A 288,358-nucleotide genomic window follows, 5' to 3' on the forward strand; every position below is an offset into this window, starting at 1 on the left:
AAACAGTAGCAATGTGCAAACAATAAGATGGCAAGGTTGGGAGGCCAGATCAAGAGCGTGAGAACTCATGCTAATGGTACAGTAGGGGAAACAAAACTCAACCAGCACAGAACACCTCAGATCTCGAGGATTGCCGTGGCTCATTGGTGGTTTCTACCATCTGGGTGCCAGGTTCCTGATGTCTGAAGCAACTGCAGTAGAACCACTTGGAAAATATCTGCCCTCACATTTCAGAATAACTTTCCACCGCATAAAAATCTAAGAAGCTACCATTGACTTTATCCTTTCACTGCTCACTGTAATAAAGATCAAGACACTCATGCTTTTGGAGATATCTGGCAAAACCAATTTAAATTTTAAAAGTATGTATTTCACCAGAGTTCCGTTTAGGAGAACCAGCTCTCAATACACTCTGGCTTTGACTCTTTGATGTCAGTCTTACCAGCCTAATTGGATTGTGAATTCCCTGAAAGCAGGCCTCATTCTAGAACCAGAATTTCAGAGATGGAGGGAATCCAGCCTCTACAGATAAAGAGTTCAAGAAGAGGGATCCCTGGGTGGCACAGTGGTTTGGCGCCTGCCTTTGGCCCAGGGCGTGATCCTGGAGACCCGGGATCGAGTCCCACATCAGGCTCCCGGTGCATGGAGCCTGCTTCTCCCTCCGCCTGTGTCTCTGTCTCTCTCTCTCTGTGTGTGACTATCATAAATAATAAATAAAAATTAAAAAAAAAGAGTTCAAGAAGAAATCAAAGCCTAGATGTCAAGTCCCTGATGTGCATTTCCTCCAGCATAGCACGTTGCCTTGCCTTTCTCCCATGGCATCTGGTGTGTGTGCCCTCAATTCAGTACGGGTGATATTGCACACAATAAGGCAAAAATTGGCTCTCGGGTTGTAGAAGAACTTGCATATTGTGATGATTTGGGGTCTTCTAAAGCTCAACCCTATCTGACAAAATCTTATTCCTTAGGGAGAAATTTAATTTTTCTCCAGGGGGCTGGTGGCCTGATAACTTTAAAAGATTGACAAAAGAAACATTGACCTAGCCCAATGTGGAACACAGAGTAGGAGTTTTCCCATCTCACTGCCCACTGTGAGAGCTTTCCACCTGAACCTCTAGCACCTGATACCTCCTACTCTCTCCCCTCAAGGACTAGTTCAAGGTATCTTGCCAGAGTATGCTCATACAACAAATGTTTGAATACCTACTGTGTACACTAAAACCAGATTAATTTTTTTCTACAATAGTCTTCTCCTGGTCCTAACTGGTTTCAAAAATTTCAGTGGCTTTTCCTGACCCTAAGAATGAGGTTCCTACTAGTGATGTTCCAAAGCCCTGTGAATTCTGAGCTGGCCCTAGATCCCCAAGGAGCTAGGAGAGCTCATCGCCTGTCTTCTAAACACATCATAATGTTCCATCTTGGAGCTTTTCTCTCTCATCAAAATCCTTCCAGACCCCAAAGCTAAGAATGGTAGCCGCCTCTCCACTCAACCATGGAACTGTCTTTGGTTTTACTTTTACAATTTACTCCCCCATAAGCATCATTCTTTGGCATTATATTAAGGAATTCATATGCTCTTTCCAATCCACAAAACAAGTATTTTCCTTAACATGAATTCCTGGGTTGGCATACTTAGTATGTTTTAATTAAGTAATTTTCACTGTGACTATCAGTGAATTTTTATCAGCATAAAAAGTCATTTGTTGATCACCTGCTATGAACCAGTCACCATACTAGATCCAGGGCATGAGGTGGTGGTTGCCCTCTACCTCCTTACATTCTAAAGGGAAAGAGTTAAATCACAGTGCTATTAAGGCCAGCATGGACAATGGGTGTGCGGTAGGGGTGGGGAGAGACTAGCTCTGATTTCCCAAATAGAGAAGAGCAGGAAAACCATCTAGGCAAAAGGAACAGTGCTGCAAGACCCGGAACAGCAAAAACAAACTGTGTTTTGAGGCACAGTGTGAAAGCCAGTATGGCTAGGGCCTACGCTGCAGCACTTCTCAGACTTTAACAGGTGTACAATAACCCAGCGGCTGGTTAAGACACAGATTCTGATTCAGCAGGTCTGGGGTGGGGCCATGGTTCTCATTTCCAGCAAGCTCCCAATTTACAAGGGGTTACAGGACACTGGCCTGGGAGGACTAAGGCAGTTCTGGATGGGTATCCTCTTCTGCTTTCACTTAGAAAAGACATTAATGCTATTTGTTTAAAATGAATGTCTCCTAGAGAGAGTAGGGTGCACTTTACCTTCTTATTCCATAGGTATCAAGATAGATTTCTATGTTTAAACATACCTAGTATTTAATTTTAGCCTTTATATCTATTGTCTGCATCCCAAATTCCTACTGTTGAGTAGGTGTTTGGTTACAGGGGAGGCATCACCCATGGTGACCATGCCGCTCCCACATTCCCTCAAGACTCCCCCAAGTATATGAGGGACAATGCTCCAATGATCCCAAGCTACTAGGTAATGACAGCATTGTGTATTGTTACCCATAACCTCCCAACAAGGAATATTTTGATTTTATTTAAATGGAATACAGTAAAGCCTCATTGATTCAGCCTTTATTAGTATGTAATGGGTGATAATTTGATTAATCTTTACTTCTCAAATTATTCATAAATAGGATAAAGTTTAATAATGCAGTTGTGATTATAAGGATGTCTAAACATTTAAAAAGATTTCAAGTAAACTCATATGGTTTTAGAAACACCTATTCATATTGTTCATTTCCTAAAAAACTATAATAGGTAATACTACCGATCTACTTACAGGGCTAGAAACAACAATAATAGTGACAACAAATATTTATTAAGAACTATAAAAATTTTGTTTTTATTTGTAATGTGAATAATCAAAAAATTAAAAATGATTTTTGAAAATTACATTATTGGATTTGGTCCAAATGCATCCATTCTAGGAAGGCCCCTGTACCCACATGTAAAATGAGTCTTGAACTGTGCTGTGAAGCTCTATTGTTAGAGCAGAGATTAGGAATAGAAGGACACCCTCTCTCAGGGGACACTCATGCATTCAAAGAGCTTTTAGAGAGACAATGTGTGGGGGAAAGGACAATCTAGCTGCTTATCATAGAAGGCTACAATTGCTTAGTTTGGGGCAAATCACTTGGATTTCTCACCACCCTAATTTTCACAAAATGTAGTTTAAAGACTGAAATTTGAAAAGCAGAAACAAAATGGCAATTTCAAGCCATGTCTACCTAACTGCCAATCTGCTTTTCCCCAATGAAGGCATTTGACGATACTCTATCATATTAATCTCCAAAATATTTGTAACAAATCTCTGTGAAGTGATTTAATGTTCTAAGATCATGATCCATTTGATTTACCTGTTAATATGTCCAGGTGCACATGTTAAATTAAAAGAAATTAATGACTTGATTTTTTTTCAAGTGGATTAACAAAGTACTGAAATATATTTAAGTGACATCACACTGGTAAATCACTAGGGTGTTTTAGCTTTTACTGCAACTGTGTTGACTTATACTGTCACAGAGTCTTCTATTTTCTTTCAGATCTTTCATTTTTTATAGATGACTTTTCCTTTAACTACAACATATTCAATTAATTCATGATGGCCTCCAAACTGGTAAATCAAATGCTCCCATCTAGAAAGAAATCAAACACACTTTAATGCATACAGGTCAAAATCATCACTTTGTCAATAAATGCTAATTTAGAAATACATTCTCTAGAAATGTCTTTATACCTTGTCATCGATATTTGGGCTTTTAAAAAAATAGTAGATTACCATGATAACTAGTCTATGACTTAAATATTGTTCAATGGTATTATTTAAGTATTTGACCTTAAAATATTTGATCCGATTAAGTGATATACGAAAGGTGACATCAGCATTATTTTCAATAGAGAGAGTGAAGAGTAGAATTACAGAGTTGCTTTTCTTCAGTTGAACTTGAGGACCAAGGAGTGCAATAGGCTTGCTAGAGTCAAGGATTTACAACTTCAAGATTTAGGAAAATAAGACTCAAATTGTTACATTGGAAGCGCAGTTGATAACAGACCGTGGGTAAGCAATATGAACCCAGGGCCAAGAAAACTGAAGTGAGGCTTTGGGGATCTGGTAGGGGAAGCCAGAGAGGTGATGAATCAGAAGCAGGGTGACCAGCTGGAGTTGGGACACCCATGGCTCAGCACAAGCTGTAGGTCAGAACTCCAGCAGAAAAACAAGAATGCAAGCCGGGGGCACAAGTCCAAAATCCAGGTAAACAGAAGAAAAACCTGGAGAGCTATGACAGGTGTAAGGCAGATAATGAGACCAGACAAGGGGGTCTATCTACCCTGTTTGGTCTATGACCTGTAGGGAGACTTTCTGGTTGGACAGGGATGATAATGAAGGAGATTGGGGAGCTTCTGAGCCTACACAGAGCCTGATGCTAATAATGAGCAGGAAAGGCATTTAAACCCAATCCACATGTTACGAGGGGCATAAAGTAAAATAGCTCGGTTGAGAGGTCATTCACCTGGCCGCATTGATGACAATGAGATCTCCCTGTTTGCCCACTTCCAGGGATCCGTGTGTGTGAGATTTTCCCAGAGCATAAGCTGCATTGATGGTGGCAGCCGCCAAGGCTTCAGGCATGGACATTCTCATGTTCACACAGGCCAGGTGCATGACCACTGGCTGAGGCAGAAAAGAAGAGTGTTAGAGGAAAGTCACAAGATGGCAACCGCTCCCTAGGACATTTCTCAACACGGCGCAACCAATAATGGAAATTTACTGTGTGGGATGAACTAGCTAAACTGGTATAACATTTTAATTTACATATAAAGATTCTTACGCTTTGGAAAAGATTCCTTTGTTACAGAGATCACACCCTAGCCCCCCTGACGCCCGTGTATTGAGTATTTATTTACAACTTTTCAAGACCACTCACTATGTAAGATGAAAGCCCCCCTACATACTTATTTACTAAAACTTCTTTGAGCTTGTGCTCTCCTCCAAGATGGTAGTAAATTATTATCAAACCACAATGCCCAAGGCTGAATCAAAAAATTATGCAGATAGAACTTTCTCTCCTCTCTCTATGCCTAGAGGCATCCATGTGGCACAGACATACCCAATTTACCCTGCTGTCTACACTTTTCTTTGTTTCACAGGAAAATATTTTCTTAGATCTTTGGTACATTTTAACAGTGAACTATTTTTTTTTTAATTTTTTAAATTTATTTATGATAGTCACAGAGAGAGAGAGAGAGGCGCAGAGACACAGGCAGAGGGAGAAGCAGGCTCCATGTACCGGGAGCCCGATGTGGGATTCGATCCCGGGTCTCCAGGATCGCGCCCTGGGCCAAAGGTAGGCGCCAAACCGCTGCGCCACCCAGGGATCCCAACAGTGAACTATTTTTAAATCATTTATACACATGGTAGAAGACTGATTCTTTGCTCGGAAAGGCACATTAAAAATAGTTACCATTGAAAAGCAATATGCGTTAGGGTTGAAATCGCTGCCCAGAGCAACTATGACTCCTTCATCTAACATCTTCCTAGCACGAGGTTGCTTCAGTCTAAGAGGAGGGGGCAAAAAAAAGGAAGATGTCAGTCTCTGGAAGTAGAACTTCTGCAGACGAGATGTTCAGAATAGAAACAGACCTAAGCTATCCAACCCCCGTGTGTTCTGGAGGAAGAAACAAACTCAAGGTTAAGTGTTCAGTGGTGAGGCCAGGTGGAACCCCGGGATTCTTGAATTTTATCATTCTGCTTTTGAAATGACTTGGCTGTGACTAATTTCTTTAATTTTGGCAATCTTTACATACATTCAGAGATTCTTGCTAAGGAAGAAAAATATGACATAAAATTTTCTTCAAGTGTAACAGACTTTTTTTGACTCCTAAATATAAACAATGGGGTGGAAAATAATGCTATTTTTATTAACTTCCATTTTGCAATTTTATTTTTTTATTTTTTATTTTTTTCCATTTTGCAATTTTAAAAAATTCATGTCTCTCCCTCTCCTTGGGTGGAGAGGGGTCTCAAACATTTTTTTGTCAGCCCTTTAAAATCTTGAAGGCCCAAGAATCTAATATACAAAATGTCTGTGCTTCTTCCTGGGTTGCAAGTCTCTTTGATCTCCTTGGCAAAATATTATTCTTTAGGACATGACTCAAAAGTTATGTCAGAGAAAAACTGAACCAAACACTGGCTAAAGTGGTGAAGACAGACTGTATAGTTTATTGCAAAAGGGGAAAGAGTCCAGTGTAGACTAGACTCTGTTTTGATTTGTACAGTGGTAACTGGATGTTGTGTTGTTGTTGTTTTAAGATTTTATTTATTCATGAGAGATACAGAGAGAGAGAGAGAGAGAGAGATAGGTAGAGACATAGGCCGAGGGAGAAGCAGGCTCCATGCAGGGAGCCTGACGTGGGACTTGATCCTGGGACTCCAGGATCATGCCCTGGGCTGAAGGCAGATGCTCAACCACTGAGCCACCCAGGCATCCTTAATTGGGTGTTTCAAAGAAAGAATAAAAAAGTTGGGAGGAAGAAGGGGCAGGTCTTTAAGAAGACAATCCTGGGTGGTAGAAGATTTATATCTCAAAGGAACAGAAAAAGGATTTACACTTGCAAACTTTGTAAAGTGACTGCTCTAAGAGAAAGTCCAGGGGCCTATCTGCCTATCACCTGGTTTTGCTGGAACAAACAGTAAATTCTCCTGCTACTAGCAGGTTGGGCTTTCTCAGGCAGGTGTTCCCTTTAAGGGGGCATCCTAGGCATATAGCCTTGAGCTGTCAGAAACTATGTTAGTGTTTGTTCAAGGCTCACAGTGTTGTGGGGAGGGGAATAGATAAAATCAGTTGTCTGAGAGCCTACAGGTTTCTAGGTCATTCATATGAAACATTCTATGAAAACATTCTATGAAACATTCATAGTCTATGATTGACAATTTGCAGGACTACCTAAGATAATGTTCCTCAACACTGGATAACATGGGATAATGTATGAGAGGAGGTGGGTGAAGCAGAGAGGAGAGTGAGGAAAGGTAGAGCTTAAAATTTCACCACAGTTCATTCTCTTTTTTATTTTTTTAAAGATTTTATTTATTTATTTGAGAGAAAGAGCATGAGAGGGGAGGAGAGGGAGAAGCAGATTCCCCGCTGAGCAAGGAACCCATATTGGGCTCATCCCAGGACCCTGAGATCATGCCCTGAGCTAAAGGCAGCTGCTTAACCCACTGAGCCACCCAGCAACCCTCACAGTTCATGCTGATGGCCTCCCCTCCCCTTCCAGAAATAAAGAGGGGAAAAAATGAGACTGTAGAAGTATCAAGGGAGTTCCAGAAAAACTGAGGTGAATGTTCCTGAATAAACTTAAAACAGTTTACAAAAGGTGCATAAAATAATGATTAAAGGAAGTGGCATAAGGCAACTGTTACTCTGGAAATGAGAGTGGAGAAATTTAGGGCACGGCAGGGAGTCCTGCAGGTTGCTCCCGTTGGAGATATCAGAAAAATACTGGACCAGAGAAGCCAGAGAGAAAAAGTGTGGCTTTCTCCAGACTGTATGGTCAGCCCATCTTGCGGTTACCACAGATGGCAGCCGCCTCTGGCATAGGGACAGAGCTCAGACTTCTCTTGCTGAGTTGCCCTTCACAGTGCAATTCTCAGATTTTCGCTCCATCTTTAAGAGATTCAAGGTGAGGTAAAGGATGAACCTGTTTTTTTTTTTTTTTTTTGTAAAATTTATCCCTTGGCTGATGGAAAATTAACCAGATTAAGTACTGATTGATGACTGCTGAGACTTGTTGGAAATGCCAAGATACCAAGAATGGTTATTGATTGATATTTCCTGGATGCAATCTACATTATGTCTACTCTTTAAATTAAGAGAACAGTAATAATACACATATATGTATAACATCATAATATATTTGAGAAAAATACTGCAGTATTCCTCTCTTCTCTCCTATAAAAGTTACTCGAAGGGAGCCAAGGTGGCTTGGTCTGTTAGGCATCCATTCTTGATTTTGGTCAGGTCATGATCTCATGGTCAAGAGATCGAGCCCTCTGTCAAGTGTGAAGAATCTTTAGATTCTTTCTCTCCTCTCCCTCTGTCCCTCCCCCCAGCTCATATGCACATGGGAGCGCCCTCACTCACTCTCAAACAAACAAGTTAATAGAAATTACTCAAAGCCTGCCTGGCTTTTCAATCCCTAAGGCAGTGTCTCAACCTTGGCATAATTCATAATTGTAGGTGTGTAATTCTTAGACAAGATAATTCTTTGCGGTGGGAGGTGGTTCTGCGGGCTGTGGGATATTATTTCTGGCCACCTATGAGGTGCTAGGTAGCGCCCCCTGGTGATGACATCCAAAACCACCTCCAGACGCTGATTTCTCCAACAGCAGCCATAGAGATGCACTACAGACTAGGCGTATTCAATCCTTAGAGGACAAACAGCAAAATTCTTGGGGAGATTTCACAAAATACACTTAGATATCTCCCCTTTCCTCCCACCCCTGGGGATCTGTGAGGACTGTGGTACCCACTTGCATCCTCTTACACAACAGCTCCTTCAGATTCTGAACACTGCCAGACCTCTCTAACATCTGATGCGTGTTTTTTAAAGCAGAAAGCATACTTCATTATTTTATAGTTATAAACATAACGCACATTGAATTTTTATTTAGAACATTCTCAACATGGCGGGGGGTTGGGGGGAAGGAAGAGAAAGCTCCACTCTTCCCAAATAACCCTGCCACATAAAGGCCATTTGGTCTAAGCTCTTTCATCAGGATACCTCACTCCAGAGTTGGTATCTTCCATGATCTGCATTTGTAAGGAATTTGGAATGGCAATGAAATAAGATGTAGGCATCTGGACCTGTGTCCTCATGCCTGCACCTGCCCGAATAGCTCACCTCAGCATGTAGGCCGTGGTGGGCAGAAGGATGGCCGAGCACCTGGCCGTTGCCATGGCAGCGATGCCTTCATCACTCGCTTCTTCCAGGTGACTGACCGCCAGGGCTCCCAGCTCAGCCCCGAGCTAAGCAAAACGGGCAGAGAGAGAAAGCTTTCACCAGCAGCAACAACAATCAATAAAATGCCAGAACATTTTTTCCCTGCAAAATATAAACAGCGCTCTGCTACTAAAATGTCTTGGCAACTGCTTCTCACAAGCACAAGCCCCCAAACGGGTAAAAGGTTCATGACGGACATTCATTTGAAAAATAGCTAGTGTGCTACTTCCAAAACTATTCTCGAATCCAAGGGCTTACGGATGTTCTTCAAGCAGAGTGATATTGGTAATAAAATCTGACTCTTACAGCATCATTCAAAACACAATAAGGAAAGGTATGCTGCGGTGCCATTGCACTCAGCAGAAACAGATCAGTTAAGAAAACAAACTTTAAAAATGTGAAATTATACATCTAACTTGAGAATATCTGCTGGAGCTTGATTTCTCTCCAGATAAAAAGTTAGAATGGTTAGAAGAAAACTAGGTGGAGGTAATGCTATAATGATAATGAGAACATGGCATTCGAGTGGGTTTCTTCTCAGCTTGACACGTGTACACACACATACGCAAACACACATGCACACAGTGCCCCAGCCTGTAAGGTGATATGTTAAGCACTCCAAGGAAAGGAAAGGAAACTCATTTTTGACATTACGCTGTGGCCCAGGGAGGCAGCAATGCCCACACCAGGGCAGGAGAGGGCTGGCCCTCTGTCAGCAGCTAGCTCAGGTCTCAGAGCATTCTAGGTCTGGGGCTCTGGGGAGGCAGATGCACCAAAGACAAGCTCTGCTCCCCAGGCAGAGCTTCCTTCTAACCTTGGAGTTACCTTCACTTGCCCAAACTCAATTTGGTTTGATCCCAGGTATTGACCTCTGTTTAATTCACCAGTTCACTCTCTACAACCCAAAGTAGCTTGCTGACCACCTAGTTCACATTCATTCAACAAACATTCACCAAATATTTACTCACTAACGGCCAGCTGTATGCTGGGCATAATGCTAACCTCCAGGAACAGGGCTGTGAAGCCATGGGTACATCCTCAGCCTGTTTGTTTACAGTGCAGTAGGGATCTGACCACAGGGGGACAAGCACAAGGAGGGACGACAGCTCCTTCTTGGAGAGGTTTGGGAAGGATCCCAGAGGAGCAGTAGCTGAGATGGAAAATGGGGGGATGGGGAGTTAGAGTTAGCCAGTCAAGGGGTATTCGGATTAGAGAAAGCATGTCCAGAGGCGTGGGGTATCAGGCGTACTAAAACTATTTGTGCTGGCTCATGGTAAAGAGGGCAATGGAAGTAAAAGGGGGAGGAGAGAAAGAAAGAGAGAAGGAGAGAGAGAGAGAGAGAGAGAGAGAGAAGGAAAGCAAGAGCTGGATCCCAGTAAGGCTACAGGTATGGAGTATGGGATTTGTCCTGCGAGCCCCAGTGAGCCTTTCACTGGTCTGCAGCAATGGAGAGGGAGATCAGAGGCACTGAGGGAAGGGGTTATGGGAACGGGTTAGAGTGCGGGCATGCTTGGGCCCGTGGAGAAGCTGTTGGGGAGTCCGGCTGCGAGCAGCTGATGGTGGTGTGACCTAGGCGGTGGGCTGAAGAGAAGCGGATCTAGACCCACTCAGGAGGCAAACCTGGAGGCCTTGCTGGTTGACTGAAATGTGTGTGTGTGTGGGGTGGGGGGAACGGGGGACAAGTGATGTCCAAGTTGCCTGCTTGGGCAATACCTAGATAACAGGGTCATTCACCGGGAAGGAAACACAGGACAGGATTTGGAAGTGATATTAAGAGCACATTGGATGTGTTGTGGTTGGGACACAGGTGGAGTATTCACATCTGTTTTTAGGCCTCAAGGGCAGTTGTTTGTTTCATTCCAGGGCTTAGAGAGACATCTAGACACGACTGCGGGGTTCTGTCTGCCTTATTCACTGCTGAATTCTCAGTGCCTGGCACAGGGCACACACTCAAGTATTTGTAGAAAGCATGAATAAATGAATCTGAGCAAGATATAAGATCAGAAGATCAACCTGTGACTATTAATGGTGTGCTCTACCAACGTTCACCTGGACACTGCCACGGAAAAACCCTAGAAGCTACATGTGAAATTAGTAGACTTGGCCAGTGTGGCGTTGGGTGCCAACCCAAAGAGATTATGAATTTGATAAACAAGATCTCAAAAACACTTCCTTTTCTACGAATGCCACCAGCGGGTGATTAAAAAAGTAAACGACCAGCGAAAAAGTACATTTCTAACAGAGATCAGGGATTCTGAGGCCCAACCAGACCAATCCACACCTTGTTCAGACAAATTTCCCCATCTTCTGCCTTTGCAGAAGGCTACTGCCACCTCTGAATAAAGTCTTCTGTAGTATGAGTGTTGACAACGGAAAAACAAAAGGTCAACCACACCTCTGCAGCCTTCATTGGGTGGAGTTCATCCCCGTGGAAGTTAATCTGTAATCCCATCTCTTTTCCACTTTGAAGAATCCTTCTGGTGGAATTGAGATCGAAGACGCCCTTCTCACAGAACACATCTATGTTGTCCACGTGGATTTCCCCACTTGCACCCAGCTCCTTCAGCTTTGGGAGGTGGCTATTGATGATTTCATCAGTAGCTTCCACAGCAGTCTTTCCTCTGGGGGAAGAAAATGAGATTACATGGGCAAAATATAATAATAGTAATAGCAATAATAATTTTTTTTTCATTGAAGAAAGGCTTTTCTGGCACTGGAAGAATCTGACCAACTGTGGGCAAATGACCTCAAGCCTCACAAAGGCAGAGAAATAATCAAAGGTACAATTCAAGAGTCTTAACATTTGGGATGTAGAAGAGGTATTGACGAGATTTCTATAAGCAATGACTCTGTACACAGGGACTCAAAGCCCAGCCATGTTGCCTTAGAGAATGCCAGCAAGGCCACCTGGCTGAAAAGGTTCTTGCCAAGGACACTCAGACAGCATCCCGGATGCTTCCCTAATAACCCAACTACAGGTTCCTCACCTGAGTCCTAGTGATCACTCGGCCTTTTCCTTCTTCCACACTGTTTCTAGAAGCATCCGCCTAAGTAAGGCTTCTTGTCCCACCATTTAGAACCATGGGGAAAGAGGATTGTGGGAGACCCTGAAATTCTCTCTAAAATTCTGGGGTAGTTTTAGAGTAGAAAGAGCTGGGCTTTTTGAAGTCAGTTGGACACAGAGCCCTACTACTTGCTGGCTATGTAACTTTAGACACATCATGTAACCATCATTTGGCATACTCTGAGCCTCAGACTATATCGTTGGGGGCCAAGACGTAGATCTCAGAGACTCATTGGCAGATGGAGAAAATTTCTGTAAAACCTTAGTCCTGTATTTGGCACACAGAGGTCTCTTGCTCAGCAAAAACCATTTTGGTGGGAAGATAGAGGTGAACTTTGAGGAGACAGGCACTCACATATGTTGCTCCTAATTCTCAAGACAATCAAATAGAATTGTGTGTTATTTAGCTGTTTTACAGATGTTCAAAAAAGTTAAGTGAAGCCCTCAAAATCACCCACTGGGAAAGTAGCAAAGCTGGATTCAAACCCAGGCCTGGTATGGCTCTAAAGCCTAGGACAGCTCTACCACGTTACACTGCCTGTCATCCACCTTATGTTCTGTTTATTTTTATTATTTTTTAAAGATGTTATTTATTTATTCATTAGAGACACAGAGAGAGGCAGAGACATAGGCAGAGGGAGAAGCAGGCTCCCTGCAGGGTTAGCAGCTGAAGGCAGACGCTCAACCACTGACCCACCCAGGTGTCCCTTATGTTCTGTTTAGAAAAAAAAAAAAAAAAATGTTTTCTATAGACAGATGTCCCAAAAGTCTTAGTGCAGTTTTAAGCATTAATAATAATAAATGCTAAAAATGTACAAGAATATCACTGAAAATATTATTTATTTATTTTCTACCTAATTTTGTGAATTTACAATAATAAACTTAATGTTCATTTTTTATTCTCTGACTGAAAATAAGCAAAAAAATTAACATTAAACTTACTTTTCAAAGTGCATGAAACTAAATGTGAAAATATGTTATTAAACTTCCAAATAATTTCTGTAAGCCGGTAGCTCCTACATATCTTAGTTATCAAAACCCAAAACTGCACTAAGTCTTTGTTCTGTTTATTTTCAAGTCCTGGATTTCTTTTGGACCTTTTAATTCTGAAACTGTGGGCCTTTGGGTCTAGAAATTCCAGGACAGATAAGATGCAGAAAGGAACAGATTTCTCTATAAGAAAGCTATATAGGAGAAACTTCTTACATAAAAGGGAAAGCTAAAACACATTTACAAGAAAACATGTTTGCTGTTAAACAAGTAAAGAGATGAACAAAAATAGAAACCATTCTGAGGGCAGCCCAGGTGGCTCAGGGGTTTAGCACCGCCTTCAGTCCAGGGTCCCAGGCCCACCTCAGGCTCTCTGCATGGAGCCTGCTTCTCCCTCTGCCTCTCTGTGTCTCTCATGAATAAATAAATAAAAGATCTTTTAAAAAAAAAATTCTGAGTCGTCTTGACCTCAAGATTTGATCTACCTCCTACACGGTGTTACTTTTAATCTCTAGAGAGTGATTATGCTGCCTTGGGCAACTAGTTAAAGTAATATGTCATTTTAAAGGATCTATGAGGCGGCATTGCTTTTTATTAACCAAACGAGTTTTGAGCATCTCTTCTTTTCTTCCTCGCCCGTCCTTAAGGGACTAGCAAACTGATGGGTGCGAGGGGCCTTCCTAAAACCGCCCTCGGAGATAACTGTTAGAATCCATCAGAACACCTTTCTAAGGGCTTCTGCTGGACTCCGCAAGCACCAAAAGCGCCTCCAGCCCTGGCGAACGCATCCCCACTTAGGCGCCACCTGCCCCCCACCCCTCTATTTTCGACGCCCCACGTCAAGCCCGGGCGCACGGAGGTTACTTTGGCACCGAGTGAGCCCCGCAGTACGTGGCCGAGATGCCGATGGGCAGCTGCCGGCGGGCGCGCTCGATCACGCGCAGCATCTTGAGCTCCGTCTGCAGGTCGAGGCCGTATCCGCTCTTACACTCCGCCAGCGTGGTCCCCGCCCGCACCATGCTCTGCAGCCGCCCCCGGAGGGAGCCGAACAGCTCCTCCTCCGAGGCTTGGCGCGTGTGCTCCACCGTGAAGTTGATCCCTCCTCCAGCCTGGTGGATATCCATGTACGTGGCACCTGCCAGCTGAACACAGGGCTCGCCCTTAGGGTGGCCGCACGCGGGAGGTGGCCAGGGCGGCAGTGCCTCCCCCCACCCTCTCCCGGGGGGCGATATCCAAAATGATTAACAATTGGCATGTCAGGGACACCAGCAGATCAGAAAGGATGCTGGGGTACTGAGCCAGGGAGGCCCCTACTGTGCCGGCTGGTGGGGAGCACGGGGTGAGGGGTGAATATCCCAGGAAGGACTGCGATGGCAGAAATGGGAGATGGGGGGGGGCACTTAGGGTCTCCCACAGAGAGATCTACCAACCAGCCCAGAAGTATTTCAGTATTTTAACAACCCGGTTGACCCCAGTGTATACCAGCAAAGTCTCTGTCCACCCCTGGCACCTATGAGAAAACAAAGCTTAAGCAATTCAGGAACCCTGCTACAGTTATTCCAAATATCCACTAAGGGGACCCTGGAGGGGGGTTTCCACCTCTCAGTATCTGACCACTAGGGTTTGGGGCCTGACCTCTGTCACTCAAGCAAAGAAGCTCTTCCTGGGTTCCAGTTACTCTGGGCAGCAAGGGGGGTGGCACAAACGAAGTATGCCAGCCTGGTGTCTCCCTACCAGAGTTTCTTTTCTTTTCTTTTTTAAGATTTGTTTACTTATTCATGAGCAATGAATAGAGAGAGGAGCAGAGACACAGGCAGAGGGAGAAGCAGGCTCCCCGCAGAGAGCCCGATGTGGGACTTGGTCCTGGATCCCAGGATCATGCCCTGAGCAGAAGGCAGATGCTCAATCGCTGAGCCACCCAGGCGTCCCTCTGTGTGTTTTTTTTTTTTTTTTGTAAGATTTTATTTGAGAGAGAGCAGGTGCAAGCAGGGGGAGGGGCAGAGGGAGAAGGACAGGCAGACTCCCTGCTGAGTGCTGAGGCCTACCTGGGGCTCCATCCCAGGACCCTGAGATCAGGACCTGAACTGAAGTCAGATGCTTAACAGACTAGGCCACCCAGGCTCCAGAAGGCAGCCCAGTTCTGTTTTAAAGGGATGATTCTAAAATATACATGCATAGGTACATACATAAGGATTCTACAGGTAAAAAATTTTGATAACTATTATACCTAAAATGATTGCTGGCCCTGTGCATAGCATAAATATTTGGACAGTTATAAGTTAGTTTTGTTGCAATTTATTTTGCATAGTCCAGGCCAGTAAAAATATCCATGAAAAAGAAATGTAGACATAAGTTGCAAAGCCTGATGGCCAATAACTCTTTAGAAAAAGCCTTGTCTGTACTTGTGCCTTATTTTGACTTGCCATCGTTAATTGCAGTTACCTTCATTGCAAACTCGTGAACTCTTTCACCAGCCCATACTGGATGTGTGTGTGCATCCACCAAACCTGTAATCAATGAATCAAATCATCTTTAGAGCTGAGAAAGAGAAAGCCCTTAAACAGCAGGCCAATGATGCCATAGCACTCTTGGGAAAGCAAGATGATGGTAAACCATCTTGGAGGAGGGTGGAGGAGAAGAATTTGTCTGCGGGTTTCCTCCAACAGAAAGGAAACAAGAATACTGTCTGCATGGCTGGTCTAGAAGGCTTTGGTGCAGGAGGGCGACTGGCATGATGAGAATGCCCATTAAAGAAATACCTACAGCCCCTTTTGCCCACTAAGTCCGTGCTCACCAAGCAAGCTTTTGAAACAGGGTGTCACCTCTATTATGTGAGCAAAACAAAGGACTATATCACCAAGGAATAATCTGGGTACGAAAACAGAATACTATCCTTCCGCACTTTGAGAAGGAAAAATATGAAATCAGAAATATGAATTCTCCTTCAAAAAAGAAATGCAGTTTAATTGAAGAGACACTATAAGCAATCATGTGAAACGTTTGTTTATCCAGGTACAGCTCAAGTAAAGTGTGTCTTTCCAGAATATTTAAAATACCTTGTGGATTAAATATCTCATTAGGGGTTCTGACTGGATTAAAATCAAGAATCTCTATTCAGAGTGCATCAGGTTTTTTTTTTCTTGATCTATTTTTTGAAATAGATTAGTAAAATTCTTCCAACAGCTTTGAACCTAAACACAACTGGTTTCTCTTCAGCATCTCAGTAGGAAGAAGTGACCTGAATGAGTAGGTTTCATTCCCAGCTCGCCCTTTACCTGTCCAGCAATCTTGGGTGGGGTACTGCATCCCTAAACTGGAGTTTTCTAATCTGTAATATAGAGATAATGATACTTACCTTACAGGGCAGTTATAAGGATGCAAGATGAACCCATATTTGTAAAGCAGCTAGGCATTCAAGAGTAGAAATTCAATGCACAGTACCTATTCTTATATTTTAATATTATTTCGAGACCCTATTTAAAAGAAGCTGCTCCTCTTTCTCTTTACATTACTAAAACTGGTTTCAGGGCTTTACTGGAAAAAAGGTTAATACCCGGCAAGATGCATTTCCCAGAACAGTCGATTCTTTCTTCGAACGTTTCTTCAGAAAACAGTTTTTGGATAGCATCAGCAGGACCAATGGCTTTTATAAACCCATCCCTGAAGAAAAATCAAGAAATAATTACTAAAGTGTGGAGAAATACTGTGGAAAAACTAAAGATTTCAAATATTGGGTATCAGTCAACATTTACTGTATCTCCTTCTTGCATCTGCGTCTTTGGGGGAAAAAATGCCTCCAGCCACATGCCAGCAAAAAAAGTCAAATCACAGATACTGAGACTGCCAGCTGTTCCCCAAGGTCAGTGTTCCCTCCTCCCCGCAGCGCTAGATTCCTAAATTTTAGCTGAACACACGAACACCCAGAATGAAACCTACCTTTCTGGGTTTCCCGTCAACCAGGTGCCCACTCATGACTAAACTCTAACCAATAGGATCGTTTTCTCTTCCTATTCCCTACTGTCTGGAAGGCGGACGCCAAAAGGAGAGATGGGGGGCTGTCTTCTTGGATGATGGAGTGGGGAAGGCTCGTGCACGACCGAGCAAGAGAGAAGGGCCTCGGGACTCCACAGGGCAGGGCTGTCAGTCAGCCCTGGATTTCTACCTCTGTGCAGTTCCGGTAACTGGTTGTTGGGTGGTTGGGTTGTGTTTTGTTTCAGATTTTGTATATTTACTCCCGAGAGACACAGAGAGAGAGGCAAAGACACACGCAGAGGGAGAAGCAGGCTCCCTGCGGGAAGCCCCATGCGGGACTCGATCCCAGGACCCCAGGATCAGGATCTGAGGCAAAGGCAGAGGCTCAACCACTGAGCCATCCGGGGAAGCCCTCTGTTAACTGGTTTTTAACAAACTTTTAACAGTAACCCTGGGAATGTTTTTATCCCGTTGTTAATTAAACACACACGGTCCCTACAAGCTGGGCTGTTGCACAACCCTAAGCAGCCTCAGAGGAGCGCCAGAGCAGCTTGCGCAAGGGCGCCGCGGGGGAGCTGGGGCGCCGCAATTCCAATGGGCATCCAAGCCCCACTCCCACTGCGGGCTCGTCCTCCCGAACTTCGCTGTTCTCTTACTCACCTCTAGCGGCAAGCACGGAGGGTTAAATGAAAAACAAAACAAAACCAAACAAAGCAAACCGATCATGTCCTCTTTCTGGTGTCTGAATCGTTGATTTCCTACCACCCCCAAACCATCACCAGCTGAACGTTTTCCGCACACCCAAGGGGTTGGGCGGGAGGGCGTTTCGTGAACATGTAAAGCCCCAGAACTCCACCGCAGACGCGCTGCTTCCAAAGATCTGGGGATGGGGGGACACGGAGGGGGAAGGGGGTTCAGCCTGAGCGTTTTTCCACGGAATGACAGCCGGTCGCCGTCACACAAGGTGCCCGAAGGACAGGCCCGCGGTGGCTCCCCGGCGGCGGGAAAGCTTTTCCCCGGTTCCCTCCTCGGCGCACAAGTTCGGGGAAGGGGCCACTTACGTGCCCACCACCAGGCTGGCGCCCTCCAGCACCGCCAGGCTGTGCAGCGCGTCCCCCGCCAGGAAGCGCTCGCCGCGGGCGCACACCGTCACCACCTGCCGCGCGTTCTCCAGCAGGAGGCGGTGGCCGCCCGCCATGGCGCCGCGGGTCCCCGGGAGGCCGCCGGCCGGAGGGAGGGCGGAGGGGGCCGCAGGGCCAGCGCGCGGGACTGGGGCTCGGCGGCGGAGGGCGCGGGGAGGCAGGCGGGGCGGCACCCCCCAATCCGTTCGGCACCGCCCCCTCCAGTCCGCTCCCCGCCCCCTCCAGTCCGCTCGCCGCCCCCCCATCCGCTCGGCCCCGCCCCCTCCAATCCGCTCGCCGCCCCCTCCAATCCGCTCGGCCCCGCCCCCTCCAATCCGCTCGGCCCCGCCCCCTCCAATCCGCTCGGCCCCGCCCCCTCCAATCCGCTCGGCCCCGCCCCCTCCAATCCGCTCGGCCCCGCCCCCTCCAATCCGCTCGTCGCCCCCTCCAATCCGCTCGGCCCCGCCCCCTCCAATCCGCTCGGCCCCGCCCCCTCCAATCCGCTCACCGCCCCCCCATCCGCTCGGCCCCGCCCCCTCCAATCCGCTCGGCCCCGCCCCCTCCAATCCGCTCGGCCCCGCCCCCTCCAATCTGCTCGGCCCCGCCCCCTCCAATCCGCTCACCGCCCCCCCATCCGCTCGGCCCCGCCCCCTCCAATCCGCTCACCGCCCCCCCATCCGCTCGGCCCCGCCCCCTCCAATCCGCTCGGCCCCGCCCCCCCATCCGCTCGGCCCGGCCCCCTCCAGTCCGCTCGCCGCACCCCCAACCCGCTCGGCCCCGCCCCCTCTAACCCGCTCGCCGCCCCCCGCAATCCGCTCGCCGCCCCCATCCACTCCCCGCCCCCTCTCCCAATCGGACGCGCGCGGCGGCAGCGCCAGGGCCCACCCCCCGAGCGAGGGGTAGCGCTGACCCTTGTCAGGGACAGTCCTGGTTCCGCCCCGTCCAGCCCTGGGCGCGTGTGCCGGGGACCACTGTCCCTACTCTGCAGATCGGGCCCCGAAGCTGGCTTACCGGGGACACAAGGGCGGGCTGCGCGGACGGGAGACCCCGAGGGGCAGCGCGGGGGAAGCCCTGCCGGGGGGGGGCTCCTGGGTCCGCGCGGCCGCGGCGGGGGGGCGGGGGCCGCGCACAATTTTCGGTTGGCCGGCTCCGCTCCGGGATCCCCTCCCAGAAGGTCCCCGAGATGAAGGGAGATCCGGGCGGAGGAGGCTAGAGCCGGGACGAGAGAACCCCCTGGCGCCTCTGCCCCCGTCCCCTAACGCCTTCCCGAAGGGTAGGTCGGACCGGCTCCCGGACCCAAACTCTCGGAGGTAAAAGTGGTTTCAGCTCAGCGTCCCTCCCCCACCTCCCCGGCCGTCCGTGGCGGGGCCTACTCTCGATTTGCCACCAGGGTTGGAGACAGAGTCACGTTTGTTTAAGGAAGATGGTCTGTGATTCTCACTCACGCCTCTTCTCACCTGTCACCTGCTGTGACAACACTGACAGGCACCGGGCTTGGTTTTGAGCCTTATTTTGCTTATACGATTGCATTAGAAGCTCTGTGTTAGGCTGTGGGACACACAAAGACAAGGAAAGGCACTTTCCCTGCCCAGCAAAGACCGCAATCAAAAGGAAGGCACTTTATAAACACGAAAAATAGACCATAAAAGCAGGCTGGGGCCTGTAAAACCATAAAATGTAAAAGTCAATTTTAGGATTATTTTAAAAGAACAAAGAAGAGAAAGCAAAAAAAAAAAATCTGTTAGATGAACATAATAAGAATATAGCTTTGTATTTTGGTCTTACAAGAGAAAAAATTGGTAGGAAAGAAAGAGTAAAGAAAAAAAAGGAAAGAAAAGAATTCAATAGAGAATATGAGTAAAAGGGACCCTACAGGAGAAGAAAAATCCATGTATTACCCAGGCTCGGACACAAAATCACAAAGAGGTGTGTGTGTGTGTGTGTGTGTGTGTGTATGTGTGTGTATGTGTGTGTGTCTATACATAGTTTTAAAGAGAAAGGTATATAGAGAAAAATAATACAGGAGAAATATAGTGAAAACAAACACATAAAGTCACTAATTCCAGAGAAACATCAAAATTTTCTAACATTTCTGCTAAGGACTTGAATCTGTGACGTTTTGCAATTATAGGTATATTTGTAGATTTATGAAGTTGTAGGTGTGAAGGAGCAGGTGAAATAATGGTAACATAGAAGGCTTTGGGGTTCCATAAACTGGTCTTAATCCCGCTGTTACTTATAAGTTATTTGATCCTGGGAAATGTCCTTAATTTCCCCAACCTCAGTTTTCTCATCCATCTTCTCAGGGGGGTAATTGTTTCTTTCTATTTTATGGACTTGTTTGAACTTTATAGAAAATGGAATGGAAAACACTTTACCCAGTGTCTAGCTCTAAATAATAGGTGTAATTCTTATTATATTACTACTACCACAGCAGCAACTGCTGCTGCTAGTTTATTTTAATACTTTTATTTCTCTTCCTGGTCAGTTAAGTTCAAGGTAAGATTTCAGCCACGAGGTCCCCTCCAGAGTTCTCAGAATGTACCACGAACTGAAAGCTTACAAGTTTTGGGGAAGTCAAAAAAAGAAATGCTTATTCTTTTCTTGGGGACATTGATTTGTGGGTGAACTGTGTCCATTACAGTCCAGGTACACAGCATTGGCTGAAAAGTCCCTGTAAACAAGAGGTTTGCAGAAGCAAGAAGAACAAGAGTGAGCTGCTCTCCCCCTCGGTCATTGTTAAGCAGTAATTACAGATCATTTCCTTAGTAATAACCAGCATCCCTGTAGCACTTCTCAGTTCACTCGGTACTTTTTACATCATCTTACTCGCATTGGCTGACTTCCCCTGTTCTCCTTCCTTTTGACACTCAGGCTGTTTTTTGTTTTTTGTTTTTTTCAGTTTGCAAAAGGGGCAGACAAATGTCAACAGGAAAGTCCACACAAAATACGCCAGCAGGGCCTTAAAGGTCAAGCTGAAGGTAATTTCCTATCAGTGTGCTCTGCTTCTGACCTAATCAAAAGAGGCAGGTCATTGAGCAGGCCAAGGACCTAGTGGCTCCTGGCTCGCAGGTAAACAAAAAATTGCTAGCTCTGGTCTCTACACACCATCCAAGGACACAGTTTACAGCCCTTTCTCCTAGTATTTGTCCAAGTGGGTGGGAAGGAGGTGGGCAAAAATGGCTTTAGGTCTGAATCTGTCTAAATCTTTGTTTGTGTATGGGAGATAAACAAAGATAAAGCGTTTTATCTCCTACTAAGAAACTCTGGAAATCCATTCTCCCTGAGTTGTAGAGAGAGTTGTTAAGAAAATCAAACACAGGGAAGCCCCTGTGGCTTAGTGGTTTAGCGCCGCCTTCAGCCCAGGGCGTGATCCTGGAGACCTGGTATCGAGTCCCATGTTGGGCTCCTTGTGTGGAGCCTGCTTCTCCCTCTGCCTGTGTCTCTGCCTCTCTCTGTCTAATAAATAAATAAAATCTTTTAAAAAAATCAAACAGATTGCTTCAAATAATACCTGGTAGATACTGTTATTGTTCATTTCATTTGGAGTTGGTCTTGGACTTTAGGGTTGGTCATTAGAAAACCCCATTCTTCTTTTTCCACTTCTACTTCCATGAAGCTTGGAATGTTAAGAATGTGCACGAAGGTGAGTCAGGTTCCCCAAATTTGCAGCAGTATTGCTGATTGAGAGGACTCAAATGAAGGGTTTCAGGAATTTGAGTTCAGGATTTCTTACAAAAGTTGATGGTCAGTTATCCCTCCTTTTCAAAGGCTAGTGGTTATTCACGAGACAGGACTAGAAAGAGATCTGGACATCTACCTTGAAGAAATTAATAGGCAATTATTTCCCTATCAGCCTACCATGAGTAGCCATACTGCATACATTACCTGTGTTTGAAAATTGCAACAAGCCTGTAAGAAAGATATTAGTATCCATACCTGATAGAAGAAGGACCTAAGGTGCACTGAGTTTCAGCAGATAGATCTAAAAGAAAAAGCTGGTTAGAACCAGAGGCAGGATTCAACCTGCTGTCAAGACCAGGGACTTTCCATAGTGTCATCCATCCATGCTACCCCTGTGATGATCCACATGAAAAAACCTGACTCAGTGGCCACACATAATTGCATAATGCCAGAGGAATGCTAGCATTAATTAAATCAGTATGGTGTTTGCCTTGGAAGAACAGTGTATTTTACACCCATGTCCCCTAACATGTCTCAAATGTAACATGTTCCCGACTTAATTGGAAACCTTTGAACTTAATTGCCCCTTCCCCATAGCTGCTCTGTCTCCATTGATGGCAACTCCACCCTTTGTTTCCTGAGCTCTTTATCTCATACCCCACATCCAAACCATCACCCCATCCTGCAGGCTCTACTTTCCAAATGGATCTAGAATCTAACCACCTTTCCCCACTTCTATTCTTCCCATTATGTCTTGCCTTTCAATGACTGTAGCCACCCAACAGATGTCTTTATTTCACCTAACCCCCTTGTACAGTCGCTTCTTAGCTCAGCGGCCACATTGGTTCATTCCAGATTCCCATTTCACTGCGAGAGTGACCCACAGGGCCCTCACTCTCTCTCTGATCTCACCTATCCTTCTCTACTTTGTTTCCTCTGCTTAAGTTCTACTACTCTCCTGGCTGTTCCTCAAACACACCGGGTATCTTTCCTCTTCGGAATGCTTTCTCCATGGGCTTACGCTGCTGTGGCTCATGGTGCGCCTCATGCTGCCCAAGCTGGGGGCCACGTAGGTCCTAACTTAACCATCACATGAGGTAGGTGCTATTCTTATCAGCCCTTTTGAAAGATGGGGAAATTGAAGTGTGGGGATTTAAGGAGCATGATGAGAGTCCATGCTCTTAACCACTAGCCTGTGCCACCTCTAAAAATGATGGCTTGAAGTCACCATGTTAAAGCCCTTGTTTTTTTGAGCTCTTCATCTTTTTCATCTGTCAGAAGCTAGATTTAAACATATATTTTATTTTTTTAACATGTATCTTAGATGTGAATTTGCAGGTGTTTGCTATGCAATCCAGTGACATTTTCCTTCTGTTTCAACGCAGAGACTCTGTGTAGTCATGTTATTTTTATTTTGCACAACAAAGACATTCACTGGCTTTGACTTTCTTTTCCTGGTTGGCACATCTTATTGGTTTAGTTCAAAGAACTTTATAATCCCTTCTAGGAATAGTTGGCTCTCTTCTTCTCTCGTTGGTTCTTTACCAATCTTTCATTAATCAATAGGGAGATTAATATGTACAGAAGTACAGAAGCATAACAACTTCTAGAGACTACTGGTTCCATTCACACGTTCTCTGAATTATTGGAGAGATGGAATCAGAGCAGATACCTGCTATTAGCAGTTGGCTTAGGGGAACGAGAACTTCCAGTTTCCCTATGAGTGAAAAAGTGCCAGAACCCATGGGTAAAGATTTTTATTGCAGATAGACTTAGGATAAAGTGAATGAAAGAGGAGTGAATTGAGTTAGGAGAATTGGAAGATTAAAAGTGTGCCAACGGGATCCCTGGGTGGCGCAGCGGTTTGGCGCCTGCCTTTGGCCCAGGGCGCGATCCTGGAGACCCGGGATCGAATCCCACGTCGGGCTCCCGGTGCATGGAGCCTGCTTCTCCCTCTGCCTATGTCTCTGCCTCTCTCTCTTTCTCTCTCTGTGGCTATCATAAATAAATAAATTTAAAAAATAAAAAATAAAAAAAAAATAAAAGTGTGCCAAGAAAGAAGTGAGTAGAATCGTAGGGATTTGGATGAGTGTGGAGTGTGTAAATATATATGAAAATCTTCTACCAACCTTTACTATTGGCCATCCAAGTTCCAAATACATCAACCCAACAAATTGTCCTCAATTTTCCACCGGCCCGTTTTTTCCACTGTCAGAATGAACCCAATGCATGTGAAACAAATCTTTAGTAATGTGAAAAAGTATCAATGACATAGTTTTTGTTAACCTTTTCTCTTTTATTAGCTTTAACATCATGTCTTTTTGCTTTTCCATTTTTGTTTTTATAATCACTTGGAAGTAAAACCACATTCTCCTTGGTAAATATTAGCACAAAATTGCTCCCTCTTATTAAGTTTGCTCTGTGTGCTAGGCACCCTGCTTGGGTGTTTACACACATTACATCATTGTCTCCTCATGAAAGCTTTAAGATACAAAATTATCTTCCTACTTTATGGAAGAGGAGCCTGAGTCCCAGAGCTACTAAGTAATTAAAATGTAGGCCCCCTGGGGGGAAAAATGTGTGGATTTTTTTGTTTTTTGTTTTTTGTTTTTCTGTTTGTTGTTGTCATCAATTTTAAACTGCCCTGTTTCTGGCACCAGAACAGTGCCTCACACATGGTACATACTCAATAAATATATTTAGAATGTTAAATGATCTTGCTCACACAACTGTAAATGCCAAACTGACAGGCTTCTCCATTCCAAAGTCTGTATCTTGAATCACTCAAATGCCTCTGAGAGTCTTGTCAATATGGCTCTTTGAGAGAACTGATGGACACCTTTATTTTATTTTTTTAAAATTTTTTTATTATTTATTTATGATAGTCACACAGAGAGAGAGAGAGAGAGAGGCAGAGACACAGGCAGAGGGAGAAACAGGCCCCATGCACCGGGAGCCCGACGTGGGATTCGATCCCGGGTCCCCAGGATCGCGCCCTGGCCCAAAGGCAGGCGCCAAACCGCTGCACCACCCAGGGATCCCCTGATGGACACCTTTAAATTAGCAGCCTGAGATGGGATGTGTCTCACATTGTTCCCTTTTTATATAAACTCCCGAAGGCCCTTTTTCCTGCCCAAATGAAAATATCATTGCCACTTTTTCATCGTAAAAATCACCAAGCTCATTGAGAAATAATAATACAAAAAAGTATAAAAATTTAAGACAAGGGTTAGGCTGAAGCAAGGGAAACATTTACCTGTGGTGTGACACCTAAGGGGGAGGGCAAAAACAAACAACATTTTAATTCACTATTTTAAAAAATAAAAATCAATGCAAAGAATTCCACGATGAGGGCAGCCCCAGTGGCACAGCAGTCTAGCGCCACCTGCAGCCCGGGGCATGATCCTGGAGACCTGGGATCGAGTCCCACGTGGGGCTCCCTGCGTGGAGCCCGCTTCTCCCTCTGCCTGTGTCTCTGCCTCTCTCTCTCTCTGTCTGTGTCTCTATGAATAAATAAATAAAATTTAAAAGAAATTCCACGATGAGCAAAATACCAAAAATGTACATAAAGACGAGATCTGTGGGCCAGGACGAAGGTGTGGCGAGGGAGGCACCTGCTCTCAGGGTCATGTGAGTGCACAGTCAGAACCTGTCAGTATTTAAAGTCTTGATATTTTGTCCGCCATGGATTTATTCCTGCATTGACTTGGAATTTTTTTTTATACATTTCATTAGCATGTTATTTATTTCAATAACTGAATTTTGGGGGTCACTTCCTTAAATTTTGCACCTAGCCCTAATCCCAAACCTGATAGAAATGAATAGAGAGGTTGCTCCAAATCGAAGACAAGCACTATTAATGTTCGGTGAACAGCTTCTCAAACATCTGATTTGGCAGGTGTTTTTTTTTATCCACACTGCTCCCATTCTTTCCACTTTTAATATATAGTTAACAACGGTAAGCAGTGACTGTGTTGTGCCCAAGATTGCAAATCCGAGAAACCACCAAGGAGCCGACACTGATGCAAACACAGGAGGGTTTATTTACAAACTCGAGCTTGGGTCCAAGTGTACCCGACACAGCGGAGCAGGGACTTGGACCCCGAGGCTAAAAGGCTTAGCAGCTTTATAGGGGCCAGTGGGATTGTAACATACGCAGAAAGTTGCACAGTCATGTCGGTCCACACGCAGGTGGCCATTGAATTACATCTTACCCTATAGTATCCATTTGAGCTGGCCTATTGTTTTGGTCAGAATTGGCCCGCAGTTTTGGCGGGCACAAGGTGGGGTTACATTGTTATGAGCCGATTTCCGATTAGGGTGTGCCCAGCGGCCTGACTAGGGTGGGGCAGCGCCTTAAGCAATAAGCAGGTCATGTGGGGGTGATACAGGAGGTGGCGGGTGCAGCCCAAAATAGAGTTAGTCCTGCTCTGCTTGTCCAGGGGTAGGGGATTTTTGTTAAATTTCCTGGGTCCCACAACTGCAGCATTGTTTTGATGGGACACGGGGCAATCCGTGTTATGGGCATACCAAGGTTATTTAATTAATAAACTCCCTGTTTATTAAATGTCAACAAACATTAGTGTACATACTTTTTGCCCCCTTATCTGATTATTTCTTGGGATGAGTTCCTAGATTTGGAATTGCTGGGTCAAAGGGTTTGTGCTTTTAAAAGCAATGAAGAAAAATAAATAAATAAATAAATAAATAAATAAATAATAAAATAAAGCAATGAGGGCCACTTGGAATCATGGGCTGTTGAGTTTAGCCCCCTTTATGCAAGCTTTACAGAATTTATTTTTTTTAAGTTTTTATTTTAATTCCATTTAGTTAACATGCAGTATATTAGTTTCAGGTGTACAATTTAGTGACCCAACACTTCCATACATCACCCGAAGCTCAGGTTTACAAAATTTTTAATGTATTCCCTTTTCTTTGGACAGGACCAGGAGACAAAATGTCATCACAATTTTTGCCGATATCCCTGGCTTCTGAAGGTAAAGAAGAAATCTGTCCATGAGTTCTTGTTTTGTGCCTGGTACGGTCAATCTCTACAATAGATTGGGAACGTGGGAAAAGGAGAATGACACACGACGTGAAGGCCTCAGACATGGCCTTTCTGTGTAAAGAGGTTATAAATGACCTGCTGAGAAGGTTCCCTTCCACTTTTTAATTCTGCAAAGAAAAATCTTCACATTGGAGGGGCATTAAATTGTCATATTTGGCCAGATTGCTAGGGAATTTCATGACATAAAACAAGTAACTCAATTATTTGTCATAATAAAGGTCATGAATAACTACATTTTATCAAAATCTGTCCTTTCCTTTCCTTTTCCAGCCTTTCCCTCCTCCTCCTGCTTCTTTACAAGTATATAAGGAATTCGTATTTATCGGTATAGAAGAATAACTTCTTTGTCACTTACAAATTTGGCAAAGATTTGAACACTGGATAACACCAAGAGTGTGTTACAGGTAACAGGCACTCTATAGGCACTTTTCATGGGCTCAGGGAAAGTCACGCAATGGATTCTCCCTCAGAAACTCCTGAAGGAACCAAGCCAATACCTTCATCTCAGACTTCTGGCCTCCAGGACTGTGAGAGAATAAATGCCTGCTGTATTAAGCCCCTCCATTTGTGGTGATTTGTTATAGCAGCCCTAGTTCTATGTGACGAAGAAGTAATTCAAGTGGGGAGAAGGGTTAGCTAAGGGCCAATGCTTAAGTGGGTTTATAATTCAGGAATCTTGCTAGAGTGGGGTGAAGGTGGTCCCTCCAAAATGGTAGTTGTCCATGTCCTAATCTCTGCAATGGGACCTTATTTGGCAAAAGGACCTTTTAAATGTAATTGAAGGAGGGATCTCAAGATGAGATCATCCTGGACTTAAGGTGGGTCCTGAATCCAAGGACAAGTGTCCTTGTGAGAAAAAGAAGGGCCTGTAAACATAGAGGCAGAGATTGGAGTTACACAGCCAGTGAGTGCCTGAGCCACCAGAAGTTGCAAGAGATAAGGAAGGATTCTTCTGTAGAACCTTTGGAGAGAGCATAGTCCTACTGACACCTTGATTTTGGACTCCTGAACTCCAGGACTGTGAGAGAATAAAGTTCTGTTGTCTTAAGCCGCCAAGTTTGTGGTAATTTATTTTGGCAGCCATAGGAAACTGATATACTTGGTGTTTAGAGTTCTAGTTTTTTCTATTTCTCTATAACTAAAAGGCACTTGGCTTTGGAGTTGGGAAAAAATGTCAATCCAGGATGCTTGAACTTGTTCGGAAAGGGTTTAAACTTGGGCATTCAAGATTTTAAGCCACCTAAGGTGGGGTGGACAGTAAGTTTGTGAGGTTTATCTTGGGAGGAGAGAGGGTTGGTTGAGGGAGAGATGTCCAGCCTACCAATGACTCACCTGTTACAGGACATCAGTGGTCCCATCCTGGGATGTCAGGTCTAGCTCTGTCCTGAGAGTGGTGGCATAGGGTACAAGTACAGTTTCTGGCAATGCCATTCAACCCCAAGTCCCTTTAGGTCCTTGACTTTTCTTGCCTCCTCCTGGGCCTCAGTCTGTTGGCTCTGCCCTTCCATACTCCTGCTGTCTCCAAGCCCAGCTGCCTGGACCCACCCTCACCTGTCTTTGCTCATGTATTATAAGGCCTAAGATTTCATATATTGCCTTGACATCTTTGAGCTTCACAGAGCCCCAAGACCTAATTGTAAGTCTCTCTGTTCTTGCCAGATTTGACCTCCACCCAGTGAGAAAGGTTCCCCACCCATCTAGTTTCCCCATCAGTTGGACCAGTTATACTCCAGTGGTCTTCAACCTAATGGGTTTCACAAGTCAATTACATCCTTTTGAGGGAAGCTGGAGGCACCTCACCCTTTTATTACTACAAAGCCTGCCTCCTGCCATCTGTCTGTTTCACTCTGCTCCTGAGTATGGTCATGATGTGGCCCTGCCTGGCAGGTAGTGTCCTCCCGCCCTGGGCTGTGAGTGTAAGTGACTAATAACCCACTATCTATCTCATCAGTCCAGTGTGGAGTGTCATATGTTTAGTCATTTCATACTATTTGGGGCAAGGGATCCTTCCTTCACCCACAAGGTGAATAGGAAGTGATGGGAACACTACACACTCTGTGTTGAGCCCAAAGCTTCCACTCTGCAATTTTCTTTCTTCCTGGCCCATTACCTGCAGAAAAACATGCTTGGGTTTCTATCCCAGACATTCCCACTTTCCCACCTGAATCCTTGGCCAAATAGCCAATTCTCAGGCAGCCTCTAAGCTCCAGACCAGTAACCCCCAGCCCAGCTGTATCTTTTACTTGCTTAGAGAAGAGAGAGGTGCTTCCAAGATACTCCGGTATTTTAGGAGGTGAAAGTGGGTGCAGGGCCCAGGGTAGGAGGGGGGATGTGTTTTCAGTTATCCTTTCCCTTTCTCTGATTTAAGATGTCAATTCCAAGCTCCAGAATTCCTGCTTTTGGCTATGGGTATCTGAAACCAAAATTTCCACCCTCAAGCATTAAAAAGCCAGAAAGATAAAAAAAAATAAAAAAAAATAAAATAAAAAAAAAATAAATAAATAAATAAATTAAAAAAAAAAAAAAAAAAAAAAAAAAAGGGATCCCTGGGTGGCGCAGCGGTTTGGCGCCTGCCTTTGGCCCAGGGCGCGATCCTGGAGACCCGGGATCGAATCCCACATCGGGCTCCCGGTGCATGGAGCCTGCTTCTCCCTCCGCCTGTGTCTCTGCCTCTCTCTCTCTCTCTCTGTGACTATCATAAATAAAAAAAAAAAAAATAAAAAAATAAAAAAATAAAAAAAAAAAATAATAAATAAAAAGCCAGAAAGAAAGAAAAAGAGACTTTTGATCATTTCAAATTTTATGAATAAAAACAAAACATCTGTTCAGAAATTCAGTTGACTTCTCTCTTCCTCCCTTCCAATCCCTTTCCCTCACTTCCCTCCCCTTTACAGCCAGGCTTCTTTTTTTTATTAAGGGTACAAGCCCATGGATTGTATGCACAGATACATGCCACCATCACCACAGTCCATTTTAGAACATTTTTATTGTCTCAGAAAGAAACCCATCCATCCTTCATCTCCCTTCCAGCCCCAAGCAACCACTAATCTACTTTTTGGCTCCATGGATGTGCCTATTCTAGACATCTCATGGGATATAATGGTATCTTATAATGTAGAGACTTAATGTGGCTTCTTTCATTTAATATAATATTTCCAAGTTTCATCAGTCATGTATCCTTCTTGTGGCTGATTACTATTCTATTGTGTGGATATACCACATCTTGTTTATCTATTCATCAGTTGATGAATATTTGGGTTGTTTTTATCTTTTTATTTTTTAAATATTTTATTTATTTGAGAGAGAGGGACAGAGAGACGGAGAGACAGAGAGAGAGCATGAGCCGGGTAAGGGACAGAAGGAGAAGCAGACTCCCTGCTGAGCAAGGAGCCCAATGTGGGGCTTAATCCTGGGACCCCAGGATCATGGCCTGAGCTGAAGGCAGGTGCTTTTCTAACTGAGCCACCCAGGCATCCCTGTTTCTATTTTTTGACTGCTATGTATAATATTGCTATAAATATTCATGTACAAGTTTTCATGGGGACATATGTCTTCATTTCTAGGAGTGGAATGGCTGGGTCACATGGCAACTATGTTCAACTTTTTGAGGAACTGCCAGCTTGTTTTTCAAAGTGGCTGCACTATTTTCCATTCCTGCAAGCAGAATGTTTGAGTTTCCAATTCCTACACACCCTTCCCAATTCTTGTCATTATCTTTACATTTTTATGGTTTTGTTTTTGAATACTCTCTAGTCTGGACCGAGGATGCCCCGAAGGGTAGTAGCTGTGTCTCTTGCTGCCAAAATGGTGGTGTAAGGGTAATAGTACATATTTTCACAGTGATGAGAAGAACCAATATTTTAATGTCTCAAAATTTGATCCCACTATCCTGTAACAGGCCCCCTTATCTATTCACACCACAAATATAGACTCATTCCCCCTGAAGTACTAAGCACTGTGCTCCATGCCATGGGAAACAGATGAGCTGTGTCTTCTGCCCTCGAGATCCAAGCCCTGCATCCCTGCCTCAGTTGCGGAGCAAAGGCTGTGTCCTCCTCCTGAGAGGCTCACCTATCCTCCTGCTCCACCTTGGCTGGTGAGAGCCTTGCCCTTCTGGCCAAAAGAGCAGGGATGACAGATATTTTTCTTTTCTTTCTTTTTAACAGATGAAGGAAAAGATGACTCAGTCAAAAAGGACAGGCCATACAAGATCTTTTTCAAAGATCTCTTTCTTTTCAAAGAAAATGAAATGGCAGCAAAGAAAAAGGTAAAGTTTTATTAAAAACCCAATCCAAATTAATGTTAGAAATTTATCCTCTTACCCACCACTTTTATGAACTTTGCTGGCATAAGAAAAGGGGTCAGGTACCGCATGCTATGTTGGGGTGTAAACATGCACGACAGGAACAACATCAAGCCCATGGCAAGGACCTAATGATCACTGCCTACTTGTGGAAGACACACACACTGTGGCCAGCGTATATGACAAGTGTGGTACACCCCACTTCATTGATTTCAATGCTCATATTTTTCACATTTTCTCATTCCTGAAGGGGGATCCAGCTTATATAGGTAGGATGCCATGTATAATTGGCAGTGCATAAAATAATAGTGCTTCTATAAATGACATCTTAGACTTGGTAAAATACAGTAATAGAGCATACAAAAGACATGTAGAGAAAGGAGTGACCATCTTTGTTAGAGAGAAGGGTGATGGTGATGGGGGTGGGGATGGAGGTGGGAGAGTGAGTATGTGTGTATCTGTTTGTATCACATGCACAAAGACTTCACTGAGGAGATAGCGAGAGCTGAATTGTTAAGAATAAGTTAAAATTCACCAGATTCAGATAAGAGGATGTACGTGTGCATTAAGGAGAGGGGCGGAGAAGGAAGAAGGAACAAAAGTGGAAGAGGGGGTCGTTTTAGAATTATTTGGTATGAAGCTAAACCAGAGATGAGGCGAACTTTTCAGCTGTGCCTTGCAATTAACCTCACTCCTTATATTATCGTACCTTTTATTACACAATTTGGATTTCAAAAGGCTTGCTTTCCTTATTCCTAGATGAAGAAAATGTCTAGAAATGCTGAGTAACAGATTCATCTGTAAGGTGAAGGTTTTATGCTTGTGTTCTATAGTTTTATTGAAAGCGTCCAAAATTAAATTGATTCACGAATATAAAAGGTTGATTTATTTATGTCTAATGGGGAGGTCCATTTACTCTCAAGTTTTCAACTCAATTCCACAGAACCAGTCATTTCAAATCAGTGGAATTTCCAAGTTACCTGCAGTTTGGGCAAGACAGGATGAAAAAATAAGAATGAAACTGAAAATAAAGCCAGAACACTATCTAGTCTCATATTTGTGACATCCATGTTTAGTAAAGGTTGAATGTCTTTATATTTGTGCTCAGCTTCAGAAGAGAACGAATTACAAATTATACCCAGTCCTTCAGAGATAAGAACTCAAAGTTGCTTGTTTAATGTATCAATAAAAAGAAATATACCAATAATGAGAAAAGACTTACTGCAAATGATATTTTTATATATGATCACTATATTTTTAAAGACAATATTATTTTGGTATAATAGATATTATTTTAAACTTTCACACTTGGGCAGGAAAAATTTATAAACCGCAGCATGAAAGTCTACCAAAAGTCTACTTTTTCATCTCGAATGAAGAGTCGTTCACACCTGGGCCAAGTAGCATTCTACTCTGACGCAGCTGGTGGCTCATTTGAAAAATTTGGGTTAGATCCCACTCTTATTCTAAGATTAACAGAAGGTAAGTCTAGATTACTGTTAAAGAATATTTTTTGAATATTTACTATTAATGTCAGGTTGGGGGACTTTTCTGGAGGTAAAAAAAAAAAAAAGTATGCTGTCTCATACTATGGTTGAGTGTAAGGGAAGGGAAGGGAAGGAAGGGAAGCCCTTCTTTGTAAATGGAAGCCAAGAGTCAGGACAAAATCCATTTTTTTAAATTTTTTATTCATTTATGATAGTCACAGAGAGAGAGAGGCAGAGACACAGGCAGAGGGAGAAGCAGGCTCCTTGCACCAGGAGCCTGATGTGGGACTCGATCCCAGATCTCCAGGATCACGCCCTGGGTCAAAGGCAGGCGCTAAACCGCTGCACCACCCAGGGAGCCCCGACAAAATCTATTTTAAATAAGAAAACAGGGATGCCTGGGTGGCTCAATGGTTGAGTGTCTGCCTTAAACTCAGATGGAGTCCCACATCAGGCTCCCCAGAGGGAGCCTGCTTCTCCGTCTGCCTGTGTCTCTGCCTCCCTCTGTGTGTCTCTCATGAATAAATAAATAAAATCTTTAAATAAAAAAGTAAATAAGAAAACCTATTTTTCCAAGAAATAGATTGTTACTTATTTTTATGTCTCTAAGGAAAAAGAGTCTGAGGAGAATTTCTCTATTTTCCACAAAAAAAGTCCAAATTGCTTGTCTGTGTAATTGGCAAAAACTGACAACCTGATTTCCATTGCTGACAGAGCCCAGATTGCCTTGGATAATACCAAACAATTTTACCATTTCCTTTTTTAAGAGTCTACTTTATGTCATTTACTCTTAAGAGACCAGTCACCCCTCTGTCAATCAGCATGGTGTCATATAGAGTCACCTGCAAAGCCATCTTTGCTAGTTATCTCAGAAGCGGTAGTGTGGCAAGGATTTTTGGAGGTAGCCACTTTATGTAGAACTCTAAAACGTATCACATATCATTTTAAGTGCTCTTGATGACTTAGGGTTGACCACTCTACAGAGGTGAACTACAAGACACAAGACTGAACCTAGCTGTACCCATCAGTGGTCACTGATACTACCATGTCGCCTGACATTTGCACTTTTTCATACGATAGTGCAGAATATGCACCTTTACAATCTAAAAAAAGTTAACATGGCTTCCCTCTTTTATACTGATTATTGACTCTGGAGTTCTTTCCTAAGTGTTTTGTTGTTGTTTTCTGAAGATTTTTTTTTTTTTCATCACAATTTGGCAAAGTTACCAAATTTTTAAGTTACCAGGGCAAATCCTGGACACTCAATGTATCTTCCCCGCTTCCTCTTTCCTTTCTGCCTTCCTTTTTAATTTAAAAATTTAGACAAGACTCATTTTGGGGGAAGATTTTATGACACCATCATCTTAGCATTAATCACTTCAACCTCACTGGCTTCAAACTGAATTCTGATTAAAGACAAGTCTACATGATGTAAAAGGAGCAAGTGACTCCTACTTTGTGAGCCCAGTTATTTTTGTGTATGTAGTAGTAGCCAACTGTATGTAGTAGTAGCCAACTGCTAGATTACCTTGAAGAAATTACACAGGCAACTGTCATAGATCGGTTGGGCTGCATAAAAAACGTGCCATTTCCTCCTCTACGTGGCTGACAGCCTGACTGTCGTTTACTCTTGGAGGGCAACACCTCTGGAGCACATCCTCTGTGAGCCGTCAGGGGCTCTGGTGTTGAGGAACACTAATGCTTTGATGACAGCTTTATCATACATTGTCTCTTTGTCAAAAAAAAAACCTTCTGGATAGCTAGAAGAGCTAAAATGGGAAACCCATGTAACCAGTGTATTTAGACTTGAAGAATAAAATCACATCAACTCAGCCAGGTAGTATCATGGTAAAGTAGCCCAAAATGTAAGCATAACTATAATATTTAATAAATGGACAGCATAGGATTTTGTTTTTAATATTGAAATTTATTCCAGTTCATGCGACCATCATGAATGACCAAATGAGAGCTACAGTAAGCACTTTCGTGCTTTTTGTTCCATTAAAAATGCTTTAAAAAGTAAACTGAATCTGAATCTAATCAATCACACATAGGAGATTGAGCACATATTATTTTTTTTATATATATATTTTATTTATTTATTCATGAGAGACACACAGAGAGAGAGAGAGGCAGAGACACAGGCAGAGGGAGAAGCAGGCGCCACACAGGGAGCCCGATGTGGGACTCAATCCCCAGACTCTGGGATCATGCCCTAGGCCGAAGGCAGGCACTAAACTGCTTGAGCCATCCAGGTGTCCAGAGCACATGCTAAATAATACCCTGAGGATGCAATCTGCCATTAATCAGGAAATTCTACAGGAAAATTGATCTGGTTTCTTCTTTGCTTTCTCTTTCTTTCTTCCTTTTTCTTTTTTCTTTTTTTTTTTTTTGAGAGGGAGAGTAGAGAGGGAGAGGCACAGGATGAGGGAGAGAATTTTTAAATTTTATTTAAATTCAATTAATTAACATATAATGTGTTATTGGTTTTAGAGGTAGAGGTCAGTGGCTTATCAGTCTTATATAACACCCAGTGTTCGTCACGTGTCCTTCTTAATGTCCATCACCCAGATACCCCATCCCCCACCCTCTCCTCTCCAGCGACCCTCAGTTTGTTTCCTAGGATTAAGAGTCTCTTATGGTTTGTCTCCCTCTCTGATTTCATCATGTTTTATTTTTTTGGAGAGAAAGAATCTTAGGCAGGCTCGGAGCCCAGCACGGAGCCCGATGCAGGGCTTAATCTCACAGCCCTGAGATCATGACCTGGGCTTAAAATAAGAGTCAGACACTTAACCAGCTGGGCCACCCAGGTGTCCCGATCTGGTTTCTTAGACCAATAAGTGGCATGGAAGAAAGGTAATGTGTGTGGAGAGGTGGGCATGGCAGTTGTAGATAAAAAATCAACTTTAATAAAAAAATCAACTTTAGAAGTTATACCAACCAAAATGATCTTTGTTTAGATTTTAATATTTTTAACTCTAAAAGTTATTTTTGAGACAACTGGGGAAATTTGAACCCAGACTAGGTATAAGAAGATATTTATTTGGGTGATAGTTGTACTATGGATTTGTTTTTAAACTGTTTTATCTAATGGCATATATTTGGATTAAGTGATAACAATGGCTTAGATTTGCTTTCGAATATTCCACTGAGGGGAAAAGTGAGGGTGGCAATAGATGAGACAAGATTGGTAAGACGTTGATTGTGTTGAAGTAGGTGATAGGTACATGGCAGTTCATTTTATGACTCTAATCTTATGAATGTTGAGGATTTCCATAATAAGTTTTTTATGTATTAAAAAGAAAACTGTTATAACTAGGTGCTTGTTACTTTCACATATATTATTTCAATGTATTATTCTAATTCTCAACAAAATGTTGTTAGATGTTTCTGTCTCTTCTCCTCCTCTGATGAAAATGGCTCAATGAGGTTGAATCACTAATTAAAGGTCACTAGGTGGATGCAGAATCCAAACCAATGCCTGTCTGACTTCAAGGCTTATTGTTTGTCACCCATAATTACAGAACTATTTTTTAATGATTCTAATAATCATTATTGCTATTATTATTGACTTGGAAAAATTAAGTGATTACTCATCCCAATTGTATTTTTAATAATAGGTAGCAATTATTATTTTTTTTAATAGCTAGCAATTATTAAGGAGTTATTATGTGTTGGGGCGCCTGGGTGATTCAATTAAGCTTCTACTCTTGATTTCAGTTCAGGTCATGATCTCAGGGTCGTGCTCCGCACTGTGGGTGGGGCCTGCTTAAGGATCTCTCTCCTCCTCTGCCCCTCCCCACTCACGTGCTCTCTCTCATTCTGTCTTAAAAAAATAAAATTTATTATGTGTTTTATAGCATGTTGCTTCACTTTCTTCTCACAATACCACTATGAGGTTGAAATAATAGTCATGACCCACTTAGCTTAGTTTATGCTGTTGTCATAAACCATTCCTAAATTTCAGTATCTTGCAAAACATAAGTTTGTCACTCAACCTTCAACTTTGGTGCTTTTCATTGGGTCCTGCGCTGAAGGAACAGCCCCTGTCTGATATGGTGCTGGAGTTACAGAAGGAGAAAGAGGGAACCAGTGGTGGTTCTTAAAACTTCTGCTTGGAAGCCAATGGTCACTTCCACTGGCATTCCATGAGCCAAATCACGGTGAAGTCTTATACCAGTGGGGGCAGGGGGGAGAATCTTCTTACAGAGAGGGGCAGAAATTAGTTTGGAACAATGATACAATCTACCACAATTAGTATCCTCATTTTTACAGATGAGGAAACTGAGGCTTGGAGAAGGTGAATAATTTACTCACGTCCTCACAGCTAGGAAGAGGCGGCCAAGGAGACTGTGGGCTCCCTAGTGCAGCGTGAGCTCACTGGTTATTTGGGAAACACTATTTTATTTCTACTTCTATTTACTTTTCATCAAGGGACTTCATTCTATACCACATTCCTTTGGTTTTTCATGAAGCGAACATGATTGAAATGCAGCCTGTGTATAATTTTTCCATGATGAAGAAACCTTGAAAGAGAACTTGGGTCTTTTTTATTGTGAGATGGTAAAGCTAGTAGTCCTCTTTTTCTTTCCTGCTGTAAATTTGGTTTGTGATCCCCCAATAAATCTTGTCAAAGGACTTCAGTTTTATATCCAGATTGGCCAAAACACTAGAATTAATATTTTTTAAGGTTTTATTCATTCATTAATATTTTTTAAGGTTTTATTCATTCATTAGAGACATGGGTTGGGGGAGGTGCACAGAGACACAGGCAGAGGGAGAAGCAGGCTCCATGCAGGTTGCCTGATGCGGGACTTGATCCCGGAATTCCAGGATCACACCCTGGGCTGAAGGCAGGGGCTAAACCGCTGAGCCACCCAGGGATCCCCAAAACACAAAGAGTTAAAACAGTTCAGTCCACCTAGCACAGCCCTAGGAGTCATATGCCCCTCTGCCACGCATTAGCTCTGTTGTCTTGGGCAAGTATCTTGACATCTCTGAGCTCACATACAGCATGGGTATAGAAACATGTACCTCCTTGGGGTTAGTGTTAGGATTAAATAAAATTATTCATTTAAAGTGTCTAATATAGTTCTTAGAATATGATGGAAACAAAATAAATGGTAGTTACTACTATGAAATTAGTTTTTTAGCGATTAGGAAAAAAGTTTATTTGAAGGTAGTTTTTTTTTTTTAAGTCAGATACAACCTGTATCCAGTAATTTAATTACATAGCTTTTATTTTATATAAGCTCCTGAGGGTTAGAACTAAACCTCAGTCTCTTTCAATTTTCTTTGAAGGTGCAGACACAAAAAGGACACTTCATGAATTTATTAATGACCAGAGAGACAGGTTTCTGCTGGAGGTAGTAAAAATAATTTCTTTCTCCCATTAGTCAAACAGAAGACTTGCTGCAGAACATTGCCAAATTTCACCCTTGACATTTTACTTTTCCATTACATGCTCCAGATCTATTGCTCCTATCATTTACTGAACAACTTCAGCTGGGCTTTTGTCATTATTCCACCAAAACTACTTTTGTCAAGGTTCTTGGTGACTTTCCCATTGCCAAGTTCAAACTGTCAACCCCATGGTCTTCCTTTTCCTTCCCTTTCAGCAGCAGTTAGATCATTTGGTCACTTCCTCTTTCTTGATATGGCTTCTTCGGCTGGTTTCCAAGGATCCACTGTCCCTTGATTCTTTCTCATCACTGGCTGCTCACTCCTTCACAGTTTTCTTTTCTTGTTCCTCTTCTCCCTGGTCTCCAAATGTTGAAGCACTCCTTGCTCTGTGCTCTCTCTACCCTCCTCCAGGCCCCTGGCTTTATAGTCCACTTCCCTATTAACAATTTCCAAATTTATGTCTCTACCCTGATCCTTTTCCCTGAATTCCAGACTCACAAAGGCAACCGTAATTCTTACCATAGCCACTTAGATGCCCAGTGGGCACCTCTGCTTTCACATTTCCAAAATTTTGCCCCTTCCATACTCTTCCCTACTCCCGCAGATTTGCATCTTGTGGTGTGCCCCCATCGCAGTGGGTAGCAATTTTCATTTTTTTCCAGTTGCTTGGGCAAAACCTGTTGGAGCTATCCTCAACTCTACAACTTACAACCCACATCTCAATATACTTTCAAATATATTTTCTCAGGGATCCCTGGGTGGCTCAGTGGTTTAGCACCTGCCTTTGGCCCAGGGCGGGATCCTGGAGTCCAGGGATCAAGTCCCGCATTGGGCTCCTGGCATGGAGCCTGCTTCTCCCTCCTCCTGTGTCTCTGCCTCTCTCTCTCTCTCTCCATGTCTATCATAAATAATTAAATAAATCTTAAAAATATATCTATATTTTTTCTCCCAATATATCCATACGCACACTACTTTTCATGACCTCCCCTGCCACCACTCTAATCCATGTCACCAATATCACTTGCATGAATTATTGATATAACTTCTGAATACCAGTATGCTGCTTCTACTTCTGCTCCCTACAGTCAGCATATTCTCCACACATGCCCCTCCTCTGCTGAAGACCGCTAGTGACTTTATCTGGTGCTCCCCAGTTGTTATTTCTTTAAAATTATCTCATTTATGTATTTTAAGTTCTTTTGTATTTTAATGCATGTGACATAATTTCTTTTTTCAGGCATGGCATTAAAAACCCAAGTGAATGATTATATTCTGTACTAAAAAAATAAAATAAAATAAGAGCTAGATGTCAAAGCTGTATTTGGGGATCTAAACAGGGTTCTTGGAGGCTGGTTCAATACCCCTACCCGTGTGCAGTTTGGAGGAATGTGGCATAGACATTAGCAAGGTTAAAACCTTATTCTTCCGTCCTACTTCCCAATGGAGGAGGCTTGGTAACTGCAGACTGCCCAGTTTCCCAATGCCTGAAATATTGGAGGGATATTGTGGATAATACAGGTAGACTTGCTCTTTGTTTTTTTTTGTTTTGTTTTGTTTTATTTTTATTTTTATTTATTTATGATAGTCACAGAGAGAGAGAGAGAGGCAGAGACACAGGCAGAGGGAGAAGCAGGCTCCATGCACCAGAAGCCCGACGTGGGACTCGATCCTGAATCCCCAGGATCACGCCCTGGGCCAAAGGCAGGCGCTAAACCTCCGTGCCACCCAGGGATTCCTAGACTTGCTCTTTGGAGAATATGTACTGTTTTTAATTTAATTTTATTTTTTTTAGGATAGAACCTGAAGGGATACGGAGCTACTTTTGATTTGTGGGACACAGCCATGGTGGAACAATAATTGAGCCTCTTCATAAAAGGGAAAGAGGAATTAATTGGTCTCCCTTCTAAAGTCCCCAAAATAAAATTCCTCTATGAAATAAAGGCTGTAGTCTCAAGACTTGGCATGCTATTGTTTCTAAACCAAGTGATCACTTACTATGCAAGTTATTTCCCCCTTTATCATGAGAATGTTGAAATGTACTAGCAATGGGCTAGAAACGTGGAAATATGTTGCACTTCTGTTTTTAATATTCGCAGTATGCCCTGTCAACCAAAAGAAATACGATTAAAAAGTTTGAAAACCACATGGCAGTGAAGGAACGGCAACTCATAAAAGCAGAAAAAAAGCTCCAAGAAGATGCAATGGCCTTTGAAGAGTTCCTTCGAGAAAATGACCAGAGATCTGTAGATGCTCTGAAAATGTTCGTTTGGTTCATTCTGGCCAAATTGCCTCCCCCCCAACCCTCACCCCCACCCCCACCCCCAGTTTCTCAGAATACAATGCAACACAAAACAAACTAACAAATCCCCTTGTTACCCCTTGTTACTTTTCAGTGCAGCACAGGAAACTATCAACAAGCTCCAAATGACCACAGAGCTAAAGAAAGCCAGTATGGAAGTGCAGGCAGTGAAAAGGTGAGCCCAGGGCACCCTCTTTTCCTGCTCAAATGTCCAGACCCTGTTGAGACTTACTTGTGCCTCACAAGACCTACGTGGGACTATTCCTTATCAGTTGATCATAAGTATGACCTCCTTTTTAAACAAGTAACCTGTCAATCAAGGGCCGGCTGTCTCTGCCTGGGTATCAGAGCACAGTGACCTCTGGCTGAAAAGTCCCTGTAACTTTCTCATTGTAGAAGCCTAGAAATGGGTTGAGAAGAAGCAAGCCTGTGTTAAGAGTAAACTGTAAATTATTTTCTAAGTGCCTTCTCTCCTTCATTCTAAGGGATATTTCTTTCCACATTTTAACTTCTCTGAAATTGGGATTCATGTTTACAAGCGTCTCAACTATAATGGGCAGTATTTTTTTTATATTCATACTCACACTTAGTTGAACCTAAAATCGATATTAAAAGCCAGGATCCATAATGACAAAAATTACAGGAAGGAGAATTGGGATAAAATTACTATACTACCTACCTCTTTCTTTTTTTTTTTTTTTTTTAATTTTCAAGCCCAGATGTTTTCTTCTGTAGTCAAGTGTATCTCATTTGATCTAATTTTAAATATCTAAAGAAGCTTCCTTCTATCATCATTCTTGGACAGGAATTTCATGACGTAGGAGACACTAGTCTTGGTATCAAGTCATACTAAAACTTGTTTGTTTGTTTGTTTTTTCTTTTTGAGGCTTTGATACTTAGTGTTTCCCTAAAACCAAGTCTTCAAGATTTGGGAGAAGAGGAAAACAGCTTGTCTAAAATACAGCAAATGAACTGGATGGCAGTTTCTTTGAAACCAATTGTTATTGACAGAATGTGTTTTCAAACACATTCTGGGTATGGAAGCCTATTTTGGTAGCCTGAAGTTGAAGGCATTCCAAGGTGGAGACTTCCCTTCCTTCACTCCATCGTGTAATTAGAAGATTCTGCTCTATTTGTAGAACCAGAGTAGCAGCTGTTATGCTTGCAGAGAGGACTGTATTTATGCACGATGGCCACCCAGCAAACAGCCTTGCTGAAAAGAACTTGCTCAATTAGTGTATATGTGTCTCGTCATCCTAGAAAGGTGCAAAAGGTCATGAAAAACAAGCTGGGAACAGCACAAAGGACGCAGGCACCTGCTATTTATTTCCTTTTTTTCTCTCTATGCGCTTGGTGTGGCCCAGGAAGGTCCTCCACTGCAGGTAGGGCTGGAAATCTGTTTACAAAGGGAAAGGGAGCTTGTTCTGAAGCTTTTGCTTGAAAGCTGTGTAATTCTAGCCATTTTAACCCTGTTCTTGCAGCACATTTGGGAGGCTTCTTTCTTTAAAAAAAAAAAAAAAAGATTTTATTTATTTATTCATAAGAGACCCAGAGAGAGAATCAGAGACACAGGCAGAGGGAGAAGCAGGCTCCTCACAGGGAGCCTGATGGGGGACTTGATCCCAGGACCCTGGGATCACACCTGAGGTAAAGATAGATGCTTTGGGTGAAGAGGAAAACAGCTTGTCTAAAACTGCCATCCAGTTCATTTGCTGTATTTTAGACAAACTGTTTTCCTCTTCTCCCAAATCTTTGGGTAGCTGCCCAGGTGCCCTGGGAGGCTTTCAGTCTAAAAATAAAGGGGTAGTAGAATGAACTAATTTTTAAATACAAAGCTATTTTCTTAATAGTTTTCTATTTACATTCATATCAAACATTAAATACAAGGCCCAACCGCCTTCTGTGTGATTGATGTGTTGAGCCAGTCTCTTACGGACTCTTTGAATCTCACTCACATCAGGGCTTAAGGAAGGCCCTGACTGAAGGAAATGCTGAAGCTGGGGATACCGGTATAGGAGTAATATTACTCAGGACATTGAGGAGGGTATGATTCAGGAAGCTTCAATGTGGGTGGGGCTCCCTTTCACAAGGGCCTTCACTGTTTTTTTAAACATTCCTTCAAGGTCCACTTTGTAACATGGTTATGGGAAAGCAACAGGAGGCTGGTGAGAGGCTTTCAGCCCAAGTCCCTGGATATTGTTGGCGAAAGCTTGGGTATCTGAGTCAGCTAGACCCGGGTGTGAGTGCAGACTCTGCACTGGACAGCTGGACAGATGACTTTGCAAGTCATTCATCTCTTCTTCCAAAAGACAGGAATAATACCTATTTTATGGTCCTGTACAGAGAATGAAATGATGCCTATAGTGCATCCTCCATATTGCCCACTCCACAGTAGGTGCTCCTTGGTGTTAGTTTTCTTTATTCTTTTTACGTAAGTACCAACTTCTGCTACCTTCTCATTTCTCCCTATGTCTAAAATTTAATATATTTCTCTAAAATAAATGAGTAAAACTATCATCAGTCCATTCCATGTGTATATATCCTTGACATGTTTTATTCAAAAAGCACTCCTATGGGTTTTTTCTTCTCCTCTTATCTTATTGACACCCATATTTTTATGACCATACTTATAATTTTTGTTATATAAATTATTACTCAAATACATAATCAAGGCAACAAATTCTGTGAAATCTTTTTTTTTTTTAAAAAGGACATGCTAAAGAAAAGGATATGCTTTCACACAGATATTTCTAATGATATCTTCATTTCTTTTGAGTAGTGAGATAGCAAAAGCAGAATTCCTCCTTAGAGAGTACATGAAATATGGATTTTTTCTGCTGAAATTGTCTCCAAAACACTGGCAAATCCAGCAAGCACTGAAAAGGGTGCAAATGACAACGAGCAGAGACAGTATGAATGTTAGTCTTCCAGTACTAACAAGTGAGTCACATATTCTTAATTTCAATTAAATGTCCCTAAGTCTCAAATATTGTTTCAATATTTATTTGTTCCTTATTAAACTGTCAGAATTTCTATTTTAAGCAAAACCTGAACAAGGATTCCACTATCTCTAATATTATTATTATTTTTAGAGATTTTATTTATTTATTGAGAGAGAGAGAGAGAGAGAAAGGGAGCATGCACAAGCAGGGGGAGGGGCAGAGGAAGAGAATCACAAGTAGGCTCTTTACTGATTGTGGAGTGCAACTTGGGGCTCTGTCTCAGGACCTTGAGATCATGACCTGAGCTGAAATCAAGTCAGTCGCTTAACTGACTAAGCCACCCAGGTGCACCAGTATTACTAATCTTTTAAAGTCTTAAAAAATCTATTATCACAGAGTCTCAGAAATCAACACAGAACAGTACTGGTATTATGAAGTCAGCTCAAGGGGCCCAAATAGATCTATTTTATATATAAAAATTGAATAAGTGATCCAAATGAGGTCACAAATCAAAAAAGAAAACTACCCCTTCCAGCAACATGGGGGTAACAAGGACAGACTCACCCTCTTGCCCCCCAAAAAATCTGAAAAATATATGAAGCATAGGCTTCAGGCATCAAGCATCAAGGAGAGAAACAGAGTGATCCGTGAGAGAGGAAAGGCAAATGCTGGCCTCAGCGCACTGCCTGGGAAGCATTTCCAGGATGCGGCATAGGAAAGAGGAACCCAGCAGTGCTCATGTATTGAAGATCAAGCAAAGGGTGCAGGGAGGCTGGAGTTCCCAGAGCATAGTACTGGAGAGGAGAGAGCTATACAGAGAGTTCTCTGCAGAGTCTTCAGCTGAGAGCAATCCTGAGACTCTGGGGTAAGACCACTGACCCCATAGAAGCCAGAAACCTACAAATCAGGGAAAACTCTGTTCCAGGGAGCTGACCAGCACCCCAGTGATGGCTGTCCTGCTCAGTACCTCTCACTGTGCTGTGATTAAATCAGATCAATACAGAGTATTGAGCACGGTGATGGCACTTGATTAAACTCAATATAGTGTTTGACAAAAGAGAAAACATATAAAAAGGAACATCAGGAAGTAATTGCATTTAACAGCTTAAAATTCAGTGCTCCTAGACTTGTCCTCTAATTAGAGGATGCTCAGAAAGCAATGAGCTTTTCAGGCCAGAGGAGTGAATGGCTGACACTGGGATTATAGAAGTTATGAGAGACTGATGCAGGAAATAAAAGACCTGCAGGTCCTGCCCTGGAGGTCAGTTCCCATCCATTCTGCCTGTTCCAGAGACCAGCCCTTGCCGTCTGCATCATACATTTGTCTGTTACAATGTCCCCATCCTATATTTCTGTCCCTTTAAATTTTCACAGTAACTCTACCTTCACCCATGAGACAAACCTCTCATTCTCAGAAATGTTTTCTCCCCTTTCTCTCTCCCTTTTGTTTTTCATTTCTAGAATTAAATACAAGGAAAACAGACAGCAATATTGAGGAATCCAGGAAGATATCATTTTCAGATGACTATTATATGGAAAGAGGTAGCCAAGGTAACATCAGAGATTTGGGACTTCACTCATAGAAGTAAAACCAGAGTTCCATCTCAAATTGGAAATCCAGGATGTATAAGCCAACCTGGCAAACAAAAAGTGGTGTTCATATTACCCGTAATCCTTACAAGCTAGGAGTTCCATTTCTTTCTCTTTGATATTATTCTAAAACTTGGAGAAGTGATGACTGGACAGGATAGGCAAAGAAGTCAAGGGCAGAGAACCTGTGGCAAGTTATCCCCTCCACAGGATGTAACAATTGAAGTGGCCATCATTTCTATTTTTTGCCTTGATTTTAAAAAATCTGTGATTAAAAAAAAAAATCTGTGATTAGAAAGGGAGACAAACGAGAGATTCCTAACTCTGGGAAACAGACAAAAGGTTGCAGAAGCGGAGGTTGGGGGGATGGGATAACTGGGGGATGGGCAATGAGGAGGGCACTTGATGGGATGAGCACTGGGTGTTATACTACGCGTTGACAAATTGAATTTAAATTTAAAAATGTAAAAAGAAAATCTGTGATTATGTAACAAATATATATGGTTAAGTAAAAAAGAACTATGATTTATATTTCACAATTTATGCCCCTGATTTGGGACTATCAAGAATTGCATCATGTTTTTGACAATATGTACTCTGCACCCACCCCCACCCCCTACCCAAACCAGTGCCTTTGATTTTATTCTTAGACTTGGAACCCAATTTCAGTAGAATGAAAGAGCTTGCTCCACTTTCTAGGATTATTGTTCTGATAATAATAAAAAGAATGGGTATACCCATGCAGGAAAAAATATCTTGCACAAATAACAAGGACTCATTTCTAATTGCATGTTATTTCTTTTCACCTCCCCCCGCACCAATGACGTGGACATTGCCTGGACATTTTGAATAGGAAAACCACGCAAGAAGACCACTCTCACCCTAGAGAACACGAAATCATCCTTATCAACGTACGGTACATACTTGATTAACTCTCTGGGAAACTGTGAATGTTTTTCAGAAAAATATCCCTTTTAGCCTTTCGTCAACATATACATATCACACATCCGTACTCCTCCTCAGATTCTGGAGGCAGTGGTTGCCATTTTTGGGTGCTCCTGAGGTGACTGAGCTCCCACATTTTTTAGATAAGTGCCTGCCACTGCTATTTGCAGAAACTGCCTGTCCCCTGCCTCTTGGGTTTGGCTCTTTTAGAGCCATTGCCAGTTGTTTATTAAGCTACTCTGCTGATCCTTGTGTTTGCAGTTTTACCATGTTCTTCAAAATTGTTGAAATAGGATGGCAAAGCTTTTTTGTTTGTTTTGTCCCTTGCTTGATTGTTAACTCATTTATACTCATTATTCATAAACTGCTAGTTCTCAACCCTGGCTGCTCCAAGGGAGCTTTAAGAAAATACATTGATGTCCAGGATAGATACACTGGCCCCCAAGGAGAGGATCTGGGCTAGTACCACAGTATCCATGACAATCCCATATGACAAAAGTCAACACAGACACTGTACTCTAAATTTCAGGAACCCAAGGTCACTCCATTTCTGTGGCATTTAAGAGTCAATGTATTTATTTTGCTTTTAATGAATTTTTGAAATTTTGAGATAGTTGTAGATTCACATATAGTTGCAAAAAAATAACACAGAGCGATCCATGTGCCCGTTACCCAGTTTCCCCCAATGGTAACATCTTGCAGTATATTACAACCAGGATATTGCCATTGGTATAGTCAAGACACAATCAAGTACAGAACATCACCATGAGGATTCTTCATGTTGCTTCTTTGTAATACATCCACTTCCCTCTCTCCTCCCCTTGACTCCTGGAAACCACTAATCTATTCTCTATCACTTCAATTTTGTCACTTCAAGAATGTTACATAAATGGAATCACACACTATGCAACCTTTTGGGATGGGATGTTTCATGGAACATAATTCTCTGAAGGTTCACCCAAGCTGTTGGGTCTAACAATAGCTGGCTCCTTATTATTGCTGAGTAGTATTACACTTAACCCTTGAACAACATGGGTGTGAACTGTGCACTGTCCCTTATATGTGGGATTTTTTTTTATATAGTACAGTACTGTAAATGTATTTTCTCTTATGATTTTCTTGACATTTTATCTAGTCTACTTTATTGTATGAATATAGTATAGAATATATAAAACATACAAAATATGTGTAAGGAGTCAGGTGAATAGTAGGCTTTTGGTGGTTAAGTTTTGGGGGAGTCAAAAGTTATATGCAGATTTTTGACTGTGTAGGGGGTTGGGGCCCTCAATCCCCATACCGTTATCAAGTCAACTATATATGATATGGACACACTGCAGATTAACTATTCACTCACTGAATGATATCCAGATTGTTTCCAATTTGGGGCTATAAAGAATAAAATTGCTATATATTTGTGCAACTTTTTGTGTGCACATCCTTTCCATTTCTCTGGAATAAATGCCTAGAGTACAATTGCTGAATTGGGTGGTAGGTACATGCTTAGTTTTTAAAGAAACTGCCAATTTGTTTCCCAGAGTGGCTACACCATTTTGCATTCCCACCAACAATGAACAAGGGATCCGGTTTCTCTATGTTCTCATCAGCAGTTACTGTTTTCATTTTTTTTTTAATTTTAGACATTCTGATATATATATATATATATATATATATATATATATCATGCTTTTTTATTTTATTTTTTATTTATTTTATTTTTATTTATTTATTTTTAAAGATTTATTTATTTATTTATGATAGACATAGAGAGAAAGAGAGGCAGAGATTCAGGAGGAGGAAGAAGCAGGCTCCATGCTGGGAGCCCGACACGGGACTCGATCCCAGGACTCCAGGATCGCGCCCTGGGCCAAAGGCAGGCACCAAACCGCTGAGCCACTCAGGGATCCCCCTTATTGTGCTTTTTTAAAAAAAAAGTTTACTCCTGGATACGTTTTTATTTTTTTATTTGAGGATAGTGAACATATAATGTTACATTAGTTTCAGGTGTATGACATCGTGATACAATGCTATGCTCATCATGGGTGTAGCTCCCATCTGTCACCATACAATAGTATTATGATATCATTGACTATGTTCTTTCTGCTGTGCCTTTTATTCTTGTGACTCATTCATTCCATAACTGGAAGCATGTATCTTCCACTCCCCTTCACGTTGTGCCCATCCCCCATCCTCTATCTAGCAATCATTACTTTGCTCTCTGTATTTATAGGTCTGATTCTTTTTGTTTTTTTATTCATTTGCTTTTTTAGATTCCACATGCGCATGAAATCACATGGGATCTGTCTTTCACAGTCTGACTTATTTCACTTACCATAATACCCTCCAGATCCATCCAAGCTGTTGCAAATGGCATCTCATCCTTTTTTGTGGCTGCATAATATTCCTGTCTTTTGTGTTTTATTTGCATTTCCCTAGTAACTAATGGTGTTGAACATCTTTTCATATACTTGTTTACATCTTTATGTCTCCTTTGGTGAAATGCCTGCTTTCTAAATGGATTGTTTTTGTTTCTTACTGTTGAAATTTGAGAATTCTTTATATGTTTCTATATTAGCCCTTTGCAGATATGTGGCTTGCAAATATTTCCTCTCAGTCTGTAGATCATCCTTTCATGTTCTTACGAGGGTCTTTTGTAGAACAAAAGTTTTTTATATTGATGAAGTCTAATTTATCAATTTTTTAATATGGATCATACTTTTCATATCAGGCTTAGAACTTTTTGCTTAGTGCTAGATCTCAAAGATTATTTTTCCTGTTTTCTCCTAAAAGCTTTTATAGTTTTGCATTTAAGTCTGTGATTCATTTTAGGTTAATTATTTTTTAATAAGCTGTGAGGTTTAGATTGAGGTTCTTTCTTTCTTTCTTTTTTTTGGGGGGGGCCTCTGAATATCAATTGCTTCAGCACCATTTGTTGAAATGGCTTCTCCACTGAATTGTTTGTTGTTTTTGTATCTGTGTCAGAAATCAGTTAGGCATTTTTGTTCAGGTCTATTTCTAGATTCTCTACTCTGTTCCATTGATCTGTGTGGCTATCTACCACCCATACAACATGGTCTTTATCATTATAGCTGTTAATCTTGAAATCAGACTGATTCTTCCTACTTCATTCCTCTTTTTCGAAATTTTGTTAATTATTCTAGTTCTTTTGGCTTTCCATACAAATTTTAGAGTTATCCTGTCTATATCTACAAAAAAAAAAAATCTTGCTGTAACTTTTATTGAAATTATGTTAAACTTTGTTAAGGATTGGATTGTATCTCCCTAAAATAGATATTAAAGTTCTAATCATGGTACATATCTATGAATGTTACCTTATTTAGAAATAGGATCTTTGTAGGTATAATCAAATTTAAGTCATGAAAGTGAGCTCTTAATCCACTATGACTAGTGTCCTTAAGAGAAGAGACAGAGGTGCAGGGAGTATGCCATGTGACAAGAGGCAGAGATTGGAGAGAGGCACCTACAAGCCAAGCAACACTGATTATTGCTGGCAACACAAGAAGCTAACAGAAAGGCATGAAAGAGATTCTTTCCTGGAGACTTAGAAGGGATCATGGCCCTGCTGACAGCTTAATTTTGGACTTTTAGCCTCCAGAACTGTGAGAAAATATTCTTATTGTTTTAAGCCACAAAGTTGTTTGTGGTACTTTGATACAGCAGCCCTAGGAAACTAATTCCAACCTGTACACGAATTTGGGGAGAATTGTCATCTTTACTATATTAACTCTTCCAATCCATGTCTCTCCATTCATTTGGATCTTCTTTGATTTTGTTCATCAGCTGTGCGTAGTTTTCAGCATGCATGTCCCTGTACAGGTTTTGTTAGATTTACACCTAAAAGTTTCTTTCCTATTTTTTTTTCTTTTTGAGCAATTGTAAATGGCATTGCATTTTTAATTTTAATGTCCTTGGGTTCATTGCTAGTATATAGAAATACAACTGATTGTTGTACTTTTATCTTATGTACTGTGATCTTGCTGAGCTCACTTACTAATTTCAGGAATTTGGGGTTTGATTCTTTGGGATTTTTAGGTCCCTCTGGATTTTCCATGTAGACCATCATGTCATCTGCAAATAGAGACAATTTTATTTCTTCCTTTATGATATGTACCCCTCTTATTTCCTATCCTTGCCTTGCGGCAGTGGGTAGAACATTCTATGTTAAATAAGAGTAGTAGGAACATACATCATTGCCTTGTTCACAGTCTTAAGAGGATTTAGGTTTTCACCATTAAGTAAAATGTTAGCTGTAGGATATTTATAGATATAGATACCCTATCAAGTTGAGGAAATCCTCTCTATTCCAATTCTCTTTTTATAATAAATGAGCACTGAATTTTGCCAAATGCCTTTTCTGAATCTACCAATACACATAGTAACATGCAAATACCATCTCCACTCCTCAGAAAGTTCACCACTCTCATAGTCTCTTTCATTCATTCAACAAATATTTATTGAGTGCCCTGTGGATTCAACAGTAAATAAAAGACAGTCTCTGCCCTTAAGGAGCTTACCATCTAGTGAGAAAACAGACAAGGGATTAGTCAGTTACAATATAATAAAATGCCATTGGAAGGATAGGCAGAGTGCCACAGGCATGCAAAGAAGAGACCCTTAACCCAGATGACAGGTGAGGGAGTAGGAGACCAAGAGCAGGATCAGTGAACACTCCAGAACAGGTGGAGGTCCAAGCTGAGTCCAAGCTGAGTCTGGTGAGAAGACGAGTAGTAAAGGAGGACAAGCTCTGGGAGAGTAGGGGCCTTCTGTCATAAAGGTGGCAGAGCTTGGCTCTGTTCAAAATGGCTGGGCCACAGGGTGTAAGTGAGAGACTCAAGGGGTGAATAGTTATTGTATCATGAGCAGGAAAGCAGTGGTGCTGTCCTAAGGAGACTGTGATTTGTCCCAAGGGTCCTGGGGAGCCAATAGGGTTTTAATCAAGAGTATAACAGAGACTCAATCAGATTTTCATTTTAGAAAATTGGATGGAGTAATTTAAAGAATGAAATGGAGGGAGACAAATCTAGAGGTAAGAGGGGCCAGTTAGGAGGAGCCTGTTGTCACAGTTCAGGGGAGAGATAATGAACTGCCCCAACCACAGAGTGACAATGGGAAGGAAGAAGGAGAGGCATCTCAGGGAAGTGGCATTGACAGGCTTTGAAAGGCTCGCATAAAGATTGGGGGAAATGTGAGGAAAAGAGAGTGGTCAAAAATAACTCCTACATATCATCAAAGATAACTCCCAAATTTGTGTGGCAACTGGGTGTAGAGTGTTGGCACTCAATAATATTGGGACACAGCAAAGGGGAGCAGGCTTGAAGAGGAAGATAAGGAGTGTCATTTTGGATTGTTTTAGTTTTAGCCCCTTGTAGGATAGCCAAGTAGACACTGATGTCCAGTTGGAGGTTGGACAATGAAGTCTAGAACTCAAGAGAAAGAGATAGATGTGTGGGAGCCATTAGTATATTAGCAGTGATAGAATCCATGAAAGAGGATGAAATAACCCCAAAGGAGTGGGTACAATGGAGGGGAAGAAGGCTGGGGAACCACAGACATTTATGTTGAAAAGAAAACCAAAAAGGTAACAAGAATTTCAGAGAGGTGGGAGAAAATTGATTAGAAATTGATACCACTGGATCAAGAGAAGAAATGCTTTCTCAGGGAATGCTTCCTAAATATTCATTTACTTCTATGGCTCTTTCTCCATGTTCCCACACCTTATTTCCATAGACTTAAAGGGCAGCTCCATACAGGTATTTTGTCCCCTCAAACTCAACATGAATAAAGCAAATATTAATTTTTTTCTTATCTCATCCTTCAACTGTTTTCCATCTTGTTAGGATTACTTCCATTATTCCAGGCTCACAGATTACAAATGTTGGAGTTATCTTTGTTTCTTCTCTTTGGGTTCCAGTAGCTCTTTCTACTCTTGGTTCCTATGATTTCATTCTTTCATCTATCTCTAGATTCTCCTCCCTTCCCCAATCCATTTACTCACTTTTCCCTTCATCATGACCCTCTACTTGAATGTGTTAATTACTTATCACACCAAAAGCCACCTAACTCTCCCTAGTCCCCGCTTCTTTAATTTTCCAATCATTTTCAATATCTTTTTAAAGGGGTTTTTCCAGTCACTATGCAAACCACATAATTATTCTTTAAGAATGTACCTCATTCCCCATCACTCCAACCAACTTTTCCTCAGCCTAAACAGAGGATATTTTAAGAAGTAAAATCTGCTCTTCAGAAGACAAATATTGTATTACTCTGGAACAGGCTTTGTTTTGAGCACTAGAGTAACATGTTTAGTTTATTTGACTGCATTAACAGGGACAAAACAGACGCAGCAATGTAGGCTGTCATGTGTTTCTTTAAAAAGATTTTTTATAAATGCACTTCAAATAATTGGTACCATATGCTTGACCCTTCCTTGTGGTCTCACTTGTTTGCAAATGTCACCCTTGTCCAGATGGAATCTGATTTTTTTTTTTTTTTTTTTTTTGCATATGTGTGGAATCCATTGACTCCTGCAAACGGCAGTTCCCTAAAAGGCTAAAAAGGCTATTGAAAAGAACTGTTCTAGGGATCCCTGGGTGGCGCAGCGGTTTGGCGCCTGCCTTTGGCCCGGGGCGCGATCCTGGAGACCCGGGATCGAGTCCCACGTCGGGCTCCCGGTGCATGGAGCCTGCTTTTCCCTCTGCCTGTGTCTCTGCCTCTCTCTCTCTCTCTCTATGACTATCATAAATAAATTTAAAAAAAAAAAAAAAAAAAAAAAAAGAAAAGAACTGTTCTAGTTAGGTTCCAAAGGCAGTTTAGAAATGAAGGAAATCTGTTGACTGAAAATGGTTCAGAAATCAGACATTTTCTTTCTTTTACAGCCACACTGACAGTATCAGTTCAGAAGACAGTTTGGAATTATTTTTAGACGATGATATGGACTATGATCTGGTAACCAGATTATCTTTTTTGATTTAAATACTGTTTGGTGAAAAGTAAAAGTGCTCATTTTTTTCTTTTAAAATTAAAATTTCCTATTCTAAATAATCCACAACTTTCCAGAAGAAATTATGATTTTGCTGCTGTTTCCCAGTTGCATCTATAGTTCATCTTTGTCATCATTTTATGAAAAAATGTTTATAAGGAGGTTTAGGAGATAAATGTTATCTACAATCATCTCGTAAAAATAGTCACTTTCTGATTGCTTCTCATTTTACTGGAGCTCAAGATATACTGTGTAGCTGTACTGTAAGATAAACCAGTCTTCAACAAAACAGCCCTTTATTTTACAAGACTGACTTTGAGCTAACCCCATCCTGAATACAACCACAGAAACTCACAAGGAACAAAAAACATTTAAAAACACCATCCATTATTACATATAACACATCTTATACAAGTGATCTTTTTAAAATTGTGGTAAAAAACATAACAGAACTTATCATCTTCACCACTTTCAAATTTAAGTGTACAGTATAATGTTAACTAAATGCACATTGTTGTAAACAGATCTCTAGAACTTTATCATCTTGCAAAATGGAAACCTGTACCCACTGAACTCCCCTGTTCTCCTTCCCCTGCAGCCAGCCCTGGCAACCACAGTTCCTTTCTAAGAGTTTGATTATTTTAGATACCTCATAAAACTGGAATTATACATTTTTTTTTCTCTCTGTAACTTGGCTTATTTCACAGAGCCTAGTGTCCTCCAGGTTCACTCATGTGGTAGTGTGTGCAGGGATTTCCTTCTTTTTTAAGGCTGAATAATATCCCGTTCTATGAATACCACATTTTCTTTATCCATTCATCCCTCAGTGGACCTTTAGGTTGCTTCCACCTCTTGGCTAGAGTAAATATGATAAGCATGGTGTGCAAATACTCAAGTCATCTTTTTAAAAATTAAATTTACTTAAAGTAATACATATATTTATTTTTTGGAAAATATAAAATAAAATGGGGGGACGAAATGACCTTCGCTTAGCCTCCTTTTTTTCTTCTCTTCCCTCTACTGCCTTTCCCCAGACCCCGCTTTCCCTTTTTCCTGCCTTGGGCTTCTCTTCTGCTCCATCTCTTCTTTCTGTTTTCCTCACCTTCCTTTTTCTTTCCTATAATACCTTTCATCTCCCCTGACACCCTAAATGTCCTCTTGCTGAAGGCCAGTTCTCACACAGAAATAGGCTCCTCTGCCCTGCCCATGCCTCCATCATAATCAGAACGGTATTCATTTTCCCCACTGTATTTCTCTAGATAAGTCATAGGTGCGTAAATAGCATATTTTTAAATGAATTATATTCATTATTGATTGATTAGGAGCCAGACCTTTATTTCAAAGAACCAGAAGAGTTACTTCAAGTCCTCACAGAGCTGGAAGAGCAGAATCTAACTTTGGTACAATATTCCCAAGATGTAGATGAAAATCTTGAAGATGTAAATAAAAGAGAAAAACTTATACAGGATAAAATGTAAGTTATTAAAGATAACAAAACAATAGATTTATTCTATTAAGCAGTCTCTAACCAGTGACAGAATCCAACTGATTCCTATAGTGACCCTTCCTCATGGTCTCGCTGGATTTAGGGTGGGATTTTTATTAATAATCATTTATATTGTACAGTTTAAAATGTAGAAGTTTTATTTACACAGAGTAGACTGGCTTTAGTTTTAGTCTCTACTTCCTTTCACTTGTCAAAACATTTTCCTAGCTAGCAATAATAAAAGGCAGTTTGAAAGATTATAAAGAATTAAAATGTACTGCCTTGATTTTTTTCAACTGAAGTAGAGTTGACACACATTACATTAGTTACAGGTATATAACATAGTGATTCCACAACTTACTAAGTTTTGTTTGGTGTACTTTTCACTCTACCATCTAGCTAATTAAATCAGGTTCTGGATGATAAGGCTAATAAATTCATTTTTCTTGGCAGTGACTCTCAGCAAAGCTTATGTGACTTAAATATTATATCATTTCATAATGTACATATGTAGATATATCAGGGCTCTCATAAAAGGAATTTCTGTCACAGGAAGGAGGCTGAATTTGATGAAAATTCCTTCTGTAAAATTTTATAAAATTGGAAGTAATATTGGAAGCTACTGGAAAATAGCTTCAAACTGCAGAGAATAAATCTGTTTATCTCCCATTATAAAAATGTGTAAAGCTTTTTTTGGCAGAGTTTTCTGGGCCAGAAGATTGCAATCTTTTCAAACAGTAGGTCAAACTATACTGGACTTTGGAACAAATTAACTTACTGAAAAGTGAAGACCCTACAAATCATGATATCACAGCTACCTGTTACTACTAATGTATCCTTTTCATCCTTGTCTTCTGTCGCCCAGTCCTTAGAGCGTATGGTGCTCCCACCCTGACAGTATGAGTCTTAGGAACGAGGTGGGTATGGCTGGGCAGGAAAAGGGTATCTATGTTAGGACAGAATCTATTTCCAGATCACACCACAACTTGGCTTCCTGACACATCAATTCTGCTGCTATTTAGGAGTTTCAAGGGAATCACAGGAAGAAAATGCTTCCTGGAGGAAGTTAAAAGCAGCATCTGTACATTTACTCTTCTCATTTTACCTGAAAAGTTGCATGTACTTTGACAATTTCTTAAAATATACTCGTATTTGGCTTGCTAGACATAGAATGTTGACACATGATATGGAAAGTGTTAAAACTACTGACTGATGGCTTATTTCTAAACCACAAATTGCAGACAAGGGTCTCTTTCTTCTTTTGCAATAGAAATAGCAATATAGAGTTTCTTCTGGAGCACAAGGAAATGCTTAAGGCTAGCTGTGTGAGAGAAGAGGAAAAAGCAGCAGAATTGGAATTAAGGTCCAAGCTATTTAGTTTTGGAGAATTTAAATCAGATGCTCAGGTAATCCTTCTTTGCCTATGGTAATTTTATTTTGGCTTCTGTTAATAATAATGTGCATTCCCTGTCCACTAAGCATTGGAATGGGGAGTTAAGACACACCACAAATCCTGGGTTGATGACAGAGGCAGAAAACCAGGTTGGAATTATCCTGTCAGTATGTAAGTCAATTTACATACAGAAAGCATTCAAATTGACAATGAGGTTCTTTTTAAAATGTTGCTCTAATTATTACAAAGTATGATGCTGAGATTTTCTCCCCTTATAAATACATTTCTTTTAGTCAGAGTGTATATACATGATATAGTTCATTGCCTATGATCATTTTAGTAGTAATTTGAAGGCAAATAATTAACGGGAAGCACTGAATCAAAACTGAATGGAATATCTGCCTAGAACTGAGCCTCTAGTAGATTCTGGCCTCTCTTGCACAGATAGATCCATTATGGGAGCCCCTGTGACAAATATTAATGTACTATGCATTTACCTGAACATCTCTCCCAGCAAGGTACAAACCCCTCCAGGGCAGGGATTGTATGACCCTTTCTAGTTAGGTATGTTAAGTGTCCCTATAAAGTAGGTGCTCAGTAAATGTTTGTTGAATGAATGATTCGTTCTAGACCCACAACAAACTCCAGCCAGCATGGATTTCCTTATAAAAAATCTCAAATGAAATAAAAATTCAAATTTCATATGTGAGGCTAATATTTATGGTTATGAAATGGATTTTCAGAGGTAGATTTGGGGGAACTCAATCAGAAGATTGTCCTCTCTAAACATAGGATGAGCAGAGTTACAAAAGCAAGCTATTCATGGCTCGTTTACACACATTTCCTAGGGTGGTTTTGTACCTGGAGTTAGGAGGGAATGGGATCATTCCCTTGCACAGCTAGAGCAAGACGTGGCATGACAGCGACCTTTCAGTTCTTCAATGTTGGCTTTTTTTTAGCTGTATGTGTGGTAAAACATACTTGACAAAATTTACCATTTTAAGTGTACAATTCAGTGTGATTAAGTATATTTGCAGTATTGGGTAACCATCACCACCATCTATTCATAGAATTTTTCATCAAATAGAAACTCTGTACTCATTAAACAAGAATTCTCTCTTCCTTCATTTTCCTGGCCTCTGGTAACTTATTCTGCTTCTTGTCTATAAATTTGCCTGTTTTTAGGCACCTCACATTAACGGAATCATACAATAGTTGTCCTTTTGCATTTAGCATAATGTTTTCAAGTTTCATCCATGTTACAGCATGTGTCAGAACTGAATTTCTTTTATGGCTGAAGAATATTCTATTGTGTTTGTATTCCACATTCTGTTTATCCATTCATCCGTGGATGAACATTTGGGTTGCTTCCACTCTTCAATTGTTTTCAATAATTCTGAAGCTGATCGGCATAAAAAATGTCAGATAAGTATCAGCGGTATTTCACCCTCCCCAACCAAACCCCTTCATCCAAGTTTCAGACAGCTCTACAAACAGTTAACATTTTTAATACTCTTAAATTTTGAGGCAACCGGATCCCTAAGCAGAATAGGTAGTAGAATTGATCTGAAAATTACTTTTTAAAAGATAAATTTTGGTCACAGGTATAATTTTGGTATTCAAGAATTACACGCTCTGGGAAAATAGGCCTAATAATTCATAGTGTCTCCTAGAGATGGGAAATGCTCGCATGGGAAAGAGGGAACAGAGCAGGGAAATGATAGGGGAAAAGTATTCTTAGAATCACTCCTAGGGGGTCCCTGGGTGGCTCAGCGGTTCAGCACCGCCTTCAGCCCGGGGCGTGATCCTGGAGACCTGGGATCGAATCCCACATCGGGCTCCCTGCATGGAGCCTGCTTCTCCCTCTGCCTGTGTCTCTGCCTCTCTCTCTCTCTCTCATGAATAAATAAATAAAATCTTAAAAAATAAATAAATAAAAGAATCACTCCTATACTTTCAGGTCCCCAAATGGACAAAACATAATCCTTCATTAGTAAACAGCTTATAATCTAACTTTGATACTCATAAATAATCATAGTTACTCTGGATTTATAACTATAAAATCAAAGTTTTATTCTTGCTAAACTTCTACACTACTTACTACTCCCTAAATGCATTTTTGATTCAGTATTTTACTTTTTAAAATAAAATTTTAAATTCAAGTATAATATTGGAAAATGCACAAATTCTATAAATATCTCTTAAGAACTTTCCTCAAAGTGAACACACCCATGTTTAGGGAACAGACCATTATAACTCCCTGCAGAAGCCTCCCTCACGCTCCCTTTCCAGTCTCTACCATCTGTCAAAGGCGACTGCAATCCTGACTTATCAACTAGCTTTCATGTTTTGAACTTTATGTAAGTGGAATCATGTAATATGTCTAGCTTATCTGGCTTCTTTTTCTCAAAATTATGTTTGTTAGATTCATTCACATTGTTTTGTGTAGCTGTTATCTGTTCATTTTCATTGAACATGAAATGGAATGTAAGCTACTGCACAATCTGCAGGATGTATTCGTCTCTTTTATTCTTTCAAACAGGGAGCTGATCTAGTTCAATTGGGAGTTATTTGCAGTCAGCACACAGCAGAATGTGACATGGATTAGAATTAGAGAATCCTTAAGAAAGAAAAACTTTAAATGGCATCTAGACATCTCCCACTCTCTTATCCAATTTTGATAGAATTATTACTCCTACACATCACCCTGGTCAGGTCACGTCCTATTCACTTTTGGAAGGCATCCTTTATTTATAAATAAAGCCTTTATTTATCCCAGTTTTGGTCTTCCACAACTCTGGCCCACTCTACCTCTGGGGAGCAGCAGGAACTCCTCCCAACTCTTGCAGCCTCCCAGGCAGCTCCTCCTCTGAGGGACTCTGGGCTGGGTCTGCCATCTGGTGGCAGGTCCGGGGATTGGACACCTCACTTCTAGGTCATCAGAAGGCCTGTACCTTGAGCCCCTGTTCCTTTTTCCTTTGTGTTTTTGCTCTGCTGGGCCAGGCCCTCATCTTTCTCATATATGAGTATGTATTCCTTAACCTCATTCCCTAAGCCTATTTCTTATGCTGTCCTTACCTTGTTATCTTAAGAAAACATCTCTCCTTGTCTTTTCCTTTTCTGTTTCACAGGGAGAACTTAAAAAAAGAAAAAAAAAAAAAAAAAAAAAAAGAAAAAGAAAAAGGCATTCTAGAAAAAAGAAGACATCCTGAAAGGCCACTATCCATCCACCTCTAACAGTCTTATGGTTCAAGAGCTCTCCGTTGGAAATTTTCATCAACTCTAACCATTCTCATATTAAAGTAGCTTTTTTCTCAGAACCACTGTTCATATTTTTAAAATTAGGACTCCCACTGCAACAAAATTGTTTTCACATACCCAATATACACTTCTTGATGAGTGGGCTGCTTTTATTTTCCCTTTTATAGATCCCTGTATTCCTAAAGTTCTAAAACGAATGAACTAATATAAGTAGGAAACAATGTTATTTAGAAAGGGAGAACAAAAAAGAGCTTTACAGCAAATAGGCCTTTCTGCGTTTTTCTTTTACTTTTTCCTTTAATATTAGTTTGCGCTTTTCCAAGTTTTCTAAAAGGTGCAATTTTTTTAAGTTTTGGGTTTCAATTCCAGTGAGCATACAGTTGTATCAGGTGGAGGTGTGAAAAACAGCATGTTTTTAATATAAACAGGAAAATACAGTGTCAGGGAAGAAAGGGTGCTTAGAGGTAAACAGGACCATCAGAAAAGTGGTTAAACCAGGAGGTGAGAGACACAAGCTATCTGAAGCAAACTATTGGTAAGAGACCTGGACTTGTAATTAAGTGCTGGTGGCTCTGTAAGGAATCTGTGATTGCAGGAAGGTTTTCCCATGGCTCCTGAAGCCATATCTGTCTTGAGTTTAACTTGTCCTTGGCTTCATGATGATTTTCATCTTCTTGAGCAGAAGCAGGAATGGGGGCAGGCTGCTACCTGGAGAACGATTTACTTTGCCCATCAGTTTATTGAGATCCTCTTAACTGTGAATGCTGGGTACACGGTGGAGAAAGAGCCTGAGAGTTACATGGTCCCGAAACACGTTACCTACAAGCTCAAACATATCTACCAACAGTTAAGACGGCGCAGTGGCCAGGTACAGGGATCATCAGCAAGGTTTGGCCCAAGCCTCTACTTAGACCAGAATATGGCAACAGCTTCCAGTTGCAAGAGTTAAAATTAAACTCCTCAAAAGGCTTTGTAGGCCAGCCTGGCAATCTGTTTGCTTCTAACTTTTTTTTCCTCTCAGAATGCACTCAGCCGTTTATTCAGCAAACATTTATTAAGTGCATAGTTATGGGCAAGGTGCTGCTTTAGATAGAAGTATAAACATAACTCCTGCCCTCCAGGTGCTAAAGTCTAGAAGGGGAGATAATGCATGTATGTATGCAAATAGCTTTCATATAGGGTGACTGTAGTTTCAACAGTGAAGAGTAATAAGTGAAAAAAAAAAAAAAAAAGAAACAGAGCTCACATGCCATGTTCCAAAGAGATGCACTGAAGTGGCAAAAAAAAAAAAAAGATTTAAAATATATGTATACATTGCTTTTGCCTGAATGTTCAGGGAATCAGATACACAAAACACTCAAGCATAAGGATATTGTCATATTAAAATTGCCTTTTTATACCTAGACTGAAATATTTTTTAAAGAAAAAAAAAAGAAAATAATCCAAGGTGTTACTATAGTAATAATCTAAAACTCTATCACTGCTGCATTTTCTCACCATTCTATTTTTTTTTCATTATTTATTTACTTGAGAGAGAGAGAGAAAGAGAGGACGAGCTGGGGGTGGGGCAGAGGGAGGAGGAGGACAAGTAGACTCCCTGCTGAGCACGGAGCCCATCCTGTGGTGCTTGGGCTGGGGCTTGATCCCAGACTCAGATCAGGACCTGAGCCAAAGTCAGGTGCTTAACTGACTGAGCCACCCAGGCACCCCTAAACTTTTTTCTTTAAAAAGAAATATGTAGTAGCACATAAGAGCCTTTTCATTACAATACAGTAAAATAGAATTTTACATTTATTGAAAGAACAAAGAAATAGTCATGAGATGTTTTGTTTTCTGTTCCCCTTTTCTTTTCAATCTCAGGAAAGACTGATAGACTCTCTTAGTAAAAAGATTAATCAAGTATACAAAGTCTGCACTGGAGATGCTGATGTTGGCAGCCTCAACCCAGTTCAAAAGCTGGTAAAAGTAGAGTCTCGCCTGGTGGAATTGAGCGATCTCATTGAATCCATTCCCAAAGAAAATGTGGAGGCAATTGAGAGGATAAAACAGAAAGAACGACGGCAAAAGTATAGTCAATGTCTTATGATGGAGGTGTAGTGAATGACTTAATGAGATAATATTTTCACTGAGCAAGGCATTACATGGCAAGGATCTCAAGAAAGATGCTGTATATCCAAACCCAGCCCTGCCCTTCTAGAGCTATTATTTAATGTGGGAGACATATTAATCAAATATTCTTATGAGACAATGTGTCATTACCAAGTAATGAGCACTGTGAAGGAAAGAGTTCACCAGAGCAACTGATCTAGTTTGAGATGGGTAAAGGAGTTGTTTAAGTCTGAAAAAAATGGATTTTCAGGATGAATATTCACAACTTATTATTTTTGAAGAGCTATCTTGTGGAAGGGGAACTGCAGTTATAGTAGAGGTCCCAAGGCATAGAATTAGGAGCCTTTCACTCCAAGGAGACTATACATGAAGGAATTGTTTGAAAGAGCCATGCAATGAGGGTTTTTCTCAGTGCATAACTGGCAACACTTACACACACAGCGTCTACACCTTAACTCACTCATTCCTCAAGACAACTTCATGAGGATTATCATCCTTGGAACAGCACTCCCTCCCTACCTCGACACCCATCTCCACATCCTTACCTACTTGCCTTTCAAGGAGAATGTACTGATTTACAAACTTCCATAGTGAATTAAATAAAGATAACTACCTTTGGGGCAATGATTATAAATATATGATCCCTAGAATAATGTGGCACATAGACAATGCTTATAGGTGCAATACTGTTCATGTCCTAACAACAACAAAAAAAGTTAAGAGGCAGACTAACACTATGGCTGACCTGCTTGGCTTCAATGCAGGTTCTGCCCATTTACAACTTCTGTGACCTTAGGTACAGCACATAATTTCTCCTATGTCTCAGTTATCTGTAAAATGGGCAGTAATAATGGTACTTATCTCATAGGGTTTGTGCATGGCATATAGGGAGTATTCAAATATTAGGTACTAATGTTAGATATTTTGTTATAACTTACCAGCGTACGGGGAGTATTGTTTTCCCCCATTTAAAAACAAAGTACAGAATACATTAAGGTGATCATTTAATATAAAGGAAAAATTTTTTTAATTATAAAAAAATTACTCCCATAAGAGTACTTCCTATGGTGTAGACGTACATTAACAACTCATTTGGCATAAAAAATATTCAGTAAATGTTACTTATAACTGTGTAAGTCCATAAAATAGCTATGACTTCGTGAGGGACTATTCTGCACCAGGCATTGGCCAGACAGTTGACATAGGTCATCTCATTTAATTTTATCCTCACAACAACCCTAAAGAGAAAAAGACAAATAGCAGTTCTTGGTCTTAATTTCAGGAGACCATTCAAAAAGATTAACTGGAAAAGTACACTTTTGTGGCAATTCACTGAACTATATACACTGCGGTTTATGCACTTTTCTGTACCTTATACTTTAGTAAAAGGCTAAAGCAGGGGCTGGGTGTTAATTCGAGAGGCCTTGTACACATTAACTGCAAAGTGCTAAAATGTAAGTGGAGTGACAAGAAGGCTTTGCTGAGATGCTTGTTTTAGACCAAGATATGGGTAGATTTTACTCCTTGCAAAATGGTGACTAGCAATTTTCTCCAATTTTAACACAAATGGGACCTGTTGTTGAGATTTCACCTGAATGCTAAAAAACACAATATGGGTGAAGGTGAAGTATTATTTTAACTTTGAGAGCTTATAATATTTATTACTAAAAAATAATGTAGGTCTTTGTTTACTTTCTGTCATTTATAGTTAAAAGAATGTTTTCCTTTTTTGACAGGTTACGTGAAGAGAAAATGAAAGAAAAACAAAAACACCAAGAGGAAAGGCTAAAAGCTGCTCTAGAAAGAGCAGTAGCACAACCAAAGAAAAAGGTTTGTGTTTTGTTATCAACAGGTCCAACTATGTCAGGATGTGAGCACTTCTGTGGCATAAAAGCAAAATACCGAAATCATGTAATATATCCATCTTTGATTGATCGCTGATTCCTTGTTACTTGGGAGATAATTCAAATTTCTAGGTCTACAGTTCTCCATTAGACCCACTTTTTAGTAAAAGAAACTTTTCCCCTCTCCTTTTTCTTTAGCTCCAGGTTCATGAAACTGATCATTTTTGCTTTAATTTTTTTGAATAGGTAATAACAAGCATATATCTCAAAGTTCAAAAGATACAACAGTATTTAGTGAAAAGTAAGTTATCCTCAGTTCCCCTCCCTTGATACAACCTCTTAAAAGTTTCATCTGGATCCTTCTGGAAGTATTCTATGTATTTATATATACATTCTCCTTCTTACAACTAGTAGCCATGAGCCTTGCTACTTTCAATAAGGCAATGGAGACAGCAAACCCAGAGAACTGTGTATGATTGGAAAAGTCTTCTAATCCTCACATTGTAAAAAATAAGATTAATAGTTGGCATTAAACTGATTTACTCAGAGTCGCTTAGATTTAGCAGCAGGTTCAAGGACCAGAAGTCAAGGTTCTTTATATTGCAAGATTACCTGTCCAATAAGAAGTCTGGGATTGGGCAGTCACTAAGTATATGTGGTTCTTGACTTCCCACTGGGTATGGAGGTCATTGTGTTTCTATATACTACTCTCCTTCCTCTGAAAGAAAGGTTAGGGTCTGAAATAGATTTGGGGAAGCCAATTTCACGGTTATCTGCAAAGCTACTATGGACATTGATTCTTACCATATTAATAGCTAACCTACAGTGAATACTTATTGTGTGCTTCACAACCAGCCTTTTGAGGTAAGTACTTGAAAAAGTTTCTGAAATGTGTTAACTATTAATATGTATGTCAAAAAGTGTTATCTTAATTTGACTTAAATAAATAAGCACTTCAACTTATAAAGAGTCTGACTTCTCTAGGGCAGCTCTTCTTATAAAGACCTGCCCTCTTTCTTCCAAAGGAGAATTACCCTTCCATGTATACAAACTACTATTCACTAAGCTCACCAAACTGAAATGATTATTTTTAATATATCCATCACCTTTCCTTCTAGACCGTGAGTTTTTACGAACTTTGTGTCCCCAAGGTCTGGCACATAGTGGATATTCAATAAATGCTTATTGAATTAGCAGACTAAAAATGAGAGTGAAAACTAAAATGGGAAGATGGATGAAAAAAAATAATGCCAATTTGATCGTTGACAATGTACGAAGGCCTCTGACAGAAGTTCTTATCTAGTCAGGGCACTTCATTACTGGCAATTTTCTCAGGCAGTATTAATGACAAAGATTACCAAAAGATTGTTGACAGAGAAAAATAAATCTGACATTAAATCTGACATTAAGAAAGGAATTCAGGGATTCCAGTCCCTAAGACCATTTTTGTTGATAAAATGATGGAGAAGACTGCTATTCTTAGTTCCTGTTGGCCAGGAATGTCAAATTCTGTAATGCAGGGTAGTCTCACATGATAGGACCCCTTTTGAAACACAGTGGAGATGTTCCATCAATCTCATTTTCAACAGAAAAATAACTCATCCGTTTCATTTACTAAACAAATTCAGATATAGAAGCAAAACCAAAGTAAATGAAGAAAGAAGGAAAAGACTAAAAGAGAGAAATAATGAGTAGTATAATATACTTGAGTATATGCCCCACAGAATGAAAAGATATGAATTAAGGGATTTCCCTAAGCCTTTCCTGGTGGGAACACATCTAAGAGCCAACAGGATTACTAGTGTTTAAGAAGAGGTACAAGGTTTTTCAAGTTTTTATCTAACAGAATTTCTAAATGCCAGTCAACTGGTGTTCAGCAGAGGAAAGTGATCTCTTCTAACCAATGGAGGAAAAACTTGCTATGGAACTGAAAAATGAAATGTTGGCCTTAAACATGGTTCTTTTCCAGGCCAACTATATCTGAAACACAGGCTTTTTGATGATTACCTAAATCTCCCAACTTTCCCATAAAACCTAACTGCTCTGTCTCCTGCACACTGTGGTGCTCTATTTGTTAATTTTTGCCTAGCATGTCGCACACCCATTAGGTTATCAATCCCTTTGTAACGGTAATTATTTACTATTTTAAGCCAGGTTATTCCTTGGAAAAATCAAGTTATTATTTTACTTATAATTCCATTGAAAATAGTATGCTAAGAATATTAAGTATTTTTCTTTTGTTTCAGCTGGGAAGACAACTTGTCTATCGCTCAAAACCTCCATCTGGTAACAAACATGAACTACTTTTAGTCAAGGATACAAGAACAAAATCACTAGAGGAAGATTATTTTTTCACTTGAATAGGAGCAGTAAGACATTCATTACCAGAACGTTCTAGGCATATTCTGTAGATTCTGGTTTTCAATATTGGCAATATTCTGCCCCGTATGCTGGCCTAACCAATTTGAGGAAGACAGGCACTTATTCTAGTGTTATAGGATTGGGAATGAGTTTTCTTTTGTTGAAGCTTTTTAGTATCATATACTAAGTACAATTCCATATAGCTAAACATTTATATCTTTGGGTTGCCCCAGTTGGGGATACACATCCAAAGTTTACTTTATTGGTGTAACTATGTGGTGAATGGCCATTGAGTTGCAATAATGGCATTCTCTGACAACATGGGACTTTAAATGATCTAATTTGTTTTTAATCAGTCCACAGTTCATAGTATACTTTTATCACTGTGGAGTATACATTTTAACGATGTATAACTCTAAAACATCTAAATGGTTTTGAGGAGCTTAAAACTTAAGTGAAACCACTAGCATATTCTCAGAATATAACTGTGAGACTGTTTTTTTTGTTTTTTTTTTGTGAGACTGGTTTTTAATTAACATTAAGGAGTTCTGTTCAGAACACTTAATTCTCTTAAGTAAACAAACCATATGCCTTCAGCCTAAACATCAGTTCATAATTTCTGTTGTGCTCTATATCCACAATCATTTTAATTTTCAGGTGATATTTCAATTTTCGATATAACATGTACATTATTAGCTTACATTGACATAGAATTAACATGTAATTTGTTGACTACTGAGTAAAACAGTATATAATTAGTTCTAAGAATATATTTAACTTTATACCTGTCAAGCTGTCTCAAAAATAACTTTAAAAGAAAGAGCTGTTCTTAAAAGGTCTCAGTTAATATATAATCACAAAAAAGGGCTGAAATTCACCTTCATAAATGTTTATGAAGCATATAATTTTCCCCTATAGAAAAAGAATACTGAGCTTACAAAAGAAAACCAACTTGAATGAAGCTGAGTGACTCTTAAAGTATTACTCCTTTGAATAATCTTTCTAGTGTTTCAACATTTGAACTCTGCATTTAAAATATCTGAATATGAATAGTTCATGAGTCTAGTTGAAAAAAAAAAGTTTATTGTCTAGAAATATATATAAAAAACATTCCCCACAAAAGATGCTATTCTCTCATTTCTCCATCTTCTTCCTCTTCTTCAACACCCCTGATATAAAGGACATTATTACACCTGTAAATAAAAAAACAATCCATTTTGTTGTTCCATCCAGAAACCACATTAAAATCTAAATTACTATCGCTAGATATTTTTGATGACAAAAATACTGAATGCTAAATTTAAAATATATCACTTCATTCTTTTTTAAAAAATGTTTTACTATTGATTTGTTAAAAAGCAAATGTCACTTATTTACTACCTGAATGTTTTATAAATTAGTATCTTTATGATCTTCCATAAGGCATGAGTCAAATTTGAAGGTGTGATGCTAGTTCAAGAAAATGAACGTAGAAAAAAATCCCTAACAGCAGCCAGATCCAACTAAAATTCAAAACCAAGCTCTTGCAACTAAAACCACCAAAAAAGGTTAGAGCTAAGAGCTAGAATTTAGTATTAACACTAGAAAAATCTTAAAGATGAATAACTCCAAAAAAATTCCATCTTCTTTGACAAGTTTAAGGATTTCAAAACTCTTTAAGTCTAATTATAGAATATTATGTTAAATTAACAGTAATTTTTAAATTCTGAAATTGAGGCACTAGTTGATTTAAGCAGGTATTTCCAGTGCTCTCTTTACATATACTGCTGTTTTGTTACCTTATTAAAACTTCACCCAAATGTCCAGACAATGCTCCATCTATGTATTCTTCTGTGTTTGCAAGCTTTAAAAAAAAAAAGAAAATATATTAGCGTATTAACACAGGGAGAAAATAATGTAACACTATCTAAAATATTAGGTAATATTGGTGAGAGAACTTATTAACTGAGACCTTTCTATACCAACAACTCACATTTATCTATAATTAATAGATTAGCCGCCTTCTACTACTGTAGTACTTTTTGGGTTTCACATAAACATTCTGTAAAGTTAACATTGATGGATGTAGAATATATAATAAAGCTTGTTTCAACAATTTTTAAAAATTTCTCAGTTATGTAACACTTCTATTAGATATTAAAACGATATGTAGAGGAAGACAATTTCCAATTTATGAATAAGTTATGATTTTAAAAGTTTTCCAGGGATCCCTGGGTGGCGCAGCAGTTTGGCGCCTGCCTTTGGCCCAGGGTGCGATCCTGGAGACCCGGGATCGAGTCCCACGTCGGGCTCCCGGTGCATGGAGCCTGCTTCTCTCTCTCTGCCTGTGTCTCTGCCTCTCTCTCTCTCTGTGTGACTATCATAAATAAATTAAAAAAAAAAATTAAAAAAAAAATAAAAGTTTTCCAAAAATCCAGTTACATAAGTTACAAAATTCAGGGTACAAAATCTATGGCTAAAATATCAAATACTTTTATATTAGTCAACACCCAAACCAAAGGATGGAATAAGAATTTTTTAAAATTATGTGCAAATAAACAGGAAAATAAGTTCCTAAGAGAAAGTTAAACAATTCAGAGTGACCTTTATAGTTACTTCAGGAAATTCTAATTTTTACATTAAAATGTTTAGATTTCCTTCTGCCTACAAGTAATAAACTTTGTTATTTTAAAAAACACAATCATGGGCAGCCCGGGTGGCTCAGCGGTTTAGTGCCGCCTTCAGCCCAGGGCATGATCCTGGAGACCCAGGATCGAGTCCCATATCAGGCTCCCTGCATGGAGCCTGCTTCTCCCTCTGCCTGTGTCTCTGCCTCTCTCTCTCCCTCTCTGTGTCACTCATGAATAAATAAATAAAATCTTAAAAAACAAAACAAAACACAATCATTTAAAAGGGCCTCTAGGACTACCATTCCAACCTTATTATTCTTCTTCCCCTAAGTCATTCTGTTTTTGCCTTCTTGCCATGCCTTGAACACACCAAGCAAGTTCCTGCCACAAGGCTTGTGTACTTGCTGCTCCCTCAAACTGAGATATGCTCTTTCCAGATACTCTCTTCAGTTGCTCACTCAATCCTGTTCTTTGCTTAAATTTACTTCCTCAGAGAACCTTTCCCTAGCTATCCTAACACTGCACATTCTTGTCAATACCCCATTTCTGCTTTTTTTCTCCATAGTATCTATCATTACCAGGTATCACATTATATTACCATCTCCCACTACCACAACACAAACTCCTTGGAAGTAGGGACTTAGTTTTGCTCATTGGTTTATTCACAGAGCCATGGACACAATGGGCTTTTAAAAAATATTCACTCAATAAACAAACTCAAGAACATCATTAATGTGGTTTACTCAGAGACACTTCACAACTCCAGCAGGCTCACCATGAACTATGATACTTCTAAAACCAAATATGTGGTGGATATTCTTTATTTCTTTCTTTGATTGAAATGTAATTCCCATAGCATAAAATTAAGTCAGTTTTTATTTTAAAGACTTTTATTTATTTATTTATTTATTTATTTATTTATTTATTTATTTATTTATGAGAGAGAGAGAGAGAGAGAGAGAGAGAGAGGGGCAGGCAGAGGCAGAGACACAGGCAGAGGGAGAAGCAGGCTCCACGCAGGGAGCCTGATGTGGGACTTGATCCTGGGTCTCCAGGATCACACCCTGGGCTGAAGGCAGGCGCCAAACCACTGAGCCACCCAGGCTGCCCTAAGCCAGTGTTTTGTTTTGTTTTTGTTTTTTTTTTTATATATGATAGTCACAGAGAGAGAGAGAGAGGCAGAGACACAGGCAGAGGGAGAAGCAGGCTCCATGCACCGGTAGCCCGACATGGGATTCGATCCCGGGTCTCCAGGATCGCGCCCTGGGCCAAAGGCAGACGCCAAACCGCTGCGCCACCCAGGGATCCCTAAGCCAGTGGTTTTTAATGCATTCATAAAGTTGTGTAATCACCACCACTATCTTAAGTCTGAAACATTTTCAGCAGAATGATATACTCTTCTCATTTTTCTATGGCCTTGGTAAATGATTCCTGCTTGAGGAATTTTCCAGGCCAAAACCATGCTCTATAAGAACTTTGGGGATCTAAGCATCATTTGTTCAAGTGGTAACCTCTTCAGGAAAATCTCAGCTTTTTGCCTACATGTACCCCTGTGAGCATTCTTCCTAGTACTACCAGTATACTCGGGAGTCACAGTTGGAATGACCACCCATCTAAGTAACTTTTAAAAATCCATCTGCCATTAGTCACATAAATACCTATGCTTCAGGAATATATAACTTCAAACTCTTTTGTCAAAAACCTGGCAGGAAACTACTACAATTAAGCAACGAAGAAAACATCCCAGTCTTTGGGCAAAGGACATGAACAGGCATTTCTCCAAAAAAGATATATAGCCAATAAGCACATAAAAATTGCAGATATCACTAATTTTAGGATGGCTATTATCAAAGAAACAGAAAAAAACAAGTGTTGGTGGGGAGACGTGAAGAAAGTGGAACTTTAATGCTTTGCTGATGGAATGTGAAATGGTACATCTGCTATAGATAACAGTATAACAGTTCCTTAAAAAAATGAAAGAAAACAATTCCTGTATGATCCAGCAATTCCACTTCTGGATATATATCAAAAGAAGCAAAAGCAGAACCTCTAACATATATTTGTACATCCATGTTCATTGCATTATTCACAACAGCTGGAGGGTGGAAAACAATTCAGATGTCCACCAACAGAACAATGGATTAAAATGTGGTATACATATACAGTGGAATATTATTTCAGTCACTACAAGGAATGAAATCCTGGTACATGCTACAATATGGATGAACCTTGAAAACATGCTAAATGAAAGGAGCCAGACACAAAAGGACAAATACTGTAGGATTCCATGTGAACTAGAACAGAGAAAGAATAATGTTTACCAGAGGACAGGGGAAATAAGTATGAGTATTTTTTAATGAGTATAGTTTCAGCTGGGGATGATATAAGAATTCTGGAAATGGGATAATGGTGATGGATGCATAATAATAATAATATGAATGTACTTAACGCTACTGAGTTCTACACTTGAAAATGGTTAAAGTGGTAAATTTTATGTTAGATAGTTTTTACCACAATTACAAAAATAAAACAAAGGGTGCCTGGGTGGCTCAGTCGGTTAAGCCACGTTAAGCATCTGACTCCTGATTTCAGCTCAGGTCATTATCTCAGGGTCATGAGATGGAGCCCTGTGGTGGGCTCCAAGCTCAGTGCAGAGTCCGCTAGAGATTCTCTCTCTCCCTCTATCCACCACTCCTACACTCTTGCTCTTTAAAATAAATAAATAAATCTTTAAAAAACAAAACATCCTGTTCTAAACATTTACAGAAGCCAGCTTAACAGGCATTCAGTCAGTTCAAGAAATGCTCAAGAAACGCTTTTATTGAATTTTTGTGTCTTTTGCATTCATTCAAAGATGTAAGCAATTTGCTTGAAAAATTTCAGAGCTAAATGTTGGAAGAGTTTTGCTTTTTCTGCAAAAAAAAAGAAACTCATTTGTATTTCCCTTATGCCACTGTGACTCAAATATCGACGTTCTTTTTATTTTAAGCACTAGAAGTCAATTGTATGGCTGGATTTTGGTTTTATAAGTCTCGTACACAGTTTATCACTCTCCCTGACCTTGACTTTATTTCCGAATTTTGTTTTATGTTTGTCAATTTGTTTAACTACATTCTTATAAATCACAGTCAACCTTTGAGGAGTTAAGGTAAAATAAAATAAATACAATTTAATGATCCTTCTCTTTGTAACTTACCTGCATGTTCATATAGCCATCTACAGATACGAGGTAGCCTTTGTACTCCATTCCCCACTTCAGTTTCACCATTACTGGCTTTCCTGTTAATCCATTCAGAAAAGGTTTCGGATTGAGAGGCAAACTCTGTGCAAAGAACAAAAACAGGACTCAATTATTTTGCATTAGCTCAGTTTCCATTACCTACTCTCCTCTACCAAATCACCAATATTTTATGGTATCCAAATAACGCAAACTTCTGACTCGCTCACTTTACGACTTTTATTTGTTGAAAAGCATAGGAGAAAATAAATACCCAGTTAGTCAATTTCATTAAGTATTCACTTAAACAAGAACACCTACTATACATTACTCATTGTTTGTTCCAGGCTACAAAGAAACATAGGTAATAAAAGTAGTGTGTGTGTGGGGGGTGAGCAGACTGTAGTCCTTGTCCTCAAGAAGCTCACAGTGGGAAGGAGGCAAAACAAGTAAGATTTACACTGGGATGTATGAAAAGGAGATATGCTATGTATATGGGTATCAAATCAATCCAGAGTCCAAAGGAAAGTTTGCCTGAAGTAAGTAATGGCTCCATTTTAAAGGGTGAGAGATATCTCTAGAGAGAAAATATCTCTACCTGTTCCAGGTAGAAGAGGAGGTTACCTACGTAAAAAGAGGGAACAGTGAAGCCACAAGGCCATCTCAGGGACACACAATTCAGTGATGTCAGAGCCCTGAACATGAAGCTACAAAGGGAAGGAGGGAGCAGATGGCATTTGACAATCTTTCACTGGAATTCCAGGAGTAAGATCTGGTGCATCTTATTTGACTTAGCAAAGCCGCCTATACTCATGGGCAATTACTCAATGTTGGTTTATTCAGCAAACCAGTAGTATTCCCCCGGTGAATTCAGACTTTTCCTTCCCTCAACTGCTCTCCCATTCTCCCATTGGCCCAAAGAAAGAAAAGAGCCAAGAAACTTGATTACTAAACCTCTCTCAGATAACCATATTCAGAGTGATCTCCAAGAACGTGGGGGCGACTGCAATAACCTAATGGGTCTTCAGTTTTCACTCTTGTCTTTCTCCAACTTATGCACATGGCAAGTATTTTTAGCTTAAAATGCTTCGATGGCTTTCACCTGCACTTGAAGTAAAATCCAGACCTCCTAACACTGACCTTAGAGGTTTTCCCGACCCTATCTCATAACCAGTTCCTGCAAGCCCTGCGGCTTTGTGTCAATTCCTCCCAACTGCTCAAGGTTTCTTTCCAGCCTTGGGGCCTATGTTCCTGTCCCCTGTGTTTCTACACTCCTCCTCTTGCTCTCTGAGGGGCTGGCTTTCATATTCCGCATCATTTAGGTTTCGGCTTAAATCCTCCGACCAGGGACGCCACCCTGACTGATGGTACTCTTCTCGTGAACCATCGCGCATCCTCGCAGCATCCTGTTTGCCCCTCTTCTTAGCGCTTCACGTTACGTGCGATTACGTGTTTATGTTATCATCCGATAAAGTCTCTCCTACCCAACTGAGTAAATCTAGAGCAGGGTCCGCGTCAGTACTTTTCACCTTATGTTCTGACGCCCACAACAGTTCTCCGGTAGGTAGCGTGAGCAGAAAAAAAAAAGAAAGAAAGAATTTGCTCAACGAACAAACGAATGCTCCAAAGCTCGGGCTCTGTATTCCGGAGGGCTGCGGGGCTGGGAATCCCAACACGATAGAATGAGAGAAAGCCGATTCTCGGAGTAGGATGCGACTTAAAACCGCTCCATCTTTACCCCGACCCTGTGGTCCCAGGCAGCAAGGATACCTCAGGCTCACATTCGAACGAAGAGGGGAAGGAAGCGCATCGGAGGAAGAGCGCGCGCCTCGGGTCCCCAGAGGAGGGAGAAAAGGGGGCAGGCAACTCGGTGCGCGGCTCCTCACGCGGATGAATGGGGGAACGCGCGAACCAACTAGCAGGCCGGGCGAGTCGCGTCCCCCGCTCTCCCTTGCTCTCTAGCGGCTCCGGTCCTGCTCCGCCTCCTTACCATTGCGACCACAAGCCAACGCTGCAGGCCGCTCGCCGCCGACCCAGCTGTAGTCCGTCCCTCGTGACGGGAGTAACTCCGGCCCGGCGCGAACCGCGAAGCTTCCAGAGAAATGGCCGCCAAACAGCAGCGTGACCTTTCACCTCTAACTACAGGCCTCTCGGCTTCTGTGATTGGGTGCAGAGAGACGCGTCCTGATTGGAGGAGCTGGCTGGGCAGGGTCTCCTGGCAACCAGCGGAAGCGCGCGCGGGCGAGCGTTCCGCGCGGCGCACAGCCCTGTGGGAAACGTCAGGCGCGCCACCCGCGGCAGAGGGTCCCGGGAGGCTGCGGGGACGGCTCCGGTTTCCCGCCTGTTCGGCTGCCTCGCGGGTCGGCTGAGGGATGCTGCGTACCCTGTAGAGCGGACTTGAGGTCTCGCCAGCTTGGCTGATGGGGGTTCCTTGTCCCTTTACACCTGGGAGGACGGATCTTTGGATCTTGAGTTTCTTGCTCACGTTCCCACAGATGCTGTGATGTGGGGGCTCCTATACCACAGGCCCCTTCTCTAGTCTGTAGTGCTTATTTCAACCCACTTTTAAGGAAGTGGGAGAAGCAAGACTAGACTAAGGCGAAACTCACCCCAGAAAGTCCAGTACAGAATATAGTTCAGATGAGGTCTCGCCGAGTCTAGAACGTGCTGTGGTTGCCTCCCCGTGGGTGTTCCTTTGCCTCGCCACCAGGGTTCGGTGCAGCCTTCGATCCCTCTGAAGTAACGGGGTTGCTGGAATCTCCGTTGTTTCCGCGCCCCCCACTCCCCGCCCCCCCATTCCCCCCCTCCCCGCTCCTGCCCCCGCCGCCCCCTGGGGGCGCAGACTGTTAGCTCCCAGATCTGAAATGCTAAATGCAGGTTTTGGAGAATAAGCACTTTGAGAGGTGCTGTGTTTTGTTTTTGTTTCCGTTTAGTTTTTGCGGCCCTAAGAAAATAGATTTGGAATTGAGGTTTGAATGCTGCATATGGAGGCCTTAGGAAGTAGTGGGTAAGACTTTGGAGGCAGCCTGAGTTCAGAACCTCTGAATCCCTTGGGGAAGGTGCTGGGTAGTTTCTTAACCCCCTGAGGCCTTTGTATCCTCCTTAAGGCCTTTGTTTCCTCAGACAGTACTGTCTTTAAGGTTTGCAAAGATTCGTGTGAAAGAGGTTGGGACTTAAGGGCTCAGTGATGTTTATTGTTATTTTAATGTCCATGAAAATGCTGGAGAATACTGACAAAATAGAGTAATTTTAAATGTCGGAATTTACCCCAAAGTTCAGTGGGTTTTCCCTTAGTTTGGCCATCATTTAATGACTATTTAGCTTCTGTACAGACTTTGAGTTCCTACTATGTGCCAGGCTTCTTCACAATGGCTAAAATGGAAATCTTACCATACAGCCCGTGATTTGGTTGTTATACTCCCATTTTAGAGATGAGGAAAATGGCTCAGCAGGTAACTTAACCAGACTACACAGCTGGCTTTCATCCCCGAAAACTCTGCTTTTTCTACTTCATAAAGCTACCTTTCAGAAAGCTCAATATGTGCTTTACAAGTCTGATTAAAACAACAACAAAAACTTTTCTCCGTGAAGTGAAAAAAAATTACTATAGTATTTGTAAAGATAGCTGTTTAAAGTTGTTGGTTTTTTTTTTTTAAGCAGGCTTCACACCCAATGCAGTACTTGAATTCACAACCCTGAGATCATGACCTGTGCAAAGATCAAGAGTTGGATGCTTAACTGCCTCAGCCACCCAGCTGCAACCTAATGTTGGTTTTTATCCTTACGTTAAACATTACTCTTTCCTTTTTGAAAATAAAGTGGGTATGAGGTCATTGGTATTTTTTGAATTTTAAAAACCATATGTACATTTTGTGAGAATTTGGAAATACAGGAAGTTCTGAAACAAAAATTACTGTATCACCAAAGAAAACTACGTTCTTGGTGTGCAATTTATTGTAACACATGCACTTTTTTTTTACACAAGATATCTACATATAGTTCTTAACTTTTCTTCACTTTGTATTGAGCAAATGCTGGTATAATTAAAGCTTCTTCTAAAATATAGTATAACATCTATTATGCATAATTGGTATTGTATATCTATATTATAAATCTATTGTTCCTATTTCCTCCATTATAAACAATGTGTTTTGAACATATCTTTAAACATGAATCTTTGAGTATATCTCTGATTCTTTACAGTAAATCCTTAGAAGTAAAATTTCTGGGCTAAAAGGCATAATATTTTTAAAAGCATGTATTGCATATGGCTCAACAGAATATCCATCAGAATAATTGGCTCTAATGTGGGGGAAACAGAGGGTTTATATTTTTTGAAGATGAGATAGAATACATTTGGAGTACATTCTGAGCAAACAGTCCCTAGTTATTAATGAGGGTGAATGGTTTGGTAAGGCCTGGGTTCTACTGCTCAGCATATAACCCAGAAATGCCAGTGGTAAACAAACATCTAAAAGGTAATTTGTTGGGCACCTGCTTGGCTCAGGTGCTGTCTCTGCCTCTCTCTGTGTGTCTCTCATGAATAGATAAGTAAAATCTTAAAAACAAAACAAAACCACAATATACTGGAGGATTCCTCAGTACTAAGAACACTGGTTACCTATAGGTGTGGTCAGAACTGAGCTGAAAGCAGACCAAAGATAAGCTTTTCACCATATGCATTTTTTATTTTTTATTTTATTTTATTTTTAAAAATTTTTTAAAATTTTTATTTATTTATGATAGTCACGGAGAGAGAGAGAGGCAGAGACACAGGCAGAGGGAGAAGCAGGCTCCATGCACCGGGAGCCCGACGTGGGATTCGATCCTGGGTCTCCAGGATCGCGCCCTGGGCCAAAGGCAGGCGCCAAACCGCTGCGCCACCCAGGGATCCCACCATATGCATTTTTCAAACTTCCTTTTATGATGAAATTCACAGAACATGAAATTAACTATTAAAATATACAGTTCAGTGGAATTCAGTATATTCATAATGTTGTTGAATCCACCGTTTCTATCTAGTTCCAAAGCAATTTTCATTATCTCAAAAGAAAACCCTGTATCCATTAAGCAGTCAGCTCCAATTTTCCCCTCCCCCCAGCTTCTGGCAACCACCAATCTGCTTTTCTGTCTCTACACATTTCCCTAGTTTGGATGTTTCATAAAAATGGAATAATGCGGTATGCGACCTTTTTTCTCTGGCTTCTTTCACTTCACATAATATTATCAAGGTTCATGCATATTGTAGCATGTAGCAGTACTTGATTTCCTTTTCATGGCTGAGAAATGTGTGTGTATATGTGTGCATGTGTGTGTATTCGTGTGTGCGTGTGTACATACCTCATTTTATTTATCCATGCATCTGCTGATGGACATTTGAGTTATTTCCACTTTTTGGCTATTGTGGATAATGCTCCTATGAACATCCATGTACAAGTATTTATTTGAGTACCTCTTTTCAAGTTCTTTTGGATATATGCCTACAAGTAGAATTATTGGGTCATATGGTAATTCTATGCTTAACTTTTTGAAGAATTACTCAGCTGTTTTCCATTGCCTGCACCATTTCACATTCTCACCAGCAATGTACATACAAAAGTCCAAATTCCTCCACATTCTCACCAACACTTGTTATTTTCCATTTAAAAACATTACTACAGTCATTCTGGTAAGCCTAATAATAATTTTTAAAAACCTTCCCGTTGTAACTTTTTTTTAAAGATTTTTATTTCTTTATTCATGAGACACACAGAGAGAGAGACAGAGACACAGGCAGAGGGAGAAGCGGCTCCACAGAGAAAGAGACAGAGACACAGGCAGAGGGAGAAGCAGGCTCCATGCAGGGAGCCCGATGCAGGACTCGACGGACCCCGGGGTCTCCAGGATCAGGCCTGGGGCTGAAGGCGGGGCTAAACCGCTGAGCCACCTGGGCTGCCCTCCCATTGTAACTTTGATTTGCATTTCCCTAATGACTAATAATGTTGGTCATTTTCATGTCATTACTGGCCACTTGTATATCTTTGGAGAAATGTCTGTTCGAGTCCTGGATACTTTTATAGATGTTCTGTTTTTGGAATCCTTGAATGTATTGCCTAATCAAAAATTAAAATTTCTGAAATAATAGGAAGAGTCATTTAACAATTCTGGGTCTCATTTGCTTCATTTATACAATGAAGGGATTAGACTAGATCAGGATTTTCAATCTTTGGTACTATTGACATTTTGGGCCAGACAATTCTTGTTGTGAGGCCTGTCCCTGTATTGTAGGATATGTGTTGTAGCAGCATCTCTGGCCTCTACCAACTAGATGCCAGTTGCAACTCCGACCCCCCCAATGTTGTGACAACCAAAAATGTCTCCAGGCATTGCCCAATTTTCTCCAGCGAGGCCTAGTTGAAATTGAAGATCAATAGATTAGATCAATAGTTTATAAACACCTGCCCCCAGACTTGGATCACTTTGGTTTTGTTTTTACTTTTTTTATATATATATAAGACTTGGATCACTTTGTAGGTAGCATTGAGGCTTGGCAAACTATTTTCATTATTAAAAAATAAAACAGCTAATAAATCAAAATACAGTTGAACAATTGTATATTTATCTAATGTAAACTGTATAAAACAAATCTTTGCTTTAATTAGAATGAAATTAACTCAAAATATAAATACTGGTTGATTATAATGGATTAGGAGCTCTGATTGGCATTTATATATGTATCTGATTTATAAAAATAGGAAAGGAAATTGTCAATAAATGATATTTTTTAGTTTTGTAAATCATCATTTCAGCATTGGGTGGGGGGTAGATAATAAAAGAAGCCTTTGGGAGGTTAAAAAAAAAGCTGGGAATCCCTCAAATAGATCACCACCATTAAATATTGACCTTAAACATACTGCAGTTCTGTGCCACACTTCCATAGGGTGACAATGGTGAGTTTTGAGTAAACTTTCTAATTGTCATAGAGGCATTTGCAAGTTAATCTGTACATGGGAACTTCACTGTTTGCACAACACAGATAAAACAAACAAAAGCTCATGGAATTTCTCCCACAGTCGCCTGTTCCATACAATCTCCCCCCACACACACTTTCCTCATCTGTCAAATGTTTACATAGAATCAAATTTTTAAAAAATAATCCTTGCTACCTCTTCACCTGTTACCCACCTTTTACCAGAGGTGTCTCTAAATTCCCCTCCTCCAAAACAAAATGAATATCTGGGCATACGATTCTGTTGCTCGCCAACCTTGGATGGTTCCCAATTACCAGCAGCCCAAAACAAACCCCTTGCCAAAGTTTCTCTCCAACTTCGTCTCTCTCCATTCTGTCCCATATACCACAATGCCTGCCTTTGAATCACAGGCCATGCTTTTTTACAGCTCCATGTATTTACACATGATTTTCTCTCCACTTAGAAGTCCCTTCTCCTGTAATCTCAGCACTACCGATTTTTTTTTTACTGTCATAAAATATACATAAGATATAAAATTTACAATGTTAATGATTTTGAAGTGTACAGTTAATCAGCATTAAGTACACTCACATTGTTGTACAACCATCACCATTATCCATCCCCAGGGCTTCTAAATTATTGATATTTTGGATCAGATCATTCTTCATTGGGGTGGTTTTGGGAGCGAGGCATGTCCTGACCTGTACGTGGTAGGATGTTTAGCAGCACCTTTTTCCTGTACCCATTAGATTCCTCTTCTCCCAGTTGTGACAATCAAAAATGTCTTTCAACATTTTCAAATATCCTCTGGGAGGCAAAGTTGCCCCTGGTTGAGAATCACTGATTTGAAAGAAAAGAATTTTCATTGTAAGTTGTGTCATTTTAACTGTGAAGAAATAACTTTGGAAAAATGCATTATGGGCATTCATTAATATCAGACACAGAACTATTTATGACTTGACTGTGTGTCAGGTCAGTCGTGCTTATGTAGTAAACAAATAGAGCATTTAATTGCCACAACAGTGATAACATAATCACTCTGATTGGCATGGATTCAGAATAGCTAAGACTAAACAGAAAAAGTCTGGATTGGAAATGACAGCTTTACATGCATGACTGAATGTGTTTGTGTGAAAAAATGTTGAAGTATGGGGTTAAAAAGTCTATTTTAGTTTTTTATCATAATTACTGCAAATTTTATAGAGTGATGTCAACTGGCTTGCAGGAAAAACCCATTCTGTGTTATTCTCAGACTGAAAGAGTATATCTGTCAAAAAAAAATTCACTTTGATCTTGTCGACCAATATACAATGTAGTCACAGTGAACAAGACAAGATAGACAAATATTTGAGAAATAAATTAATTGTATGCCAGAAAGTACGTAAAAATTTCCAAAGCAAAATATTCTGGATCCAATGCTATCTATCCAACACCAAAAATGAGGGATTTTGATTACCACTTTAACTTTTCAGACATTAAAGAATGTTTTCCTGTGATATCAAAATAATGTGGGCTATTATTTAAAGAACTATAGACATGAGGTATTTAATGTTATCCACAATGTTCCAAATTGCTGATATTTATCCTTGGGTGTGAGCACCAGTCAAGTTAGAAAAAGTCAGATTTATTCCATACCGAATTAGTTCTATTATGTACTGGCAATTATCAGGATACATTACTTATAGGTGCCACAATTCTAAAAGAAAAATGTTAAAGCACCACACTTGGTATTTGGTTAAGTCCCAGGCCTTAGTTTTACATCAAATCAAGGAACTGAAACAAGTCATTTTAAGGACATTTTCAGTCTTATTATATTGTCATTCTCTGATAGCTTAAATCAATAACTGGAAAAGATGAAGTTTAAAATAAATAATATCCCTTGAGTTGTGATTATGGGATATTAACCTGTTATCCTGTCAAGGGACAGAATCCCTGTTCAGTTTAAGTAACAATAAGTTTTCAGAAGGTTAAATCTTTCATTTTAATATGTATGTCGAGGACATCTGGCTGTAAAGTAATTATTTTGAAAGTAAAAAATTATGGCTGTTAACATTTATATTTATATTCTCACAGTATAGCAGAACTATTAGAAATGTGATAAGAAGGGGAACTAAATGTTCTTCTTCCTTTCAGAGCATATAATGTTGAGAGAAAAGTCTAGACTGTCCTTGAATCTATATAATAATAATACTTAAGCCAGAAGCAGCAGCATTATGACTGCCATTTATTGAGCACTTATGTGCCAATACTTTATACATATTATCTCATTTAATCCTTACAGCACGTCTGTGAATTAGATATTATTTGCCAAAGTTGCTAAGTAGCCTGGTTCAAAACCTCACAAGGAATCAGCCTTACAGCCCAGATCTGTCTTTCTCTAAACTTTGTTCCTTTGCTCTTTCTACCTCAAACTGTAAGAACTTTTGGGGAAGACAAGCAATTTTAATTCTTAATTACCCACAGAATCAGTAATAGCTTCACTATGAAGTCCCTATACTGCAGAATGAGTGTGAATTATTTTGACATATGTGACTGTCAACTTAATTACCTGTACACGTGACCTGCTGCAGAGTATCAGATTCATCCGTCTAGTCTCTGAATTAGGTTTTGGTAAGTGGTCAAAATTAAGGTTACTTTATATCACAGTGTCTGCTATGCTCTATTTCATTCTCCATCTGGAGGTAGAGGGCCCACAGAAAGCTCCTGGGAGTTTAAACTAGAGGAAGGCGTTCTTAACCTCTTACAAACCTACCCTCTCTTTTGAATGGTAGTCCTTTATAGGCTTGCCTAAAGAATACACATTTTCCCACGGCCCCCTGCTGATTCTGAATGAACAGATTCTCGACCCCCTGCTGACTGCTGAATATATTGTTTATCCTCATCTTTACTCTTTACTGACAGCCTTCATAACAAACTTGCTTAGAAGACAAACGGCAGGGCCAAATCTCTGACAACTCATTAAGGAAGAATACAGTAGATTTTTGCCAGATATCACTACCATCTCACTGTGAACTAACAGCAGCTTTCGTCAAGATGGAATATGGAAAAGATGCTGCTTGAGAACTATGGCTCTCTGTCAAAAACACATGTCTCTTTGCACTCTTTTTTAAATAAATATTTTATGAAGAAGTCAATGTACAGACTATCAATAGCATGTCACCTCTGCACATACTGTTCCCTCTGCATGGAGTGCCTTCTTTCCCTCCTCTCTCCGCCTGCTTTTCCAGAGCCAGCCCAACTGGAACTTTCTGTAGGAGCTCTTCCCAGTCTCCCACAGCCTCACTCCTTCTGAGCTATGACAACACTTTTTTCCTACCTCTATTATAATAATTAGCATGTTTCTGTGTTGTCCGTATGATTATTTGTCTGGACTCAATTAGAAACTTCTTGAGCACAGGGACCAGAGCAGCCTTATTCATTTTTGCATCACCTGCACCCAGAACAGTCCCTAGCACAGAATAGGGCCTGGGTTCCTGATTGTTAAATGACTCTCACCACCATCGTATGGGGGTTCCTTGTTGGGATCCAGACCTTCTCAGGGTATGGTGGTTGCGATAATGGAAACTATTGACAAGTCCCAGCTCTGCTGATTACTTGACAGGTAGTCCTTCGAGTTTTCTCATTCTGTAAAATTGGGATCATAATGCTACTTACCTTGTGGAAATAAGTTTCTGGGAATGCTTTCCAGGTTTGTTTGTTTTTTTATAGTTATAGATCTATTCAGGTCTTCTGCTAATTATTCTTGAGTCAATTACTGTTATTTATATTTTCTTAAGAATCATTCACATCTTGTTTTATTTTCATAAAGTACTAGGTAAGTATTCTCCTATTGTTTGATTTTATCTATACATCCAGTTATATCGTGTTCCTAACTTGTATATTTATTTGCTCTCCTGGTCTTTCTCTTTTCCTCTTTCTAGAAAGAAATATGTCAGAATGTTAATAGTGGCTCTCTCTGTATGATAAGGTTATGGGTTATTTTCATATTTTTCTGATTTTTTCCAAATGTTCAGAAATCAGTGCATATATTACTTACATAAAAAACTTTTAAAATACTTTATTTATTTATTAATGAGAGACACACAGAGTCAGAGACATAGGCAGAGGGAGAAGCAGGCTCCCTGCGGAAGCCCGATGCAGGGCTCCATCTCCAGACCCGGGATCACGACCTGAGCTGAAGACAGATGCTGAGCCACCCAGGCATCCCACAGAAAAAAAGACTTAAAGAAAAAAAACTCTTTCAGCTCTTTTATTTCCAAATAAGGAAACTGAGGTCAGGAACATTACACAGATAGATATTAGATTGGAACCAGGAAACCTGTAGTGGCCCAGTCACTTTTTGCTGAGACAAGAGCCATGAAAACACCGTGCTTTCTCTAGTTCTCATCTGATAGAAACTGAGCCACTAACCCATCTCACTTCTGCTCTTGTTTTCATCTTACATAAAGGTGACAACTGTTAGAGTTGGGTAAAAGATCACTAAGAATTTATCTTTGGGGTCTATTTTTATTTTTATTTTATTTTTTTTTTTAATTTTTATTTATTTTTATGATAGGAACACAGTGAGAGAGAGAGAGAGGCAGAGACACAGGCAGAGGGAGAAGCAGGCTCCATGCACCGGGAGCCTGACGTGGGATTCGATCCCGGATCTCCAGGATCGCGCCCTGGGCCAAAGGCAGGCGCCAAACCGCTGCGCCACCCAGGGATCCCTATCTTTGGGGTCTAACTCTATGTTATAAACTGAATTTTTTTTGGCAATTCAGCATTATAGTTGATGATAAAGATAATTACAATAGTGATAAAGAACAACTTAGTTAATATGTGAGGATAATACATATGGCAATGAGGGATGCCTGGGTGGTTCAGTAGTTGGTCACCTGCCTTTGGCTCAGGTCGTGATCCTGGGATCCAGAATCGAGTCCGTCGTCACGCTCCCTGCGAGGAGCCTGCTTCTCCCTCTGCCTATGTCTCTGCCTCTCTCTCTCAGTCTGTGTCTCTCATGAATAAATAAATAAACAAATCTTTAAAAAAAAAAACAAGATACCTAGATTTGAAGGATGTTTCTTTTAAAAAAATATGGCAATGAGTGAATATTTGAATGTGTAATTGGAGGGTGAATGATATATTTTTGATATTTTAAAATTTCCTGTGACTCTATAATAAGATTTTTAAAGGAAAACTATTTTTAAGGAATATTTTTATTTTTATTGGAGGAAAACTAGCTTTTTAAAAGTAATGTCTATGCTCAGTATGGGACTCAAACTTGCAACCCCAAGATCAAAGATTGTATGCTCTACCAACTGAGCCAACCAGGTGACCCAAAGGAAGACTATTTTTAAAAAAATGTCTGGGAAGGGGTATCATCTTATAGTAGATGACATTTATCAATGTGCCAAACATTGTACTATCCCTTAAATGAATTATTGCATTTAATCCTCATGATAACTCTATGGTGCCATTAGCATCTTCATCTTGCTGAGGTTTAGAGAGTAGGTAACTTACTTAAGGTCACATAGCCTGAAAATGGTTTGGCTAGAATGATCCAAGTCTGTCTAATTCCAGACCTGGATCTCTTTACTACTTTGATCATCAAGCTTAGTAAATATTTGGTTAAATGAATAAGTGAACTTTCATTTGCAGAAATTTGTATTTATTTTAATCACTTTATCGCTTTTCTTAAAAAAAGAAAGATTTCTGATTTTATGAACACCTTACTTTTTTTTTTAAAGATTTTATTTATTTATTCATAGAGACAGAGAGAGAGAGAGGCAGAGACACAGGCAGAGGGAGAAGCAGGCATCATACAGAGAGCCTGACGTGGGACTCAATCCAGGGTCTCCAGGATCACGCCCTGGGCTGCAGGCAGCGCTAACCGCTGCACCACCGGGGCTGCCCTGAACACCTTACTATAAGAACAACTACAAGTGTCTATGAGATTTATTTTACTGTATTTCAAAGATGCACCACTGTTTTATGTACTGATTATGTGCCAATTATAATTATAGATATCATTTATGTATCAATTTATGTTGAATTATAATTGTGGACCTTATTGATTGCTGGTGATATTACAACTTTAGAAACATTAAAATTTGTGCTTTAGAATAGGTAATACATGTAATGTGTACATATGTGTGTTTTCTTTATTGCAACATGAGGTTTTTTCTTTAAGTTCTGAGACAATGCCACGTAACAGACTTTGAAGCCAATCTGCCTGGTTTCAAATCCCAGTCGGCTTCTTATTTGCTTGTAGCTCTGGGAGAAATTTCTTAATTTTTCTGATTTAAATACTTTACCTATAAAATGGAGATAGTAATATTTTCTTTTGGATCACTCAGAGTATACTTCATTAAGGATTTTTAGTTTGATTCCTAAAGAAAAGATGGATCTGATTCTTTGCTTAAAGTATCTATCAACTGTCATGGTGTTAACCTTAAAAAAATAAAACTGCCAGTTATTTTACCAGCAAAAGAAGTGTTTTTTCAGGAATAGCAGAGAATTGCAATCCAGGACAAGGAAGCTACAGCAAAACCATAGGCAATTCCAGAGAACAAAGGAGAGGTATGCCCTTTTATGGAAGGGTGAGGGTGGGTGGGAGGGGCTGTTCTAAACAAAAAACCCATTGGAGTAAACTGGGAGTTGGGATTTGGGAGGGGCTGTTCTAAACAAAAAACCCATTGGAGTAAACCGGGAGTTCAAAGTATAGTGGCTTCTCACTGGCTGAATTGTGATGTCTCTCATTAGTTGGGCTATTGTGATGGGGGTTGTGCAAAGGCTTTCTTTCCCCTGCTGGGATAGTAAAGTAGTATCCACAGGCAAGGTCCCTCTCTACCTGTTGGGTTTGCAATTGATCCTGAGTGGTAGGGCATGACAGTGTCCCCTGCCAAAACTCCAACTCTATGTTAGTGAGATTTCCCTTTATTAAATTTCACAAAAGGAAATGAGCCCTTATTTCTGCCTGCATTTTATTTTCAAAGATTATCTTTTTCCTTATAAAGATTTTTTTCTTGCAAGATTTTTTGTTTTTAAGATTTATTTATTTGAGGGGGACAGGGCAGAGGGAGAGAAACTCTAAGCAGACTCCATGCTGAGTGCAGAGGCCAAGGTGGGGCTCAATCCCACAATCCTGAGATCACCACCACCTGAGCTGAAACCAAGAGTTGGCCACTTAACCAACTGCATCACCCAGATACCCATCAAATTTTAATTTAAATTCCAGTTCATTAACATACAGTGTAATATTAGTTTCAGGCATAGAATTTAGTGATTCATCACTTATATAAAATGCCCAGTGCTCATCACAAGTACCCTCCTTAATATCCATCACCTATTTAACCCATCTCCTTCAAAACCTCTTTTCTAGTAACCCTCAGTTTGTTCTCTATAGTTAAGAGTCTATTTCCTGGTGTGCCTTTCTTTTTACTGCCCCCCTCTCCATGTTCATTGGTTTTGTTTATTAAATTCCATATCTGATGTAGGGTTAGTATCCAAAATATACAAAGAACTTTTAAAACTGAACACATGCAAAAACAAACAAATAATCCAGTTAAAAAATGGGCAGAAGACATGAATAGACATTTTCTCAAAAAAGACATACAGATAGCTGTTATAACAGATACATGAAAAGATGCTCAACATCACTCATCATAGGAAAGGAAATACAAATCAAAATTACAATGAGATACCACTCACACCAGTCAGTCAGAATGGTTGAAATTAACAATACAGGAAACAACAGGTGTTGGTGAGGATGTGGAGAAAGAGGAACCCTCTTACACTGTTGGTGGGAATGCAAATAGGTGCAACCACTCTGGAAAACAGTATGGAGTTCCCTCTGGAGGTCAAAAATAGAACTACCCTATGACCCAGCAATTTTTGAAGGGGTACATGCATCCGATGTTGATAACAGCACTATTAACAATAGCCAGATTATGGAAAGAACCCAAATGTCCATCAACTGATGAATGAATAAAGAATATAAGTTGTGTGTGTGTGTGTATATGTAATACATATATAATATATATAGTGGAATATTACTCAGCCATAAATAAGAATGAAATCTTGCCGTTTGCAATGGGACGTGGATAGAGCTAGAGAGTATCATATGAAGTGAAATAAGTCAGAGAAAGACAAGTACCATATGATTTCACTCATATATGGAATTTAAGTTTTTATTTTTAAGTAATCTCTACACCCAACATGGGGCTTGAACTTACAACCATGAGATCAAGGGAACCCTGGGTGGCGCAGCGGTTTGGCGCCTGCCTTTGGCTCAGGGTGCGATCCTGGAGACCCGGGATCGAGTCCCATGTCGGGCTCCCGGTGCATGGAGCCTGCTTCTCCCTCTACCTATGTCTCTGCCTCTCTCTCTCTCTCTCTGTGACTATTATAAATAAATAAAAATTTAAAAAAAACCAACCATGAGATCAAGAGTCATATGCTCTATCAACTAAGCCAGCCAGGAGTCCCATAGATTATCTTTTAATTTAAAGACTTTTAATTGTATTCAGGAGTTCTCCAGTCCAATGATGTCCTAAAACAGCTATCCAATCAGGTTATTGACACTGAGTTCACAGTAAGAACATAATGTTGAATAGACACATGTCCATGCATTTACTTCTCAGTTAATGTTGCATAAAGAAAACCTTCAATCCATAACCATAGCCTATACTCATTCAAACCAGCTAAACATCTGTTTCTTCCAATTTTTTTTTGCAACTGGAAAGGTACATATTCATTAATATTTTCTTGACTTCTCATTCTCTCCTCCTCTGCCTTTCCATTTAGTCTTTGCAAAAAAACCCCTAACAAATAAACAAAAAAACACAACTTCCTAGCTCTAGGCAAGTGAACAGAATTTATTTTTGCCAAATAAGTTCTCTGGGTCCAATGGATACATTTGGAATGTACGAGGCTATTTGTTAACTAAGGTAAGCTATAATGAATTTTTGAACTCCCCCAAAAAATGATGTCTTGTTCTAAGACTAGAAAATTTTTTCTGAAGTTCTTAGAAACTATAAAATGTGGGGGTGGGGTTTTGTTGTATGCAATCCAGATGGCTAAGAAAGAATAAATATGCTGACAAAGATTACCTGGGCAGAGGATGTAAGAAAGACTGTTTTCTTTTTGTACTCTTCTACATCTAAATTTCTTGTACTCTTCTAGACCTAATTTTTTGTACTCTTCTACATCTAAATTTCTTGTAGTCTTCTAGATCTAAATTTACCTTCCTCTTTGAAAATGTCAGAAGCCTAAAACATTATTTTATCATCTTAATACAGTGTTTCTCAATCCTGACTAGTCATTAAATCATCAGAGTACAGTTTTTTTTTTAAATGCCAAAGTGTTTTAAAAACAAACACAGAGGTTCCAGTTTAATTGCTTTGTGGTGGAAAAAAATTTTTAAAAATTGTTTTGTGGTGGGACCTAGGCATTATTATTATTTAAAAGTCCCCCAGGTGATTCTAATTTGCAGCCAGGCATGAACATGAATGAATTAATATGCTATCTTATCTAAATATCTCCCAAATCTCTTAGTAAGTTCCTTGGGAAAGGAACTGATTCTAATACCTAATTTTATTGCTTATGAAACATTCAATTAATGTATGTTGTTTGAACATAAGAAGAAATATAAAGAAAAGATTGGACCTGTGATCTGAACTTTACAGTCCAATGATGTAATGGTGATCAGAGATTCAATTGGTTTATTTTTTAGTATTATATCTCAGTGCAGTACATTTATTTTATTATCAGCCTTAAGTTAAAGTTTAATGCCTATTTCTACAACAGGAACTAGAAATTTACATACATTACCAGAAATATAATAGACCATGTTCCAAAACCTTTGTCAGTCTGTTCAATGAACAGGTGATTGGCCATATGCCAAGGGAATCTGCTGCCCTCTGGAGGGTATTATGCCATTGCAGATGAAAATACCATCTCCCTACATATATTACAGAGCTAGTGAGAAGTCATGAAACAAAATAAAAAGGATTCATGGTAAAATCATTTGGAAAATGCTGCACTATCTCTGTGTAAGGAAATAACAATGCAAATTAACAAAGTAAAAATTAAGAAGTTCTATAATAAATTTGTTTCCCAAACTAATTGGACCATTTGCTCCCCTACATAACTCCTATTAATATCTGGGAAACTAACATTATACAAATAATATTATTTTATATATGATTCTGTATTAACCCACAAATAACATTTGGGGTTTAGAGTAATTAAAGGAGAAAAACTTATTATAAGATTTCTTCAATAAGCTATAAAAAGAAGATTGATAAAGTAGATGCATTAGAATAAAAAGATCCCATATCCATGCAGTGACATTTTGACTAGAGGGATACATTCTGATGTGACAATGTGAGGTGCTATGTGGTATTATTCATGTTATCTTTTTAGTTTTTATCCTAATGCAACATTTGAGATGTTTGTATTGTTGCATAACAAGTGGAATTATGACTTGTGCTTTATAACATATAGAGTTGACTTCATGTACTGTCAAATGTGGCAAGAATCATATTAGACCAAAAATATACAGACAGTGCGACCAGGCATGATAGGGTTTTACCCGAAGTTCAATTAGTTTAGGTGTAGATCCTCATGTAATTACAGTTATGTTTTCCTCAGAAAGATTGCCAGTTTATAGACATAGGATATTTTTAGTCAAAAGACTTGGGTTTTGGGCAGCCCCAGTGGCTCAGAGGTTTAGTGCCGCCCTTCAGCCCGGGGTGTGATCCTGGAGACCTGGAATTGAGTCCCATGTCAGGCTCCCTGCACGGAGCCTGCTTCTCCCTCTGCCTATGTCTCTGCCTCTCTCTCTCTCTCTCTTCCTGTCATGAATAAATAAATAAATAATCTTAAAAAAAAAAAGACTTGGGTTTTTTCTTTTATGTCACTAATTTTGTGATCCTTGCCAATTAAATACAATTCTCCTTATGTGTAAAAGGAAGACATAGAGAGCTGTTGTAACTGTTCAATGAGATGATGTGAAACACATCACACATAGCCTCTGATATATAGTAGGACCTCAACAAATAGAAGTTCAATGTAAAGATGATTTGTGAGCACAGAGATAACACTTTGACAAAAGAGTCAAGGAGTCAACATAGAAGGAAGATAAAACTGGAAGAAAGAGCTAAAGTGACCAGTCCCATCCCACTTTGCCACCAACCATCCCTGTTCTAACACTCACAATCTTGCATGAGGGAAACTGCTCAGTCCTGGGCAAAGTGGGGTGGTTGATCACCCTAACTCAAAATAGAATAGAATAACCCAGAATAGAAATGCAAACAACTAGGAAAAAAACTAATGGTTAGAATACAGACACAGAGTCTGGGAACATTAGGAAGAATGATCCTGAGATTGACCAGTATTTCTCAAACAGATGGCAAACCAGGCTTGGAGTGTAAACAGAGATAAGGCCACAGGTGAGGTCAGTAGAAACACTTGACTCAATTGAAGGAAACTCAAAATGCTATACAAGTAATACTATACAAGAGAAAAATGTTATACAACTGATTTGTTGAGTGACTGTGGTGGTCAGACAAAAGTGAACAATGCAGGGGCACCTGGATGGCTCAGTCGGTTAAGTGTTGGACTCTTGATTTCAGCTCAAGTCATGATCTCATAGTCGTGAGACCAAGCCCCACATCAGGCTCCATGTCCAGCATGGAATGGAGCCTGCTTGGGATTTTCTTTCTCTCTGCAACTCCCTATCCTTGCTTGCACATGTTCTCTCTCTCCCCCAGTCTCTCAATCTCAAAAAAAAAAAAAATGAGGAAAGAATAGTCTCTTTAGGGACTAATGCTGGGATAATTACTACCTACAGGGAAGGGAACAACTCTCTACTTCATACAATACACAAGAATTAACAACATAGAAGCCTAAATATGGAAATCACAACTTCAAACATTTTAAAAGAAAATAAAGGAGAAAAGCTTAATGAAGGATTTTTTTAAAAGATTTTATTTATTTATTCATGAGATACAGAGAGAGAGAGAGAGAGAGAGAGAGGCAGAGACAGCGCAGAGGAAGAAGCAGGCTCCATGCAGAGAGCCGGATGTGGGACTCGATTCCGGGACTCCAGGATCTCGCCCTGAGCCGAAGGCGGCGATAAACCGCCCAGCCACCCAGGGATCCCCCTTAATGAAGGATTTTTTAAAAATAAGCTATCAAAAGGAAAAGATTGATAAAGTTGGTTACATTAAAGTGAAAAGATCTCGTGAACATAGTGAAAAGACAAGCCATAAACTGGGGAACAGTATTTGCAATACATCAGACCTACAAAGTACTTATATTAAGAGTAATGTTAGGGATCCCTGGGTGGCTCAGCGGTTTGGCGCCTGTCTCCGCCCCAGGGCGTGATCCTGGAGTTCCGGGATCGAGTCCCACATCAGGCTCCCTGCGTGGAGCCTGCTTCTGTCTCTGCCTCTCTCTCACTATGTCTCTCATGAATAAATAAATAAAATCTTAAAAAAAGAATATGTTAAAGACCCTAACAATTCAATAAAGAAAATGTCAGCAATCCAACAGACACACGAGAGGAATAAACAATTTATAGAAGAAACTTCTGTTGGGAAAAGCATGTTTTTTTAGGGAGCTCAGTTTTACTATGAATTAGGGAAACACAAATTGAATAACAATGAAATAACATTTTGCACCAAGCAGAGTGTCAGAAATTAATAAGCCTGAGATTACTCAGTTTTGATGAGAAGGAATAGAAATCCTCTCACACTACTGGTGAGGGTGTAAATTGGTGCAACTCTAGGAGAGCAAATTCTCAATATCTACAGATGTTTTAAAATAAATACCTGAGCACTACATTCTTGGCATACAGACTAGAGAAACTCTCAAGTGTGCACACAAGAGATCACATATAACAGTATTTATTGTAGCATGGTTTATAAGAGCAAGAGATTGGAAAAACTCAAATGTACATCAGCTATAAAATAAATTGTGGTATAATCCAACTGATTTATTAAAATAAATGAGTAGAGCTAATGACCAATATGAATAAATCTGAAAGGCATACTACAGAACTAGAAAAAGCAAGTTTCATCAGGGTTTATACAGTATGTTATTGTTTATATCAAGTGTAAAAAATGCAATATACAAATACATGATGGAAGTATAGAAACAATCACAGAGAAATAAACCAGAGAATGGTTACCTCCGAAGAGAAAAGGATGGACATAAAATCAGGAAGGAGTTCATAGGGCATCAAATCTGTCTACTATGTTTTACTTTTGAACCATCTAAGAAAAATATAGCAAAATGTTAAGATTTGCGAAAATTGAGTGATTAGAAACATGAATATTATTTTGTTCTCTATGCTTTTCTCTACACTTTGAGTATTCTATTTTTTAAGAAAGAAAAAAATGTTATTAATATTTAAATAAAAACATTTAAATCAGATGACTTCAATATTACTCTAAAATATTAAAAAAGAGACAAAACTATGCTGTTAAGAATTGATCAAGCCAAGTTTAACATTATTTCCAAAGAATAAGGTAAAACTACCCAGTGTCCTGACACATAGTTCACTGCCACTTAACTAACACTAGATGTCACTTTACTTCATGCATTTAGTTTAATATGAGTGCTTTCTAGTTGAAATTAGATGAACTTGAATATGATTTATAATTGTTTTCCTCCAGTTGATATAGAGAGTGAGGAAAACTAAGAGTGCCCTCTGCTATATAACTGTGCAGGAAGGCAAGGGACATGTCTGTTTAGATTCATAGTTTTATCCTCAACATGTATTGCATGAAATAGGGTTGTAGAAATACTGGTAGCTCAACAGACAAAGGATACAAGAAACTTTAACAGAAGAAATATTTAATATCACCAAAATGTATGAAGTCACATTTGGAACAGTTTTTCTTTCAAATGTCAGGTAGGTGTGAAAGATTTGACAGGGAAATGTTGTGATTCTCATCTCAAAGCCCAATTTGTGATCAGTGGGGAGGGGACATCATTTCAGATCTTTTAATTCAAAGTTATATTCCAGTTTATTGGAGTAATGCATTTTACACAAACAAGGACTCCTTAAATCAATAATTTTTACCCTTTAAGGGGTATAAAGACCTTTAATAATCATGAAAAACATGGACTTTCTGAAAATTTCCATATAAACACATAAGAATTGTTTCATGCCATTTCTGCAGATTTGCAAAGGTGCTTAAAGCTCATGCATGGACCCCAGATTGGAATCCTCGAGACAAGCAAAAGCACTTGCCCAGGTACTTCCCCCAAGTTTTATAACTCTGCTTCCACTCTGGCAATAACTGAGAATGGAAATATATATATATATATATATATATATATATAATATATACTATATATATATACTTAAGAAAAGAACAAAATATATTCATTTGCTAAAATATTTATTTGGATGCTTGATATTCCCTGCAAACTAAATTCCCAGAATTGCTCCACAAATTAAAAATACTTCCTTGTGCCTGTTTGTTCAACTGTTTTCACTATATCCTAACTGGAAAGAACCTTTTTCAAATTGTATTATTGATTTTCTTGAATCATAAATATTTCTAAAGTAATCTTTTGTTCAAACTAGATGATGGTAATTGATTTTATGAATACAAGTTAATGAAATTCCACTACCAGTGTAAAGATACTCAAAATCAAATAAGCTCGAAACCTCTTTAGCTTCTTTGTTCCAGGTGCTTTCCTTACTCAAAAGGCCTCCTCTGTTAGTCACATTATCAATCTACCATTATCAGGTGTTCAATGACAAACAGGATTCTTTTTTATCATGACAACACTTTTGTTTGAATTACTTAAGCCATAGTTACAATAGATGAAATGGGCCACTTTTAAATTTTTTTGGGGGGGGGCACTTTTTTAAAATTGTGGTTTTACCCTATAGGGATTATGTTAATGCCATGAAAATGGTATCAAATGGTATCAAGAGTTTCTTTTTTCCTACTCTGCAATTCTACCAAATGTGTTAGGCCTTGGTAAAGTAAAACAAGAGTGTTTTGGAGCCCTGGTTTGGTGGGCCAAACAGCCAGTTACAGCACCCGTTGTGAAATTACATGTGGAAAATGGAAGCTGCAAAAGAACAGAATCTATCTTGGGTTCTAACCACTTTACCACCAAACGCTTCCACAACCCTTTCTAACAGATATAGAAGAACACGTGGCTTGTATCCGAGATAAGAAGGACTCCATGCAGCAGTTTAATTTAGGCATTTAAACAAAAATTCAGAGTTCTGCTTCCTTAAAACAAAGAGCCTGAGTACTGATCCTTCTTTGTTTATAACTGACAATGTCCCTAGGATGTTTTCTTAAAGAAAGTGATCAGTATATACATTTTAACTCTATGGATAATAACTTACATTTTCACAACTAAATATTTAACCATTTATCCAGTAAAATCTGTAAATTTTATGTTATTGATTTAACTCTTCTCCTGCTGGCCTTAGAACTTGGAAACATCTGACTTCTCTTTATGAAAACTCTTGTCATAAGTGCTTAACTGAATGATTAACCTTTTCCATGGAGGAAATCATCCTCTATGAATCACAGGAAGCTTAATCAATAGACTCATATTTCCAGTTCTATAGAACTGGAAGATCCAAGTTCCAATCCAATAATAACATGTGATCATTTGGTCAATTTCTGGTTCTATGACAAAATATTTTGTGTTTATATGCTAATACTAGATGCTGAATTTAAGTGTTTATCATCATTCTTGATAATTTAAAAATTACTAGCATTTTTTGATGTTTAGAATTTCTCAGCTTGGAGAGAAATTCACTGAGGACTACTGGGAGAGAGTGTTAGACTCCAATGTTCCTGAAAGCTGGGTCCGCTTTCTTATGCTGCTCCTTGGAAAAACAGACTTTTTGTCTGGCTCAAGTTATATCTTCCTTTTATTAAGTTATATATCTCAAGGTCTTACAGTATTTTCTCTTTCTCAGATAACACAATACAAGTAACTGGGGGAAGATGGGAATCCAATATAGTATAATTTTGGCAAAACTGAAAATATGCTACGCTCCTGATTAAATCCCATCTGCATCCCTCATGCAAGAGTTTAAGTGTCATGAGAGCAGGAACCTGGTCTGTTTTATTACTTATGGAATCCTCAGTCCTGAACCAATGCCTGGCACCTAGAGGTAACTGTCAGAATTGATTGAATGAATGAATGAGTGAATCCAGTATTTAGGATTATGTGAATCTGGCTTTGGCATAAGAAGCCTAAGCTCCCAAAGGAGCATCAAGGTTCTTAATTATAAACATTCTTTAAATTTACAGAGAAAGTTCTACCTCTGAAGTGATCCCATGGTCTTTATATATTTTATAGTATCCTAGGCCACTAGGTTGTTTAAAGACTTTCACAAATGAATACATCAACCACATCTATGTTTGCACACAGAATCACAAAATTTGTCAAATCAGATATTTTGAAGAATTTTTTAAAAATCATAGACATCGCTGGTTTTAGTTTTAAACAAGTATGAGGTAACTATACTTTGTGACTATTTTAACTCACTTATACCCAAATCCTTAGAGTTCCGAAGTGTTCTTTGCTTGAAATCTGGATTTTTTTTTTTTATTTTTTTTTTTAAAAACCCAGTGGCGCTGATTGATGAGGGGGTTGCTTTGAGGTTTCATTTTTTTTAAAATTTTTTTTTTTAATTTTTATTTATTTATGATAGTCACACACACAGAGAGAGAGAGAGGCAGAGACACAGGCGGAGGGAGAAGCAGGCTCCATGCACCGGGAGCCTGATGTGGGATTCGATCCCGGGTCTCCAGGATCGCGCCCTGGGCCAAAGGCAGGCGCCAAACCACTGCGCCACCCAGGGATCCCCCACTTTGTGACTATTTTAACTCACTTATACCCAAATCCTTAGAGTTCCGAAGTGTTCTTTGCTTGAAATCTGGATTTTTATGAGGCAAGCCTACATCATAGATAATGCTGAAAAATTTTTGACCTCAAGCCTAATCATTTAAGCTAGCCAACCGTGGAAGGGCCATCTACCCTGGAAAAGGGTGAACATGTGGTCAGAGCGTGAATTCTGTGGCCAGACCATCTGTGAGACAATCCTGGACCAGCCAGCCACTCACCGGCTCTACGGCCAGAGGCAAATTATGTATCCTCTCCTTGCCGTTTTTTCCCCATCTGTAAAGTGGGGATGCTTATCATACCTTGTTCACAAGGTTGTTATGTGAGGCCTCCTGAATTCATGTTTGTGAAGTCTTTGGAACAGTAACAGGAACATAAAATGTTCTGCTAAACAAACAAACAAGCCATATGTAATAGTAGATGTTAAATGCCTTTATGCAGAGATGCTATAAAAGAGATTTTTGCATGTTAAGAAAGATGACCTCTAAACTCCTTTCCAGTGCTAAATTCTGTTATTCTACTCACTCCTGTGTATCCTACCCCTCTAAGACATACCTACCCAGTGTATCCCAAACATTCTCTATTCTGTTTAAACCTTCATGCACGCCTTTTGAGAATGGCCTCCCCACCTCTCTTTAGTTGACCCAAATCCTATCATTCTCTCCATCCCACTTCTCTTCTTCTGGGCATCTCAGTCTCTAGTGTGTTTTATTGCTCTATATTATTCTTTCATTGTGTAACGTGCAATTACTGTCTTCCCAATCAGATTATAATAAGTCTCTTGAGAATAACCTTACGCCATTACATTTCCCAGCACAAAAGTAAATTTTTTTTGAATGCATAAATGGTAAGGGGAAAAGTAAATTGGGAATTGACCTTTTAGTGATAATTAAATGGAAGTTAAGTGGATTATATATACAATGTTTATTAATGAGCAGTTCTTATTTCTAAAAAAGTTTTGATTCATAATCCCCCCCACTTTTTTGGGGGGTCTGATCTACTGTTGGTGAAACATTTGTAGATTAGCTGGTTCCCCTTCATTCCTTCCCTTCTGAAATGTGTGGTAAAGTAAAAATGCCTAGAGCAATAATTTGTGGATAAAAAACAGCTGCACATGAAAAATAATTGATGTGGTTTTAAAATCACTCTGAGGTGGAAATTAAAATGCCTTTTCAACCAATGCTCTGAAAAGAGTGCTAAAGCTAATTCCTTATAAATCATGAAATGGAAGCAGAGAAGACACAAACTTTGGGGTAGCCATTGATTTTAAATAAATAAAATTTCAAAATTCTGTATATAATATTAAAAAATATCTAGTTCACTGAGAGGCCATTGCTATAGTTAAAGAAAATCTTATCTACACCCTTAGTAATGTGAGTATAATGTTTTCCCATAATTACAATAAGAAAGCTAATCACTTTTATTTATAAGTTAATTTTTTAAATGTCGTTGTACTTTTAGTTCTTTTTTCTACTCTACCTCTCGCATTTTCCAAGGGGTGACCCAAATGTCAAATCTTTATGCATTCTTTTTCCCTGGAGGAGAATATTTCTGTTGTGCTGCCTTAATGTCACTTACATCTGGTTTGGTGTGCAGGTATGTGAATGATGCCAGACATTGGGCCAAGACTGGAAGATTCACAGAAGAGCAACAATATAAGTAATTTAAACATGACACAGATGATATTTGATTGATTTTTAAAATCTAGATATACACAGACCTGTTCTTCCTGAAAATACTTTCATTCTATTCATTTGTTCCTTCAACTGAAATTCTTACTTTTTTTTTAAGGTTTTATTTATTTATTCATGATAGACATAGAGAGAGAGAGAGAGAGACAGAGACACAGGCAGAGGGAGAAGCAGGCTCCACGCAGGGAGCCCGACGTGGGACTTGATCCTGGGACTCCTGGACACACCCTGGGCCAAGGGCAGGCACCAAACCGCTGAGCCACCCAGGGATCCCCGAAATTCTTACTTCTAAAAGCTATGCTTATTAATAAAATTTTAATTTCCTGGTTTTCTTTTCTTTTCCTTTTTCTTTTTTTTAAGATTTTATTTATTTATTTATGAGAGACACAGAAAAAGAGAGAGAGAGGCAGAGGGAAAAGCAGGCTTTGTGCAGGCAGCCTGATGTGGGACTCAATCCTGGGACTCCAGGATCACACTCCAAGCCAAAGGCAGGCGCTAAAACACTGAGCCACCCAGGGATCCCCTCTTTTCTTTTTTTAAAGATTTTATTTATTCATTCATGAGAGACACACACACACACAGAGGCAGAGACACAGGCAGAGGGAGAAGCAGGCCCCCTGCGGGGAGCCTAGTGGGGTGGGCTCAATCCCAGGACCCCAGCACCACCACCAGAGCCAAAGGCAGATGCTCAGCCACTGAGCCACCCAAGGCGCCCCTCTGGTTTTCTTTATATAGAGAATGTCTGAGTAATATTTAAAAACGAATACTTTTCCTTTAGAAGGAAATTAAGCAGGAAATAGAAAAGGTTTTAGTCATTATTCTTTAAATTACTGTATCTCTTAGCTAATTCACACAGGAAGCCTGAAAATTAAGCAGCATTAAAATGTGATGAGTCACTAGTGTATTTTCCTGCTTGATTTGAACCTGTTGTTCATTTCAATATTTCATAAACAGTAGCTAAGCTTAAAGATGAAAAATATGCACATGTATTTTATCTTTGAGGCCAAAGACTTGTGATGTTTAGCAGTGTCTGTATAAAAATATAAAATATTCTAAGTATTTATTGTATTTACTACATTCTAACAGTTTGCTTTGTTAGCAAGGAAATTTGTTAGGAAATTATACAAATATTATAGTTTAAACATATACATGGATTTTGGGGAAAGGAACAGGCTGAGATAATAAAAGACAACAACTTTCAACTAACTACCTGAGGATTAAAATAGGATTAAATCAATGATTGCAAAATACTAAAATTAGGCAAATAGGTATATTCAATATGTGGTTAAAACTCAACCACATATTAAATATGTCTTGGTACTTAGAGTGGGGAAACTTGAATGTGTTTCTCTATGAACATTTTACTGATAAGCTTTTAAAAATCAATTGACAAGATATAATTTTTCATAGAGAAATTATAAAAGAATTAATAACTCACATGAGTGCATAGTATGTGCAAGGCACTATTCCTAGAACTCTATAGGTAATGATTCATTTAATCTCATAGCAAATCTACGAAATAGATACTATTACTATCCCAGTTTACAAATGAGGAAACTGGGGCATACAGAAGATAGATAATTCACTCAAAGTCAGTCTGTTAGTGAGAGGAAGATCTGGGGCTGTTTCACCATTCTGACTTTGCAGCATGATCAATAGTCTGTTAATTCACTTGTGTTGAAGCAGTATGAATGTCTGGTTAAAATAGTAAGTTATGGTATGTTGTAGTCCATTACAACATGGAAATCCAAATAAGTTACATAGAGTTTTTAAACACATGAGCATATGCTAGAAATTACACTCTTGTGCTACAAAACTGAAGATCAAAGTGATAATGAAATTTTCTTTAGGCTCATTAGGGAAAAAATATCCACTGTACTCTATAGGAAAAAGTTAACTTTTTAAAAAAATTATTTATTTGAGAGAGAGAGAGAGAGAGGGAAAGCAGTGGGAGGGAAAAAGGAGGCAAAGAATCCAGGAGCAAACTCCCTGCTGAGCACAGAGCCTGATGGCAGACCCTGAGGGCTCCATTCTAGGACCCTGAGATCATGATCTGAGCCGAAATCAAGAGTTGGACATCTAATGGACTGAACCATTAGATGGTTCAGGGACCCCAATAATGGTTAACTTTTATTAAATGCTTATTATGTGCCAAGCACTTTTCTAAGTTCTTTAATTAACTTATTTAATTCTATCAAAATCTATAAGATACATATTACTATTATCCCCACATTATGAATGAGGTTAAGTAGGAGGTAACATGCTTACCCTGTCCTCACCTATATTCCTTATTCATGGAGATTTCTGGATCTTTGGTGTTTTCCTGTTATAGATTGGTGAGTAATTTAGAAGCTTTTAAATGGCCTTTTCTAGGAATCTTTGATTGAAGGATAATTGCTGCTTAATGACAGAATAGGACAAAAAAACCAATAACAACCTTTAAGGCATTTTGCTTTCTACCTGCTATGTAACTACTGCACAATCTAGTTTTGTAGAATGGTAATGGCCAGGAGCTCTGGCCAACTTTTCAAAACCCTGGCTCTGTCACTTCTTAGGTGATTTTAGGCAGGTTACTTAACCTCCAAAGACAGTGCTCTTGAATTGATTACAGGGAAACATTTACTCCTCGTAGGGGAGGGGTGGGGGGGGGGTGGCGGATGGGAAGAGAAAACTGAGTGTGAAACGGAAGAAAGAGGCAAGAGGTTATGAAATTACCTAAAAATGTTTCTTCCTACCGTCACTCAACATTTTCCATTACCTATTTGATGTTTTCTATTTGTTTAATGATGAAATCTGTTCAATTTCTCTCAGCTTCTTAGTCATATGAGAACTTTCTAGACTGAATGTGTTTTTATGAGAACTGACCTACCAGGCCCACCCATGCTGCTATATTGAGATCACTTTTTGCAGCACTTGTTCTCAGTCTGTTTGTCATCTATTCTGATGTGTCACCAATCCTGGGCTGAGAACCACACCCACAGAAACAACTCAGAAACAGATTTACTCTAACCACACGTGACATTGGTGAATTGGAATATTTTTAACTAGGTCACATATCTATGTAACTGATCATTCTTCCTCCATTTTCATCAGATATTTATTGAGAACTTATTTATGTCCAGCACCAGTGATATAAAGATGAATTAATCACAATTGCTGCCCCTGGTCACCTCCTAGTACCAACAAGCCTAATATGCCTTATACATTGCCAGGGCAGACTTTTTTTATTTTAAACAAATTGTGGGATCTCTGGGTGGCTCAGCGGTTTAGCGCCTGCCTTCGGTCCAGGGCATGATCCTGGAGTCCTGGGATCAAGTCCCACGTCGGGCTTCTGCATGGAGCCTGCTTCTCCCTCTGCCTGTGTCTCTGCCTCGCTCTCTCTCTCTGCGTCTCTCATGAATAAATAAATAAAATCTTTAAAAAAATAAAATAAAATAAACTTAAGTTGCTTTCCAACTCTTGACTATTCATAACTTTTTTTCTTATAATCTGTAGTCTAGGTTTTTGCCTTCTGTTTAGCTCCTGTGCTAGCATCATTATTTGCAAATACACCAGAGCACCAAATTTGTCTTTTCTATCAAGGTCATGACTGATTTACACTTATTTTGGCTTCATCTGACAGGTAATTTTTCTGATGGTGAAAGCTAGTACATGTGCTTGGTTAAGTACCTAGCACATGTTATTTCCTTTGTGGCATTACCCTTCTGAGAGATCTAGATCTGTGCTATCCAATACTGAATGAACGAGTGAATGAAAACAAAAAAACAAAACAAAACAAAACCAGCTCTAGATGGCCAGCTACAAAGATGAACTGGTTATAGTCTGCCCATTTTAGTCTATAACTAAAGATGTGCCTTTCTAAAGAGAACTTTCTGGTTTTGATCAGATAAAATTAATTTTGACCTTACTTGGGCATGAGGTGAGAGTTCAAAGGGTTACAACTGAAAATCTGGTGTCACTGTATGTTTGGCATACATTTCTTAGAAACTAGCAGCTATGCTATGCAATTCTTTCTCTCTCTTTATAAAATAACTTTTAATGTCAGAATCTAAGCCCCAGTGTAGCTTAAATCTGGAACTAAGCCAAACAACTAAAATTCATATTATCACCATCTTACCATTATCATGATCTTGTCACAAATACTATCACTACTAATGAGACTTATACTTGTGTTAGTTTTAGGTTGATTCTTTCCTCCAAGGAATTCCTCCCACTCTTCCCATTTTTTTCTCAATCTAATGGTATTTATACAAACAGAGTGACAATTTACTTAATTATGTAATATTGAAAGTAAAGAACACTGAATCAGTACTGATTTAGGGTAGAAGAAGGAGATTGCTATACTAAAGTTATATTATAGTAACTGGTCTCCCAAACAATCTTTTTCTGCTTACAACCAGTATTTTTGAAACATATTTGGGTTACTTTTGGAGTCAGATATCTGTAGATTATTACTACTTGCTTGAGAGACACCCTACAGTCCTAATTAGATGAAAAGTAAAACATATAGGCATGGCTATCACATCAGCCTTGCAGGTTGTGCACTGCATAATTCCAGGGCATGCCATTCACAGAGACAATGGTATGAGTGGTGTCTCTGATGTTGTACAACCAAGCAATCTGCATGTTTGGAAGTACTAGAAACATTATAGGAAGAAATAAAGAACATTTCACTAAGCAAACCCATAGTCATCTCACTGCCTTTGAAAGAAATTTTTTTTTTTAATTAAGTTTTTCCTGAGAGCAAGGAGTGTTAAAAAGTAATTTGAATGAAAAGAGAAAGACAATTTCTCAGTAGGGAATTGATTTCATAATGAATATTCAGTTTCAGGGATCCCTGGGTGGCGCAGTGGTTTAGCGCCTGCCTTTGGCCCAGGGCGCGATCCTGGAGACCCGGGATCGAATCCCACGTCGGCCTCCCGGTGCATGGAGCCTGCTTCTCCCTCTGCTTGTGTCTCTGCCTCTCTCTCTCTCTCTCTCTCTGTGACTATCATAAATAAATAAAAATTAAAAAAAAATTTATGAATATTCAGTTTCATACAAATGCACCATTGGAAATAAAATTTATTTATTTATTTATTTATTTGGAAATAAAATTTAATTTAGAACATGGACTTAGAAAGTGTATTAAGAGTAATTCAACTAGTAGAAAAGATAAAGATATGGGAAATGATTAAAGATAAGATATGAGTCTGGCAATAAGGAAGATTAGACAGCTTTAATTCCTTCGGTACAAAACACTTAGTGTTGGCTAAAAAAAGAAGAAAAACATTTTTTAAACACACTGCTTACCTCATAAGATAATAAGGAAGTTCACCAGCCTTCTAATATTGTGACTATTCAAAATGTACTAAATGTTCTAGTCAGTGTAATTAGCAAAGAAAAACAAATAAAAATTATAAGGATTGGAAAAGAAGAAACAAACTGAATGTATATGCATATGATATAGTTGTTCACACAAAAGAATCCAAAAGCCTGCAAATTATTAGAAACAAAATCTAATAAGGTTGCTAGATATAAGATCAATATACAAAGACAATCAATTACATTCCAATATACCAACAACAGAGACTTTTAAAATATCATTTTAAAAAGATAACATTCATAGAAACAACCAAAAACAGTGTCTAGGAGTGAGTCCAACAAAAGATTGGCAAGATTTTTATGAAGAAAATTATAAGACACTATTGAAATATCTAACACAGGACATAGATACATGGAGAATTATACCATGTTCATAAAAATTCAATTTCCTAAAGATGTAAACATTCAAAAAATTAATTATAAACATAAGATAATTCCAATTCAACCCAACCCAACAAAAGTGAGTAATAGAACAGAATTGAGTTGCTGGTATTTGAGGTGAATCTGAAATTCTTTGGGGAGTTTGGTATAATTAAACTGATGGAAAAAAAAATCTGATAGAACAAAAAGATCTATGTAAACTCTGTTATGGAAAGGATAAAATGCTCAGATATATACTTCAAACAGAAAGCTATCTGATTTACCAAGAACTGGAATATTTATGTCAATATTAAGAAATTAAGAATGTGATTTCTTGGCAAAGGAATCTCAGTTGCAAGATGGCATTTTTCATTTATGACTCAAAAGATAAGTCTAGAATACATACATGCCCCCATCCCTAAGATATAGAATCTAGGTTTCCAGATCTAGAGAGGAGAATGCTTTTAGCAAATGCACCCTGCCACACATGAGAGCATCCAAAGCATCCAGAGGTATCTAAATGACTATACCTCACCCAAAGGCCATTTGTTAAACTATAACAGACATGCCACCTGTTCCTTCAAAGGCCAATAAGTGATCTTTGAACAGGGTTCGAGTTAAAAAGTAAACTTATGCTTCACGTTTTTGCATTGTTGTAACTAAAATACTTACAACAACTGACTTAAGTATGCAGTCAATGTTTGCTTCTAAGATTGGCTCAGTGTTTACATTTTAAAGGAAGAACACATTTATTATGAAAAAGATTTTCCAAATAGTCTGATTGCTTTTGAAGCAGCTCTTAAAACTCTAATACTATGTAATCAGCTGAACTTTCTGTACTGCAGTACTTTTCCAACTCTATAACCATAGGTTTGATAAATTTTACAATGAAAATAGGCTCAGTATCAAACACAAGATGACAGATGCTCTTTTTCAGTGTTACATTATCACTTTTTTCATTAAGAATTATGAATTCTCAAGAAGACTGATAAATATAAAGACCCCTTGGTGGGGTGCCTGTGTGGCTCATTGTTGAGTGTTCAACCTTTGGTTTCTGCTTAGGTTATGGTCTTGGCGTTGTGGGATCAAGTCCCACATGGTACTCTGTGCTCAGTATGGAGTCTGCTTGTCTCTCTCCCTCTTTCTCTCCCTCCCCTCCCATCTCCTTCTGCTCCTCCCTTCCCCATGCATGAGCACACGTGGGCTCTCTCTCTCTCTCTCTCTCAAATCAACAAATAAAATCTTACCAAAAAAAAAAAAAAAGATAAAATCCTTGGCAATAAGTTTTTTTTTTTTTTCCAGTAGTCACGAAAGCATCATTCAGAATATATGGAAAAAATCTCAGACTAGTGACGTGACTGGTGTTTCCTTTCAACATTTTCTTCTGTGTTTCTGGCTCACCCTCTCACCCAGCTTTTCCTCTCATACATCCTTTTCATTGTTAGAAAGAGGTAATAGACAAAAACTAAAAACTTCATGGAAAGCATATGTGGAAATCTGTTTCCTACAATATAAGCTTTAAGTATAAATTGGCTTTTTATTGACTTTTCTCTTCTGTTGTCTTTTCACCAGTGGCTAAAATGGAGTATAATTTGTGAAGAGTGAAAACAAGTAAGGATATAGATGATTTTAACAGATCAGTTTAATTGAGTGGACATTTATAAAATACTCCATCTAACCACAGCAGAATACACATTTTTCTCAAACTCACCAAAATAGACCACATTTGGGTCATAAAATTTATCTTAATGAATTTAAAAGAATAGGAATCACACAAAATGGATTCTTGTACCACAGTGGAATCAAGCTAGAAATAAATAACAGAAGGATGGCTAGGAAATTCCCAAATGTCGGAAACTTTTTAAAAAAGATTTTATTTATTTATTTATTTGAGAGAGAGAGAGAAAGCATGAGCAGGAGGAGGGCAGAGAGGAAGGGAGAAGCAGGCTCTGGTCTGAGCGGGGAGCCCAGTATGGGGCTCAATCCCAGGACCCTGGGATCATGAATGGAGTCGAAGGCAGATGCTTAACTGACTGAACCGCCCAGGTGCCTCCACAAATATCTATAAATTAAACAACATACCTCTTAAATAACCCATGAGCCAAAGAGAAAAATGCCAAAGGAAATTTAAAATATTCTGAATTAAGGAAAAATAAAGTACAGTTTTTCAAAATTTGTGGGACAGAGCAAAATCAATCTGCTTAGGGGGAAATTTATAGCATTAAAGGCATATGTTTTTAGAAAAGAAGAAAGATCTAAAATAAAAACCTAAGCTTCCACCTTAGGAAACTAGTGAAAAGGGTGAAATAAAACTGATTAGCAAGCACAGAAAACATTTTCAATTTTATATACAATCCAATCAAAGAAATGCAAAGTTTAAAATATCACTTTTCACATAATGAATGAAGAAATTTATATTTCTAAAATATGATATTCAGGTTTGGTATGGGTAAGGTGAAACAGGCACCAAATATTAGTAAAGCCCTTTAAAAAAAAGATTTTATTTATTTATAAGAGAGAGAAAGAGAGCATGAGGAAGAGCAGAAGGAGAGGGAAGGACAAGTAGACTCCCAGATGAGTGGGGAGCCCAAAGCAGGGGTTGATCTCAGAAGCCTGCATTGATCTGAGCCAAAACCAAGAGTTGGACCCTTACAGGACTGAGCCACCCAGGCCCTCTAGAGCAACCATTTTGAAAAAGAAACTTGGCAATGTGGTTTAAACATATCTTTTCTTTGCCCTACTCTTTCCATTTTAATGATTATAAAGAAATAATCTCAGAGCAAGAAAATATTTAATTCACAAAGATATTTATAAAAGTATTATTTAAAATAGCAAAAAATTGAAAATAGCCCAAACGTCCAAATAAATGTAACATTAAGTAGAACATTAAGGTATATACACTCACTGGGACAGTATGTGGTCATGAAAGTTGATATTTTGGGAGAATTTCTAATAACTTAATAATGACAATAAGTGATAAAGAATATGGGACAAGAAAATGTATGGATAGAAATAAGATTAGAAAGAAATGTGCCAAAATGAAAACTAGTTTCTTGGGATGATGGGTTTGCCCTTCTTGCTGCTTTTCTATATGTCCTAAAGACCCCTGATGGACATGGTGGTTTTGCTCATGAGTTTTGGAGATCCATGGCTTGGGTTATGGTCTCATCTCTGCCCCAAGTCCCAATTCTCATTTGTAAAGTGAGGATGATGATTAAAGTTCTTTTCCTAGGTGACTGTGAGGATTGAAGAGAATGTATGTAGAGTGCTTAGCACAGGGTCTGCCATACATGAAGTCTCCAGTAAAAAAGTGGGACAGGGAGTCCTATTGGAATTTCAAATTCATCCACATTTGCATAGGGATGTTTTTACTTCTATATACAACTCTATTTACTTATTCCTTTGGATGATATGTATATTCAAGACATTTATTTAGTGATTGCAGGATATTTTGAGGCCATTGAGGGGCAATTGAATATCCTTTTGTGTACAAAAATAAAAAAAGAAAGAAAATAGACACTAGGAAATCTTAAGTGCATTTGATTCTCTTTGTGTATTTAAAAGTGCCATACCCACACAAGTGAGATTGAGAAAAGAATGTGAAGCTACTGGCTTTAGCTACTTATTACCTCAAGTCTGCAGGTTTTGTTTTGTTTTATTTTTTCAGAGTAAGAGATAGTAATCTGTATTTCCTCTTTTCCTCTGCTGGCTGGATGGGAGACCAGAGAATATGATAGTTCTGCAGAACAAATTTCCTATTATAGGGTCATTAGTAGACTGAGAAATCCTCTGATGCTTCAGGATTCTTTTTAACATAAATTCCAATGATTTCAATTTTTTAAAAGATTAATTAATTAATTAATTAATTAATTTATTTATGAGAGACACACAGAGAGAGGCAGAGATATAGGCAGAGAGAGAAGCAGGCTCCCCAGAGGGAGCCTGATGTGGGACTCAATCCCAGGACCCTGGGACCTCACTCTGAGCGGAAGGCAGATGTTCAACCGCTGAACCACCCAGGTATAACTTCAAGGTTTCTTAAACTGCATTAACAGAGTTCTTTTTTTTTTTTTTAAGATTTATTTTTTTAAAGATTTATTTATTTATTATTTACTTGAGAGAAGGAACATGTGCATGAGCAGGGGGAGGGGTACAGGGAGAGGGAGACAATCCTCAAGCAGACTCCCCACCCCCAACCTTCCCTGAGCCAGGAGGCAGAAGTGGGGCTTGATCCCAGGACCCCAAGATCATGGCCTGAGCCAACACCAAGAGTTGCTGTTCAACTGACTGAGCCACCCAAGTGCCCTTTCTGTATGTTTTCATTACTAAAAACAGAATTCTGTTTATAATAGGAAAATCATGTATTCTAACAATAATTAATAATTTTTAAAGAAGATTCCTTCTTCTCTGCTTGCAATAAAACTTGCATTCACTCAAACACTGGGCATAGAGAAAGCTCAACCCCTGTTCAGTCACTAATCATAACTAGCTGTATAACTTTGAACACCCTGGGGCCTATGGTAAATAGGCTTTAGGTTTTAAATGTATAATCTCAACAGTCCTCCATTTTTCATGTTGAATAAGGAGATTGGCCTAAATAGCCTACACTAATGTTTTATCATGATAGTTACAAGTTAGCTAAAGTTATAATACTGATGGTAAATGTTCTTAAAATAGCTTCTCTTGGGGAGTTCTTCTCTGCTTATTGTTTCAACGGTATCTTTATGTAAATAACTCTTAAACCTGTATCTGGAGACTTGACTTGTTCTAAACTCCAAAGCCAGATTAACTGTCTGCTGGATGCGACTGGCCTGCCATTCTCTCTAAATCAATGTTTTCAAAATGCAACTGGCCATCTCCTATTGTCCCACCTTCCACATTAGCTACATTCCCTGATTCTCCTATTTCTGAAAAAGAAACTATCATTTTTTTCAACTAACCAGATTCAGAGCTACCAAGTCATTCTTAACTTCTGTCAATGACACCATCAAATGGTTCCAAAGTCCTATCAGTTCTTCACATTTTGTTTTTTCTTCCATCTCTCTCTTTTTCTGTTTTCCCTATCGCCACCTTGATTTCAACCTAGCTCCTGCCATTGAGTAGCCCTTCACTCCTCTTCTAGGTCTTCTCTTTTCTAATCTATTATCTGCCATTTCTAGATAATGACAACTATAACATAATTTCCCAACACAAATCAGCCTAATTCCCCAGAGCCTTTAACTGTTTGGCCTTCATCTACCTTTTCCTCCTCATCTCTTGCTGATCCCCAGGAATCCCTTCTCTTAATGGGTGTTACTTATTGTCCTGGAGGCACTTTGTATATTGTGAATATACAGGTGTGGCCTGAGCATTTATGTGACCATCACCAACAGGGCTTGCCCACACCTGCCACCACATCCATCCAAACCTATCCAATTGTCAGGACCCAGTTTAGTGCACATCCTCCATGTAGCTCATCTCAGCTCCTGAGCCCATGGTGTTCTACCTGCTGCTAACTGCCTACTTTATATGCCACTCTTCGTGTCCTGCTTTATCAAATTTGCCTTAAGTTGTTCTACTTTTGAAATGAAGATGTAATCATAACAATTATGGTATTGCTAAAAGCTTAGAAGCCAGAGAATCAATAATCTCTAACATTTTGATATATTCCATTCCTTTTTCATATATATATTTCCTATAGTTATAATTAAAGTATAAATACAGTTGTGCTTCCTGGTTTTTTTTTTTCACTCAATATATAAGGGGGAAAAACTATAGTTGAGGATAATATAGTAATGCAGGGGAGGGTGGGGGGACAACTAACCCAGTTGGAAGAGGAGAGAGTAAAAACGGCGGTGTCACAGCAGTTTAACTGAATTTCTGAGGACTTGCCAGAGTGAGCTAAGAGAAGGAGAGAAAAGGATTGGGCAAAAGCAGAGAGTGTGTAGAAGTAAGAGGCATGGAGCACTGTTGTCCATCTCAGAGACTGTGGGTAGTTCACTGGGGGCAGTGCTAAAGAGCCTGTGGCAGGGAGCTGATGCATCACAGGTTTGGGGCCAAGCAAGCAGCATGAATTCCATCTGTCAGTGATGGGGAGCCATGTTTGGACTTGCTTGGGCCAAATACAACAGTAAAATTGCTAACTTTTGATGGCATATATAGCTAATTGTCTACTCAATATTCAACCTCCTTTTCTTTCTAATAGGAGCCTGATTTCATTAAGGGTGGCAATAAGCCCAATTAAAATACTCAGCACCATCACCATCCTCTCCCCACCCCACTCCACGCCCCCAGACTTCCTTATGGTCTGCAGAAGCTATATACCCAGTTCTGGACAATTAGATATAAGCAGGTATGCAAGGTTGCTTGGAAAGCCTTTTAACTTAGCTGACATATATCTCTTTTCCTTCTCTTCCCATCTTTCTTGTCTAGATTGAGGACACAAGTCCTAGAGGTAGAACAGCCATCTTTTGACTATGAAGAAGAAAACTGCACAAGTCTTGATGACTTTCTTGAGCAGCTTCACTTGTACTGGGCTGTATACCTCTTATATACATTTTATCATGAGAAGAAAATCAATCTTAGTTTGGTTAAGCTACTGAGTTGGGTTCATGTAACTGAATGTAATCCTATATAATATAATATCATATCCATTTCTTGGAGTTTTTAAAAGGATTTTATTTATTTGAGATAGTAAGAGAGTGAGACAGTGACAGAGAGAGAGAGAGAGAGAGAGAGAGATAATGAGAGCACACAAGTGGTTAGGGAAGAGCAGAGGAAGAGGGAGAAGCAGACTTCCTGTTGAGCAGGGAGCTTTATGGAGGGAGATCCCAGGACCCCAGGATTCCGACCTGAGCCAAAGGTACATGCTTAATCGACTGAGCCACCCTGGTGTCCCCATTTCATGGAGATTTGAAATGAATTTAGCATCTTAAAAGATTCTGGGAAGTCCTACTTAACTATAACTTACTGTTAAGATTATTTGACTACAAAATCCTTTTTCTTCAGAACACTTAGTACAGGATCCCTGGATGACGCAGCGGTTTGGCGCCTGCCTTTGGCCTAGGGCACGATCCTGGAGACCCGGGATCGAATCCCACATCAGGCTCCCGGTGCATAGAGCCTGCTTCTCTCTCTGCCTGTGTCTCTGCCTCTCTCTCTCTCTCTCTCTCTCTGTGACTATCATAAATAAATAAAAAATTAAAAAAAAAAGAACACTTAGTACATCTCACTGTACACGAGTAGTTCTGCGGAAGTCTGAAAATACTACTCTTTTTGTGTTGATCTAGCAGATGGATAGTCGTGACATTCTACAGGATACAGAAGATAGGAGGAATAATATGTTAGGGGAGAAAGATGATGAATTTAGTTTTGAATGTGTTGAATTTGAGGTGTCTAAGTAGAGCTGTCTGTTGATGATTGGATATACAGCCCTGAATCTCGTGATATTTGGAAATAAGCAGGTAGATGGTGGTTAATAAACTGTGATTGTCAAAGTAGAAAACATTATAGGAGTGCTTTAGCCTATGAAGAAATTGGCAGTCTAGTTTTGATCCCTTCCTTTAAATGTCTAGCTATGGCACCTCTCTTAAAAAAGGAAATGAAGAAGATGCCACGTAAAATCAGACACCCTGGACTTCAAATCCTAGCTTGTCTGCTTACTTCGTTCTGTGACCTGGCTCAGGCACCTAACTTCTCTGACCTTCGGTTTCCCCATCAAAGAGTTGACAACCCCACCGTAGAGAGTCGTGAGAATTGTAAAGTATTCAACATTGTGCCTGTAAGTTGTAGCTGCTCCATCAATGCGAATTTCCCTCTCCCTTTAGCTAGAGGAGATCTGTGGCCTCATACTTTCATTTCTTGTGTGATGCTTTCATAGACATAGGGCAACATTTAAAATTAAGCCAGGGCAACCATTTAACTTCTGCCTATTAATTATCTTTATATAACCTGAAGATGAGGGATGCCTGGGTGGCTCTGTCTGCCTTTGGCTCAGGTCGTGATCCTGGGGTCCTGGGATTGGGTTCTGCATCGGGCTCCCCATGGAGAGCCTGCTTCTCCCTCTGCCTGTGTCTCTGCGTCTGTGTGTCTCTCATGAATAAATAAATAAAATCTTTAAAAAAAGAAAATTCCAGGGTAGGTCAAAAGAGATTGTATGTACATGATGGATTTGTATTTTACTATCGTATGTATATAATAAAACCAAAAATGCTTCCTGTGTCTTGCTTTTGTCTACCATTTCATAAATATTAATTCATTTAATATTGATAATAATCTTATTAATTAGGTGCTATTATAATTCCCATATAGCCGATGAGGAAATGGTTGCACAGACAGGTTATTTATTTATCATTGCCCATAGTCACACAGGTTGTAGGTCATGGAGCCAGGATCAAGCCTGGGGAGTCAAGCCATCCATGCTCTTACCCACTATACTATTACATAAAAGACACGAATAAATTAAAGGAATCATTCATATTGTTGTTCTTTCATCCTCATGTGGCGCCTTTCGCCGTTGTTGCTTTGTCTATTTCCTTATATTTAAAAGAGTAGTAACTTGTCTCTGAGCATCTTTTCGTCATTGTCAGAAATAGCAATATGTATGGAAAACGTCTGTTAAGAGCTATTTAGAGGAGAAAGTGTTCAAATTTTGTGTCAATACAGTGCTGTCTAGAGTAGCTATCTCTGTAAAAACAACAAACTATTCTTGTTTGTTTGAACTTTCTAGGCTCCATATAATTAATTTAAACATGAGAGAGCATGTGTGCCTTTTTTTTTTTTTTTTTTTTTTAAAGAAAAGTACCGCTTACCTTCTTGGAAGAGCACATGTAGTTTCAAAGGCCCTCACTCCCTTCCTAGGAATGAGCAGCTGTAGCCAGGAAACACATGAAATAAGAAACAGTGCCAGTGGCAGGAGGCTTAGATTAAAGCTTAAGGAAATTCCCAAGATGATGCTTTTAAAGGGCAGAAACCAGGTAGGAAACAAAATATAGGATTATTTCAATGGAGATAATTCTTCATTTAATTTTCTCTCAGTAGTCTTCTAGTTCCAAGAGAGATAAGATTGTATTCATAGAAAATTGATGGATAAACATTGACTTCTTTAGAAAAAAAAGTCTGAAAACCCATATTTGATCTCCAATGTATATTTATTGGATGGTCTAAATTTGGCACTTATATCTTTCACACCACTTTCTCTCTCTGTAAACGCACACAGCTATTTGTATTCCCTCCCACACATTGATGCTTCAAGGATAAATGAGACCATGTTTATAGTCCCACGGAGGAAAGATACTAGGTATACTAAAAAATCACTACTGCAAAGTTTTTCCTTTCCTTGGAAATGTATAGTAACACCACATGTATACAGTGTTGTTGAAGAGTCAAATTTTTCATAGAAGTGATTTTTTTTTTCAGAAAATAGAAATTTATCCCATTCAGGACTAACAGTTTCTTTTTAAACTTTTAACCATTTTTTCCAATTTTCCAATTTGAATTTGTTGACCTTTTTTCCTTTAAATTAATATTTACTGAATCCTCACTATCTACAATATACTTTAATAGAACTTTCTCCTTTCTTTCTTTCTCTTTCTTTCTTTCTTTCTTTCTTTCTTTCTTTCTTTCTTTCTTTCTTTCTTTCTTTCTTTCTGATTTTATTTATTTATTCATGAGAGACATACAGAGAGAGATAGGTACAGACACAGGCAGAGGGAGAAAGCAGGCTCCATGCAGGGAGGGAGGGGAACATGGGACTCAATCTCGGGGCCTCCAGGATCAGGCCCTGGGCTGAAGGGGGCGCTAAACTGCTGAGCCACCTGGGCTGCCCAAACTCTTTCTTTCTAATTAAACAAAATGTATTTTGTCTTTTATCAATGACCTTTCATCAATATATGAAAAGGAGATTTTAATTTGCTTCAACGATAATATCAGCCAGTACCAGGAAGCTGTTATGCATTTTGAGGCTACAGAAATATAAGCCCTAGACCTATGTTGAGGAAACTACTAGCTCTGTTTTACTCTACACCATAGATAAACCTGGACTTGAGTCCTAGATGCACAGTATAAGACACTGAAAAACTGTAGTACATCTGATAGGGGATGACAAAGATTGTGAAAGTTTTGGAAATGATGCCATATGGATAATTAAACAAACACCTGGAGAAGAGAATAGTTAAGTGGAGCAATAAAATGTGACTTCAAATCCTTGAATATCTATCAGAAAAGAAATTGGACCTATTCTGCATAGTCACAGAAAACTAAACTATAAAAGTAGGTAGAATTTTAAGAAGAGAGATGTCACAGCTCAATAAAACACTACCAAAAATGAAAAGGGCTGCTTCTGGGGCACCTGGGTGGCTCAGCAGCTGAGCATCTGCCTGTGGCTTGAGTCACGATCCTGGGGTCCTGGAACCGAGTCCCACATCAGGCTCCTCACAGGGAGTTTGCTTCTCCCTCTGCCTGTGTCTCTGTCTCTGTCTGTCTCTCATGAATAAATAAATAAAATAAAATAAAAAGAAAGAAAGAAAGAAAGAAAGAAAGAAAGAAAGAAAGAAAGAAAGAAAGAAAAAGAAAGAAAGAAAGAAAGAAAGAAAGAAAGAAAGAAAGAAAGAAAGAAAGAAAGAAAGAAAGAAAGAAAGAAAAGGGCTGCTTCTAGGCTTTTGTTTATTGAGATTTCTAGAGCAGAAACGGGATGACTATTGGACAGAGATTTTGTGGAGAGGTTTCCTATGGGGTGAGAAGTTGGGCTCAAGGATCCCTAAGGTCCCCTCTGATGCTTAATATCATTCATTACATTAGGAACCTCACTCATTGTGATAAGTTATAACAGAGCGACACCTTACCAGCCTTTTGGGGCTTTGCCTCTACTAAAAGGCCTCACTCAGATTGCTGAGGGTTTTGTTTTTTGTTTTTTTTGTCCATATGGCTACCTTTTATAGTTCTGTCATTCTCCTTATTACCAGTTGGCCTCAGTTCATTTCTTGTTTTAATGTCATCCCACTTCATTCTAATTTGTTACTTCTACTCTGTTGTGGTCTAGGGAAATAGCATAACCAAACTTGTTAACATTGCATGAATAATTTAAATGAATGTCTAAAGAGCTCTCCCACGAATAAGGTCTTTGGTGCATGGACTTTTTACCATCTATTTTAGTTCCTAAAGGCCCTTTTAGCTTTCTTCCAAGTTCTTGGGGGTATTTTAGGTTTAACTTGTCAAGTATGTGGCTCCTGGAAACTTGTCACAGAAATTCCATAAATTTGCTGAGCCTCCTACTAATTCATAAAATTAAAATAGAAAATTCTGAATCCATTACTGAAAATTTCCAAAATAATCATAGGCAATGATAATCTCATCATTGAGCAAGATTTTCCTTATGTAGGTAAACTTCCCCCGGACAGCTTCTTCAAAATGGAAATAGAATTTGTAACTAGACTATATGACTAGGTGAAATATATTCACCTAGTGAATATAAATAACCAATAAATTGATTGGCCTGCTAATTACTTTTCTCTCCCAAGCTGCTTCATATGGAAAGTATTGGTGTAAAGGTACAGATTCCTCTAGAAAATGGGGAACCATTCTGATTTTATCAGTTTTCTTCTCATTCATATACTTATATATAGCAATAGTTTTAATATAACTCAATAAAAAATATTTAATGAAAACTTATTATATATCTAGCAGGTATATAAGAATATATACATTCATAAACCTGTTATGTATATAACATTATATATATCTCAGTTAAGAATAATGAAGAATATAAGAAAAACATAATAGTGTTTTATATAAAGTATGAAAGAAAGAAAGAAAAGGGCTTTGCCATTAAGGAACTTAACATCTTGTTAAAGGAAACAAGAACCAGTTATAGAGCAATCAAGGAAGTATCTTATCCAGGCAGGACTGGAAAAGATAGTAAATGTTTCCAAAATCTGTAATGAGAAATGGAGTAGTTCTGCCTCAATATAGTAAACTCAGAGATTAATAATAAATGCGCTCTTCCTTTCTTTTTCAAATTGCTTTGGCCATTAGATTAATACTGGTGCCATGAGCCTTTGTCTATTATAATTTCCTATCATTTATTTGGTAAAAAAGAATAATTTGGAGAAGTGTTTCAGTGACTCCAATGGGAGCATATCCATAAGATATGAAGAAAGCCCCAACACTGTCAATATTTGAAAACTCAGTGGGTTTATTTTCTAAAGTGTTATACTAAGCAAAATAAGTCAATCAGAGAAAGACAATTATCATATGGTCTCACTCATATGTGGAATTGAAGAGACAAAACAAAGGATCATAGGAGAAGAGAGGAAAAAATAAAACAAGATAAAATCAGAGAGGGAGACAAACCATAAGAGACTCTTAATCATGGGAAACAAACTGAGGGTTGCTGGAGAGGAGGGGGTTGGGAGGATGAGGTAACTGGGTGATGGACATTAAGGGGGGCAGGTGATGTGATGAGCACTGGGTATTATATAAGACTGATGAATCACCCACCCCGCTTCTGAAACTAATAATACATCATATGTTAGTTAATTGAATTTAAATAAAAAATAAAAAGCATGAAAAAAAATTAAAATGTTCCACAAATTGCTGTACCATACCTTTGCCACTCCCCAGTATTTGCCAGAGGAATAATATTAATGTCTCCAAGACAGATGAAGCTGACCTCATCCCAGTTCTTCTTGGGAGATACAAACGTCTTACATATCCCCAGGTGAGTCATGAAATATACGTACTTGAGACCCCAAACTCTGAATTGTCGTCATCAGTAACACACAACCCAATGGTATCTGTAATGTAGTTAATTTTCTGAGAAATATTCAAAGGTACAAAATGAGCAGGGCAATAAAAACAGGGCTTTCTACCAAACTTTTGCCTATCCTTCTGGATGTGTGCATAGAACTATGTTTTCATGGGACTTGCAAATGTCCCAGACTGAAGTACTATTTAATCTCCTCCCATAAGCAGCAGTCCTGAGCAATCCTAGCCACAATTAGCTGCTTCTGGTTGCTACTAAACTGCTCCTCCTAACTTATTTCACAACATTATTGTTTCACAGCACAACACATTCTGTATGGAGTGAAAATGTTTGGAAAGGCCAGTTTCTCTTTATCATGCCCCCGCCTCTAGACAAGGATGTTTCCAACTGCCCACTAGGCAGCCAATCCTGGGACTCTTTTAGTACCTTGAGTTTGAAGTAAGGAACACCTTTTACGTCAAAATGGATACAGCTCGGGTAAAGTAAGCATTGACACGTTTAGCCCAGATGCCCTCCCCCGCCCACCAACAGCGAAGGCCACTTAGCAGTTGCTGCGCTTTCCAAAGCCCGCGGCCCGGAGCGGGCTTGGGGGGCTCCTTTCCTGGACCCTGAGACTCCGAGAGAAGGGGTGGCCCGAGATGGGGAGTGGGGGGGGGAGGGTTCGTTTTGCTGGGGGATGTGGGAAGTAGGCGCTCGCCTGTTTCGCGGTTTTTTAAGCCCCTTGGCATGCCCTGACCTGATCAAGAGGGAGTCGACTGCTCTCTGGAATGTTCCGGGAGAAGGTGGGAGACTGCTTCCCAGAAGAGGCCTGTGGGTGCTGGAGGGCACCAGGGGGGTCACGCGGGGAGATGCAGGGCAAGCGCCGGGAGGGGCAGGAGGGGAGCGGGGGGCCGAGGTGACCCGCGCACGCGGGGGCGGGGGCGGGGGCGGGCGGGACGCGCGCAGCGAGGCTTCGGGGGCGGCCCGCGGGGCCAGGAGACCCCTCCCCGGGCGCGGCGGCGGCGGCGGCGGCGGCGGCGGCGACCCGGCAGCGCAGGCTGCACCGCCCCGGCTGTCAAGCGAGCGCGGGGGGCGGGCAGGAGGAAGGGGTGGAGGTGCAAGGGGAGGAGGGCTGGCACCGGAGCGCCGCGGTGTCGGTGCAATAAAAATGCATCCCATGGAACTGCCCGTGGAGAAGGACGGGACCGAGCCGCGGCAGCGGGAGGAGGTGGTAAAAGCGGAGGAGGACGCCCAGGCGGCGGCGGCGGCGGCGGCCGGGAAGTGAAAGGTCTCGGGAAGTTCAGCGGCTGCTGCGGGCGCCGAGCCCCGGGCTAGCGGCGGAGGAGCCGCAGGACCGCTCCGCGGGGGCCGCGCGGCCAGGCCGGCTATGGTCCCGGGGCTCCCGTCGCCCCCGAGGTGCCCGGGCCGCTCCAGGCCGGTGCGCGAGGGCCACCCCGCCGCCCGGCGCGGCCCCGGCCCGCGGCTCCCGGCAGCCGGCGCCCGCTGACCGGGCCTGGCGCCCCAGGAGGGGGAAGAAATCAAGAGCCCCAGTTCTCCCCGAGGACTGTCGGCGCTTCACCCCCCGCCCGGCCCGCGTCCTCCCGGCTCCTCCCGGCTCCTCCCGGCTCCTCCCGGCCATGGGGAGCTGCGCGCGGCTGCTGCTGCTCTGGGGCTGCTCCGCGGTGGCCGCAGGTGGGTGGTGACGCTGCGGGCCCCCACCCCTCTCCCTCGCGCCCTCCCTTCCCCACCTCGGGACCCGGGCCGCAGGGCAGTGCGGGCTGGGAGCGCCAAGCTCAGCTCCGGAGGATGAAGTGAGTGGCCATGTTCCGCCTCTTTTCCCCCGGGTCTCTGCAGTTTAAAATACTATTGATTTTTTTGCAACTGCGATGCACATGCCCTTGGGTAACCCGATATCCTGGGTGCGCTCTGCCGGGGATACCGCGACCTTGGTTTCTTTCTCGGGTTGGGCTTGTAAAAAACTGCCCTTTCCACTTTGTGAGGGAACAAAGGACCCAGCTCGCCATCCCCCGGCACTTCATGGCCTGAGGAATGATGGGGAGGGATGGCCCGGCGACCCCGGGCGCGCGTGGGCCGCGGCTGCTCTCCCGTGGGGAGCCGTCGCCGCAGTCCCCGGCCTCGCGCGGGGCACGAGGGGACCAGGTAGGCACACCTGGGCGGGGGTGTGCGCTCCACCGTGGCAGTGGCTGGAACGCGCTGAGAGCCCGGGCTGGGACGAGAGGCGGCGATCGCCCTGGGTGCAGGAGCTGGCTGGCCGTGCCCTGGGAATTGGTACCCTGGCTGCGGCTCCGTGGGAGGTCGGAGGCGGGTCTGCTCCCGGTCTCGGGAACCGGACGACCGGCAGGGGCCGTCTCCCTCGACTCCCATCCCGGCTTTCCCGGGCTGCCCGTGGCCACCGGTTGCTAGCGCGCCGTTTCTAAATTCGGGAGCCCCTCCCTCTGTCCCCAACCCCCCCCCCCCCCCGTGCGGGTCACCTGGTTTCCAATTAGGAGTAAGTGCAGCTCAGTGAGTGAGGGGGAAAGCGCGTGAGGGACTCTTCAGCCATCCAGTCTCTAAAACGTTTCTCGCTTGCTCTAGAAAGGGGAGTGTGGGTGGAGGGATGGACTAGGGGACAGGGAGCACCGACGCGCTGTGCCTTCCCTTGGGCTTCTTCCACTCTGGCCCCAGAGACGCTGGCACACAGGAAAGCAGAGTTGTAGAATCTTCACCCCAAATCGGTCAGACTCGGGAGCATCCTTGCCACACTTGAATAGTCACTTCTTTAGGGATCTCCAAGTACTTTGTCCACTGATTATTTATCTGGCTCCAATCTTTTCTGTACTTAGGAGTTTGGAGGCATTTAAAATGCTTCAGTACTTTCCCCCAAGGAGCCATTAAAGGTCTAAAATTTTACTTCAGTTCTTCTTACTGATGCACCCCCTGCCTGCATTGATGCGTGCTCCCCCAACCACAAAGTGAACTCTGTTAAACCTTTCCCTTTTCAAACCCTGTTATGGCAAAAAACATGCAAGCAATCAAGAGGTTGTAAATAAATATCACAAGGCAAGTGTTTCAAGTCAAAAATACTTGTACGGGCAGTATATGATTTTCCCCGAAATGTTTTACAGGTGAGTCATAGCACACTGTGTGTTTGGGTGATCCTGGCCACAAGCAACTGTTGCTCCAGCTAATCAGAACAGTGGCAAACAGTCCAGGCATAATGCACATTTGAATTTGACACTGAAAAAAATATGCCTAAGGAAGCCCTTTTTTTTGGTTGCAGCGGCTATGTGGGGCCGGGGATTGTCAGCCAGTGTGTGAAATGTGTCTGTTTTAGTCTAAGCTGTCATTTGGCTTCTCCAGCAGTACAGTGATAACAGTTCAGAGGTGCTCTTTCTTAAGAAACAAACGTTCAATTAGCCAGAATTTGGGGTTTGACTTCCTTTTCCTTCTTTCCTTCTCTGTTTTAACTTTTAAAATAGATGATTTTGCTTAAGGTATTCATAATTAAAATGACAAACCCAAATTAAAGGATTAAAATATGCAGTCAGGATGTTAATAAGTGGATAATGTTTATCATTTTAAGCAATTTTGAGACATTAAAGTCTGTTGGACCTTTGTTTGAGTGGAAGCACATGTTTCTTTAAGAAAGTGTTTTAGTTCACAGATAATGTTTAAAGGTGCTGTTAGTGGCTGCCAGACTGTAAACATTCTCCTGTTAAGCCAACAGGCAACCACTATGTAACCTGTCATAGGCAGAAGCACTGAAAGGGCAGAGAGCATGTCAAATAAGCTTTTCTGCCATTTGACAGTTTAGAGATTTTTTTCTTAGTTATATTTACTTAATATTAAAAATAAACATTATGCATCTGAACTCCAGTGGTTTCTAGTTTTGCCTTCCTAAGTGAGATCCCATTGTATATTGATTAAATATCTCATATTGCTCTTCCTAGGGAATTTGTCCCTTCACATTGTTGGATTAAAATATAATAGAATTCAACATTTCCTCCTTAATGCATTATAATAAGCATATTAGATAATGCTAAGGACTAAGAATTATATTTGAAAGACTTAAATTGGGTGCTCTTAAAAACATTCTTGTTTTTTGGTATTATTTAAGTCATGACTTCAAAACAAATAAGTATATTTCTAATATACTGAATACTTAAATCTTTTAAGTACTAGAAAGCCAAGTACTTAAAAGATTTAGGCCCATCATCTTTCCACAATGTTTCCATTTTCCTTCCTCTCTCTCTCGCCCTTTATCTGAAGTGATTTTCCCCCCTTTATGTGAATCTGACATAGGAATGTGAAATGCATGCATACACACATGCACGCTCACACACTTGTAAATACAAATGCAGCATAAGTGTAGAACAGTATTCATGCTCAAATTTGATAGAATTTCCTCTTTGGCGAAAGTCGTAAGGTCTTTGGGGATGTCTTGTTGAAGACATAAGAGCTTTCCAGATGGGTTTGTCTTGAATAACATATGCTTTCCCTTTCCTAGGACTGAGTGGAGTAGCCGGAGTGAGTTCCCGCTGTGAAAAAGCCTGTAACCCTCGGATGGGAAATTTGGCTTTGGGGAGAAAACTCTGGGCAGACACCACCTGTGGTCAGAACGCCACTGAACTGTACTGCTCCTATAGTGAGAACATTGATCTGACTTGTCGGCAGCCCAAATGTGACAAATGCAATGCTGCCCAGCCTCACCTGGCTCACCTGCCAGCTGCCATGGCAGACTCATCCTTCAGGTTTCCTCGCACATGGTGGCAGTCTGCTGAGGATGTGCACAGAGAAAAGATCCAGTTAGACTTGGAAGCGGAATTCTACTTCACTCATCTAATTATGGTGTTCAAGTCGCCCAGGCCAGCAGCCATGGTGCTGGACCGGTCCCAGGACTTTGGGAAGACATGGAAGCCTTACAAGTACTTTGCAACTAACTGCTCGGCTACATTTGGCCTGGAAGATGATGTTTTCAAGAAGGGAGCTATTTGCACTTCGAGATACTCCCATCCTTTTCCATGCACTGGAGGAGAGGTAAGACCACACATTTAACTCTCCGCTGTAAGTAAGGGAGAAAAATGTTACCAGCCCACATTTTTTTTTAAAGCATGGAGGTATACTTGTAGCAACATGAAAGAAATTAGAATTTTTCATGAGCTTTATTTGTCATAAATTATTTCTCACCCTTAGATATGGATGAGTAGTCATTTTCAAGCAGGTTGTCCACTGGATGGGTTTAAGTTGGAATTCTAAGGTTTTAATTTTCTTAATTTTAAGAAAAAGTAGACATATAACATCATTACTCCATCTTAGAGGTTTAAAAGGCTAATGATTTCTTCAGTTAAAGGGACTACTTACTGTAATTCCTAAGGAACAAGAGTTACTGAGACAGCCTGTTCCTGGAGTCCATGCACGCTGGTATCTTCCTGAAACTGTTAACATAAATAGGAAGTAAATAAAACTAAAGCCAAGGGAGAAAAACAATCTGTTTGTCAGAAGGATACTTTTGTATAACACTGGAGTTTTATTGTTAAGATTACAAGAGTGCATTGCAAACAAATGAAGGTAGTTTCTTTTAAGATACAAAACTTCTTTTTGGACTCACAGACATTATCAGTTGCAGTTTAGGGACTTCCTTCTATCCTAGACTGAAAGCCATCTCAATTTCATTTTGCAAAACAGCCTCCTTAGCTAGTAGGCCAATTTCTATATGGAATGTTTTCTCCTTGTTTCATATTTCCCCTTCCCTAAAGGGGAAACATGTCTTTTTAACTTATATACCTGGAAAGCCAGCTCCCTCACCCCAGCCCAGCATTATGAAGACATTTAGAGGAAACTAAGTTAAGCGAAAGCAGATTAAGAGAATAAAATACCACCATGTAGATCCATTAATATGGACTCAGATGGGTGCCTGGCTGGCTCAGTTGGTAGAACTCACTCAGGGTCATGAGTTCAAGCTCCATGTTGGGCGTAAAGCTTACTTAAAAAATAAAATAAAGTTTAAAAATACTGATTCAGAGAAAAAGAGAAGAGAGAATATAATCTTTCTAATTCTGGTACATGTCATGAACACACAGACTAAATTAGTGGTTCTCAGGCAGGGGTGATTTTGCCACCCCCCCTAGACCATCCCAGGGGACATTTAGCAATGTCTGAAGACATTTCTGTGGGGGCGGAGGGACACTACTGGCATCTAGTGGGTATAGGCCAGGGATGCTGCAAAACCTCTTACAGGGCACAAGACAGGACCACTCCCACTCCCAACAAAGAATTTCTAGCCCCACATGTTAATAATAGTACCAAGGCTGAGAAAGCCTGGACTGTGTGTGAGGCAGAAGTCCAATGTATATAGTAGGAGAGCTACACAGACTAAGATAAGCTCTCTTCTAGTAGTCCTTTGTATCACTCCTCACCGGCTTCCCAGATGATGGTACTTAGTTAGCATCTATTGAGCCCTGACTATGTGTCAGTGTCACTAATTCTGCCTTTGGTTTGGGGAAAGGGGTGGTTGAGAGCGGCCTAATGAAAAGCTGGTTTGGGAACTTCTCCCCCCCCCCGCCCCGCCCCAGCCACTGCCATAGACATATATGACTTTTGCCATATAATTCAGCTACTTCTGTGTGCTCCCTGCAGACCAGGCACAGTGCTGCTGGTGTGGGAACCAAGTGGGATATGACACAAACAGCACACCGATGATTTTTCATTCTTCTTCTTGGTCTCTAAAGTTGGCTTCAAGGGTGTCTGGGTGGCTCAGTCGATTAAGCACCTGACTCTTGGTTTGGCTCAGGCCACAATCTTAGAGTCGTGAGATAGAGCTCCACATGGAGCCCCGGGTTGGACACTGTGCTCAGTGCAGAGTCTGCTTGAGATTCTCTGTTTCTCTCTCTGTCTCTCTCTGCCCCTCCTGCTCATGTGCGCACGTGCGCGAACTCTCTCAAATAAATAACTTAATTAATAAATAATGTTTTAAAATAAATTTTAAAAAGTTGGCTCCATATTATAGGCTATGTGCACCCATGATGGACATTTTTAAAGATACCAAGACAGGAAAGAGACGGATAAATTAGACTCATTGTTTTCTTATGTGGAGAACACTTTGTGTTGCAAACAAATGAATGGCTTGAACTCTCAAATTGCATTGGAATTAATCCACATGCTCATATCGGTTGCCTACATCTCAGTGCTACTGGGCCATGTGTATCTATGAAGGAACAAAACTACAGTTTCAGTAACCAGATGGCAGGCATGTTTGCTTAGCAAATATCACATTGAATGTATTACAATGGCCCAGCAATTACTTAGAAATAACTAAAGTCACATTTATTTAACTTAGGGTAGAAGCAAAATCTTATATTCTTTAAAGCCAAACTACTTATTGTCATCAATGCTTTTTACATCAAATTTCAAGCAGAGAGGACTAAAATTTAAGTTAGATATTTTGCCTTTTATATCCAGTTTTTGTCATCTTTTATGTCCAGTTAAAAAAATTTTCGTTGTAGCTGTTATTTCAGCAGTCTTATAATTCAATGGCAAAAAAAAAAAAAAAAAAAAAAAAAAAATCAAGAATCATCTGCTTCCCTCCAAAGTATTTTTGCAAGTAGACAAGCCATCATAGAATTTCTTCCCTTCAGAGCACAGGTTTGGAACTAAATTGGAGTTTCAATTCAGGAGTCTCCCTCCTGAGTTGGAGAGTAGAAGAGAGTCTTCCTCAAAGATAAGGATCAGAGGACACCTCCCTGCAGGTGATTACTACCCATGTCTCCTGTGTTGCTTTGGAATATAAGTTAGTGCTGAGCTACATACTAATTTTACATACAACTCTATATCTTTGGAAATTGATCAGAAAAATTGGCCAATACCCTCGGGTCAAATAAGTAGTCTCAAATTTCATTTATTGCTTATTTATAATGTAGACCTATATTTTCCTCTGTTCAATGTAAGACTTCTGAGGACTTCTCTAGGTATTATCCTACCACTAACATAAATATATCCCAGACTTAATTTGTTGTCATTATTCATTCCAAAATACTTCTTTGGGCTTTTAGGGCCTTAGAAAGACCTGTAGCTTCATGTCTAAGAAATCAGATACCTCCATCTTCGGAGTTGAAGGCACCAGTCATCTGAAAGAGAACTTTTAAAAATAAGGGCCTCAAAAGCCACCCAGAAGAATACTTTTTAAATCAAGTTAAATCAAAGTTAAATCTGCTACACAGCCACCTCCTAAACCGGTTAGCAGTTACGACAAATGGTTGCCCTACAATGTGTCTCCTTGGCAGGAGAGGAGACTATGGCTTGCTCTGAGGCAAAGTGATTTACCGACAACATTGCATTAGTTAGTTATATGGCAGAGGCAGGGCTAAATCATAAGTCTTCTGATTGTAAGTCTAGTGTTTGTTCCACAAATCAATGTTTTCTCTTCATTAGTGACCCCCCAAGAACTGCTTGCAGAGAGATGTATGCATATTTCTCTACTTGCTCACTCTCTCACAACCATTTGTTATTCATTTGGATGTGACATGAAGATGAAAAAGGAGGTGCCAAACAGCTTTCTCCTGAGCAGGAATGTCCTCTGAGATATCAGTGGTGTTTTGGTAATAAAAGGTTCCATGACCAAACTAGGTTGGGAAACACTGACTAGGTTTAACAAAATTAACATCTATAAGTACATAAATGTTCTTCTTTTGTGTTCTGTGTCTCCAAGTGAGAAATATAGGATGTGACATTCCCAAACTTATTTGCCCAACAAAACTTTCTTTTTGCAGAACTCCAATTACTAGCTTTCAGAGCCCCAGAGAGCCACAGAGCACAAGTTGGGAAAGGCTGGGATGGAGCTATTAATGCTCCCAAAATCCTGGTAGAAGGACAGATGAGGGAGAAGTTGTTCAAGGGATACAAAGTTCCAGTTGTGCAAGATGAATAAATTCTGGAGATCTAGTGTACAGCAATGTGACTGTAGTTAACAATACTTCGTTGTGTGCTTGTAACTTGCTAAGAGGGCATATCAAGTGTTCTCACCATACATATGCAAAAAAGTGGTAACTATCTGAAGTGATGGGTATGTTAATTAGCTTGAACATGGTGATTATTTCATAGTGTATGTGTACATCAAGTCATCAAACCATACTCCTTAAATATATTTCTCAATTTTCACATATACCTCAATAATTTTTAAAAAGGCACAGAGAGGCCTGGTGCTTGGCATGGTTTGACATCAAGCCTCTATTAGGGGCTTCATCTCCCATTTAGCTGGAGCAGTAGGTAATAATAACTTTGAAGCTGAAGATGAGAGGTAAATAGGCTTTTTTGGTGATTCAGAGAAGCACCTTGGACTCTGTCTTGGGTACAGGGAACAGAGAGAAGTGAGGAGGTGCAGCAAGTCATTTTAGTTCTGCACAGTGAGGCCTCATGCAACTAGAGTTTCTATTGTAACTGTTTAGGAGGCTGTGCGGTCACCACAGTACCTCTAGGGTGATGGAGTCATCTTTTCCTTAGAAGTGACCATTGCTGCCCCCTGCCCTATTAACTCACTGCAAGAAGAACTCTATTCAAAACTGGATAGCAACCAACTAAACCACACAGATTTTTGTCCCTCCAGGGCATTATGAATATAAAACATTCAAAGGGAGGCAGCAGTACAGAGAAGCCAAGAACAGAAGGCTGGTCCTAAATGAAGCATTAGGGAAGGATTGTGTCAGCCTTATTTGCCTCTGTATCCCCCACACTTAAGCACATTGTTTGGATCACAGTAGGCACCCAACAAATCTGTAATGGAATAAATGAGCATGAACAAATGAGTGATATGACAAGTAGGAGAATATCCTTAAATGACACAGGGGGAGGAATGATTATAAGCCTTGGGTGATGGGGGGATAAGATTCAGAAACCTGATTAACATGGAGAAGTTGAACTGGTAAAAATATGAGATAAGTTGTGGTTGGGAAAGGCAATTAATGGAGGACCTTAAATTATGTTTATGCATTCATTTGTCCATCAAATAATTTTTGGGCTATTATGTATCTGATGCCATTACAGGTACTGGGAATATGGTGGTGAACCAAAGGGAATAAAAGTCCCTGTCCCCATGAAGCTTAGGTACCGGGGGAAGGGGGTTGGAGAGAGGACAGACAAAAAATACTTAAGCAAAATATATAGTATGTCAGAGTATGATGTAAGTACCAAGGAAAAAATGAAACAAGGTAGAGGATGGAGAGTGCTAGCAAGGAGGGCTTGCTGTTTTAAACAGATTGAAGAATTCATGTTTGATGGAATAGTCCATGACAAGAGCTCTGAGATCCTGGCAAGTTTTCTCGAGTGAACAAAAATCTATAATTAAAGGTCCCGTGTTTTTCAATCTGTAGATACTGAAAAATGAAGTTGTGTGTTAGACTGACAAACATTGTTAAAAATCCCTCTTGCTAGTGTTTCTTAGAATGAGAGCATTTGAAAAGGAACCTAAATGTCATCAATGGAAAAACACATGACTGATGAGTAATCTGAAGCCTACAGGGAGTTAAATGACTTGTCTATAATTACTCAGCTGAAATCCATGTTTCCTGACGTTTAGCCCAGTGCTGTTTCCACTATACTAGTTTGAAATTCCTTTGCCCCAAGTCAGGTAGTGTGAAAGATACAAAAATGATATACATTGTTTTCCTCCACCATCCTTATAGTCCACTGTAAGAGATTACAATCCTGGGTAAGAGATTAAACATGATCATTTTGGGGCTGATTTATTAAATAATATGAGAGAGTACATGATTAATTTCCAGATACATTATGCAAATAATATGCCTTTCAAAATCTGAGCATTTTGAACGTCCTTTGAAGGACGTCTCTTTGGCCATAGAAAAGATAACACTTCAATACCTTGTAGTAAAGTCACTATGGCACAAGTGTGCAGAACGTGATAAATTACTTAATCAGGTTTTTGCAGGTATTTGCATTTATAATATGCTAAGCAATATTTATATTTTTAGCTGAAAAGATAAAGTAATACATAAGTCAGAATGCTTTCTAAACACTACTCTTTGGTTAGCTACTTGTTTTCTTCAATTAGTGAAATCAACTTGTGCCTATTTTTGCAGCAACAATGGCCATGAATCATGGTGGCAGGTTATATCCATGTGCCAGGCATTCTGTAGAGTGCACATATCCATTATTCTCACAAGAACCCTTGTTAGTTGGGTCCAGTATTAACCCCATTCTACAGAAAAATAAATTGAGACTTAGTGAGTCAGAGTAACTTGGTCAGACTCAGATAAGTAATGAGCTAACCCATACCAGAGCTGGGATTATTAGCTTGCCTTAAAATTATTTATAGGATTAGGTTTTAGTATAACTAAAACAATTTTTTAAAAGTAAACTAGTAACTGCTCTAAGTAATTTTTCTAATAAAGTTATTCATCCAGTGTATTAATGTTTTACTTTGAACCATATTCTTAGCTCTAATTTATTGAACTTCCTTGAAAATAAAATGTTGTATATAGTTTGTTTAGAGTGCTTCGATTATCCACACCCTAGGGATACTCCCTTCCTATAGGGGTGGGGCTAGAGATTTATAACAGTGTTCTTAAAAAAAAAATGCCTTTAGTTTAAAGAAAATCCACAGGGTGATTTTTAATTAAAATTATTTAAAGAAGCTATGTAAGGGCAGCCCGGGGGGCTCAGCGGTTTAGTACCGCCTTCAGCCCAGGGCATGATCCTGGAGATCCAGGATCCAGTCCCACGTTGGCTCCCTGTGTGGAGCCTGCTTCTCCCTCTGCCTGTGTCTCTGCCTCTCTCTCTCTCTCTGTGTCTCTCATGAATAAATAAGTAAAATCTAAAAAAAAATTAAAGAAGCTACGTAAAAATTAGAATAAACCCAGAGATTAAATCATAAACTTTGATTTATTGATTTCAAAGAGTAGACTTGTCTTCCAAAGATATCTCCTTCCTAGCTGTTAAAAAAAAAGTCTGTTAGCATCTGTTCTGTTTGCTTTGCATTTGTTCAATTAGATGGTTTAACTTTGCTAGTATTTTCTTAAAATATTTTGGAAACTTTGAGAAATCAGATTATAAAATGCTGATTCACATTGAAAAATTAAGGCCAGACAATGAAGAGCAGATGAGGAGCAGGCACCTGGAGGTCAGGTATATCTGGACTACAAGAGGCGTTTCTTACCAAGGAATAGAAAGCTCTAGAAACCAGAATGGTGGTGTTAGGGATTGAGGGCTCTGGAAGATGAGGAAAGTGCATTATGACAGAGAATATAGAAACCGCTTCTGATGAATAATCATTAAGTATCTGAAAACTCAGTAAATAAAACCTTTCCCTCTGGAGTCTGCACCCCCATGCACTCTATGTCCCTCACATGTAACTATAATATCATGTCCCTTATCTCTTCTACTCCTATAGTGCTCACTTCTTGAGGAACTTTATCCCATCTGTCATTGTATATGCCCTGTGGCTCCCAGCCCCCCAGTCTCTGTACCTGACACAGGTCTCTGCAAGGCTTAACTGTCCAAAGTACATTTATTGAATTGAATCATATGAAAAAAACTACCTGTAAAGTAATAATACTGTTTATTAACTGTGTTGGATGTTACACATCTGCTAAGCACTGATCTTTTCCAAGTAGTCATGATTCATTCATTCTTTCTATAAATATTTGTAAGGTGTCTCCTATATGCCAGCCACTATTTTTGGAGTTGGAGATACAGAGAAAAAAAAAAAAATTCTTGCCCTTGAGCTTACATTCTAAATGTACAATGCTAAACAAGGTAAAACATATAGGATGTTAGACAGTGATAAGTGGAAAGGAAAAAAATTAAGCAAGAGAAGGGGCCAGAAAGTGGCGAGGAGGTTTTTAATGTTTAGAAAGAATTCCCAGGGAAAGCCTTGCTGAGATTTTGGATAAGGACCTGAAGGAAAGCACAAGTGAGAAGTGGATATATCTAGGGAAAGAGCAAAGGCCCCAAGGAAGTGTGCCTGATGCCATCAGGACAGTGAGGAGGCTGGTGTTGATGCAGAAGGGTAGAGGTACAGCATAATAGGTGAGATCAGAGGTCAGAGAGATATTTAGAATGTGGGGCCTCAAAGTAGGTGTCACGATGGCCCAAATTTCACCTGGATCAGTTAAAGCCCGTTAATTATTTTCAGCATCCCTTTTCGTTCTCCCAGTAGTCCCAATTTGTACTATAAAGTATTATAAATTATTACCATAAGATCATTGGTTTTTACTCTGAATGGTATTGGAAGCCATTGGAGGTTTTAAGCAGAGGGAAGAAATGAACAATTTATTTTTAATAGGACCACTTTGGCTTATGTGTTAAGAAAAGACCAGAGAGAGAAGCAGGGAGACCGGCTAGAATGCTATGGTGATAATTCAGGCTAGATCTAACAATATGTGGACAAAGGGTAGTGATGGAAATGGTGAAAAGTAGTTGATTCCTAGATCTAGTCTGTGGAAAGAGCTAACGTTATCTGCTGACAGGTTGGATGTAGTGTGTGAGAGAAAGAGAGAAATAAGGATGCTGCATTCACCTGGAAGAATGAATAGCCATTTCCTGAAGTGGAGAAAACTCTAGGGAGGCAGATTTAGAGAGAAATGCCAGAAGCTCATTTCTGGACACATTAAGATGAGTTGCCTATGAGATATCCAAGTGGAGATAGTGAGTAGGCAGCTGGATCTGTGAGTTTAGAGTTTAGAGGAGAGGTCTGGACTACATCTTTAAGTTTGGGAGTCATCAGTATAGAGATGATATTGAAAACCATGAAGCTGGGTGAGATTATCAGGGAGTGGATATGGATGGAAAAGAAGGAAGTCCAAGAACTGAGTCCAGGGGAGGATCAAACTTAGTCCATTGATGCTGCCATTACCAAAAACAAGACAAAACAAAACAAAACAAAAAACCACTCTTGCAAATCCCAAGGCTTTTATGAAAACCAGTCTTGCCAGTCTAGGGGGTCCAATGTTTGTTTAATTAAGAAACAGCATGCATTGCATAACATTGACTTTCCACAGTCAGGATGGCCAATGCAAATTCTAAAATGACAAGTGTGAGGGAAGGCTTAGGAGCTGCAATTCTAGGTTATCAAAAGAAGGGAAAGTGCTGATTGGATACTGAATGAGGATGGAGAAGGGGGAGGGAAGAGTACTGAAGGGGAAAGTTGCTTTCAGGGACCTTCAGATTTTAAGGGCCTCATTTCGTTTTGATCTATCCAACTCTTCACCCTCTTCTTAAAATTGCAGCTGCAGGAGCAATTTTTTGGAATGATTACAAAAGATTATTTTTCGAGTGCCCCTGGGCCATCCCAGTATTGGAAATTAAAATGTAGCATTGTACACATTTTTTCCTGCTTAGTGTGTTATGAAATTTGATTTGCAGAATGTGACAGAGGACATCTACCTAAGGCATGGGAGCTATACAGTTAGTCCCATTTAAATACGTGTTTACACTGTCACAATTTTTAATGTGTTTTAATTAATGCTTTAATTAATGCTTACCATATTAATGTTCAATTATTTTGCTAAGGAGAAGAGAAAGCCAACATTTAGAGATTGTGGTGGGAGGTGCCAGTTTCTGTGTCAGGCATTTTGCATACATCTTTCTTTATCCCTGAGGAACAAACTCTTTTCCTGGATGCTTTGTCTTGTTAAGGAACAAACAAAAACAAAACACCAACCTTCTTTCTATATCATAATTCTCTTCCTAGCCTTCCTGCAAATGATAGAGGAACAGAAGCCTTTTCAGGTCAGGCATCAGCTGTGTTTGCTAATGTTACTTTATACTTCATAATTACAGCTCCTAAAACAATAAAATAATTGTGAAAAATACTCACATGCTTTCTACATGACATCATTTGTGCTAACACTGTATCTTTTGGCTGCCACTGAAAAGGGCTTCTACATTTAAAATTAGGTTGGAGAGAATGTAGTCACTCTCTTATACTGTTTAATATCCATTAAGAACTATTGTTTCCATTTATTCCAGCCAATCTGATCCTTCTGGGGTCCTTGAGGTTTTCCATCAATTCCTCTTGTAATTGATGCTCTAGTTCTCTCATGTGACCTCTCCATATCCCTATCTCCATATGAAAGCAGAAGTCAATGGAGGACATTTCAAACCAATGATCTATTAGAAGAACCAGGCACCTCACTCCCCAAGAACCTTCAACTTTTTTGTTTCCTACCCTGACACCTGAAGGGTGCAACATTCACCTCTTTGTAACAGTAGCTTCCTCCACGATGATTATCAAAGTTCAGGAGAATGTAAGCCCACTGGGGTTCCTTTGGGCGGAGTGAAGTAAGGAGGTAGAGTTTGCAAAAACAAAAAAAAACAAAAATTGCAAGGTGACTGTCAACTCCTGCTCCCCAATTCCTTTCCTTCCTACGTGCGCTATCAATTCTGATTTGTTACTTATGGCCATTTTTTTTCACATTTTCACTTCTTTCCTGAAGGTATCTAGTTTTGCCCCACCACTGCTTTGATCTCTTCTCTGGCTCAAAATATGAACCTGTCTGTGAAGATGAACATGACACCTAGCATGCCGCCATGATTTTCTCTCTGGAATCTTCTATCTCTTCCCTCAACTTCTTTGCCCCCTTGTGTTCCCATCACATTCCAATTCTACTGTTCACCTTCTTGCTCCTTCAGCTATACAGCTGAACTCCACTGGGAAAAATTAAAAACACAATTGTACTGAGAGACGCCTCTATGGATTCATGTTTTCCAGTCTCATCTGGCCCTCAAACTTCCCTGGAAATCCTTTTTTCTTCGGCCCTCTTTCATTCCTGTAGTGAGTCTTTCAGAGCTTCTTTCCTCTTCCTGAGACTCGTCCTCGGCACCACCCCACTTCCACTTGCTTTCAGCTGGAGAGTTTGCGTCCTACCTCACTGAGAAAATAAAACGTTGCATGAATGTCATCACAGGCTAACCCAAAAAGGCCCATCAAGGTGAAAGCTGAGATTCTTGATTCCTTTCTCTCCTCCAGCCACTGACAGTCATTTGCCAAGTCCTATCCAGTTCTGCTCCTTGGGTCTGTTTTGAGTATGCATGCTTCTCTCCATCCACAAACAACATCCTGGTGTAAGCTGCCATGATTTGCCATCTGTACACATCCTTGACATATTCTTCTGAATGTCCATGCTGTTCTGTCGTGCTTGCTCTCCAACCTGTTCTTTATGTAATACTCCAAAGGGACTTTTTATTTATTTATTTTTTAATTAATTTTTATTGGTGTTCAATTTACCAACCGCCCTCCTCCCCTTCCACCACCCCTAGTTCGTTTCCCCAAATGAATGAGAACATACACTTATTCATATTCCCCAAATGAATGAGAACATACACTGTTTGTCCTTCTCCGATTGACTTATTTCACTCATCATAATACCCTCCAGTTCCATCCACGTTGAAGCAAATGGTGGGTATTTGTCGTTTCTAATTGCTGAGTAATATTCCATTGTATACATAGACCACATCTTCTTTATCCATTCATCTTTCGATGGACACCGAGGCTCCTTCCACAGTTTGGCTATTGTGGCCATTGCTGATAGAAACATCGGGGTGCAGGTGTCCCGACGTTTCATTGCATCTGAATCTTTGGGGTAAATCCCCAACAGTGCAATTGCTGGGTCGTAGGGCAGGTCTATTTTTAACTCTTTGAGGAACCTCCACACAGTTTTCCAGAGTGGCTGCACCAGTTCACATTCCCACCAACAGTGTAAGAGGGTTCCCTTTTCTCCGCATCCTCTCCAACATTTGTGGTTTCCTGCCTTGTTAATTTTCCCCATTCTCACTGGTGTGAGGTGGTATCTCATTGTGGTTTTGATTTGTATTTCCCTGATGGCAAGTGATGCAGAGCATTTTCTCATGTGCATGTTGGCCATGTCCATGTCTTCCTCTGTGAGATTTCTCTTCATGTCTTTTGCCCATTTCATGATTGGATTGTTTGTTTCTTTGGTGTTGAGTTTATTTATTTTTTATTTTTTATTTTTTTATTTTTTTTTTTATTTTTTTTTTTGGTGTTGAGTTTAATAAGTTCTTTATAGATTTTGGAAACTAGCCCTTTATCTGATATGTCATTTGCAAATATCTTCTCCCATTCTGTAGGTTGTCTTTTAGTTTTGTTGACTGTATCCTTTGCTGTGCAAAAGCTTCTTATCTTGATGAAGTCCCAATAGTTCATTTTTGCTTTTGTTTCTTTTGCCTTTGTGGATGTATCTTGCAAGAAGTTACTGTGGCCGAGTTCAAAAAGGGTGTTGCCTGTGTTCTCTTCTATGATTTTGATGGACTCTTGTCTCACATTTAGATCTCTCATCCATTTTGAGTTTATCTTTGTGTATGGTGAAAGAGAGTCGTCCAGTTTCATTCTTCTGCATGTGGATGTCCAATTTTCCCAGCACCATTTATTGAAGAGACTGTCTTTCTTCCAATGGATAGTCTTTCCTCCTTTATCGAATATTAGATGACCATACATTTCAGGGTCCACTTCTGGGTTCTCTGTTCTGTTCCATTGATCTATGTGTCTGTTTTTGTGCCAGTACCACACTGTCTTGATGACCACAGCTTTGTAGTACAACCTGAAATCTGGCATTGTGATGCCCCAGCTATGGTTTTCTTTTTTAAAATTCCCCTGGCTATTTGGGGTCTTTTCTGATTCCACACAAATCTTAAAATAATTTGTTCTAACTCTCTGAAGAAAGTCCATGGTATTTTGATAGGGATTGCATTAAACGTGTAAATTGCCCTGGGTAACATTGACATTTTTACAATATTAATTCTGCCAATCCATGAGCATGGAATATTTTTCCATCTCTTTGTGTCTTCCTCAATTTCTTTCAGAAGTGTTCTATAGTTTTTAGGGTATAGATCTTTTACCTCTTTGGTTAGGTTTATTCCTAGGTATCTTATGCTTTTGGGTGCAATTGTAAATGGGATTGACTCCTTCCAAATTCGTTCTATGAGGCCAGCATCACCTTAATTCCGAAACCAGACAAAGACCCCACCAAAAAGGAGAATTACAGACCAATATCCCTGATGAACATGGATGCAAAAATTCTCAACAAGATACTAGCCAATAGGATCCAACAACACATTAAGAAAATTATTCACCATGACCAAGTAGGATTTATCCCTGGGACACAAGGCTGGTTCAACACTCGTAAAACCATCAATGTGATTCATCATATAGCAAGAGAAAAACCAAGAACCATATGATACTCTCATTAGATGCAGAGAAAGCATTTGACAAAATACAGCATCCATTCCTGATCAAAACCCTTCAGAGTGTTGGGATAGAGGGAACTTTCCTTGACATCTTAAAAGCCATTTACGAAAAGCCCACAGCAAATATCATTCTCAATGGGGAAGCACTGGGAGCCTTTCCCCTAAGATCAGGAACAAGACAGGGATGTCCACTCTCACCACTGCTGTTCAACATAGTTCTGGAAGTCCTCGCCTCAGCAATCAGACAACAAAAAGACATTAAAGGCATTCAAATTGGCAAAGAAGAAGTCAAACTCTCCCTCTTCGCCGATGACATGATACTCTACATAGAAAACCCAAAAGCCTCCACCCCAAGATTGCTAGGACTCATACAGCAATTTGGTAGCGTGGCAGGATACAAAATCAATGCCCAGAAATCAATGGCATTTCTATACACTAACAATGAGACTGAAGAAAGAGAAATTAAGGAGTCAATCCCATTTACAATTGCACCCAAAGGGACTTTTTAAAATCCAAAATGTTGGGCAGCCTGGGTGGCTCAGCGGTTTAGCGCCGCCTTCAGCCCAGGGCCATCCTGGAGTACTGGGATCAAGTCCCACGTCGGGCTCCCTGCATGGAGCCTGCTTCTCCCTCTGCCTGTGTCTCTGCCTCTCTCTCTCTCTGTGTGTCTCTCATTAATAAATGAATAGAATCTTTAAAAATAAAATAAAAAAAAATCCAAAATGTCACTTCTCTGCTTAAAAGGTCTTTTGTGACATGACCCACGTTCTTTAATGTAGCATGCTAGGCTCTTTCCGAATCCCCTAGCCTTATCTCTCATCACTGCCTCTTCCGTCCTTGCCTCCAGCTGTAACTACTGAACTACTTGTGTTACTCTAAGGTGCCAGGCTCTCTCCAACCCTCTGATCTGTGTGCACATGTTTCCTTGTCCCGTTCTCTTCTCTTCTCTTCTCTTCTCTTCTCTTCTCTTCTCTTCTCTTCTCTTCTCTTCTCTTCTCTTCCCTTCTCCTCTCCTCTCCTCTCCTCTCCTCTCCTCTCCTCTCCTCTTCTCTTCTCTTCTCCTCTCTTCTCTTCCTTTCCCTTCTCTTCCCTTCCCTTCCCCCAGTCCTACTTTTCATACATTTAGCTGAGTTGTCAGTCAAATATTTTTCGGATGGATGGGTTGATGGATAGATTATTTATCCTTAAGGGCTGTTTAAACTTCACCTCTTCCTAAAATTCTGGGTTAGGTGCACTACACATGTAAGTTGCACAGGTGCATTCATGGCATATGTTCACTTCTTTCCTAGCATTTATCATGTTGTTTTGTGAGCCCCTTAAAGTAGTTCAGACTGCACTTTAAGACATACTGTCTTACTATCTAACATGCTGCCTGACATATTAAATAGAGGTTTTTAAAATAAATGAACCCTGAAGCATTATTATTATGGTCAGTGATAACTATTTATTGCTTTTTGTGGCTTAAAGCACTTGTATGCAGAGTATCTGGCATACAGATGCATGAAACACTCTGAGACATGACTTGCTACATGTCCCCTAAGTTCCCATTTAGGATGACAGATCCTGAGGCAGTTCATCAGTACAGTTTCTCAGCAAGGACAATGTCACAGGTTCCATGTCTTTGCAAACCCAAACCATGGGCTCTGTTTCTAATCTGTGAAGGCCTGGCACAAATGAAAAGGTAAAAATCTATCACCACCTCTAGAAAGACAGTGAAAGGTGCATGGAAGGTTAACTTGGGGGTTTAATGTAATTTTTCATCAGTATCATTGGAAATGATTGCATAGAGGGCCTCCTGATTATGCTTCTGCAGTGTTTCAAACAGCTGGGCTTCTTCTCACAGTGCTCTGCTGGGTACAGGGGTGGTTGTTTCAGGCTTCTAGGAAACAATCACCTCACAGCACTGCCTCTGGAGAAACTGTGTAGCTACTTGTTTCACTTGGAAAAACTGAAAAGCTTGTTATTCCCTCTCCCTCAGAATTGCTATTTCAAGTAAGTCAAATTCAAACTTACCTGCATTTCTAGGGTTGGGAGGGGAAACTAGCTTTGAAGAAAGAAGTTTAAGTATTTCCTTTGACAAAACAGACAAAAATACTTTAAAAAATAAGATTTGGAAGCTATGTCTCTTTCCAGTTGCCTTGAAATTCACTGTAGTATATTCCTGCCTTAAGGAGTTTACAATCCAATTGAGACTTCTGAATTGCTGCTTTTAAAGGATGAATAAGAACTGAGAGACAGAGAAGGGAATTCCATGGAAAAGTGCACCTGTCTAAGGAAAGCCAACCCTCAGAATGGTTGGAGCCTATGGTATGGTAGGGCGTGAGGGAGGGTGAGGGATGGAGAAAGATAAGGCTGGCCCTGGATTATCAGGTCAGATTATACATGGTCTAGTGTGTCAGTATTTTAGACTGGATTCTGCAGGTAGTGGAGACCAATCAATAGCTCTTCTGGGTAGGGATAACCTAATCAGAAGTGTGTATGGAAGACAACTCATGGAGCAGTGTGAAAAATTCTTGGGTAAATTTATGAGATTAAACTTAATGGTGATGAATGTGAATTCCTCTTTTCAAACATCAATTGTACTACCACCAGAGAGGTGTAACTTATCAGCCGTTCATGTGAAAAAAGACCTCAGGGTTTCAGTGGACTGTAATCTCAATGTGAGCCAACAATATATCATGACTGCTGTAAAAGCTAATGCAATCTTAGGCTATGTTAATAGAATAATGTTTCAAACAAAGGAGAGACTAGTCCTTCTATTGTGTTCTCTCACTAAAGCATAGCTAGAATATTATGTTCAGGGCAAGATATTCCTATTTAGAGAAAGCCAAGAAGAACGGGTGAGAGCAGTTAGAAATCTCATTATATAATGAACAATTAACTTAGGATATTTTGCTTATGAGAGAGGATTTATGGATGTTCATGAATTGCTAGCATTCTTCAGATGTTTGAAGAGGGATTAAATGGACTCTGATGCTTTCAGGAGGCAAGAATATGACCAAAGAAAGACTTTCTTAAAAACTTAGATGTATCCAAGAGACAAGGAGAGTTCCTTGAGCTTCTCATCTCAAGAAAGGTTTCAGCAAAGACTAAGTGATCCCCAGCGAGAGATGTTACAGGGAGGATTCATGTACAGATTTAAAGGTTGGTTTAGGACTTGAGTATCCCACCACCTCTGAACGCACAGATTATGCCATAGAGTGAGTAAATGACTAAGAAAATCCTTTAGACCCAAACTTCTACAATAGCACAGGCCCTGGGAACCTAGCTAGCATTGCTTAGGTAGTCACATTCGGTCTTCCGGCTAGCGGGGCAGGAGCCCTCAATTTTGGTATAATCTTTTTGGGGGGAGATCTTGTTTTTTGCAAAGTGAGTCATCCTTCTTAACCGTTGAGCAAAAGGAAGTCACTTCACTGTTAAAGAAAAGAGAGGCAGGGGGGAAAAAAGAAATGAGTCCCTACTCCCCAAGTCTCTATTTTGTAATCATAAAAATGACATTTTATCTGTAGCTTATAAAATAGCACTAGATGAAACGTGGTAGCACAAGTACAGGAGTTGGAGGCCCATGTTTATTCCATCACCAGGCTCCGGTGGTTCTGTCTCTAAGTTAGCGCTCACCTGTACTGGCACCACTTTAGCTCAAGCTCGCTTATCTCGCACTCAGACCTCTCAATAGCCTCTCTCTTTAAGTGATGGGCCTTAGATTCATTTGTAAATTGAATCAGTGTGAGAAAGCATAAGATAGGGCATATATAAATGTGTTTTATAAATGGCTAAGTACTATATAAATACTAATTAATAATAATAATATAATTCAATTACATAATTAGTGAAGTAGGATTTGGGGGCCAGTTTATCTAGTCATTCAGCTGAATATGTGGCTTCCTACTATGTGTCTAGCACTATGCCAACCTCTGAGGTTAGAGCAGTAAGCAAAAATAGACAAAATGCATTCTAAAGCCTAGGCAATGATTTGCCAAAAAAATGTAGAGCACAAACCATTTGTGAGTTGGGGGTCTTTGCGTATTAACATTGGTCAACTGTCCATGTTTCCAAGAGCATTGAAGGTCTGTATTTTTATTTGGTACTTTTGGACAGACAGACAGAGAACATTAGCCTTGGGTCATTTAATAGTAGATAAAGTGAATATAAAGAATTATTTGCTTGTTATTAAAGCAGTAGCCAGGTCGTCTTCATAGGCAAAAATAGACTGTAAAGGAGTTAGATTTAGAGAAAAATGAACAAACCAGATGTACAAAGGGCACTTCATGTCTCTTCATTCCATATTTAGCCCTACATATCTACTGTGACTCTACAAATTCTTTTTAAACTATATTATGTCAAGAGCAAGATAAGGAATGAAGTTTTTAAAGATATTTTTAGATGGCAATGTTACAGTAAGGCACAAATATGAGCCTAAAGTAAAATTGCTTATCAAAACTGGGGGAAAAAATGTATCCACCTATACACCTTGTCAGTATTTCAGACTCAAGGAGGAATTTCCAAGTGATTCTAGTAAGAGGTTGCTTGGTAGCAAACTCAGAGCAAGCAAGCAGCTAGGTTCCTGGCTCTTGTCTGGATTCCCTATTTGGACCTGCCTTTATCCTTTGGCTAAGAACGTATACTCTTTGTGATTATGTGGTGGCAGAAATGTTGTTGAGAGTAATGATCTGAAAATAATATGCCTCAAAAAGTCTCTCCTGAGGTCCTGTATAAGTAAGGGAGTTATAGTTAAAAGATTATCAGTTTGAAACTTTGTAACCAGGACTCATAAGCTTGTTTTCCTAGAACTGTATGAAACATGCGCCAGGTGCATGTGGAAATTCACGGTTAAGAGTTCAATGATAAATTATTTCTGCTCCTTTTTTAAAAAGTCTACTTGATAAAGCATTTAGCTACTTCTAGATGGTCTAGAGGTGGTGTGAGGGTAATCAGGAGGACACATTACCTATGGAGTTAGCCCCTAGTACTGTTGTCCTCAAAGGCCATTTTAATCCTCTGGTCACTTTCCAGCCAGTCTCCTGCATCATTCGGATTGCTTCTCCCCTCTCCCCTTCTCTCTGATGGCAAGAGGATGGATTCTCTTTTGTTAGGAGCTACTGAATCTTTAGACTGCTGCAGCGTCCCCTCAGGCCCTCAACCCTTTGTAACCCCAGCCTTACCTGTCAGTTTGCCTGTCAGTTTAGTTGGCACGTAACCAGAAATATTATTTTTTTCATGAACTAAACAATGACTGATGCTATGGAAATATGCAGATTTATGACATTCAATTGAGATGTAAACGTGATTCTTCTTCCTCATCTCCCAAAGTAATGGCATTGGAATTACAATCTTGCCTCCCTGTTTTACCATGATTGAAGGTGGGTGCTGAAGAGGTTTCATAAATGATATTCTCATAGAGAATTCATTTATTTCCTCTCATCCTACTGTCTCCACTCATCAACCTCATTTCTTCCCAAACTGCTGTATTGTAAGTACTATAAATCTTTTTAAAATCTGAATATTGCTTAGGTTATAGAAAAAAACTTTGAAATGCATTTGGATTAAATAAAATAAAATTAGAAAAAGGAATGCTCAGAAATTAAGAGTTTGTTTGACATCTTAGGGAGGAAAATGTCTGGAAAATATTGTCATTGGTAGCTCACACATATAAATAAAACTGAGGTCATTTGCTACTCAACCATATAGTTTAGAAATTTTGTAATATGAGATGCCGCAAATATTTTACCTGGAGAATGAAAATTAAGCTGATAGTTGGCCTTAAATATTTGAAGGGCTTCCTTATTGAAGATAAAATAGGTTTCTTTTTGTGTAGGTCCAAGACCAGTATTAGAAGTTATAGAGGACAGATTAACACAGAGAAACTTTTAAATAATAAGAACCATGTAAAAGAAAAAAAAAGAAAAAAGAAACATGCTGCCTCATGAAGGTGTGGAATCTAGCAGAGAATGGATGGGTATCAGCTCTTCTAGAGGAAATGTTCTGCATTGAGAAATTTGGGTTAAATGGCCTTATGTTCTCTGATTTTTAAAATTATTTTGAGTTATCTTCTAGCAGCACTTCTGACAGAGCTCAGTTTTCAAGAATTAGGAGACAACTGACATCCTGTGTATTCTTGATTTTCTTATTCAGTTTTTTATCCAGAGTACTCTGCACAATGCCTGACACGAAGTGTTCCCTCAGTTATGTCATGGTTAAATTAATAAATAAGTGATTCTTTTATTAAAAGGCTTAATGTCACAGAGACCTGGAATTTTAGAAACAAAAATGACACTAATGATAAGAGACACAATTAGAATTTATACTGGCAAGTTTGCAATCTATCCAGGTTGGAAATACCTTTTTTTTCTTTTCTAATGTATGAGAAAGACTGAAATGAGACTGAATTTGTTGGCCTGTTTTTCTCTAGACATCAGAATTTCTATCATGGGCTTTTTGCTCTGTAAGCCGAATGGTTTAATCATCCTGAAAAACTCTGTATTTCTAGCTCTTCTCCAAATAACCTCTATTCTGGAGCAGAAGAAAACATAGACTAATTTTAAAGAATTTATTGTTTTCTATTTGTGAATCATATAAGTTAGGCCACCAGTCTTTTAGTCAAACTATAACTTACTACATGCAGGCCAAAGTAGAGAAAATAATATATGGGTTTTTTTGTTTGTTTGTTTTTGCTTTTTAAGCCAGTTACTGGTCTTTATTTCTGCAAGTCTCAGCTTTCAGTTCTCTTCCTTAATTTAACTCTTGTAACTAATCTTTAAATGTCAAACTAGAACTTAATGGGAAAAGGTATATGAGATTCATCTCTACTGGAAAAACTTTTCATGGTAGTGATTAATCCTATCTTCAAGGTCTCCTACAAATGCAGGACTAAGTGGCCCTAGGCTACCTAAGCACTACAGTAATAGCAAACATTTGTCTGTGGTTTATGGAAAGTTGGGAGGTCCCTTTGAAGTCTACTTGTTTGGTAGCCAAAATCTCCCCACCAGGGTAACAGTGTTTAAAGTTTGATTTTTTTTTTTAAACCTTAATCAGGACATTTTGGTTGTCTTGAATAAAAAGTTGAAAGCACATTCTAATGTAGGGTTTGCATTATGGAAATCCCTCAATTGGCACACACATGTTCAACAAGAAAGCTAGTTTTAAAGTCAAACTAATTGCCAACTATAGTTTTCTGTGGCATCCAGTTAGGAAAAATGCTTATTTTTAACATTATTGTAATATTTTTAACAAAATCTTTATTTTTAATGCATATATATATGCATTTTAATAAGGAAGATTAATTGAGGGGATAAACAGAAGAGGATAAAAACATTTTAAAGCCTTTAATGTGAAAAAAAAAATGGCTGCAAACTTTTGCCCCAATGGGTAATTTCATTCACATTTGGTCTTGTTAGGGTTTAAAAGTTGTCTTACTCTTAAAGACATGAACTATGTGTTTATAGAAATGTAGATATAGTTAGGCAGATCCAGAGAATTTCTGGATATTAACAATGATTAGATATTAACAATTTATCTTTTTTTCTAATGAGACTAGATTTTATGAGTAAACTGGAAATCCAAGGATGACTTCTTTAGTGTCCTTCATTTAAAGGAATATCTGTACTGTCCTGCTGCAGGAAAATTCACTTCTACTATATGCATAATTTCACATTATTCATTAAATTACCTTGATATTACAGTTAAGTGGCTGATGCATAGAAGAGTATAAATAGCTTTGTTCTGATCATGTTGAATGGTAGCAGAGACAAAGTGAAATCCTAGGAACTTTTAATTCAGTAAGCGAAACTGTCTTCCAGAGATGTTATAATTTCATCTTCTTTAGACAAAAAAGGATATCAGCAACACTATAGTTTTTGCTACGTAAGTGCTAAGTACACCTCCAAATGCAACAAATTATATCAAAAGCAATTTCATTTGCACGTGTCATTTGCTCAAGGGAAAAACCTCAAGTAGATTCCTCAACCTTTTAGGAAGGAAGGTGACATGGGTCAAGAAGGAATAAGAAAGAAAGATAATTATATTTAAGTATTCCGATGGATCTCCTCAAAATCAGAAAAGTTTTTCCTTTTCTCTCATTTCTGACACTTCAGAAGTTGCAACATTTTGGAAGTTATCAGTTTGAAATGAGATTTCTGCTTCTGCTCCTGAAGTATTAACTACTATGATAAGTACCTTCTCACATTAAAAAAACTAGAAAACCAGAAAAAAAAAACAACTGATGCAATTGTTTCACACATTGGACAATAGATAGCATAAGACTGATTTCTGAGAGAGGGAGAACAAACATGGCAAGCCCTGTGATTGCCCAGCTTGCTAACGAGGCATTTCCAAGCTACAGCACAGGAAGGGAACCATAGTCCAATGGTCTCATGGAGTTGAGGAGACAGAGATCAGTGCCGAAAGAGGCCAAAGCAGCTAGGATTTGTGGGACACAATACGGGAGAAGAGGGTACAGAATAAAGGGAGAAATCTGCAGATCTGTAGAGAGCTCCTCAAATCTGTGGCTAAATACTGAAGTGCGTATGTGTGAGCTAAAACTCTGTGAGAGTGGGGAAAGAACCTCCAGAAAGTAATAGCTAGCTCAACAATTCCTAGTATTCCCATAAGACAGGGACTAGTTCATGTTCCTACTATCCAAAGTGGGAAGACCTCATAATTCACAGGTACTGTGCAGAGTCCTCAGATGGCCTTAGTAGAGGAATTAGATTAGCCCTAGAATAAAAGCTACACCAGATTCACCCTAACAAAAATTTAAAACAACCTCAAAAGTATTAAACTGACCCCAAGTAAATCAACTGCATGTCAGAACAAAGTCTAATCCTTCTTAGAGAAATGCAACAAAAATCCACCAACCAATAATATAAAATTCACCATGTCTAATGTTCATTCAAAAATTAACAGGCATGAAAACATCACTTCTGACTAGAAGAAAAATCAATTAATAGAAACACACCCAGAAATAATATAACTGGTAGGATAAGCAGATAAGGGCATTAAAGCAGCTATTATCAATATATTCCACATATTCAACAAACATGTTGAAGACAGAAATAAATGATATAAAAAAAAACCTCAAATGGAACTTCCAAAGATGTAAAATGCAATATCTGAAATGAAAATGTACAAGGTATTAATAACAGATGAGATAGTGCAGAAAAAAGGTTGGTGAATCTGAGGGCAAAGTACTAGAAACTACAAGTTAATGAAGCACACAGAGAAAAGAGAATTGAATAAAAAGAGCACTGGTAAATTGTGGGACAATATTGGGTGGTCCAACATTCATGTAACTAAAGTCTAAAAGGAGAAACAAAGGACCAAAAAAATCTTTAAAAGGATTGTAGGCAAAATTGACTGAAATAGTAAATCTACAGATCTAAGAAGCTCCACAAATCTCAAACAAAAGAATCATAAAGAAAACCATATCAAACAGAGTTGTCAAGGTGATTCAATGAAGAAAGGATAGTCTTTTCAACAAATGATACTGGAATAATTGGACATCCATTTGCAAAAAAGAAAAAGATCTCAACACTCAGTTCACATCATACAGAAAAATAAACTTGAAGTGGACTATAAACCTAAATGTAAGAGCTGAAATTATACAATTTCTAGAAGAAAACATGGAAGAGAATATCTTTGACCTTGAGTGAACATAACATTTTTTAGATGGCACACAAAAAGCACATACTGTAAAAGGAAAATACTGATAAACTGAATTTCATAAAAATTTAAAACTTTTGCTTTTAAGACACTATTAAGAAAGTGAAAAGACAAAAAAAAAAAAAAAAAAGAAAGTGAAAAGACAAGCCACAGACTGGGAGAAAATATTTGCAAATCATATCTCTGAATATATATTTATGTATCAGAATTTATAAAGAACTCCTAACTCAGAAACAATAAGGAAAAAACATGGGCAAAATATTTGAACAGACACTTCACCAAAGAAGATGTATGTCAGATAAGCAGATAAAAGATGTTCAACACCATTAGTCAACAGGGAAACACACATTAAAATCACAATGAGATGGTATGAGCACTGGGTGTTATATGTTGGCAAATCAAACAAATAAAAACAAATGAAAAAAAATAAAAATAAATCACAACGAGACACCGTTTACATTCACTATCAAGCCTAAAATTAAGAAGACTGACAATACCAAGTGTTGGTAAGGTATTATGACAGCTAACCTTTTATCATACGTTGCTAGTAGAGATGCAAAATAGTGCAATCACCTTAGAAAACAGGCTTGTAGTTCCTTATAAAGTTAAACATGCTCTTACCATACCACCTGGCAATTCCTCTCCTAAATACCCATGAGAAATAACTTATGTTCTCACAATGACTTCTGTGTGAATGCCCATAGCACTTTATGCGTAATAGCCCAAATCTGCAAATAACCCAAATGTCGAGCAACTGATGAATAAACAAACTGCCAAAATTCTTCAATCACTTCTTTCTTGCTTCCATTTCCTTGTCCCCTATTCTTTCTTGAAAGCTCTACAGACTGTCCTTTATTCCATTTAGGCTCTCAAAAGTCTTCTGTAAGCCAGCCAAACCCCAAAAGTTTTCGTCTTCTTTCTTGCCTCCTCAGTTGCATTTGCCATCATTAATTACATTTTCTGTCTGTGCATTCTCACTTTCTTTGGCTCTTACAATGATGAATTTTCATTATTTTCCTACATTTCACCCTGATCCTTTTATTATTATTATTATTATTATTATTATTATTATTGTTTCTGGCTTGTCTCTTCCCTTCTGACCTCTAACTATGAGTGGCCCCTAAGGCTTAGCCTTTAGTCCTTGGTGTTCATTCTGATATTCGTTTCTTTGCCCCTCCCACGTGGCTGTTCTGCTCACCTTGCCTTCCTTCTCCCACCATGGTTCATGCTCTTCTCTTTGTGAGATTTATTCTCCTGAAAGGAAGCTCTGATCATTTCACTCCCCTGATCACCTTATTAAGATCTTCAAATATTCCATAACCAATTATTATTATTATTAGTGGTCATAATATCAAACTTGGATCCCAACAACCTGTGTTCAAATGCTAGCTCTGCCACTTACTAACTTGGTGACAATGGACAAGTCAATGAACATCTTCTCAAAGTTTCTGTATCTGAAAAATAGGAATGAATAACACTATACCATAGTTTTACTGTAAGGGTGAAATGAGATAAATAAAAATACAGGCAGTTCATAAAGTGTAAATCATTATTAAGCATGAGTATGATCTTTTGACAAACATGTTGACTCATATGTGTATCCAGCATTGGCTATACAACAGTGGGCAAGCAGAAAAGGCACTCTGCAAGGGAAACTGACAGTCTAGAAAGGAATACAACAATTAAAATAGACATGTTAAGTTCTACAACTGAAAGAAATAATAGGTGCTTGAAGTGACGCTTAGGAAGAACATCTCATGTAGGCTTGCAGTGGAGAGGAATGGTGAAGAAAGCTTCCTGAATAAAATGACATTTAAGATGACATCTAAAAGGTTAAGAGTGGGCCAAGGAAGGGAGTAGAGCAGTGCGTGTCAATGACAAAGAGGGTGGAAAGTATTTCTGACAGGGGGAATAGCGAAGGCAAAGACCAGGAAGGGAGAGAGACGAAAGAGCTTTCTAGGAACAGAAAGGAGTCCAGTATGATTAGAGAATAAAGTTGGGTACAAAAAGAGGGAGCAAGAGTTGGAAGTGATGGGACACTGTGAAAGCAAAGAGATTATGCATGCAATTGGCAGCACAAGTCAGGCAAATAGAAGGTATTGGTGACCCAAGGTGAAGTAGAGTGTATTCTGAATGGTGGGCCAAACAAGCATGGTGATAAGAAACAGAGGTGATCAAGATTGGGAAGTTACCCAGGGAGACAGGCAATCCACATTGGAGAGGCCCATCAATGAATCCTAGCCACTGAGCTGCATTCACTGATAGGGCTCAAAGAAAGAAGATTGGCAAAAACAAGGCAGGCCCCCAGTAAAAGGCTATTAATCAATTGTATTTATAAAGAGCGGTGCTTTTTCAAAGGCATTTCTACATATGATACCTTTTTAAAAATCTCATCCCTGTGAACCAATTGGAAGCAAGTATCATTACTTTTATCAAGGATCTGGTTAGTTACATCCATTACTAGAATAAAGGAGGTACTGTTAGTCTATCCATTATTAAGAAGACGAGTGGAAGTGTGATCAATTGTATATTTTCTTTAAGCACAGGTTTCTTTAATCATATGTTATATTTTCTTTAATTTTAAATTTAATTTTAATCCAGGAATGGCTAGCTGCCAAACATGTACAGAGTGGGATATAGTAGAAAAATCATTGGATTGGAAGTCAGGAAACTGGGTTCTAGTCATAGCTGTCACAAGCCTGTCGGTTGACCTTTGGCAAGTCACTTTCAGTCCTCTGTGCCTCAGTTTTCTCTAGTTGGACTAGATCATTCATTGGTAAGGACTTTTCTGACACTCAAATCCTATGATTCCAAGTACTGAGGGAAAAAGGAAAAGCTAGGATTCCAAATGTATTGGAGATTTTTATATTTTATTTTTAGCCCCAATCTTTATTTTTATTTTGGTCTTCTGTCTTGTTTCTTGTCCTTCCTTGCAGTTCTGTCACTTTCCTTGCCCCTGAAGATATTTAAGAAGCTGCCTTTCATCACTTTAGAACTGTAAATATGCCCTTGAAACATGCAAAGAGGCTTTTGTGTACTTCCAAATTGAGGTTATTATCGTACAAGTAAGTCACTTGAGTGCACTGCATTCCTCAGCTTGCTCCATTGAAAGCTTTATTAGGTTATATTGTCCTATCTTAGAAGGACTAGTTGAGTAGATAAGACTCTCCCACTTTAAAAGGTGGGCTATCTGATCAAACAGGGTGCCTAATGCTCCAGAATGTAAGCAAAAAGGATTTTGGTCCTGCCCAAGAGACAGACACACTTCTCAAGACAAGTAGGTGCTCCACTTAAAGTGGCACAGTCAAGGACGAATGTTCTAAAATTAAACCAACCAGCTGCTCAGCTGCAGACGCCCACCTGTCAATTATGCTATCTTCTCCTTGTCCAGCCTTCTCTCTCTATGAAACCCAAACTCCCACTCACTGAAACCCTTTAAAAGCCTGAAACGTCACATATTTTTTCAAAGGTGCCTATCCAAAAAGCAGGAAACCTGTTTCAAGAACATACTAGGATATATGTACTCACTCAAAGAACCTGTGCTTTTTGATCTCAAATACCTATGACTTCAACTTAAATGGTGCCAACAACTAGCCTCAGAAGTCAATTAATATAAAACCTTCCTTGTTAGTGGGGTGACAATATAAAACTGGAATGCATGAATCCTACTAAATCTCAGGAACTTGATATTTAATATCAGGTTTGATATTGAATAAACAGTAAATAACGGAGCTTGATAAATGTAGAAATGGAGATAAATATATCAGTTTCCATGCTTAGGTCTTAGGTATACCATCCACCTAACAAGAAATGGAACAGTTGTCAATGTGTAACAATATTCAACCGAATTAACCAGAAGCTATGTGTAAACAATTAGCAAACAACCACATAAAACAAATGAATACAACTGGAAATATTTCTCAACATAGATGTTATTCTAACTGGGCTTAAATAGAGTAAGGAAGAACTATGATTATTTTTCTTGTACAGAAATCATTTTTAGTGCTGATTGGTCTTTTTATTAGATTAGGCCAGAGATCCAGGATTCCTCTCTAAATATGCTATCATTCTTGCAGTGGGTGTAAGTTTATTCCTGAAAATATATTATTCAAATTTAGCACTCAAAAAGTACTTATTGTATTTATTTTTTAAGATTTTATTTATTTGTTTATGAGAGACACAGAAAGAGGCAAAGACATAGGCAGAGGGAGACTTGATCCCAGGACTCCGGGATCACAACTTGAGCAGACACTCAACCACTGAGCCACCCAGGTGCCCTTCAAAAAGTATTTTAATTTTTACTAATATTAAATTCATTTTTTCTATAAAGTAAAATTTTACTAGTCATGTTGGATATGGTATAAGATTAACATGTAGTAAGATATTTTGTAAGATAATAGTTTACTGTGAATTACTATGTACCTAGTATATCCTCTTATGAATAAAATGCACATTATACAAATATTTTATTATATATGCATTTTTTAACCTTTACTTTTTTGAAAGATTTTATTTATTTATTTATTTATTTATTTATTTATTTATTTTTGAGAGAGAGGGAGCATGAGTAAGAAGGAGAGGCAGAGGGAGAGGGAGAAGCAGACTCCCCACTGAGTAGGGAGCCCAACATGGGGCTTGATCCTAGGACCCTGGATCATGACCTGAGCCAAAGACTGATGCTCAACCAACTTAGCCACCCTGGTGCCCAATTTTATTTATATTATTATTCATATATCACAAAATTTAAATAAATCTGTCTTAACGTAATTCTATAATGACTCACTCCTTCAATACATTTTTAAAGATTTATTTATTTATTTATTTATTTGAGAGAGAGAGAAAGGAGAGAGAATCTCAAGCAGACTCCATGCAGAGTGCAGATCCCAACATGGGGCTCAATTGGAAGCTTAAATACATATTATTGAGAATCTATAAGACATGGTATTAAATGAGAATATAAAGATGAATCAAAGCATAGCATAAACATAAAAAATAAAAAGACAAGTATAACAGGTATCATAAATTATAAAGAAAGTTATAGTGAGGGTTACCCATTTATTAAAAGGTACAAATTACTAAAATAGAATTATTTTTAAAAGATTTTATTAATTTATTCATGAGAGACACACAGAGAGAGAGAGAGAGAGAGAGAGAGAGGCAGAGACACAGGCAGAGGGAGAAGCAGGCTTCATGCAGGGAGCCTGATGTGGGACTCGATCCTGGGACTCCAGGATCACACCCTGGGCCAAAGGCAGGTGCAAAACCGCTGAGCCACCCAGGGATCCCCTAAAATAGAATTATTGAAGAAACTTAGAAAATTTAGGTATTTATATTTTAAATTACTTTTCACATTTCTTAGTTTGAGATACCAGTAAGAAAACTAATTTGTTTTTCCAGGTTTTTTAATCTACTAAATCTGACCATACTTCTAGCTTTATTATCAAACTTCCAGGCACCTGGGTGGCTTAGTCAGTTAAGTACCTTTAGCTCAGGTCATGGTCCCAGAGTCCTGGGATCATTCCTGCATCAGGCTTGCTGCTCAGTGGGGAGCCTTCTTTGCCCTCTCCCTCTGCCCTCCATGCTCATTCTTTCTCTCAAATAAATAAATAAATAAAATCTCTACTAAAAAGTCAATATGTCATTTCTAGAAATTTTTATATAAAAATAAGGGCTTGGGACACGTGGGTGGTGCAGTTAGTTAAGCAACTGACTTGGTTTCACTCAGGTCATGATCTCAGGGTCCTGGAATCAAGCCCCACATCAGACTCCATGCTCAGAACAGAGTCCACTTCAGACTCTCTCCCTCTCCTTTTGTCCCTTCCACTTGTGCTGTCTCTCTCTCTCTCAAATAAACAAGTCTTAAAAAAAATAAGGGCTTAATCCAGTTACAGTTTTATAAATTGTACTTTAGAAAAGTTAAGCTGCCTTTGTGTTTTAGACTTTAGCTCTTATCCAACATGCAGTAATAAGAACCAAACTAACCCTGCTGCCTGAAACAACTAAAAAAAATGGATGAAATATATGAAACAACTGTTTTCAGGTTTTGGATATCAGGTAGCAGAGAACAGTGATCCCTGAAAGAGCAGAAACAAATGAGGTGAGCTCTATGACTGTCCCAGTTTATTATCTAGAGAGAGCTTCCAGGCTGGGGTGCAGAGAGCAGGAACCTAGGAGGAGCCTAATGGATTTTTTTAATTAAAGAGCTGAGAGTCTGGGAAGGAAAGATGACTAGAGTTTGCAAGGCAGAGTATGAGAGAGGAGAGCAGTATACTGGAAGTGACTTCCAGTGTATTGATAAACACAGTTGTGTAAGAAAACTACTGAGGCCAAAGAAAGAACTACCCTAAAAGAGAGAAGAAGCAAATCCTCAGAGGTTATATAGGACCAGGAGTAGTCAGCTGGAGGGGAAATCTTGTAATTCAACCTTGTAATAGTCAGTAATTAGAAGGGTACTGCCTCAATAAAAGGGCAGAATTAGCCCTATACTAAAGGATACATCAGTCCCACCTAACAAAACTTAAAAGCAAGCCTCAAAACGATTGAGCTATTTTCAAGTAATCTAATTGCATCTCAGAAGGAAGCTCGAGAATACAAAAATATTCAGCACTCAACAAGATAAAATTCACAGCATTTTGCAACAAACCAAGCCACGCAAAAAAGCAGGAAATATAATACATAATGAATGTTAACATTAATAGAAACAGAGAAATATAATACATAATGAATGTAAACATTAATAGAAACATATCCACAGATCCACAAGTGATGCAAATAATGGAATTAGGAGTCAAGAACATTACAACAGTTATAACAGTTATATTCTTATAACTATGTTTCTTATGTTCAAGAGTGTAGAGGAAAGATTGACCGTGTTAAGCAGAGCATGAAAAATATAGCAAAAATCTAAGCTGAACTTTCACCATTGAAAAATATAATGTCTGAGATGAAAAATACATTGAATGGAGGAGAAAAAGAAAAATACATTGAATGGGATTAGTAGAAGAGAAGATTTGTGAAGTTCACTACAGAGTAATAGAAGTGATTCAATATGAAACATGGGGGAAGAAAGATCAATCAATCAATCAATCAGTGAGCTGAGGAATAATTTCAAGCAGTCTAATGTATGTGTAGTTGGAGTCCACAAAGGAGAGAGGAAAAAGGAAGGGAACAGGAAAAAAAATGAATGAAAGAAAGAAAGAAAGAAAGAAAGAAAGAAAGAAAGAAAGAAAAAGGCTGTAGTTTTTCTAAATTTGATTGTAACTATAAATCCACAGATCCAAGAAGTACAACAAGCCTTAAACACAGAAACAAGAAGAAAAATATCCCAAGGCACATCATAATTAATTTGTTTAATAAGAAATAATAAAGAGAAAATCTTAAAGCAGCCAGATGAAAAAATAATTCATGATGAACAGAAGAACAAATGTAAGAATGAAACCTTTTTGACAGAAACAAAGCAAGGCAAAAAACAGTGGGGCAGGTCCTGAAAGTACTGATAGAAAAAAATTTATCAACCTACAGTTCTATACCCAGTAAATATATCTTTTAAAAATTAAGATGAAATAAATACTTTTCAGACATAGAAAAAAGTTCATTAACCAGCAGATTTTCATTACAGGAAATATTGAAAGAAGTCCGTCAGGCAGAAGAAAAATGATGTCAAATAGATATCTGGATCTATATACACAAAGGAGTGAAAATCATCAAAAGGGAAAATAAGTGGATACTTGCAAAATACTTTTTTTTCTTATTTTAAAAATCTTTTTAAAAGATAATTGAGAGACACCTGGCTTAGAGCATGTGACTCTTGACCTTGGGGTCATGAACGTTGGAGATAGAGTTTACTTAAAAAATAAAAATAAAAGATAATTGACTTGTTAGAGCAAAAATATTAATGTGTTCTGAAGTTTGTATTATATATAGAAGTCAAATGCATGACAACAATGGAGCACTGGTTGAAAGGAGGAAAGGGGACTACGGTGTTCTAAGTTTCTTATGCTATACGTGAAGTAATAAATAGTACCTAAGGATAGACTGTATTAAGTTAAGGATGTATACTATAAACTCTAAAGCAACCACTGTTTTTTTTTTTTTTAAGTTACAACTAATAAACAAAAAAGGAAATAAAAAGGACCGTAAAATTATCAATCCAATAGACAATAGAAAAAAAAGAGGAATAGAATATAAACAAAAACCAAAACCAGATTTAAACACAACCATATCAACAGTCACACTGGATGTAAATGATCTAAACACTCCAATTAAAGGCATAGGTTATCAAATTGGATGAAATTTTTTAAAAGATGCAACTGAGGAAATTCACATTTTTTTTTTTTAAGTAGGCTCCATGCTGGGAGCATGGGGTTTGAGCTCAGGACCCTGAGATCAAGACCTGAGCTAAAATCAAGGGTTGGGTACTTAACTGACTGAGCCACCCAGGTGCCCCAAGAAATTAACTTTAAATATAAAGACATAACTGGGGTGGGGTGCCTGGGTGGTTCAGTTGGTTAAGTGTCCAACTCTTGATTTCAGCTCAGATCTTGATCTCAGGGTTGTGAGATCAAGCCTACATTGGGCTCCACACTTAGTAGGGAGTCTTCTTGAGATTCTCTCCTCTTCCCTCTGCCCCTCCCACTGCTATAAATAAATAGATTAATAAATTAATAAATTAATTAAATACAAAAGCATAATTAAGTTAAAAGTAAAAGAATGGGAGGCACCTGGGTGATTCAGTGGTTGAGCATCTGCCTTTGGTTCAGGTCGTGATCCTGGAGTTTTGGGATCAAGTCCCCCATCAGGTTCCCCACAGGGAGCCTGCTTTTCCCTCTAACTGTGTCTCTGCCTCTCTTTGTGTCTCTTATGAATAAATACAATTTTAAAAAATCTTAAAAAAATAAAATAAATTTAAAAATAAAAGTAAAAGAATAGAAAAAGACATACCATGCTAACACTAATAAAAGAAAGCTTTTGGTAGTGGCTACATTATTGTTAGAAAAAGTAGATTTCAGATCAAAGCGTATTACCAGAGATAAAGAGGGACATTTCATATTGATAAAGGAGCTAACTTATCAAGAGAATATAACAATCCTAAATGTTTGTGGACCTAATAGCAAGGCTTCAGAATACATGAAGAAGAAACAAGATGAGTTGAAAAAATATAGTTGGGAGTTTTCCAGGTCTTTTTCTCTATAATTGGTAAAAGAAGTAGAGAAAATCAGTAAGGATACAGAAGATTTGATTAATACTGTCAACCAACTTAACCCAATTAATTAACATTTATATAATAGTTTACCAAATACAGTAGCATACACAATCCTTTCAAGGGCACAAGGACCATTTATCAAGATAGACCATAAAACAAATACTGATAAGTATAAAAGAATCAAATCATACAAAGTATGTTCTCTGATCACAAAAGCATTAAATCAGAAATCAATAACAGGAGGTATCAGGGAAATCTACAAATATTTAGAAATTGGATAACATACTTTTGAATAATTCATGGGTCAAAAAGGAAATGAAAAGGGAAATTAGAAAGGATTTTGATCTGAAAACACAACATATCAAAATTTATTGGATACAACTGAAGAAGTATTTGGTGGGGAGGGGAAGGCCTCAAATCAATGATCTACAGTTCTATTTTAAGAAACTAGTAAAAGAAAAAAACTAGTAAAAGAAGAGAAAATTAAATGCAAAGTAAGTAAAAGAGAGTAATAGAAGTAAAAGCAAAAATGAAATAGAAAAACACGAGAAAAATCATTGAAAGTAAAATGCTTTTTTGAGAACATGAAGATTCAAGAATTTTAAAAACCCATTAAAGAACCAATGCAGTTATGATCCTAAAGTTTCCAGTTTTAGTAAATAAGAAAACTAGACCAGAAACCATCCAAAAGACCTAATATTTCTATGTGTTTGGGTGCTTAATCATGCCTGTCTGAACCATTTTTCTTAAGAATATGAAAGATCTTGAGTGCTCTTGAAGAAAAGGAAACCATAAAACCATTTGAAATGTATTACATATTTTTACATAGGTATTTATACATATATGTGTGTGTTCATATACTTTTCATCAGGAGTGCAGAACTTGTGGTAAGAACATTTTACTTTTTTTATTCTTCCAAATCCTTTTTTTTTTTAAGATTTTATTTATTTATTCATGAGAGACACACACACACACACAGAGGCAGAGACAGAGGCAGAGGCAAAAGCAGGCTCCATGCAGGGAGCCCAATGTGAGACTCGATCCTGGGTCTCCAGGATCACATCCTGGGCCAAAGGCAGATGCTCAACCGCTGAGCCACCCAGGCATCCATATTCTTCTAAATCCTGTTCCCTATTTCATTTCTCCTTTTTAAAAATACTATTTGGAAAAATAGTTCATTCACTTATTCATTCAATGTAATCATGAAATGCTAGAATATGCCAGAGACTGTGGGACATGTGGGGGAACACAGCTGTTAGCCAGACCAACAAGATTCCTGCCCATTGAGCAGAGTCTATTATGCGATACCGACAAGTAAATACGCAATAACGTTTACTAATGTGAAAGTGCTATCATGGAAAGACAAATGCCAACAGAATCCACAAGATGGGTAATCAACTTGGATCTGAAATATTCCTCAAGCTAGTAGCTAAAAAGAATTTTTAAAAATGTGATAACTAAGTTTCTTGAGTTATTGTGATCTAATAACATGGGTGATAAAATTTTAGTTATGGAGCAATATTTAGGGTATGAGTTTGATACTAACAGAATCCCTTGACTATTATGTATCTAATATTTACTCTACTTTTTTTTTAAAAAAATTTTTTTTTAATTTTTTATTTATTTATGATAGTCACAGAGAGAGAGAGAGAGGCAGAGACACAGGCGGAGGGAGAAGCAGGCTCCATGCACCGGGAGCCTGATGTGGGATTCGATCCTGGGTCTCCAGGATCGCGCCCTGGGCCAAAGGCAGGCGCCAAACCGCTGCGCCACCCAGGGATCCCTACTCTACTTCTTATTCTGTCCATATCGTGTTAATACTCTGTTGAAAGTTTCATCTCAGAGTAAAAATAAGTCATATGGAATACTATTTTAACTAATTTTCAGTATTAGTGAGCGTCAGAAAAGAAAACATATAGGTAATTCTAACCTGTTCACAACTTTTTAAGGATCTCTCTATTAGACTTGGGCATAAGAAATGGCATAACCTAAGGTAAAAATCCAGATCCTTAGGAAAGTTTGAGGGATTCCAGGCTTAGAAAGTGTGGCAAGACCAGAGAAATGAGAAGATTCTACAGATTAGGTAGGAAAGGGCCTATGATTCATTCAGAAGCTCAGCTATGTTTTTAAATTATGGATTTCATTGAAACCACTGATTTCACTTTTGGAAATATATCTTCAGGATATTATGATAAACTTCTGCGTTTTAGTTATATAATTGTTCACTGGAATTGGTTATATTGAAAAGTTGGAGACAATCTAGATGCCTAACAACAGCAGCCTGGTTAAATAAATTATATCATATCACACAATGGATTTCTAAACAGATTTTTACATTATGTAGGAGCGTTTCTCAAACTTTATTGTGCGTCAGAATCATCTGGAAGGCTTGTTGAAACCCAGACTGCTGGGCCCCACCTCCAGAGCTTCTGATCATTCAGCCTGGTATAGGGCTCAAGAATTTGCATTTCTGGGGCACCTGGGTGGCTCAGTCGGTTGAGCACCTGACTCTTGGTTTTGGACCAGGTTACGATCTCATGGTAGTGGGGCTGAGTTCCATATCAGGCTCTGTGCTTGGCACAGAGTGTGCTTCAGATTCTCTCTCCCTCTTCCTCTCCCTCCTGGTCTCTCTCTCCCTCTCAATAAATAAATAAATAAATAGAATTTACTCTTCTAACTAGTTCCCAGTTTCATGCTGATGTTCTTGGTTTGAGGGCCACACTTTGAGAACCACTGATGTAGAGATATTTTTATTGAGTTGGAAAAAATTCACACAGTATTTTTAAGTTGAAACAAAGCTGTCAAAAAAAAAAAAAAAGAAACAAAGCTGTCTACATTATATTCTATATGTATATATACAGAAGTTTAGGTGGGAAAATATTGTGGAGTTGGTGTTATTTCTGCCTGTCTTGGGGAACTCATTGTAGATACTTAGTGTCCCCTACATTCTGAGTGACAGATTTCTCTGTAGTGAGAGTATTAATCACTGAAACATAATCAACTTTCTTAATTTGTTTTTTTTAAAACAACTTTATTTTTTTTAATTTATTTATGATAGGCACACAGTGAGAGAGAGAGGCAGAGACACAGGCATAGGGAGAAGCAGGCTCAATGCACCAGCAGCCCGATGTGGGATTCGATCCCGGGTCTCCAGGATCGTGCCCTGGGCCAAAGGCAGGCGCCAAACCGCTGCACCACCCAGGGATCCCAACTTTCTTAATTTGAAAAATAAGGTCAGGAAGTCCTGGCCAATAGCACTAACAAGCTGGAAACATCAAAACAGGCTTGATCTTAGTTCCGCTCTGGCTTTCTAACTATGTCTTGTCAGGAGCATATCTTCAGAGGCAGCCCTCAACAGAGGAACAGTGATGGGCTCATAGATACATCCTGCTCCTGATGGGTACAAAAACAGAAGTGGCTGATAGGATAGGAGGACTTCTACACTGTTTCTTACTTCATTTTAGTAGTGGCATGCAGGCTTCTTCTGGAGATGTTTGAAGAAAAACTGGGTGGGACCCAAAGGGCAACCTGCCAGAAGTTTGAAGCATCTGGATTGGCGCACTCTTTGTTTCCTGACGAAGGGTAGATCCATTTCCCAGAGTATCAGATTAAGGCGTCTCCTTTCTGGAAAAAAGATTTCATGGTTTAAATTCCCGTTCACTTTTGTGTCTGTGGCACTTTGCTGTCTCCTTTCCAGCATGCAGCCTCAGGGGTCATGATGTCCCTTCCCTGCTGATATCCGTGTGCCAACTGTGGTGTCATGCACACTGAGCACAGAGCCGCCATTCAGCTTCCACAGTCTGGGTTCAGGAAGCAAGAGACCTTCTAAGTTCCTACAAACCTTGATGGGTCTTCCTCCAGCCTTGCATGTGCTAAGCAATTCTCATGGGGAAGGGACTATATGAGGGGGTGAGGAGAGGGAACTAAGGTAAATGTCAAGGGTAAATATGTGATAGGAACAGAGAGAGCAAATAGTTGCTACCAATGTTGAGGAAAAGGAAGGGTGGGCTGCAATTTAGAGAAGTATGCTATAAGCTTTTTGGTGGAACACTTAAACTTGGTTATCACTGTGGCCTTTTCCATGCCCTTGCATTACTCTGGTTGATAATCCAGGAGGGAGCCACATTATTGGTTTTATTTAGAGTTCTTCACTGATGTATAACAGAGTGCCAGTATTTGGGGTATCATGAAAAATAAGCCCCATTTAAAACTCACAGTGGATTCAGTGTTTTTTATTTGTTTAATGATTCAAATGTAAAAATTACACTGGGATATAGGCTTTCATTAAAAGAGATATTACTTCTAGACACTGGGTGTTACATGCCACTGATGAATCACTGAACTCTACCTCTGAAACTAATAATACACTATAGGTTCATTAATTGAGGTTAAGTAAAATACTTTTGTTTTAAAAAATTAAAAAGTGGGACTCCTGGGTGGCTCAGTGGTTGAGTGTCTGCCTTGGGCTCAGGGCGTGATCCCGGGGTCCTGGGATCAAGTCCCACATCAGGCTCCCTGCGGGGAGCCTGCTTCTCTGTCCGCCTGTGTCTCTGCCTCTCTCTGTGTCTCAAAAATAAATAAAAAAGTAAAAAGTGAAAGAGATAGTACCTCTATATTGACTTTCAAGTAGGTGACATATTATTTGTTGGAAAATTTTATTCCTTATGTTGTTTTCTCCCACTTTACGTGTGAATAAATCGGGCAGAATATTGTTAAAGCTTTGGGTACAACTTTTTTCAAGTTTTGCAAGTTCAAAAATAGCTAGAAATGCAGAAACTGATTAATAATTCAGTTATTTATAACTGTTTTTATAATACAGGTTCCTACCTCTTCTCTCCTAGTGCTATAATTTGAATTCAGTGTCTGAATCCCTTTAAGACCTTGAATGCCAAGAACAATGTTATAATCAATCAATTCCTTTACCAAATGCTATAATCAATCAATTTATGTTATAACCAATTCATTTACCAAAAATTTATTGACTATTGACTGTGTGCCAGGCACTGTCCTGGGATTAGTGATTACCCTAAAGAAGTTTACTTTCTAGACTGCGAAGATGGTAAATCATTAGAGCTACCACTACAGTATGTCAATTGGGAATAAACACTAAGAACAAAAATGAGGCAAGGCTGTTATAAGGACTTTGTATTTTATTTTGAGAGAAATGGGAGGTATTTGGGTGGGGACAGAGAATCACTCCAGCTGCTGGATGGAGAGTATCCATTGAATTATCACCCCCTCCCCCAAAGTCATATTTCATTTAGGACAGTTCCACACCTGGAGATGTGATACTGCACACTTGATTCTTGCATTTTCATACTTTTAATGCAAAAATCAATTTCTAAAATTAATTTTTCTTTCCAAAGTTTACCTTAAGGAATTTTTTTCCTGGAAAACTACTATTAGATACATTCTCTCAAAATGGAAGTTTATTCAAGGCCTACTTTTAAATAATTAATTTATTTTTAAACCACTTGGCTATCAAAATATTTCCAAATAGAGTTTTAAAATATCTTTTAAAAATCAAGAGATATCTTAGAATTTTTCAGGGGAGCTTTGTCTCTCATTATATAAATTAACAAGATTGTTTGAGGTTTTGTTTGGGGTTTTTTTTTATACCATATAATCTTCATTATATGGTATAACTTAGTGTTGGCCTCCTTATAATACTGGTTTATTTTATGAGATAGCTTGGAATCCCTTTTTTATAATCATTGGTTTCCACTGGCAGTGATTTCCTCTTCCACCAGCCTCTACTCCCTCAAAGTTAACAGATCCATTAGACATGTTTTTGTACCACTCCACTCCTGGGCTCCTTTTATTACTCCCATATAATGTATAGGTACATGGACATGCCCAAAGTCCATCCCTTCTGAATCTTCCTCCCTCTGATTTCCTCCTCAAAACTAGAGTTTTCAATTGCCTTTCGAGTCTATCTATAACACACATGTTGAAAAACGGTTTTATTACTTATACTTCACATTTAACCAAAGTACTGTTAACTAACTTGATCAGCCATTTTACTCTCTATATTGGGATTTAAGGGACTTTTAACTAATTTCAGAAATCAAATCCACCCTGGAAGGACTGTACATTTACTACTAGCGAGAATCTTCCAAAAATGTGTCAGAAGCTTGGAAGCTTTCTCCAGGAAAGGAGAACCAAAGGTATTTGTAGCAACAGAGGCTCCAATTAATAATTGATTAGTCTTTGAAAGGGTCACACCTCATTTGGAAATAGAAGTACCTAGATCTTGGTTTTGCAGTCACTTCCTAATTGGTCCTCCTGCCTCTATTCTTCAGCCTTCATAATCCATTCTCTTCACAGAAGCAAGAGTTATCTTTTTAAAAAATGTAAATCAGATAGTATCACTTGGCTGCATATGACCTTCCTACTACAGTTAGAATAACTACCATGGCCTTTAAAGGACTCTCTGTCATCTGTCATGTACTGGCTCCATCCTCTTCTCTAAAAACTTCCCTTGTTTCCTGGACTTCAGTCACACTGGCCTTGTTGTTCTTTTAAAAAGCCAGGCTTGATTCAGCATCAAGGCCTTTAAACTTGCTGTTCCTTCTGCCCAGAATGCTCTTCCCAGTCTTTGCATGGCTGCCTTCATCTCAAGAGTCAGGACTCTGCTGTTTCCTCAGTTTATCCTTCTGCATCGAATAAGCAGCACACCTGTGTGATCAAGGTCTAAAAGCCTCTTACCTTATCACTTGCAGATGACAAAAGATATAAATCAAAGCAAGACTACATAGGGCAAATGAATGGGGGTTTGTATGTAGCCCTATATACTCATGGTATTTTTTTTCCTTTATAGGTTATTTTCAGAGCTTTGTCACCACCATACGATGCAGAGAACCCTTACAGTGCCAAGGTGCAGGAGCAGCTGAAAATCACCAACCTCCGTGTACAGCTGTTGAAACGACAGTCTTGTCCGTGTCAGAGAAACGACCTGACCGCAAAGCCCCAACATTTTACACATTATGCAATTTATGATTTCATTGTCAAGGGCAGCTGCTTCTGTAACGGCCATGCTGACCAATGCATACCTGTTGATGGCTTCAGACCTGTCAAGGCCCCAGGAGCATTCCACGTGGTATGTAAAACAATTCCTCACCTATGAGAAACAAACCGTGAGTTACTTTAAGCTTTTGGGCATTGGTAATCTAAGTTCCTTTAGGGCTGGTCTATGCTCATATAATGCTTCCTGTTTCTTCCTCTGTAGATTCACTCCTCCGACTCCATACTCATCCTATACAGTGCCAATTCCATCTACATTGTTTTTTAATCTTCAATTTTAGAATTATAAATAGTCAAGCATGATAGCCAGATTCCTTGGGACACGTCCATGCCAATTTTTAGTACCTTGACCTTCAGATATGAAGTGTAAGGTGAGCAGCAGGAGAGGTTGGCATAATCATATTAGTGGCATTATCACACAGGAGCCAGCTTTTACAGTCAATGAGGACCATTGTTGAGTAGATTTTAAAGTGGAAAAAACAAGAACCTCAGTTTAATGCCTAGTATATTTTGCTGTCCAGCAAAATAGAAAGATAATGATTCTCCGCTGTGAGGAGTGGACTGACCCCCTCTTACCCTCAGCCATACTTAAACTCTCTTTCCTCTGGGTTCACACATCTCCTCGTGCTTTCCTCTGAACTTTTACTATTCTGCATCTCCTGAGAGATCACAAACTTCTGAGGACAGGGACTACATAATCTTTGTATCCTCAGGACAGTGTGTTACCTGAACCAGGACTAGTGTTTGGTAAGGTGTTGGACTGAATGATAGCAACAGAGGAATAGAAAAATGATGAAAAATTACTGTCATTGTCCTCACATCACCTTCTTCCAAAAGAACAGAAAGAAAGAAAGAAAGAAAGAAAGAAAGAAAGAAAGAAAAGAAAGAAAGAAAGAAAGAAAGAAAAAGAAAGAAAGAAGAAAGAAAGAAAGAAAAAAAAGGACACAAAGTGGCTCAGACAGCAAGTTCCTTATTGGGACGCACCCAGAACAATGGCTAGGGATGAGGCAAAGAGAAGGCAAATAGGAGAGCGCTCCAATTTTTATTTTTATTTTTTTTATTTATTTTTTTTTAAATTTTTTTATTATTATTTATTTATGATAGTCATACAGAGAGAGGCAGAGACAAGGCAGAGACAAGGCAGAGACACAGGCAGAGGGAGAAGCAGGCTCCATGCAGGGAGCCCGACGTGGGATTCGATCCCGGGTCTCCAGGATCGCGCCCTGGGCCAAAGGCAGGCGCCAAACCGCTGCGCCACCCAGGGATCCCCAATTTTTAAATGTTATACTTTGCTCTGATACTTCTGATCAAAGCAAAAAATAAATAAAAATGTAAAGACTTCCAATTATCCTTGCTTCATTTTCTAGCGAGTAGACTACTACATTTGTCTTTTCTCCCAGCCCTAATAGAGGACAGGGACATAAGGGACTGTGAACCAGTTAGCTAGCAGAACAGTTTGTATTTACAGGGCTAAGTCTCTGGGGTGCAGGACAGCTTTGGGGTAACTAAAATGACTAGGGCAGTGGCCAGTGTTTCAAAAACAGAAAAACAATGCTATTGCTCTAGAAGCAAAGCTGAGGCTCCAAAGTTAGAGAAAATGCAGCACTCACCCAACAAACACAGACTAGTTTGCAGACACTAATGCATCTTTGAGCTAACATTGCTACAAATAAGGATGGAATAATTTGTAATACCTAAGTTAATGGGATTCGGTTAATACTCAAATAGAAAATAATGCATTTATTCTAGAGATGTGTCTATCTACAAGATTGTAAACTAGAAAGTTTGTGTGAGGTAGAATGCCAATATTTCAGTGAACAGGAGAGTGAAAGGAGAGCACGCAGGCTGCAATGGACTGACTGTTTGTGTCCCTCCAAAATTCGTATGTTGAAAACCTAATCCCAATGTGATGGGGTGTGGAGGTGGGGCCATTGGGAGGTAATTAGGTCATGAGAGTAGAGCCCTCATGAATGGGATTAGTGGCCTTCAGAGACCAGAGAGCTAGCTAGCTCTCTTTCTGCTGCGTGAGGATACAATGAGCAGGCTGCAGTCTGTGACCCAGAAGAGGGTCTTTGCGAGAACCCAACCCTGCTGGCACCCTGACCTTAGACTTCCAGTCTCCAGTACTGTGAGAAATAAATTTCTTATGTTCATGAGCCACAAGATGTTCAGGGTATAAAACCTGGAAAAGTGCAAGCTGAAGACCAACTGCTCTGGCCACATGGGCCACCTGAACACTGTGGCTGTCTCTCCAGATGACTTCCTCTGTGCTTCTGGAGGCAAGGGTGGCCAGGCCATGCTGTGGGACCTCAACTAAGGCAAGTACCTTCATACACCCATACACCCAACATACCCAATGTTGGGGACATTGTCAATGCTCTGGGATTTGGCCCCCACCACCACCGGCTCTGTGCTGCCACGGGCCACAGCATCAAGATCTGGGACCTGAAGGGCAAGATCATTGTAGATGAGCTGAAACAAGAAGTTATCAGGAGCAGCAGCAAGTCAGAGCTGCCCCAGTGCACCCCTCTGGCCTAGTCTTCTAATGACCAGGCTGTTTGTTGACTACACAAACAACCTGGTATAGATGTGGCAGGTGACCATCAGCATCCCTTAGAAATATATGCCAGAGCTTTAGAAATTAAAAAATGGCTTTCTGACTTAAAAAATTTCTTTATTAAAAAATTCCAAAAAAAATAAATAATTCCATAAGGGATAAATACACAGAGTTGCCAGAAACTTTTGCAAAAGTCTTAAGATATAACTATTCTATACAGTCTTCTGCAAGCAAGAAAACCGTCAGCCTGACCTCGTTGTGGGCACCTGTAGCCCTCTACTCCATTCTGGCACTACAGACTGAACCTCTTCTTCCACCTTGGCATTGTGGCACTCCAGCAGGGTCCTATCCAAAATCACCATCACCTTCCACCCCAACCTCACCACTTGGCCTCTGCAAGAGTCAGCCCCTGATGAGCCCACATGGAGATGTGGCCCCCAGATCCCATTCTGGGAGTCACAAAAGCCTATGAGACATCAGCAGTAAAAAAAGAAGATTCTGGTAGAGGGTGCCAACCAGTATAATGGGAAGCCTTACATCCTTCTCGTGTCTGAAAGGCAGAAACCCGGATTGCTGCAAAAAATTTGGATAAAGAATATCTGCCCATTGCAGGACTGGCTGAATTTTGCAAGGCATCGATAGAACTAACCCTGAGTGAGAATAGCAAATTGTTGAAAATTGGCCAGTACGTCACTGTGCAGACCATTTCTGGAACTGAGGCCTTAGAGATCAGAGCTAGTTTTCTGTAAAGATTTTTAAATTTCAGCCAAGATGTTTTTCCGTACAAACCATCAGACACATTGGCATGCAGCTACAAGGTTATAAATACTATGACCCCAAGACTTGGGCCTTTGACTTCATAGGCATTAGCAAGGACATTTCAAAAATGCCAGAGTAAAGTGTTATTTTGCACACGTCTGCCCACAATCCCGTGGGAGTGGACCCTCATCCTGAGTAATAGAAGGAAACAGCAAGAGCAATGAAAAAAAAGAATCTCTCTACATTCTTTGACATGGCCTACCAAGGCTTTGCCAGTAGTGATGTAACAAAGATGCCTGGGCTGTGCAGCACTTCACTGAAGAGGGCATTAATGTTTGTCTCTGCCAATCCTATACCAAGAACATGGGCTTCTATGGTAAGCAAATGGGAGGCTTCCCTGTGGTCTGCAAAGATGCTGATGAAGCCAGAGGGGTGGAGTCACAATTGAAGACCTTGATCCATCCTGTGTATTCCAGCCCTCCTCTCAGTGGAGCTCAGGTTGCCTTGACCATTCTGACCAGCCTGGATTTTCAAAAACAATGGTTGCAGGAAGTGCAAGTCATGGCCAACTGCATCATTAGCATGCAGAATCAGCTGGTCTCCCACCTCAAAAAGAAAGACTTCTCCCACAATGGGCAGCACATCCCTGACCAGATTGGCATATTTTGTTTCACAGAGCTAAAGTCTGAACAGGTGGAGCAGCTGACCAAGAAGTTCTCCATCTACATGACAGAGGTCAGCTACATCTCTATGGCAAGAGTCATCTTAGACAACTGGGCTGGCTATCTTGCTCATGACATTTACTAGATCACCAAGTGATTTCCCTGATGAGAGGGAACAGAAGCAACTGTCTTGTCTTCAGCCTCTGAACTTGTGAGATTCACAGGATGAGGGAGGGTGGGAGTGATGAGTGGATCATTTCTTTCAACCACAGTGATTAAATACGTTTCTCAGAAAAGAACATGTAATTAAATGGGACAGAGGAATCTGTAGCTGGTGTCTGAAACTATGTGGCTTGAAACCAAACTCTCCCCCATCTTTTTATACATAACTTTTCTGAAATAGTCACCATCTACAAGGAAGACATCTCCTTATAAAACCCTTTAATCATGCCATTGCAGTACTGCAGAAGTTTTATGAAGCACCTTATGATGTTGACAGTTCCTCTGTGGACCCAGCGTGAGACATAGCCCTTGTGAGAGGCTTTGTGAGAGACCTAGTCCTAACATTAATGGTCAGCCTGTTTGCCTGTGATTGAGCAGTCTTATCAACAGACCATATTAACTGAAATCCAGGGTGTTTTATGAAAACCAGGGTCTGCTGCCACTGCATCAAGGAAAATAAAAGATGCTGTTTCCTGTCTTGTTCAAGAAGAAAAGAAAGAAGTTTCTCTTTTATAATGCCTCCAGGCATTTTAATGCTCCTCTCTTTTCCCTTATCCCTGCTGCTCTTTTCCTGAGACATGAAGATCTATGGCTAGCTTCAATTTTCAACTTGTACTACTGCTTGATTGGCCATCTACCCCATCTCCTCAGGATTTATTTATCTGAAGAATGAAGGACATAATTTGCTATTCATCCCATAACCTCATCTTTCTCAGCAAAGAATAGTGAGAGTAGGCAACTACACCTTATTTCAGCATCTTTTTGGGGGATAATTTAAATATCTCCTGCTGGGTTGTTGTCTCTGCCCAGTGGGACCTCATCCTTCCATTCAGTGTGGTTGGGCAGTCTCTCATCTCACATCATGAGTCAGGCAATGCAGGGTTATACCAGGAAAGAGGATATTCTTGACCTCGGTCTTAACCTTTGTGTGTTGCCAGCTGGGCTCAGGCTTCATCTTCTGGAAAGATAACAACCATCTGCTATAGTCATGTAGATTTATTGCAGCCTGGGTTCTCTGTTATAATAAAGTTACTGTTGGACCTCACTCCCTGCCCCCCAAAAGAAAACTGTTAGCCTATAGAAAAGAGCTGGTTAACCAAGTGAAGGGGATTATTTAGTAAGTGTTTTTTCATTTTTTAAAAACTTTGTTGGGCAGCCTGGGTGGCTCAGTGGTTTAGTGCCACCTTCAGCCCAGGGCTTGATCCTGGAGACCTGGGATCGAGTCCCACATCAGGCTCCCTGCATGGAGCCTGCTTCTTCCTCTGCCTGTGTCTCTACCTCTCTCTCTTTGTGTGTCTCTCTCATGAATAAATTCTCATATGTGTGTGTCTCTCATCCAATTCTCATATGGATTTCAGCAGCAGTGGTGGTAGCCCCTAGTATTATAACTACAGCATGTGCCAAAACTAGGCAAGACTAAGTGAAACTTAGAGCCATGGCAGGGTAAGGGATAAGAAACAGGCTAAGTGGTTAAGGGTATTTTGGCTTCCAGGAATCCAGTCCAATGAATATTCTTGTCGTCTTTACTCTCTTAAAATATTTTTTTTAATTTTTATTTATTTATGATAGGCACACAGTGAGAGAGAGAGAGAGAGAGGCAGAGACACAGGCAGAGGGAGAAGCAGGCTCCATGCACCGGGAGCCCGACGTGGGATTCGATCCCGGGTCTCCAGGATCGCGCCCCGGGCCAAAGGCAGGCACCAAACCACTGCGCCACCCAGGGATCCCTATTTTTTGTTTTTTAAGCCATAAGTAATTGGACCAGCAGAGGTTTATGGTTGGAAACGGGAATAGTTCTAGGTTCAGATTTTTCCATCCCTAAGCTTAAGTGTATTTTACTTTTATGTGTTTTTTTCTGGATTATAAAGAGCTGATATTAAATTCAGGCATGGTTGCCTTTTATAAATGTGATGTTCCTATTCCCATACTTGCTCAGGTGAGCAAACTGCACATTAAGAGCATAGTCTTTTGGCTAATTACTAACATGGCCATATGGTCAATTGTCCTGCTACATTTGTACGAACACTATTCATTTTACATATGCTGCTCTAAATTACGGGATTTGTAAACTGTGCCTGCACAATGGAAGGTTGCCTCTTGAGAAATGCTATTCTTTTACTAGTCAACTTGTGATAGGCATGTGTATATAAATCTAACTACCTTTAGCACAGCTTTTATTTATAGGAGTCATTCTCAGTATGGTCCTGAACCAGCAGCACCAGCATTACCTGGGAACTTGTTAGAATTACTTCTCAGGCCCTACCCCAGACCTGCTGAATCAGAACCTCTAGAGATGGGGCCCAGGTGATTTCAGTGCTTGCTAAAGTTTGAGCACTGCTGCTTTATAGACTATGCCCATTCATCTACAGCTCATATTGTTGTCAGGATGAGTGATTAATTAACGAAGTCTGATTCTGTGGGCTAGAATTTTTAATGGCTGATAATAGATAATTAATGGAAATGACACACTGTTTCTCAGGCTATCTAAGATTTTAGGGTCAATTCTTTCTATGGGAGAGGGGAGCAGAAAAAGGCACAAAGTGGTGGTACAAGCTAGCAGTTTAAATTACCTTGAAACACTCCTCCTGTGTCTTCTCCATGCTTCCTTCTTCATGCTTCCCCCTCTTCCCAGGACCTTCCATTTATTCTTTACCATTTCCATTTTCCCTCATCTGTTCATTTTACCGGAAGGCAGAACAGTGCAGTGATTAAGACCCTAGCTTTGGAATCAGATCTGGATTTGATTCACTACGGCATTTGCTAAGCTACTCAGTCTCACTGAACCTCAGTTTCCCAAGAAAATAAGATCTACTTGATATAGTTACTGTGAGGATTTGAGTTATGATAGCCAGTGCCTGGCATATAGTAGCCACTATTGACGTTACTGTTACTATATTACATGACCTCAGCCACTTCTACTACTTCTCCCACATATACTTCTTCCCCAATAACAACAAAAATAAATTATAGCTGATGTGCTGTTTGACATGTTTACAAGGATAGGGGTTTTGTGACAAGGAAAACTGTACTTTGACTCCAGCCTACTGGGATCCCAGACATTATGTGAAAAGGACATCTTAAGCTTTTTCTCTTTGCAGCTGGAGAGGACTATGCAGTTCTCCTTTTTCCTAGCAGCTGGTGATTTTACAGCTGTTGGATGATGGATGGTAATGAGAAGGCACATGGAACATTTCATTGTTTTACTAACATATCACCCATTGGATAACACGGAAGCCTTAGGATACCATGAAGAATTGTTTAGATGAAAAAAAAAAAAGAATTGTTTAGATGCCTTGTGCTAGGGTATTATACTATATGTTGGCAAATCAAACTCCAATTAAAAAAATATACAAAAATAAATAAATAGATAAAAAAGATGCCTTGTACTATACTTGTTAAGGTGGATTTTTCTTTTTCTAATCAGAAACTCATTATATAAAAGAGGATCAATATTTTAACAGGAGTATTCTAAATCTAATAGTAAAACGTTGAAACCATATGTAGAGCCAGAAAATGGGATTTGTGGAAAATGTTACTTAGCTACCTAGCTGTGTAAGGCAAGTTTTAGAATTATTCATATAGTTTCATTACAAAAGATTTTCTCATCTGAATCTGAATACATTTAATCATACATTTATGTTTGCATATCTCATATATCAAGTTTTATATGGTCAGAATAGATTTAAGACCACATTTTTCATCTTCTTTAAAATTTTTTTTTTCAAGGCCAAAAGGTCTAATTAGAAAGCTCTTGACTATTCAGGATATTAAGGAAAAGAACAAGGGCTTAAAAACAATTAATAAGGGCAGAAGCAATCCCAATCATTTGTCACATTAGGCTCTGGAGGGAAGAGTAATCCTATCACCAAAATGGTGCACAGTGTTGTCTTCCAAATATTAATAAACTGTTAAGCCAACCAATTTGATACAGTTAGTGTGAAATTATCCTTAATCCATTTCAAGGGCTTGACTTTCTAATTTCATTTTCCTGTGTGTTACTATGTTATAGCTTTGCCATTAGTCCCTTGGCAATGAGTAACCACAGATGCCATCGAAGGTGTACAGAATGTTGATTATACTTCATTTAAATACCTTGTGTTTTCTAGAAGGGCAAGCCAGTAAAATATGTTCATGGCTGGAAATTGTTAGTGTTTTGACTATAAAACTTCCCAATGAATCTAGCCTTATTTTCTCTTGAGACAATAAGATATACCTTCTCTTACTGGCAAAAGTTGCCTGAGATTATTCTTTTCTATTTGATGACCAGGAAACCAGAAGACTTCAGAATTGGACGCATTACAAAACAATTTTTCATTAATAAAAGAATTACGTATGGGGTTTCTTTCAGAGGTTCCCCTAGAGCATTTAAATATTTATTTGTAGGCCTTTGACTATTTCACAGAAAGGTTAAATGAAACAACTGAAAGCTAAATTGTTGGTGTCAGAGCTGACATTTCTGAAAGTGAAATATTAGCCAATAGAAAAGTAAAGTTGGTTCTCCAAAATATCATATATGTTCATTCAACTTTTCATGAACATGCTTTGCAGAAAGTGAAACATCTATATTTAGGTCAAAATTAGAGCAATGACAAGATACAAAAATAAGTCTCTTTAACAAGGTTGAGCTGCTAGCATTAATTTGGAGAGAAATTTACTCTTCAGATATTCAAGGCATATTCTACATTGAAAATTTTTCTTATGAATATTGCCCTTTCAGTGTAGCATTTTTATATCCATCCCACAGATAGCAGGGAGATCTCTGGGTCTGCAAGGCCTAGTCTTGCAGTTTCACTGCTAATATAATGGCGGGGAGGTGCGGGGGGAGAGATACATGGAAAGAGAAAAGCTGAGGTTACAGATAGATATCTCACTTCTGGTTCACAACCCCAGGACTCCTTTCTCTGTGGTATTTCATTTGTGTCTTGCCAATTTTGTAAGAGCTGGAAATGTACTTCAATTTGTCCTAAAACAATTACATTCAGGAGAAGATAAAATGTAATTTAAATCCTTATTCATTCTTACAAGAATTTTTAGTCACCAGACACATAAGGTTAAAATACACACACACACACACACACACACACACACACACACACACACACACAATATCACAATCATTCCATAATAGAGAGACAATTCACAGCTATTTCAAATCGGAAAACTAGGTCTGTTAATTTTGACACTCGAAACCTTAACACTATAATTGAAATTACAGTTGTATTATATCTTAGCAATGCAAATATCTTAGTGGAATAAAATAGTACATGTGTGGGGAGATGGAAAGACTATATTGTATTTATTAGCTCATAATAAGATTTTTTTAGCCATATGGAATTCTGATGTCTTTTAGCTCTGTTCTCTAGCTCTAGACAGAAATAAAAAACAGAGAAAATTATCGTTTCAAAAACTAAAATGTATATTTAGCCTTAAAAGAGCTCGCAAATTAGAAATGGAAAAATGATTACATTTGTTCCACTGTTAAATATTTTATATATAATATGAACAACTGTGGAGTTTATAAGAGTAAACACTGATCAGGTGTCCTTTGCCTTTTAGTTTTGCATCTCTGAGGGTACCACTAACAGACATGCAATTTAGCTAGCTCAGTCAGCTCTCAGAATTCCTGAAGGGCAGAGGTTTCTTTATTTCCCAGATAAGGCACTGGTAGGCATTAAAATTAAAGAGAAAGTGGAATCCTAGTATTTCCATAGTTTAGAATGCTGAGAAGAGGCTAAAGATTGTAGTTGTTTGTAGCATATATATCTTGCAATTTTTCTTTGAAATTTAATTCAATTCTCATGTGTAAAGAAAAGGGAACTTAACTCTGGGATTACACAGGAGTAGTAGAGCAGTGAAGAGACTTGTGTTCCAAACTGTGCCACCTAATCTTGCTAACATAAAGGCAAGGGATTATAACCTATTTTATCAAACAATTAGGTCATTAGTGACCTTGAAAACAGAACTCCAGTCATTCTTCAGGCCTCCCACAGTCCCCTGTACTGTTCGTGATTAAAACACTTACCTTACCATATTGTAATTATTTTCTTACATATCCAGCTTTCTCTATCTGCTAAACTACTTGTTTCTTTCATGGCCAATACTGGAACATTCACAGTGTCTAACATAATAAGTTCAAAAAGTTTTGGGTCGATAGATGAACTAAATTGATGGCATTTTAAAAGAGATTCATCTCAGTAATGTCAATAATATTAATAATAATGACTTCTTGATTGTGTCACTTTTCGACACACATTCTTTCTTTTAATCCTCAAACAAACCATGGAGCTGTTATTATTACCTTATGGTATAGGTAGGACATTGTGTCTTGTTACTAAGGAACTTCTCCAAGATTATTGAGAGCAGGGATCTAATTCCAAAATTTATTCTCTTTATATCACATTTACGCCATAATGCTAAGGAAAAATCTCAGAACTCTTCAGTAGAGTTTCATCTATATTAAACTGCTTATTTTTTTCACTGTGATGATTATTGTGGTCTTTTTAAAGCAATAAGATAAAGACTTTTTAGCATCATCTTGAGGAAAGGAAATCCTTTCAAACAAGCTCTGTAAGTAAATATAATTATACAAATACTATGAGTGTCAGGTGGATTACTGCACCTTTGATCCACGGTCACATTTCTTCAGAGAATAAATTATCTTCAGTATTTTTCTTTAATTATTTATTTCTTAAAATTGAGGCAAAGGAGAAAACATAACACATAGTGAGATCATTTCTGATATTGCCATTATTTTTCTTAAAATTTTTTCAGAATATAGATGACATAAAATGTTTTGGGGGACTGTTTTTTATTGAAGTTCATTTACCAACGTTTAGTATAACACCCAGTGCACATCCCATCATATACGCTCCTCAGTGTTCATCACTTAGTCATCCCATCCCCCCGCCCGCCTCCCCTTCCACTACCCCTTGTTTCCCAGAGTTAGGAGTCTTTCATGTTTTGTCACGCTCCCTAATTTCTGTGGGACTTTTTTAATGTGATTTTCTTGATGGCACAGAAAAAAATTATAATAGAAATTCATATCTCTATCTATATTGAATTTTATTCTTTTAAAATTTTGGGGGGGTTATATTGAATTTTAACTTTAAAATTCCATTCTAACCTTAATTTACTTTTTTTTCTTAATATAAAAATCTTTAATTTTTAATTTTTCAATCATAAAACATTGGTTAAAATTAATACAGCAACCAAAATATTTACAAAGTGACTAATATGTCACTAAGTTAACCTGCTACATTTAGTTGCTAAAGAAACTGATGTCATGAGGGACCTGTGAATCTGTCCACTGTTCCTCTGGTTCTTCAGATTACAATGGGATTGAGATGGCTTTGCCAGGAAATTAAACTGTTATCATTCAATACATTGGAAGCAAGATCCTACTCTCTGTGTGTTAGATATTAGATAATTATAATGTTTAAAATGTTTATATCAGTCTAACACAGTAATACCTGCTCGAATGGAATGCTCAGAGACCAAAGAGTTTCTGCAGCATGAAAGTATCTTATAACAGTTTTTAAATAAGATTTCAACATCTTGTATAGCCATTTTTGCATAAATTGTAGGACATGAAGAACAGAATAATAAAAGTTATAGATATTAAGAGATGAGGTACCTTAATATGTCAACTATCCCTCAACTTAATTTATTATACTAGATTTTCAAAAAGATTGCTTTTCAAATTCTCCAACACCTTTATATTATGAAAGTTTTTCCTTTTTAATCAAAATAAACCCTTAAAATATTTTTGTCTGGACATTGTTAACCCAGCTGTGACTGATGCACTATTTTTTCAAACTATTAAAATGAACAGTTATACTTCCCTAGGAAGGAAACAGAAGAGTAGTATATTCTTGGCTATAAAGTTTTATTCCAGTAAAAAAAAATAGACGACTGCATATCTTAAGATTGAGGATTGGATTAACAGAAAATCAACCAATGTAAGACACCATAACAATAGAAGATAAAAACTGCATGCTCATTTCAATGGATGTTGACAAAATCCAACATCCTTTCCTGACTAAAAAGTAAAAAATTCAACAAAGTATATATAGAAGGGTACTTACTCAACATTATGAAGGGCATCTATGAAAATTCCAGTTAACATCATACTTAATGGTGAAAAACTGAATGCTTTTCCCCCAAAGATAAAAAATAAAGCAAAGATGTCTGCTCTCACAACTTCTATTTATTATTGTACTGGAGGCAATAAAAAGAAACAAAAGGGATCCAGATCTGAAGGAAGAAGTAAAACTATCTCTGTACACTGATGACATGATTTTATATGTAGAAACTCCTAAGAATACACACACACACACACACACACACACAACAACAACAACAACAGCCAAAACAACTGTTAGGGCTCATAAACAAGTTTAGCAAAGTTGCAGGATATAAGATTAATAATATGTAAAAACTATTATATTTCTATACACTACCAATGGACAGTCCAAAAATAAAATCAAGAAAATAATTCCATTTATAATAGCATCAAAAAAAAAGAATAAAATACTTCAGAATAAATTTAACCTAAGTACAAGATTTGTATATTGAAAACTCTAAAGCATTCTTGAAAGAAATTAAAGATCTAAATAAAAGGAAAAACATCCTGTTTTCACGGATTGGAAGGTTTAATTTTGCTAAGATGGAAATAGTCCCCAAATTGATATGGATTCAGTGAAATCCCTATCAAAATTCCAACTGCCTTTTTTGCAGAAATGGACAATCAGAATTTATATGAAAGGGCAAGGACCATGAACAGCCAAAATAATTTTGAAGAACAATGAAGTTGGAGGGCTCACACTTTCCAATTTCAAAACTTACTACAAAGCTACAATAATAGCAAAACAGTATGCTACTGGCGTAAGGATAGACATATAGATTAACAAGATAGAGGGCCCAGAAATAAATCTAGGTATCTATGGTCAGCTGGTTTTCTCTAACAAAGATGTCCAGATTATTCAGTGGAAAAAGAAGACTCTTCAATAAATGGCACTGGGACAACTGGATAACCACATGCAAAATAATGAATTTGGAGCCTTTTCTTATACCATATACAAAAATTTACCCAAAATGTTTCAAAGACTTAACTGTAGACTGATAATTATAAAACTCTTAGAAGGAAACAGACATAAGTCTCTGTGACCTTGCATTAGGAAATGGTTTCTTAGGTTTGACACCAAAAGCACAAAACAACAAAAGAAAAAATAAATTGGACTTCATCAAAAGTAATAATCTTTGTGCATCAAAAGATACTATTGGGGTACCTGGCTGGCTCAGTCAGTGGAACATGTGACTCTTGATCTCAGGGTTGTAAGTTTGAGCCCCATGTTGGGTGTGAAGATTACTTAAAAATAAAATCTTAAAAAAAAAAAAAAAAGATACTATCCCAAAAGTGAAAAGAAAAGAGGGGAAGACACTGGTCAATGAGGAGGACCCTAGGCTTGCCTTGTCCCATAAATATAATTAGATAAGTATCAAATCATCCTAAATACCCCAGAAATTGACCTGAAGATGTAGAATAAACTCCACAACTAAAAGTAGAGAAGAGGCCACATCGAAGAAGGTAGGAAGTGTGGAGACTAGGTTTGAGAGAGAAACAGATCTCATGGCCAGTACAGTGGGGAGGGAGGCTTGGTTGTAGAGAAGGGCAAGAAACATACTAGCACACCAGGGGAGTGCACAAGGAAGGGAACCCTCATAGCAATTGGCTTGGAAAGAGAGAGGGACTGAATTTCATGAGTTCTTGCAACCAGTGGGGCTTCAAGCCTGGACTTTTAAAAGTCAGCTGGCTTGGTTCAGGGAGAGCCTCTCAGGCACTGAGACTGCTTTTGGAGAGAAGGCAGGTCAAATAGCCTTGGACATACAGTGTGGAAACATCAATCTAAAGGGCTCCTGGGCACACATTGGGGAGGTTATTTATTTATCCCCGAGCATGTCCCAGAGAGGCAGTGTTCACAGAGAGACCCCTCTGGGAAAAAAAGGAACTGTCAGGTGCCATCCACCCCTACCCCCACCATAAGTACAGGGCCATCTGTGGAAATCAGTGCAGCATCAACACTCACTACTTAACTTGCTTACACCCAGCCCTGCCTCTCCCCCAGCCCCCATTCCCCATTCTCTGGTGGAACTACCTTTCTCAGTCACACTTGCCTCAGGACCAGCATGGCAGGCCTTCTCCCTGAGAAAACCAGCACAGACTCCTGCTCATTAAATCTGGCAATTTTGCAGGGCCTTGGTTCCCATAGCAGTGGTGACAGATCTCATTTCACAAACTGATCAGAGCACACCTAGTTAAAATGTGCCACATTCAGGCCAGGGACCAAACACTGGCCACAATAGACAAAAAGAGCCTCAGCAGACAACTAGTGTGAAGGATAAAATGGCCAGGACACAACAGCAGAACATATACAGCACATATTGGAGACATGCCCTAAAATGCCAGTTCCCCAGTGGTGGGGAACAGAGCAAACTACATGGCAGGGCACTACAAGACCTCTTCTTCATAAGGCCATTACCCTTAAGAACAGCTAACTTTTCTAACACAGAGAAGCAGGCATAGAGACTCTAACAAAGTGTGAAGACAGAGGAATTTGTCCCAAATGAAAGAATAGGACAAGGTCATGGCCAGAGATCTAGGTGAAACAGATATAAGTAACATGCCTCATACAGAATTTATTTTTTTAAAGATTTTATTTATCTGAGAGAGAGAGAGGGAGAGTACAAGCGGGTGTGGTAGGCAGAAGGAGAGGGAGAAGCAAACTCCCTGCTGGGCAGGGACCACCCCCTACATGAGGATCGATCTCAGGACCCTGGGATCATGACCCAAACTGAAGGCAGATGCTTAACCAACTAAGCCACCCAGGTGCCCCCAGAATTTAAAGTAATGATCATAAAGATACTTGCTGGACTTGAGAAAAGAGTGGAAGGCATCAGTGAGACCCTTAACACAGAGATAAGGAATAACATAGCAGAGATAAAAGGCTCAATAAACAAAATCAGAAACACACTTGATGGAATGAACAGCAGGCTGGAAGAATCAGAGGAAGGAATTAATGACCTAGAAGACAGAGTAATGGAAAGTAATCAAGCTGAACCAAAGAGAGCAAAAAGAATTATGCAAAATGAGAATAGACTTAGAGAACTCAGTGACTCTATCAAATGTAATAACATTCATATTATAGGAGTCCCAGAAGAAGAAGAGAGAAAAGAGGTTAGAAAACTTATTTGATGAAATAATAGCTGAAAACTTCCCTAATCTGGGGAAGGACACAGATATCCAGATCCAGGAGGCACAGAGAACCCCCAGCAAAATCAACAAAAGCTGGCCAACACCAAGACATATAGTAATTAAAATGTCAAAGTATAGTGATAAAGAAAAAAAATCTTAAAAGGAGCAAAATAGGGAACCTTGGGTGGCTCAGTGGTTGAGCGTCTGCCTTTGGCTCAGGGCATGATCCAGGGTCTGGGGATCGAGTCCCACATCAGGGTCCTTGTGAGGAGCCTGCTTCTCTCTCAGCCTGTGTCTCTACCTCTCTCTCTCTCTCATGAATAATTAAATAAATCTTAAAATAAAATAAAAGGAGCAAAAGACTAAATGCTGTAATCAAAAGACAGGGTGGCAGATGGATTAAAAAATAAGACCCATCTATTTACTGCCTACAAGAGAGTCATTTTAGACTTAAAGGACAGCTGCAGATTGAAAGTGAGGGGATAGAGAAGCATTTATCATGCAAACAGGATGTCAAAAGAAAGTAGGAGTAGCAATACTTATATCAGACAGAATAGACTTTAAAACAAAGACTGTAATAAGGAAGGACGTTATATAATCATAAAGGGCATAATACAACAAGAAGATATAATAATTGTAAGTATTTACCCACCCATAATGGGAGCACTCAAATACACAAAACAATTAATAACAAACATAAAAGAACTAATCAATAATAATACAATAATAGTAGGAGACTTTAACACTCCACTTACATTGATGGACAGACCATCTAAACAGAAGACCAGGGGCACCTGGGTGGTTTATCGGTTAAGTGACTGCCTTCGGCTCAGGTCATGATCTCAGAATCCTGGGATCAAGCACCACATCAGGCTCCCTGCTCAGTGGGAAGTCTGCCTCTCCCTTTGCTCCTCACCCTGCTCATGCTCTCTCTCTCTCTCTCTCTCTCTCTCTCTCTCAAATAAATAAGTAAAAGTCTTTAAAAATAAATTAAAAAACAGAAAACAAGGAAACAATGGCTTTCAATGACACACTGGATCAGATGGATTTAACAGATATATTCAGAACACTCCATCCTAAAACAGCAGAAGACAAATTATTTTCAAGTACACGTGGAAAATTCTCTAGAGTAGATAACATATTAGTTTACAAAACAAGCCTCAACTAATTTGAGAACATCAAAGTCATAATATGCACCTTTTTTGACCACAATGCTATAACATTAGAAGTCAGTCATAAGAAAAAAAGCTGGAAAGCCCACAAATACATGGAGGTTAAATAACATGCTGCTAAACAATGAATGGGCCAACCAGGAAATAGAAGAAGAAAAAAAAGTACATGGAACCAAATGAAAATGAAAATACAATGATTTAAAACTTTTAGGATGCACCAAAAGTGGTTCTAAGAGGAAAGTTTATAGTAATACAGGCCTACTCAAGAAGCAAGAAAAATCTCAAATAAGCAACCTAACTTTATACTTAAGGGAACTAGAAAAAGAACAACAAACAAAACCTAAAACTAGGAGAAGGAAGAAATAATTACCATTAGAGCAGAAATAAATGATATAGAAACTAGAAAAACAATAGAACAAATCAATAAAACCAGGAGCTGTTTCTTAAAAAAAAATTTTGAAAAAATTGATAAACCTGTAGCCAGACCTATCAAGAAAAAAGAGAAAGGACCCAAATAAATAAAATTACAAATGAGAGAGAAGAAATAACAACTAACAATGCATAAACACTAACAATTATAAGAGAACGTTTAAAAAACTATATGCCAAAAAATTGGACAATCTAGAAGAAATGGATAAATTTGTAGAAACCTATAACCTACTAAAACTGAAACAGAAGAAGAAACAGAAAATTTGAACAGACTGATTATTAGCAAAGAAATTAATCAGTAATCAAAAAGCTCTCCAAAACAAAAATCCAGGACCAGATGGCTTCATAAGCAAACTCTACCAAACATTTAAAGAAGAGCTAATATCCTATTCTTCTCAAACTCTTCCCAAAAAATAGAAAAAGAAGGAAAACTTTCAAATTCATTCTATGAGACCAGCATTATTACCCTAATACCAAAACCAGATAAAGATACCACACAAAAAAGAGAACCACAGGCCAATATCCCTGAAACATAGATGCAAAAATTCTCAACAAAATACTAGCAAACTGAATCCAAAAATACATTTTAAAAAATCATTCACCATGATCAAATGGGATTTATTCCTGGGTAGCAAGAGTGGTTCAGTATTCACAAACCAATCAACATGATATATCACATCAATAAGAGAAAAGGTAAGGACTATATGATCATTTCAATAGATGCAGAAAAAGCATTTGACAAAGTACAACATCCATTCATGATAAAAACCCTCAACAAAGTAGATTTAAAGGGAACATACCTCAACATAGTAAAGGCTATATATGAAAAACCCACAGCTAATATCATCCTTAATGGGGAAAAACTGTGAGCTTTTCCCTTAAGGTCAGGAACAAGACAAGGATGTCCACTCTTAACACTTTTATTCAACATAGTACTGGAAGTCCTAACCACAACAATCAGACAACAAAAAGAAATAAAAGACATCCAAATCAGCAAGGAAAAAGTAAAACTTTCACTATTTGCAGGTGACATGATACTCTATATAGGAAATCCAAAGAGGACTCCACCAAAAAACTGCTAGAGCCAATAAACAAATTCAGTAAAGTTGCAGGCTACAAAATCAATGTACAGAAATCTGTTGCATTTCTATACACCAATAATGAAGCTGCAGAAGGATTTAAATTAAGAAAACAAGCCCATTTACAACTGCACCAAAAACCATAAGATACCTAGGAATAAACCCAACCAAAGAGGTAAAGGAGCTGTGTGCTAAAAACTCTAGAACACTTATGAGGGAAATTGAGGAAGACACAAAGAAACGGAAGAAGATTCCATGCTCATGAATTGGAATAACAAATATTGTGAAAATTTCTATGCTACCCAGAGCAATCTACACATTCAATGCAATCCCTATCAAAATATTATTGACATTTTTCACAGAGCTGGAACAAATTATCCTAAAATTTGTATGGAACAAGAAAAGACCTCAAATAGCCAGAGGAATGTTGAAAAAGAAAACCAAAGCTAGTGGCATCACAATTCCCACTTCATGCTATCTTACAAAGCTGTAATCATCAAGACCATATGGCATTGGCACAAAAACCCAGAAATGGACCCTCAATTGTATATCAACTAATCTTCAACAAAGCAGGAAAGACTATCCAATGGAAAAAAGACAGTCTCTTCAACAAATAGTGTTGGGAAAATTGGACAGCCACATGTAGAAGAATGAGACTGGGCCATTTTCTTACACCATACACAAAGATAAACTCAAAATGGATAAAAGACTGAAATGTGAGATAGTAATCCATTAAAATCCTAGAGATGAGACACAAATAGCAATCTCTTCAACTTAGCCACAGCAACTTCTTAGTAGACACATCTCCAAAGGCAAAGGAAACAAAAGCAAAAATGGACTAATGGGACTTCAGCAAGATAAAAAACTTTTGCAGAGGAAATAGTTGACAAAACCAAAAGACAACCAACAGAATGGGAAAAGATATTTGCAAATGTTTTATCAGATAGAAGGCTAGTATCCAAGATCTATAAAAAACTTATCAAACTCAACACCCAAGAAACAAATAATCCCGTCAAGAAATCGTCAAAGACATGAACAGACATTTCTCCAAAGAAGACACACAAGTGGATAACAGACACGTGAAAAAAGGCTCAACATCACTCAGCATTAGGGAAATACAGATTAAAACCACAGTGAGATACCACCTCATACTGTCAGAATGGCTAAAATTAACAAGTCAGGAAATAATAAATGTTGGAGAGGATGCAGAGAAAGCGGAACCCTCTTACACTGCTGGTAGGAATGCAAGCTGGTACAGCCACTCTGGAAAACAGGGTGGAGGTTCCTCAAGAAGTTAAAAATAGAGCTACCCTACGACCCAGAAATTGCACCACTAGGTAGCTACCTCAAAGATAAAATTGTAGTGATCTGAAGGGGCATCTTCACCCCAGTGTTTATAGCAGCAATGTCCACAATGGCCAAACTGTAGAAAGAGCTCTAGATGTCCACTGATAAAGATGGATAAAGAAGATGTGATGTATTATATCATATATATGGGAATATTGCTAAGCCACCAGAAAGGATGAAATCTTACCATTTGCATCAATGTAGATGGAATTGGAGGTTATTATGCTGAGTGAAATAAGTCAATCAGAGAAGGACAATTATCATATGACCTCACTCATATTTGGAATATAAGAAATAGCATAGAGGATCATAGGGGAAGGGATGGAAAACTGAATGGGAAGAAATCAGAGAGAGAGATAAACCATGAGAGAAGGAGAAGGAGAAGCAGGCTCACCGCTGAGCAAAGAGCCCAACACAATGCGGGGTTCCATCCCAAGACCCTGGGATCATGACTCAAGCTAAAGGCAGACGCTTAACCGACTAAGCCACCCAGGTGCTCCTGGGCTAACTGAATTTAAATTAAAAAAAAAAAGGCGCTCGATATTAGTCAATAGGGAAATGAACATAAAAACCACAATGAGATACCACTTCAAACCCACTTGGATGACTATAATCAAAAAGATGAATCAAAATAAATGTTGGCAAGGATAGAAAAACTGGAACCCTAACACATTGCTGGTGAGAATGTAAAATGATACTGCTGCTGTGGAAAATAGTCTGGCAATTCCCCAGAAAGTTTAACATAGAGTTACCATATGATCCAGCCATCCTACTTTTCTGTATATACCCAAGTGGATTGAAAGCATATATCTACATAAAACCTTAGACAAGAGTATTCAGGGCAGCATCATTCACAACAGCCAAAAAGTGGATTGATGGATACACAAAATGTGGTATATCTTTACAATGAATATTATCCTATCAACAGTGGCCAAATTATGGATAGAGCCCAAATGTCCACTGACTGATAAATGAATAAAGATGATGTGGTACACACACACACACACACACACACACACACACACACACACACAAAGGAATATTAGCCATAAAAAAGAATGGAATTTTACCATTTGCAGTGATGTGGAGGGAGCTAGATCATATTATGCTAAGTAAAATAAGTCAGAGAAAGACAAATACCATATGATTCCACTCATATGTGGAATTTAAGAAATAAAACAGATGAACATGGTTGGGGGAGGAAGAGAGAGAGGCAAACCATAAAAAGAGACTCTTAACTATAGAGAACAAAGGTTGCTGGAGGGGAATGGGCTAAATGGGTGATGAGCATTAAGGAGGGCACTTGTGATGAGCACTGGGTGTTATATGTAAGCAATGAATCCCTAAATTCTACTCCTGAAACTAGTATTACACTATATGCTAACTAACTAGAATTTAAATAAATACTTGAAACATAAAAAAAGTAAGCGAAAAATAAAAGACAAAGAAAGCTATGTATCTTTTTTCAAAAAGGAATATTATCCAGCCATGAAAAAGAATAAAGTACTGGTGCATGCTACCACATGAATAAACCTTGAAAAAATTATGCTAAGTGAAAGAAGCCAGACACAAAAGACCACATGTCGTATTATGCCTTTTATATGAAATGTCCAGAATAGGCAAATCCATAAAGAGAGTAGTGGTTGCCAGGAGTTGGGGAGAAATAGAGAGTGCCTGCTTAATGGGCATGAGGTTTCTTTTGGGGGATGATGAAAATGCTCTGGAATTAGGTGGTGTTAATGCTCTGGAATTAGGTGGTATTAATTATTGCACAACATTTTGATATACTAAAAAACGGAATTGCACACTTTAAATGTGGTTAAAACAATGACTTTTAGGTTAGATGAATATAATTGGAATAGGAAAAATCAGTAACTCAAAAAACAAACATAAGACCCATGGCTGGTTATAGAGGAATTTTGCAGAATGAATATATTTCTTTTAAAGTCCTGGTCATTAAGCTCACTGTTTTTAAAAGCGGTAGCTTTGAATAGGTGGGTATTGAAGAAAACTAATTCTTCCAAAAGCTGTGACTATTGTTTCTGGCCATATACAGATGATCACAGATTTCTTAGTGACTCTGCATTCTGATAGAGTTGCCAAACAAGCATAAGTTGTTGTTTTTTTTATATGAGCATACTCAATAATGAAGACTACATTTTATAAGATTCACCTAGAAACAAGCAGTTTTCTGATATGAAAAAAGCATCTGAATGAATTAATTAATTCAACAACAAAAGACTATGGAAGAAAACATGCCCTAGCAACTGGCTTCTTGTACTACAATCAGGGGCTCATTTATCTTAAACAAGTCAACTTTTGTAACACCCTCTGTACTGTATAGAATACTGAGTGACAGTCAAACAGAGCTGTCAAGAAAGAAGGAAAACAGTGGGAAATGTGAACTAGAATGAATTAAATTAAAAAAAAAAACACTTTGTAAGAGAATGCAAAATAGTCTCTGACAAAGAATTTTCCTTTAAAATAACCAGAAGCTATGTGAACACATTGAGCAAGTGAATGTCAGTAAGATGAAAAGTACTTATTAATCCCCCACAGCACTTCTAATAGAATCTACCTGGCCCCCAGCTCATTATAAAAACCATCTAAATCCTAAAAGACACTGAATAAAACCCCCACAAATCCTTCCTTCACTCTCATGTCAGATGCTGCTTGAAAGATAAGTTGCTTACAAAATGAGTTCTTCTAGTTTTTGCCTTCACTCAATGTCCTAAGTTCTTGTCTCATAGTTTTTGTGTTAATAGTTTTAAGAGTGTATTGGAAGTTATATGTTGTTAATTCCACTTTTGCTTTTTTTTTATAAAATTATTAAAAATCAAATAGGTACTAAAGAATTGAAAGTGATATGATCTCTTTTCTCCTCAAAGAGATTTTATCATGAGAAGTTATTTTAGGTGTTGATGGGAAGGGAAAAAAATCCTCCTGATTACCTCACTGTTCTAAGATGGGGCCTCTAGTATTTTAGGACTCTCTTGGGAGTTCTGTTCCCTCTTCTGTCACTGATTTGCATTGTGACCTTGGAAAAGTTTCAGTGTATAAAGATAAGTGCAAAGTGAAGTTATGAAAATAAGACTTAGCTGAGATCAAATGAAGAACAGAGATGGAGCAGGTGGGATGGCTATGTAACAACTTGTCCTAGTAACTGGATGCAGTGACCAGATAGCAATTTGGCTTGAAGGAAATTTAAAATTACTTAGCTATATGCTGACATAGTTTCTCATACAGCTTTATAGAAAACTCAAAATTTTGCCTAAGGACAAGAACTACCGCAAGAGTCTAATGTTATTTGTCAATCTTCTCTTGTTCTGTATCTTACAGCTGAAGAAATTGTGGCTATTATAGAGGAGAAGGGAAGCTAATTTGATGTTATAAGACAAGAAAGCCTTAGATACATTGAAATAAACATCTTAAAATCATAGTATATTGTCATTGTACAATATGTACAATGCACATGCAATGTACATTGTACACATGCAAATCTGAAACCAAACTATGCATATAATCTAGCTCTATTCACTCTTAAGATATATCCAAATAAAAATGTCAGACAGACATCATTTTTAAAAAGATTTTATTTATTTGAGAGAGAGAGAGAGAGAGGAGGGGGCGGTCGAGGGAGAAGCAGGTTTCCCGCTGAGCAGGGAGCCTGACACGGGGCTCAATCCCAGGACCCCAGCATCATGACTTGAGCTGAAGGCAGATGCTCAATGGAATGAGTCACCCAGATGCCCTGGACAGACATCATTTTTAAAAGCCCAGTAGCCAGAAATAATTCTTAAAATCCACTGGAAACAAAGAACAAATAAAAAATAGTTCTGTGCAATGAAATAATGGTGGGGAGAAAATTGCATAAGTTGTAACATCTGAATGTAATCTTCATAAGCCTCCTGGGCATCACAATATTTAGTTCAATGCTATTTGCATTTTTATGGCAGAAATATTTATTACAGTCCTCAGAGAAAAGATAAAGTACCTGATGATACTGAAAAGAGGAAGCCAGTAGAATCAATCTTGTGAGAATATAATACATCAAAACCCATTTAACTATATAAAGCAAGTTTAAATTCCACTCTTAGAAGTACATGCTCAAGAAGTCTTGATAGAAGAACAACTTTGATATGGATGAACTTGTGCAGGATAAGAAATGGCAGTGTTAAAAAATACATTTATTTATTATTTTTTTTAAATTTTGTTTATTTATTCATGAGAGACAGAGAGAGGAGCCAGAGACACAGGCAGAGGGAGAAGCAGGCCTCATGCAGGGAGCCCGATGTGGGACTCCATCCCGGGTCTCCAGGATCATGCCCTGGGCCAAAGGCAGGCCAATGTATCCAGGGATCCCCAGGATACATTTTTTTAAAGTGAAGTCATGACTCTTGTCCAGATATAAAATAAACAGGTCAAAAATTTTATTTGACTCATTAATTACTGAAGAACCAGTAAGCCATCATTCAAAGAACCACACACACATAGACAAAGAATACTGAATGTAGTTACAAATAGATGCAAAACATCTTTCTCAAAAGATGGTACATGTAAGCCTCTTAAGCCCCTGGCAATAAATAAAAGTAGGCCCTATTCCTGGACTTAAAAAAGAAGAGATTTTCTTTGTTCTACAAAGTCATTACTCTGAAGGGTGAGAGAGAATCCTACCTAAAGTTACTCAAGGACTCCAAATGTAAACTAAAGTGCTCACTTAAAAAAATACAATGTTGAGCCAATAGTACATTTTAAAACAATAGGGATATTTTAAGACCTTCTTTCAGTTGCCTTTTTAAATGAGGTTACTTTATTAAGAATATTTTTAAGCTCAAAAGTAATTTGCAATTTATTTGAAAGGCCCGAATTATGCTTTTTCTCTGCCCAGAAGCAGTGTCTGCCCTCCTATTTTAGACAGGTAGGTTTGGGAGTTTGTTTTTGCTTTCTTTTGTTTCGGTTTTGACCAATCATCTAATTTTTTCAAAAGGGGCCATGATGTATGTTGAAAGATAACCCACAGAACTTGATTTTAGTTCTTAGTTTGAGCCGTAATACTATTTTTAAAAGATTGGTGGAACCATATCTTTAAGCAATCTTGGAATAAATGCCCATAATTTGGAGTACACAAATTTGGTAGCATTTGGAAATTTTGTGTGTTTGTGTATGTATGCTTCCGAATATTCTTTCAACTCCTGATTTTTTATAGTAAAGAGTATTCACAGTGACACAAACTGCTGTTTAGATGTACAAATCACAGTGTGGGGGCATACAAAATTTTGTACATGAAAAAATGGAATAAACCCAGTAACTTGAATCTAAAAATGTATCTGAATCATTAGGTTATGTATAGCATTTTCATGTAACCATTCTCCATAACCTCACTTACTCCTATTACTATCATTAATAGCCTAAAATAATACTGACTATAAAGACTACCACTATCCCTACCCAATCATATCTAATAAGGAGAGTAATTAACATAAAAGAGGTGCTATACACAAGAGCAAATCTTTGAGTTCATTTACATTTTTGTTATCATCTTCATTTGTAAATTTATTCACTGGAGTTTCTGATAAGTAAAATGTGCAGCAGCCCAGAAATGCCCCAAGGAGGCATCAGAATTTTCATTACCCAGGTTTTACACTGAACCAGTGGGATCCTCTCCATACCCTAAGCTTATTCGTGCCAGATGTGGGAAATGGGGCCCAATCTTCCAGTATTTTCCTACCTCCAAAACTGCTAGGCTTCTCCCAGAGGAATAGGACTAATAATCCACTCAAGACCAGAACCTCCATGAAATGGCTCACTTTGAGTCCAAACTCAATCCTGAAGAGCTCTTCAAGGAAAAATTGTTTTGGAACACATCTGTTTTATTGAGGTAGTCCCTCAAGGGACTTGGCCAAAGTGGATCCCTCAAAATTCCTACTCCCTAGGGTTTTAACATAGCATAGGTTAAGGTTTAAGATGATGACTGGAGTCAGACTGCTAGAATTCAAATACTGTTGATCCACCACTTACTGGCTTTTGTGACCTTAGGCAAATTATCTAATCTCTTTAGACTTTAGTTTCCTCCTTTGTGAAATGGCAGTGATCATTGTACTTACCTTATAGGGTTCTTGTGTGAATCCAAAGATTCACAATGAACCAGAGTCACGCCCAGCACATAGTGCTACTCCATATTATCTACTACTGCTATTGTTATTTATTATCATCATCATAATCATCATTATTATTCTCATTTCCCTCCACGGCTGACACATTTTCCTTAAGCTTCCAGATCATCCAGAACACCTATACATGACTACTACAGGTAAGAACATATTTACCAACATGCCTTGCCCAGATGTGAACTAGTATGCACCTTATAGGAAGGAAGCACACTGGACAAACCTGAATATCTTTTAATCCTCTACCCAAAATCCTGCTTTGTGACAAACAATAAAAGTATCCCATTCCCACTTCAAATGCATGATTGGTACCCTGCCTTCTTGGCAATTTTATAAAATGGAACTAAATTCAGTAACTAAGGTTATCAATGCTCCATTAAAATATACTTGCTGAATGAAAAAATTAACACACATATTTATTGAAAATCTATTATATGTCAGTTACTAGAAAGTCAAAGAAATTTAGCCCACTGTGTCTTCCCTGCAAAGTCTTACCATCTAGTGGAGAGGGACAGATAAGCACATGATCACCATACAGTGTACTAAATGCAGTTTTCTTATGAAATTTGCATTGGTTCCGTTCATGCTTTTTTCTAGCTCTATCAGTCAGAGCAAGGTTCTTGGCAAGGTAACAAATGTAGCCATACTTTGTCTTAGGCTCCTTTCCTTTCCCCCTAAGACATTCCCTTTCCTTAATCAGGAAGCCACTTCCTCTCAGCAACTCTGAGTTCAGTTCTAAGATTGAGAACAGATGGTTATAATCCCAGCCGATATGTTTGTTGCTAATAATTAAGGATTTGCCCCTTTTGAGCATAAGTGCATTTTTGTAGGGAGCTCCTGGACCTACAACCCCATTTAAGAGCTAAAGGAATGAATCTCTATTGGAAGAATTTCAGGCAACTGGCTGAGAAGAGAGAAGTCTCAAAGTATTGGCTAATTTTCATTCTTTATTCATAATTGTTTCTGCTCTATACCAATCTTTATTTTATTGCCCCTACTTTCTTACAAGAGCTGTTTTCTCCAGTGTCCAAGTTCAAACCAATGAATAGACTGTAAAACTTTTCAATTGCTTGCATTCTTGCTATATATATTATTGGGTAGAGGTTTGGAATACTTAGCCTTCAACCTACTTTGCCCCATTCTGACAAGCCCGCTTTTCCACTAAACTCAATTATTATGCTTCATATTCACCATAGAACTCCCACATTAAAACATGCAAACCTTTATTGGAGAAAAAAGAATATTTTATTTGTTAATGAAAAGACATGTTTTCCTCACAATGCTTTCTATTCAAAGGTTTGTGCTGAAGCATTGTTGTCTGTGTTTTTGTCCTGCATAAGAGGAGCAGGCTTTAACAGGCTAGCCTGTTATTAGAATTTATCTCTTTGCATGCATAAGAAGTTCATTCTTTTAGAAGTTAATCCTTCTCTCTAAATGGGACATACTATCTCTTTAGAAATTAGTCAGTTTTTTGCCTTCACATTTTGTCTTAAATTGCTGTGTAGCATTGTTCCACTTCTAAATCATTTGTCATAGCTAAATGGAGTTCTGTGAATTGCTGCAGCTGCCTGTAAGTGGGTATTTTCCTTTGGTTCATAGAATAGGCACTGTTTGCATTCTCTTTTCACAAACACTTTTTTTTAAGGTTCCAACGACAGCATGAAAAGAAGACTCATTTGCCATTGGAATTCAAAGTTGAATGGTAAAGATGAAAATAGAATCATGTATATATAAACAATAATGGCACGAGAGCACAAGGAAATCAAGTTATGAAATTCAAGAATTTCTGAATACTTAGCTGTAAAGTCTTTTTTCCTCCACTAATTTTCATTATAATTTTTAGTAAGACATGAACAACAGCCGTTCCCTTCTTTCTTGGAAAGCAGTTGGTAAAGCAAATTTTATCAGACATTCTAAAAGAATTCAGTTAATATGATTGCCTCCAAAGCACTAGCCAGATTGATTTTTTTGCTTTGGTAATTTCCATTATGGTGAGCATCACTAGATGATGAAGTATACCTTTATTTGGAAGGCAGGAGTTTAGAAGAATATTTAGTCTATAATTTCTTTGGTCACAAACAATGGGAAAAATGCAGCAGGGAAGGAAAACAGTAAGAGAAAAATAAAAAGAATAGAATTTATGTTTGTTTAGGTATAGTCAGTATCAACAAATGAAAGTCTGTCTTCAGAGACTATTAATATTTATTTACTTTCTCATTTGTGTCCCAAGAAGTGCCTTCAGGAAAGAAGAAATACTTTCCTAGCTTTCCATTACTTGATTTTCAGACAATCTGGAAATGTTCTACATTGGTTAGAAGGCAGCAGCGGGACCCAGCCACACAAGTCTTCTTTGGTGGTTCAGAAAACATTATGGGTGGTTGCCTACAACCAATCAGTATTCCCAACACAGAGAAGCAGGCCTTAAAATTATAGAACCCTAAGACTGTTAGGACCGTAAATGTTGGCTAAGCCAATTTCCCATCTAATGTTTAAGTATTTTGCAACATCTTGATAAGTGATTGCCCAGCCCTTATGCTTGACACTGCCAATGATCCATGGCTAATTTCCTCAACTGCATGGGTAGACCACTAGAAGACCTTCTGCCCCAAAAGGAACAACAGTGAAGAAGCAGCTTTTCAAGGCAAGACCTCTCTATCTTCTAGTGATGGATTTGGGGGCCCCTGGGTGTTGCAATCAGTTGAGCATCTGAGTCTTGGTTTCAGCTCAGGTCATGATTGTAGGGTTTTGAGATTGAGCCCTGCATTGGATCTGAGCTCAGCAAAACGTCTAATAAAGTTTCTCTCTACCTCTCTCCCTCTGCCCCCTTTCATGCTCTCTCTCTCTCTAAAGTGAATAAATAAATCTTTTTAAAAATCTCATTTTTGCTTCCACCCTATATTCCTTTGTAGCCTCACATATGAAGAAATTGTATTTTCTCTCCTTACCTATTTGGCTCTAATATATATTTGTCACGAAAGTACATAGCTAACTAATAAGCATGCTGTTCTAATGAGCATACTGTTCCAATAACTGCTTAAATTACTGCTTCAAAGCTTACATGAGTCCTTCCCTATAAGTATGCTAAAAATGACTTGCAAATGGGTTAATACTAATAACAAATAAATAATATTAGATGCAAACAGGAAAATTTTTGACAACAGAATAAAGTACTTAGTATAAGAAAATGGGTTATGAAATGTATAGAATAATCAAAATGCTAAGGCATACCTCTTAGATAAAATAAATAATATTAGATACAAACAGGAAAATTTTCGACAACAGAATAAAGTACTTAGTATAAGAAAATGGGTTATGAAATGCATAGAATAATCAAAATGCTAAGATATACCTCTTAGATAATTAGGGGTTAGAAGCTTGTTAAAGTCAATTTCTCCTTTTCCAATTAGACAACCAGACACCACTCTTCTTCAACTAAGCCTTAAGTACATAACCCCATTTTCCTGCCCTTTATCTATTTCATGTTTGTGTACCAAAAAGAGCTATGTTTAACTTGTTACTAAAGTTTCCTTTTTCTTTTTTTTTTTTTTCCAATAAAGACCTAGATTTACTTGCACATTTTTCACGAGCATCAAATAGTGGGTGATCTTTCAAGCTTGAACAGTAACAGTTGTATCGCTGAGGAAGGACTTCTTGTTTCAGATGGTCTAGATAATGATTTACAGCTATTTTTGGTAATTCTCAAAATGACAGCTCCTTGAATTTTTCTGTGTGCAGAAAAATTTGCTGGGCTGGCATTTTTCAGACCCTGGGAGGTTCATCCCAATTCTCAGCATGTGGGAGCAAGGGAATGCTCTGAAATCTTTACTCCAGAGGGAACTGACCTGTCTCCATTATCTTGTGATACATGTGAATGTTTGATGAGGTTTCCCTAGATGTCTGTGGCCTCCTGAGGTCTGGAATTTGTGAGCCAGGGCTAACCCATGAGCTGGGTGAAATTACTTATAGGCCATGGGCATTCCAAGACCAAACCTGATAAATTGACCAATAATGATAGTTTAGTTCCTCTAAAGGAAATGAACAATACTTCATACAATATATATATATATTAAAGAAATAGGGGTGCCACCTAAGTGGCTCAGGTGGTTAAGTGTCTGCCTTCAGCTTGGGTCATGATCCCAGTGTCCTGAGATGGAGCCCCACATCAGCTCCCTGTTCACTGGGGAGCCTGCTTCTCCCCCTGCTTATCCTCTCTCTCTCTCTCTCACTCACTCACACTTTCTCTCAAATAAATAAAATCTTAAAAAAAAAAAAGAAATAGTAAAAGAGGAAATGGAAGAAAGAACACAGGAGACAAGATAGGAATGAGTTAGAAAGGTTTTTTTTAGAAAGAGGAAAAAAAGTGTATTTAATATACTTTTTAATCATTTCCTTACTCAAGATCTTCAATGGATCTTCAGTACCTACGGGGTAAATTCCAGCATCCTAGGCTGATATTTAATATGTTCCATGATCTATATAGAACCTACTCCCCAACACATGCCCTCTGTATTTATGGATGTTTCCCAGAATTCTTTGGGGATTTTATCTTCTTGTCTTTGTCCCTAAGGAAAATCTTATGTGTTCTTTAAGACACAGCCTCAAGGACTAAGACGTTGCCTACAAATAGCATTTATTGACCTTGGTCTTTACCATATTTACTTCAGAATTAACACTTTCTAAAATGCCTCCCTCAGATAGTACTCCATGTAACAGCAGTGGTGAATTAAGGATGGTTTGTTTATTCTAGGAATTCTGACTCTAATTCCATCAAATATTTGTACATTAGGTGTTTTGTATGTAGGTTTTTTTTTTTACAAGTTATAGGATTTAGACAACTACAAACCTACTCTTCCCCCTAATTTTCATTATGCTACCAAATTATGCCAGCCATATATCTTCACTTTACTAAACTCTTCAACTTTGGGAGATTTTTCTTACTCAGTTTTTCTAAAGACTCCATTTTGCTTGAAATCAGCATCTGTTTTTCAAGACAGAGGTCCATTCAAACTTTTTGTAAAGTTTATCTTCTATTAAATTTTGCCCTGAAAGTAGATTCACTTTTTTAAAATGTAAATCTTATTTAAATTCAATTAATTAACATATAGTGTAGTATTGGTTTCAGGGGTAGAGGTCAGTGACGCATCAGTTTTACAGGATACCCAGTACTCATTACATCACCTGCCCTCCTTAATGTTCTTCACCCCGTTACCCCATCCCCCACCCCCTTCCCCTCCAGCAACCCTCAGTTTTTTCCCTATGATTGAGTCTTATGGTTTGTCTGCCTCTCTTTTTTTTTAAGATTTTATTTATGTATGTATTCATTCATTCATTCATTCATGAGACATACAGAGAGAAAGGCAGAGACAGGCAGAGGGAGAAGCAGGCTCTTCAAGGCGCCTGATGCAGGACTCCATCCGGGGACCCCAGGATCATGCCCTGGGCCAAAGGCAGGCGCTAAACTGCCGAGCCACCCAGGGATTCCCTCTTCCTCTTTTTTTTTTTTTTCCAGATGCTTGGTGAATAAGTTTATTACTGTCTTTATCTGAAAAATCTTCATAGAAAATTGTGATTTGGTTTATTAGCTCTCAGCAGCCCGCTCCTAAGCTCAAAGGAAGCTTGGCTTCTTCTGAGCTACCCAATCTTTCTTTTGGGCAAAAGACAACATTTGTGAGATAGACAAAATTGAAATTAAAATCTAGCTTTATTTAAGTCTTCATGGAATCATCAGCACGTATCACCTCACAAATATGTATGTTCTTTACTAGTTGTTGTAGAAAGAATATTTCTGTAGCTCCCAGTAAATATGATGTGTTCAATTTATACGACCTCTTCTGTATTATTCCTCACGTACTAGTCATTAAAAGACTAAATAAAAAATAATACATATTTTTTCAAAGCTTTCTCAAAGTTTAAAAAAGTCACACTATTTTCTTCAACCAGTGCAATTTGAATGAGCTTGTTAATCTTAAAAAAAATAACAGTGAGAAGTTTTCTTGATTTATTTAGAGCAAAATGCTTTTCCTAGTCTTTTTTAATTGAATTAATATGCAATTAATTGTATCAAATGGAGACTGGTTTCAAACACATAGACTGCCAAAAATATTAGCAAAAGAGATCAGAAGAGCAATTAGTGGATATATTTTAATAAAACAAGTGCTTTTAAATTTCTTTAACAAAATTCATATGATTAATAAATGTAATCTTATCATTATTACCATTATTTTGTTTTTCTTTGTCTTTTAACAAATTTACTGAGATAATTCATGTACCAAAAATTTGACTCATTGAAAGTATACAATCGAATAGTTTTTAGTGTTTAAAAAAAATAGAAATCAGCATCTAGCACAAGTAAACAGTCATCCAGCTTTTACTGAGAGCCTTTAGAGAATCTTCCCACACCGAAGTTATTTGATAAAGAGTTTCTACTTTTCACCATGATAAGGAATGTTGGATTTAAAAGATTTAATAAATGCAGTAAGACTGGGGGCACCTGGATGGCTCAGTGGTTGAGCACCTGCCTTTGGCTCAGGTCTTGGTCCTGGGGTCCTGGGATCAACTCTGTCCATCCCCTGCCCACGACTCCGCCACCACCCCACCCCCTACTCCACCCCACCCCCGGCACAGGGAGCCTGCTTCTTGCTTTGCCTCTGTCTCTGCCTCTGTCGCTTTGTTTCTCCTGAGTAAATAAAATGAAAAAAATTTAGTATAAAAAATGCAGTAGGACTGGAACATTTCTACCAGAATATACGCTCTTCCAAGAGCTGGGATAGAAAGACCACACTCTCATAGAGCAGTAAAAATTGAATTCCTGCACATCTCCAAATTTAAGTGCAAATTTGTCTTTAGAACTCACCTGCATGTGTGAATGGAGATGTATCTTACAACTCCCTGGGACTTTACATATAAACAGCTCTTAGGAGAGATAGTCACAAAGAGAAGCCCAAGAAAACAGGTAACTGAAGCTCAACTCACACTTAAGTATTAGAATTCCGAAATCAATAAGTTGAATCTATAATACTAGTTCCATTTCTATGATGAAAATTAACAAAAATTCTTGCAACATCATTGTACTCTAAGGAGCCAATGAAAAAAAAAGGTTATATATATGTAATTAATTATAATTATAAATTAATTTTCATTAAGTACAAAACCTTACATTAGAATACACAGAAATGAAATTGAGCAATATGGCCACCAAAATAATTATTTATGATATTTTCCAGATTATAACACTTAGGCCTCATGTGGATCATTCCTGCACTTGAACATTTTCTGAGCATAAGGTCCATAGCAGTCCTGTCACAGACGTGGGTAATGCATAATCTAGAGGGTCTCTACCAGTGGAACCAAAGACATATATACTAAGAGAATTAAAAGAGAAAGGGGCTCCTGGGTAACTTACTCTGGTGTTAAATTAGGTCACACAGTAGTACATCAATGTACTGGTGTAGTTATTTCCAGATTTGTTAAACTCCAAGGATTCGTTTTGATTCTGGCCACTCCAAGTACATGTCATTTCTAGTAGTTCCTTTATCATTGCAGTCAAAATATTCTAGCTGTATTGAAATAGACTTTGTTCACAGATTCTCCCCAGCCTCCTAGCACCATACCTTGGTTCATTCTGCTTCCTCTTCCTGGGAAGTCTCTTCCCTTCTGCCCTTCAGAAATTCTGCCCATCTTTAAGGACTAGCTTAAAATCTAGCCCCTTCTTAAAGCCCTCCACAACTGCCAATCTCTGGTGATTCCTGCATCTTTTAAGTTCCAACATCCTGGGGTGCTTGGGTGGTTTAGTTGAGCATCTGCTTTCTGCTTGGATCGTAATCTCAGGGTCCTGAGATCGGGCCCTGTGTTGGGCTCTCTGCTCAGTGGGGAGTCTGCTTCTCCCTCTCCCTCTGTGCTTGTGCTCGCTCTCTCTCTCAAATAAATAAACATTTTTTAAAAATAAAATAATTTCCAACATCCTTTCATTTTCTCAGGTATTTATTGTCTTGTTTATCTGTATAAATTTTTTCTATGTATATCTTTTTTATCAAGCTATTTTATACTATTCTTAAACACAGAAATTATGTTTTGTAATGCTTTGTATACCGAACATTGCCTATCCCAGTAGATACACATTAAATATTTGTTGACTGGTTGATATTATTTATTACTTTCATGCTAATTTACCTGTTATACTGTTTCTCAAGAAAAAAAAAAACCCTCATAGATCCAAATTTGGAAACCCCATTCTGAGCTACTTTACATAACTTTCATTTGTAGTCATGACATCATGTGACAATAAGTGCATGTTAGTACTGGAATTCATGGCAATACTTAGTTATTAGGGAGTAGTCAAGATCCAAGATACTAATTTTTAGAAACTGTTGGTGAGATTATACAAAAAATAAAACTCATAAAACTCTCAGATCCTAGACAATTCTACTAAAGTATTCATTCCTATGAGAAACAGTATTTTAATAAACTCAACTACTCTGAATTGTGGGATTGGAAGAAAATCTTTATGGTCATTATGACAAAATATATTCAAAGTCTTAAAAATATATATGTTTTGATTGTTCAGTTTTACTTCTAGAAAACACTTCTAGTTTTACTTCTAAATAAATAAAGATGTACACAAATAGCTACAAGGATATTTGTTATAGAACTAAAATATAAGAGACGTCTTAAAATATAAGAGAGTGGTTGAGCTTTTGGCTCATGTCATGATCCCGGGGTTCCAGGATCGAGTCCCACATCAGGCTCTCTGCGAGGAGCCTGCTTCTCCCTCTGCCTATGTCTCTGCCTCTCTCTGTGTCTCTCATGAATAAATAAATAAAATCTTAAAAAAAAGAAGAACTAAAATATAATATGTAAAAATATATAAAAGCCTAAATAACCAAAAATAAGTGATTGGTCAAATAAATTATATACTATACAAGGAAGCCATTAAAGTGTGCTGCACAAGAATATTTAATGAATTGAAAAGATGATCTTAATATACTGTTATATGAAAAAAGTCTTAAATATAATTGTATTTTAAAGTACTAGAAATATAAAATTTCAAATGCTGATTATGATATGAAATAATCATATTTACAGATTTCCAAGTTTTCTATAGTGAAGATGCAGTACTTTTGCATAAAGAATTTTTAAGGGGATTCCTGGGTGGCTCAGCGGTTTATTTATTTATTTATTTATTTTTTGGCTCAGCGGTTTAGTGCCTGCCTTCAGCCCAGGGCATGATCCTGGGGTCCTGGGATCGAGTCCCACATCAGTCTCCCTGCATGGAGCCTACTTTTCCCTCTGCCTGTGTTTCTGCCTGTGTGTGTGTGTGTGTGTGTGTGTGTGTGTGTGTGTGTCATGAATAAATAAATAAAATCTTTTTAAAAAAAGAATTTTTAAAATTTTAAGGTATTAAAATTTTAAGTAAATATTTAGCCAGTATCTCAGAATTGATCATTGGGGGTCACACAATCTACAACCAAGAAAAATATATTATGTAACTTTTTTTTTTTAAAGTAGGCTCCAAATAAATAAATAAATAAATAAATAAATAAATAAAAATAAAGTAGGCTCCACACCCAGCATGGAGCCCAACTCAGGGCTCAAACTCACAACCCTGAGATCGAGACCCAAACTGAGATAACAGTCAGATACTTAATGGACTGAGCCACCCAGGCGCCCCTTTTATTATGTAATATTTTGAATTAATCACAAGACAAACTAAAGAAAGGATCTCACATCTTGATGACTTCTTTAGGAAAGTGAATGAATGTCATATGGCTGAAGCCAACCAATGAGGTAAGATGGTGGGAAGAATGTTCCTCCCTAGCATTGCTTATGACTTGCAGCTCTTGCTTATTTTTGTTTGTAGGTCCATGGAAAGTGTATGTGTAAGCACAACACAGCAGGTACCCACTGCCAACACTGTGCACCATTATACAATGACCGCCCATGGGAGGCCGCTGATGGCAAAACGGGATCTCCTAAAGAGTGCAGAAGTGAGTACCATACCCACAAGCCTAAAAGCCTTCTTTGTAAAGTAAACTTATCTGTGGACTCCTTGTTGTCTCTGGAAACATAGTATAAAGTGGTGGGTGATGGGCACAGTAACCTACACAAATATACCCCATGTCACTGCTCACTGTGACCTCAGCTACTGGAAACAATCACTGCTTGCAAAGTTGCCAATATGACAATTTTGCCAACAGTGTGTTACCCATTTGCTTGGACAGTTTGCAGGACCTAAGCACCTTTTTTGAGAAACTGACATAATAAAAACATGGCTAGACACAAGAGCAAGCGAGGGCATACAATGACCCTCGTGGCTGAGATATTGAATTATAATCATGAAAATAGCTATCTCAAATTCAGTTTTCAGAACAACCCAAAAAAGCAAGCAGCAAGCAGCTGATGTTAATCCCACTTTGGAGATGAGGAAATTGAGGCTCAGTAAGATTAAGTAAATTGCCAAGGTTAGTAAACCATAGTCAGGACTTGATCTCAGCTCTTCAGACCCCAAACTAAATGCTTTTTCCATAGTACCATGATGCCTTTCTTTTCACTTATGATACTTGAAATGACAAATCAGTTTTGAAACCAAGCCAGTTGGTCAAGAACGAGACTGCATTACTAGGACTAACTTCAGGTTTGAAGTTGGAGATTAGATAGATAAAACGGTAAAAAATATGGGGATACAAACCATTTTTTCTTTGCAGTTCAAAATGTTCAGAGAAATACACATGCCCATAACAATGTTTATACTCGCAAACTTCAATTTTACAAAGATTTAAAGGCAAGTACTGTGGGTAATATTGTGAGAATTCTCCTCCCATACATAATTTGGAATCCTAATTGATTTATTTTAGTTTCTAAGACATGTAAAGGATTTCCTCTAAGCATAAATTTTAAATTATCTTATATTATGCTTTTTAAAGATTATGAATCTCGTCAAAATATCATAACATGTCAAGGAAACAATGAAAAAACAATAGCACAAACACAATTGACTCCAGGAAAAAGTCTGGATTCTTATTCTAAATCACTCATCAAGAGAATCTAAAGAATTTCTCCTAAATTCCTAGAGTGCCATTCTGGTCCTTTCCACAGACACCAACTGTGTATCTAAATGCATATAGAACACAGAGACTTGTCACTTGTTGCTACTGATAATCTTATAAATGCCTCTGAGAAATGGTTACAAAAGAAACAATGCAGGCCTCTTTAATAAAAACAAACAAACAAACAACAACGAAACACACCCAGGCTTCTAGAGGAGACTATCTTATACTCGCCAGTACATCAATAGCTGAGGAATAGTGCTTCATGAAAGACATATCCATCTACCTACCAAGTTACTAACCCCTGTCCACAAGAAGTTTCCTTCCAGGCTCAGTAGTGAACATGAATTTAGGCCTGTATTTGCAATATGAATTTTCATTTTCAAATAATGCCTGACCATGTCGAGTTTTTTAAGCATGGTCAGGGGACCCACAGTGATGACACTGGTCCTTGGGCGGTAGCAGGAATGGAAATGGTGAAGTGTTAACTGTGAAAAAGGGGAAAAAAATGGGTAGCCATTCTAATAGTCTTTCCAAAATAAATGTCAACCTCAGTTGCTAAGGAAATTATAATATCTCTGCCTAAGAACACAGATCTACACTTTGCTGACTTCCAGGCATATTCTAAAATGTAATTTTTAAATTAAAAAATAAAAAGAAACACTGGAAGGATATACAAGAAACTAAACAATAAAGTAGTAACTTGCTGAAAATGGGGTGACAGGGGATCCCTAGGTGGCTCAGCGGTTTGGCGCCTGCCTTTGGCCCAGGGCGTGATCCTGGAGTCCCGGGATCGAGTCCCACGTCAGGCTCCCGGCATGGAGCCTGCTTCTCTCTCCTCCTGTGCCTGTGCCTCTCTCTTTCTCTCTCTACATCTATCATGAATAAATAAATAAATCTTAAAAAAATTGAAAATATATTAAAAAAAAAAGAAAATGGGGTGACAGGGTACACAGGGATTGGGAGACTGGTGTTCTCATTGTTTGCCTTTTTATATTGCTGTTTTGATTCTTGTTGTGAAAATGTGCACTATTTACAAAACTAAAAATAAAATTAAAAACTAACACTGCATGTTAATTATACATAAATTTAAAAGATTAGTAGCCAGCTTACCCCATTTTTAACTGCTTCAATATTAGAGAACCTGTTGTTTTAAATTGTTTTCCTTGCATGTCTTTTTTCCCCTCAGCCTGCAAGTGCAATGGGCATGCTGATACCTGTCACTTTGACATTAATGTGTGGGAGGCATCAGGTAATCGTAGTGGTGGTGTCTGCAATGACTGTCAGCACAACACAGAAGGTCAGCATTGTCAGCGATGCAAGCCAGGCTTCTATCGGGACCTCCGGAGACCCTTCTCTGCTCCAGATGCTTGCAAAAGTAAGTAAACTAGTGGTTACTGGGGGAAAAAGCTTGATTTGTGCAAAAAAAATGAATCTTTCCATCCTTCATATGTTGGTCCATGGGAGAGAGGTCATGAAATTCTCAGAACACTCAATACGCCAGTTCATTTCTTCATTGATAAGAGGCACGAATTTTTAACTTGTTAGATGCAAACAGTACAATATCCATCAAAGTAATCTCTTCTATAACTCTGCATGAAGTAAAATTGCTTCCTGTGACACCACATTTGGGAAAACAAGATGACAAATAAAAGGGGGGGAGGGTGATGTAGAGGGAGATATTTTTTAAATTATCTTAAGGAGCAAATGGCTATCTTGGTTGGTAGAGCATGTGACTCTTGATCATGAGTTCAAGACTCAAGTTTGGTGTAGAGATTACTTTTTAAAAAGTATGTGAAATTATCTTAAGACTAAATATATGAATAGGATATAGGCAATAAGTAGACTCAAATTGATGAAATAAAGAGTTATCTGCACTTGGGTCATTCTATTTTTCATCTCTACAGTGAATTTGAATACCTGAAAAACTACAGGTTTTGGTGTCATTATGAATACACTTTGGCTGACACCGGCCTAATGGACCCCTGTATCATAAACTAATTTAGAACATAACAATAATTCCCTATTCTCCCCCACAAAATACTAAATTCTTATAGAATGGATTTTGCTTTTTTGTTAGCATAACTCCAAGAAGAGGTTTATATGAATAAAGAGTAGAATTTTAAAAGATCTGCTCAATTAATGAGACATTAGGTGAAACATGTGACTGTGAAGGGTGCAGTCAGAGCTTCAGTAGATGCCCAGTGTGGATGAATAGCTCATCTAACTACACAAGTAGTTACCCATGTCAACTCAGAAATTAATCAGACAACAAAAAACACTCAAACTGTTAATGGAGATTGATGTCTATGCACTTCCTTTCTCCACCAAGGACTTCATGTTCTAGCTCAAAAACAGTGACAGGAAGGGAGCAATACAATGGGAAATAATCATTTAAAATCTTGTTTTGTTTTGTTTTTTAATTTAAAGGACAAAAATTCTCTTGCTCTTGAAAAATACATTTTAAAAATATTTTATTTATTTATATATCTATTTATTTGAGAGGGAGAGAGAGCAGGTGCAAGCAGGGGGAAGAGGGAGAGGGAGAAGCAGGCTCCCCACTGAGCAGGGAGCCCAACAATGAGCTGGATCCCAGGACCCCGGGATCATGACCTGAGCTGAAGACAGACACTTAACAAACTGAGCCACCCAGGCGCCGCGAAATATACATATTTTTAACATCAGAGAGGAGATATCTGTGTGAAATTTGAGTGGGCTTTCTTGTTACAAGCGTTCTGTCAAATTGTAGAAGACAAGGTGTCACAGTTCATTTTCAACATTGAGCCCCAAATTTCTATCTACATCTTAATATTTCTCTGAGAATTCTGTTTTGCTCCTGCTCCTTGTCTGTACTCAGACTTTCATTTTAACAGACTTTGAACAGGATGCCTGAGTGGCTCAGTGGTTGAGCATCTGCTTTTGGCTCAGGGCGTGATCCTGGAGTCCTGGGATCTAGTCCTGTATTAGGCTCCCTGTGAGGAGCCTGCTTCTCCCTTTGCCTATGTCTCTGCCTCTCTCTCTCTGTGTCTCTCGTGAATAAATAAATAAAATCTTTTAAAAAATAATAGATTTTGATCAAGCTTCTAGAATAGAAGCTTTCCCTGCTCCTTATGGCTGTGTAACCCCATGCTAGCTATTAAAGCTGTTTGGACTTTGATTTTTTTTCCCCATAGGGTGTAATAAGAACTATATAAAATAAAGTATGTGAACTGTTTAGCACATTGCCTGTTATAGTAAGTCCTCAAGAAATAAAAACTATAATACTATAACTATAATAATTATTATTGTCCTATAAAATAGAAGGTGGGAAATAATATTACAGAGTCTCTACTCTTTATATCTTATGTCAAAGATAATTACTTCTTTAAGACCCCTAAGACCTTCGGGAATAAAATAAAGGCTCCTTAACCTCAAGTGCTGAATTAAGGGTCTGCTTATAAAATTGCTTGGACTCACAATATATTAAGTCCTATTACCATTTCTACAGGATATATTTAAATAGATAGAGGGGTGCCTGGCTGGCTCAGTCAGTAAAGCATGTGACTCTTAATCTCAGGGTCATGAGTTCAAGCCTCACATTGGCAATGGAGCCTACTAAAATAATAATAATAATATAAAATAATATTTTTAAAAAATATTTTAATTTATTTTCAAAACAACATTTTCATAAAATTTCTGTAAGTTATAGATATCTCTAGAGACAAGTTTCCTTCAATCTGGAGGAGCAAATATCAGGGGATCAACAATGTTTTGAATACGAGTCAAAAAATAGTCATCATTGTCCTTAGCTCATTCAGTTCCATGTATTTCTTTTTGTTCTGTTTAAATGCAGCTTTTTCATTAGTTCTGACAATTCATACTTTAGTTTTATGATCTCAGGGTGACCAGAGACCAGTATTTGTCAAAAGCCCTTTTCGTGATTCTTCTTGAAGCTGGACCATATTTTTATAAGAACATCAGAACAACAACCTGGGGATCCCTGGGTGGCGCAGCGGTTTGGCGCCTGCCTTTGGCCCAGGGCGCGATCCTGGAGACCCGGGATCGAATCCCACGTCGGGCTCCTGGTGCATGGAGCCTGCTCCTCCCTCTGCCTGTGTCTCTGGCTCTGTCTCTCCTTCTATCTCTCAAGAATAAATAAATAAAATCTTTAAAAAAAAAAAAAAAAAAGAACAACAACCTGTAAATGACAGGGCATTAAAAAATGGACATGGTTAAACACCCAATGAGAATTCATTGTAATGCAGTCAATAAGAAACTTTGATTATTTTTTTTAACACAGCATTTTAACAATTTGAATGTCCAGGGACACCTGAGTGGCTCAGCGGTTGAGTGCCTGCCTTCTGCTCAGGTAGTGATCCTGGATCCAGGATGGAGTCCCACATTTGGCTTCTGTGAAGAGCCTGCTTCTCCCTCTGCTTGTCTGTTAAAATAAGATTAAAAAAAAAAAAAGAGGGCGCCTGGTTGGCTCAATCGGTGGAGCATTAGATTTTTGATCTTGGGGTTGTGAGTTCAAGTCCCACACTGGGTTTAGATATTACTTAAAAATGAGATCTTAAAAAACAAGAAAGATATATACTTTAAAATATTAATATACTAGATAGATATGTATATGTGTGTTGCATATCCTCAGACCACTAGTAGAAATGTCTAAAAATGAAAATGTACTAACTACCAAGCAGATAAAATAGGAAAGAAAGTTAATTTATTATTAAGTAACTCAGATATGGTAACTATCTTGCAGGACAACAGGCAACATTTCAAAATGCATTTTCAAAGATACTATTAAATTGCATTGACTTGAAATAGTATGCTGTACAATGTATCTAACATATATATTTGTTCATTCAGTCTTTCAATGAATTTATATTGAGTACCTGTTTATGTGCCAGAGGTTTGGGATGCATCAGGGAACAGAATAAAGTTCTCTAACCATTAAAAACAGAAAAGGTTTACTGGCAGACTTGGAGCCAAGATAAATACCTTTTTTAATTTTTATTTTGTTTTCTTTTTGTTACTGTGCTATGTTCAAGCTATGGCTTATATTCTTACAAAATATAAAAAGGTTGCCAGGTCTAGATTTTTTAAATCCTAGAGAGCTCACCACTTCAGAATTTTAAACAAAGAGCATGAAAAAGGAGATTAGTTAATGACTAATGACTTAGTGGTGACTTGTTAATGGTCACCACTTCTATGACTCTTGTAGAGACATGTACAAAAAAAGAATATTTATAAGTTTTGGTCCCCAAACTACCAGTTCTATAAAAACATAAGCAAAATGTTAGAATGTAGCTAAAACTAACACATAAGAGAGACACAGTCTTTTCACAATGTCTATGTATGTGTGTCTGTAAACGTATATACGTACCTATATATGTATGTATGTAGGCATATGGTATATATGTGTGTGCATGTATGTTAGGTGACACATGTATGATCGATATTGTGTTAGAAAGTGGGGGGGAGGAGCTCATAGGAGGAACAATTAACAACAGTTGAGTGTTTTGAATTTTGACATAAGACCTGAGACCTGAAGTTTAATAGGACACACGGGTAAGGGTATTCCTACGGGAGAAAACAACCAGTGCCAAAAAAGGAACAGAAGGAAGAAAGAACATAAAGTATTCTCAGAGCTGAAAACAATTCAGAATGACCATAGAGGCAAGAAAGAGGGAGGAAGGCAACAAAAGGTAAAGGAATGAGAGTAGCAAAAAAGATGGGTGGTTGGCTGGAAGTGTTCTCATCTTGGATATCTCAGTCAGTGAGTTGGAGCTGATGGAACTACCAACAAGTAGTTGATAATCAACCAATAAATATCATTTAGCATAATTTTCCTGGGCCCTACCAAATGAATATTTGTAGGTATTATCTAAGTATTAGAAGAATGAAAGCACCAAAGCCATTTCAGTGAAAACTCTCATTGAGACCACATTAATACATTGGGAAAAAAAAAATCCTGAAATATTATAAGGTAATTATAACAAATTTTTCTGAATTAGTTCCTCAACACTTTAAGTTGTCATTAGATTCTAAAAGACTTGAAGATAGAAACTACTACTGCTGAGTCAAGTTGCTAATCACTCCCAAACAAATACTTTCATGGTATTTAATGAACCACGTAAGGAAGTTATGAAAATAACTGATACCAATTTAGTCCTTTTAGCATAATTTGTAGAGGTAGATGGATTGTGGGGAAGATCTGTATTTCCTTCTTTCCTTCTCCAGGCAGCCCCCTGATCCACTCATTAGACAGCTGAGGAAGGTATATCTCCTTTATTCTAAGACTATTCCAGCACATGTTTGGGACAAGATATTGGTGTCAACTTCCCTAGCATGGATTTCTTTACTGGTACCTTCTTTAATAATATTCCTCATTCTGTTCTTCTCATCCCTTTTCTGAGCCAGAGGTAATCCCAACACTTATTAGCACATCCAGCCCTTTTCTCTATCTTCGTTTGCTCTGTAATATATTGTTTTATAGACAATATGTTTCCCAGAGTTTTCATTTTTTTTATTTAGCAATATTCTTGGGATGCCTGGGTGGCTCAGCAGTTAAGCATCTGCCTTTGGCTCAGGGCATGATCCTGGAGTCCCCGGATCGAGTTCCACATCAGGCTCCTTGCATGGAGCCTGCTTCTCCCTCTGCCTGTGTCTCTGCCTCTCTGTGTCTCTCATGAATAAATAAATAAAATTGTTTTTTTAAGTAATATTCTCTTATCATTAACCATCTTCTTAATGGATGTGTCCATGTATCACCTTCAGAGTTATTAACTCTGATAATAAAGTTTATGATAAATAAGTTAATGTACATGATATTTTTTAAGATTTATTTATTTATGAGAGAGAGAATGTGTGCAAGTGAGTGGTGGAAGGGGCAGAGGGAAAGGGAGAGGATATTAAGCAGGCTCCCTGCTAAGCATGGAGCCCAATATGGGACTTGATCCCAGGACACCTGAGATCATGACCTAAGCCAAAATCAAGAGTAGGATGCTTAACTGACTTTTAGTCACCCAGGGGCCCCTGTACATAACATAAGTGCTACAATGTACCAAATTTCATGCTAGATGCTGATGGAAATATTGCTGTAACTAGAACTTTTCTCCCCATTAGCTCCCACTTTTCTGAGAAAGGTAGTATCAGGAAAACAAGTCAATATTATGATATGATATTTAAAAACTTAAACTATCTCAGTGTCTGTTTATATCAACATGTACAATGTTATTCAAAATAACAATTTTATTATATTTATTCTACTGTGCTTACCAAGGTGGAAATGTAACCTGCTACTCAGTGTGTGGTCCACAGACAGGTCCAATTGACATCATCTAGTTGTTGATTAGCAAATGCAGAACTTATCCCATCCCAGATCTACTAATATGCACTTTAATAAAATTCCCAGATGACTGTATCATACTAAAGTTTAAGATTGCTTCAGAATGCTTTTCTTTATTTTTTTAAAGATTTTATTTTTAAGTAATCTCCACCCCCAACATGAGGCTAAAACTCACAACCCTGAGAGCAAGAGTCACATGCTCTACCAACTGAGCCAGCCATACATCCCCAGAATGCTTTTCAACAAAGGTTAAATGCATCTTAGCACTTACTCTACAGTTAAGTTGGCTAGAATGTCCTACTGTCCTACTGTTCTCTAAGCACCTAAATTAACCAAGATTTGCATTTCTATTGGTATGCATATGGACTTAGAATTTATAAAAGTGAATTACATAGGGATTTACTAAGAAAAAAATAGATATCTGGATAAATATGTTTCCATAGTACAGCATTACTAACTCCATGAGATGTCAATAGGAATTAGATGAGGAAAAATTTTTCTATGGCCTTTGAATTTAAGAAATGGTGAATTAGGGGCACCTGGGTGGCTCAATTGGTTAAGCGTCTGCCTTCAGCTCAGGTCATGATCTTAGGGTCCTGGGATCAAGCCCTGCATCAGGCTCCCTGCTTCTCCCCCTGCTCATGCTCTCTCTCTCTCTCAAAGAAACAAAATACTTTTTAAAAATGATTTTCATCATGATGAAATCAAAGATTTCTTCAGGATTTCTCAGCACATTTAATATGCCAATGTTCATTCTAACCCTCCTATAAAGCTTTGAGGTATGTCTCTCAAATTTAACCAGAGAATGCTTTTATTACAGAGTATCTTGTGGGACCTGTGTTCTACAGAACACCCTGGAAGATACTGTTATTGTATAGTGACATAACTATATGAAGACTTCATTTGGGGAGACATATCCTAGAATATTTCTTCTGTATATTTGTTCCTCATTTCTAAGTGCTAGAGGCTACAACTGTATATCAAGGAAATAATAAACCTTATATTTCTATCAATGAAATAATCACAAACATAATACTAACCAAGGCTAGGCAGTCTAATCTGTTGGCCTGCCCAGGATGGCTTCCGAAAACATCTCTCCCTTACTTCCTACTTGATATCCTCTCAGGAATTTGGAACCATTGAAAACCTGAAGCATCAGGCCAGACAAAATTTACTGGGTAAATTATACCTCAGTTTAGCTCAGGAAACACTTACTGAGTGCCTCCTCTATGCTAGGCATTTTGGTCTATAAAGACCTGTAAAACACTAGGTCTATAAAGATGAAAAGGTCTTCCCTAAAAGATCTTTAATTCTAAATGGGGAAAAATATAAGTCACAGATTATTTCAATATACTGTGGTGATTGTGATGATATAATAAATAACAGGTGACATTTGTTGAGTACCTACTATTCTCTGTGTACTGTTCAAAAGGCTGTATATGTATTAACTCATTTAATTTTCTCAAAAGCTCTTTGATGTTGGTACTATTATCATTCCCACTGTATGAGAAAAATGCAATAAAGGAGATACATCAAGTGTTCTTAGAGAAAGTGTAGGGTAGGGTGAAAGCAATAAGGGAAGACTTCCCTTGAAAAAATGCCTTTGATACTTCTTTGGCAGTTGTTTTTATTTTTTCCTCTAAAAGTGCACAGTGTTTGTCCTACTTTCTAATCAATGATTGCCTTTGTTGACTTTAATAAGTCAATCTAGAAAAGGAAATGAACTGATGTTCTTCTTCCTCACAGAATACGTTTAATAGAATGCTTACCTAGACACGTTATTCCATTCAATAAATATTGGTGACATTAATCTTGGGACTCTGTTCACAGTTCGGTAGCTAGCTTTCTGCCAAATAAGCCAAGGATTTATTGATACCATGGATGTTCCAGGCTACCTTTTTCTCTCCCACTCTCCTGACAAGCACTATGCTAAATGCTATTGTCCCGATGCATATATTTTTAGTGATGGTCATAAATTCATTAATCCTGAATAAAGAGCTCTCAACCAAACCTACTAGTCAATAGATTTATTCCTGTGAATAATTAGATCAACTCAGTTCTCACTTCCTCCACCTTTCAGCTTTAAAACAGAACCAACTGTGAACCCCAACAATCAGCTACACATCTCCATAGCCAAGAAAACACTTCTGAGGATTCCAGAGATGTTTGTGTTTTTTTAAGGCTAGTAGAGATCATTGAAACTAAATTTATTTCTACAGCTCAGGGGGGGAAAAACATAAAAGACAGTGCATTTAAGGTCTGTAAACACAAGGCAAAATGTGACTCCAGCTGAATCTAGGGCTGAGAGCAGAATGGAGGCTCAAGCTGGTTAATTGCCAAGGTACAGAAGTAAAATGGAAAATATAATTATCACTGTGTACTAACATACTTTGAGGAATACTGTCTTTCTGTTTCAAAAGAGCAGTCTCTTTTAGAGTAGCTCACTTGAAATCTTGAATGTCATTTATGTGCCTGTTGTATCCTATCACCTAAGTAGATTTTCTTTTGGCAGACCTATTAAAAATGTGAGAATAACCCCACTGAACCTGGTGTGCTAGCTTTCTAGGGAGGGAAATGCCCTGATTTGTAGCACTGGCCAATTCCTGTGGTTTAAGTATTTCCCCCAGTTTCAAGCTATCAAATCATTTTTCAAATCAGGAACTTAGACTCGACACCACAAGTGGAATGGTTTCTCTCCTTTGAATGAACTCTTGCCTCGGCCTCTTTCTCTGATCTCAAGCACTGTTCCCATCTAGTCATTGGTTCCCAAATCTGTCAATGGATCAGAATCACTTGGAGCACTTATTGAAAATATGAACTCTCAGAGCTCTTCCCTAGATCTTCTGAATCAGAATCTCCAATAGGAATCGAGGGCAGAAATCTGTATTTGTTCCTAAAAAGCATCATTAGTGATTCTGATTCAGCATATGAGAACCATTATATATACTATTGTTTCTGGGGTGAGCTCTATTCACTTCCATCCTTGGATAAAAGATTTTGAGCTAATAATCATCTATAACTTAATTTACTCACTGAATTAGCTATATCTCTGAAAGAAAATCCTAAAGGATTACTAGAACTCTGGCTAGACATTTTTCCTGATTCCATGATAGATATAAATGCTCATAAGCATTCATGTCACTTATCTTTTCCACTTAAGAATATCTAACTTAGGGCAGCCCTGGTGGCTCAGCGGTTTAGCGCCGCCTTCAGCCCAGGGCGTGATCCTGGAGACCCGGCATCCAGTCCCGCGTTGGGCTCCCTGCGTGGAGCCTGCTTCTCCCTCTGCCTGTGTCTCTGCCTCTCTGTATCTCTCATTAATAAATAAATTTATTTTTAAAACAAATGTCTAACTTAGAACCTCTGCTTTTCTCAAAAAAAAAAAATCTGGAGGAATTCTAAGATGTCTGTTTTTCATTTAACAGTTTCAAAATAAATACCTAGCAATTCCATTCAGAGAACTCCTTTTTTTATGATAGTCGCACACAGAAAGAGAGAGAGAGAGAGAGAGAGAGAGACAGAGACGCAACACAGGCAGAGGGAGAAGCAGGCTCCATGCACTGGGAGCCCAATGAGGGATTCCATCCCAGGTCTCCAGGATCGCGCCCTGGGCCAAAGGCAGGCGCCAAACCGCTGCGCCACCCAGGGATCCCAGAGAACTCCTCTTATTCATGGTATATAAATTGATTTGCCATGAATACCTCATATTTTAAAGTGCATATGTGTAATAAGACTGGAGTTTATAATAAAATTAGCTTACCATTACTCTGACAATTTATTTTTATTCCTGCATTCACATACTTCAGAACATAGCACTAAATTACCATAGGTCTGTTACTGTGTTGGATTTAAATAATCACTGATTATAGTTCTTCATGAAGCTCCATTGTCCCTCAATTTTGACACCAAAGAATATCTTAGATGTTAGATGCATGGGAAATTGGGTGTGGAATATTGACAGTTATTCTATGACACTTCTCTATGGAAAATTTCCCATGCTTTAATAGAACACATGGTTTGAAATAGATGTTTGAAAAAATGCTTTATAGAATAGAATTAGCTCTCTTTTTTAGGAAACGGCCAGTTCCTTTACAATAAATTTATTGACTTTGATGTTATAACATATTTTTAAATATTGCATAGTCTATCTTCATAGTTAAAAATTAGCAACTGGAAAAGAAAGCAGGATTTATTCCCTGTCAAAGTAAACAACTTCTTGAAAAAACTGACAAGCCCTTCCTTCCTCCCTGGTGGGCCAAAATAAATGTAGTCGATTGCCTTTCAGCAAAGAGTGAATAAAAATAAACTTGGTCCTTCTACCTTAAAACCCAAACCAAGTGTTTACCAAGATACCGTTTGTTACTTGGTTACTGTTACCCTGACTAGCTAGCTAACTTTGTAAAGAGTTCTACCTCAATCCGAATCTCTTTTTTCCTTCTTGCTTTTTCTTCTTCTTCTTTTTCATCTTTCTATCTTAGGTGAAAACTGCTCAACTGATAGAAACACAGTGCCTAGAATGGGTGACTATCTTGCTGCAGACTGTCTTTCCATCCTTCCCAGTCTACACAAATATCACCTTCTCATCATGCTCCCAAGAAGAATCTCTTATTTGTACCTCTATTTAATAATTATTTCATTCCACTTGTTTGTACCTCTATTTAATAATTATTTCATTCTACCTTTAGGATGGTTATTTTTTCCCTTCAAGTTGTCTCAGAAGTAAAATTTTTAAATTAAATAAAAAAATACCTTACCACAATGACACATTGAGGTAAAACCATAACGCTTCCCACTTTCCACTGTTGTAGCTGTGTTCCTGTCCATATCAGAAAAGGATTGTTTCCCAAGGGTCAATAAAGTATCTTCCTATAGCAGCTTAGTGGGCTTTTTTTTTTTCAAATTATAGTTTCAGCAAAGCCACATGAATCCATTTTATGTCATATAAACAACATAGATATCCTTATTTTATGCTGAAAACAATGATTTCAGCATAGAATCAATATGAAGTAATTGTTTTTGAAAAGCAAACTTTAAATGGAACCAGTCACTTGGTAATAATATTTGGGAAACTTTAATCTCAGCTTTTAAAACATCTAGAATGTAAAACCAGAGGGTTAAGAAGTGAAAGACATAGAAAAAAATCATATATCATAATGTAGTAATCATACTAGGACTATCCTTTAAAAAGGTCAAATTACATAAATTAAAATCACCCCCCAAGAAGGAGAAATTTTATGAACTGATGATTAATAGAAGTCAGTCACATTTGGGAAGAGAAGTGGGAGAGGTCATGAAATTCTCTAATGTACCTCCACAACAGAAAGTGTAACTCACTGAATAAATAAAGAATATGCCATTCTGCATTTGATGAAGACAAGTAATAAATAATCAAAAAATAATTATGATATGTCAAAACTCTCAGATAGTCTGGACCAAATTAGATGGGGTATAAAGAAGAGAAGAAGCATTTGTTGAATGGCTACTATGGGCCAGACATTGTGCTGAGCAATTTACATAAGCTATCTCATCTAGCATTCTTTAGGAATTAGGTGGTATTTTTTATATTTCATAAATGAGGATGTTGAGGCTTAAATTAATTATATAATTTGTCCAAGTTCATACAGCTGGTCAGAAGCAGTATTGGGATTTGAACCCAGGTTTGTCTGACCCTGAAGACTTTGATCCAAAGACATACAAAGATCTAAAGAACTTGATTCTACACTGTGTCCTGGTTGATGAAAATAAAATGAGTTTTAAAATGCAGAAATAGGGATGCCTGGGTGGCTCAGCGGTTTGGCACCTGGCTTCGGCCCTGGATGTGATCCTTGAGACCCAGGATCGAGTCCCACCTCGGGCTCCCTGCATGGAGCCTGCTTCTCTCACTCTGCCTCTCTCTGCCTGTGTCTCTGCCTCTCTCTCTGTATCTCTCACTAATAAATAAATACAATATTTTTAAAAATAATAAAAATATAAATAAAATGCAAAAATAGGGGCTCCTGGGTAGCTCAATCAGTTAAGCATCTGCCTTCGGTTCAGTTCATGGTCCCAGGGTCCATGGGAATATGCTTGGCCCTCTACCTCCACCCCTTCCCTCCGCTTGTACTCTTTCTCAGTCTCTCTCTCTCAGGTAAATAAATAAAATCTTTTTAAAAAATAAAAATAAAATGCAGAAGTAATTGGAAATATGTATTAGAATAAAAATAATTTTTAAAGGAACCTAAACTTTTGAAGAAATTTACGGCATTGGGTTTTGAATAAGACCCTGCTTACTGGTGACTAGCCCTATAAAGTTTGAACCTAAAGAGCTGCATTTATCTTAAGGAATCTTAGTATAAGAAAGATGGAAACAACTGAGGAGTGTTCCACATAGGCCAACAAAATAATTAAGAAAAGAGAGATACTAATGAATAAATATGAAAGAGACTGAATATTCTCAACTCAAATAGGAAACTGCTCAGAAAGAATACAAGAACTTTCTTCACACACTCAAAAGGTTTATGGGGACATAAGGAGTGGCAAAACATAATTTACTTCCCTAGAACAAAGAGTCGTAATTAGATGTAATTGGATGAAAGTGAGGAAAAAAGGTTGATTAATGTGAAAAAAATTTCACTGCCAGTGAAAGTCATTTGTGGGTGGGGAATGTCTCCTATAGAGTTGGAATAAAGATCTTTTATCACAAGTAATAAATAATAAAACTCGACGGAGTGGCGCATTAAATGTAGGGAACAGTCTCACACTGCCAAGATTAAGGATAATCTGTTCTTTTTAACCATTTCAGTTTTCTGTTATTGTTTCTGTGCTGTTTCTGTTGTGTTTGTTTGCTCTGTTTCTAGTGTCTTAGGCTTGCAGTGCTGTGGTGCTAAAATACTAAACACCTATTAAAGAACTAATACGAGACTTTCAGGAGGTTCAGCAAGACATATATTATGGTTGTCACTCATTCAGAGGAACATTCGTTCAACAAAAATTAAGTGAGTCCCTAAAGTGGGTCAGTGTGGTCCTAAATTTTGGGGATACAGAGATGAAAGATGTGGTTTCTACTTTCTAGGCCTTGGCTATGTGCTATAGAGACAGCTGGGAGGTGAAAAAATCATATAAAGAGTTTACACTGGAGAGCAGAAGACCATCAATCATTAAGAAATATTTATTGACTATAATTCATCCATTATTTTTAATTCAATACAGATTTACTCAGTGCTTACCATGTGGCAGGCCTATCCCATTCACTGTATATACAACAAAACAGAGTTCCTTATCCCATGGAAAGAGACTTTAAATAAATTTATCTGAGTAAATATGTAATTAAAAACTGCATGGGCACCTGGCTCAGACAGGGAGCATGTGACTCTTGATCTCAGGGTTGTGAGTTCGAGCCCCACATTGGGTATAGAGATTACTTGAAAATAAAATATTAAACAAACAAACAAACAAACAAACAAACAGGGGTGCCTGAATGACTCAGCTGGTTAAGTGTCTGCCTTCAGCTCAGGTCATGCATGATCCCAGGGTCCTGGGATTGAGCCCCACGTTGAGCTCCCTGCTCACGGGAGAGCCTGCTTTTCTCTCTCCCTCTGCCCCTCCCCCTGCTCGTTATCTCTCTCTCTCTCTCTCTCTCTCTCTCTCTCAAATAAATAAAATCTTAAAAATAAAAACAAAACAAAACTGCTATGCATTATGAAGAAAAGGGTACCATGATAGTTTATAGCAGGGATGAACCACATCAATTCAAAGAAGATAGATGAGGTCAATAGGGATTCTTTATCCAAAGGAAAAAGGAGTTAGGAATGATGTCCGTTCCTGACTAGGCACCTGGGTAGATAGTGCCTGAGTGGAATGGGAACTCAGGAGGTTTTTTTCAACAAAAAGATAATGGTGCTTGATATAACCAAATTCTTCAGAGTGAAATACAGTGTCTAAAACTATACTTCAGGGCAGCCTTGGTAGCTCAGTGGTTTAGCACCACCTTGAGCCCAGGGCGTGATCCTGGAGACCTGGGATCGAGTCCCACGTCGGGCTCCCTGCATGGAGCCTGCTTCTCCCTCTGCCTGTGTCTCTGTGTCTCTCATAAATAAATAAATAAAATCTTAAAAAAAATAAAACTATACTTAAAAGTTTTCCTGTAATGGAATTTGTCTGTACACTCAAAAGTACAAGCAAATTCTTCTTCACTTTTGATTGAAGTAGCAACCCAGGAATATAAAATTGGCTATTTAGCTGTCTAAAATCTTTAAGATATACCCAGAAATAAATAGTAACTCCCCAAGTTATGACTAATAAACAGGAAAGAAAAGATACAGGAATCAAATTAAGGGTCTGAGCAGTGGTCACATAGTAAAGCATTAAAACAAAGGATATGACTTTTGTATTTATTTGTATTACTCATTTAAAGTTTATAGAAATATAAAGTACATAGGAAATATACTTAAAATACCTTACATTTATTTTTTAAAGTATTTCATAGGTGCACAAATGACTAGATTTATGCATGCATGGATCTCCTTCAGTGTGGTATGTACAATGACTTTAGGAGACATTGCATTTCAGTAAGTGAAAGACAAGTCTTAATTTATATTATTTTCTTATTAGATTTATTCTAGCATATTATTTGAAATTAACATTCATCTTGAATATTGTGGCACTGTCTTTTTAAAAAATATTTTATTTAAGTTCAATTTGCCAACATACAGCATGACACCCAGTGCTCATCCCATCCAGGACCCTCCTTAGTGGTACCAGCTATCTTTGAACATAATATATATTATATGTAAATAATGGATTTTCAAAAAATTTCCCTATGAGAGTATAGGGATAAAACATTTTGCCTTTGAAAATTGCCTTTGTTCACAACTTTTTCTGTATTTTTCCATAGTTGTTCATCCACTAGCAAAAATAATTGATAGTAGAAGGAAAGGAGTAAACAGTACCAAAAAAAAAAAAAAACAGTACCAAAAAAGGTAGAAGACTTCATTTTATCTAACATTTAACTTCACGCTTGATATAGTAAGAGCTGCATCTCAGATTGCCCTTAATTCCAATTCTAAGAACCTCAGGGCGGGGCTGAGGGCAGCTGGGCAGCTGGGCAGCTTTTGAAATGGCTTTGATATATAAAATTCCCCATCAGGAATTATGGAGGGCCTTGGCCTTCTCTGGGGAAGACAGTGTTGGGAGGCTGGGAGGCTCTGCTGAAGGAGTGGCCACTGGGCGGTGGTGAAAGCCCTTGACAAGCTGCCTCTTTACCCAGCTGAGGGCCTTGAACTTTGAGTTCTGTTTTTAGAAAAGCTAAAACAGGAGCAAGGATTTTCAGGGTGTTCTGCTCTTGGTGTTGCTTTTACTAACAGAATAGCAAAAGCTACAGCCATCAGGGAATACCAAGGAATCCTGGTGACTTTTAAAAGTGGTAAGATGCTAAACGCAATCGGCTGTTTCGATGGTAAGCTTGGCATCATGATCACTCTGAATGAAAGATGTGCAAACAACTCCTAGAGTTCTGGAGAAGATGGGAATAAAGAGAAAAGGCAGCAACTGTTACTTTTGACTCCACTACTAAAAGCTTTAGCAACTCCATCAGAATAAAGGAAGCCATAACTCTCCTATTATGTCCCTGGCCATTCGGTATTCGTGTTTACATACTTATTATGTTCACGTAGGTTGACAGCTGTGACTCCTGTCCTACATTACATGGTGGGAAATCTCCCTCTAAGCAACAGGATCATAGATCATGTCCTGTTTTCAATATACTCTTATCCATAAAAGGAGAGTAAGAGCAGATAAATTTATTTTATCCAAAGAAAAGAATATGTAGTAGGAGAGTAACCTAATTCTGTGAGACAGTCGTCAAGAAAGCTGTTTGCCACCAAATTCCTCCCAAGTGCAAAGTGAAGAATTTCAGCCTAATTCGGAAACCAATTGTTAAAATTGGTTTTAAAAAAACCCTCATATCTACAATAAGACAGTTTGCTCTTTTCTCTGTGTTCGCGTGCACCCTGGGCTACCTCTGTTATAACATTTATTGTCTGTAATTATGTATTTGCATATCTCCCTTAATTGACTGAAGAGTTAGCGATGACTCTGTATTCTTCTCTATATCTTCAGCCTCTGGCATAGTTCATGTTAACACTAAAGTTCAAAAACTCTTTGATGGGGCACCTGGGTGGCTCAGTGGTTGAGTGTCTGCCTTTGGCTCAGGTCCTGATCCTGGGGTCCTGGGATCGAGTCCCACATCAGGCTCCTTGCAGGGAGCCTGCTTCTCCCTCTGCCTATGTCTCTGCTTCTTTCTGTGTCTCTCATGAATAAATAAATAAAATCATTAAAAACAAACAAACAAAACCCTTTGGCAAAGGTGTGAATAAATGAGTGAATGAATGGTGGATTTTAAAAAACTAACATGTTGGGTACCTGGCCAATTTAGTCGGAAGAGTATGCAACTTTGATCTCAGGGTCATGAGTTCGAGGCCCCATGTTGGACATTGTTTTAACTAATATGTTTCAGCCAGATAATAATAATAGTATTCTCTGGGCATTTGGTGCTGCTAACTACATACAATATCTTGTTCAATCCTCACACAACCCCATTGCATAGGTATTACTAATCATACTCCATCAATAAGAAAATTGAAACAAGGAAGTTAATTTCACAAACTCTTATAAAGAATAAGCCTCATGATCAGAATTTGAATTCATCTAGTCTGACTTTTAAGTTGGTGCCCTTACAAATTCTGTTATATCGCCTTTATTTTCTGTCTTCCTAAAAGATCTTATAGGCAATTTCCAAACAAGCTGTATTATGATTGAAACAAGTATTAATTGCAGAGCCATGTAGGAAAAACAAGGTTATTTAAAAATGTGTTCAACCATTGTTTCACCAACAGTATGTTTCCTGGTAAAAGATACTGCAGAACAGTCCCATGTCTTAACTCTTTTCTGTAAATGCCCATAGAGAGACAGTGTTTCACATAATACATGTATTACTACAACCATATGTCTGTAAATAAAATTTGAATAATATTTAGCAATTATATATTCATTATTTGAAGGGAACCTGTTGTGAAATCTTTTGTAAAAGTACCCATTTCCTTTCCTCTATCTCACCTGTTTTGAATATTTTGTATTATTGTTTCAGGGTTTCTTATAACAGGACACACCAGTACAGAATGTACTATTTAAAATTAGTCATTTGCATTTATTAAAGAAACCTTGTAACAATATTTAGGAATTTAAAATGCCATTTTCAATAATTTTATTCTGGCAGTTTGATTGAGAGAGCAGCAGTGGGCAAATGGTTTGGGGGAGAGACTCGGGAAGGGTGATAATTATTCCAATGATGAATCATTTAATACCTAGATAGGCCATATAGCTTTTAAAATATACCCGGCTGCTACCCAAAGCACTGTTTTGGCTTTTAAAGACAACTCACCAAAAATAAATAAATAAATAAAATAAATAAATAAAAAAATAAAGACAACTCACCATAGCTTTACCAAAAATTATACTGAAAAAAAATAATTAAGCTCAGAATGATAGTATATGATGATAGTTCAATCTTTACTATTATCTTCCAACAAAAAGACAAAGCTTATGTCAAGGATTTATGTTATGCCAACAGGGCTGCAATTTTGACATTCTTCATAATGAATATGTAAAAAGTTAAGTGGTTGGGTTGCACCTTAGAATCAATAATCAGTAAGAAATATACCTTGGAGAATCAAAACCTGAAGCAGAATCTAGGCAGACCTTCCCCCCCCAAGCAAGAAGAAAATATATTTGCATTTTGGAAGAAAATAAGAAATGTAGATTACATGTGTCAAATAGTGACTGCTCCACAAACTTCAGGAGAGAGGTATGCAGGTCAGGCCTTGGTGTGCAGTTTGAAAACCATGTCATGAAAAGTGTCAGCGCTGTCTGCCTGAAGCTAGTTCTGCATAGTTTCCAAATGGTATTTTTATCTTGTAATTATGTAAAAAGTCACATTGACAGAAACCTACTAGCACATGTGATAGAATTACATTCTTCTCTGGCCATTCCTGAAATATGTAGGTTTTAAGTCTATGGTAGTACAGGGAGGTTAAATCCTAGAAAGGCTTGAATTTTCTATTAGAGTGAAAGATAATGGTGCCAGTGGGAAGCCATATATTACAATAGATGGAAGTCCAAGACCTCCTCTTTCTTCTGGCTCCCCTATTTGCTGTCAAGAACCAGGCTGACTTAGAACTGAATATTGGCGGTGACTATTGATTTGGTCATCTCAAAACAATGAAATGTTCATATTGGATTATGTGATTTTATTTAATGTCTTCACAATAGCACTTTGATACATTTTGATGCATTTTGTGTTACATAGCATACAACTCTCCAAATTATTTCCTTGTTAATTAATTCATTAAAAACAAATAAGTCAACAGTGCCTTGCTAACTTAAGAGAAATATTGGTCATTCACTCCTATAAGCTAGACATGTGAAAATCTTCCTCAATTTCTCTTTGTCTCTCAACAGTGGCTTCTTGCCTCACATCAAGATGACCTCCAAATCCTATCATTTCAATCTAAATATAGAGGCTTTTCACATCCAACCTTTCCTCCTGTTCTGGCATCTCCTCTCTTAGTCCTGTTCCTTGTTCTCTCTCATTTCTTTTGTTTCCCTGCCATCAGCCTCTCCCTACTCTAGTCTGTTTCACACAATGCCACTCAAGTATCTTCAAAATTAAATTATATCCATGTCATAATTCTGCATTTTTAAAGTGTTACTTCCTATGGCTCTTTATACCCACAGGACAAAATTCAACCTCTTGGGTTAGTCCCTTCTACAATCCGGCTCCAACCCTAACCCTGTGACTTTTTTCCTCTGCCTTATGAGCTTCCACTGCTTTCCACTCAATGTACATTCTACAGTTCTCACACTTTCCAAAAAGGCCCTGCCCTTTCACATATGATTCCTACAGCAGGGAATGTCCTTCAGGTCCATTTCACAAATGCTGATGTGGAATTCTACTATATGCCAGACACTGTTCTGCGGACTGGAAAAAAAAAAGCAGATAAAGATCTGGGGGTCCCTGGGTGGGTCAGTCAGCTGGGCATCTGCCTTTGGCTCAGGTCATGATCCTAAGGGTCCTGGGATCAAACCCCGCGTTGGGCTCCCTGTTCAGGGAGGAGTCTGCTTCTCCCTCTGCCCCTCCCCTCACTTGTGCACACGCTCTCTGTCCCTCTCTCTGTTTCAAATGGATAAGTTAAATCTTAAGAAGAAGAAGAAGAAGAAGAGGAGGAGGAGGAGGAAGGAGGAAGAGGGGGAGGAGGAAGAGGGGGAGGAGGAAGAGGGGGAGGAGGAGGAGGAGGAAGAAGATAAAGATCCTTCTGTCAATGAGTCTAGAGCCTACTAGTAGGGGAAACAGGCATACAAATAATGATGTACTATAATGCACACAAAATAGAAATATATACTAAAAGGAGAGGCAGCATAGAGGAGAGAGTGCTAAACTGTCTGGAGGGAGGGGGACAAGGAAGCATGTCAGGGTCCAGGTGGACAAGCTGGGAAAGGCAATGTAGGAATGATAAGGGGCACCATGGCAGGAAAGAGCTTCACATTTTCAGGGAGCAATGAGAGCTTCCACATATAATGCAGAAACAAAATGCAGTAGGGATGAACTATTCAGTTAAAAATGATAAAGATGCTGCATTTTGTGCTGTGTGTTTTTCCCACCATTAAATTTTGTTTTAATTATCTAAAATAAATGCAGTGGGAAGAGTATCTGAAGACTGAGATATATGACTATCTTCCTTCTCCTTTTCAGCTTGCAAACTCCTACTCATCTTTTAGGATCAGCTTAGGTATCTAAATGACCCCTCCTTTAGAATCTCCACGTGAAAAGTAAACTCAAAATGGATGAAAGACCTAAATGTGGGGCAGCCCGGGTGGCTCAGTGGTTTATCACTGCCTTCCGCCCAAGGCCTGATCCTGGAGGTCCGAGATTGAGTCCCACATCGGGCTCCCTCTGCCTGTGTCTCTGCCTCTCTCTCTGTGTGTGTCTCTCATGAATAAATAAATAAAATTTTTTTTTAAAGACCTAAATGTGAGACAGGAATCCACCAAAATCCTAGAGGAAAATACAGGCAGCAACCTCTTTGACCTCAGCTGCAGCAACTTCTTGCTAGACACATCTCCAAAGGCAAGGGAAACAAAGGCAAAAATGAACAATTAGGACTTCATCAAGATAAAAACCTTTTGCATAGCAAAGGAGACGGTTGGCAAAACCAGAAGACAACCGAAAGAATGGGAAAAGATATTTGCAAATGTTTTATCGATAGAGGGCTAGTATCTGAAATCTATAAAGAACTTACAAACTTAACACCCAAAGAATAAATGATCCAGTCAAGAGATAGATAGAAGATATGAACAGACATTTCTTTAAAGAAGACATACAAATGGCCAATAGACACACGAAAAAAATGTTCAACAACACTTGGAATCAGGGAAATACAAATAAAAACCACAATAGATACCACCACCTCACACCAGTCAGAATGACTAAAATTAACAAGTCAGGAGACAACAAATTGGCGAGGATGTGGAGAAAGGGAAACCCTCTTACACTGTTGGTGGGAATGCAAACTGGTACAGCTACACTGAAAAATAGTGTAGGGGTTCCTCAAGAATCAAAAACAGAGCTACCCTATGACCCAGCAGTTGCACTACCAGTTATCTACCCCAAAGATACAAAAGTAGTGATCCAAAGGGGCACCTGAGCCCCAATGTTTATAGCAGCAATGTCCACAGTAGCCAAATTGTGGAAAGAGCCCAGATGTCCAGCGACAGATGAGTGGATAAATATATATGATATATATTACTCAGCCATCAAAAAAATGAAATCTTGCTATTTGCAACAATGGGGATAGAACTGGAAGATAGTATGCTAAGCAAAATAAGTCAATCAGAGAAAGACAATTAGCATATGATTTAACTCATATGTGGAATTTGAGAAACAAAACAGAGGATGATAGGGGAAAGGAGGGAAAAATAAAATATGATGAAATCAGAGGGAGACAAGCCATAAGAGACTCCTTTTTTTTTTAAGATTTTATTTATTCATAAGAGACACAGAGAGAGGCAGAGACATAGGCAGAGGGATAAGCAGGCCCCCTGTGGAGAGCCCAAGGCAAGACTCGATCCCGGAACCCCAGGATCAAGACCTGAGCAGAAGACAGACACTCAACTACTGAGCCACCCAGATGCCCCAAGACTCTTAACCATAGGAAACAAAGTAAGAGTTACTGAGTGGAGGGATGGGGTAACAGAATGATGGGCATTAAAGTAACAAGCACTGGCTGTAATATGCAATTCATGAATCACTGAACTCTGACTCTGAAACTAATAATACATTCTATGTTAGTTAATTGAATTTAAATACAATAAAAAAACAATTTCCATGTAATTCCCTCAACCTGTGTTCCCTTTTCTGTGCTCCCATAGCAGGCACAGGCCTCTATTAGAGTGTCTAGGCACAGTGTATGGAAAGTTTTTATTTACTCCTCCATTTCCCCAACAAGACCATGAATTCCTTGAGGGCTGGCACCATTACTTACACAAGCATAGATCCTATACTTCTACAAGAATTATTTATTGAATTAAATTGTTAGTTCACTATTAATTAACCATATGCCAGACACTACACTAATGTAGCCATACACTACATACGTGATCTCCTTTTATCCATACAACAATCATATGAAGATAGACGTAGTTCTCATTTCCATTTTAAAGACAAGAAAACTGTGATAATGAGAAGCTAGGTATCTTGCCAAAAGTCACATAGTCAGTAGTTGAGATTTGAGGCCAAACTAAAGCCAAACTGTGATTTTAATGACAAATTAATCAATAGATGTTTCCAAGGGGATGAAGGAGAAATGGGATCTAGAGTGTTATCAGTTGAGAGGAACTTAGCAGGAAGAATTAGCCTAGGAGGTGTCAGACTGTGCTATGTATCTTGCTAAAGTAATTTCATTTAAAAATCATTTCATTCTCATGAAATCTCCATGAGACCTAGATACCCTACTGAGGAAACCGACGTAAAGGACAGTTTGGTGCTGGTGAGAGCTCTCTTCTAGGTTGTAGACTGCCAACTTCTTGTAGCCCCACATCCTTCACAGAGAAGAGAGCACTGAGCTTTTCATCCCCTTATAAGGGCACCAGTGTCATCACCCTCAAGACCACATCCAAACCTCCCAAAGACCCCACCTCCAGATACCATCACACTGGAGACTAGCCTTCAACATATGAATCTGGGGGTACCAGTCTATAACACCATGCAAAGTAAACCCAGCTTTCTTCCCATCTCAAATCTGAACCCTCTTGGCTGTATCACTATAAATTCATGATGACTAACCTCAAGTGTGGCCTTTATGTGCTGGAAATTATACTTCACTTTCCATGTCTGTCGTTCACTCTCCCACTGACACTCTTCATCTCTCACCTGATGACTTTGCCTCCCATTTCATCTAGAAAATACAAGCAATCAGAAAAGAAAACTTCCACCAGCTCCAATGACTTCATTTGTCCATTTTCCTACATCTGAGTCCATAAGCTCTGCTCTGCATCCTGTTACCATGAACTGATCATGTTCCTATCCACAGCCAATACCTTTTCTTCTGGCACCATTCTCAGTTCTCTACCAGATCCTGTCTATCTCCCTTACTCACGTATGCTTAAATATCCTCCAACAGTGCTCCCAGCTTTCTTCTGGTCATCAGCTTTCCCCTTTTTATTGGATCATTCCCATCAACATCAAACCTGTTCCAATTTCTAATTTCTCTCATCTTAAATAAACAGGGGGATCCCCGGGTGGCTCAGCAGTTTAGCGCCTGCCTTTGGCCCAGGGCATGATCCTGGAGTCCCGGGATTGAGTCCCACATCGGGCTCACCGCATGGAGCCTGTTTCTCCCTCTGCCTGTGTCTCTGTGTCTCTCTGTCTCTGTCTCTCTATCTCTCTCTCATCTTAAATAAACAAAACAAAAACTCAAACCTTCACTTCCATTCATACCCTCGTCCAGTTTTAGCTACCACCACATTTCTGTGCCCTTCTAGGAGAAGGGCAAATTCCTCTACTCCCATTTCTTGAATCCTCCTCAGATAGGTTCACCACTCATATTTACAGTGAAACTGTTCCTATCAAGGACACCAGTGGTCTTCATGTTTTCAAATGCAAAAATATATTCCCAGTCTCCATCTTTTTGGGACTAGCAGCATTTAACACAGTTGATGCTGCCTACCTGATGTTGAAACTTTAACTTCCAGAACACCATACTCTCATGATTTGTTTCCTTTCTGGCTAACTGCTCCTTTTTTGTCTTCTTTGCTGATTCATTCTCAGTACCCCAAGCAAAAGCCATTCACATTTAATGCCTTCTAATTTAGAATAAATAATGTATTTCATTTTGCAGCAACTGTACTTTCCTGATTTTATCTTCTCATCTGTAATTTAATTAAGTTTCATTCTCTGAGCATATACCAACTGGCTAAAGGGGGAGCCTTAGAGGCACAGTCGGTGGTGAAGGGAAATCATTTCAGGATTGATCTTCACAGATCATAGATAACCAGTTACTCATTGGTCTTTGTGTGTCTTCTCTGTTGTAGTGTGTTCCTGTCATCCAGTTGGATCAGCTGCTCTTCCTTTCAGCTCAGTGACCTTCTGTGACCCCAGCAATGGTGACTGCCCTTGCAAGCCTGGGGTGGCAGGGCCACACTGTGACAGGTGTATGGTGGGGTACTGGGGCTTCGGAGACTATGGCTGCAGGCCCTGTGACTGCGCAGGAAGCTGTGACCCACTCACAGGAGACTGTATCAGCAGGTGAATGCTCATGGCTCTTGCTCTGTGTGTCCTTTAGATTCTTTGGAAGATCTGGTAGTGATGTAGAAAATCTTGCATATTGTCAGGGGAGCAAAGATGTATTTGCACAGCTCTTTAAAGAATCTTTGTCAAAGTGCAGAGTCATTTGTTCTTGCAAGATTCTAGAGGGTGGTATAGGCCCCTAAAACACTCTTTCTGAAAACTACAAAGGATGGGAAGGTACCTGATTAGTTTGAAGTCTCCATATATGTGTTCATTTCATTCAGATTCTAAGAAAGCCCTTAACTTCATCATTTTCAATTTTATTAGCAGCACAGACATAGACTGGTATCATGAAATTCCTGACTTCCATTCCACTCATAATAAAAGCGAACCAACCTGGGAGTGGGAGGATGAGCAAGGATTTTCTGCACTTCGACACTCAGGTGAGACAATAGATATAACCAGATATCATATTTCCAGGTCTGGTCTGGAGTAACAGCAATTCGTGACAAACAAAGAAACAACTCTTGGATCCTATGAGGGGAACTCTTTAGTCCTGAGGTTAATAAAGTAGTGACCCCCTCCTGCTGCCCATAAGCATAAAGCTATTAAGGAGTTAGCTTAGGAGTATTTTAACAAGCTTTTGTTTATTTTCTGATTGTTAGGGTAACATATCTTTTTTTTTTAATTTTATTTATTTATGATAGTCACACAGAGAGAGAGAGAGAGAGAGAGAGAGAGAGGCAGAGACACAGGCAGAGGGAGAAGCAGGCTCCATGCACCAGGAGCCCGATGTGGGACTCGATCCCGGTTCTCCAGGATCGCTCCCTGGGCCAAAGGCAGGCACCAAACCGCTGCACCACCCAGGGATCCCAACATATCTTTTTTTAATGAAGATTTTATTTATTTATTCATGAGAGACACACACAGAGAGAGAGAGAGAGAATGGCAGAGACACAGGCAGAGGGAGAAGCAGGCTCCATGCAGGGAGCCCGATGTGGGACTCGATCCCGGGTCTCCAGGATCACACCCTGGGCTGAAGTCGGTGCTAAACCACTGAGCCACCCAGGCTGCCCTAGAGTAACATATCTAATTAATATAGAAAATCTGGAAAATGCAAAACATCACAGTAAAAATATACCCAAATCTCATTACCCAAACTGTTAGTGTTTTCATACTGTTTTACACAGGGCAGAGCTAATAAATATATCAAGTTTGGAAATGTAGAGATCCATTTAAAGGAAAAATATTCTTACAGGCCTATTATAACTTAATATACACAAAGCTAAGTATGAATTCCTTATGTTTATATCTTTTTTTAAAACTAGAAAGCAAAAATAATTTTATAAACTAATTATAAGCCAAATAACAAAACTAATAAAATTCAATTTAACACCATTAATTGAACATGAAAGATGATCTATACTTGAAGCCAAAACACTCTTTCCTGTAAAAAGATGGTTCTTTGAGTCTATCAAGTCTATGCTACTATTTCCTCTGACTCAGTTTTCCTATGATGTTTTATTTGTTCCTTTTTTGATGAGCATGCCACGATATTGGTGTGAATACATGGTTTCTGTGTTCATTCTGTCCTTACTCTTTTCTTATAGAAACTCAAGTGGTTCTATTCTCCACCAGCATGCTCCATAACACAAACACAAATGTGGGCATGAAATCTTGTGTCAGCATTTGATTGTAAAGTGCTCCCCAAATGATCCAAATGAAACTTACAATAAATTTTTTTAAAAACTTTTATTGGGGTATAATTGACATATAACATATTAGTTGGGGCAGCCCGGGTAGCTCAGCAGTCTAGCGCCGCCTTCAGCCCAGGGCCTGATCCTGGAGACCCCGAATCAAGGGAGCCTGACTTAGGACTTGATCCCAGTACTCCAGGATCAGGCCCTGGGCTGAAGGCGGCGCTAAACCGCTGAGCCACCCGGGCTGCCCATAAGTTGTTTTTTTTTAAATCAAATTTACCACATATTGCCAAATACCTCTCCAAAGTGGTTATACAGATTTGCATTCCACCAGCAAAGTATGACATCCTGTTGTTTCACATCCTCACTGATATTCTGTATTTATTTCACAAATTTTTGTATAACACATACAAGGGGCCAACCACCATTCTACCTCACTAATTCAGCTACAATTCAACTCATTTAATATTTTTGGGCTTCTAAAGTTAACATTATCAAGTCTCTCAACTTTTGCCAATCTGATGAGTATGAAATGGGACCTCACCATTTTAAATTACATTTTCCTGATTACTAATAGTTTTAGTAACTTTCATGCTTTCTTGGCCCGTCAGATCTCTTTTTCTGTGTATTCCCAGTTTGTCATTTTCTCACTAATTATAATTTCTTATAAATTCCTTCCTCCATCCAACAAATATTTATTGAATACCCGTAATGTATGCCGGTACTATAAATATAGTAATAGAACAGAACAAATTAAAAGCCCAGCCTCCAAGGAGCTTACATTCTTGTGGAGGAAGACAATTAATGGATAAATAAAATATTTAGTATCATGTTGCCTAATATTATAGAGAAATAAAGTAGGGAGGGAGATAAGTAGTCAGCAGGAGCATACTTTTAAATAGAGTGATCAAGGAAAGTCCTGTAAAAGGTGATGTTTGAGAAAAAAAAACTGAAAAAGGTAAGAGAGTAAGCATACAGATAACAGAAGAAGGAGAGTTTAGGTATAAGATGCAGCAAGTGCAAAAGCCCTGAGGTCAGCAAGGAGACAAGAGCAACTGGGGCCAAATAAGAAACCACAATTTTAATACATTTTCATGCAGAACTTATGGACTCCTCAAGAATCAACCCAAATTTGAGAAACAGTAGTATTTGCAATTCTGTATCATGTATTTTTTCACTTAATAATCTTTTTTTTAAGATTTTATTTACTTATTCTTGAGAGACAGAAAGAGGCAGAGACATAAGCAGAGGGAGAAGCAGACTCCCCACAAGGAGCCGGATGCGGGACTCGATCCCAGATCCCAGGATCAGGACCTGAGCCAAAGGCAGACAACCACTGAGCCATCCAGACGTCCCTCACTTAACATAATCTTATGATCATTCTCCTAATGGTTTCATTTTAGTTCACTACAGGAAAGAAGGTGGGAAAGATAAAAGAATGCAAAGTAGCCATATTTATCTCTTTTATCACTTCAAAAAGAAAAAATCTTTCCCATTATTTTTTTTTATCTTTCCCATTATTAATTTTTTGCCTCAATGCTAAATAGTCTGAATTCTATAGTTTTAACTTTAACCACTTTTGGAAGTTTTATTTTTCTAACAATGATTTTCATAATTATTCGACTTTGCCTGCTAAGTCAAATCTGTAAAAAAATCAAGTATGTAGGACCATAGGACATTCATTAAGCCAATCATGTTACTAGGGAGCTGGTGACACATCAATTAAGCACATAATGTGCTGGCAATCAGAATCACTCCAGAATCACACCCACAACAGCTGTTAGGTCTGTGATACCCCCCAGAGAGTCTCTGAAATTTATCTGGAGGAGCTCCAGATTGAGGAAGCCATTGTTCAGTTTCCTGCTAAATGGCAATAGTGCCATTGGGTATAGAATACTGCTGTGCTTGTGGCACCTTTTTTAAGCAAAAAGGTGATAATCAGTTTTATAAGCACCATAGCTCATCCTCAAATATATGTGCCTACCTACCCATTTACCTACCATAAATTTCCAAAACTAGAAACATAATGCACTGTGCCAATAAGATACCCTTAATTTCTACCACTTCTTATGAGATGGAGAGCATTAGATGTAAAATTCACCTCCTGTGCAAAAATTTGGCTTTAAATAATACCATAGAACTTGTACGACAAAACTGGCTTCAAATAGTTCCACAGAATTTGTACAAGAAAACTGGTTTTAACCAGTACCGCAGAACTGTAAACAGTGTTCTAATAACCCAATATTAACTAACTAGGTTTTTCTCCCCTTCCAGATTTCCCTTAAGAAAACACATCTGAGGGCAGCCCGGGTTGCCCAGCGGTTAGCGCTGCCTGCAGCCCCGGGCGTGATCCTGAAGATCCAGGATCAAGTCCCACATCGGGCTCCCTGCATAGAGCCTGCTTCTCCCTCTGCCTGGGTCTCTGCCTCTCTCTCTTTCTGTGTCTTTCATGAATAAATAAATAAAACTAGGGGCAGCCAGGGTGGCTCAGCAGTTTAGTGCCGCCTTCAGCCCAGGGTGTGACCCTGGAGACCCGGATCGAGTCCTGCGTCAGGCTTCCTGCATGGAGCCTGTTTCTCCCTCTGTCTGTGTGTGTGTGTGTGTGTGTGTGTGTGTGTCTCATGAATAGATAAATAAAACCTTTAAAATAAATAAATAAATAAATAAATAAATAAATAAATAAATAAATCTAAAAAAATTAAAAAAACAAACAAACAAAACACATCTGAGTTAAAGCCTGATCAACAAAGATTCTTCAAAAACAAATTTTAAGGATGCCTCGGTGGCTCAGGTGGTTAAGCATCAGACCCTTGGTTTCAGCTCAGGTCCTGATCTCAAGACTGTGAAATTGAGTGCCACAACACTGTGCTGCATGCAGTCTACTTATCCCACTCCCTCCCCCACTGCCCCTCCCTGCCCCTCTCTCTCTCAAATAAATAAATGAAATCTTTTTTAAAAAATTATTACAATAGTAATCTTTATAAAAAAGAACAATTTTAATGTATGATTTCTTAACATATGAAAAGGAAGTGTTGGAAAGCAACCACAGAAAGATCTTCAAATAACAGAACTTTGTATGTTCTTGTTGGCTGAAGGACTACAGAGGAGAACGTAAGTTGAGTAATAATATATGCCATTTGGAGTTCCAAATGAGAGTTTTTAGCATAGTAGTTACTGTACTCTCCTGACTTGGAATTATCAAAGGCTGCAGGCTATCTATTTAGGTTACTCCAGTTTCTGAATGAGTAACACTCTCTGCTGTGTTTAGATTATATGCAATATTATTTAACAGATCACAACAGCTCATTTTAAGCACTTTAGATTTCTCATTCCTACTATCTAATTCCACTGTGATTTTCCACTTGCACATGTCATTCTCTAGTTTCTAGAGCAGCTTTAGTTAGAGCCAATGTGTCACTATTTGCCACATCACCATGTCTACCCAACCTCGTCTCACCAGAATCATACCCTCATTTCCACATGGATGTTCTGTCAGCAACTCTAATTCTTTATATTCTCCTCATACTAGACCTTTGCTGTTTTTGCCTAACCAGATCCATTTCCCCTTTATTCTTGCTATTTCTGAGGTAACACAACCCAGTTTTACTCTGGGGAGCCATCCTGCCCCCCCCCATTTAATATAGTCTTGGCCAGGCCAATCAGATGTGCTCGCGCCAGAATTTAAGTCTTGAGCCAAAAGTGACAAAGTCTGAAAGTGATCACAGTTCATGATTTCAATGGCAAATGCATGAGAGGGACTGCACGACAGTTCCTGCCATCTAGATCTCTGCTGCTCTCCTGATTCTTGTCTTTTCTGAGTCCTGGTTCTTCAGCTTTTTCTCCTCTCTGCAAGCTACTGCATGCATATCCTTTCAACAATTAAGTTAAACCACTGATTGCTACCAAAACAAAAACAAAAACAAAAACAAAATTCTTAAATTATACACTCCTGAAATGCTCTCCTCCTAACTTGCCTATTTTGTTAGTAATACTTCAATCTCCTCTCACCTTGGCGGAAAACTTCAAGTTCATTCTTAGGCTTCCTCTTCCAATCCATTGACAAGATCTCTAGGCCCTAACTCTGCAGCCTCCCTTAATAGTCCTTCCTTTCTAGACCTACAATCACCTCTTCAGTTCAGACCCACATTTCATCTGACTTAGAGACACAGGACAGTGGAAAGATCAGGGGTTTCAGATTCTCCCAGACCCAGGCTAAAAATCTGGCTCTGCTACTTGTTAGTTACACTGCCTTGGACAAGCTGATTAACTTCTCTGAGCCTTTATTTTTTCATTTGTAAATAATGCCTATCTCATAAGGTTATTGTAGGGCAGCCCGGTGGCTCAGCAGTTTAGCGCCGCCTTTAGCCCAGGGTGTAATCCTGGAGCCCCGGGATCTAGTCCCATGTCGGGCTTCCTGTATGGAGCCTGCTTCTCCCTCTGCCTGTGTCTCTCCTCTCTCTCTCTCTGTGTCTCTCATGAATAAATAAATAAAATCTTAAAAAAGAAAATACTCTGCTGTCATAAGGTTATTATAAATATTAAGATCATATGGATAAAGTTCCTTATATAGTTTATGGCTTATAGTTGGCACTCAATTCAGTTACTGTTGCTATCATCAATTTCATCAGCTTCTAACTGGTCCCTACTTCCATTTTCTCTCCATCCCAATACTTCTGATACAGTAATGCCAGGTTAATATTTATAGATAGATAGTTTTAATTCATGTAACTTCTTTAACCTGATAAGTTTTGAAAACTCCCCTTTATCAATGAGCAAAATGGGTGAAGGGGAGCAGGAGATACAGGCTTCCAGTTATGAAATGATAAGTCGTGAGAATAAAGACACAGCATAAGGAATATGGTCAATGGTATTGTAATAGCACTGCATGGTGACAGTTGGTAGCTTGTGGTGTGGTGAATGTAGCATAATATATAGACTTGTTGAATCATTGTGTTGTACACCTGAAATTAATGTAACATTTTATGTGGACTATAGTCAATTTTTTTAAAATATCTTTTCTCTGACAAATTAAATTCAGGTCCTAATTGTGTATCAGTCACAATTCCTGGTCCTCCATGATGCATCTACTATTCACAACTCAATCTGTACTCAGGAAAAAGAGAACCACTGACTTCCACGAACACACTCTGCCCTCTCCCTTACATTTCTTCCTTGCTCTTTTATCTCTGTATTCTTGTCCGTGTCAAATTTCTATGTTAGGTCTTAGACAAGTAAATGAGTATAAAATACTTAAAATAGTGTGGGGCACATAGTAACTGCTCCTTGGTAAATGTTACCTACTTTTATGTCATTCAATGCCTATGAAATGTAATGTGTGAGGGCAGAAAGGGAAGGATGAAATATCTGTTAAGTAAGAATGGAAATCCTATTCCTTCTGGGTTCTGGGAATATAAAGATAAATAAGACATAACCATTGTCCTCAAGGTTCACAGTTTAGAGAGGAAGCAGATAAATGAATGAGAATGCTATATAAAAACTATATACAAAGACATTTTTAAAGTCTTCTACAGCCTGGCAAATGTCTCACACACAATAACTGTAATACATAATTTAAGCTGTTGGGAGTAAACATACTACATATTCTTCAGAGTCCATTTCAAATCGATCTTCAGGCATGAAGATCCTTTTCCCATCTTCCCAAACATGCAGCTCTCCCACCCAAGTATGTTATACCTATCTCAGAATGCTTATTGCTGTTTGTACGCTTGCTTTATTCACATTACGGAGCTGTAAGTCTCCAGGCAAGAATTGCATATTGCTTTATATACCCCTGTGTATATAGCATCATGTCCTACACATAGTAGGTGCTCAATAAATACTGTTAAATTGGATGGCATTACCTTCAAACGATTGCTTGATTATTTTACTACATTTGACTTTTGGCATGGTGGACATTAATTATAAAAAGACAATTGTCTTTTCTATAGCTTATCCATTCAGTTGTTCCTTTCCATTAGCATGGACTCTTAATACTGGACTATATCTATCATAAGTTAAAAGTATTAAAATATATCATTGTTTCCAGCTTTCTACATTCTTTTAAATCAATACTTTATTGAATGATAACTAATTCTGTTCAGAAAGTGACACTACTTTGTTTGAATGACTTTTTAAAGTTTAATTGTGTTTATGGATTATGTTGTATGAATCACTCAAGCCTTAAAAAGTTATACTACCTGACATCTGAAACTAATAAAACAGTGTATGTTAATTATACTTCAATTAAAAAAATGAGTTATGCTACATGGATTTACTTGCTGTTTTTTTTTCTTTGTTTCTAAATAACCAACACTATTTTTCATTTACTTTATGCAGGTAAATGTGAATGTAAAGAACAGGTATTAGGAAACTCCAAAGCATTCTGTGGAATGAAATATTCATATGGTAAGTTCAAAATCCTTGAATGCTTCTAAGAATCTATTCAAACCAAGTACAAGGAATTTTTGAGGAAATGGGAGGCTTAGTCTATGACATTCTTAATATATCAAAACATCGGTCTTCTATAATAATTCCTAATAAAGATGGCGCTGAATGTCCTGGCCAGGGCAGGAGACTGGCCGAGCAAAAGCATGGCCATCCTACTATAAGGAAAAGAGGCAAATAACAAAAAGAAAAAAAAAAAAAAGACATAATCCTTTCTTATCGATGCTTCTTGTCTTAATAATCTAAAAAGGAAGTCTCTAGTCACTAAAATGATCCCTGTGCCAGTTTCCTGTAATAATACTAGTTTCGAGGAATAATCTGTGCAGGTTAACATGTAATAATACTAAGCAGAAATCATTTTTAAACACTATTTCAGGGATCCCTGGGTGGTGCAGCGGTTTGGCGCCTGCCTTTGGCCCAGGGCGCGATCCTGGACACCAGGGATCGAGTCCCACGTTGGGCTTCCGTGCATGGAGCCTGCTTCTCCCTCTGCCTGTGTCTCTGCCTCTCTCTCTCTCTCTCTCTCTCTCTCTCTGTGTGTCACTATCATAAATAAATAAAATAAATAAAAATAAACACTATTTCACAGTGCTTAAGAGCTTGAGCTTTGGATTCAGACCTACATGGGTTTGATTTCTGGTCAAATGCATGGGTAACTTAACCTCTCCAGACTTCATCTGTAAAATAAGGATGATATTGTAAAATGATATTTTAGAAAAGCACACAGCACATTACCTAGCACGTACTATATGCTCAGTAACTGGTAGGGAGGAGGAGGAAGATATATATTTGGGGAGCACTTAGAATAGCTATCCATCCAAGTCTCTTTCCTGCCCTCTCTGATATTCTAGACTCCTGTTCCTTTCAAATACCAGGAAAATGTAAACAAAGGAAAATGTCACTGCCCTAAGTAAAGACTGTTACTATCTTCAAATTCTAAATGGCTTTATGTTTACTATTAAAGCAAATTAGATGCCTTATCTTGCCAAGACATTCTTGACTAGTATCTAAGGCTTTTTATTGTTCTATAATTCATACTGACCAAAATATGCATTACAACGAAGAGAAAATTTTAAGTCCTGATTTCTGAAACCAGTGTTTCGGTTCTTGATAACACTGTATTTAATCTCATAAAATATTTTAAAAAGTAAATGTTAAAAACCTTATAAATCTTATCTAAAATTACATACATATTTCCTTCCTTTTACCTGACAATTTGGCTAAATAATAGAAGAAAACTTTTCTTTTTTTTTTTTTAATTTTATTTATTTATGATAGTCACAGAGAGAGAGAGAGAGAGAGGCAGAGACACAGGCGGAGGGAGAAGCAGGCTCCATGTACCGGGAGCCCGATGTGGGATTCCATCCCGGGTCTCCAGGATCGCGCCCTGGGCCAAAGGCAGGAGCCAAACCGCTGCGCCACCCAGGGATCCCAGAAGAAAACTTTTCAAATGTATAGTGCTCAATAAAGAAAAGTACTTCAGAGAAAAATGGTATTTACTATCAAAAGCAAAAAATTTAGTCCAAAGATAGCCAGTTTAGTGGAAATAACAACTGGTTGTCAATATTACATATATTTGGTAGCTCTCTAAATTTACAAACTACTTCACTGGCATCTTTTAATACAACTGTATAATTTTCTGCTTAAGAAAACTCGAACAGGGATCCTGGGGTGGCGCAGCGGTTTGGCGCCTGCCTTTGGCCCAGAGCGCGATCCTGGAGACCTGGGATCGAATCCCACGTTGGGTTCCCGATGCATGGAGCCTGCTTCTCCCTCTGCCTGTGTCTCTGCCTCTCTCTCTCTTTCTCTGTGTGTGACTATCATAAAATAAATAAAAATTTAAAAAAGAAAAGAAAACTCGAACAAAAAAAAAAACTCAAACGCTCTTAATGATGTAATGAAATACCTTGTTTTTATTAGGTGTAATACACCTACAGACTTGGAAAAAGGTTTCCACTCCCCCACTCTCTACTAATGGGGGGGGAATGTGATTGATTTGTTTATTCCTTTAGCAATTATTTATTAAGCTCTAATAGTGAATAGATGAGGTTCCTGTTCTCTTTGAGCATACAGTCTAATAGAAAAATAATAGTGAACATTTGTTGAACATTAGCTATGAGCAAGGCACTATGCTATGTACCCTTCCTGCATTTATCTTATTGGGATTCCAGCCCAAACTCTACCTCTAACTTACTGGTCATGCAAACTTGGAAAGTTCATTTAACTTCTTAAAACTTGCTTCCTCAAACTTAAAACAAGATGAACTCTTAAGACCCATTAAAAGTCTAAGATTTGGTGATTCTATAAAGACTGCTGACAATCATATTCTCAGAAATTGGGACCAGCCAATATAGGGTTCCCTCATTATACAGAATTTTCCATCAAGATATAGATGACCACATGAGAACTCTTTGAGTAATATAGAACACTACCTCCAGTGTTCCTTATTTGTTGTTGTTGTTGTTTTCCTTTTTTTTTTTTCCAGTGTTCCTTAGGTCTACTTTCTTCCCCACCCTGTTTCATAGATGGAAGATCATAGCATAATAGAATCATGAGTTATAGAGAACACTGAAGCTCTGCCATCATTTGGAAGGACAGCCATCCTAACCCCAGTCAACTTGTATTTTACAACCAGGGAAGAAGATTAAATAATCAATACTTAAATATTTAATCTCTTTAGAATGTATGAAATGTATTCTGGCAGTAACATTTGGTTTGTTCTTTGTCCTAATTTTATAAACAGTGAGCCACAGAGTAAAATATAGTCAGAATCTAAATAAAAACCAGTATAACAATTCTACTGCCTATACATCTTCTATTTGGGTTTGATAGCTAAATGTATTTAAGATTATGTTTGCAGGGCAGCCCAGGTGGCTCAGAGGTTTGGTGCCACTTTTAGACCAGAGCCTGATCCTGGAAACCGGGGATCAAGTCCCACGTCGGGCTCCTGTGGAGACTGCTTCTTCCTCTGCCTGTTCTCTCCGCCTCTCTCTCTCTCTCTCTCTCTGTGTCTCTCATGAATAAATGAATAAAATCTTAAAAAAAAAAAAAAGATTATGTCTGCCATAGGCAAATAGCTGATATTCTTTTAGCTTAATGATATGGGAAACAGTGGTTGAAAATGTCTAAGAAGGAAGAGTATAGTTAATATAGGTAAATAAGGTGAAACCAATGCAAAAGTTAGTGAGCCTAATGATTTTTTTATTTGAGTTTTTTTTAATTCCAGTATAGTTAACATACAGTTTTATATTAGTTTCAGGTGTAATATACAGCGATTCAATAATTCTACATATTACTCAGTGCTCATCAAGTACCTAATGATTTTTAAAACAAATTTCCACATTTCCATCATTAATTAACTTTTCCATTATACTCTGAAATGCATATTTAAGTTATTCCAAATCCAAAAGGTACTATGAAATTCTATGCATTTTGACTTTTGGAATTGTGCTGTTACAGTACTAAAAATAAAGATTTTATCCGCTCACGACAAAGGATCCCATGCTGAGGTCAATGTGAAGATAAAAAAAGTCTTAAAATCTACCAAATTGAAAATTTTACGAGGAAAACGAACATTATATCCAGAATCATGGACTAACAGAGGCTGCACTTGTCCAATCCTCAATCCTGGTAAGCTTTATTAGACTTGTCTAGCTTAATAACTACTTTGTCTATGCTGATTTGCTCCTTGTATTAACATTCTCAAACCACAACTGAAACAAACTCACCAAGAGTATCTCTTCTTTTTACCATCTGAATTCTGGGGAAAATCCAAATAGAATTCTTTGAGCTGACATCAAAAAATTATTTCTCTTCCACAAGTTTCATAAAAGTAAAATATTTTTAAATCCAGCAATATAATATTTTCTGTTCTAAAAGAGAAGTCTCAGCTTGGTTCCAGGTGCCAGTAGTATAGAAAACACTTTCATAAATTTAGTTGCCACTAACAATTCATCTGAAAGCTAGGTCCTATTGCAGTGCCCTGGGTAGGATTTACAATCCCAAAGGAAATTCAAATGCAAAATTCCATCTGTGCAAATAATATTGAATTTATTTTTACAATTGCATGAGAAGCATCTGTGTCTCCTGGATAGAAAACAGCTCTAATTCTCATCATTTTGTTTTTCATTAAATGATCATTCTGGTTTCAAATTAGAAACAGCAGAAATTAAAAACAGCAGGAATTAAGGGAAATTTGCATCTTAAAATGTAACTACCATGGTAGAACCAAGCGAGTAAGCGTGGGATTCTTACCTTTACACTCTACAAGTACACTTTCATACTGTGTCATAAGCTGTTTATTTCTCTATCTCCATTAAATTTGAGAATGGGTTTTAGGTTTTTGATCATAGCATTTCTAGTACCTACCATTAGTATTTAAATGATAACATGATATCCAGATTAAGTTCTATTAAAACAAGTATCTTTTTTTAAATCCTCTGTATTTCCCACTTTGTGTAGTTACTATCTGTGTCTTTATGGCACTGCTAAAACAGGTGCATAATTTATGTTCTGGATCTAATTCCTCTCAAATAAAAGCCCAGGAAACCCCAGTTATGTTCCATAAGAAGTCACTGTAGTATCTGATTAATAACTGAGAGAAATAGATAACTGAGTGACAGAGAAAAAGAGAAACTATCAATGAAATATTCCCCCCAACCTAAACAACCTAAAATATAAAACTCTTGACTTTTTGTCTGTTGACTAATCTCTTACATCCTTTTATACCCCTTTAGTATTTTACATAAATTCATTTAAATTTTCATAAGGAAAAGGAAACAAAGACATTTTCAATAATAAACAAATATGTTTCCAAAGAACAAATGAAGTAATCAGAATCTTAGATTTTGAATACAGGAAATGAAGAGTCATTAATTTAGGTTCTATTTCCCAGTAATCTGTGTGTAGAGGCTCTTCCTGCAAGCACTTTCTACTATCTTGGCAAAAGAATAAATAATCTGTCCAGTTTTTTAGTAAAACATTAAAAAGAAAAAGCTTTGAGCATCTGAGCCACCCTCCAGGAAGTGAACTATACTTCCTCATCAGGTTTCTGCCAGAGTCAAAGAATCAACTGAGTTCATCACAATTGAAAACATAAGTGCAATTATTCAAAGAATTCTTAAAAACATGTTTACTTGCTTTGAAGAAAAGACTGAAACCTGCCAAAGCAGAACCAGACACTCTTTCATTTCACTTTGTTTTTCCATTTTTTACAAGTTCAGTAGCTAAGGCCAAAGAAAGCTGATAAGAAAATTCGGAAACCTGACACGCCAACTAGCTTCCTCTGCTACTTTTTTGAAAAGGAACAATCTAATTGGCAACCCTGCAAATTCATTCATTCCTACATTCATATGTACACTTACTCATTCATCAATAATTTGGGATATTAACACTAGCAATAAAGTATGTTTTCTATGAGAACAAAATAAACATTGTGCCCTCAAACGTATCAAAGTAGATGTCAAAAGCATAAAAATAGGAAAGTAAAAAGTAAATGCTAGTAAGTGATACAACAGATAACATTGTTTTCTATGATAATTTTTGGCATGATGCTGCTATAATTTTTGGATTTATTCAGTATCATTTTTATTAGTTTAATGTATATTCATACTTTAATGGCAAACTCCTATAGTATTTCCTCTATAGTTTAAAAGTAAATTCATTTAAAATATTAGACTTAGTGGAGCACATGGGTGGCTCAGTGGTTGAGCATCTGCCTTTGGCTAAGGTCCTGATCTTGGGGTCCTGGGATCAAGTCCTGCATCAGGCTCCCTATGGGGAGCTTGTTTCTCCCTCTACCTATGTCTTTGCCTCTCTGAGTCTCTCATGAATAAATATATAAAATCTTTAAATAAAATAAAATCCTAGACTTAGCAATGAAGTTTCCTAAAAATTATTTATTGTATTTTTACACAAGGATTTTATTACTTAAGGTATGATACAAACAATATCAAGACCATTATATTTTAATTAGCCCATTAATTGGGATCCCTGGGTGGTGCAGCGGTTTAGCGCCTGTCTTTGGCCCAGGGCGCGATCCTGGAGACCCGGGATTGAATCCTACATCGGGCTCCCGGTGCATGGAGCCTGCTTCTCCCTCTCCCTGTGTCTCTGCCTCTCTCTCTCTCTCTCTCTGTGACTATCATAAATAAATAAACATTTAAAAAAATAATAATTAGCCCATTAATTAAATACTGGGATTCTTTTCATACAGATGCCAAGGCTACTCTTTAAATAATGTAAATACCTTATAATCCATCTTAACATTTGTGCTTTCCAGTGCTTAAAATCTCTACCATTATTTTCCCTTCATTTTCTCTCTCTCTCTTGTTTTTTTTTTTTTTTCTTTAATGAAAACACCATCATAGATATTTTTAAGTTTAGGGTTGATTTCTTTTAATAATATTTTAAATAACCCTCTCCTTATAGAATGTATACACGTGTACATTATAAAAATTTAGAGGAAAGTTAGTTTCACATTTCTTACCTCCTGAGATCCTCTCTGTTAACAGGTTAGTGCAAATCCTGCAAGGTCTTTGTGCACACATATATTGTATTTTTTTCACCAAAATAAAATCATAGTATGCTCCATTCTACAACCTATTTTATTCAGTTAGTGATCATTGCCTTCAATTATAGTTTCTTTTCACACGTTCTAATACTCAGACGATATTCCAATTTCCTAACTAGCCCAAAACTGTCCTTTAGAACTGGTTTGTCCTTGTCAGTGTTTAATCCAGGATCACACATTGTATCTGGTTTTAAAGTTTCTCAAGTATCTTTTATTCAAGCACAGTTCCTTTTTAAATTGTTGTTGAAGAAATTATTAGTGTTGAAGAATCCAGGCCAAATGTCCTGTAGATTATCTTACCTTCTATAGTTGTCTTATTGATTCCTGTGGTGTCATTTAGCCTGTCGCTCTACCTCCTATGTTTCTTGTAATCTCTAAAGAAAAGCTTGATAGATCCAAGACAAACATTTTTACTAGAATCCATTAGAGATATTGCTGGGTATGGACTTCATGTTAAATCCTATCAGAAGACACATAGGACCTGGATAACCCACCATCAGAGTTGCTAAACTTGACCGTTGGTTAGAATGATGACAGTCTGATCTCTCCATTGGGCAGTTTTGTTTTCCCTTTAGAGATTAGAAAGTAATGAGTGTGGTATAACTTCATCACGATACAAATATTCAGTTTCCCACTAACCATTGACTTAATGGTGTTACCACCAACGGGCAATCCTTCCTGAATCAATTATTTCATTGGGGCTTGAGAAAAGATGTTTTTCTGATTCCCCTCATTTACTAGTTGACATTCTTCTGTAAAGGGATTTTCTCTTCCAAGCTGGGCTATAGGTTACCGTTAACCTATAGCTGCTATTCACAGTTCCTATTGTAAAGACAGGATAAGTGCTAAATTCTTTCCCTATAACTCCCAAAGTACTCACTTTTCAAAGTAAGTAAGGTTTTAACAGCTACCTCAAAAGATGACAAATTAGTTTTTCTCTGAATTTCTCTTTTTTTGAGTATCATTTTGAAATTACAGATTTTTGTTGATTCAGTAAGTTTCAATAGATAGCAATTATTATGTTCCTTGTTGCTCAAATTATCACAACTTTAACAAGTTGTAGCCTTTTCTTCCTAGCTCCCATGTCCTTTTACAGTGATCCCCATTAGTCTTTGAGAGCTTCCATGCTTTTTAGCACAATAAGATATCCCATGCTACTCTGTATTTTCCTGCCCTGAACCTGTAATAGCATTTCTGCAAGAAGCCTTGTTTTGTTTTTAGTGAGATCTGTTTAATTTGAGACCATAGTATGTCCATTATAGGTGTTCACTGCTACTGGGAGGCCTTCTAAAAAAATACATATATATATATGTTTTATTTTATATATTTTATTAATATATATTAATTTTTATATTTAGATACAAAGCCATGAGTTTAAATTGATATTTTCAGTTTAATATTAACATCTAGTATTTTCTCTTAAGTTTTAAAGTATATGTCTGTTTATCTAGGAAAGTTTTCTTTTATAAATGTAATTACTTATTTGCTCTGTCCTATAATGTTAAAGAAAATTATTTCAAAACACCAATATTGATATTTTTTAATAATAAATTTATTTTTTATTGGTGTTCAATTTGCCAACATACAGAATAACACCCAGTGCTCATCCCGTCAAGTGCCCCCCTCAGTGCCGTCACCCATTCACCCCCACCCCCCACTACCCCTAGTTCGTTTCCCATTATGCTGAGTGAAATAAGTCAATCGGAGAAGGACAAACATTATATGGCCTCATTCATTTGGAGACAGAACATGAAGACCAATATTGATATTATTACAAACATCTACTGAAGGAGATTAACATACTTCATTTTTTGTTGTTGTCTAGATAATGAGATTGTATTTTCATTTTTCTGTACATTAGCCAAAATTTTTTATTTGAAGCCCGAAAATAATTTTGAATTACAAATATCTGGTGAAGTCTCATCTTTTTCTTTAAATATGACAAACAAATGTCTATATTACAAAAATACATGGACTTTCTATAGGAAATATGTATTACTTTGTATAAGTCATAAGCCTCTTCCAATATGTTTTCCCAAATGGTTGTTTCACTTTTATGAAATCCTCCTTAATATACACTACCATACACAGTGAGACTCCAAGAAATACTAATTTATGGCAGTATGCTAAGTACCCACAGAATCCTCACTTCTTTATCATGGAGGGTAGTACAGTATAAAGTAAAAGTTCTACAGCCAGACAGACCTGAGCTTAAATCCAAGTGCTGCTATTCCCTGGGAGACACTGAACAAGCTTTGTAATCTTGCAAGGCCTTAGTTTCATTATTTGGTAAAACCAGATAAAAAATAATACCTACTTCCTAGGGTTATTTTCAAGATTAAATGAAATAATACACGCAAACCATTTAACATAGAGTAAATGCTTAATCAGTGCCAGCTGTCATTGCCTGTGACTCCCTATTTCAACTATGAATATATAAAACCATGAACTGTGCATTTGAAACCACTGAGGTCACATCTACCCCCTTCAACAAATTATGATACTGTGTAGCCCCTAACTTTGTTCTCTTTTAGGTTTGGAATACCTTGTGGCAGGACATGAAGATGTAAGAACAGGCAAACTAGTCGTGAATATGAAAAGTTTTGTCCAGCACTGGAAACCATCCCTTGGAAGAAAAGTCATGGATATTTTAAAAAGAGAGTGCAAGTAGCAATATAGGTATATAGCACATAATGGCACTTCTCTATGTATGAAACACAAACTTAATGGAAAAGAGACCTCAAAAAAGAAACTGGAATTTTTTAAGTGCCAAAATATACAGAAATATTCCAATTCGTGGGCCTTGTCTAATCCGTCTTTTGGGGGGCCATGTTTAAATACAGTGTGTGTCATAAAGACAAATGAGAAATCCTATGCTGATACCTGCTTTCTATGGGACTGATTCTGTAATTCATAACTATTAAGAGTATTTTTAATAGCAGTATGATATTTAGCAGTAATCCATTAAGGGCAGTACATCTAACTCCTTCCAACTTCAGATATGTTACTTATATTTGTGCTACTTAAAGTAATTAAGGAGATTTTAAGGACTCCCCAACCCAACTATCAAAAAAGGTTTCTCTTAAAAAAGAGCCTTCCTTTGTGTGATGTGTGTGAACTGTAGTCTGTGGGGTGTTAAATGGAACCTCTCCACATGTATATAGTATTTCCTTGTATAAAGCACTTTACTACCTACCACTTGTGTTGTGAAAGTTTGAAGACTGTTGTTGGCGGAAAGAAAAATAAAGGGCGTGTATAAAAACCTACTGAAACAGAAGCACTGCCACTATGTGTGGACAAAAGGAAGTCGTATGGTTTTAGCTCTGAACATTTGGAACCTAAAAGGAGAACATGTTTGCATATGAAGTCTCAGCTTCAGGGTAGAAGTTAGATTCCACAGATACCAGCCATGATGAAAATATTTTTAAAAAACTAAACAAGATGAGACTTTAATTTAAGAAGAAGAAATCATAAGTGTAGAAATGCTTGAAGAGGAAATGGACTTTAAATTTTTAAAAGCTCATTTATTTGCAATGCACTTGTATACACTGCAAAAATTATTGTAGACACAGAATTTATTTTTGTGTTAATATTTAAACCTGAATGAAACAGTTTCTTCCTTATCTTTATTAACAGTATATGGCCATTATATTTACTCATTTTTTTGACACAATGTATGTGATAGTTCACCAAACTACAGTTTCCATTATTATTCATCTTCTGTACCCATGCATAACCACAATACGTACAGTGTCTTCTGTACTTGAATATACAAAACATAAACCACAGTGCCATAAAATTAACTTCACATAAAGAACATATTTTTTTTCCTGAGGTCCTGTGGACTTGCTATATATATATATATATATATATATATATATATATGTTAATTTTTATATTTCATATATGTAATAAAGGAATATGATTTCCCGATTTTTGTCTCATTTCCTGATCAACTTTTTTAATGATGCTAAAGATTGCTTTATCTTAATGAGGGAACTCAAAACTAATTCCTTAGGAAAATCAAAGAAGGGCCTGGTACTTATACTCTTTTACTCTGAGGTATGGCGATAGAGTGGAAGCTAATTGAGATGGGTTTAGTTACTATAGTCTTTGTACATGAACTTTTATCAGATGCATTTTTATACTACATTTACTTTTTAAAAAGCAATGGAAGCTCATTGTTGAAAATACAGAAAACTAGGGTGCCTGGATGGCACAGTTGGTTAGGCACCTGACTCTTGGTTTTGGCCATGTCATGATCTCAGGGGCATGAGATCAAGCCCCATGGTGGGCTCCATGCTTAGAATGGAGTCTACTTGAGATTATCTCTCCTTCTCCTTCTGCCCCTCTTGCTCATGCTCACTCTCTCTAAAGTAAATAAACAAATCTTAAAAAAAAAAAAAAAGGAAAACAAAAAACCATATTAGGAAAAAAAAAAAAAAGAACCCTACATTTAAACCATCCTGCAATGACAGCTGTTAGCATTTTAGTATCTAGGCTGCTAGACTGCTTTCTACACATGTACATACCTTTTATAGAATTGGAATTATACTATACATATTCTCATGAAATCTGCTTTTATAACCTGTGGCATGTCTTCTTTTCCTATCTTATCCTGGTAAGTGGAATGCCATCTAGTGGGGCATCATTTACAAGCAATTATCAAACATGTCAGCAAGTATATCACATCAAGAAAAATATTTTAAATACATCCAATATAGAATTTTGCTTAAGTTTCAGAATTGCCAAGGAGTCTTGGCTGGCAATCCATTTCAGTTTATTTAAATAATTGATTATCCATTAAGAAGAATACAAATAATGTCTATTTTTTAAGAGTAGAAAAATGTACATAATATATTAAGTTTTAAAAAATTGCACGGTCTCCTTGCAAGGAGCCTGCTTTTCCCTTTGCCTGTGTCTCTGCCTGTCTCTATGTCTCTCAAGAATACATAAATAAAATATTTTTTAAAAAAGGGACTCCTGGGTGGCTCAGCAGTTGTGTCTGCCTTCAGCTCAGGGCATGATCCCAGGGTCCAGGATCGAGTCCCTCATCAGGCTCCCTGCATGGAGCCTGCTTCTCCCTCTACCTGTGTCTCTGCCTCTCTCTGTGTGTCTCTCAAGAATAAATAAATAAAATCTTTTTTAAAAATAGCAGAATACATATAGTCATAGCACCCACCCTAAAACACATTTATAATATATACAGTGTTCTAAAAGGCCTGAAAGATAAATAGATTATAGCAGTATTTACCCCTGTAAGGGAAAGAAGAGAGATTCTCACTTTTTATTTTGCATATATCTATAGTGCTTGACATTCTTTTATTGATCATGTACTACTTCTGTAATTTATTTTTTTAACAATTAAAATGTAATCAATTGTTTGTAAGGTTTGTTCAAGCAAAGTTATAATTAAAAGTTTAATTTTAACTGGTTTGTCAAATTATTGAGCCCCTTTATGTCTTCTCATTCCTTTTTAACTAGAATCTTTTTCCTTAGGTGCTCTTTCAAAACTTTTTTCTGGTAACATTGAAAAAACAAATCATTGTTATAACTGTTTCTTAGTATCTTCATTCTTGGGGCACCTGGGTGGCTAGATGGTTGAGCGTCTGCCTTTGGTTCAGGTTGTGATCCCAGGGTCCTGAGATCAAGTCCTGCATCAGGCTCCCGGTAGGGAGCCTGCTTCTCCCTCTCCCTATGTCTCTGCCTCTCATGAATAAATAAATAAAATATTTAAAAATATATATCTTCATTCTTAAATCACCTGCAGCCCTCAACTGCAGTTTTAATTCCTTATGAGCATCATTTGGCTTCCAAAATAGAAAAAAAAAAAAAAAGAAGAAAAGAAATGCTATGTTCCCCACCTGTTAAAGTGTCAGCAAGCTACTCATGGCTCCATTCCCATTCCATCATTCCATCATTCTGCCATAGTTCCTATCTATACTTTGTCTTCCTTGGCAGCTTTCAAAATAACCATCACAGGACCAAGGCAACAGAGTCATATAAAACTTCCTTCTATGGCTTTACCTCTTTCAAGAACTACTAGGAAAGTCTCTGCCCCAAGAGCATTACTCCCTGTACCACTGGGCTTTATTAGTCAGCCGATTAGTCCACATACCTATCTGTATGATTTGCCTGAGGTCAAATCAGTCTATGCCCTCTCATTACATCACTTTCCCCATAGAGGGACGTTACTAATATTTAGAATGTGATGCAATGGAAATTCTCAATAATGGGATAATCTTTTAATAGTGTCCACCAAATGAAGTCAAATCTGTGGGGATGTGACCATGAGTCCAAAAAGCAGTGTCCTTCTGGCTACATTAAACAGAGAGCTAGGCTTGTTATGGGTAAACATAGTTCTTTGGGATACTTTGGGTTCTTGCAGAACAAATCCTTTGCTAAAGGATCAGAGACTTATCAACTCTGAAGGGTGGGAAAATTGGAAAGAATTTTCAAGTATTTGAAAATTCCTTGTGCAGGCTGTCCTGTAGCCACTCCCCTGGAATGCCTGAGAACAAGGAGCATGAGTACCGCCTGGGTATTGAGGAGTTTTTGTCAGAGGCCCCAGGATTGAACTGCTTTTGTGTTCATTGTTTCAGTGATAAGCAGTCCCTTAACCTAACTTTATCAAAGAGCCAAAGTTACTCATGACTTATTTCCCACAGTTTGGAAGGAAAATATTTATGAACAACTTCAATTTTGCAAAGGAGATTGATATGATAAAAATGGAATAGAAGTAAAGGGGTGTGTCTTGCATGACTGATGTTATTTTCAGTCTCTCAGAGAATGATTTGTCTGAAAATACTTTTTGAAATATGATGCCCTTTTCTTTGCTTTCTTACACTTTTGCCAAAGGGATTTAAAAATTCCTCTACTTACCATTACTGTTATGTATGAGACCTACAATATTTTAAGTGACAAATTCCCAGATTTACTATCAGTTCACATATGCTGAATAACAACAACAACAACAACAACAACAACAACAACAACAACAAAAGCAGAATGTTAATCATGAGAAAGAAAGATGCACTGGGCCAAATAGATATTTCCAGAATTGAGATGTGCATGCTGTAAAGGGAGAGTTTTAGTACATGCTGAATACATCTCTGTTTTCATTATATGTAGTTACAGGTGGATTAGCAATGAATTAATTTATAAATACAGAAATATCTGAGATTTACTAGAAATCATAGTGCACTTTACTGAATAAAGATGTGAACAGCAGCCAGGCAGGGATTTCTTCACTTCCCAGAAAGAAAAATAACTACTGTGTAAATTCACACAGTACAAGCAAATTGGTCTGCCCAGAAACTCCCTGCACACCTCCTCTGTCAGGATATTTCAAACTTAGTGAGTAAAAAATACCAAAGATAATAACACTAACAGCAATTGATAATTGAGAGTTTACTTCAAGGTAGGTATTTTCAACGTGCTTTTCTAAGTATTATTCCCATTTGTTCCTCCTAGGCACCCCTGAAATGTATGCCATTATTATCTCTATAATAAGGAAACCGAGGCAGAGGGAGAGTAAATCGTCCAAGGACACTCAGCTTAAAATTGTGAAGTCTGGATTTGAACCTAAGAATTCCACTTCCCAGAGTTTATATTTCCACCACTCAAAAGGGATTCTGGCCTTTAGAAAGGAATGCATGGGAGGTGATGCCAAGTGCACCATTTTCCTCATTGGCCGTGTCTTTTAGGTCGTAGTTGAAGGAAGAACACTGAAAGTCAGCATTTCTCCCAGATCTCCTCCTCCATACTCCACTTTATAATGTATCCCATTTACTATACCCTGCAATTACATAATATTCTACTGACTTTCTCATTTTTACATTGCCATTGGGTAATAGTGTTTACCGTAATCTATACCAAGATAAACTAGTAAGAGTCCGTTTTTTACCTTTGCTCTTATCCTTTTGGTTTGGCACTCTAAGATCTATTTTAGGCATAGACCTGCTTATGTATTTATCGATACCAACTCTGAATAAGCTGCTATGAAATTCAACAGCATTCCAAATAAATTCTCTCAGCTCTGACTTTAGCTGTGTAGAGTAATTCTGCTTATAAAATGAAGGAGAAGACATTACACAAGAGAAAGGCAAAAAAACAGAAAAAAATGGAGAATGGAGGCACTTCATCAACCAAGGAAAGAGAGCAAGGGGCAGGAAAAAGGGGTAAAGATATAAGATAATAGGGGCATGTTGTGGACTTATTGGTAGAGCGTGCAACTCTTGATCTTAGGGTTGTGGGTTCAAGTCCCAAGCTGGGTGTAGAGATTACTTATAATAAAATATTTTTAATGTATTAAACTACATTAAAAAATAAAGGAAAGCAACAGCTGGTATAGAACCCAGGTGGGGGACGCCTGAGTGGCTTAGGGGTTAAGCACATCTGCCTTCAGCCCAGGAAGTGATCTTGGAGTCCCAGGATCAAGTCCCACATTGGGCTCCCTGCATGGAGTCCACTTCTCCCTCTGCCTGTGTCTCTGCCTTTCTCTTTCTGTGTCTCTCATGAATAAATAAAATATTTTTTAATAAAAAATAATAAATCAAAAAAAAAAAATAATAAATCAGGTGGTCTGTTCTAGTAACAATATGCAAAATATTTCAAAGTAGAACATATTCAGTTAACCAATTCTTCCATTGCGAGATACTATGATTTATGCAAGATAGTTCTGAATATTTATTATGAAATTTTTCCATCCAAGTTTCTTGCTGTTAGTTATGTTTGAGGAGACAGAAAAGCAAAAGGTAATAAAGCAACAAAGAAACCTTAGGTAACTGTAATTGGGAAATTGGGAAACCAATTGGTTTTACCATGTACTGAAACAGAATTTTAAATTTATTATACTTTTACAAAGTAAATAGTCCATAAAATATTTAATGTCAGTAAGCATTGTCTAGGAGTCTTTTTCAATATACATACTCATCATAATAATGGTTAGCACTTTTGCCCTTAGTAGGTGCCAGGTGCTGTGCTTAACTTCACAGGACTTTTCAGACCTCACTCAATAACCTTGCAAAGTCGCTATTCTAATGAGGAAACTGAGAACCAGAGGATTAAATAGCTTGTCTGAGGTCATAAAGTGAGTAAGCAGCCAAGCTAGCTAGCATTTGAACCTTAATTAGCCACCTCTAGGAACGCCTGGGTGGCTCAGCAGTTGAGCGTCTGCCTTCAGTTCAGAGCATGATCCCGCAATCCTGGGATCGAGTCCCACATTGGGCTCCCTGCACGGAGCCTGCTTCTCCCTCTGCCTGTGTCTCTGCCTCTCTCTGTGTGTGTCTCTCATGAATAAATAAATAAAATCTTTGGGGAAAAAGTTAGCCACCTTATGATATACTAATGCCTCTTAACTGGTGATTCTCGAATAGTGTTCATAAAAGTGAGCAGACATGTTTGTTAGAGGGTAGAATCCCAGGCCCCTACCTCAGAACATCTGTTTCAGAAGGTCTGGTGAGGACCAGGAATGGACAATTTAGCAATACCAGAAACATCACTCCAGACACTTTTACAGAATAGTCTCAACAAAGTCATAGAATTTATCATTAATTCTGTTTCTCCAAATGTATCTCCCTCTGGTCATAAGTCTACTTGGCCTTCATCACAATGTTATCTTATGAATAAAAGAATCATTAGTCTTGTTATAGTTACCCAAGACTAAGATGGTAGAAAAGGGGAATTGAAAGGAGATCCCTCCAGCTTTATGTACCCTACTTCCTAACCTGGCCTTAAACAGAATTGTGAAATATCTAAATGTGTCTTTGATATCTTAGCTCTTCAGTCTAGTTTGGGGAATCTCCCCAAGGCTCATTGGCTTCACACTGCTCTAGTCTACAAGAAGATCCTACACAAGACTCTAATTCCCAATTTCCTTCAGCCTTAAATAGTATATTGATTTAAGATGCTACCCTTGACCAAGAGGCTGAGAGATTCAGAAGATAAAATCATTCTAATGAGATACTTTCCCATTTTCCCACTTTCCTCTTTCTCCCTAACACAATGCTTTATTGACCCAAATAAACCATGCGTGTCTGCAGAAAATTTTTAATGGGTGATTCTTATCATGGGAATTTCAGGCACTGATGGCAGGCGAGTGAAAGAGTTATTTTTGGTCAGATGTGCCTTTCAATGCCTCATAAATCAGGCTGCTTAGGCGGCCTCCTAATTGTACCCTAGTCAGAGGCGTAAGAAGTAAGGAGAAAGGTGAAAAAGCAGTGACATTGAGAAAGGAAAACAGAGGGGACCACCTAACTTGCCCTCTCTCAGAAATGAGGATTCAACCACAAATAAAATAATAAACCACGCAGACTTCACATTTTTCTTTCCCATTCTTGTAAACAAGAAATAAAAAACAGGGATTATCCTTTCCTTGATAGGTATGGAGAGAAAAATCAAGGCAATCCATCACAGCAAATTTCTATTCCTTAACCTCAGAAACACTCACATTACATACACATACGCACTCCAACCTCTGACGCATGGAGACTTGTCCAGCAGTGACCTTCAGCAACGTAGAGAGCTTTTTATAACATTTGAGAATGCACAACTGGATATTTTTATCAGCATGTGCTCTGGCTTTGATAAATGTTACTCTAAGCAGTTTGAAGCAAAAACACAAACAATGAATACATTTTTTTAATGCAGTAGCTACAAGAACACTTAATTAGCATCCTCCAGAGTTGTGCAGGTTTTACCAAATGTCTCGGTAAAGAAGACCAAGTTTAGAAAAGATAGCTCCAAGTTTTAACTTGCCCCCAAATGTTATCTGGTAAGATTAGGCAAAAGCTATTTGAGAAGTGATGTTTAAAGCCTCATTTTGGCTGAAGTTGATTTGCAAGATTCCCATTGAATATCTTTATGTGTTTTCCTTTTTTTAAACAGGAAATAAAATAACACATGTCTAAAAAACAAACAATAAATACCCTACAACATAAAGAGTCCTTTAAAAAAAAAAAGATTTTATTTATTCAGGGATGCCTGGGTGGCTCAGTGGTTGAGCGTCTGCCTTTGGCTCAGGGTGTGATCCTGGAGTCCCAGGATTGAGTCCCACATCGGGCTCCCTGCATGGAACCTGCTTCTCCTCCCTCTGCCTGTGTCTCTGCCTTTCTTTCTGTGTCTCTCATGAATAAACAAATAAAATCTTTTAAAAATTCATTCTCTCATTCATTCATGAGAGACACACACACACACACGGGGGGGGGGGGGCGTGGGGATATAGCAGTGAACACAACAAAATCCTTACTCTCATAGAGCTCACATTCTAATGGGGGATGACCTCCAGAAGATAGTTGTAATATTCCCTGCTTTCTATCCATGTTCTACAGCACTCACTGCCCTAAATGATTTAAGAGAAATAGTCTTTTTCCATCACTGAGGGTCACAGACCCCTCATCCTGATTGAATTCAACACTGTTTTTCTCCCAGGATGAACTGAAAGCAATACATGACTAAATTCTTCCAAGTGAAAACCTGTTATAATTGGATAATGACCATAAAGCAGGCAGTTTTGTGGGTTTTTTGGGTTTTTTTTTTTTTTTAAGTTATACTAAGTGCCTCAAGGGAAGTAGCAGAATTCTTTTACCCACCACCCATTATGGAGCTGACAAGGTCCTGCTCTGTGCCATACTTCTTAATTTTCCTGTTGGCTTTAAAGATTTATAACAGCTCTAACACCTATTGCGTGAGAAACACAGGGATCCCTCAGTGCCCAAACCATGGTGCACGGGCCAGCTTTGCTCCCCAGAAGCCTGCTGGGGACTCATCTACTGGAACCAGGGCAGCTTGGGAAGATTCACTTGCTTCTGTGAGAAATAACAGTGACCATAATAGAAAAAGGAATTCTAGGCATTCTTTCAAACCGTTGGGAAGTTCCAGCACATTCCAGTTGCAAAAGAATTCGAGTCCCTCCACTCCCGTCAAAACTCCATCACCATTCTTGTGTGCTTTGTACATTTTCTAGACCAAGGCCTAGTAATTATTTTTTTAAGACTCTTTATTTATTTGAGAGAGAGAGAGAGAGAGCATGAGGAAGGGGACAAAGGGAGAGGAAAGAGATGGAGGAGCAGACTCCTCGCTGAGCAGGGAGCCTGATGTGGGGCTCAATCCCAGGACCCCAAGATCACAACCTGAGTGGAAAGCAGCCACTTAACCAACTGAGCCAGCCAGGCACCCCCAAGACCTAGTAATTAACTACAAATTCTTTCCCTGCCCCCCCCCCTTTTTTTTGTTTTTATCATGAACCACAAGGTGATTCTATAGGTGAATCTGGGATTTGGTGAGTTATCCTTAGGCTTTGATAATCCTCAAGCAATGACAGATTTCAGATGTTTGAAGATTCTCAATATAAAGCATTGCTATTCTAGAGTACTGTGCCAATCATTTGTGATCTGGAAATTTTGCAAAATATTTTATTCCTTAAGCTTTAAAATCCATATCCATGATGACTTACAACTGTTATTGGATAAGTCTTTACTCTTTTCAAGTTCCAGAAAGCCAAATGTTCTCGTGGTTTGTTTGTTTTGTTTTTTTCTAGGCCCAACGGATTCCCAACATCACTCCTCTTTCTAATCCTCTCTGTAAATTTCATTCTCATCTGTGATTCTATTTAGAAGACATCCTACTTATTACTTACCTCCTAACTCTTTTTTTGCCTTTTTCTTCCTCTACAAAGTAAGGAAGAAAAATAAGCAGAAAAACAGAAGAAGTTGATCCTTAAGGCGAAGGAAAAAAAGTCTCTCATCATTAAGAAGTATTCCTGAAGAACTTCAACTGGTACAAATTTGGCTACTGCTACTAGGAGTCAAAAACACTGACCTTGGGGCACCTGGGTGGCTCAGTTGGTTAAGCATCTGCTTTTGGCTCAGGTTATGATCTCAGGGTCCTAGAATCAAGCCCCACAGCAGGCTCCCTGCTCAGTGGAGAGTCTGCTTCTCCATCTCTCCCTCTGAGTACCCCTGCTTGTGGTCTCTCTCTCTGTCTCTGTCAAATGAATAAAATCTTAAAAAAAAAAAAAAAATACTGACCTTGCGCAGCCCCCGTGGCACAGCGGTTTAGTGCCGCCTGCGGCCTGGGGTGTGATCCTGGAGACCCGTAATCGAGTCCCAGGTCAGACTCCCTACATGGAGCCTGCTTCTCCCTCTGCCTGTGTCTCTGCCTCTCTCTCTCTCTCTCTCTCTCTGTGTCTATATGAATAGATAAATAAAACCTTAAAAAAAATACAGACCTTGATAACACGGCAGAATTATTATACCCTGCAAGGGAAAGCATTACATTACTGTACCACAGATTCAGTACTTATTTCCTTCAATAGAGATTTCACATACCCTCATTCCAATAATTGAGGCGTGGAAGAGGGAGAAGACTAATACAATTCAAACACTAGCAAACAGAAGTCAGGTGGGAAAATAATACTGACAAGCAATAGTGTGTCACCCTGTGAGAAGTGCTACGAATGAACTACAAATAAGCAGTGCTGAAAAGCCTTGAATGAGAGATTGTGGAAAGCATTACAGAGAAGATGGCTTTAAATGGATCTATCAGCATCCGCTCAGCTTTTGAATTTCACTAGGCAGAGGAGACAAACTCTACACTGTGGTTTTATAACAACTTTGATGACTCAGATGCCCAGACTCCCCTGAAATCCAAATACCACAGTCACTGAGATCTGCTTCATATGCATTATCTTCACAACAACTTGATGCTAACCTCTGAGGCAGGTGCTATTATTATTCCCATTTTTACCTAGGAGGGAAAGGGACCCCAAGCAGACAAGTAGGCTGCTGTAATCCACATGGTAAGTGAGCAAGTGAGAGTACAAGCCCAGGTCTAAGCCCCAGACTCTGTGCTCTAGGTCATCATACTATAGCACTCCTTCCTTAATATGTTCCTTTTCAGTCCACAGAGGTGGCCAACTGCTCTGGCTCCCCCTGCATCTCTGACTTCTCTCTGGTTCTCTGGGTCAGTTGATGAAAAAACTCAGGGACTGAGTCCTGAGACAACAACTGGGTAACTCTTCCTAATGATACGCTCCACCACCGATAGGAGCTTCAGCACCTCCATTCTCTTCTCCCAGCTAAGACAAAGAAATGATGACAGTTCTATCATCTTTTTTAAAAAGTCACTGTGTAGGAAATGTTGTCATCAAGACTCCATTACCTAAAAGTATACCTTATAGAACAGGCACTGGTGATACTCTGATTACCTGAAAGGATACATCTTATTGAAAAGAAAACCAAACATCATGGGTAGCCATGATAGTGGCTATGCCTCTAGACTGCCACCTTAGAAGGAGGGAAAGTGGGGCACCTGCCTGGCTCAGTCGATTGAGTGCATCTGACTCTTGATTTTGGCTCAGGTCATGATGTCCTCGCTCAGCAGGAGAGTCTGCTGAAGATTCTGTGTCTCCTTCTGCCCCTTCCCCACTCACACACCCATGCACACTCACCCTCTTTCTCTAAATAAATAAAGAAAATCTTTTTTAAAAAAAGGAAGGAAAGTAATGGTTCACAATAATATATTTGCTCATTTTAATATTTTGTTAATCTATTCTCTTTTATTAGATTATACAAGCTTTTTGAGGTCAAGAATCACATCTGTTTTATTTTTATGGTATGCACATTGTATTCCCTGTGCATACCATAATACCTGGCATATGGGAAGTGCTCAGAAAATATTTGTCAAATGTACAAATAGGTGATATCCCCAAATTTGAAAAGCATATACAACTACTCCTTTTTCTTTTTTTATTTCTTTTTTTTTTTTTTAAGTACACTCCACACCCACCATGGAGCTCAACATGGGGCTTGACTTCACACCCTGAGATCAAGACCTGAACTGAGATCAAGAGTCAGACGCTCAACCTACTGAGCCACCCAGCCAGCCCCACCTCCTTTTCTTTATTTATTCGATCATTCAGATTTATTGAACAGCTGCTGCAAAAACAGAATAATGGATTGGTTAAGTACATAGAATCTAGATACTGACTGCCTGGATTCAAGTATTGGTTCTGGTACTATCTGTGTGGCCCTGGGCTAGCCAACAGTAAAATGCAAGAAATAACAGCACCTAACTCACACTGTTGTGAGGATGAAGTAAATTAATATAGGTAAAGTATTTAGAATAGCACCCGACATATAGTAAATACTAAATGTTTGCATGATGATGATGATGGTATTCCAGGCTTCAGGACACTGAGGATATAATACCAAAGAAGTCTAGGTCTCTGCGTGCTTACATTCTAGTAGGAGAAACCATCAACCTGCCAGTGATCCAGTAAAACAATTACAAATCATTTTAAAATGAAGAAAATAAGAAAATGAAGAAAATAAGGCTTCCTTGGTGTTGAGAAGCAGACACTGAGGTGGAGTTTAGAATGCAAACTATTTGCTAAAGAGGGTCCTTAAAATCAGCATCTGTGCGAGAGAGAGGAGAAGTAACTAGAGGCAGACACAGAGAGAAGTTGGTGGCAAAGCAGGCTCAACCACAGCCTGAACCCACCCCTTTGGGAATGTTGAAGTGCACCGACCCTTTGTAGTTTCCTGACCATTACACCCCATTGGGTGTGGGTCACTCTGGGAGGGGGTGTGGCCTTGCTCTCTGCAGCTGAAGCAATCCCCCAAAAGGGCTGACAACTGAAGACTGTCTGCCAACAGCACTCAGCAGCGAGGGCAGCAGAGCCTCCACTGCAGAAGGCTAGGGCAGCACAACACAGTATGCATTCCACCCAGTAGACAGGACGGTAAGGGTGAGTTTCTACCTCAAAGAAAATGGTCAGGGAAGACCTCTCTGAGGAGGTAACACTTAAGCTGATAGAATGATACATGAGGAGGCAGCATTCTTGTTATAGGAAGTAGCCAGTACCATGTCCCCTAGGTCAGCATACGTTGGCAGTGTGAAGGGCAAAAAGGAAGAGCAGTGAGGCCAGAGAGTGGTATAAAGTGAGGTCTGAAGAGGCAGGCAGGGGCCAAAATATGAGAACCCTTAGGAGTTGGGATTTTATTCTGAGTCTTGATGGGCAGCTATTAGAGGGAAGTGGAAGGATCTGATTTACTCTTTTAAAAGATCACTCTGGACAATATATGAGGAATAAGTGGAAGAAAGGAGAAAAATGAAGGCAGGAAGATAAACTAAAAGTTTACTGAACTTTTTTAGACAAGAGATGGTATATTGATGAGAAAAGTGGATGAATTTACATGCAGAACTCTGTAGGAAACCATGCAGGGGTTGCTAACGGAATAAATGTGGAAAGTGAAAGAACAAGCAATCAAAAATGACTCCTAGTTTTTTGACTTAAACAACTGGAAGGATGATGGTATATATTGAGATTAAAAAAAAAGGTAAATTTAAGAGATGAAAATAGTCACATCTTAGATTTCTTTTTTGGTTTGAGATGTCTATTAGACATCAAGTAGAGATGCCAAGTAGTCAGCTGGATACACAAGTCCAGAGCACAAAAGAGAGATAAAAGGCTAAATATTTATATTTGGAAATTTATATTAGACAAATAGGTGATATGTTGATTTGCTACTGCTATATAACCATTATCACCAGTCAGTGGCGTAAAGCTATAATATATATTTTTAAAGTAGGCTCCATGCTAGGCATGGAGCTTGAATTTGCAACCCTTAGATTAAGACCCACACTGAGATCAAGAGTCAGATGCTTAACCAACTGGGCCACCCAGATGCCCCAATAATAGTTTATTTTTGCTCACATCTGCAGATGGGCTGGGGTTCAATCTAGGCATCTCTGTTTCTATCTGAGGATCAGGTGAGTGGCTATACTCTGAATGCCTCATCCTTCTGGGACCAGCAGGAGGACCAGAGAGGCAATGGTAGAGGCTCAGGTGAGGGAGAGGAAACAAGCAAGGTCTTGAGAAAGTTCTAGGAAATGAAAACAGGTATCAAAGATATCTGTGCTCTCATGTTCACTGTAGCATTATTCACAATAGCCAAGATAGGGAAACAACCTAGGTATCCATCAATGGATAAAAAAGATGTTATATATATACACACAGGAACATTATTCAGACATGAGAAAAAAGAACATCTTGCCATTTGTAACAATATGGATGGAAATTGAGGGCATTATGCTTAGTACGTCAGAAGGAGAAACACAAATTCTGTATGATCTCAGTTATTTGTAGAACCTAAAAGAACCAAACTCAAACTCATAAAAACAGAATAGAATGGTGGTTACCAGGGGCCATGGTAGAGGGGAGTCAGAGAGATGTTGTTAAAGGGTAGAAACTTGAAACTAGAAAATGAACAAGTTCTGGAGATTTAATGCACAGCATAGTGATTATTGTCCACAATACTATATTATACACTTCGAAGTTGCAAAGAGACCAGATATTAAATGTTCGTAACACACACACAAAAAATATATAATGAACTGTGATAGAGCTGTTAGCTAAATCCACAGTAGTAATGCTATTGCAATATATAAATGTATCAAATCAATACATTCATATACCTATACAGTGTTACATGTCAATTGTATCTCAATTTTTTTTAAAGTCCTGGGCTCATGATACTAGCCTTGACTTTCACCAGTATATCATTACCCAAAGCAAGTTACACGTCCAAGACTTGTATGATGACATCTTGGTTGAGGAATTGGGAGAGGGGAGCAAAATTGGAGTCCATAATTTAGTGTGCCACAGATGAGATCAGCCAGGCGAAGAATGTAAGAAGTAAAAAGAGCCAGGCTTGGACAAATTCCCAAGGTGCTTCAGCATTTACCAGTCACCTAGAAGAAGACAAACCAGGAAGGATTTGGGAGCAGCAAGTACAGTTGGAGAATAATTAAGAGAACATGAGAGAGGTAAAAGAGAACAATGTTTCAAGGAGACTGTTGAATGTTGTTGAGACATCAAATAGGACACGAACAGAGAGAGGCCTATGATAACTGGCAATATGATCCACCAATCCAAGGTGTTCCATAACAGGACACCAGGATAGCTGAGAGCATAAGACCCTGTTGTCTCATCCTAGGTTCTCAGACAGCAGGAAAGCAAATTATGTTTGGACAATAAACAAAAACACACCACTCCATCAGGAATGGTGGGGATTAGGAAGGTGAGTAATTATTAGGTTGTTTAAGGCCAGATTGGTGATGTTCTTCAATACCTGCCTAGGGAGTTGGAACTTGGTCCTTTAAACAACAGGAACTCATTCAAAGCTTTTTGAGCAGAGGAGTGATGAATTCCAAGTGTTGGATCTAAATGTAGTGTAAGAAACAGTGGATCATAGGGGAAGAGAAAAAAAAAAAAATCAGATGAAATCAGAGAGGGAGACAAACCACAAGAGACTCTTATTCATAGAAAACAACAGGGTTGCTGGAGGGGAAGGGAGTGGTGGGATGGGACTGGGTGATGGACATTAAGGCAGGTACATGGTGTAATGAGCACCTGGTGTTATATAAGCCTCATGAATCACTGACCTCTACTTCTGAAACTAATAATACATTATATGTTAATTGAATTTAAATTTCAAATAAAAATTTTAAGATAAATAAATAAATGAAGTGTAAGATGGATTTGATAGAGAAGAGACTGGTGGCAAAGAACAGGTTATCCTTGTTCTATCAGCCAGACCTCTTGCCCAGATCCTGACCTCTGAGAGAAACTTCGGTTCCCTTAGATCAAGTTCCTGATGCTTGTTACTATTAAACTTTCTTGTCTGCTTCTTCCTTGCCTGGCTGAAACTTAGTTGACTCATGATAACTTTCTAATCAAAATCTGGGTCCTGGGATGCCTGGGTGGTTCAGTGCCTGCCTTCAGCTCAGCTCGTGATTTTGGAGTCCCAGGATCGAGTCCCGCATCAGGTTCCCTGCATGGAGCTTGCTTCTCTCTCTGCCTATATGTCTCTGCCTCTCTCTGTGTGTCTCTCATGAATAAATAAATAAAATCTTTAAAAAAAAATCTGGGTCCTGACCCTTGGCCTCCACCTTCCATCTCAGCACTCACTTATTTAGAATTATCACCTTTCCTTTTGTGTCCATGTAGGAAGCTCCTGCACCAACAGGCTTCAGATGGCAGCATGAAACCACAGCCTATCTTATTCACAATTCCAGGCTGCTGCTCTTCAGACCTGTTCCCCCTCATCCCTGCAGCTTTCCTTCCCCTAGCCCATCCCTTTCCATTCTCCCAGAGCATGCTGAAAGTTCACAGAGTTCATAACATGGTGGTAGCCTCCAAATCACTACTATCATATGCTCCATTCCTTCCCTAGTCCTCCTCCTCTCAGGCTTTACCTCTGAGGGATATCTACCTTGTACAAATCCTCTTTCTACTTGAAGTCCCATTGGGCTTCTTAGTGACTCTTAGCAGGATGGTGAGGTAGGGATAGGGTGAGAGCAAACAATGATCCTAAAAAGCAACCTCTTTGTCCCGCTTTGGCTCAATCTGCACCATTTCCCAAGAAGCCTAAAGGAAAATGCATCAACAAACGTCTCACATAGTGAAATATTACCATTGGTATTACATAGTAATTTGGCTTGGAAAATTTCTCCTGCATTCTCATGCCTGGACTTCCAACAGATCTACAGAAAGATGAACAGGTGTTGTCTCTAGAACACAAGGATTACTTGAAATGAGCTGTGGTTTATTTTTTTTTAATTAATTTATTTATTTATGATAGTCACAGAGAGAGAGAGAGGCAGAGACACAGGCAGAGGGAGAAGCAGGCTCCATGCACCGGGAGCCCGACGTGGGATTCGATCCCGGGTCTCCAGGATCGCGCCCTGGGCCAAAGGCAGGCGCCAAACCGCTGCGCCACCCAGGGATCCCTGAGCTGTGGTTTAAAATGAGAAGTCATTATTTGATATATGCCAGGAATCTTAATTTTATAGGACCATGATGTTTTTCTCTAACACGTACATCTTCAATTGCTATGCATGGTATTTTCCTGTTGTCTGCTAGCCAAATATTCTTTAGCTGACTGGTGCTAGCAGGAAATGGAGAAAATCATAAAACTGGAAATTAGGAAGTAATGACATCAGTATTCAAATCACAAAAGACAAGGTAGAAACAAATATTCTCCTTCAACCTTGATTTATACTGTTAACAAAAGACTGAAGTTGGCAAAATTGGAAATTACTAACTCTCCTCAGTCACTACCATAGTAAAAATCTGTTCCCCTTACCTCAACAGTACTTCATTTAGCCATAGTGCTCACTGGGAAATTGGCAGTGACATGTGAACTCTCTCAGATTGCACCACTCCTGGGTTCTAGCTGCATCCTCTGGCCACAGAATCCTTTTGTGGCCTCTGCCTCTTCCTTCAGTCTTTGCTCTGAAAATATGGCAAAGAGTAACTAGCTGCCCACCTGATGACAGAGCAACTCAGAGCTACCTTGTTCTCACATTAAATTAGGCATCTTCAGAAGCAGCTTTAACTCTGGTCTCTGCTATCAGACTATTTCATTATTTCATGGATTGTACAGTTTGTGATACCTTACCTAAATTACTCTTGTCTGATAGGGACCAGAGTAGACTACAAGGCTGATGGTTCATGCTGCTCCCTTCGCCCATGCATCCCGCTAGTGGCAAAAGTCTCATAAACCCTGATGTCGGGACCCCTGGGTGGCTCAGTGGTTGAGCATCTGCCTTCAGCCCAGGGTGTGATCCCGGAGTCCCAGAATCGAGTTCCATATCGGGCTCCCTGCATGGAGCCTGCTTCTCCCTCTGCCTATGTCTCTGTCCCTCTCTGTGTACTCTCATGAATAAATAAAATCTTTAAAAAAAAAAAAAAGCCTCTGATGTCCTTTGTTGCCTCGTGAGTTAGTTACACTTCTTAGAGTGGCTCTGTACTACCTTTGTCAAAGAATGGTTCATTGCATTTTCTCGGCTAATGATCCAATATCACTTGCATAGATCATACCTCACAACTTTTCCAAACAAGCTTTTTGAATTTAACTTGTGTAAGGCCCTAAAATATCATAGTAGGGAAGTTAGCTTAAAAGAACACATCACAGTTACACTCAAAGCTGCCACCTGACTCTGTTGTTTGGGTCTCTGAGACAGGACATGGGCCCACTGACCCTTTTTTAGCCAATGTCTTGAAATGTGTTCTTGGCCTTTCCTCCATGACTTCCATCCATATTACTACCCCCAAATGAAACAGGAACACATGAGAAAACCAGCCCTGAGTATCTCTTAGTTTCTCCAACATAGACCTATAGCACCATGGGTTATATTGGTAAAGAAATGGAGTCCATGACTAGAGCCTGAGTCAAAGTCAAGTTGCTTCAAATATTTATTGAGCACCTTCTTTATGCCCAATATCAAGGAGATCTTGGCACCTAGCTATTATCACTAGTCCCAACAGGTTTCCCTGAAAGCATGATTACATCACATGCTTTTCACAGCCCTCACTGCCCTCCAGTAATTATGGAGCAACACTGGGTAACTGTGGACTGTTGAATGAAGCAAGCCTGGGCCACAGATGAACCAAAAGCAGATCCAGTAAAGCTAACTCCTTCATCCCTCCTGGATCCTCCAAAACGCTCAGAGTAAACAGTACCTCTATGTTATTGTCATTATGTTGTGCTTCCCTCCTTTGCTTCATTACTTCATATCTGTTGCTTAGACTGTAAACAGAGACCCAATGCCAAGACACAAATAAAGTCACCAGGAAACCCAGCTCCAGGTGCCAGACCTACCTTTGTGCTTTTGGACTATTGCTGTTTGTGTAGAGATGGCGGGGGGAAAGTGCCACATGGCTCAGTGCTCATTTGTTTCCTGCTCTGTTAGGTATTAAACCCCAGCAACCTGCCCAAGGCTCAGTCTCCCTCACTATAGCTAACTAACTAGAACACTAACCCCCAGCTTAGTGCCCCATAAGCACAGTCCTCTCCTCTTTTCTTTCTTCTTTTCTTTTCTTCCCAAGACCCTGTGAGCTAATTACCATCATATAATAAGCAAGAAATGTATAATGCAGAGATTTCTTTATACTTCTCCTCATATGGAAAAAAAAAGAATTTTTTATTATCTTAACCTACACACAACTTGTGGAACAGAAAGATTCCTGTCAAATAATCCTCCCTTAATAGATTCCCTTCACTATTATAAACTAAGACATGACCTTCAAGCATTAGTACCCAGACAATACAACATTTGTGTGTTATTTAATTAGCTTATTTTTTTTGTTAATGTACATTCCTGTGGCTATATCACTTTCCACTCAAACTTTTTAAAAAATGCTACATGGTATTAAAAAAAAATTTTTACCAATGTGTCCATACTTTTGCTCCATTTAAAAAAATTTATTTCACCAGCCAGGCTCTCTCAATGTTTTGAGGTTATCTCATAACAATGGCTAATTTATTAAGTCCTGGAAAATTATAACAACAGTAAGTCTTTGTGCAAAGTTGGCATGCTGGAGATTTTTGGTTAAAAAAAAAAAAAGAATGTGATAGATCTACCAAGGACCACTGTCATTTCTGTACCATCTAATCCTCATTATGGAGTGATTTTTATCAAACTGGGAAGTGATCATGTGGCAGCCTAAATAACACTGGAAAACTAATTCAATAAATCAGAAGGGTTATTCCATGTCATCTACATGCTCAAACAAGAGGGAGAGCATATTGGCTTTAATAAATCCTCAGTTTCCAGCCAAAGGACTTTCAGAGCTCTTGGCTGCCTGATCAGATGTCTGGAATTATGAAAGCAAAGAAAGGTTTCAGAGCATAAGGAGGAACTTCTGATATCATAAAAGGAAGATTTGAACTGGACAAATTGCTTAGTATTCTACGTAAGTATCTAATAAACATGTAATTGTCTGATAATTGTTATCTCATTTTACATATAAGAAAACTAAAACTAAAAAGAGTTAAGAAACTTGCTCATAATCAGAGAGCTAGGAAATGATGGATCTGCAATGCTAATCTTTCTGTAATGTCCACATAATAACACAGGATATTAGAGGGTATGCTGGTTTTGTCAGTGATTCCAACTCAGTTGGCCAGCCAGCCTGGGCATGCTGTATGTGACCAGGTGACTCAGATCGCTGAGCTGATGAAGTTGAGAGTCATTTAGTGATTCAGCAAATATTATTGAAAAACTACTATGTGTCAGGCACTGTTCTAGGTGCTAGAGAAAATGCAGTGGATAAACAGACAAAATCCCTTTCTTCCCTGAGTTTACATTCTACTGATGGGAAACAAACAAATAAAATAAGCACATACCATCAGATGGTGATAAGAATTTTGAGGAAAAGAAGGATAAGAGGAAAAGAAAAAACTTCAGTGGAGGTGCTCAGCTATTTAGATGGTCAAGGAAGTGCTCTCTGATAAGAAGACATTTGAGCAAAGAATGAAGGAAATGAGGGAAGGGAGAAGAAAGTGAACCATGTCATATCAGGGGAAAGAGCATTTCAGGCAGTGAACAAGTGAAGGGCCTAAGCCAGATGCTCTGCACACTTAGGGAGAAGCACTGAAGATGCCAGCAGGGCTGCAGCAGAGTAAGCAAATGGGAGAGTTGAAAGGGATGAAGTGGAATGGGTGGCAAGGAGGGAAACGACCATGAAAGACCCTTTGGATCCTACAAACATTTAAGGTTCTACTCTATGTGAGATGGGAAGTCCTTGGGAAGTTTTCAGTATGGTGACATACTGGTTTATGTTTTAAGGGTTCTCCTCATAATTAGCCAGTTGACTTGGATGCCTCTAGGCAGCAAGGCCCCAAAGGACAAATGGAGTGAGTAGTAGGACAATAGTGCAAAGGACATGGGCTTTGAAACTAATTCTGTGTCCAGACCTCAGGCTCCATCACCAGCTAGTTCTCTTAGTCTTGACCTAATTATATAACCTCTTTGAAACTCAGTTTCCTCAACTGCAAAAAGACAATAATATAATCTTGCACTAACTATATAACCTCTTTGAAACTCAGTTTCTTCAACTGCAAAAAGACAATAATATAATCTACTCTATAATTATTAATTAAATCAGATATGTAGAAAGCACCTGAAATATTACTGTATTTTATTAGCATTAAAAAAATAAAAGTAACCAGACATTATATTTAATTTAGTGATTAATTATTGAATTATTTACCATTATTAAAAATAATACAGGCAAGACCTGGACTGGATAACATTTCTTCTCACTTCTAGAATAATAACAATAACAAATTAATAGTGGAGAAGATAAAGGATGTACTCTTTCTCTTAAAAAAAAAACTTTGTATTTTTGGAAATTTTCAAAGATATACAAAATTAAAGCAAGTACCCTAATGAGACCCATGTATACAGTTTCAATAATGAGCATTTATTCAATGTTATTTCATCTTTTTTTCTGTAATATTTTAAAGCAAATCCCAAATATATTATCATTTCAACTATAAATACTTCAGTTTGTATCCCTAACAGAAAAGAATGTTTTTTAACATAACCCAATACAATGAATATATTTAACAAAACTAACAATCATTTCTTAATCTCATCTACTATGCAGTTCATGGTCAAATTTTTTCAGATGTCTCAAAATATCTTTTTACAGTTGTTTTGCTCAAATCAGGATCTAAACCAAGCCAGTAGATTGCACTTGCTGCTATGGTTCTCAAGTCCCCTTTTATCTGTGACAGTTCCTCCTTTTTTTTCTCCCATGACTTTTGTTTTGGAAGAAATTGTCATTTGAAGGATATGTTCTCTTAATGGCAGGTTAGTAATGTTCCCTCCACAGGCAGAGGACATCAAACCTACGTATTATACTAAAGACCCGTTCCAAGTGCTTTCTGAGAGGTGTAAGGGGAATGTTTTCTGCTTCTGAAAGAGGAAGTTAATACTATCAACTCTTGTAGAGAAAATACCACTTAATATGGTAAGGAGCTGGCCTTAGACTCTCTAAGATGGACATAAAGGACTGTTGTGCAATAGACAATAAGACTTAATGGCTTTCTTCTGTCCCAGAATTCTCTGGGACCTATCCTTAGACGTGTATTTAAATGATCACCATGAGATAATGACCAACAGAATTTCCTGTTTTCTGTTAAAGAGCAATCAGAAATTCTTCTTTGTTGGTAAGAAATTACAAGAATACTTCTTGCCTAGTGAAAGAAGACAGGTCAGTTATTGCTATGATAGCCTATATATGGCCCTTAAAACTGATGGCCCAATTGGATTAGTTTAGATAAATTCAACTCTGCAGTCCTAACTAGAGCTAATAGACTTTCATCAATTCTTTCGGGTAATTCAATAGAACAATACTCAAAAGAATTAAAGAGATACTGATAAATTCTGAATGAGAATAAGAGGTTTTTTTTGGATAAGAGGGGAAAAAAGCAAGATAAATGTAGCCCCTGTTGGTTCTATACCATGGTATGAGTAAATTTTATCAAAGGATCACTTGTAGAAATAACTACCAAGGAGATAAACATTCAAGATTCTGACCAAGAATTGACTTTTGGAAGCAAATCAAAACTTAGATATTGGTTCCCATACACATTATTTAACCATCAAATACAACATTCCTTTATAGACCTTAATAAAGGGCCAAAATTATAAATGAAGTGTTTGTATTCATTACAAAGTATTTTGGACTTGGGTATTCTTTTGAAATGTCCATGTGAGTCAACATGGGGTGGAAGCTGGAAAAAGAAAGCATGGTCTCCCACTCATAGCTAATTCTGGCTCTGGTAATCAGGAAAACGCAAGAGACAGCCAAGTATGGACTGGCAACCCCAATTGTCTTGTTTTGTCATTTTGTCTTTCACTCAATAATCAACCTTCCTTGGGCATTCATTAGAATGTGACCTAGCACTACGTCCACTGTGTTCAGAGTATAATAATTCTTCATCAAAATGTGAGGCCAGGAATTGGTTTAACACTGATATTCATTTTTAATTAAGATGGATAATTCAGAAAGATGTTATTGTTGGCAAACAAACCACAAAAGGAAATCAGTGGTCTGTGGGACATAAGGCAGGATGGTGGAGAGAAAAGAGTAACAGGAGAATAAAATAGGAGAAAGAAAGAATATTTTTGTTTTTAAATATCCCAAATAGAGAATCCCTGGGTGGCCCAGTGGTTTAGTGCCTGCCTTCGGCCCAGGGCTTGATCCTAGAGACCCGGGATCAAATCCCACATTGGGCTCCCTGCATGGAGCCATGGAGCCTGCTTCTCCCTGTGCCTGTGTCTCTGTCTCTGTCTCTCTGTCTCTGTCTCTCTCTCTCTCTGTGTCTCTCATGAATAAATAAATAAAATCATTTAAATAAATAAATAAATAAATATCCCAAATATCTGATGAAAGGAAAAGAGAAGAAATGAAGGAAAAGAAACTATAGTGACAGCTTTAGGTTCAAAGATGTTTTTAAAAGTTGGCACATGTGAGGTGCCTGGGTGGCTCAGTCAATTGAGCATCCAACCTTTAATTTTGGCTCCAGGCATGATCTTGGGGTTCTGGGGTCAAGCCCCAGGTAGAGCCCTGAGTGGAGCCCTTAGTAGAGCCATATGTTGGGTTCCATGCTCAGTGGGGAGTCTGATGGAGATTCTCTTTCTTCCTTTCCCTCTAGCCTTCACCCACCTCCCTGCCACTGCCACTCACATGTGCATGCACTCTCTCTCTCAAATAAATAAATCTAAAAATGAGTGGGAAATATCAGGGAGGGAGACAGAACATGAGAGACTCCTAACTCTGGGAAACGAACTAGGGGTGGTGGAAGGGGAGGTGGGCGGGGGGTGGAGGTGATTGGATGATAGGCACTGAGGGGGTCACTTGATGGGATGAGCACTTGATGTTATTCTGTATGTTGGCAAATTGAACACCAATAAAAAAGAAATTTTTTTAAAATTAAATAAATAAATAAATAAATAAATAAATAATAAAAATAAAAGTTGGCACATGTGGGATGGCTCAGTCAGTTGAGCAACTGACTTGGTTTTGGCTCAGGTCATGATCTCATGGGTCACGGGATGGAGCCATGCTCAGTGGGGAGTCAGCTTGAGGATTTTCTCTCTCTGCCCCTCCCCCTCATTGCATGCTCTCTCTTGCTCTCTCTCTCTCTAAAATAAATAAATCTTTAAAAGTTGGCACATGTGAGATTGTGGCAGAAAGCTTCAAGTCTCCTACATGCTGGGCCGATTGGAGGTAAGTGGAGCAAGGTGGAGGGTAGCCTGTATGTGCTTCATCGGTACTGACAGGAGGAGTGAAGGAGGCTCTGTCTTGGATCAGACCTTTCCCACATAAACACAAGGCTGAGCTGTTAAAACTGAGCTTGGTCTTTGGGGTGTGGACAGCCCAATCCATTCAACGTACAAATGCTTCTTACAGCTATTCACATTGGTTAAGGCTTAGAATTGATAGAAAGCAGCACAATTTTTAATCCTTCAATTTCAAATCTCAACAGGAGGATTTTGGTTAGATGTGACCAAACTTCTATAAGTTGCTTTAACAGAAAACAAATCTGAAAAGCTGGCAACTGAGAAGGGCTGTTCCTTGGAAGAAGGCATAATATATTGATTATGTTTCTTCAAACTAGAATCACTAAGACCAATGGGAAAATACAGGAAAGTAGATTTCAACTCAATCCTTAAGAACATTTTTTAATGCTTTTATCAAACTAATCATGAAACTCTTTGAAGAAGTGAGACATAAGACACTGAAAATTGTTAAGAATAGATAACTTTCTGCCAGAAAAACTGAACATGAGTGATTTCCAACCTTGGTAGGACTATGAGGACCACTTTGAAATTTAGTTAGGACCCCCAAGTTAATATTTGTGCCATAGTATCTGTTAAGAAACCATGATAACTAATGCTACAGACCTGTCCACTTAAAAATCATTAAAATGGTAAATTTTATTATGTTTATAGTTTACCAAAATAAAAGACAAAAAACAATGAGGACAAAAAATTAATTTAGTAGTGCTTTTAAAATAAATTTACATATTGGGGCACCTGGGTGGCTCAGTTGGTTAAGTGGTTAAGTGTCTGTCTGCCTTCAGCTCAGGTCATGATTCAGGGGTCCTGGGATCGAGCCCCTCGTCAGGCTCCCTGCTCAGTGGGGCAGTCTGCTTCTCCCCCTCCTCTGCCCCTCTCCCTGCTTGTGCTTTTTCCCTGTCTTTATCAAATAAACAAAGTCCTTTACAAACTAATAAAATATAAATAAATTTGTATTTTATTTATTATAACAGCACTCACATACATTAGAAAAATAACAGTCATTATTTCCTTTATTCATTTATTTATTTACAGAATACCTAATGTGTCCTAGGCACTGATGATACAAAAATGAACAAAAACCAATGTGGTTCCCAACCTCAAAAAACACATATATATATGCAAGACTTGATATTTATTGATCTACATACAATGCTGTTTCACATACCAATTAGAGGGAACCAACCTTGTCTCCAGTTTCTCAGGAGTCCTGAGCCTGCAGGTCGAAAACTACCCATATAAAGCAATTTCCTCCTTCTTTAACCTTCTTTAAACCTCTACTATGTGATATAATCAAAAACCCCATTCAGTAATAATAATATGGTAAAGTATGAAAAGTTCATCCCATGCTGATTTGGTCACGAGAATACAGACCTTTCTCATGGAACCCAATATGCCCTTGACCAGAATAGGAAGGTGATTGATACACATTAATTTGTGATTCTAGGTTTGGACTTTCACACCTATTGTACAAAAAGGAAAAAAAGAAAAGCACATTTTTAAAAAGTTCTTCAGAAGGAGTATTTAGGGGCATCTTAAAAATGGGACTATGAGCCACTAGTTTAAAATAAAGAGGTTTTGCTTTAATATCACACTTAATTTTGCTCTTGTAAAAGAATAGTCAGATAGTTAACAATTTACCTGACATCTTGGGTGCCTGCCAAGGTACTTGCTGATTTCATTCTAAAATGTGTCCTTCCAGGGGGTACAAAATGAGAGTGATTCCTCTGTTTTGCATCTGTATTTGATACACTTTCCTTTAAGGAGGGAGGCAAGGGAAAGGGGGGATATCTCATATTTAACTATACTATTTGACAACAGAGAGCCCTCTGAGTAATCAGGGTTTTTTTCTTCTCCACTTGGCCCCCAACTGAGCAGGGTGAAATCCTTTCCTACCTGGAGCGCTGCAGGGGGTGTGACAAGTGGAGATATTACTGGACATTTGCATTTAAAGAATTAATAAAAATTCCCCATTTGCCTGAAAGCCCCATGAAGTTTATAACCTTGACATTTTATAACCCCCTACACTGGTTTCCCTCCTGGTATGGCCAAACAAACCAACATAAATCTCTATCTTAAAGAATGCAATTAGTAATGTGCTACTGGGCCTAGTAATGTACTAGAACTATGCAGTTCCCCAGCCACAGAATTTCACAAAAGGGAAACAAACAATGCAGAACAATGAAAAGCATTTCCTAAGCTATATTAACCTTTAGGTCACCCATATTAATGACAACTATTCCATGTGAACATTTCTTAACTCAACCAGTCTATCGAGAACAAAAGGTCAAAACTACCTTTCTTTGAGGTTAACATAGAAAAACTTATTTTCACTTATTCTTGCCTAGAAATTGATATTATTGGTGCTTCCTGGGGATGATTTTCAAAGTTTAGTCTGTCTTAAGGCTCTCTGAGATCCATCCCTAGAGTAGTACCTGAACCCAGTCTGCCTCTATGGTCCTGTACTTCAGGCAACACAGAAAGAGCTCATTAGAGCTGTTGCCAAGCCCATTAGAACCCTGAGAATGGTGGGACACCTGGGTGGCTCAGTGGTTGAGCATCTGCCTTCAGCCCAGGGTGTGATCCCAGAGTCCTGGGATCGAGTCCTACAGCAGGCTCCCTGTGAGGAGCCTGTTTCTCCCTCTGCCTATGTCTCTGCCTCTCTCTGTGTGTCTCTCGTGAATAAATAAATAAAATCTTAAAAAAAAAAAAAAAAGAACCCTGAGAATGGGCCTTGCCAGGGGAAAGTGATGGGTTCTACTATGAACATTGTTGTAGTATAGGAGGAACACTGGGAAGGGGGTACACATGGAAAATTCAAGAATGTTTTCTGAGCCAAGGGAGAGAAAGAGAAGCTCGCCCGGAGTCTGTCACTGAAAAAGAGAACACTGAACACTGATTAGGACTCCACAGTCCTGCTCCTCTTGTGTAATCTTTTTCTTTTCTTTTTCTTGTTTTATTTAAATTCAATTAGCCAACATATAGTATTATCATTAGTTTCAGATGTAGTTTTTTCAATAATTCATCAGTTACCTCTTGTGTAATCTTATAAAAGGAATTTCTTGGAAGACAAGTGGAGTCCCAAACTGGTGAGGCCATTCAGGGCTTTGGTAGAGACCCAAGCACTCGTCAGAGGTAACTGACCTTTTTAGTCACTGTGTTTGGGAAGGGGGCTGAGCGATGGTTACCAAACATTAAAACCTGAGAAAGTCCTCAAGACCAGCAGCACCACTAGGAGCTGTCAGGGAAGTCCTGGCTGATAGGAATGATTCTCAAGAGCAGCAGTGACAACTGTCTTGAGGGATACTGAAGTCAGTCTTTTTTTTTTTTTTTTTAAGGTTTTATGTATTTATTCATGAGAGAAAGAGAGAGGGGCAGAGACATAGGCAGAGGGAGAAGCAGGCTCCCTGTGGGGAGCCTGATGCAGGACTCTATCCCAGGACCCCGGGATCATGCCCTGAGCCAAAAGCAACCACTCAACCACTGAGCCACCCAGGTGCCCCTGAAGTCAGTCTTTACTGGCTATATAACAGCGAAGAAGGAAAAGGATGATCTTTTCTTCTTTTGGAAACCACTCTATGCTGTCAAGCCCTTTTGCCCTAAACTATGTGGATCCTTGACTCCAAAATTATTTCCTGTTATTTTTTTTCCCCTGAGAAATCCTTGCAGACTTCAACCTGCCACCTTCTCAGCAGCCTAAGTCCACAGCGTAAGCATGGATGGCTTTCTTCATGAGATGTCCCTCATGAAACAGCCTCTCAACTAAGAATGGATGGCTTTCTTCAGCTTGGTCACCAGCACTAACTCCTACTGCTCTGGCTTTAGGGATAAGGCATCACCCTCCCCCTGCCACATCCTTTTAAGACGTAACAGGCCCTTCCAGTATTTCATCACAGCAGATTACCATCTCTAATAAGACTTCAACCAAGGTTCAAAAGTAGCCAACTGGAAGACACTCTATCTCCTAAAATGTGAACTAAATGCATTAGAATTGTCTGGAGTATTGCTACAAACAAGGTTAAGGGCTCCACTTCACACTTATTTAATTAGAATTTCTAGAAGTGGGTCTCAGATATCTGCATCTATAAAAAAAAAAAAAAAACAACTCCCCAAGAGCATACCAATATGCACACCAATACTTGAATCACTGGCATGGGAAGTAATTTACAACTGCTATAAGATATGCCTTCTCCTAGAGCCTACAGGACAAGGAATCAACATCCAGGGAACCTCAAGGTACTTTCATATCTAGATTTCACCCAGCATTCATGGCAGAAGCTCTGACTCAGTCCCACCACTGGTAGTGTACTGGCATGGCCATGCAGCAAAACCCAGGCAAAGTGCCAAAGGTCCAACGAGAGAAGAGCTCTCTCTGTTGCCTTCAGTCTAAGGCTCACCCAAGTCCTATTTCCAGTCCTAGGATTTGCTTCTTCTGAGATGTGTGAAAACAGAATTCCTACTGTCATCACGGAAACTACGACCCCTCCAACTTACAAAAGGCATGATCTTGCTCTGAGCATCTCAAGGATAATCACTTCAATATATTTTCTGAAGTCTGGGCCATTTCTTTCCCAAATAACATCACGGCTTAGGCATTAACAGTCCAAACTCAGCTTCACCAAGTCTAATCCAGTTCTTTTTATAGTCTCTCCTCTGTTTTAAGATAAAAATAAGGCCTACACCCCCTTTCCTGTAGTTTTCTTGACCCTATAACTCAGACTATGTAGTGAATCTTGCTTAAGCAGAATATAACAGCTCTCCCCAAGAAAAAGCAAGAGGTAGCAGACAGAGGAGTCTTGATCCATACCTGGAAAAGAAGCATCTCAAGTTCTTTGATTCTAAATAGTGGCATCAATTGTCAGAGAGAGCATCAATATAATGCAGTTAAAAAAAAAAACCATATTAAATGTAAATAAAAATGCTTTGCTAGGGACTCCTGGGTGGCTCAATGGTTGAGCAGCTGCCTTGGGTTCAGAGCGTGATCCAGGATTCCCAGATTCGAGTCCTGCATCGGGCTCCCTGCATGGAGCCTGCTTCTCCTTCTGCCTGTATCTCTGCCCCTCTCTCTCCGTGTCTCTCATGAATAAATAAATAAACTCTTTAAAAAAATGGTTTACTAAACAATGGTATAAACTTACTATATAATAACATTACACTTTATTGTGCAGTATTACAAAGTTAATGACTTCTCCTATTCATGAACTTCCAAATCACTTTTTATAGAAAGCATGATACATGGTATCAGCAACCTTGATTTGGAATAATACTTGCTGTTCCTCTTTACCTCCTTTTGGATTAACAGAATAACTTCAAAGCAGATTACTTAAAGAATACCAGGATATATTGTGCACTCTGCATTTGTTTTTATTTTCTTAGTTGAATTGCATATGAGTGCAAGTCAGACAGCTTTCCTTGAATATTATCCAGAAAATTTTGACATAATTTACTACTTGAGTCTTTCATGATGTCTGAATCAGTTATACCAATTTCTCCTATATTTAGTAATTTCCATTGCCTTTATTTGCATTGTCAAGCCCATGATATCTAATTATTTTGCCCAAATCACTGACAAAATGAAACAAAGTATTTGTGGATGGATCCCTTTCTTGGAACCTGGAAAGCATGTGGTTTTTGCTAACCAAGAAAATATGGACAGCAAATCCATCTTTGACAAACTTTTGTTCCCTGAAAAAAAAGTATATCCTATAGATTTTCATGCCCTTCAAATATACAGAAACTTTTCATTGTTATATGAAAGTGTAATCTTTTAGAAATTATTTTGAATGGCACTAAAGGACCCAAACTTAAATTTAATATTTATAGTATTTATAAATACTATACTATTTATAAATAAATATTTATATTAAATTTAAATTTAATATTTATAGTATTATAGAAATCACTCCACCAAAGTGACAAATAGGAATTTCTATACATGGCTTAAGTTTCCATTAAGTAACTATGTAAAAAATCATTTTAACGCACAGTTCTGTTGGACAGTTGGTAATTTCAAAATCATTAAAATGTAAATGGTAGGTAGTTGCAAAGATAAAACTCTATCTGCACTATAAAGGACCTACTTTTTAACACAGAGAACATGTAAAGTAGTTTTACATTTAGAAAAAATATACTATGAGCACACACACATGCACACAATCAGCTCTAGGAAGTGTAAAGATTTAAATATGAAAAGCAAAACTTAAACACTCTTAGAAATACATATAGCACTTAAAAGAATGATCAATAAACATCTAAAGAGATGTTCAATCTTACTAGTAACAAGAAATGTAAATTTAAACAATCAATGAGATATAAGATAGGTACCTGATAATACCCAGTGATACCGAAGAAGTGGAAAAAATAAGAACTCTAAGACTATTATTTGTATAATGGAGCAATTTGGTAATATCTAACAAAGTTAAAGGTACACCCCACTTCCTGATTTATCCTTAGAAAAACTTTCACACATGTGCTCAAAGAAACATACCAAGCAAAAACCAAAATATCCACCAACAGAAGAGATGAGTAAATTATGGTATATTTATGCAATAGAACCATATACAGCAGTTTTCTTCCCCCCTTAAACAGCAGTTTAAATAAATGTATTGAAGCAACACCTATCAACATGGATAAACTTTAATGTTTTCTTAATTTTTAAATTTATTTGTATTTAAATTTAATTAACATAGAGTGTATTACTACTTTCAGAGGTAGAGTTCAGTGATTCATCAGTTGTATATAATACCCAGTGCTCATTATATCACATGCACTCCTTATTTTTTAAAAAATATTTATTTATTTATTCATGATAAACAGAGAGAGAGAGAGAGAGAGAGAGAGAGAGAGGCAGAGGGAGAAGCAGACTCCATGCAGGGAGCTCAACATGGGACTCGATCCCAGGACTCCAGGATCACATCCTAGGCCGAAGGCAGGCGCTGAACCACTGAGCCACCCAGGGATACCCACATGCTCTCCTTAATGCCAATCACCCAGTCACCTCATCCCCCTACCCCTCTCCTCACCAGCAGCTCTCAATTTGTTTCCTATAGTTAAGAGTCTCTTATGGTTTGTTTCCCTCTCTGATTTCGTTTTTATTTTTCACTCCCTTCCCTTATGCTCCTCTGTTTCTTAAATTCCACATATGAGTGAGATCATGTGATAATTTTCTTCCTCTGATTGACTTATTCTGTTTAGCATAATACTGTCTAGTTCCATCCACCTCATTGTAAATGGCAAAATTTCATTTTCTGATGGCTGATTACTATTTTATTTATATATATATATATATATATATATATATATATATATATATATACCACATTTTCTTTATCCACTCATCTGTCAGTGGACATCTGGGCTCTTTCCACATTTTGGCTATTGTGGACATTGCTGCTATAAACACTGGGGTGCAGGTGCCCCTTTGGATCACTACATTTGTATCTTTGGGGTAGATACCTAGCAGTGCAATTACAAGGTTGTAGGGTAGATCTATTTTTAACTTCTTGAAGAATCTCCATATTGTTTTCCAGTGTAGCTGTACCAGCTTACAGTTCCACCAACAGTGTAAAAGGGTTCCCCTTTCTCCACATCCTCTCCAACATTTGTTGTTTCCTGACTTTTTAATTTCAGCCATTCTGACTTGTGTGAGGTGGTATCTCATTGTGGTTTTGATTTGTATTTCCCTGATGTCAAGTGTTGTTGAACACTTTTTCATGTGTCTGTTGGCCATGTATATGTCTTCTTTAAAGAAATGCATGTTCATATCTTCTACCCAATTCTTGATTGGATTATTTATTCTTTGGGTGTTAAGTTTGGTAAGTTCTTTATAGATTTCAGATAGTAGCCCTTTATCTGATAAAACATTTGCAAATATCCTTTCCTGGGATCCCTGGGTGGCACAGCGGTTTAGTGCCTGCGTTTGGCCCAGGGCGCGATCCTGGAGACCCAGGATCGAATCCCGCGTCGGGCTCTCGGTGCATGGAGCCTGCTTCTCCCTCTGCCTATGTCTCTGACTCTCTCTTTCTGTGTGACTATCATAAAAAAAAAAAATCCTTTCCTATTCTGTTGGTTGCTTTTGGCTTTGTCAATTGTTTCCTTTGCTGTGCAAAAGCTTTTTATCTTGATGAAGTCCCAATACTTCATTTTTGCCTTTGTTTCCTTTGCCTTTGGAGACATGCCTAGTAAGAAGTTGCAGCTGAGGTCAAAAAGGTTGCTGCCTATGTTCTTCTCCAGGATTTTTGTCTGGATTTTTGTCTGGATGGATTCCTGTCTCACATTTAGGTCTTTCATCCATTTTGAGTCTATTTTTGTGTATGGTGTAAGAAAATGGTCCAGTTTCATTCTTCTGCATGTGGCTGTCCTATTTTCCCAACACCATTTGTTGAAGAGACTGTCTTCTTCCCATTAGATATTCTTTCCCGCTAAGTTGAAGATTAGTTGACCACAGAATTAAGAGTCCATTTCTTAAAAAAAAAAAAAAAAAAAAAAAAAAGAGTCCATTTCTGGGTTCTCTGTTCCATTCCATTGATCCATGTGTTTATTTTTGTGTTGGTACCATACTGTATTGATAATTATAGCTTTTTAATATAAGTTGAAGTTCAGAATTGTGATGCCACCAGCTTTTGTTTTCTTTTTCAAAATTCCTCTGGCTACTCAGGGTTTTTTCTGGTTCCACACAAATTTTAGTATTATTTGTTCCAGCTCTGTGAAAAAATGTCAATAGTATTTTGATAGGGATTGCACTGAATGTGTAGATTGCTCTGGGTAGCATAGACATTTTAACAATAATTGTTCTTCCAATTCATGAGCATGGAACATTTTTCCATTTCTTTGTCTTCCTTAATTTCGTTCATATGAGTTGTGTAGTTTTCAGATCTTTATCTCTTTGGTAAGGTTTTCTCATAGGTATCTTATGGTTTTTAGTGCAATTGTAAATGGGGTCAATCCCTTCGTTTCTTTCTTCTGTTTCAGTCAGTATATAGAAGTGCAACTGATTTCTGTGCACTGATTCTATATCTTGCCACTTTGCTGAATTTCTGTGTGAGGTTAGAGGCCTTTGGGTTTTCCATATAGAGTATCCTGTCATCTGTAAAGTGAGAGTATGACTTCTTTGCCAATCTGAATGCTTTTTATTTCTTTTTGTTGTCTAATTGCTGAGGCTAGGATTTCTAGTACTATTTTTGAACAACAGTGGTGAGAATGGACTTCCCTGCTGTGTTCCTGACTTTTGGGGAAAAGCTCTTGGTTTTTCCCTCATTGAGAATGATATTCACACTGGGCTTCTCATATATGGCTTTTAGGATATTGAGGTATGTTCCCTCTATCTCTACACTGTGGAAAGTTTTAATCAAGAAAGGATGCTCTACTTTGTCAAATGCTTTTTCTGTATTGAAAGGATCATATGGTTCTTTTCCTTTCTTGTATTAATGTAGTGCATCACATAAATTGATTTGGAAATGTTGAATTCACCCTCGCAGCCCAGAAATAAATCCCACTTGGTCATGATGAATAATCTTTTTAATATACTGTTGGATCCTATTTCCTGGTATCTTGGTAAGAATTTTGGCATCGGGGCAGCCCCGGTGGCTCAGCGGTTTAGCGCTGCCTTCAGCCGGGGGCGTGATCCTGGGGACCTGAGATCGAGTCCATCATCCGCTCCCTGCATGGAGCCTGCTTCTCCCTCTGCCAGTGTCTCTGCCTCTCTCGCTCTCTCTGTGTCGTGAATAAATAAATAAAATCTTTAAAAAAGAAAAAAAAGAATTTTGGCATCGATGTTTATCAGGGATATTGATCTATACTTCCCCTTTTTGGTGGCGTCTTTGATTTGGGGATCAAGGTAATGCTGGCCTCATAGAAAGAGTTTGGAAGTTTTCCTTCCATTTCTATTTTTTGAGACAGCTTCAGAAGAATAGGTATTAATTCTTCGTTAAATGTTTGGTAGAGGGACACCTGGGTGACTCAGTGGTCGAGCATCTGCCTTTGGCTCAGGGCATGATCCCGGGGTCTGGGGATTGAGTCCCACATCCGGCTCCCTGCGTGGAGCCTGCTTCTCCCTCTGCCTGTGTCTCTGCCTCTCTCTCTGTGTGTCTCTCATGAATAAATAAAATTTAAAAAAATCAAATAAATGTTTGGTAGAATTCCCCTGGAAAGCCATACAGTCCTGGAATTTTGTTTGTTGGGAGATTTTTAATTACTAGTTTAATTTCCTTGATGGTGATGGGTCTTTTCAGATTTATTTCTTCCTGTTTCAGTTTTGGTAGTTATATGTTTCTAGGAATGCATCCATTTCTTCCAGATTGCCTAATGTGTTGGCATATCATTGCTTATAATATGTTCTTATAATTGCTTATGTTTCTTTGGTGTTGGTTGTGATCTCTCCTCTTTCATTCATGATTTTATTTATTTGGGTCCTTTCTTTTTTCTTTTTGACAAGTCTGGCTAGGAGTTTGGCAATCTTATTAATTCTTTCAAAGAACCAGCTCCTAGATTCATTGATCTGTTCTACTGTTCTTTTGGTTTCTATTTCATTGATTTCTGCTTTAATCTTTACTAATTCTCTTCTTCTGCTAGGTTTAGGCTTTGTTTGCTGCTCTTTCTCCAGCTCTTTAGGTGTAAAGTTAGGTTGTGTATTTCAGACTTTTTCCACTTCTTGAGAAAGCCTTTTATTGCTACATACTTCCCTCTTAGGACCACTTTTGCTGCATCCCAAAGGTTTTGAACTGTTGTGCTTTCATTTTCATTTGTTTCCATGAATTTTTTAAATTCTTCTTTAATTTTCTGGCTGATCCATTCATTCTTTAGTTGAATGCTCTTTAACATCTATGTATTTGTGTTCCTTCCAAATTGCCTCTTGTGATTGAGTTCAAGTTTTAAAGCACTGTAGTCTGAAAATACGAAGAGAGTAATCCCAATCTTTTGATACCACTTGAGACCTGGTTTGTGACTCAGTATGTGATCTATTTTGGAGAATGTTCTTTGTGCACTCAAAAAGAATATGTATTCCGTTGCTTTAGGATGGAATGCTCTGAATATATCTGGGCATTGATATATCTGTACATCTGGTCCACTATGTCTTTCAAAGCCCTTGTTTTTTTTGTTGATCTTCTTCTTAGAAGATCTGCCCATTGCAGTGAGTGTTAAAATCTCCTACTATTATTGTATTATTATCAACGTGTTTCGTTAATTTTGTTATTAATTGGTTTATATATAATTGGTTTATATAATGGCTGCTCCCATGTTAGGGGCATAAATATTTACAATTGTTAGATCTCCTTGTTGGATAGACCCTTTAATTATGATATAGTGTCCAGTCCAGTGCCCCTGTGGCAGTGGCAGAGGAGGAAAAGGGAGGTGGACCAGAAGGGTGGAATAGCCTGGGCACCCCTCACATCCCCTGTGGTGGCCATAGGGTGGAGTGGGGCAGGGTGGCCCACCCAGACCCCCGCAGCAGAGCTGGGAGTAGCTGCAGCGCCTGCCACCAGTCTGCCCACTGCCCTCTCCCCCAGCGTGGGGGCTGGGAGGTGAGGGAACCTGATGACTGTACCATCATGGTACTGGTACATGTACATGTACGTGGTACATGTACATCATGATACTACATCATGAGTGACAGTAAATGTGACAATATTACAGTGTGCAAGTGGCCAACTCAGTTTTCACTGTCTTTTTTTTAAAAAAAAAAAGATTTATTTATTTATGATAGAGAGAGAGGGGCAGAGACAGGAGGAAGGAGAAGAAGGCTCCATGCTGGGAGCCTGACGTGGGACTCGATCCCGGGACTCCAGGATCGCGCCCTGGGCCAAAGGCAGGCGCTAAACCGCTGAGCCACCCAGGGATCCCCAGCTTTCACTTGTCTTAAAACGTTATCAGCAGTTGAAACCAATTGGCTCTGGAGCCCAACGAATTGTTTGTGCTGCTTTTGATACAGTTCTTGGGCTAAATAGTGCAGTCAAGAAACTAAGTCATCTTTTCAGAATCAGACTCATGCAAAGAGAGCTTACCCTGAATTCATCCTCTTAAAATGTGTCAATCATAAAAATATAATTAGTTTGTTAAATGTGTTTACACCACAAAAGACTCCAGAAGAATTTCAAGATGTGTTATGGAGTTAATGGATGCTAACTTATGTCAGGTTATTCACATGGAGTTAGACCATGAAAGAATGTCCTACCTTCTTTACCAGATGTTCTGTGGTATTAAACATCTGCATTCAGCTGGTAGAATTCATAGAGATTTGAAACCTAGCAACATCATAGTAAAATCAGACAGCATGCTTAAGATCCTTGACTTTGGCCTGGCCCGAACAGGGTGCACCAACTTCATGATGACACCATACATGGTGACACACCCGAAGTCATCTTGGGCATAGGCTACAAAGAGAATGTTGATATCTGGTCAGTTGGTTGCATCATGGGAGTGCTGGTGAAAGGTTGTGTGATATTCCAAGGCACTGATCATATTGATCAGTGGAATAGTCATTGAGCAGCTGGGAATGCCTGCTGCAGATTTTATGTAGAAACTCCAGCCTACCGTGAGGAATTATGTAGAAAACAGACCCTGGAATCAAATTTGAAGAGCTCTTCCCAGATTGAATATTCCCATCAGAATCCGAATGAGACAAGATTAAAACGAGTCAAGCCAGAGATTTGTTGTCAAAAATGTTAGTGATAGATCCCGACAAGTGGATCTCTGTAGACAAAGCTTTACATCACTCATTACTATTTGGTATGACCCTGCTGAAGCCGAAGCGCCACCACCTCAGATTTACGATGCCCAGTTGGAAGAAAGAGAGCATGCAATTGAAGAGTGGAAAGAGCTGATTTATAAAGAAGTGCTGGATTGGGAAGAAAGAAGCAAGAATGGTGTTGTGAAAGATCAGCCTTCAGATGCAGCAGTAAGTAGCAACGCCACTCCTTCCCGGTCATCATCCATCAACGCCATCTCATGCATGTCCACGGAGCAGACGCTGGCCTCAGACACAGACAGTAGCCTTGATGCCTCAACGGGACCCCTCAAAGATTGCCTATGATAAGTCACGAGTAGCAAGCTCGTCATCAATGAAGGAGCTCTTGCTTCCATGAGCCTGAAATGTGTGGGGGTTGATGGAACCAAACAGAAAACTCCGTGTTCTGCATGTAAGAAACACGATGCCTTGCCCCTACTCAGTTCTAATAGGATTGCCTGCCTAGATTCCACAATGAAAAAGATAATGTCTGGAGGAAACAAGCCACACTCTTAGAGATTTTGTGTTCAAGGTCATTTCAGGTGAGCAATTAGAATACACGATTTATTTTTTTTTAAAGTTGTGCGGTCATAGTAGTGACAATTTCTCATCCCAAGTAACTGTTGGGACTTATATGCATGTGACCACATGTGCTTGCTTGGACTTGCCATCTCAAACTTTGGAAATCAGTATTTAAATGCCAAATAATCTTCCAGGTAGTGCTGCTTCTAGAATGATATCTTAATCTTCTCTAGTGGGATCCCTGAGTGGCGCAGCGGTTTGGCGCCTGCCTTTGGCCCAGGGCACGATCCTGGAAATCCGGGATCGAATCCCACGTCCGGCTCCCGGTGCATGGAGCCTGCTTCTCCCTCTGCCTATGTCTCTGCCTCTCTCTCTCCTCTCTCTGTGTGTGTGACTATCATAAATAAATTTTAAAAAAAATTAAAAAAAAAAATCCTCTCTAGTAATTTGGTGTCTGGGGCAGCCTCGGTGGCACAGCGGTTTGGCGCTGCCTGCAGCCTGGGGTGTGATCCTAGAGATTCGGGAGTGAGTCCCACGTCAGACTCCCTGCATGGAGCCTGCTTCTCCCTCTGTCTCTGTGTCTATGCCTCTCTCTCTGTGTCTATGAATAAATAAATAAAATCTTTAAAAAAAAATTTTGTGTCTGTCCAGAAAAAATAGATTTATGTGTATTAATTGGCCACCATCATATTATCATGTCTTCCCTTCTTTTATGATATGATTTATTCTATCTTTTGTATTTCAGAAGGAAAATAACTAAATCTATTTAATAAATTAAAAAATACAACTTTTCAAAAAAAATTATAGTGTCCTTCTTCATTTCTTATTTCTTATTAGCAGTCTGGTTTAAAATCTAATTTGTCTGATATAAGGATTGCTATCCCAGCTTTCTTTTGATCCATTAGCATGATAAATGGTCCTCCACCCCCTCAATGTGGAGCAGTCTTTGGGTCTAAAATGAGTCTCCTGTAGGCAGCATATCAATAGGTCTTGTTTTCTTATACAAGATGAGACCCTATGTCTTTTGATTCAAACATTTAGTCCATTTACATTCAGAGTAAGTACTGAAAGATATGAATTTATTGTTACCTGTAAAGTCACTGTTTCTGTATATTGTCTCTATTTCTTTCTAGTCTATGTTACTTTTGGGCTCTCTCTTCACTTACAGATATGCTTTAATATTTCTTGCAGGGCCAGTTTAATGGTCACAAGTTCTTTTAGTTTCGTTTGTCCTGGAAGCTTTTTTTTTTTTTTAAAGTATTTATTTATTCATGAGAGACACAGAGAGAAAGAGAGGCAGAGACACAGGCAGAGGGAGAAGCGGGCCCCATGCAGGGAGCCTGATGTGAGACTCCATCCCGAGTCTCCAGGATCATGCCGTGAGCGCGTCACGGTGGTGCTACACCGCTGAGCCACCTGGGCTGCCCTATCCTGGAAGCTTTTTATCTCTCTTTCTATTTTGAATGAGACCCTAGCTGGAGGGACGTCTGGGCGGTTCAGTGGTTGAGCATCTGCCTTCGGCTCAGGTCTTGATCCTCGGGTCCTGGGATTGAGTCCCACATCGGGCTCCCTGTGGGGAGCCTGCTTCTCCCCTCTGCCTGTGTCACTGCCTCTCTCTCTGTGTCTCTCATGAATAAATAAATAAAATCTTAAAAAGAAAAAGAATAAAATCAAACAGGTGAACAGAACGGAAGAACAGAACAATAAACTAGATCCTGGGTACATTTTGATCTGTTTGTTATAAGAAACTAGATCCCAAAATTGTAAAGAAAAAAAAAAACATACACACACACACACACACACACACACACACACACACACATATATACAGAAATAAAATTGAATACAATGAAAGAAAGCCAAAAATGAAATATATATATATAATGTAAACGTAAAAAAATGTTTATTTAAAGACGTAAAAAAAGAGTTGATAAGGGTACCTCAGTTAAGCAGCTGTCTTTAGTTCAGATCATGATCTCAAGGTCCTGGGATGGAGCCAATGGGGAGCCTTCTTCCTGCCCCTGCCCCCACTCATGCTTGCTCTCTCTCTCTCTCTCTCTCTCTCTCTCATTCTCTCTCAAATTAATAAAATCTTTTTTTAAAGTTGATAAAATCAGAAATTAGCTGAAAAGGAAAAATAATTTTAAACTGAAAGACTACAGAATCATGAAAAAAATAACATTAATTCTATATACTTTTTTCCCCTAGCGCTGGAGTTTTGCAGTTCTGTATGATTGGTAAACTTGGTATTAGCTGTATCTTCTGGGGGTGGGGCCTGTTGTGCTGATTCTCAAGTTTTTTTTTGTTTTGTTTTGTTTTCAAAGAGGTGGGGGTGAGTGGGTTTTTTAAAGATTTTATTTATTTCTTCGTGAGAGACACAGAGAGAGGCAGAGACACAGACATAGGCAGAGGGAGAGGCAGGCTCCCCGCAGGGAGGCCGAGGTGGGACTCGATCCCAGGACTCCGGGATCATGACCTGAGCCGAAGGCAGACGCTCATTGTCCTGATTCTCAGGTATCTTTGCCTGGGGCTGGGTTCAGTGTCAGCCCCTCCAGATTGCTGTATGTGGCTTTTGTCCCCTAAAGACTTTCCGTACCACTTTGGGGGATGAAAATGGAAGTGGCAGCGCCCCATCTCCGCCCTGGAAAGGGAAGTTCACACCCCCCACTCTCCAATAAGCCATCACAGAAAAGCAATCAATCACTTTTGTCTGCCTAGTTCCCATCCACACTCTGCGTTCACCCAGCCTGTGACTGTGGCTTATCTCAGGTATCTTATCCTGTTTGGAGTCTCCAAACTTCACAGACTCTGGCGGCAGAACACACACTTCTCCGGGGGGGGGGGGGGGGGGGGGGGGGGGGATCTCCGTGGGGCTCCGCCACTTGCTGAACCCACACTGTGCCCCAGGTCATGCTCTGTGGCACCCCCAGCTGAGAGCCCACTCCTGCACTCGCTGATTGCAGCTGGCTTTCCCGCTCCGATGCCTGCGAACTCTGCGGCACTCAGGCACCCTCATTCTTTTCTTGACCCTGGGGATCCTGAGACCATGCTGTCCCACCTTGGATTCCACCCTGCTTGGCCACCTGAGTGCCTTTCAGGAAGGGACATCCCTCTCTGAAGCAAACCTATAAAAGCTCCGATTCTGCACTCCACTGCTTATATCCCTTTCGGCTACCTGTCTTACTGAGGCCCCACCCAAGGTTTATCTTTCAATATATTGCCTTGGATTCACTTCTCTGCATCTCCTACCTTGCAAAAAGTGGTTGCTTTTCTATTTGCAGAATTGCAAGAATTATTTTCTTAGATCTCCAACTGAGTTCGCACGTGTTTATAATGATTTGATAGCTATCTAGCTGAATTCCGGAGAACAGACAAAATTAGTGTCCCCTAGTCCTCTGCCTTCTTGCCTCCTAAACCTTTTATGCTAAACAAAAAAGCAAAGTAATCTACAGACTATAGGTACAGAATGCCATTTATATAAAGTTTAAAATCATGCAAACAATCCTACCTATTGTTTAGATAGATATATACACTATATTGTACACAATATATATATATAGCATATATCCTACACAATATACTATATCCTACACAATATACTACATACTACACAATATACTATATTGTTTATATATATATACTATATATGCTATATTGTTTATAGATATATGTATACATATAATAAAAAGAGGCATAACAAAAAAAAAACAAGCAAAAATAAAAACAAAAAACCAGGCATGGGAATATTAAACACCAAATTCAAGATACTGGTTATCACAGGAAAGGGGCAGTTAAGGGGTACACAGGTATTTCAACTATATCTTACTTTTTGGTACTCTTATTCCAAAAGAAAGAAACAAAAAGATCTGAAAAAAATGTGGTAAGATGCTAAGACTTCTTAAAGCTGGGTAGTAGGTATGTTATTTGTCCTATTATTTTCTACACTTCCTATATGCTTAAGTTATTTCATAAGTTTATAAAGGAGAAAGATCATATTATGAGACAATAACAACAGAACTTAAAGACAATTGATGGGTCATTGATACTGGGTTAGCTTTGTCTTCCACAGTTAGATGAGAGTTACTCCAAGTAGATAAATGAAAATAAGTCAAAAATTTTCTGTGACACAGTACTTGAAAGCATTAGCACATTTCAGTATGTATTGTAGCATATTGATCACTTTTAACTGACTTGAGTGATAATGGGAAGTAATTTTCCATTATTTTCACTTAACAATGAAGCTTTAAATTGAGAACAATTAATAAAAGAAAACTTCATATTAGTTTTTCTTTAGGAGTACTCTTCTCACTTTGAAAGTACTAGTCCTTTCATATTTCCAAAGATGTAGGAGAAAGAATGTTTTTAAATGATGCTTTTAGTGACTTTAAAGAAATAGAGTTCCAAAAGGTGAACACGTTGTTGTTTTTTTTTTTTTTCAGTGCAAAATCAAGTCAAAATATAGGAAGCAGCATGTGGTAACAAAAAGACCACAAAACCAGAAATCAAGAAAATTAATTTTAAGGCAGATTTTGGTATTAACTAGCCTCTTAAAAGTTTGGAGATTGCATTTAGTTAATCCCTAAATTCTCTTTCAGTCCCAATTAAGAATATTTTATCTTGAACAGTAAACTAATATGGTGGTTTAGTGAAAATAAAAAGCAAAATGTAGCATCCAGATGAAAGGCAAGCATTTTAAAACTCCCAACGAGTGGCCTAATCAAAAAAATCCAGAGTACTATTTGCTAGGCACCAAGTAATAATCAGATGGTCAATTGGATCATGGAGGCATATCCTTGTGGTTTGAGGAAAACTGAAGTAATTGAGAAGAACTAAGACTATTGAGAATAGAACACTATAATCAGTGGTTCTCAAATTTTCCTGTGTATCAGGATCACTCATGTATCCTGTGGAAAATACAGCTGCCAGGGATCCATCATAAAAATTCTGATTCAGGAAATCGAAAGTGGGACTCAGCTGTATTCTTCATAAGCCCCACTGATAATTTTAGTGTAGACAAACACCTAAGACAAACGCATATCACTGTTATATAAACCATACCAGCAGATTTACTGGCCATTTTACTTAGTTATTAATAACAGGGTTATAACTACAGGGTTACAATTGTTTAATTATCATGTACCTTCTCACTTAAAAAAAAAAAAAAAAAACCTGGTCATGATGACGATAATGATGATAATGATGACCATGATGATGATAGTAGCTAATATTAATTAAGCATATATTATTATTCAGTCATCATACTATGTTCTCTACCCATATAATCTCTTTAAAACCTCACAATAACCCCAAGAGATAGGTGTTGTTGATGTTGTTGTTGTTGTTGTTGTTGTTGTTATTGCCATGAGCTGGCCCAATATAACACAGTTAGTGGGTGGCAATGCCAGGATTCCAACTCAGGCCAATTGACTTCAGAGCCCAAACTATCAACTGCTGCCTTATACTATCTCTATAAGTGGTATAAATCCCAACTATAGCTCTTAATAACAACACCTGTCATTTTATAATGCACCTACTATGTGCTGAACTCTGTTAAACACAAAATCTCATTTAATCCTCAAAGCATTCCTGCCAGTTAAGTATTTCTATCCCTGTTTTACAGATGGGGAAAGGGACTGAGAGATGGGGCCACACAGCTGTGATGTCGCAGCACTCAAACTTTAGGTCAGATCTGCTGACTCCTAAGCCTATTCTTTTTTGATTATGTCATACTGCTTCTCAATCTTTATCAGTGGCCAGAACCCCAATTCCTATCCATTTTCTCCTTTTCCTGGAATCTTAACCTTGTTCTGCCTGAACTGGTCATTTTCTAAGATACCAGTGACTCTAGGAATGTATTGTCCATTATATCTACTTCTGAAGGCCAAACATTGTTTTCTGGATACTTGCCTCTTAAGGCTGTTTTAATTTTCCCAGCATTCTAAGGCAGTGGTTTCCAAATTTTGTTTTGACTACTCAACCTTATCAGCAAAACATTGTGAGAAGTCCCATCATACAAGTATTTATTTATAGATTATATAATATGTACTCATATATTATGTATTTCACAAAACATGAAGAAGTAGAACTCTTTTTTATTTTTTTTTTTAAGTAGGCTCCACACTGGGCCTCAGGACGCTGAGATCAAGACCTGATGGCTAACCAAATGGGCTACCCAGATGCCCTAAAGTAGAACATTTTTAAATAAGATTTTTTAAATGTCAGTATACAAATATTTCTAATATTTTCTTATGATATCCCACTATGGAAACTATCACTTTAAGAAACTCTCAGAAAGGGATCCCTGGGTGGCGCAGCGGTTTGGCGCCTGCCTTTGGCCCAGGGCGCGATCCTGGAGATCCGGGATCGAATCCCACGTCGGGCTCCCGGTGCATGGAGCCTGCTTCTTCCTCTGCCTGTGTCTCTGCCTCTCTCTCTCACTGTGTTCCTATCATAAATAAATAAAAATAAAAAAAAAAAAAAAAAAGAAACTCTCAGAAGGTCTGAGGACCAGAGTTAGCAATCTCACAATTTAAGAGTTATAAAGCCCCAAGAAAGCAGCTCCTAACCTGCCTGAGTTGAAAAACCTTTTTAAAAGATAGAATCTCAAGCCCCACTCCCCAAAATTCCAACTTAGATCATGTTAACACCCTAGTTGTGATAGGGTGGAAACCACTGTACTAAGAGACCCAAGCCCTGGCCAAAGGACCACAGGGTCAGTGATAACAGTGATTATACCTGTTTGGTTCTAATATTATCGCCTCGCCCTCCATGGGCTTATCTTTCTGATAAACTCTGACTCATAAGATTTCAATTATCCTTCTGATCTCTGAGAGGAGAAATTACTTAGGCCTACTCTTTGGCTTTTAGATGGAAAAGGATAGTTTCCAAGGCATTTTTTTCCTACTATGAAGACTGTCCTAGGTAATAATGGACAACTTTCTCAGGTGGACTGGTCTTCTATCCCTTAAAAGAAAGATCTCCATTCCCAAAGTAGCAATGTAAGCACAAAATAGCTTTTCAACCATCTGGCCAGGCTCAATGCAGAATGCCTTTAATTATTTCTTATCCACTATCTTTGGGTTACATTTATGCTCAAAATATTACCACTTCCAAAAATAAATGTTTTTTTGAAAGATTTTATTTACTTTGTTGAGAGCGAGAGCAAGTGAGCATGAGTGAGGGGAAGGGCAGAGGGAGAGAGAGAAGCAGACTCCCTGCTGAGCAGGGGGGATGTGGGGCTCCATCCCAGGACCCTTGGATCATGACCGGAGCCAAAAGCAGATGCTTAACAGACTGAACCATCCTTGTGCCCCTAAAATAAATGCTTTTAATAATTAATTTAATTCACACAGCTACGTTTTTGGGTTCGTGTGCATGCATGTGCATGTGTGTGTGCGCACACACTGTACATGATTGAGGGAGAATACAATCATGCAATCTCTTCCCAGGGTCATGTCTTAATAACCCACTGCATCCACACTTGAGAATGGCTTATCAAATGTTTGCATAAGCCATTGTGTTTTGGGATATCAAGAGAAGATTTTCACTAAACCAGCTGATTAGCATTCATTAAAATAGATTAAAGTATCTACTGTTTCTCAGACCCACTCTGACCAACCTCAATTATCACCCTTTACTTTCTTATCTGACTTGGCATTAATTCCTAATCTGTCTTTGGTCACGAGTTTTGTCTCTTTCTCTAACCTCTAAACCTCTGAGTGATATGGGGGATTGTGGAGGCCGGGGGGAAAAATTAAGGCCATCCCACTAAAGTTTAGCATTAGCACAAGTACAGCCATCTTAGGTCCCTGTGAATAGGAGCTGAACTTTATGGGAAAAACTGCAGGGAATCCCATATCAGAAAGACAAGAGAGCTCAGAATTGCCCTCGGCAGAGAATCTCAAATCAGAAAGACAACAGAGCCCACGCCCCTGGTAGAAAGTCCCATATTAGAATGAGAACAGAGCTCAATGCCCTTAAGCCCCATATCAGAATGTAAACAGAACTTGAGAAATTCCTCCACCCCTTCTGAAAATCCCCTAGACCAGCCTATAAAAAAACCCAGCTGTAACCCACTTCGGGGTCCAAGTCCCTGCTCCACTGTGTCGGGTATACTTAGACCCAAGCTCGAGCTTGCTAATAAACCCTCATGCGCTTGCATTGGTGTAGGTGTCGGTGTCGGCTCCTTGGTGGTTTCTCGGATTCGCAATCTTGGGCACAACAGAGATCCCTGGGTGGCTCAGTGGTTTAGCCCCGCCTTCGGCCCAGGGCATGATCCTGGAGACCCGTGATGGAGTTCCACATCAGGCTCCCTGCATAGAGCCTGCTTCTCCCTCTGCCTGTGTCTCTGCTTCTCTCTCTCTCTCGTGAATAAATAAATAAAATATTTTTTAAAAAAGATATGAGTGACAATATCAAGTCTATAGCTGCAAGTGGATAGCTATGAATGAAGCAATGGCAGCAGGAGAAGACCCCATGCCAATCTGTTCTCCAAATATATTCACAAGGCTTATAAAGTGACAAACACATGACACTGATAAAGTTTCATTTGTTGAACAAGCCAAAAATACATTTCCCATCTTAAAAAACAAAACTATTTTGTTAGAGAATTAATTTCTCACACGTAGAAGCTGAAATGAACTAGTCTTGGAAATGACAAGTTTTGTCATTATTTCATCCATTAAAATTGAGGTGACTATAATTTTGAACTCATTAATCTTCTTTTTAAAGATTTTATTTATTTATTCATGAGAGACACAGAGAGAGACAGAGAGGCAGAGACACAGGCAGAGGGAGAAGCAGGCTCCATGCAGGGAGCCCGATGTGGGACTCGATCCCAGGTCTCCAGAATCACACCCTGGGCTGAAGGCAGCGCTAAACCGCTGAGCCACTGGGCTGCCCTGAACTCATTAATCTTATATTTACAAATTTATCCTAAGGAAATAAGATATATCTGAAAATTTATATTCAATGCTATTGTTCTTGATGTTCCTATAAAAAGGAAAAATTGAGGCCAATCTAAGTGTCCAACAGTAGTAATTTTATTAAACTGTGCTATGTTCATTAGATTAAGCTTAAAATCATGTTACCAGGGGCGCCTGGGTGGCTCAGTCAGTGCTAAGGTGCCTGCCTTTCACTCAGGTCCTGATCTCCAGGTCCTGGGAGGGAGCACCACCTCCCTGCTCAGCCAGGAGTCTTCTTCCTTTCCCTCTGCCCCTCCCACCTGATCATGCTTTCTCCTTCTCTTTCTCTCAAATAAATAAATAAATCTTTTTAAAAAATCATATTACCAAGTAATATTTTAGGAATTAAATGTAGGAAATATCATATGGTGAAAGGAAAAGCAAATAGTAAACAGTGTTGGATTTATACAGACTTTGAAGATATCAATTTTGTGAAGAGAAAATGCTTGTGTCAATTTCTTTAAAAAGACTGGAAAGGTATATAAAAAATATTTGTAATCATCTCTGATAAAATTTCAGGTAAAAACTTTCCACATTTTCTACAATAAGCATTCTTTTATTTATATACAGATACACACATTACTGAAAAATGATTTTATCATGAAATATGCTTTGGTCCTAAATCACTTTATTTTTTTTCTTTTTCCTTTTTTTTTCTAAATCACTTTAATTTGAAAATCCATGTAAACAGAACTTCCAACATTTTATTACAGAGACTACTCAGTGTATATTTATATTATTATTCATATTACTACATTTATTTAAGCCATGTTCACTTACATGAACATAATATTCCTATGTTGTTTTCATTCCATCTAATTTTCTTAGTATTTGGGTATATGTGAAAATTATAAAGAGAAAAATATTCTCTGACATCTAGTACTAAAGAGTTACAGTAAATATTCAAAGGAGCCAGCTAATAATAATATTATTTCTTCTATAGGAAAAGAGAATTTTTTTTAAAGATTTTATTTATTTATTCATGAGAGAGAGAGAGAGAGAGAGAGAGAGGAGAGGCAGAGACCAGGCAGAGGGAGAAGCAGGCCCCATGCAGGGAGCCCAACGTGGGACCCAATCCCGGGTCTCCAGGATCGCACCCTGGGCTGAAGGCGGCGCTAAACGCTGAGCCACCTCGGTTGCCCAGAAAATAGAAATTTTAAGACAGTAAATCATAGCAAATAGGCGGCCTTTGCTATGTAATGATAAAACTCAAGTTTCTCACGATCCTGTAATATCTGTCTTTATATTAAACAGTGTCGGCTTATATAATTCTTTGGGCTACAAGTTAGTAACTCTAAAAATGATCAAAAGGAAAGTTACCACTTATATGTGACTCCTCAAGTTTCTAAGTTTTTCAGAAACAGCAAAGAAGAAATGGAAATTTTCAAACATGTTTTAAAGTGTTGACTTGGGGTTCCCCGGGGTGGCTCAGCAATTTAACGCCTGCCTTCGCCCAGGGCAGGATCCTGGAGTCTCGGGAGTCCCACATGGGGCTTCCTGCATGGAGCCTGCTTCTCCCTCTGCCTGTGTCTCGGCCTCTCTCTCTGTATCTCTCATGAATAAATAAATATAACCTTAAAAACTAAAATAATAAAGTGTTGACTTTTGGTATTCGTAATGGCTCATCTCTTCTTGGGATTTATGCCATTAAAAACACAGATAAATCACAGAAGAAAAGCACCATCCTTTTAATTATTCCAATGAAGATGAGACAGAGAAAGGGAGGGGAGAGCTTCCACCCAGCAACCCAGCTTTAAGCCTTCATGTGTTGTTTGGACATAATGGCATGAGCAGTTTTAATACATCCACAGAACAGTATTCCTCTGACAAGTTATTTAAAAGATTAGTGCCAGATATTGGAGGGAGGGTGTGCAAGTGAAGGCTGAGTGTAGCTCATTTAGTGGGGGTCTTTAAATTGAGCTATCACATAATAATATCTTTTTTTCTCACTATGCAACAAAGGACAAAAAGGCAGGGAAACTTAAAAGAGCTATTCATGAGAACAAAATTTGAGCTCTGAGTCAACTGTTTACACATTGCAAATGTATTTCATGCACTTTAACACACCACCACCCTTGGTGGTGATGCCTGCCAAGCTCCAGATTGTCTTAAGTTTAAGGACCCAAAGAAGTTGACTGTGGGCTTTAAAATGTCCCCAAATGCACTGTTCTCCCAGGTAAAAAGGAAATACCTGGATTTTGGACTAGCTCTTCTCCTAAATCTGCTACTGTATATAATTCCAACTTGGAATCTCTTCCTTCTACTTATACAGATGGTATCATAACTGGAAAGGGTTTCCCAGATAAAAAGCAAACATGATTCAAGGTTGAGACCTTATTAGCATTTCCAAAGGACTATGAAAAGCCTCTATTCTATCTCCTCTGCCAAGTAAATTTTGTTTTGCTGAGCTTTGGCACTGTTCCTCTGTTGTCATGGTGGGGCATTATTGTCACAGCTGTCTCAGGGGGCGCTGCCTTGAATATGTTTAGAAAATAACACACAAATAAGAAACATGACATTTGCTATACAACCACACCTACCACTGCAAAACTCCAAGCTGGCAATATATGCATCACTTTGCACTTAAAAAAATGAACACCAAAAGATGAAATTAAGCAAATGAATGAATGTATTTACTACAAAGAACATAGAGTGCATACAGATGCTTTCACTAAAGGGAAAATGCAAAACAAAAAAAGAATACTTTGAAGATGTACTTTTTAATATGAACAATTAACGCAAACTTCTCAAAAATAATTATAAACCATTCCATCCAACTGCTCCAACTGCCTGCTTCACTTAGCAATTTTCTTTTTATTTATTTTTTTTCAATTTTCTTTTTTTTTTTTTTTTCAATTTTCTTTTTAAAATGACCATTTTGTTTTGATTATCTTGTTCTTCAAAAAACAGTGGGCTGTCAGCCCTTTCCTTTCATATTATGAAATGATATGGGAAGTTGATACTTATAGGGAAGTTGATAATAATACATATAATGCCTTGAATGATGAGTAAAATGTGAATATCTTAGGCAACATACTGGAATTTCCTTTACAAGCTTACTGCCTTTTTTTTTTTTTTAATTTTATTTATTTATTCATGAGAATACACAGAGAGGAGAGAGAGAGAGAGGCAGAGACACAGGCAGAGGAAGAAGCAGGCTCCATGCAGGGAACCCGACGTGGGACTTGATCCCCGGTCTCCAGGATCACACCCTGGGCTGCAGGCAGTGCTAAATCGCTGAG

The 288,358-nt window shown here is 38.8% G+C and overlaps 4 protein-coding genes and 2 pseudogenes across 8 annotated transcripts; 4 read left to right on the forward strand and 2 right to left on the reverse strand.

Annotated features, from left to right (window-relative positions):
* Positions 1–2,553: 2,553 nt before the first annotated feature.
* Positions 2,554–18,339, reverse strand: AMDHD1 (amidohydrolase domain containing 1). Its single transcript, XM_041739089.1, has 9 exons — positions 18,085–18,339; positions 16,605–16,711; positions 15,494–15,558; positions 13,916–14,193; positions 11,393–11,618; positions 8,899–9,023; positions 5,460–5,553; positions 4,509–4,669; positions 2,554–3,632 (listed from the first exon to the last, which is right to left on the reverse strand). Exons 1-9 carry the CDS (start codon positions 18,219–18,221, stop codon positions 3,545–3,547), a joined length of 1,281 nt encoding a protein of 426 aa, XP_041595023.1. The 5' UTR covers positions 18,222–18,339; the 3' UTR covers positions 2,554–3,544.
* Positions 18,340–19,118: 779 nt separating this feature from the next.
* On the forward strand, positions 19,119–65,389 carry CCDC38 (coiled-coil domain containing 38). The gene is made up of 16 exons (XM_041737978.1): positions 19,119–19,454; positions 26,772–26,825; positions 31,063–31,163; positions 32,516–32,681; positions 37,988–38,052; positions 40,186–40,349; positions 40,483–40,563; positions 43,168–43,328; positions 44,792–44,881; positions 45,899–45,983; positions 52,759–52,828; positions 54,185–54,336; positions 55,619–55,754; positions 60,863–61,068; positions 62,848–62,941; positions 65,202–65,389. Exons 2-16 carry the CDS (start codon positions 26,786–26,788, stop codon positions 65,313–65,315), a joined length of 1,725 nt encoding a protein of 574 aa, XP_041593912.1. The 5' UTR covers positions 19,119–19,454; positions 26,772–26,785; the 3' UTR covers positions 65,316–65,389.
* Positions 65,390–66,377: 988 nt separating this feature from the next.
* On the reverse strand, positions 66,378–73,262 carry SNRPF (small nuclear ribonucleoprotein polypeptide F). Its single transcript, XM_041737782.1, has 4 exons — positions 73,133–73,262; positions 71,122–71,247; positions 67,095–67,159; positions 66,378–66,509 (listed from the first exon to the last, which is right to left on the reverse strand). The coding sequence occupies exons 1-4, from the start codon at positions 73,133–73,135 to the stop codon at positions 66,443–66,445; spliced, it is 261 nt and encodes an 86-aa protein (XP_041593716.1). The 5' UTR covers positions 73,136–73,262; the 3' UTR covers positions 66,378–66,442.
* Positions 73,263–115,779: 42,517 nt separating this feature from the next.
* NTN4 (netrin 4) lies at positions 115,780–240,021 on the forward strand. 5 transcript variants are annotated; one of them, XM_041738559.1, is made up of 10 exons: positions 115,786–115,912; positions 119,617–120,146; positions 158,999–159,277; positions 194,703–194,829; positions 197,078–197,266; positions 220,838–221,051; positions 221,361–221,476; positions 229,070–229,138; positions 232,637–232,807; positions 238,283–240,021. In XM_041738559.1, the coding sequence occupies exons 1-10, from the start codon at positions 115,807–115,809 to the stop codon at positions 238,417–238,419; spliced, it is 1,938 nt and encodes a 645-aa protein (XP_041594493.1). In that variant the 5' UTR covers positions 115,786–115,806; the 3' UTR covers positions 238,420–240,021. The 5 variants fall into 5 exon arrangements, with proteins under 5 accessions (XP_041594497.1, XP_041594493.1, XP_041594494.1 ...); XM_041738560.1 differs by having other exon boundaries at positions 115,787–115,912; positions 221,364–221,476; XM_041738561.1 differs by lacking the exon at positions 115,786–115,912 and adding an exon at positions 116,125–116,801.
* On the forward strand, positions 161,960–163,336 carry LOC121481286 (annotated as a pseudogene).
* A 34,489-nt stretch (positions 240,022–274,510) lies between the features above and the next one.
* On the forward strand, positions 274,511–275,463 carry LOC121480937 (annotated as a pseudogene).
* Positions 275,464–288,358: the final 12,895 nt, after the last annotated feature.

The sequence above is a fragment of the Vulpes lagopus genome, chromosome 23 (assembly GCF_018345385.1).
Source record: "Vulpes lagopus strain Blue_001 chromosome 23, ASM1834538v1, whole genome shotgun sequence".
In the NCBI taxonomy this organism is placed as follows: domain Eukaryota; kingdom Metazoa; phylum Chordata; class Mammalia; order Carnivora; family Canidae; genus Vulpes; species Vulpes lagopus.

Excerpts from the sequence above, each read along its gene's own strand:
- AMDHD1 (XM_041739089.1), bottom strand. The coding sequence starts at position 18,221 with ATGGCGGGCGGCCACCGCCTCCTGCTGGAGAACGCGCGGCAGGTGGTG. Across the intron at positions 16,712-18,084 it reads GCCAGCCTGGTGGTGGGCAC|GGATGGGTTTATAAAAGCCA; the intron begins GTAAGTGGCCCC and ends ATTTTTCTTCAG. Across the intron at positions 15,559-16,604 it reads TGGGAAATGCATCTTGCCGG|GTTTGGTGGATGCACACACA; the intron begins GTATTAACCTTT and ends CATTGATTACAG.
- CCDC38 (XM_041737978.1), top strand. The coding sequence starts at position 26,786 with ATGTCATCACAATTTTTGCCGATATCCCTGGCTTCTGAAG. Across the intron at positions 38,053-40,185 it reads GAGACAGGTTTCTGCTGGAG|TATGCCCTGTCAACCAAAAG; the intron begins GTAGTAAAAATA and ends TAATATTCGCAG. Across the intron at positions 43,329-44,791 it reads TAGTCTTCCAGTACTAACAA|AATTAAATACAAGGAAAACA; the intron begins GTGAGTCACATA and ends TTTCATTTCTAG.
- SNRPF (XM_041737782.1), bottom strand. Across the intron at positions 67,160-71,121 it reads ATGGCTATATGAACATGCAG|CTTGCAAACACAGAAGAATA; the intron begins GTAAGTTACAAA and ends TTTTTTTTAAAG. Across the intron at positions 66,510-67,094 it reads TTGGGTGAAGTTTTAATAAG|GTGTAATAATGTCCTTTATA; the intron begins GTAACAAAACAG and ends TTTTATTTACAG.
- NTN4 (XM_041738559.1), top strand. The coding sequence starts at position 115,807 with ATGTGGGAAGTAGGCGCTCGCCTGTTTCGCGGTTTTTTAAGCCCCTTG. Across the intron at positions 159,278-194,702 it reads CCCCAGGAGCATTCCACGTG|GTCCATGGAAAGTGTATGTG; the intron begins GTATGTAAAACA and ends TTTTGTTTGTAG. Across the intron at positions 221,052-221,360 it reads ACAGGAGACTGTATCAGCAG|CAGCACAGACATAGACTGGT; the intron begins GTGAATGCTCAT and ends CAATTTTATTAG.